Source organism: Brienomyrus brachyistius, chromosome 15, assembly GCF_023856365.1.
Source record: "Brienomyrus brachyistius isolate T26 chromosome 15, BBRACH_0.4, whole genome shotgun sequence".
NCBI lineage: Eukaryota > Metazoa > Chordata > Actinopteri > Osteoglossiformes > Mormyridae > Brienomyrus > Brienomyrus brachyistius.
Genome location: NC_064547.1, coordinates 5,885,088 through 6,155,087, shown reverse-complemented (window position 1 = coordinate 6,155,087; position 270,000 = coordinate 5,885,088). Strand labels below are relative to the sequence as shown.

The window sequence follows — 270,000 nt, the reverse complement described above, 5'->3', positions numbered from 1 at the left end:
GCTCTGTACAGCAGTGTGTGTGTGTGTGTGTGTGTCTGTGTGTGTATGTCTGGATTATGTTTATATGAAATTGTGGGGACCAAATGTCCCTCACATGTGATAAAACCCGTTATTTTGACGTTGTGGGGACTATTTTCCAGGAATGCAGTCAAAAAACTAAAAATGCCAAAAGTCTTGTATTTTGTTTGGTTACTTATGGTTATGGGTGGGGGTTAATGACGTCATGTAAGAAAATGAAGAGTTTTCCCATAAAAATGAATGGAGGGTCTCCACAAAGATGTAATTACAAACCTCTGTGTATGTGTGTGTGTGTGTGAGTGAGAGAGAGAGAGAGAGAGAGAGAGAGAGAGAGGACAATCGTGCTGTCAGGGGGGTGAGCTGGTCCAGGGCAGGCTGTCATGGCCTGTGTTACATGTGTTGCCGGCTTGAAGGCCTCAGCAGTTGCTGGCACATAAGCAGCTCTCTCTCTCTCTCTCTCTCTCTCTCTCTCTCTCCATGGAGGGACGAGCCTCCCTCCTGCATGTCAGGGCCTCTCGCTGCCCCGAAGGCCACGGGTGTCAGGAGGTCTTACGTTTGATTGTTCCTCACACAAACAGATGGAGGGTGTAAGGACCACACACCCCATTGTTGTAGGAGAGAGTGGCCTCTTTGTTTGGTATGTGGGGGGGGAGGATATGAGCAGGCCAGTTACTGATCAGGCCAGTTACTGATCAGGCCAGTTACTGATCAGGCCAGTTACTGATCAGGCCAGTCATCCCAAACTGAATGCAGTTCGGGCTCCCAGTCTAGATGAGGCTGAGGGCCATTGGGGGGGGGGGGGGGGGGCTGAGCATGTCGGGCCTTAGCTATTCTGAGGTGCTGCTGTCTGCTCATTACCCAGAAGCCCCCTCTGCCATCCTCACTGCAGATTGTGCCCTACAGCTCCAGAGAAGCTGGGTGCCGGCCGTTCACCAGGCAGGGCTGCAGAGCAGCATATGGATGGAGCTGCTTTGTTCCTGGTTCCCCCGGCTCCACCTTGCCCCACCCACCGAGGGCCCTATTAACCCCGCAACATTCACAGCTGGCCCATATGCTCCTGCTGGTGCCCAGAGCTGCTTGTCGAATTGTTCCTTTGGCTGCGTGAAAGCAAGGACAAGACACGTCTTTCTGTTTAAATACAGCAATACTTTCATCATAGCATGTAAACTGATTTCAGTTACAATTCACTTATTTCTCCAAAGCAATTTCACCAGGGTCACAAAGTCCCTGGAACCATTGGAGGCTAAGGGCCTCACTCAGGGGCCCAACGGGGAAATCTCTCTGCTGACTCTGGGATTCGAGCCGGTCACCTACCGAACCCCAATGGTGTTCAGATTTTAACTGCTGTTCAGATGTGCCTGAAGGAAGAATTAACTTATATACTCTATAAATTTGCCAAAGAGGTACATTTAAATATACAAAGAAACTCACCGCTTTCAACAGCTTTATCCAATGAACAAGTGACGAGGACTAAGAACAGGAAGTAATGATTTTTTTCTGGCAACCAAAGAAATGGTATTGTAAAAAAATTTCATTGTTTTTTTTTTTTTTTAATTCTTATGCAATTTATACTACATCAAAGTCCAAGGAAAGTCTGTCATCAAGTTTATCTTGCTACCAATGTCTCCCTCATCTCCTTATCAGAGCTCTCCTTTCATACTCAGTCACCTAAGCACATCGCAGCTTTGCCTGCAAAACAAACACAAGCTGCTGTTCTCTTCACAGGGTCCGTTTAGGCAGGAGACTTACCTGCAGAGTGTGACAGAATGACGGACCAAAAAAAGAAGCGGAGAAGGAGGAAGAGGCTCCCGGAAGAGCCGATCTATCTGGGCGCCTGCTCGTTCTCCAGCCCCTGGCTCCCATCTGAGAACGAGGAGGAAGAATCCCTTCTTCTCGCGGGTGGCAGCCACCCCGGAGGCGTACACCACGCCTCTCCCAGGGAGGACGGCTGCCCTGGCGAACCAGTTTTTTACCCTCCAGGGTTTATTCCAGAGGGTACTGGAACGGCCGACAGCCCCAGGAGACCAGAGGATCGAGGCTCTGGTAACGCGTTTACAGAGGGGCTTCAACGCGTTTACGCCCACCTCTGGCCCGGAGGAGCTGGAGGTCTTAGCTGAGGATCTCCGTCAGCTGCTCCTGCTCCAGACCGCAATGGTCCCCGAGCTGGAACAGCCGCCGCCGCCAGCGGACCCCGCTCCTGCTCAGCCGCCGCCGCCAGCGGACCCCGCTCCCGTGCGGCCGCCGCAGCCGCAGCCGCCTGCGCAGCTGTCACAGCCGCCTTCGCCTGCGCAGCCACCGCCTGCGCAGCTCCCCCTGCATGCAGTTCCAGGGCCGGCGCCCCCACTGCAGCAGCCTGCAGCTCCAGGTGCCGGCGCCCCCACTGCAGCAGCCTGCAGCTCCCGGGCCGGCGCCCCCACAGCCTGCAGCTCCAGTCCCTGACCGCGCTCCTGTCCCTGACCGCGCTGCAGCAGCTCCAGAGGCGCCCCCTCCGCCTGCTGGCCCTGTTCCGGTCCCTGACCCCATTCCGGTCCCTGACCGTGCCCCTGCTCCTGACCGTGCCCCAGTTCTTGTCGCCCTAGTCCCCGAGGTGGTCCTGGAGGACTCCATTGTGGTTCCTCCCTCTTCGGAGGTGGAGGAGCTGGAATGGGACCCCTCGGGGATCACACTGGTGACTGCCTGTCTGTGTCCCGTAAGGGGAGGGGACACAGATGGAGGACCGGGTTCCCTCCCGCCCTGCCCCCTGGCTCGTCCTCGCTCGCCGGCACGGCGGCTGGGTCGGCGCCTGCGGGCCCTGGTCCACCTGGTCAGTTCCCGCCTGCTGGTCCCCCTCCGATGCCTCGTCCCCCTGCCTCTGTCCCTCGTCCGGCACCTCGTCGGGCTCCTGCGGGTCCCCCGACTACGGCTCCTCGGTCCCCTACGGGGCCTCTACCTCCGGCCCTTCCCCGGACATCGCCGCCTGCGGTGGCTCCCCCCTCCTCGGGGCCTTCGCCGAGGGCCCCTCCAGCGTCCTCGTCCCCTTCCCCGGTGGCCCCTCCTGCTCCATCCTCGGTCCCTCGCCCGGTCTCCTCTGCCCCTCCGAGGTCCCCTCCGGCTCCGGCCTCCCGGCCACCTGCGGCCCCTCCGGCTGCCTCCTGTCGCCCGCACGGGCTCCCTCGGCCGACCCTTGGTTCCTCCTCCTTCTTGCCCTGCTCTCCTGCCCTGGTCCCTCCTTTGTTTGCTCCTCCTTCCGTCTTTGTCCCTCCTGTCTCTGCTCCCCCTCGTTCCTTTGTTCCTCCCATCCTGGCTGCTCCTCCTGTATTCCCTCCTTTCACTCCTGGCCCGTTTGTTCCCTCTGTCCCCTCGGTATCTCCTTTCCTGGTCTGTCTGTCCGCGTTCCCCGTCCTTTGTCAGGTCCTTTCCCATTTCCTGTCCTTGTGCCTGTTCTGTCTGTCCGTCTTGTTCCCAGTCTCTCGTTGATGGTTTTGGGTTTTTTGTTTTTCAGGTCCTGGTTCCCTCGACTCGTCCGTCGCCTCCTCCTGGGCGCGACCGGTGAAGCGCGCCTTTGGGGGGGGGCTCTGTGATGCCCGGCCCGGCCCCTGATTACCCACATGTACTTCCCTGATCGTCTCCTGCTGTGTCTGATTACTTTGATTAGTCTTGTCCTGTTTTAAGTCCTGGTCTTACCTGTGGTCCTCGTCCGTCATTGATGTCAGTCAGTGTTTGATGTTTCCTGGACCCTGTCCTGAGATTAAATCCCCGTTTGCCCAGAATTTGCCTGTCTTGCCTGCTTCCTTGACTGCCTGCCCGCACGATCGCCGCTCTGCCCGCGAACGCCCGTGACACAGAGCACCAAGGCATGAAATTGAAGAAAATGGACTGCGGGAAGGTTTTTATTATTGCATGTTTGATGCGGGAGAGGCCCGTCTGAAGCGTCTGTGCCAGGTGTCAGGGCACAGGGAACTCAGGCGTATTGGAGCAGGGCTACAGTTATTACCAAGGACATTTTGGAATCTAAATTGTCATCACAGCAAGGAGAGCAAACATTCAATGTTTTTTTTCTTGTAGTTTCTCCTGCAATTGCATATATTTTGAAGCATCCATTTGCCTACCACTTACTCCAGTACTATCAAGGCATCTGCATATTCTGATCTTATTAAAAGACATTCATTTTATAAGAACGACAGGTCTGAGTTTGATGCTGAGGATATCATCCTCAATGCACTGACATGAGAAATCTCAGCAAAGAATCCATATTACCTTGTGTACAGCATACATATGGTTAAATGCATTTAATAATGCTAAGTGTCACGATCAAGCATGAGCAAAGCGGCGATCGTGAGGGTAGGCGAGCAAGGAACAGGCAAACAGGAACAAAGTCCCCTCCCCTTACGAGACACAGACAGCACGACGCTTGGTCGGGTCGAGGTCGCCGGGGTGAGGGCGTAGGGGTCGCAGGGAGAGACGGGACTGGAGTGGGACAGGATCTGGAGTCATAGGGGGTGACGTAGGCAGCGCAGGCAGAGGGGGTGCCTGCTCGGGTGCTGCAGGCAGGGGGAGCGCCTCGGGTGTGGGCGCGAGAGCTGCAGGTGGACGGGGCGGCTGTACTGGAGCCGCAGGCAGGGGCAGCAGCTCAGGCTCTGGAGCCGCAGGCAGGGGCGGCAGCTCGGGCTCTGGATCCGCAGGCAGGGGCGGCAGCTCGGGCTCTGGAGCCGCAGGCAGGGGCGGCAGCTCGGGCTCTGGAGCCGCAGGCAGAGGCGGCAGCTCGGGCTCTGGAGCTGCAGGCAGACGAGACGGCTGCACTGGAGCCGCAGGCAGGGGCGGCAGCTCGGGCTCTGGATCCGCAGGCAGGGGCGGCAGCTCAGGCTCTGGAGCCGCAGGCAGGGGCGGCTGCACATGAGCTGCAGGCGAACGGGGCGGCTGCACTGGCGCTGGAGCCGCAGGCTGAGGGAGCGGCTGCACTGGCGCTGGAGCCGCAGGCAGGGGCGGCAGATCGGGCTCTGGAGCCGCAGGCAGGGGCGGCAGCTCGGGCTCTGGAGCCGCAGGCAGGGGCGGCAGCTCGGGCTCTGGATCCGCAGGCAGGGGCGGCAGCTCGGGCTCTGGAGCCGCAGGCAGGGGCGGCAGCTCGGGCTCTGGAGCTGCAGGCAGATGAGGCGGCTGCACTGGAGTCGCAGGCAGGGGCGACAGCTCGGGCTCTGGATCCGCAGGCAGGGGCGGCAGCTCGGGCTCTGGAGCCGCAGGCAGGGGCGGCTGCACATGAGCTGCAGGCGGACGGGGCGGCTGCACTGGCGCTGGAGCCGCAGGCTGAGGGAGCGGCTGCACTGGCGCTGGAGCCGCAGGCTGAGGGAGCGGCTGCACTGGCGCTGGAGCCGTAGCTCTCTGGAGCAGGATCAGCCTCCGGAGATCCTCTGCCAATCTCTCCAGATCGCTCGGAGGAGAGGTGGGAGAGAATGCGGCGAACCCACTCCGCAGCTGCATGGCGAGCTGGTCCACCTGGGGGGAGTCCGGAGCCGCCGGTTCCTCCATCACCCTCCAGTAGAGCCCCTGGAGGGTGAAGAACTGATCCGCGAGGGCCGCGGGCGAAACGGGCGTGGCCCCTTTAAGAGAGCGGGGCACTCGCGGGATGGCTTCCCCCACCGCTCTGGCCCCTCTATTAGCCAGCTGCTCGGGCCGGAAGAAACACCGCTCAGGGGGCGGCGGTAGCTCTATGGTGGCCGGCTCCAGTTCTCGGAGTTGGAGGGGTTCCTCCTCCTCGCTCCCAGTCGGGAGCCTCAGCCTGGCAAGAGAGCAAGCCCCCAGGTGGATCGTCAGTTTTCTTGTAGTTTCTCCTGCAATTGCATATATTTTGAAGCATCCATTTGCCTACCACTTACTCCAGTACTATCAAGGCATCTGCATATTCTGATCTTATTAAAAGACATTCATTTTATAAGAACGACAGGTCTGAGTTTGATGCTGAGGATATCATCCTCAATGCACTGACATGAGAAATCTCAGCAAAGAATCCATATTACCTTGTGTACAGCATACATATGGTTAAATGCATTTAATAATGCTAAGTGTCACGATCAAGCATGAGCAAAGCGGCGATCGTGAGGGTAGGCGAGCAAGGAACAGGCAAACAGGTCAAAGTCCCCTCCCCTTACGAGACACAGACAGCACGACGCTTGGTCGGGGTCGAGGTCGCCGGGGTGAGGGCGTAGGGGTCGCAGGGAGAGACGGGACTGGAGTGGGACAGGATCTGGAGTCATAGGGGGTGACGCAGGCAGCGCAGGCAGAGGGGGTGCCTGCTCGGGTGCTGCAGGCAGGGGGAGCGCCTCGGGTGTGGGCGCGGGAGCTGCAGGTGGACGGGGCGGCTGTACTGGAGCCGCAGGCAGGGGCAGCAGCTCAGGCTCTGGAGCCGCAGGCAGGGGCGGCAGCTCGGGCTCTGGATCCGCAAGCAGGGACGGCAGCTCGGGCTCTGGAGCCGCAGGCAGGGGCGGCAGCTCGGGCTCTGGAGCCGCAGGCAGGGGCGGCAGCTCGGGCTCTGGAGCTGCAGGCAGGGGCGGCAGCTCGGGCTCTGGAGCCGCAGGCAGGGGCGGCTGCACATGAGCTGCAGGCGGACGGGGCGGCTGCACTGGCGCTGGAGCCGCAGGCTGAGGGAGCGGCTGCACTGGCGCTGGAGCCGCAGGCTGAGGGAGCGGCTGCACTGGCGCTGGAGCCGTAGCTCTCTGGAGCAGGATCAGCCTCCGGAGATCCTCTGCCAATCTCTCCAGATCGCTCGGAGGAGAGGTGGGAGAGAATGCGGCGAACCCACTCCGCAGCTGCATGGCGAGCTGGTCCACCTGGGGGGAGTCCGGAGCCGCCGGTTCCTCCATCACCCTCCAGTAGAGCCCCTGGAGGGTGAAGAACTGATCCGCGAGGGCCGCGGGCGAAACGGGCGTGGCCCCTTTAAGAGAGCGGGGCACTCGCGGGATGGCTTCCCCCACCGCTCTGGCCCCTCTATTAGCCAGCTGCTCGGGCCGGAAGAAACACCGCTCAGGGGGCGGCGGTAGCTCTATGGTGGCCGGCTCCGGTTCTCGGAGTTGGAGGGGTTCCTCCTCCTCGCTCCCAGTCGGGAGCCTCAGCCTGGCAAGAGAGCAAGCCCCCAGGTGGATCGTCAGCTCCACCGGCTTCGTCCCTCTCCTCCGCTTCTTCTTTTGGTCTGTCATTCAGTCACGATCAAGCGCGGGCAAAGCGGCGATCGTGAGGGTAGGCGAGCAAGGAACAGGCAAACAGCTCAAAGTCGGGGCAAAACTCAGGGTTTTAATGGGGAGACTCAGGACTGAAAACATCTGACGCCGACTAACATCAATGACAAACATCGAACTCTGATAAGACAAGGACTCAAATTGACAGGACTGATTGAAAGTAAACGGACACAGCTGGGTACGATCAGGGAAGCACACGTGGGTAAGCAGGGGGGCGTGGCACACACGAGGAGCGGACGAGCCGGGCATGACAGAGCCCAAAAAAGGCGCGCTTCACCGGGCGCGCCCAGGAGGAGGCGACGGACGGGACGAGGGAAATGGGACCTGGAACAGAAGAACAAAATAATCAACGAGGGACAGGGAACAGGACCGAGGCACAAAACAGAGCGAGCAACATGACGTAAGACAGGAGCTGACAAAGGACAGGAAAAGCGGAGAGACAGAGTAGAAAGGGAGACACAGAGGGAACGGGCAGAACAAAGGGACCGGGAGTGCCAGGAGGGAACACCAGGGGACAAGGAGCAAATACGGGCGGAGCAAAGGGACGAGGAGCAAACGGAGGGACAAAGGCAGGAGCGAAGGCAGGAGCGAAGGGAGACAAAGAAGGGACAGGAAAGGAAGGAACGAAGAAGGGGGAACTAAGGGGAGCCCGAGGGAGTCACAGCGGGCGATGGGAGGCAGTCGGAGGGGCCGCAGGCGGCCGGGAGGCCGGAGCAGGAGGGGACCCCGGAGGGGCTGAGGAGACAGGGCGAGGGACAAACGGAGGGGCTGAGGAGGGAGCTGGAGGGAGACCCAGGGAAGGGGACGAGGGACCTTGAGGGGACCTGGGCGAGGGCAAGGAGAGGGGGGGAGCCGCAGTAGGTGGTGACGTCCTCCTACGCGCAGGAGGTGGGGGACCAGCAGGCGACCAAGGAGCCGCCGTTGAGCAGCCCGCAGGCGACCGACCGGGCACTGGAGAGAGTTGCGAGGCAGGGCGACGAGGCAGCGGAGGGGGACCCGCAGGCGACAGCTGCCCCGGACGGCCAGGACCCGCAGGCGCCGACCGAGCCTCAGCACAGGCGACGGAGGGCGAGCTAGGGGACAGGGCGGGCGGGACCCCCGTCCTGTGTCTGTGTCCCCTCCCCTTACGAGACACAGACAGCACGGCCCTTGGCCGGGGTCGAGGTCGCCGGGGTGAGGGCGTAGGGGTCGCAGGGAGAGACGGGACTGGAGTGGGGCCAGGATCTGGAGTCATAGGGGGTGATGCAGGCAGCGCAGGCAGAGGCGGCAGCTCGGGCTCTGGATCCGCAGGCAGGGGCGGCAGCTCGGGCTCTGGATCCGCAGGCAGGGGCGGCAGCTCGGGCTCTGGATCCGCAGGCAGGGGCGGCAGCTCGGGCTCTGGAGCCGCAGGCTAAGGGAGCGGCTGCACTGGCGCTGGAGCCGCAGCTCTCCGGAGCAGGATCAGCCTCCAGAGATCCTCTGCCAATCTCTCCAGATCGCTCGGAGGAGAGGTGGGAGAGAATGCGGCGAACCCACTCCGCAGCTGCGTGGTGAGCTGGTCCACCTCGGGGGAGTCCAGAGCCCCTGGAGGGTGAAGAACTGATCCGGGAGGGCCGCGGGCGAAACGGGCTGGGCATGACACTAAGTTAATAGAGTTGTGGGTTATTGTTCATATATATAAACATATGGATGATGGATGGACTAACAGACAGACGGATGGATAGAGTCACCAGTCTGTCATCATTGCGTCTTCCTTATTAGGTCAAAGAGTTTTAGTTACATCACTCAACTTTTCAGCCAAAACTGGGCCTCAGAAACCATAACATAATTTGCTGTCCCACCAAAGTATATGCTTCTGCAGATATGGTGTGCACGACCATTGCGGGGGCCTGCGGTGGTCCCTGGATTTGCGACAAATGGCTGCTTTGGGCCAGTGCAGCATGAGGTGGTACAGAGAGGAGTGATGTTTCACTCTCCTCCTGCATGCTGGGCATGACTGACATCCTGTCTGCCATGGAAGGCCTCAGGTGAGCCTAACCTGATCTTTTCCTGGTTTAGTGGTGCGAAACACTAGGTAACGCTGTGATTAACTACTTGGCCTCATAGCCTAAATGATTCAGGTCCCAGGAGAGAAGCTGGGGTAGGTGCTTCAATTTCTCTAGTAAAATGCCGAGCTGTATGAGTAGCTAAATATAAATCGGCATAGCGTATAAAACTTGTAAATCGCTTTGAATAAAATGGCCAGGAAAGCCACGGAATGGATGCAAGTACAGTGGGCTCCACATATTTGTAATTTCAGTTATCTCCGGTTTCAGTTATCTCCGGTTTCAGTTATCTCTGCAGTCTGAAAAAAAAATTATTTGAACAATTCCTGAAATGGTTCATAACTAATGAACCAAAAATACAGCCTGTACTCGCTTGGTGTGCTGTTTGAAACTATGAAACAGCACACCAAGCGAGTACAGGCTGTAAATCAGTGAGTACCTACAATAGGCTGAGATATAATATATGTTTTGATAAATAAATTTTTCTCATTACAGGTTATGTACATGATGATACACTGGTACATGATGTAATATTTTTCATTGTAAAATGTGTAACAGTAGCCTATAATTTTTATTGTTCCTTCGTCCTTTGAGGGGTATTAAAAGCATGATTTTCATTGCTCCATCATCACTTGATACATGATTTTTTAAATTGCTATATCGCCTCTTGAAAATTAGGCTAAAACATTAGAATCGCCTTCATTTGAGAAAGTTCAGTACTGTATAACAAGGTACAATGTACTTTATTATTACTGTATTTAATGTTGGTAGTATCTTACGTGTGCACACTATATACAGTACTGTGATGTATTTGCCAGAGGCAGTATGGTATCCAGCAGGGTGCACCATTTTCAAGGAACAGCCTGTCCTTGACTTACAACCTATGCAACTTGCGACGATTATGATCAAAGCTCAAGAAAAATCGCATGTAAAATAAATTTCAGACGGCTGTACACCTGGCAGTTCTACTGTATCTGCGTGGGAACGTTCTGTACTGTTTGACAGCATGACCATCCCAGTCTCATTCTCAAACCTTTAAATAAATCAGTGCTATTATTCTATTCAGATGTACGTCCATTTTGATCTGACAAAAACAATGATCTGACATAAACCCACCTCCTAAAGTTCAGGGATCACAACAATCTACAGTACTACACCAGTCTTTCTCAACCCGGACTTCATGGACCCCCGAGTCCATGTTTTTGCTCCCTCCCAGCATACAGTCCACATATGGACTGTTTGGGGGTCCCCAATGACAGGGCTGGGAAACATTGTACTACACAACAGTACGAAGAAAACACGAGAGATCACCAGTTCAAGGGAAACCCACAGCACAACTTATAACCAAACTTGCAGAAAAAGTAGGACAGGAATCCAAAAGTATCTCACACGACCAGAAAAGAGGCATGGGGAAAGCGAACGTGTCCCATTTCTCGTGTACCTTATTGTCATAGCTGTTGCGGTTAAGGGCCTTGTTGAAGGGTGATATGATCAGTCTGTCAGCCAGGGGATTCAAACTCACGACCTTCCAGTCATGGGCCGAGATCCTGTCATGATGTTTGTAGGTCAGCTCTTTTTTCGGCCTTCTGCAGGCCAGTCTTCAGTCCTCTACAGACCATGAGCTCGGCAGGTAGTCTTCTAGGTTCATGGCATGAGCTCAGCTGATGACCACCGCAGGTACAGGGCATCCGGCCATGTGGAGGGGAGAGGGACGAAGTGGGCCAGGGGCGATGATGACAGGTGACCGAGAAAAAGCACAGGACAGAATGGTGGCATGTTCAGCAGCATCGGCGCCCTTATTTATGGTGGGCCGAGCTAAAGTAATAGGTCTTCAGTTTGGATTTAAATACTGGGATCGATAGGACATGACTCACACTTGCTGACACTCTGTCCCGCAGATTTGAAGCCCTGTAGCTAAATGCTCTACCGTCAACAGTATTTTCATTCGCGTCAGGAATAGTAAGATTCCGCATTCCTCTGCCTGCCTCCCGACTAGACACTTTGATCAGATCGGTTACGTAAGCAGGGGTCTGACCCTTTACTGCCTTGTAAGTAAGCAGAATAATTTCAAAGTCTGCCTTGGACTTAACCAGGAGCCAGTGGAGAGACGTTGGAGTAGGACAATACAATTTGAATCCACCACAAGAAAGACAGTGTGCATATTGTACTCGCTGAAATAAGAGAAACACAATAATCTGCTCATATATAAATGCATACATTATATAAAAATGAATTTTATAAGCACAATGTACAAATGACAGGCTGCCTAAGCTTACACAGGAAAATCAGAACAGAAACAGGTATTTTCCCTCTAAAGCACCTCATTTGTCGCATTGCTTTTGTCTGGGTCTTGTGGATGTTATTTTAGTGATATTACGGTCAAGGAGTATTAGGACCATGAACCGTACCTGACTACACTTAACTGAGAGGCATACTCTAATGAAAGCATTTGCATGCCCATATACTGCATGCTGGTTTGGTACTGACAATATAATAGTGTGCTAATTATTTTTCCTTCTCGACTTGCTTGTTTCCAAACTAAGTGCTGCATTCTCTTGATACCGCATTAAAGACTCCGAGCGTTTCTTGGTATAAGTTCATGAAGGAGCTGGACGATTATACCGAAATAATTAAAATATTTGGTCTCATTGGGCTTTTGTCTCTTGTAACCTTGGGAAAGGTTCTTAACCTGAACTACTTTGCTGAATATCAATGTCTGTGTGCAGAATTGTAACTGATGCAAGTCCGTCCAGATAAAGGCAATATGCAAATAATTCTGACGTAACACAATGATGGTGGCTATTCATTTTACCGAAATATATTCACCAGGGGGCAGCGTTCCCCAACCAAAGAAAAGTAGGTACACGCTCGCTCTGAAATCGTCTGAAAATTAGGTCTATTTTGTATTCGTATTTAAGATATGGTGATCATATATAAAAGTCAGCATTTTAATTGACGTGCAAGACTTTACCACCGAATTTATTAATATAATATCTCGTTTCTCGGCCACATATAAATATGTTTACTTGGTGCTTCCTGTTTCAGCCGTATCCCTAAAACATGAAATCTCTTATTGTGCATGATTCAAATGTGAATGACGTTATTATATAGTCTATATTATAATATCTTTCTGTAGTATATAGGATACAATTAATGACGTCTATCGGAAACGTCAGTGTCACAAATTCAAATTGCATTTCAGTTTCATCAGCTTATAATTAGTCATTAATTGCCAATGTATCTGATTGATTTCTGCACAGTTTCAGGGAGCCATGCATTTGTTGTGCAAATTTGACGGCCTCCTGAAGAAACAATAATATGTTGATATTTCACTGAATTCACACCCCCAAATGAGCAGACCATGCTAAACACTTGGGCCTTTATAACAATAAGGCTGCCTTTCTCTCTGTTTCTGCCTGCAATACGTGGAAAGTATTTAGGCTGTTTGTTATATAAAAGTGAGAACAAATTTATTGTTCTGCCTCTGGAAAAAAAGGATTCAATACAGGCTTTAACTACTTTAATGTAATAGTCTGCTTGTCAAGAATCTGAAAAATCAAACCAATTTAAAAATTTCTAGTCCAATAGTAACCAAGGGATTATTTAGATATATAGTAATTAAAGTATATGCTCAACATTGCAGAAAATTCAGCCACCGATGTTGCGTTATAACTATTGCTGATATAATTAATGTTTGGCACTACAGCGGATAAATTAGCTAATTTATTTCTATGTTTCTTTTTAAACTGCATTAACTAAGTATCCACAGTTATGGCACAGTAACTAATGAAGGTCTTTCTTTTATAATTGAACTTTAATCATATATATCATAAAACCATATACCTCATGTATCCATTACTGTCCTGTTTGATTTTGCCTCTGACATGCTGATGTAGCCAGATGTGCAATGAACCTTTGGGCTGAACAAGAGAAGATCCAATGGAAGAAAATGGCGTATCATAGGGGAGCCTCAGAGGAGCAAAAGTGTGAGTGAGGGAGTTTGATGGGGGAGAGGAGGTGGTGGTCGCCTTGTTCCCCTCCCCCCTCATAGTGGGGCCTCCTGGGGCAGGGAGCAGGCCGCGTCTGGGATGGCGGCCAGTAACACCTGCAACAGATTAGCGTTCCTAATGCTCGCTAATAAATCCCCTCACCCTCTCCTAACATCATCGTGCAGCACGGAGTCCAAGCCAGTGGAGGGCAACTCTCACCCCCGCTCCAACATGCATCGAGGTCGGCTGGTACGTGTCGAGACCGACCGCGTTGGCGCTCATCTGGGGTGAGGGTTTCGTTTAGCTGAAGTGCCAAGCTTGAGAGAAAGAGACCGATGTCGTGAAGTTAAGGATGAAAAAAGGCAGTGGCTCATTTCGATCATCCAGCGTTAACAGGGAAGTATGTGTAAGGAGCAAGGCTGAGTCCTGAGACACATGGGGGTCAGACTCCCGAGGTGCATGGGTCTAGAGTCCTAAGACACGCAAGGACAGATTCCCATGCTGTGCCAGGCCCAGTGTCTCGAGACACGCCGGGTGAGAGTACCAAGATGGGCAGGGCCAGAGTCCAGACACATAGGGGGACGGAGTCCCAAGATGCATAGGGCCAGAGTGCTGATACTTAGGGGGACGGAGTCCCAAGATGTATAGGGTCAGAGTCCTGATACTTAGGGGGATGGAGTCCCAAGATGTATAGGGTCAGAGTCCTGATACTTAGGGGGACGGAGTCCCAAGATGCATAGGGCCAGAGTCCTGATACTTAGGGGGACGGAGTCCCAAGATGTATAGGGTCAGAGTCCTGATACTTAGGGGGACGGAGTCCCAAGATGTATAGGGTCAGAGTCCTGATACTTAGGGGGACGGAGTCCCAAGATGCATAGGGCCAGAGTCCTGACACATAGGGGGACTGAGTCCCAAGATGCATAGGGCCAGAGTCCTGATACTTAGGGGGACGGAGTCCCAAGATGTATAGGGTCAGAGTCCTGATACTTAGGGGGACGGAGTCCCAAGATGCATAGGGCCAGAGTCCTGACACATAGGGGGACTGAGTCCCAAGATGCATAGGGCCAGAGTCCTGATACTTAGGGGGATGGAGTCCCAAGATGTATAGGGTCAGAGTCCTGATACTTAGGGGGACGGAGTCCCAAGATGTATAGGGTCAGAGTCCTGATACTTAGGGGGACGGAGTCCCAAGATGCATAGGGCCAGAGTCCTGACACATAGGGGGACTGAGTCCCAAGATGCATAGGGCCAGAGTCCTGATACTTAGGGGGACGGAGTCCCAAGATGTATAGGGTCAGAGTCCTGATACTTAGGGGGACGGAGTCCCAAGATGCATAGGGCCAGAGTCCTGACACATAGGGGGACTGAGTCCCAAGATGCATAGGGCCAGAGTCCTGATACTTAGGGGGACGGAGTCCCAAGATGTATAGGGTCAGAGTCCTGATACTTAGGGGGACGGAGTCCCAAGATGCATAGGGCCAGAGTCCTGACACATAGGGGGACTGAGTCCCAAGATGCATAGGGTCAGAGTCCTGATACTTAGGGGGACGGAGTCCCAAGATGTATAGGGTCAGAGTCCTGATACTTAGGGGGACGGAGTCCCAAGATGCATAGGGCCAGAGTCCTGACACATAGGGGGACTGAGTCCCAAGATGCATAGGGCCAGAGTCCTGATACTTAGGGGGACGGAGTCCCAAGATGTATAGGGTCAGAGTCCTGATACTTAGGGGGACGGAGTCCCAAGATGCATAGGGCCAGAGTCCTGACACATAGGGGGACTGAGTCCCAAGATGCATAGGGCCAGAGTCCTGATACTTAGGGGGACGGAGTCCCAAGATGTATAGGGCCAGAGTCCTGATACTTAGGGGGACGGAGTCCCAAGATGTATAGGGTCAGAGTCCTGATACTTAGGGGGACGGAGTCCCAAGATGCATAGGGCCAGAGTCCTGACACATAGGGGGACGGAGTCCCAAGATGCATAGGGCCAGAGTCCTGACATATAGGGGGGCGGAGTCCCAAGATGCATAGGGCCAGAGTCCTGACACACGTGAGGGCAAACTCCCATGGCACACAGGGGCCAGAGTTCAAAGACAAATAGGACCAGAATCTCATGACACATGGGGCTAGAGTCCCTAGATGTGTGAGGCCAGAGTTCCAAGACATGCTGAGCCACAGTCCCGAGTCTGAGGCGATCACAGGCTGAAACATGATGGAAGCATGTAGGGGGAAAGGAGAGAGGAGAAAAGCTAAGAAAAGGCTTGTCGGGCCAAAGTGCAGGGTGATGAACGGGGGGTGGCTCACGGGGCCGTAAAGCCGTGTGGCAGCTCATGTGGCCCCTTGGCCCCTGGCTCCCCTCCGCCCCTCGGCAGCCATTCACACCAAAACAAAGGCTGACACCTGTGTCCTTTCAGCGATGGCACCATTGTTGCTTACATCATTTCCCCAGGAGAAAGAGAGACCAGAATCCTGTGACGCAGGCCACCCCCTCATCCCCTCGCCACTCTGCCCCCCCACCCCAAAGATAGCACTCTGTGCTGTCACATCCCCAGAGCCCAATTTAAAAAAACGAGAGCTTAGCCGAGCCCGCGACAAAGCACCAGCCAATGGGTGCAGTCAAGGGGTGGGGTCGGGGGGGGGGGGGGTGATTGGGAGCCCTGCCTGGTGTGAAGCCCATCCACTGGTGTGTCCCCCCCCACGCCAGTCCCCCCCACGGTCCCTTATCCTACGGGAAGGTGAAGATTTTCTTTTCTCTAACCTGCTTGAAGAATGAGAGTTTCAGCGAGTCCCTTTAACCACATTAATTAGTAAAACCAAATCAGAAAGAGGCTGGGGAAAGGTATTTTGTTACATTGGACATAGCAGCAAAACTGTGTGTGTGTGTGTGTGTGTGTGTGTGGTTTAGGTTTATGTTACATTGTGGGGACCAAATGTTTTTTTGATATTGTGGTGACCATTTTTCAGGTCCCTTCAAAGATCTGTGAGTGCGATCAAAAAAAAGTAAAAATGTCAAAAGTCTCGTATTTCGTTTGGTTATTTATGGTTAAGGCTGGGGGGGGGTTAAGGTTGTCATGTTGGGATTAGAGTTTTCCCCATAGAATCGAATGGAAAGTCCTCACAAAGATATAATTACAAACCTGTATGTGTGTGAATGTGTGTGTAGAGCAGGAGAAGGTGTTGATTTCCTTAAATAGCTTGGCTGTCTGCAGCCTGCCATCTCTGCCACACCTGATGTACAGCCTGCTGCCCCCCTGCATCCAATGCTTCTTATTACTGCTGAGGCACTTGCCAAGAGATTTACTCAGGATGATTTGCAACTCAGTTATTTACATATGTTTGAGAAACACGCTGAATTGAATCGGCTTATTGTTGAAATGAGTGCAGGGAGGGAGTGGGACCCAAAAGCAGCACCCATTCGTTTTTTCCATTCAGCCCTGACCTGCTAAATGTGCCGAGCAGCGTATAAAAGGGAAAAAGACACAGTGAATAAACCTGCTTATTGGATTATGTGTTGTAATAGCATTCGGCTATTTAGTAATAAGGGTGTGCTATGCTTGTCCCGCATTTTGGAAATTCAACACGGTTGCATTTTCCCTGGGAGTCCACTCTATTGAGGACACCACACGCCGGGCCATACCGAAATAAATGTTCTCATTTAAAAGTGTATAAACAGAGCATATTAACTGAGCTTACTGTACAAGCATGTTTGTTTAAATGCACTGTAGCAGAGCCCTGCTGGATTGCGGATTTCTGAGCGCTGTACCATAAATCACACTGTGACAGAGTAATTTGCACCGCCATCTTGAATCCTTAAAAACACTCCGCTGGTGTTATTATGCCAGTGGCTGTGACACAGGGTCCCCTCATCAAAGTTTTCTTCCACATGGTCAATGGTCTGTTTGTCCCCCCAGTGCAATTAATAAGCACATTACAAACACGCACATGGACGGCAATTAGCATGCTGGTAACATTGGTAATGTGCTTAAAAATAGGCTGAAAAAAATATGTGTTGTACGCCTATATCGCAATAGTTGGAGACGGTAGACTGGAAATAGCTAGTTTGATGTTCCCATTTAATGAGCCGATAGTGTATTAATTGTTGGTAAAAAAATGTTTGAACTTTGTTCCACATTTTCAGCTTCCATCATGACACAGTTACAAGAGTCACTCCTGTTTCAAAATAAACATCGTGCACAGGGACAGCACAGGGAGATCGGTGCTGAGTCTTTGGATGGGGGTACATGTGAGCCTCACTCATACAGAGGAAGTCCAGTTAAGGGAGGATAAGTGAACAGTGAACATTCAACGAGGACCAACAAACTCACAAGAACAAGAGCGCCCACATCCCCCCCCCCCCCCAGCCTACCCCCATGTTCCCTGTATGTCTCCCCTCCCCTTCTCTCTCTCTCTCTCTCTCTCTCTCTCTCTTTCACTCTGTGTCTCTCCATGGAGTCTCTCACTCCCCTTTCTCTCTCTCTCTCTGTCTGTCTCTCCCTCTCTCCCTCTCTTTCACTCCCTGTCTCTCTCCCTGTCCACACAAAAGGAAGGCACTGAGCTTACAAAGTGCCAATTAACAGTGAATGTTTGCCCCTCGCACCTCCCTCTGCAAGCAGCCGACAGCTACGGTGTTTGGGTTAATACCAAAGGCCTGCAAAGAATTATAATTCTCCTCCTTTCCCGCTCCCCCCACCCCACCCCTCCCTTCCCCAAACCCTTTATTTTGTTTCAGATGGGGTGCTTTTACAGTTCAATGCACGTTCAAAGGCTGATATAAAATGACTTTCCAAAGAATTTCATTTGGGGAGAGTAGAAGGGGTGATTCTGCGAGGGGCAAGGGCAGCGGCGGTGGGAGGAGGGGGGAAGGAATAACAAAGGAGACCAAAAAAATCCCGGCAGGAGAGGGAACTCTTCCTCTGTGGACAGGCGAAACATTCCTGCCCCCAACAGCATGTGAGGGCCTTGGGGAGAGGAATCAGTGGCCTGGACTCCCAGGAGAGGCACCCGAACAGAGAAGGGGCCGCGGCTTCTTCCTCCTACGCTGACTTAAAAAATTCGTATAACATTAAATAGGTGCTATTTCTTCCTCACCTCCCTCTAATTCCCTTGTAATGTTGTTTCTAGGTCCTTGTCAGCATTTTGAGCACTAAATACAATGAAAAAAAGCCACTGAAATCTGAAACTAAAAACCCACTTATTTTAACTGAACTTTATCCTCCTTTTCTTGTCAGTCTGTGAAGGTTTATTGCAGATTTTTTTCATTATTTAGGTATTAAGGTTTCTGCAGTCGTTTATCTGCTGAATTTTGAACAATAAAGACGCAAAAGTACTTTCACCCTACTTTTGGTTTGGGTTACATCAGTGTGAAAATTCTTTTCATGGAGAAAAAGAGTTTTGAAAATCCAGCATTGATTCTGGAATTCAAACTGGAATTCTCCATTCTATGGGGGACGTACACAGACTGTGTACCCACTAAAAGCTAAGGTCATTGTCAAGACGGAGATACGGGCTTGGGTCGCTCGTCAAAGCCATGGTTAAGGTGTGGCTGTTTCTCTGATTCCCCACAGTTGTAAATCAGCAGCATGAATAGAAGGACCTGGATAAACCCAGTGAGTAACCAACATTTCCAGACTATTTGGAATAAAAAAAAAAACACTTCACCAGTTCTCAGTTGGGCATGCTAGCTCTACACATGTTTATTTCATTTATTCCTTGGGGGGGGCATGGTGGTGCAGTGGTTAGCACTGTTGCCTCACACCTCTGGGACCCGGGTTCGAGTCTCCGCCTGGGTCACATGTGTGTGTGGAGTTTGCATGTTCTCCCCATGTCGTCATGGGGTTTCCTCCAGTTTCCCCCCACAGTCCAAAAAAACATGCTGAGGCTGACTGGACTTGCTAAATTGCCCATAGGAGTGCATGTGTGAGTGTGCCCTGCGATGGGCTGGCCCCCCTTCCTGGGTTGTTCCCTGCCTCATGCCCATTGCTTCCAGGATAGGCTCTGGACCCCAGGCAACCCAGTAGGATAAGCAGCTTGGAAAATGGATGGATGAATGGATGGATATTCCTTGGGTACCTACTAGACAATAACTGTATTTGGGGTACAAATAAAGTCACATTTCAGCCCTTCATTTGATGTCTTGTTTTGTATATAGGACTGAATAGAACTGTCACTTGAAAAATACTCTAGAACAGTGTTTCCCCGCCTTGGTCCCTGGGGACCCCCAGGCAGTCCATGGTTTTGCTCCTTCCAAGTTCCTGATAGGGAGCAAAAAACATAGACTGTCTGGGGGTCCCTGAGGACCAGGGTGAGGAAACGCTGTTCTAGAACAACCCCTATTATTGCCTGCGGCTACTCAGTCTTTTATTTTTACTAACGCTGGCATATCCTCTACATGCACGCCTTCAAACTTGCTAAGATTATTAGACAAGAGAATGCATCTTTATTTTAAATACAGTTTTCAGGCAGCATTACTGAACATTGCTTACTTTCCAGTAGTTTCAATAAAAATGTATGATCTCTATTTCACCCGACGAAATACTAACTAATGTTATTTTAAAGGGACCAGTAAATTTTATTTTTAAAACACCACTTCACCTAGATGCTTATCTGAGAATGTAGCCAACAGGAACAATCTGAAATTGATACTGCAGTGTAACACCCAGCTAAATACACTATAATACTGTACAGTACTTTACAGTACTCGTTTTGTGTGATTCCTATAATCATTCTACAATACTTTTTAATGACTTTTAAAGTAGATTCTTTGTAACAATCATCGTAATGAATTATAAAAGCCTTAATACCGTAGTATATATAATGCACTCATAAAGTGTTTTTAATACAGCTATAACTATTTATAAAAAGGCATAACACATTATAGCCATGTTTATTATGCATTATGCCTGCTCTACAAAACTATCATCTATAATACACTTCATACATTTCATAATGCATTATAAAGGTCAGTATAAGTATTAAGGATGCATTATACTGCATTATAAAGGTATTTATAGTGCATTATAGATGTATTCATAATGCATAATAAACATGGCTAAAATGTGTTATGCCTTTTATAGTTATAGCTGTGTTTATAATGCTTTATGAATGTATTATAAAGCATTATGAGGGATCTATAATACATTAGACAAGAGTGCTTTAAGTAAAGTGTTACCAGATTTTTCATTCTTCCTGCTTCCTTAAAATTATATAAGCAAAGAATTTTATGTCAAAGCTCAGAATTAATCAAGGGCATAAGCCTGAAGCCTGAGATATGACATACTTATATCTTTGTGCTAATACTTTATCTTGATCCACACAGAAAGCAGGTGATGAGCTTCATTCTATTATGAAACTGAATCCAGTGCTCAGTGGAATTCATTGGATATATTGTAACTGGTTTTGCACATGAAATAACACTAATATTTGAGTAAAATTTCAGAGTAATTAAGAAAGCAAAGAGCTTGCTTTGCTATGAGTCTCGTTACTGAGATGTAATGAGTTACTGAGTGCAGCTGAAGACCAGCGGCTCGCTGATTCTGTGCCAGTTGGCCAGGTAACAGGTGTTTGAGCCCCGTTCCGCTCTTTGTCATTTGGACAGTAAAACACCTGGCCATAAACTTCATAGTACGCGTGGATCCTGGCTGTGGATGGCTCTAGGTGTCATGGGAAAGCTTAGAAGAGCATAGACCCTGCACAAGACGAATGTGCAAAGTGTCCGTGTCATAGACTCTGCCAAGAACCTCAGAGCCCAGGGGCCTCCCCCCCCCCCCCCCACCGAGACGACGGGATGATTTAATCCGCGCATGTCTGGAGCCTGCGTGACCTTTGCGCTGCGTTCGGCGGGTCTCCGAGAGCCCCGTGGGACAGAGGCATCGAGGACGCGGCGCGAAGAGGCCCCAGGGCGTGCAGAATCCCTGGCAGTAAGTCACTGTGGTTTTCGACAGGCCAGCGGCAGGGTTAGGGGAAGGCTGGCCACACAGGGCCGGGGGCTTGGGGGGCCACACATCCCTGACCTCGGCCTCCCCACCCCCCATTTCCACCTCATTTCTAGAATAATCCTTACAAGTTCTATTCATGACATTGAGGTTTCAGCCACATCACCACTCCACCCCCCCCCCAAACACACCCCCCCATTCCATTCCTCCTTCCTCAGCTTGCAATAATTCAGACTGTCAGGATGAGAAGCACGCATTTCAGTAATATTTTAGGCCGGTGCGGCTGATGTCACTTTGGTAGGGTTTGCCGATTCTCCCGCCTCCAGTTCAGTGTTTAGTCTGTTGTGTTGATGTCACCATAACAGAGCAAGTTTATAGTATGAAGTAAGAAAGAATAGTAAGAATGAACTGGTTGAACTTAAGTCTTAAGAATTGTGTAGTTTCCCAACCATGTTTACTTGCCTGGTGCGTTAAACGGTCTCTTTAAAAACAGCAACAAATAGTGTAACTTTTTCACTTTTACTGGGTTTATGTACTTGTACACATTATATACACAAATTGAGTACAAATTGAGTGCTAGAGTTTATTTACTTGATTCCAGAAACAAGAAACCATAGAACTAAACCACTACTTATGAAGACTGAGGCACAGACCCAACTGCAAGAAACTGGTACACATTAAAAAATATATTATAGCGGTTAAACAAGCTCAGACATGGACGCTTGTAAGACTGCCATACTTTATTCTGTTATGTGTCCCATTTATGTTATCATTTCCAGTTAAATAATTGTGAAATTATGAGTTAAGTATATTTCTTAATTTTGTAATTATGTCGCACAGATTAAGGAGCAGATTAGGCAGACAGTGGTCATCAGCCAACAGCCTGACTTCACATCTGCCAGCCTTTTTTGTTGTGGGCATCAAGCCACATAGATTTCATTTTCCGTTGTATATGGAAGAATAGTTTTCATAGTTTTCATGTGCGAAGACACCGCCTGCTTTGTTACGTTCCATGGTCTCTCTCTGTCTCGGTAAAAAAAAACAAAAAAAATTGTCTCCTTAGCTGCCGTTTAAAAAGTGATCGTTTAATAATGGCATCCTGCAATGCGATTCCCTCAAGTTTATGTATAAAAGGGTGGTTTGATAGTCTAATTGGTGAGGTCAGTATAATTGGGCGTTATGCAGCGGTAAGATAGAGAGAAAGCCTGCCACCTCATATTGGGAGCCCAACCACTATGGAAGCGATTAAATCTAATATTCAGCACCTGGCAGTGATTACCTCACAAAGCAAGTTCCAATGAAAGCAACAGAAGACAGCGAGGCAAGCGACCACAGGCCTGCATGATGTTTAAATTTGGGCTCTTATGCTCCCCAAAAGAGCCTTTCTAGCTCTCTGGCATGCAAGCATGGATATGCATATATGTGCAAACTTAAGCACACGTGTAGCCACAGGAAAGAAAACTGCTAAGGGATGGTACAGGAAGAGAGCTACAGCATAATGTATCTGTGACGAGGGATGGAGTAGCGCTGATAGAAAATCGTATATTAATCTCTATGACACGAATCATAGGTTTGGTCTTTTTCGCAGCACATAAGCCATGCCAGAATTGAATCACCGCATGCGACTATTCACAGTTAAGAGAACAGAGTTTTTTCAGGATAGTCGGTCCTCATTCACAAGTTCACGTGCTTAGATGATGACCCTCTGAGGAACAGCCATCTAAGATCGCCAAATTCCGACGGTAACCGAGAGACGGCCGTGATGCTGTGACTGTCAGTAATTCTCCTCTGATTTGCCAGGCGTATTCCTGGCTGAGACAAATGGTTCCTATTCCTCTTCATTACTGGAAGCTTTTTCAAATGTCCACTGGATAATTCTGTATCTCAGCCCTGGTTCTCATGGCTCACTGTCCACTGAAGTCCTCGGTCTGGCTGAACTATAGTTTTCAGATTATAATTGAATGTATCACATTATTCAAATAATAGAGTAGCTTGAACACTTTCATAATAGAAAATAAAACAATTGCAATCAAGTAAAACAATCGAAATATTTAAGTTTCAGTTATTTTACATTTGTACTCAAAACAGAATTTATTAACTTTTTTAATGAGTTCATCCTTTAGTCAAATGTTCAAGGATTATAAAAGAATAAGGTATGTGGGAAATTAAATAATAAGTATTATTAATTTTATATTATTTTTCAAACTATTCATTTGCTTTAGCGCAGCTGGAAAATAAAGTTTTCAATGTTAATGTGCTTTTTAAAAGTCTTTAATACTTAGGATATGAGCTGGAACTAAACACTTAGTGTTGAACGGTGTTAGAAGCTCTGAAAACTTGCTGAGGAAAAGCGAAGAATGACGCTGGCTGCGGATTTGGGAGCAGAGAAAATCGTGTGAAGACTTGATGATGTTGGAGCAGATCATCCAATCATCTCATCCAGGATGCACAGCAGGCCTGTGCCCTGTGCATTCTGGGATACATGCTCCACCCTGTCACCCTGACCAGGATAAGCAGTTAAAAAGATGCCCACTGTGCGGTTTGAAGAAACAGCCTGTTTTAACTGGGCATGGTTATGCATGAGCAGTGTGTGGCTTAGTGTTGTTAGAAAAGTAGTTACACATCTTTGACTACCAGCAGCCCCAAATGGGGCTGTGAGTGGCTCAGAGGGCTCTGCGCCTGTGACCAGACGATTGCTGGTTTGAGATCCAGCCTCAGCAGGACAGTCACATGTCTGTGGGCCCTTCAGCCAAGCCCTTAACCTCCAGCTTCAAGGGTGTTGCGTATTTTCTAACCCTGTGCCGTGACACTCCAAGCTTCATGCTTTTTTTGAATACATGTGTGTGTATCTTTCAATAAAAGGAAGATGGCTTAAGCCCCAAGAAGCTCCTGTAGTGCAACAAACAGAGCGTTATGTTAGTAATGAGAAGGTTGTGGGTTCAAATCCCAATAACCACATATAAATGAGCCATAATCTGTCTTTCCACTTATTTTGCTTTGGGAGCAACATATCTGATAAACCAGTTCATATATTTGTGGAAATGAAAAATAAAGCATTACCTCACAATCTCCTGGCTTTGGGGAAGCAGGTTTAATAGTGAAATGGGTTCGATTCCCTTTTCAGCTCTATTGCTTAATACTCTGCAGATTGCATGGTGGCTCAGTGAGTACCAGTGTGGCCTCACACCCTCAGGGCTGTTGGTTGGGTTCCAGCCCTGGTTCCATGTGCACGGGGCTCGCATGTTCTTCCCATGTTCTCCGAGGTTTCCTTCATCTGAGCCGCTGCCAATATAAATGAACTGCCACAGACCCATAACTTGCTCAAGGGACTCCAAACCACATATAACATATGTAAAGGCTATTAACAGATAGAGGTCAAGGATAATACAGTGCTTTGAGTGAAAGGCCATGCCTTTTAGTCTGCTGCAGGATTATGATGAGAAGTCTGCCGCACTGATCTACATTTCCTGTTAGTAAGACTGCCACATAACCTTCATAGAGTGCTTCGGCTGATCTATGGGGCTGTGAGGCTGTGATCTATGTAGGTGCACATGGGGAGGGCGCAAAGCACAGTGCTTACTCTGAACAGTTTGGTAGCGAGGAGAAATGATTCCTGGCTGCCATTGGACGGTTCAGCTGATTCATTTTTCCACTATAGCTTGCGGGGTTCATTCTGTTTTAAGGCCTCTGTGAGTATGATCAGAAGGTCGCCAGTTTGAATCCTGTGCTGGGTGGAGTGGCAATATCTCCCTTGGCCCCTTGAGAAAGGTCCATGTTTTTTAAAATGTACAGCAGGATGGGGCATGCAGAAAAACACATTCCTGTACTTGTACAAATGTCAAATAAAGCTTAACTTCGTAAGGACACGTACCTTATTTCATTATATGTGTGAACTCCTGTGAGCTCTTTTTTCCTGCCTACAATACTGAACAGAGGATTTGTAGTCTGCAACTTCACAGCCCTCTCTAAGGTTCTGCCCACCTTCCCCCCTCTTCCTGCACTGCTCCCCATGACCCATCTCACACCTCCTGCAGCCCACAACCGACGCTCCGTGTGTGAAGAAGGTCGGGAGTTCATGCCTGGCTCTGTGCCGCCCTCCATTGTGAAGGGGCCTGTGGTTTTATAATTGCTCTGCAGGTCAAGCGCAGTGCAGCGGCGGCCCTGTAAATTCAGGAAGGGCTTGGCCACCCATTCAATGCTGAAGTCCTACTAATTGTTAGTCCTTCGCTTCTTTTGTGTCCCCTTTATGCAGGGTAGTAACACAAAACCCGCAGCCCTTTTTATTGTCTCTGCTCTGTCCTAATATTTCACTTGATTACTTTTGAAGTCATTCCTCGAAGATTTTCCTAAGTGGGGTCCGAAGAAGGAAATGTGCTTTGACGTCAACAAAAAAAACGAACGATTTAATAACGACTCCTGTCTCAAAGTGAGACGTATTTACCCTACCCTGGTATCGCATGGCTTTTAGATCTCCATCAAACCTTGGGTCACAGCCACCGGTGTACTAAAAAAATAAAAGCCGTTGTTGAATCGACCTTAGCCTACAAGAATTCTGCGAACATTCAAAAGTGGAACACTGAGAATTCTGGGAGGGGGAAGAACAGCGCGGAGCCAGATGTGGAAGCTGGATTCATGCCGGAACAGGCCCCGTTATTCTACAAGCTCATTGCAACTGTACCATGCAGAAGAAGGCAGAGACAGCAGACTTCAAAGCGGCGGGGGGGGGGGGGTGGGGGGGATTGTGGAAGGTGCGGAGAGAAAGCTTAGTTACTTATAAGCTCCAGTTATTCCCAAATGCTTTCATAAATAATGGACTGTATGATTGCCTCCATCAAAAAAAAAACTACAAAAAATGAGAGCACAGCGCAGTTATCCTCAACAATCATTCATTCTGAACAATTTCTTTCTCATTGTACTATAATTTGTGTAATTTGGGGCGATGGCATAACTGTGAATTAGTGTGCATAATAGGGCAATTTATTTATCCTTTTTAGGGCAATATTGTCACATACGCATTTATCTTTCTCTGCACTCGTACTGCTCAGTCTCTCTTAAACAACAGATAACTAAATGTACTCTACATTAATAACTGGATTCAATACAAGAGGCCGGTATCCATGATCCATCAAAAATCAGATGTTGCCCTCTGACAGGTGTTTGTTTGAATATTCAACAGCATGACAGTGGGCTACAGATGGTCGACAGATTGTATCTTTGGCAAAGCAGTGGTTTATCTTTGATTTACAGGAAACTGGCCTCAACTCCGTGAACCCACTGCTATGAAATGTCACTAACACAATACCATGTTTGGATATCAGTAGACTACTGTCCGGCTTGTAATGGTGTTTGAGCACCTACCCTCATCAATATATGATTATCAACAAAATTTTTACAAACACTGGGGTGTTTTTAGAGATGTGGCACATAATCTGGATTTCTGAATGTTTGCAGTTTGAACTGATGGGCATATCATCTATTTTAAATACTATACAATATTTGTATAAAAAATACTGGTATAAAATACGATTACACATTAGTCATTATCAAGTTTTGAAGATGCTTTGATGTCTGGTGTTAAATGCTCATTTAATTTGTACATCACCGCTTTCTAATCGATCGCTGTCATTTTGTAAGACATAAATATTGACTTATTTAACACACTGTCCTGTTTTACATTAGCGGACTGATGCTGCGATAACAAATGTCCTGTCTGTGACATTCCTGCAGTTATGATTTTGGCATAAATTCTTATCATACTCTGATAAGCACCTAAAGCAGTTACAAGCAGTTCTGTTGAGTCCTTGCCTGAACTGTACTGCAAAAGATCATAGATATTTTCATAAATCTATCACATAGGGTCAATAACCCACTAAAATACAATTGCATCTGGTATTTCTAAACACATTCTTCTGCATGTCAAATTTTTTTCCATCTCTGTTCAGCTGTACTGTTCCTAAATAAAAAGTGCATATTGTCGGTGTTGTTTTTATTATAGTATAATACGTAAAGCCTGTTTAGTTTAAGACACAGATTTTTGTTTAAAAAATGTTTGCCTGTTAGCTTTGGATACTGGTAGTGAAAAATCCAAATGCAAACCGAATACCTTCACTTGCTGGCAAAAAAATTGATTTTTGGAACTACGTCAAACCTTTCACATTGAGTTTACCCGTTAAAATGCATAACTGCTTTGGTCAGAATTTTTTTTTTTTCAGTTCAAGTTTTAATAAAGTTTGGTAAAATATTTTGAACAAAATTAAATTAAGGGTCATTTGCTGGTTAAAACTGTTATTGAATTATATGTATTATGTAAGTCTGTCCTATTATTTAAAATCGACGAGAGAGGTGAATTTTTTCCCATCCTGTGCTTTTATTCCACTCATTATCGTTATGAATAATAAGTTATGGAAACTGGACAGGCAGTGACACTTTTTCAATTTTAATAAAAATAAGCAATTAATAAAGTCAAGTTCAGTGTCCTGGGAAAATTCTGTTATCTGTAATATAGCATCAGTCCAAGATTATGATTGTATCTTTCATATTTATATTACATTGGTATTGTACCTCGCCCAGTGTGAAGCAAAAATTTGTCTTCCACTATTACCTGAAAAGTGTTAGATACAGACTGATCCCATGTTCATTCATCATTTATCAGTCATCACGGTTCCTGTATTCTGTACAGTTACTGTATTTGATCATGATTTGTACTTGAGTAGGATCTGAGTTACTAAATTACAGAAAATCTTTGAAAGATGTTCACAGAATCTCAGGTCGTGTTTTGATGAGTGCAGGGGTAACTGACAGCCATGCCTTCAAGCTTGTAGCTAAAACCTTTAGCATGTTGTCCTGAAGTGCTTGACTCCTCAGCTGTAAATCTTAGTATATTGAGAATGAACTTTTTTGGTATGTAAGTTCAAGCAGATAGAAATGTGAGCAGCGTATCAAAGTTCTACACGGAGCTACACGGAGCTACACCGAGCTACACGGAGCTACACCGAGCTACATGGAGCTACACTGAGCTACACTGAGCTACACGGAGCTACACTGAGCTACATGGAGCTACACTGAGCTACACTGAGCTACACGGAGCTACACTGAACTAGACTGAGCTACACGGAGCTACACTGAGCTACACTGAGCTACACTGAGCTACATGAGCTACACGGAGCTACACTGAGCTACACTGAGCTACACGAGCTACACTGAGGTACACTGAGGTACACTGAGCTACACGGAGCTACACTGAGCTACACTGAGCTACACGGAGCTACACTGAGCTACACTGAGCTACACGAGCTACACGGAGCTACACTGAGCTACACGGAGCTACACTGAGCTACACTGAGCTACACGGAGCTACACTGAGTTACACTGAGCTACCTCCCTGCAACAGCAGCTGCCATGATTCTTCTCCAAAGCTGCAGTGCTAAGCATTTTGCTTATGGAGGTAAAGGCGTGGTGCACACACATAACTGCTCAACCATCTCTTCCTGCATCCATGCTAAAAGAATAGCCACAGGTTGCATTCGACAGCCCAACGTGTATCTTCATGGATGGATCTCTGGTGGATTTAATGTGAACGAAATAAAGTGAGACTTTAATTTGCTGCTAACTTCGCAGCGACAGCTTAGTCTTCATCTTGGTTCCTTCTCAATTCTTCAGTAACTCTTAGAGTTCTGGCTTGTGCCTTACTCATCCCCAAGGACCGCTCACAATTATCCAGGCTGAACAGGTAAATGACACGGCAGCAATGTAGGGTTGGAGTCTATGCTGGTATTGGTTGATGTTCAAAGACAGTGTTCTGAAAGAGCATAGTTAAGTGCGCACATGATCCATTTCGCTACAGGTTTATATAATCCACGCCCCTTTTGGGACTTATGATCACTATGACGTAATCAAAATTGAGTTTGTCTATCCTTATTAAAGGTTAGTACCCTAAATCTAAGTCCTAGTATGAACAATGATAATAATGTTAAAATTAGGTTCTTTAAGCAATGTTTAAATTGGGAACGATGTTTTGGGAGAATTTAATTGAGATTCTGTTACTCTGTACTACAGCACTTCAATGCAGTAATATGATACTTTTTTGTGGTCCTGACAGAGGGTCAGTATAAAACTGGCACTTTAACAATCGTACTTTGACAAATTCACTCTGAACACATCTGATCTGTAACCACATTTAAAAACTGGATGAATATCATCCAAGTGCTTGTTTTCACCTCAATAATACGGTGAAAACTAATGAATCAACTAAATATTTTCCCGTGGAAAGTAAACTTACAAATTCTATAGTAATGTGTGGCATCGGGTCACTTCTACCTACCAACAGGCACTGGTGACTGTCGGTTTTAAAAAAAGCTGTGTTTATTTTTTACTAGATTACGTTATATGAAAGGATTTTCATTGTCTTCTTGGCTATTTAACCTGACTCCTGCCAGGCCTCGTCCACTCTTTGATTTTAAGCTCAACAGGTGGTTTGAGCTAAAATGGCTGAAATTCCAGCTGGCCAGCTATGATTTTGCACGCTATCTTATTTATACAGATCAACCAAATCATTAACATATAATCCAGAGTGAAGCCAATTGAATAACGCTCCGAGGCTCCGGCTGCCTGAAAACGCTCTCTCCACATTCGGAGTTCCAGTGTCCAGTGGTGCCTTCCATAGGAAAATGCAGGTCATGATTTGTTAGCCTTGTGAACGAAGACGAAAGTTCACTACAAACAAGTTCACGGCTGCGAAGAAAAGACCAGGCTATACATTTCGGTCTGATGAACTCGCTTCTCTATGCGTCTGAGCCAGTGACAGACAATATTATTTCAATATTTAATATTTTTTGGTACATTTTTCTAGCAAACTCACCTCTTAATTTTTACAATTCCTCTCATAAAATACTGAGAGACGTACGATGCCATTAGTTACTGTTTATATGACTTCAGGAAAGTTTCGAGAGTGTTTTATTGAGCAGAAGAAAGATGGAATAAAAACAGCTGAGAGATGGTAATGGTGAAGACCGGGATGACGTCCGGCGATCTGGTTGGCTGGCCAGCAAGTACGCAGTCCGCCCAAGCCATGTGGCACATGGCTCAAATATACAGATGGAGCGAGGTGCAAGGAGACGAGGCCAACATCAACAGACTTGGGCGGGTGCCTGATCTCCTGGATTCTGTACACTGAAGGCTACACTTTCCACTAAGGGGCGGGGGGTGGAGGGATCCAGGGGGACTGCCTCTCCACCCTCACTGTCTGGAAAATGCCGGGTGATTCAGAGGAGGGGTCGGGGCCGAGACAGACCCCGTATTATTGCTACAGGCACGCAGCTGCGCAAAAGCGGCCAGTCTGGTAACGGCGAGTCGCCGCGTGCCGGCGGTGTCCACGGGCTGTCTCTGTAACGCTCAGGTCGTTAAAGGGGGCACAACGGACACAATGAAAGTGGGTCTGAGTCCCTGTTAGCGTGTTTTCAAATGCACACCAACACGCAGAAAAGGGCTGGCTGAAGAAAAGAACTGGGGAATCAGCCCAACTTCATCCAGATGTGGGCTTCCAGACATGCAGCCAAAACTCCCTGGCAGCAGCGTCTGCGCTCCCTGGAGACTGAACGCATAATAGCACAACTGTTTCTGTCTGCAGGTAGCCCCCCACACCCCTCCCCCAATTTTATAGATGCTACAAGAAGTAGGGAGCTTGCCTCAGTGCCTTCCGTGGGGGGGGAGGCTTTAAAACTATTGACGTGCACATTCATGGCCCTCGGCGTCCAATCCCCTTCTCACACCACGTCGTAACAATCATCTGTAGATATTAACAATTGCTTTACGTTGCCCACCCCCACACCCACACCATGCTCAGACCCCCCCTCTGCCCCAACTGAGGTGAGACAGGAGGTTATTTTCTTAACCCTGTAACAAGACAAATAGAACTCCCAGGGAAATGGATCCGGGCCAAATTTGTTTTTTAATTCAAAGAGGACTGCCTTGGAGGGGTGTCTGACCTCCCCCCCCCCCCCCCAACGTCAAGGGAGTGCCTCGAAGTAGTCAAGCATAACCAGCTTTTTACCGGGGGTTTTCTTAAAGCTTGTCCGAGGACATTTGTCTGTGAAATTCTTCATTTATTAGCCTGAGAATTTTTCTTTGTTTTTTTTCTTTGCTATTTTAAAATGATCTCGACTTCTTCTCATGTTTTTTTTTCTCACCCTCGATGGATCGCCCTGTTGCATGCTGGGAGATACTTTGGGAATTGCAGATTTTCCTTATGAAATCAGCTCTCGCAAGACAGTGTCATGTTAAAACAGAAATGACAATAAGTCACTATTGAATTAAGCAATGCTTAAACAATCAAACAGGATAGAATTATTAAAGGCTTTTTTTTCTTCTGCTGAACCGGTTACAAAACACCACGCTGTTCGTTCTGCTTTTTTGTAATGCATAGCTAGTCATGAGAAAGAAAAAATCTGTAGACTTTTGAAGGATTTCAAGAAAAACATTCTAAAACAGTCGATTAAAGCTTGCTCAAGGTGCAGGCCATCTGCCTGCCGCTCTCCTCCGCCTGCTCACTGCTACCGCATAAACACCAGCTGCAGGCAGCCTTGCTCAATGAAATCATGCAAGCAGATCACTCCTGTGGATCAGCTCAAAGCTTGCCGTCCGAACACATTCTCAAGGATCCACCGCATCTGCAATGCCGTGGAATGGGGTCGCTAAAACAAAACAAACATCTATGTTTCACAAAACAAACATCTACATTTCAGCCAGATGGTATTTTGAAGCTATTAACTCTATAACAAAAATAAATGAAAACAAACCCCCTAAGACTATATTGTAGGTCACCATCTAAAGATATGCCTTGGTTGTGGTGTCATTTAATAGTTCCAAATATGCACAAGGACAAAAAAGTTCTATTTTGAGAAGCTAATACCTGGAACAGACTCACAGACTGTCCAGGCTACATGATGTTGTGAATGGTGGATTGATACTACAGGATTATGAACCTTCCCATCAAGAAAACAGGGACAGTCTGCTGAAGGAGCCTTTGTTGTCTTCCAAATGTCAGCAAGATCACAGAAGCTCCTCTCCCTGACACCAAAGGAAGAAGATGAACTGAAGCGCAAGTTTCCCATTAGTGCTCTCCTTGCACGCCAAGTAACGGTGTGGCGTGAGCGATCGGGGATGTTCACTATGGAGGCTTTATAGATGTTTGTTTTGTGAGTGATGGGTTAAATGAGTATATTGAATAGTGATTGATAAAATGACTTTTGGACCTTCTCAAGGTTGAGAGAAGACGTGAAGGAAAGACCTTGATACCTTACAGCAAGAAGGCACAGATGTACATATAATCCATATATCTCCCAACCATCTGTAGAGTACAGGGTTACACGCCCCCCTCTCATAACTGAACTATTATCAAGATCTATATAATGTGCAGTATTATAAGTCAATAACATTTGTTATAGGGAGTAATATTTTAGACCCTATAGTTGATTTTATCACTGTTGATTATACATCTATCATTAAAATTAGTCGCATTTTTTAGCTTGCAAATGTTGCACATTTTGTTCATTTAAATAACAAACGTGGGTAAAATTGCAAAGGAGAATGGGGGGCAGGTTATCATGTGACTGCTAAATGCTTGTTGGTTGGATTTTTAGCGTTTCATTGCTGAAAAGTGTTTTTCTTCTTTGCCTTCCCGACAGGCCGCCTTTCAGGGCCGTTGTTTGTTTTTTCCTCTGTATTTTATTTAGCTTTCCTTTCCCCAAGCTGCAAGTCTTTAGTGAGAACATTGCTTTGACAGGTGAAGATCAGCTCGAGCCATCACCAATGGCAACCGCGTGAGACTGGAGGGGAAGGTCGCACCAGGGTCATCAGCAGCTCAGTTACCCTATACCTAAGCAATAACATGCCTGACCCCCCCCCCCAGGTCAAAGATCATGCGCAACATACCTTCACAAAAGCTCTACAAACACTGCTCTAGCAGATCAGAGGCTGAATGAACCCATGACATCATGCTGGCACTGAGATATCACACATTTACCACGATTATTGCATTTATTTACATCTCTTTTTATTTGCCAGTAATATGAGCACAGTAACATAAACTCATATCATGTCATTTTAAGGGCTGCGTAAATGTACTCTGTCTTTACCACAGTAGCTTTTGTGCCAATTTCAATGTGCTTCGGGAAAGTTAATTACTTTGTTTACTCTGATATCTTTGCATAAAAATATCATCACTGCGTGTAGCACTCCCAGAAACTTCATTTGTTTCAATGCCTGCTTAGTGCACCGGTAATAACCTGAGAAGATAAAACAAGTTGTTAAGCAATTGAGTTTTCCTTTGTAATAATACCAATTCTACCTGTCAGGGATGAATAATTTCAGCAGAGACAGTAAAACGCACGTAACAAGGTCCTATTCAGTGATAATTATGCAGCTTTTCAGCTCTAATTAGAGTTTAATGTCTAACATATGGGCTGCAGTACACCTCTGAATGGCCGAAACACCTCTCTACTTTCTCTTTTTTTTCAGTATTTCGCAGAATTAGAAGTTAATACCTGCTAAGGTGTGTAACATTTAAACTGGCATTTAGCGCTGTATGTGTTACGGTGAAATATGAAGATGATGCCGTTACTTCCAAACTCATTTCTCCCTGAATTGTACAAGCATCTTTGCTACACCCTGAATTTGTATATTATTGATTTCCCGAAATAGCCAATGTGACAGAAACTTTTTGATTATGCTAATCAGTAATCAATAATAGAATATAGATGATTATGCAAAATACATTACCTAATCAGTAAATAACAATTGAGTTGATTTACACATAGTGGTTGAAACAATGTAATTTACTTGTCATTAATTGAATGTATCAAACAATAATGCAAATCTGATTAAGTAAGAAATTTCTATTTTCTATAGAGGAACAAACATGTTTGCCATATATTGCTTGTTCAGCAAGAGGCCCAGGTCAAAGCAAAGGCATGACCTGAGAAGTAAGCTGTTGCAGAAGATATTATAAAATGTAGAAAAAGAGAACAACGAGTCCTAGAATAATATAGCAAAAGGAAAAGTCCCAAATAGATAGACTTGTTCTAAGCTGATAGGTGGACCTTGAAAAAGCAGAAGAAACTGGTATCTCCAGATGGCCAAACTTTCCTTGAACTGCCTGGACCTTGAAAGGCAGAAGTAACTGGAATGTCCAGATATCCGACTTGTCCTTGATTTGTCAGATGACTGTCGCATTTAGGCCATAAAAGATGTATGCATTTGTTGCTCGGAGAGCAGAACACGAGAGAGAGTTGTGAGAGAGATATGCGAGCGTTGTTGTTGTTCCTTGCAGAGAATGGACATAAGGCCTATAAAAGCAAGCTGCAGCTGATAAGATCTGAAGTGCACTACCTAGGACATGTCCTGAACTCCCAGGGTAGAGAGCTGGGAGCCAAAAGGGTGGAAGCTATCACCCAGGCACCAAAACCTGCAACCAAAAGGCAAATGATGAAATGGATGGGTATGATTGGCTATTGCCGTCCATGGATTCAGGATTTTGCAACAAGGGCCCAGCCCCTGCAAGACCTAATGCATGGTAAGGGACTGGGACCCCACGATGTGTTAGAATGGACAGATGAAAGCGAGCAGGCATTCACTGATCTAAAGCAGGCACTTTGTGAGACCACGGCATTGGGGGTCCCAAATTACAAACGCCCGTTTCAATTGTGTGTGGATGAAAGAGGTGGTTTCATGACTGCTGTTCTGGGACAAGAGCACGGGTGCCGATTTCGACCTATTGCTTACTATTCTAGGAAGTTGGACTCTGTGGCGTGCTCCCTCCCTGTGTGTCTTCGGGCTGTGGCAGCCACTGCTGAAGCTGTGTTGATGTCATCTGATTTAGTGCAAATGCATCCTCTCCAGGTCTGCGCCTCTCATGCAGTACATGCCCTTCTGACTCAGGTGAAAACCTCTCACCTAACTGCTGCTAGGCTGATCCATTATCAGAACGTTTTGCTAACTTTAGCAAACGTGATGATAGAGCGATGTGGAGCAGTCAATCCTGCTACACTAGTTCCCACTGAGGTGGAAGGAGATGAGAATGATTGCATTGAGGCGACCCAGGCATTGGCAAAGCCTAGGGAAGACTTGGAAGAGGACCCCCTAACAGAGGGAGAACTGGTTTTTGTGGATGGGTGTTCACTCTGGCTGGAGAATGGGGAGCCCTCCACATCATATGCAGTTGTCCGGCCGAATGGGGAACTAATAGAAGGAGGGAAGTTACCAAGGACGTGGTCCGCACTGGCAGCGGAGCTGTATGCCCTAACTCAGGCTTGTAATAAAATGAGAAACCAAAAAGAGACTATTTTTACTGACTCAAGGTATGTGTTCGGAGTCTGTCATGACCATGGGGCACTGTGGAAACAGAGAGGATTTCTCACAAGTTCAGGCAAACCTATTCAACACCACTCACTTGTGCAGGACCTTCTCCAATCCATTCAGCTGCCAAAACGATTAGCTATTGTGAAATGTAAGGCACACACTAAGCAAAAGGACGAGGTGAGCGTGGGGAACAACTGGGCTGATTGGTGGGCAAAGAAAGCCGCCACGGACCCAGAGGCCCCAGTGAAGCTGATGATGTGCATTACTACTAATCCTGCTGACCTTTCTCTCCTGCAGACAGGGGCAACGCCGGAGGAAAAAGCAAACTGGAAACGGAAAGCTGGAGTGTTGGGGAGTGATGGGGTCTGAAGGGAACAAACAATTAACCTTCCTTTCCTCCCAAAGTCTGCCTTTCCAGGACTGGCAAAGGTGACCCATGGATTGGACCATGCCTCACGCGATGCAATGGTTCAGTTGGTCCAGAGACACTGGGCCGCGCCTTCATTCACGGCTTATGCTCAAACTTTCGTTTCCAGGTGTTCCACATGTATGACTCACAACATGGGTCGTGCATTGAAGCCACCAACTGCCACAACCCCTCCAGCTGAAGGTCCTTTCCAACATTTGCAGATGGATTTCATAGAACTAACACCCTGTAGAGGTTATCGTTATTGTCTGGTGGTTGTTGATCTCTTTTCCAGATGGGTGGAAGCCTTCCCGGCCAAGCAAGCAATGGCCCAGATAGTTGTGAAAAATCTGTTAAAAGAGATAATCTCGCGATGGGGTGTTCCAGCCCACATTACCACTGACAATGGTACACATTTCTCTAATCAGGTGGTCCACAAGCTCTCTGAGTGGTTGAAAATCGACCTTCGACACTACTGCGGTTATCACCCGCAGAGTGGAGGGATTGTTGAAAGAACAAACCAGACTCTGAAATTAAAATTGGCAAAACTGTGTAGTGACATGGGACTAGATTGGGTGACAGCCCTGCCGATTGTGTTGGGGGCAATGAGAGGCCGCCCACACCAGCAGACAGGGTTGGCACCACATGAAATGTTGACAGGACGACCAATGCCAGTCCCATATCCAGGGGGACAGGTGAACTTAGAAACTGTAGATGGTGACCTGTTAACCTATCTGTCTAGCTTACAGGGGACCCTGAAGGAGCTCCATCAGCAAGTGAGAGCTGCAACTGAGCCAGCAGAGGGACCGAACACATTGCTCGTCCGACCCGGGGAGTGGGTGCTGATCAAGGACCTGAGACGCAACCACTGGAACCAACCCCGCTGGAGAGGACCATTCCAAGTCCTGCTGGCCACCCCACACGCTGTGAAAGTTGAAGGAGTGACTGCGTGGGCTCATCTGTCTCACTGTCGACGCACTGCACCGCCGCTGGAGAAATGAGGAAGACAAAGGAAAATGGACTGATACTATTGGTGCCGCTCCACCGGCACTCCCTCCCAGGGTTGACTGCGTGCAGTGCTCAGAGGAGACAACAATCTCCACTTATAACGGCGACTACATAGGTTTTAAAGAATTGTTCCTCCCTAAGGAAGTTACTGACGGTGAAACAATGGTGTGATACAAAATTTGACATATTGTATCAAAGGGGGGAGTGTGATAGAAAATTCTTGATTATGCTAATCAGTAATCAATAATGGAATATAGATGATTATGCAAAATGCATTACCTAATCAGTAATTAACAACTGAGTTCATAATGTGTTGTTGATTTACACATAGTGGTTGAAACAATGTAATTTACTTGTCATTAATTGAATGTATCAAACAATAATGCAAATCTGATTAAGTAAGAAATTTCTATTTTCTATAGAGGAATTAACATGTTTGCCATATATTGCTTGTTCAGCAAGAGGCCCAGGTCAAAGCAAAGGCACGACCTGAGAAGTAAGCTGTTGCAGAAAATATTGTAAAATGAATGCATGGTATTGGATAATATAAAATGTAGAAAAAGAGAACAACGAGCCCTAGAATAATATAGCAAAAGGAAAAGTCCCAAATAGATAGACTTGTTCTAAGCTGATAGGTGGACCTTGAAAAAGCAGAAGAAACTGGTATCTCCAGATGGCCAAACGTTCCTTGAACTGCCTGGACCTTGAAAGGCAGAAGTAACTGGAATGTCCAGATATCCGACTTGTCCTTGATTTGTCAGATGACTGTCGCATTTTAGGCCATAAAAGATGTATGCATTTGTTTCTCGGAGAGCAGAACACGAGACACATGATTGCTGAGTGTCTGTTCCCTTTGAGCTCATTGAATAATAAAGTTCTGTCAAACACTTAAACATCGGACTTCGAGAAATTTCTTCCACACCAACTACCAAATAAAATAAGGCAAACAGTATCCACCCTCCTCCACAGAATACAAACTAAAAGTGCTGCATAGAGCAAAAGTATCGGTTGGGTAGATTTGACAATAAATTTAAAAGGATAATTTTTGTACCATATGATATATGGCTGTATGTATAGCCATTTCTTTCCTTTTCAGTGGGTTTGAAAGACTATATTCCACGGTGTGTCTGATTATTTAAGAATGATTCAGTGCTGGTAGAGCTCAGTCAGTGTGGCGATGCTGAAGACGGCATCCCGGGTAGCGTTACGGTTAACAATGTGCCAATCCCTGCCCCCTCCTGGAGCTCTTAAAAAGTGAATGTGCACCAGTAGCTCCGTGTTTTGGGTGCCCAGGGATGTGACCGGGGAAGCCTGGACCTAACATCCCCAACTCATCTCCCGGGCAGCCTTTCACTGTTCCAGAATCCCCCTTGACAGATGGGCACAGACAATTGGTCACAGATTTTTTTTGGCAGTGCACAAAGCGAGTCCCTATTCAGCCTCTTTCAGCTGCCCCACTCACACTGCCTGTTCGCTGCAGCCCACCAACCAAGCCTCACAGCCAAGTTTCCCCTACAGGCTCTCCACTGACCTGCCTTTTCCCAAACATAGGCCTTTTCAACCCAACAATAGAATCACCGTGAGACATCCCTCTGCTGACCCCAGCCCTGACCCCACCCACCCCGACCCCCACCCCGCGCTGCCCACAAGCTTCTGTTGAGTGGAAGTGGAGGCTTTGCCAGAGATTCGCTTACCTTTGATATCCTCGGCATTGCCAATTAGCCGCCCAGGTGCTTTTGACGTTTACGCCTGTAGAATGCGTAGGACGGTCGGCTCTGTCGTCAGCCCATCAGTGGCTACGGGATGAAAGGGTTACTACCAACATCGCGTTATGTTATCTTACACTATTACGGGCGATGGCAGAAATTCTTTAGTAGTATGAAAATGCAGACAGAAAAGTACTTGGCGCAGGATGTTTTCATGGATAATTCAGAACCGTGCCTAACTGTTTTGACAAGAAAAAGATAAGATTTGAGGTTCTTTGAGAAAGTGCTTTTAATGTTTTGCCAGTAAAATGACTACTGGCTGTTACTTATTTATTTAAAAAACAGAAAACCAGTGTAGATTTTCAGTGGACTTCACATTGTGGTAGTTTTTATTTAATTTTAGAAACTAATATTCTAACCGTTCTCGACTTATAGAAACTAATAATTTATGCACGTATGATGCATGCGTATAATATGCGGGTGCGTGCCGAGCTGCAGCCACCGAATCCAAAGCCTCCGGAAACAGGAAACTGGAGTAAGTGGAGCGACCAGGTTTGAGGAGCATCCTGTCCTTTCCGCCTATTCCACCTCGTTTAATGGATCACACGTGTGGTGATGTGTGCGCCGCGCTGGTGCTGGCGAAAGGCCAACAGGCAGAAGCGGGACACGCTGGCAGGGTTTCTGCAGGGCACCGCGGAGAGGGTACAGCTCAAGGGGAACGGGGTGCTAATGCCGGGGTTCTCAAGGCGGGCAACTACGAGCAGGAAGGCAGGAAGAGAGTCTACAAAATAATTGCAATTCCAGTCACAACTAGCCAAGCAGTGTGCGTTGAACCTAGACCCCTGTAAATGCCCCAGTCAGCTTTCCCTAGAGACTCATGGGAACCCAAGGGTCAACCAGCCCTTTCCTGATACACCATATGTTAAAGGTATTCTGCAGTGCATTGTGGGATACCAAACCCCCATTTTCCACAACATACTTAACAAATGGTTAATACATACAGCTCCTTCCTTTGTTTTCCTTTCGGAGATTTGGTTTAAACGAGTTCAAGAGCGAGAAGGGAATCCTTTTATCTTTGCTTTATTACATTTTATAATAAAATGTGTCTCTGAAATACTTAACACTTGATGCACAGTGTTTCCTCTTGCAGCGTCAATGCAGAAGAGGTCACTTAGTGTTTGGTGTATAAAAACTCTATGCATGGCTGAGTTGTATTCAAGGTAGAAAAGCGTTATTTTATTTAGAATCTTGAGGACACCTATTTGTGCTTGGACTGCTGAATATATGACACCTGAATGCCATTTTGTAAAAAACGGTCCATCCATCCATCCATCTTCCTGCTCGTGCAGTTCCGGATCACAGGATGGCCTGGAGCCTGTCCCAGGCAGGAGTGGCGTGTAGCCCCAGCAAACTATCCATTAAATAACATCCATTAATGTTAATAGATATGGGAACATTTTCTATCAAAGCCATGTCTATAATGTTCTATGAATACTATCATCACATTTTAGAATGCATTCATAAAGCATTATAAACATGGCTACAAATATTTATAAAAAGGCATAACACATGTTTATTGTGCATTATGAAGCTCTTATGTACAATGCACTATACAAAAACTTCATAATGCAATAACAAAGCTTAGCATTATCAGGGTATCTTCGCTGGAGCTTATGAAGAATTATAATCTACATTGTAATGCCTTATGACTGTCAGTAGAAGATGCAAAAATATGGACCGTCTGGAGGTCCCCGGGGACTGGGTTGGGTTGTCTATAGAGTACACAGTCACAGTAAGTCTGCAGTCCATCTTGAGATGTACATGGTAGTAGGTAAGGGGGACCCTGGCTGTGGTGCCAGTCCATCACCAAGTTACACATAGAGATGGAAAGTTCAGGTCCAGTAAGCAAAAATCCAGACCAGGATTTTGTTTCAACCAACAAAGTTGAGTACTCTGTGACTGTGACTCTTTATGCTCAACTGGTTGATTGAAATAAAATCTTGGTCTGGATTTATACTTTCTAAACCTGAACTTTCCAAAACTGGTTAGACACTTAGACAATATGGAGAAATTAAAGGCTCTAGGCGGCTTTAAAGGCACCAGTTTGTGTGTTTTTGGACTGTGGGAGAAAGATAGAGTACCCAGAGGAATCTCCCCCGGGAATCACCCCCAGACCCTGGGGGTATGAGGTCATAACATCTCCCTGAGAGTCGTCCCCTTATGCATTTCCTGTTTCCTCACGTGTTTGGCTTTTCAAAAACATTCCTTTTCATAAAATTCCTTTTTTTTTAAATAATGTTTTCATTACAGGGAAGCATCTTGATAAAATGAATGAGGAGATTTTCCTGTGTTCTATATTTGGATCAACTGTAATGGGTCAGTCCAGACAGGGGAAAGGGGAAAAAAATTCATGATATAAATGTATTAATTTTGCAGTGTGACTAATGAGCCTTTCAGCTTGAAGGTCGATCTTGGGTAGGTGTCATACGGGAGTGATTTACAGCGGATCCTCAATACTATCTCTTCGGCTAGTCTGCCTGAATGTTATGGAAAAGTAATGACTTGTTCAGAGACACTATTTCTTCAAATACCAGCTCCTGTCACAGACTAAAGGGAAGAAGTATTCATTCTGTATAGCTCTTGCTGTCAGTGGCTTTAGGGTAGAGAGTGAGGGAGGGAGATTAGCGGCCAGGTTGATGGATGTCTGTCCGCCAGCTTTTGGGGAAATGAGCGGGGGGATGGGCGCTGGCTGCATGCGGTCTCGGAGGTGGTCAGGAATAGGATGAGGGCAAATTGCCTCGTTAATAAGGAATTTGTTTTGTGCTCGGGCAGTGAACACAGCCTGGTGAAGCTTCAGACATAACAAGGGATCAGCGAGCACAGGCAGGGCGGAGGACAGCCGTGGGGGCCTTCACAAAGAGCTCCGGTTGGGGCCGGAGGAGCACAGGCCGCTCACATGTGGTGCCAGCCAGCTGCCGCGAGCCTTCTGGCTCACAGGGAGCACTTATCATTTCAGAAATACTGTTTCCTGTAAATGCCAGTGCAGATGCATGCTTACGCACAAGCACTTACCCTTGGCATTGTGCTATAAAGCATGCAGCCATACTTACCTGCAAACAAACGACACACACACAACGCACTCGCACTTACACTGCGCACACTCATTTTCTTTTATCTGTCTGCAGTGAAACTGAAAGTGTTGCATCATGATGGAAGGACAGAAATATTTCACCACAAGCCTCCTAGCATTGATGGATGACGTCCCGGGTATTCACAGATGAAACGTCAGCCTACGCGTGGAAGATCCGCGCTGCTGTTTTGCCCCACGTGGCGACGCTCGCACAGATGCGCCTCTTCTCACACCCACATAGATTCCTTTTAAAAAAAGACCCTGCGACCTTCGCTTCCATTTGGCCTGAATGCATCACCAGGCGCCAGAAAGGGCGAGATGGGGCAGCCCTGACCGACATGGCTGAATCAGACACGGTGTGGCCTTCCATCAGCCTAAAGACATCTCAAGTGAGGCTCTGCTTTGTCTGACTTATAAGGAAACTTCCTGCTGGGCAGCTGTGCGAATAAAGTGGCCAACTAAGCCTTTAGTATAAACAGGGTTTTTAGGGTCCTTTTAGCATACTATTTAGTGTGCTTTTCAGGGTGCTTATTAGGGTACTTTTAGCATACTATTTAGTGTGCTTTTCCGAGTGCTTATTAGGGCACTTTTAGCACAGTATTTAGTGTGCTTTTCAGGGTGCTTATTAGGGTACTTTTAGCATACTATTTAGTGTGCTTTTCAGGGTGCTTATTAGGGTACTTTTAGCATACTATTTAGTGTGCTTTTCAGGGTGCTTATTAGGGTACTTTTAGCATACTATTTAGTGTGCTTTTCAGGGTGCTTATTAGGGTACTTTTAGCATACTATTTAGTGTGCTTTTCCGGGTACTTATTAGGGTACTTTTAGCACAGTATTTAGTGTGCTTTTCAGGGTGCTTATTATCATACTTTTAGCATAATATAAAGTGTGCCTTTCCGGGTGCTTATTTGGGTACTTTTAGTGCACTATATAGTGTGCTTTTCAGGGAATTTCTTTGGGGTGCTTTATAAAATCAGGGAGACAATGTATAAAAAGTAATGGATCAGGTGTTTTTCTTTGTATGCCTATTCTTATAGACCTTGCTTTCCACAATACCATAGTGTTGAAAACAGCTGTAAACTTTGTGTAAAAAAGGATAATTATGTGAAAAGGCAGGAGTCAAATGCACATGCTAACTTCCAGAAAAATCTGAAAATTAAGGGCTGCTACTCAAAATTCATTAAAAAAAAAAAAGTCTCGTATTAGAAAGGCATTCATTAAATCTGCCCAGTTTTCACACATTCACAAACATTCACCTCGGCGACTGGTTTCAATTTGCAAAGCAGTGGCAGAGACACACTGCAGTGAGCAGTAGAGATGACCTATTGTGTGGTATAGTTTGTTACACATATACATATGTGTAAAGTATACATAGGACAATCACTGAGCGCTGTGAAACACAAAGGATTTATGGCATGGAACCTCCTTTCACTTAGCCATTAACCTCACGGAAATGCGGGTGGAATTTGAGGCGACTGCATGAAATGTTACAGGAAAGCTACAGCGGGGTAAACAGCCTGCGGGCGACTCTTAAGAGGAAACCCGGTAAGCAGAAAGGGAAAGTTGTTATGAGTCAACAATGCATGTGTTTGCATACACGTACCTCACTAGTCCATAAACACACAAGGAGATTGGTATTAGGGCTTTGTGTGTTGACATATTATGCTTATCTGGGAAGATATTTAACATTCTACATATTCACAGAAAAATATGTATTAAAATGCATATTAATTGATATTTTTACTGAGATCCAATCTCCTCGGACACAGTTTGGTGATCAGAATGGTTTTTTTTATGCACCATAAGATAAATGACCCTAAGCAGACAAGACTGTATTGCTGTCATGCATTCTGAAAATGCTGTATTTCTACGATATATAGGAGCAAGTTCACAAGTGTCATAAAAGTCTGACTGGGTTACCGTTGCTTGATTTAATGAGCTGATTTTATGAGCGACATGATGGCGATGGGCAAATTTTAAGGCACCAATGACAGCTCGGGGAACGAAGAGACACTTAGACCACATTACTGCCTCAAATAAATGATCTTCGGTGGCTGGTGCCAGTATGCTTTAAACTTCGCAACTAAATGTGGATTTAACATGCAAATCTCACACCCACAAAGCGGGGGTTAGACTCGAACCCCCAACAAAAGAGCGGCAGATTCTCAAGGACAAGTCACTGGTGGACAGGCGAGGGTATGAGTTCCCGGGAAAACTGTGAAGTGTCACATTTGATCAGGCTGAATTCTGCCCTCAACTTTCCGAGATAGTTGACCAGTTGACTCCATGTCACCCCTTAATGTGAAAGTTGAAAAATATTATCTTGATTATTATAAAAGTATTACCCATTATCAGAGGTGGAGATTTCAGGTCCAGAGTGTACAAATCCAGGAGATTTTGCTTGTGACTCTTTATACTCAACTGGTTGGCTGAAACAAAATCTTGGTCTGTATTTGCACTTTCTGGACCTGAATCCCCACCTCTTTTTTTATTATTATTTGTCTTTGATAACAAGCACCTGTATCAATGAGATACAATCTGTATAGCCAAAAACTTATTGAAACATTTCAAAACAGTTGAACACTCTTTGTTATCCATGGAAGTATAAAGGATTTGCACAGTCCCTTTCTGCAGTATGAATTTAGTGTCTGTTTGTCAGTAGCTTCCATCACAGGTCCTAAGACCTGACAAATTGCAGAAAATTGCCTCCATGCGCTGATTTCGGGCTTGAGGGTCCTCACACATCTGGATTTGATTGCAGCCCATTCTCAGTGTTGAGGGCACAGGGCCTCAGGATCGTGTGGAATCGTCTGCCTCAGCGCGAGCGGGTGGGGGAGGGGGGCTGCATGATGCTGACAGATGTCCATCTGGGACACTCCTTGAGCCCGTCACACCTTCAGAGAGGCGCTGTGACTTAACTAGGTATCACGAAATGGTGTCGGCCATTTTGATCGAAATTTCCTGCACTTAAGATGTTGTGCGGCCTGCATTTACGTAATTACTACTAAGTATAATTTTTTAATTATAACATTTAATCTGTACTTTATCCCTGCCTCTCATTTGATGTGGCGTTCTCATGGCCCTAGTCATGTGACACTGTTAGGCTAATATATTTATAAATCTGTTACTGCCAGTCTAAATGACTAAAACACAATTGTATAAAAGCAAACAACAAAAACGGTAACTTTGTATGTAGATGCCTTTTTGTGTAACTCTTTAAGGGGGCACCTCCTGCTGCTTGCAGAAAGCTGATGGAACTTGCTGGCTATTCCATGCAGCTGAAAGTGAGCGAGGGGGAGTCAAAGGTGAGAGGTCAGAGGCAGCCGCTTGTAGCTGTGCACCATTAGGAAAATGGCGCAGAAGCAAAGGTCCTGAGATCTCTGCGTCTCAGGCTCCTTCGGCCCCCTCGTTTCCGGCCTACAAACGATCACGTGACCTGGGCCCCTAATAGCCCCACGTTTAATAACCTATGATGTCACTGCCCCTCGCTTTTTTTTTCCTCAGCCCTAATTTTTCTTTCTTTTTAAAATATTATCAGGTGGGAGATTCCACTTACTCAATCTTGTCAATTGCCATCACATCTGCTTCAGCTTTCACCCCCCCCTGCTCCACCACCCCTGTGGCCCCCATATGTGAATATCTGGGTGTATTTTTGCCTTTCCTTTCCTCTCCCTTTGTGAAGAAAGCCATGGAGAGTGATCATTTCGGCCCTTTGAAGTACTTGGAGCCGACACTGAATTTCCAGCACACATGGGCCAATTACAGTCTGTTCCAGGCAGACTGTCATCAGGGTACAAGGCCCAGACTCCAGCAAGCCATGGGGGAAGAGCGTTCACAAGCTCTTGGGACTCAGGAAGGAGCCAACGGAGATTGCAAGCATGTGTAAATACACACTGATAAGTCCTGAGATGAACGCAGCGTGCTGCAGCGATATCGATTTAACGAGACGTATTCTTTAGAAGAATATCTTGGAAGAGCACGGGGCGTTGAGATGTACACATATCCTAGAAGCTGTTTACCCGAACTTCACTGAGCTACGAGCAAGAGCCTATGTGACCTAATGAGGGGTTTAGAGGCGATCGGGACAGAGAAGCTCACAGATGGAGAATGGAGATGCACACATTCCCGTTAAACCACAGCCCACAACAAAGGCAGAATTTCAGGAATTCTCCTTCGTAGGAACTCAAGCGAAAGCCACGTGTCATCAAGCGCTTTGATCGCACGGCCCCTGCCTAAAACAGCACCCGTTAAGATAGAAACATAGTGCTCAGTGCGGCCTAATCTTTTACTCGCAATCATACCTACCCGATCTGTAACTCCTGGAAGCTTGTCAAGTCTACAGTGATATAATGCTGTTGACAGGAGTCTATGCAGTGATGCATCTCTGCATCTCCTGCCATTCCTCTAGAATTGTGACATAAATTTGGCCAAGGTGTTATAGCTGGAGTTATACTGAAGACATTTAACAAACTACCTTTAAAGTAACACCCAGGGACAGTCAGTTGTACCATCATATGCTAGGAAGAAGGCTTCAGATTTTGGAAGCTGAAATCTGACCACGATGCTCTTTTTTTTCCTGCGAGAATGGAATTGCTGCAAAACCCCGGAGCAGACAGGTGGGAAATGGATTAAGGCTGATTTGTTTGGCAGTTGTAAAACTTCTTTCCTCCAGGTGGCTAGGCACCGTGCAACTGGGGGGGTGGGGGGGAGTAGAGCCCATTTGGGCGGGGGGGGGACCTCTTATTTACTGTGAAATAAAGGTGCAACATTGTTCTGTGCTGCCACAGCAGGCAAGACAAGTATTCGACTTTTATTTTGCTATTTTTGAGTCTCCTGTTCAATTTCACAGGAATTTCAGAGCAATAAAGTATGGCAACATTTTTCAAGACCCTTCAAGAAAACATAAGGAAGCGAAACACGTGCATTGACTGATTTATTAAGGAACGTGCCGAAAAAATTCCTGCGATAGTTTGTCAGTTCTGCCCGACGTCTTCTGACTAAGGATACCTTTCTGTTCATGTGCTGAGGCTAAGATATGCTAAGAGAAGATAAACCATTTGAGTTTAAATACATGCGAGGGGGAATCTCCCAACAGCACGAAAGAGCACCACATCTTTCAAACAGATAACAAATATATAATGCTTACACAGCAAAGCAGCTGAAAATAATTACTTGGAAAATATAGGAATTTTTTCAAGCTAATCACAAGCAGAGGGGAGAATACCCTTGTCGTCTCTCTCTTCCCGTATCGAGAAGACCAGCTTGTCTTAAACTGAAGATTTTATGTATTCTGTCTGGGAAAGCTGCTGCAAGTTACTCTAGAATATTCCAAGGGCCCCGTGCTCTGACCTCACCGCTGCAGAGTTACGCCTTTCCTGCAACCGCCTCCTGTGAGTGGCACTCACTCAGCAGGCAGGAGCCGGACTGCAGGGACGGGAGGGTGGGTCTCTGCCGAGAGAAGCTGCTGGAGTGGGCACGCTCAGGAGGCGGGGGAGGTCCCGGGCACCAGCTAAAAGGCCGGAACGCCCATCAATCATAGTGATTGACGGATCATCTCACCATTCACTAGTCAAAGCACGTACGGCGGGACACATCTGGAGAAGGGTTTGCTGGGGTTGGGATAGATCATTCATTCCTCAATGGCCAGAAAGGACCTTGGGTCTTTGAGAAGTTATATCTGCGATGTCTGTTGTCCATTGGTGGTCAGCTTCTGTAACCTATTGACCTCATCCTGTGAATACACTGCTTTTTATTATTTTTATAACATATAGGATGGCTATTAAAATCGCACAGCACGCACCAATCATCTGACATTTGGAAAGCATGTGACTGACAGCTGACCTATTGCTGCCCGCTGGCAGCCTGGGATTGGAGCGGCTGACCTCCACTTAGGTCACTGGCATCAGCCCTGAGCACCAAAAATAAAGCGTCATTTGAGAGAGATCGTGACCGAAATAATAATACTAATAAAAATACTTAGTTAAAATCCCCTTTTCAGAGAACTGAAGGGGGAACAGAGACAGAGAGATGCAGGGTTGTTAATGCACCCCCCCCCCCCACCCCGGAGGAATGCCTGGCACTTGGTGGCGTCTGGGTGCAAATCAGCAATGGCACCTAAAAGATGAGTGGGGGGTGTCCTTGTGGCCGCAGAGTGGATTCAGGCACGGACAAGCCATCTGCTTGGGGGAGGCATGTGGCATGAGGGACCCTGCCCCTGAAGACCCCCTTTTCTGGGCCGTTTGACCTCAGGCTCTCTCTGAAGTGTGAAATTTCGCTCACAGCCTGCTCCTTCGTCCAGCACGGCCCCGACACCATCGCTGACCCCACCTCCTTTATAGTTTTCTTCACACTTTTAAGGTGGGCTTCCAATTGCGGGCTGAACGTGTGCATGTTGTACTGCCATGACAGGCAGGACCAGAGCAGAAGGTGAACTGAGGAGAAGCAAACGCCTTTAACACTTTGAGATGTAAGATATCCAATAACCAAACAGCCACATAGTAATACATGATCTGCTACTGACCGAGTCTCCCCTGTTAATTCCGAGAACAGAGACTCGAACCTTGAGCCACCCGTGATGCTAAATAAGGCGACATGGCAAGAGTCATGCTGTTCCTCGTGAGCCACGCCCAGATAATCCCACCGCGACCCGCCCGCTGAGGAATCTTGCTCCAAAGCCGGCCATATAGAGACAACAATGGGAATGCTGTTCTCTGGGGGGTGCAGCCCAAACCTTATTTCCCCTAGGGTTCATTCCCCCCCCGCGCAGGACTCGTCGAACACCTGCTGCCACACAGCCAGGGCGGGGAAACAACTGCGGAGGGCATGAGCCCCGGGGTGGGGGGTGGCGAGCATGCTATCTGCTCCTTTTAACCCCCCCCCCCCGCTGTGTCGCCAGGCCGGATTTGTGCACCCGCATACTTCATTGAGGGGAGATTTAGAAAAAATCTGGGCAGGGATATGGGCAGGAGATTACACGGCTCCTTGGGGGCTTGGGGGGGTGGCGGGGGGAATGATCCGACGATACCGTGGGGACGGGGGCCGTCAGGCTTTGGAAAATATGCTCTGCGGTGCCGTCCGATCGCTGCTAACGGAAACAGGATCGCGAGGAGCCGGTTGTTGGGTCGGTGCTTTTAACGTGTGTGCGAATTTGCTCGGGGGTCACGAGTGGAAAGGACACAGGATAAACTTAAACACAGCGTCAACTTCAGCCTGAACCGCCCCCCCCCATTCCCGGGCAAATGGCCGACGCAGCTGTCCGTTTGAACAGCTGTCCATCTACAAAGGGCCGGCGAAATGTAAGCGAAGGCCCCTGTGATGGAGTATCAGACGCTGCGGCAGCTCTGATCCCATCGCACCGTCCGTGGCTGCGGCTCCATGCTTATTTTCAGCGGATGTTCTCCGGCACAGTGCTTAATTATCGGTGAAAAATTTCATGCCCCATGTGATGTTCTAACGATCAAAAAATCTTTCAAGGGAAAATCTATTCATGAGGTTCTAATCTAGATATGTGCCGCTTATATTTAGATTAATACATTTTTACCATATGAAAGCAATAAAGGCACAATTAGGGCGTGCTTCTCCATGTGTGAGTCAATTATTTACTCCAGACTTGGGGGCCTTCTTGACCCCCCCCCCCCCTTTGATTTATAAGCACGAGTGACACTTGCCAAAAAATCACATAAGAGATCCATTTTGTTTAAGTTTTAAATGAAACAGCTTCACTGCAAACCAAGCCACATCCAGTGCCCAAACGAGAGCTCAGACTCCGCCTGCTGTCTGTGTCACAAGCTCTTTTTTGACTGTTACTTGGCTGTAGGCACAGGAGCAGATTATTAATGCGGACGATGCAGAGCTGTAGATGACACCAGAGGTGCCGTAACATTTTTAGCATGTCAGGGGCTGCAGTTCCTCGTTTGTGAGGAATTGAAGGCCACAACAATCACATCAAGCAGATTTCATTCCCCTCCTCATAACAGCACACACACACACACACACACAGAGTTAACACAGTGTCAGAGTGCCTGGACACGCTCCAGGCGTGACACATGGTGACAACCCCATTTGGGCCCCGCGTGTACGCTCACATGCCTCGTGCGTGCGTGACAGAGAGCATCGGGCTTTATGTAAATGTCCTTGCGTGTCTGCGTGTATAAATAAAGGTGTGTCCAGCAGGTTTTTTTTTTTTGTTGTGTGTGTGTGTGTGTGTGTGTGTTTTTTATTCTCCTCTGCAGGTTTCCAGGCATTAGACAGCCCCACTGCCCCGCACGACCTGCCTAATCAAAGTGCCGATTCTTTAAAAAGACAACTGCTGTCATGTGCCGCTATTCACCGCCGTGTCCCTGCATATAGTGCCTAGCTGGCAACCCACACAGTCCGGGAGCAGGTCACAACCAGTGCTGGTTCCCTGTTGGACTCTAGCGCACCCATCTGTACTCCAAACGCCACACAAACCTACAAGGTAAGTTTAATTAACCTTTTCTTTAAACCTCCTACCCCTGGATTTCGCCGGCGAGTCAATCACACGGTAACAAGATACCGGGCTGAATTTAACGGCTTGTGACGGCAAGGCGGATCCTTGGCCAAGGTGACGGAGACATTTAGGGGTTACTTTCCATCTGTTTATGAAGTCAGGGCCAGATAAGATATCAGCTTTCCGTGACTGTGAATTGGCCAGATCCGAGCTCGGCTTTCTTACATTCGTCATCTTTTTTCCCCCATCTTCAGCAGCATGTTCATCTATGTGGTCCTGGCTATGGTGAACCTTAAGGAACGTGTATATATCATTTCTGATTGAATCTGTACAGTAAGACAGCAGCACGCTGGCGTTCCATATTGCACCGGCGAATATTTATGCGAGTTACAAAAACGTTTTGATGTTTGATTATTCACTCTGTCGCTGACCTGTTTGAGAAAAATGTTAAGCGTCCAAGACGTGAGGGATTGAAATCTATCCTGGGTTTCCTCTGCTTCCTCGTCTGGCTTTTCGTGAGAATTTAGAGCCGATCGGTAAATGACCTTGCGCTGCCATCTTGATCGGCGTGCTGGTGTACAGATCACTCCTGATTTTCCCCTCATTGTGCCAAATGGTACATTCCTCAGATACCTCCCAAAACAAACCTTGGGGAATGTTGTCCCTAATGCTAAATTTACACCCAAGTCTCATGTGCTCGTCTCTCTAAGTCTATTCCTGGCATTAGACTCAATGTGCCACGACGTTGAAACCAAGTCAGGACTTTACCTTGTTTTGTTTCCCTCATTCTCACCCAAGATCACATAAAAGTGTGATGTAGCAGCTTTAGCCAATTGCTGCGGAGTGAACAGGGACAAGCAGAAGGGCCCCATTATGCATGTTTGTATGTGCGCCATCGGCCCAGCTCTGGATTGGACGCACATGAGCATCATCGCGAGCTTTAATGAGACCAAGATGGCCGCCGACCTTGTGCATCAGTGAGCTCTGAGGCTCAGCGATGCCTTCAGGAAACCCGGGGGAGACGCAGCAACGCCTGTCTCGGTCGCTCACATGTGACACATCGGTCAGGAAGGGGATGGTTCCCTTACATTTGCTTTCTTTCTGCTCTTTTATGAGATTAATAAATATCCAAGTTTTAATTAAGTGCAGAAAGGAATTTTTAACCAGTAGCAGCACTGAGCAAGATCTGCTCCAGAGCCATAAAAAGCCATATGCTTGTTAAGGGCAACAACGGCTTTCCAGGGTGCGATTGGCATTATCTTCTTCAGTGTCTAATGAAGGATGTAAGGAGAGCGCTCTCTGAACTCTAGAGAAGATGATGGAGGCTGTTGTCAGGAGTCATTATGAAACAATTTGTTGGCCGTCTGTCTCCCCCGGATCTGCTGCTCTCTGGGGTGGGGGTGGATGTGGGGGAGGGGTGGTGGCTTTAGATCACTCTCGGCCTATGAGAAGAGGTGGGTGGAGAGGCCGGGGGATTGGGGGGCTTACCTTCCACATTTTTAAGTATAGCTTTTTCAGATAATTAGGGAACATAAATATGCACCATAGAATTGATTCACTTTTACTATGCCGTTTAAATAGTAATGGGGAAAAAGCAGTAACTCAGTGTAAAGTCTATCGTATCGGATTATAAGGCAGAAGTGTAGTGGGGAAAACATGGGTAGTTATTTGATGGAATTCAGCCCCTTTTCACCTTTCTGTACTATGCAGGAATCTAATTAGAACACATGTGCAACAGCCACTAGGCAGCTGTAATGATAAGTGATGTCTTTCACAGAAAAGTCGAATTTGCAGAATATGTGTAACTTAGTGTCAAATGTAAAATATTGTAGTACTGCTCGGAATCTTCGATATCATCAAATTCCTTTCTGATCTGTTGAACTTTTTCGAACAAAAGCCATTATAATCCCTTCAGACTCTCAAAGATAATATTTCCTCTGTTAAGATTAGGGCATGCAATATTAACTGATGTAGCTGGAACCTAGATATACACCTGATCTTGATTATTTATTTTTTGTCTATTGGCAATTTCCATGTTATTTTAAATTCCTATTTGTGTCTAGATTTTCCCATTTGGTCAGATCTGTTGCACAGAGGAGATCGAGATGCAGTGAAAGGCGCTAAAGTCTGAGTTTATTTCATTTGTTCTGTGTGCCGGGTAATCAGCCTTCAGGCGTGTCACATTGTCTCATCTCTTAATAACCTAAATAAATATATAGAGTAAATTGTTTGAAAAAGTCAGGATCAGCTCCATCCAGCATGATTCTGGCTAACACTGACCTTTACCGAAGATCTCCATAAAATAGAGACACATTGTACTGGAAACAGATTTGAAATATTTTCTGAAAGACCAAGGTGTCAACGAACCATATTCAAAGCTTTATTGTCCAAATGGGGAAAGTTTGGAATGATATCAGATCTTCGAAGGGGAGACTTTCTTCCAAAATCTGTCCAATGGACAGGCACAAAAATCATCCAGTAAGATGCAAAGAATTGTAGAACAACAAACAGGCTTCTGCCAGGCTCACTGACCCCTGTAGAGGTCAAAGATCGTGGCCCTGGAACCAGAAGGACAGTGTGCAAGAGAGAAACAACTGCTTACAGAAGACAGCGATAATGCTGGGCGAAAAAGCACATATGATCCTCAACATTCCTCAATCAATGTTCTATGAGTCACGAGGGAAAATTGTTGGCTGACATGGGCCCATTCTGTCTGGCAAAAACACAGCACTACATTCCACAGTGAGAACTTCATACCAATAGTCTGGAGGCGGTGGTGATGGTAGTGTCTTGGGTTGCGGATGTTTTGCCAGCACTGGATAACTTTACGTCATCAGAGGAACCATGATTTCCACCGTGCACCAGAGAATTTGATCATTTGTGTGTCGAGCTCAAACTGAAATGCAACTGAATCATGCAGCGGGCATTGATCTGAAACACACCAGTATGACCGAATCAAAGAAAATAAGAGAAAATGGCCTAATCATTGTCCAGGCATAATCCCATCTGAAATGTGCAAGCCCACAAATGTCCCTGAGCTAAAACAGCCCTGCATGAAGAGTGCCAAAGTTCCAAAGCAAAGCTACTAGAATAGAATAGAATAGAATAGAATAGAATAGAATAGAATAGAATTCCTTTATTTCATTGTCATTGCACAGGTTCAAGTACAATAAAATTTCAGTCTTCACACATCTCATCGTATAGACAAGAGGGAAGCTTGGGGTTAAAGTCAGAGGTCAGATATTTATTCAGTTCCCTTGGAGCAGTTTTTGGGGATTTAGGCCCATGTCCAACTGTGATATGGCTACTCTGCTTGCCATGGGATTTGAGCCAGTGACCTCCTGGACACAGGCCCAAATTCCTAACCTGTATTTGGTTGCAGCCATCAGTGCCAAAGCAGATGTAACCAGTTATTGAGTTTGAGGGTGTGTGACTTTTTCACACAATGTTTGAGTGTTGAAAAACTTAACTGAATTATTAACATTTAGGTTTCCGGTTCGAATCCTATGCTTGCCAGAATAGTCACATGTCTGTTCGGCCCCTAAGACAGACCCTTAACCCCGCTGAAATGCTCCAGGAGCCCTAGATAAAGGGCCTGACCCTGTGCTTGAACCCTAGCCTTCACTCTGATTCAAAGGAGAGCATTATGGGATATGCGACAAGAAGCATTATGATGTCGCAATATTTATGGGCATGTGGTGGCTTAATGGTTAGGGAAGCACACTTGTAATTGCAGGTACCACCCCCAAGCACTGTTCCCCGGGCGCTGAATTAGCTGCCCCCTGCTATGTCACGATGTCACATATGGGTTAAATACAGAGAACACATTCTGTTGTTGTGCCCTGTGGTGCGTCAACAATGACCACTGATCACCAAATTCTATACTCATCCTCGCACAAATGGCAAATAAAGAATCTTTTCATATATGGTCCATTTCATCATTTTATTTAATTTTCAGTTTTTGGTTTGTAGCATCCATAATCAAAACAAGCAGAAGACCTTACAGTTGGTACTGTGCAGTCCGCATAAACAATACAGGCCTGTAGATTACTGAGATGGGAATTGGGTGAATCGCTGCTTTTAAAAAGAAAACCTTCCTTCAATCTTCCCCAGTACAGGGTCCCAGCAATCCTGGAGTTTCTCCCATATGGCACAATTCGGAAGGAGACCCGAGATGGGATGTGAGTCCATTGCAGGACGCAAACTCACACACAACACGCATGCGAAGGGGAATTCCAACATGCAGCAAGCAGCCCAGGTTATTATGATAACTTAAACAGACCAATAAGAACAACAACACCAGCATAGACCCGCTGAAATCATCATTCCCATTCAGGTCTACAGCGACGAGAAGATGGGGGGGGGGGGGGGCAATACTTCTGTCACTCTTTGTATGCTGACCATCCCCAGAAAAATAATTGTTCCTACATCGAATTGTATTAACCTATCTCGTTCTTTTGTCCAAACTGGTTTATTTTATTACTAGGTGCTTTCATGTGTGATAAATATTACCTACAGTCATATTAATAGTTTTCTCAAATATTTGGAGAAAGTGTAAATAAATACAGAGATTTAACCAGATAATAAAACATTTGAAAAGATTCAATATTCATATAGCACTTCGGAGCACACTAAAAGATAAAAAATAAATCCCAATCCCAATCCCGGATGGCGCTAATGGTCTCCTTCATCCACACTGTCTCCTTTGCTTTACCCATCTCCCTTTATCTGTACAAAATGGGACCCTTGACCTCAAAGCTTAGGTTACCTTTCTCTGATGTTGTCAACATCCTGGCTGCTAATGAAGATCAGTAAGGAGAATGCAGAATGGTGCATTGTGGGACAGGTACACATGAGCACTGACAAACAAAACAAAGAATTATCAATAATCAATAAGTTAGCCTATTAGCGTTTTGGTCAGAGTTAGCCTCCCACTTTCTATCCTTTGTTCTTGTGATTTTTGTTGCACGTTCTTCTTTTCCCCACATAAACTCTTCACATGTTGTATCCACATTCAAGCACTACTCAGTCAACCTTCCCATGACCCCTGACCTCTGTTAGACCGCTCACAGACCACCACATTGAGAGCTGCAGTCAATGTCACAAGTTGGTGTAGGGGAAGAGCTTTTAATACTGCCCACCTACATCAAGAGTCCAACAATGAAGCACATGTCCTACACAGAGGCACATGTGCATGTCGGGGGGGCAGCCCACCCCCTCTGTGCATCGTCAGGCACCAATCAGAGCTTGTCAGCAGGATCCTTGAGGAGAGATGCTATCAGTGGGGCTTCTCAGCCTCTCACACCTTAAGGCCCCTTATCTCCTGCAAGAGATAACAGCTAGCTGTGACCCAGCAAAAGGTGAGCTGAGCAGTCTGCGCCCCGTGAGGTCAGCATGGACACACTTTGTAAGTGAAGTGCCTTGATTTCAGGCACCTAAATAAGTAACGCAGCGCTCATATTTACAAACAGTACTACAGATGAAGCGGAGGACTCAGGTTTCCTTGAAATAAACTGCAAGCCAAAACAAAAAAATAAAAAAACATTCAAGATGTTTTTTTTTCCACACAGGCAACTCTTTGTTTGTATCAAGTTGCGTTCAGAACCTCCCTCTGGATCTCAAGCCGCTTTTATGTCCTATCAGGATATTAAATTGGAGCCCCCGCCCCCAAAGGAAAGGCGATTGTTTTCCCGCATTTTTATGGAAGGTGAGGGCCTTCCTGGTTAATTGACGACGGCGACCTGTTTTCAGGGGCAGAGCTGGCCATGGTGTGATGAACCTAATAACAAAACAGGCTGTGCAGTGTGGGGCTGTATTCGCAGTGTTGGGATTTTAATGAGGAACATGTGGACCTGGCCAGATGTAGTCAGGAGAAACCCAATCCTGTCCTCTCTCTCCCTCTTTCTTCCACTCCTGCTAACTCACACTGCAGCGGCTTCCCTGTCGCTGCCTCCTTCTTTCGCTTATTGTCTGGCACTGTCTAGCTGCTTTCCTGCTCTTAACTCACGTCCCTCCGCTGATCCCCTCATTCTCGCTTTGGACTTATCTTGTTTTCCTTGCCACTCATCGTCACACTTTCCCTCATCCCCTGCGCCTCTCTCTTTTCCCCCCTTGTCCTATGCCGTTCCTGCAACCCTCGCCTCTCTCGCCGGCCTCACACCCTTCCCCGCTTCCCGCTTTGTCTCGTCTGACCGGCTCAGAGGTCGGTGGTTCCTTCTCACTGGCCTGGCATTCAGACCCTGCTGTGAATCTGACGGCTAATTTTACCCGGCTGACCTCATTTTTCTATTGTGTTAGAACAAGCCATCCTGTGTCACTAGAAATCTACTGGTTTCTGATTTTTTTTTTTACCTGATGCATCCCAGCAATTTGCACAAGCCCCCTTGTTTTAAGCAAAGAGTATATGTGTATGCGGGGGCTTGCAATGTAATATGCTCCTAAGAAGGTGGGGGGGGGGGGGGGAATAAAGGGATCATTCTCCAGCGCTCAGCCTCAACAAACACCACATAGGGCACATAGGGGTATACTTTCATGCTAAGAATTCTTCTTGTCCACCTGGACCTATTAACTTAGTGCTTCAGTATGCCACGCTTGAACAATGTTTACAAGCATCAATGTCTCCCATTGTGATTCCTCTAGATGTTTATATGAAGTCTGTTACTACTATAATATCTGTCCTCGCTTATAATTTCCAAAATGTATCTATCAGTTGAATATAACCAGATTTATTTTGATCTATGTTCAAAGGACCCGGTACAAAAATATCTTTAGTTATTCAAGATCGAGAATATACTAGAATACAGCCATTGGGAAACTATTTGTGCCACTGAGGAAATACAGCTTTCTATCATTTAACCGTTTTTATCTCTTTAGGTAGTACTTGGAATGAATGACCAATATCAGCTTTGTGGCAGGTGAGTTGAGTGGCAGAGAAGCTAAAATCTATAGCATAGTGTTATGTCCCTGACCTGTCAACATAACAAAAGATACAACAGGTAACTTGTAAATAACTAAAACTTAATCCCTTATAAGAGACACCTACCAAATTGAAGAGCAAATTTCTGAAATTCACTCAGTCCATCTTTTGTTGTGTTTCAGGTGAGACTGCCAATGACATAAAGTCAGGCTTCCTCATCATATGTTACAATATTGGAAAGCAAAAAGCAAAACTCAAGTAATCCAACAAAAATCTTTCGTTAAATTTCCAAAACTCACTGAGTGCACAGAAGTGTCCCATGAACTGAGTTTTGGAAATTTGCTCTTCAATTATTGTATGAGTAATGACTCTAACTTTAAAAGAATAATCGAATAGTTCCAGTAGAATTGAACTGTCTTCATGTCCTGCTCTTACTCACTGCCCTGAAGTACCAGGTAGAGCTTGTGTGAGGATAAATGCGGGCCTGGATCAAACAGTAATGGTCCTAAAGAAGACTGCATGTGTGCAGAGTGGTTGCTGAATTGTGATCAGTTGAATGTTGACTGCACTGAACATTTTGCCTGTATTATTGTTGACTGAACTGCAAATTTCATTTGTGTGATTGTTGACTGAACTGCAAATTCAGTTTGTGTGATTGTTCACTGAACTGCAAATTTCGTTTGTGTGATTGTTGACTGAACTGAACGTTTTGTTTGCGTGACTGTTGGCTCCTCACAATGTTTTGTTTGTGTTATTGTTGACTGAACTGAACGTTTTGTTTGCATGACTGTTGACTCCTCACAATGTTTTGTTTGTGTTATTTTTGACTGAACTGAACGTTTTGTTTGCATGACTATTGACTCCTCATAATGTTTTGCTTGTGTTATTGTTGACTGCACTGAACGTTTTGTTTGTGTGACTGTTGACTCCTCACAATGTTTTGTTTGTGTTATTTTTGACTGAACTGAACGTTTTGTTTGCATGACTATTGACTCCTCATAATGTTTTGCTTGTGTTATTGTTGACTGCACTGAACGTTTTGTTTGTGTGACTGTTGACTCCTCACAATGTTTTGTTTGTGTTATTTTTGACTGAACTGAACGTTTTGTTTGCATGACTATTGACTCCTCATAATGTTTTGCTTGTGTTATTGTTGACTGAACTGAATGTTTTGTTTGTGTGACTTGCATTCTGTTGTTTCAGAGCCACAGGGCTCATCCTGCATGCTGCAGGGGGAAAATAGGTTATGATGTCAAAGAGAAATAACCAGGAATGTCTGCTTGGGAGAAACTGTTCTCCTGTGTGTTGGGAAAATAAACAAAGAATCCCCTCCCCCTTGAATTTCAAACCATAAATCTTAAAGGAATCAAATAGTGGGACTGATATCACGTTTATGTTGTCATGAAATCTCACACCCACCCACCCATCTAAAAAATGTTCTGCATAGTTCTTCTGAAAGAGACAAATGTGTGGGGGCCTAAAGAAGACAATGAATATCCCTGGTATTTATTTATGCTTAAGTTTGTTGAAATTTTTTTAGTTATTGACCAAATACAAAAAAACGAAGACACTTCATTTTTGTCATCCTATGCACATTTTATTCTATTATAGAACACTAGGTCATGATGTTAACATCACACATTTAGATATTTAAGTAATGAAAAGGAACCTCGTCCTCTGAGTTTGTGGTAGTGTCTGAGCAGTCACAACCTCCACCACTGTCTCCAAAAGGCACAGTCAAAGAAGTGACTTTGTTTATCAGGAGCCATTAGTAGCAGCTGCCCAGATAAACCTGTACTTTGGTCCTTGTAGCGGTCCATTTGCGACAGGTTTTGAAAAGTACTTTTCCAAAGAGATACCTAGAATTCGATGCTGATGCAAATGCAAAAACCAGTCACTGGAAGACAGACACATTTCAGTAATATGCAAGAGGTTTTGGCCAAGGCAGAGTGTAGGAGTGCTTGTCAAAATGTATTTCAAACAGGTACTAGGCAAGTTTACACTAAACCGTTTAACAAAATGAACTTTAAAGACTGCTGACTTGCAATCCATAGACGGCCTTATTCAAACATAAGTTGTAGCTCTCCAGTTCCCTCTTGCAACTCCCCCTGGCTGTTCAGAGACTCCCTATTCGCCTTGCTGCTCATGATTGACGGTAGCCATCTTCGCATACATTAGCGAGCTAGCGAATGGCTGGGTCTTATTTTAGCCTCGCCCCGCCCTAAGCCAAGGCCCCGCCTCCCCCGATCCCCGCCGTGGTCTGGGCCGCTTTAGGGTGACAGCATTGAGTAAAGGATGTGAATTTGTCTTTAATTTCCTGCAGCTCCATCGCCGTGCAGCGGCAGTCAGCGAACCCCATTCTAACTGAATGGATTGGCATGGGGAAAAGCGGACCTCAAAACCTGGCTAAGCGGCGGCTTTGGGACTGTCTTTCTCTTACCATGGTGTTTTTTTCACTGCTCCTCAAACCAGGTACGGCAACTTACGATACTCTTCGCAATATTTGCATTGCAAGTATAGTTTTGTTTTTTCCCACCCTAACAGTAAACAGTGAACTGCACACTTTGGGGAGAATTGTTTGCTTGGAATGCATTCAGATAAAAGTGCGAAATCTTCACATCTTTAAATAATGTGCATTTAATGCAGCGTATCTCTGCGTATTGTAATTGGTAATTATTTTAAAAATGTGAATAATGTATTAATAGTACTGTAGCTGAAGATCGGCATCGTTTGCAGATAATCTGACTTATTTTTATCGACAAATTTGATGTCTTTAGCTGATATAGAAGTTTGTATGTTGTGTTTGTTAATGAGATATTTGTTATGTATTTTATGAGTATGTTTTTCGTATTCGAAAAGTGGTTTTTAAAAGCAGAGAAGTAAATGAGACTTATTTCCCTTTTTCTGGACACGGACTGTAACTTTGGGAATAGGGACTTGCATAGATGACTGCGAGTAATATGCGCTCTTGTGGTTCAGTGTCGGCGAATATTATGTTGCTTCCTTCAGTTAAAACACACAACCAAATAATGATATACAGACGTCTGAAAATAACCGTTCTAAGCTGCATACGTATTTTTTTCCTTAATGTTTTTATCAAAACAATCTATAAGTAGCTACTAACAGGCCTTCACCAACCAACCGACAGGAAAGCGTTATTTTCCACTTCACTTGTAAGTTTTAATGGTGGTCCTGATTTGTAGCGCCAGCCAACTCTGTGTAAAGCCCGTGTGTTCGTTTTATTTTATTTATCTGAGTATAATTGCGGTCTGAAGTCAAATAAAAACTGTGATCCACATCTCCACTAACTTTATAACCTGGATCAAGTATTTATTTGAACTGCACTACTTCTGGAAAGTGCAGATAAAACAGCATGAAGGCTTGTAATGCACGTGAATTAATGACAAATCAAAAAGTTTTCCCCAATTTGCACGTCGTTCATTAAAAGGTATATTTAATTTGATAACTGTTTCGAAATATGTTTATTAATGAGTTTTTGAATAACGACTGTTGGTAAATACAGACATGATTTTTTATGGAACCCAAAATATTAAAATATGTTTAATATATTTTGTAAGTTTTTAATATGAAAACTTTGTAAACATTAATAAGTGTTCGAAGATTAAACTTCATTCTAGCATTAGTATCGTGATCATCGCTATTATTAGTATTGCATTAATAGAAAGCAATCCACATCTTTTGTCCTTTACCTGAATTATTCATAAATATAAAGTTAAAGGCACAGTGCATTTCACAACTTAATGTCCAAAACCGTATGATACAAACGATGTCCTGTACGTTTTAACCCTTTTAAAAGCTGGAATTAAAGAGAAAGTTTAGAAGAATGTTGTTTGAAGAACATCCCTCTAGATTTTTGATGGATTTCAAGATTCTATTAAACCGTGTTGACAGATACTACTTTCAATACTTATTTGGGAGCTTGGGGCCTGATTTCTAATCATAGGGACATTTAACTCTAAGGGAGTTAATACGGTTTTTAATATGGAAAAAATTATCACCGTCATAAGTGTACTACAGTCGTTAGCTCATAGCTCGTGTTCTTGTTCAGTAATTATTTTTGCATCTGGTATTAGTGTAAGTGACATTCAGGCCAACTCCTGAGCAACAAGAGGCAATGTGGTCTGCAAAGAGGCAGCTTTACAGGGTCGCCTTTGTTGATTCTGTTGATTTTCCTCACGCGGTGCAAAAACACAAGATCCCAGCTTCGTTGTTTACACTGTGCCACGGTCCACGTTTTCATCTGCGTAGCTTCAAAGCGGAATGTGTTACAGTCATCGTGCTATGATTTTTAAAGGTCTTCTAAATGTCAGGGGCTGTATTCACTCATGAGACTTCATGTCAAACAGTATAATGAGAAAATTCAGGTCACTTAAATCTGAAATCAAACGCTCCCAGAATCCTTTGCAAACATAAAACAAAGGCAGGTGCCGGATTACTTTGTCAGACACGATTGTCTGCTTTGATTCATATACTAAAAATTGAATTGCGTCTGTGACATGCTGAAAGTGTGCTGAGCAAGTGTTATATAATTCTGGTGTGTAATAGGTCTTAGTGATTATCACACTTACAATCAAAACTCCAGCTTCCACTGTTTGTGCACATTTAGAATTTAATCATCATCTAACCCTAATTCCAGTTACCAGAACGTTACCTAAAGTTACCCTTTCAGTTAGATAATTGATATTTTTAAAATATCTTAATTGTGTAAACAAGAAGTTAAAGCAACTGAAAATATAATACTAACGAGCGTGCCTGTAATATTTCTGTATAGCTACTTTACATGATATTTTAAAAATATGAGTCCTATATGTCTTGAAGTGAGAAAACAGCACATAAAGCGTGTTGTATTGCAGTTTGGTGTAGGTCAACAGCCGTACGAGATGTTAGAGTCGCCCGGGACTTGGGATTTCTGAGCAGAAATATACCACTTTTTTCCAAAACTGCACCATTCATCATATTTGATAGCTGCTGAAGCTACTGCCATTGGCGTCCTTCCAGAGAGTCCAACAAACGCTGTGTGAGGGAATACAGTCTGGCCACTAAGTAGGCCTCAGAAGACAGATAACTTTGTTTTGGGGCTCCATGAGACAAATGGCTGGTGTACAGGAAGCGGTAGAGGGGCGGAGCCCTGTCGGGGGTGTGGTGTAGCCTCACCCACCAGCTGGTTGCAGGAAGATGGGGCAGTGTTATGAAAATGGACGCCTTGTTGGACTCATAGCATCTACACTTTTTTCTGCTTTTAGTCTAAACTGTCCGAATCACCATCGCCTGCTGTTTAGGGAATGAGTCTGGAAACTGAAGGAAAAATGTGTCCGTACATAAAGCCAGTCTGACACCTAAAGGTAAACTATTATTCCTTCCTGGGTCTCTGCTATAAGTCATGGCTGCACGTCAACACAAGACAGCAGTGAGTTTTGACGTAGCTGCCGGTGTGGTTTACGGAAGCTAGATTAGCTAAACTGAGTTACCGGCTAAACTGGTTTTATGTTTTAATTCATTGCGGCGCTCAGCCAGAAGTCCCGTTCTTTGGTTTGCATTTTAATCGGCTTTATGAACTTTTAATTTAGTGAAAAGTATGCAATTTCTCTTCATGCATTTGATAATCACAGAGGCTCTTAAATCTTTCTGGATTTCTTTTAAAAAAAAAATCTGATGTTCAGTGACACCCTGGTCATATGACAGTTACACAGAGGTAATGTGTCTGATGGTCCTTTCTATCTGATTCATAGCATGTTGCCAGCAGTGTCGGATTCAGCGCTGCAATGCAGAGTACGTGGCCTCTACGTCGCCCTCTAGTGGTCTTACGGAGGAGGCGGCGGCCGACATGGACTACTGTACTGCGCTGAGAGCCTACTCCCTGTGCACCCGCCGCACGGCGCGCAGTTGCCGCGGGGACCTGGTCTACCACTCGGCTGTCTTCCGCATCAGGGAGCTCTTCTCCCAGCACAACTGCTCGAGCGACGGCCCCACGTCCTCTGCCAAGGCCCCCAGCACCTCGAACCCGGCCATATCAGAGCTCTGCGACTACGAGGGCCGGGCGCTGGCCTCGGGGTCGGCTGCACTGCAGAAGAAGTACGCCCACTGTGGATTATTCGGGGACCCGCACTTGCGGACGTTCCGCGACGAGTTCCAGACCTGCAAGGTGGAGGGAGCTTGGCCCCTGATCGACAACCGCTACTTGTCGGTGCAGGTCACCAACGTTCCCGTGGTCCAGGGTTCCAGTGCCACTGCCACGAGCAAGGTACGAGTCTGACGTCTTCCCCGACACCATTGAAAGGCTATACATCCAGCACGTAGCCGCAGAAATGTACCGGTGCTCAGGATGGCCAAAAAGTGCTTGTCGTTGGTGACACCTACGGAACATGCCGGTGTTTCCGCTTCCTTGAAGCTTCAAGGATTGCAGCTAAGCTGCCATCGTTAAAGCTGATGGAGAACAGATTATTTGATGGATGTTTAATGGGGATCTGAAATACCATTAAAGGTACCATCTGTACATAGTTGTTCTGCTATAATTGCTAAATTTGCAAATGAATCCTTCAGGAACAGATACGTGTGCATGAAGAATGCAATGAAATATAAAGTACTTGTAATGTAAAAGACTTGTGTAGATCTAGTAGGTGTTAGCAGCCACTGAATTAAACTACAGAAGGTCTTAATTTAGAGTCTGCGTAGGACTCAAACACAGGCCTGTTAGCAGCTTAGCTTTAGCAGTGACCAATAGCCTCATTAATACAGCTTTGCTGGCTCCGCTGCAGGTTAATGTCGTACTGTTCTCTGTGCCTTAAATTCCATTGTATTAGGGCTGAAAAACACTCATCAGGTTTAACGAGGTCGGACCTACGGTGCTGTGCAGCGCTGAGAAGCTACCCCACATTAGCCATGTGCTGCTTGCTTTGAGTATGATACTAAAACAACTACATTTCTAACTCATTAGTACAGTGTGTCTCAGTTCGGTCCTTGGGGACCCGCAGACAGTCTATGGACTGTCTGGCAGGGAGCTGGGAGGGAGCAAAAATGTGGACTGTCTGGCAGGGAGCTGGGAGGGAGCAAAAATGTGGACTGTCTGGCAGGGAGCTGGGAGGGAGCAAAAATGTGGACTGTCAGGCAGGGAGCTGGGAGGGAGCAAAAATGTGGACCGTCTGGCAGGGAGCTGGGAGGGAGCAAAAATGTGGACTGTCTGGCAGGGAGCTGGGAGGGAGCAAAAATGTGGACTGTCTGGCAGGGAGCTGGGAGGGAGCAAAAATGAAAACGTACACCGACTGTTGGTCCCCGAGCCCTGGATTGGTAGATGGCAATGGTGTTACATTCATCAGAAAGCTTAAAGCACTCAACAAGTTTTCTCCAACATAAGCTTTGGGGGAGGAATGTATTGGTTCATGCCATGTACTTGAATAAATGGATATATTTTTCACAACACTGATGTAACATTTGTCATTCTTTTCATTGGTTGGAATGCATAAATTCAAGGAAGGTTATAAGTTTACTTGGCATTTAGTCTTCTTGGTAAATGCCAATCTTTTATATATGTAAAACTTCTAGCTCTTTAAACTTTAACTCAAAAAAAAAATGTTTTATCAGTGGATGACTTGTTGCACTCTTTAATTTTTTAGCACCTGTCTCTTTAAATTTACATACCAGTGTGTTCAGGCTGGTTTTTCCATTTACCTGCCTAGCCAGTGCCTCCACAGAAAGACTCTCTGTTGACCCAAGACTCACGACATGCAGTTTTGTTGCTACGGTGCACGTTTACAACTTCTGAAAGGGAGAACACAGCACTGATTCATTGCCGCACTGTTTCTGTTCTTTACTTTAGTGCAAATGGGAAGGAGAAAAGTTTGTCACTTTTTCTAATGCACACAAATGTTTCCCAGGGCATTGAATGATGAGAGATCATATTAAATTTCGAGAAAAAGGTTTGAGTAGGAAGGAGCTTGTAGTTTTCGGGATGTTTGGATGTTCTATGGACCTAGATTTTCATTTGAAAAATGTGTTCAGTGGTTATGGTGTAATGGTAGACTTATATGTGTTTGTGTGTGTTTTATGTAATGGACGTGTTCATGGTACATTAAAAGAAAGAATAGTGGTATTGTGTCTCGGTGGATAGGTCCATGTTTGGGCCAGCATAAATGCTTGTCTTTGTAATGTGAACTTGACTGAGAATTTCAGACTATCAGCAAACACAGAAGTTGTGGGTGTTTACTTTATTAGGGAATAGTATACTCTGGAGTGGAATATACTCTAATTGGGAAGGAATCCTAAGAATCCCAAATGACAACTGAGAACAGCTTGTAAAACCTGGAAATTAATTACCTTAGTGATTGTTTCCACATGGTAGTCAGGTAGCATGTTTATAAGGCGCCCCCTGGTGGACGCAGTAAGTTATTGTGTTGTTGTGTTTGGATGAGTGTAAAAAAAAACCGCAGAGAAGAACATGGAAAAGTACTTAACAGCTGACAATCCTCGGGGGATTTTCTGCTCTTAAGAGAAAAGGTGCTGATCTATTTTTAATTCCTCTGCTTCTTTGTTGAACAGTCTCTATAAATAAATAATCAGCTTCATAGTTCTTTAATAAATCGTCTTTTAAGTTAACCTTTAACATAATAATATATTACAGATTAATAGCAAGACACCTGAACAAGATATACCTTTGTGCCATTAAGCAGCTGCTTAATTATTCCTTAATCATCGAGCTGACTTGCTGACTTACGGGCTGGGTGTTGTCGGTTTCCCAGCATGACCAGTGGAGGCGTGATTTCAGTTCTTTGAGCTCTTTGTTTTCGCCAAACATGCTTCTGCAGCCGTGTGGTGGGAATGGGTACTGCACGCGGACATTTGTCGGCTCTTGTCTCCGTAGGAGGCTAAAATAAGTAATGGTGATTAAATCTGAGTAAGTGTGATTCAGCTGTTAGTTGAAATCTGTCTTTAGTTTTTAACCTTCAAGCTTCAGTTTCTTGTGAGACGTTATTTTGTGTGTTTGGTGGAGTGTTTGTACTGATAAGCTGGAAGAATTCGTTTTCCAGTCCTTACAAAGTAATGCACTGCCTAATGGAATTATGATCGTTTGTTTAATGAACAATTAAGTCACTTAATGACAAATTAATTTTAAGCACTTTGAACACTGATTCATGCTGTTTGAGGTGGCCACAGGAAGCAGAGTGAAGGTGGCACATTCAAGCCTTTACGAGCACAAATGTAACTATAAAAGTCTTATTGGATTTTGATCTTATAACTAATAGTTTTTACAGCAGCCAATAAAACCATGAGGGGATGGTTGGACAGAGAGGGTGGTATAAAAAGAGCCAGTACTACAAAAGCGGGGCTAAGATTCACTTTGATCATGAGTTACTCATCATTAAGCGGCAGCCTATCGAAAGGATTTCTGTCTGGGTAATTAAAATGATTAAGTACAAAGCAGTATTGGAAGCCCGGAACTTCAGAAACCTTACGTTTAAGAAAATATAAAGGATATCTTTTAATGCAAGTAATAAGCAGCACATTTGCTGTGCTGGAAAAAATAAAAAATAAATGGCAGGTAAAGTTTTTTTTAGTCAAATCAGATTTACTTGAATTGTGGGTTACTGGGATATGATAAGGTGCATGAAACGGCCGGAGGTTTTCTTTGACATGTCTGTTACAGTCACCTTGGGATTAGCTGTGACTTCTCTTCTCTCCCTGTGACAGATCACCGTGATCTTTAAAGCGTTTCGTGGCTGCACAGAGCAGAAGGTGTACCAGGCCACCACCGAGGACGTGCCGGTGGCCTTCCTGGACGGCACGCGGAACGGCGGCGAGGTGGGCAGCCTGTGGATCGTGGAGCGGGCTGGGCCGGGCGGGCGCCACGTGCAGATCCAGGCGCGGCACATCGGCACTTCCATCATTGTGCGGCAGGTGGCACAGTACCTCACCTTCGCCGTCCGCATGCCCGAGGACATGCTGGACTATGCAGAGGAGAGCGGTGAGCTGCAGTTGTGCTTGCACGGCTGCCCGCGGAGCGAGCTCATCAAGGAGCACACCCTGAGTCGGCAGAGCCCCCACCCGCGGCTGCGGGGGAGCGCCACACCCGCCGCCCCAGGCCCCGCCGTGCCACCTCGCCAGTCCTACACGGTGGCACTCGCTACCGCCAAATGCCGGGAGATCCTGCAGGTAGAGGACGTCTACTTCCAGTCCTGCGTCTTTGACCTTCTTACCACGGGCGACCCCGAGTTCTCCATGGCCGCGTACGGAGCCCTAGAGGACCTCAAAGCTCTGCCCCCAAGCAGGCTGAAGCAGAACTCGCCCCGGACCCCCAGACTGCCGAGCTCCGCCAGCCCCCTCCCTGAGAGCAGCTCGCGCCCCCCCTCACTGCTGGCCGTCCTTCTCCTTGCTCTGATACTTTCCTAAAAAAGTACACAGCGATAGCAATAATTATTGTAATAAGAGTCAATATTGAGGGAAGTCAACTTGACAGAAGAATGCTTGGAGACCCGGGGGGGGTTTGACTAGATTTTCGAGGTCGGATCTCTTGTCCTCGGCATTTTCCGTAGGATATCTGGCTTTCCGCTCTCCACGTCTGCTGCATGTGCAGAGATAAATGCCCTCATTCGTCCCAAATTAACGTCTTGCGTTATTACCCTGTCACCCCCCCCCCACCTGCAGATGCCATTTACCTGTGTCATAGCCTGAAACTCTGTGACTTCTTTGGCAGGAACGTAAAGGCAGCTAACAGACTGACTTCTTTTGTAAATATTCTCTTTATTTTGGAAATAACGCTAACAGCAGGTAACACAACACAGCAGGCAAGTTGTACGATACGAACCCATGCCGTCAAACTGTGGCCAGAGAGCTAACAGGGATCCTGCCTCCATTCGTCACGTTCATCCTCGACATCTCGCAGCGAACAGGCTGGCATGAAGGTTTATGTGTCGCTAAAACATTTCTGTGAATGTGTGTGTTGCTAAAATGGGATCCAACAACTTTACGGAAATACTACCTATTTGTATTTTCATTAGATGTATTTAATGTCTGTTCCTCATGACCTGATTGATCCATTAATCACTCCTCCCTTAAGCAGCTCAGCTTCCAGTATTATTTTGCCAGGTTTAAGATAAATCGTCTATATAATAATAGTTAATATATTAAAAGATTGTATATACAATTTTTGTGTACATTTGCCTGTATATAATTGTTTTAATTATAATTTGATGTACACCCCTGTGTCTGGGGATAGTTAGATATTTTTTTTTTGCCTGTTTGTAAGAGCAAGTGGAATAACGTGTAGGCATTTAATCTGTTGTTTTCAATATTAAAAAATGGTGTCTTGCATATATTCTGTTATTTATTTTACCCAGACGTCGAGTTTTCTTTGGGCGAGACTCTCATTAGTGAGGTGGTAATTGGACCTGGACCTTGTACTTGCAGGACTGGCATTGGAATCCAATTAAATTTGAGTTTTACACCTCTTGAAAAATGACTTGGGCAATTACTCGCTTTAGCTGAATAAACATCCTTCGGCCCAGGGTCTGGGTTTGTATTGAGTTATCTCAGGAAAATACGTTCCTCAAAATTCCTTTCGTGCCGTATTGAAGAACTTTCCGATTCATTTTCTGATCCTCTGGGATGGGAATTAATTGCTCCTATCCTTCAGACTCACAGGACGCTAGATGATGCAACATCAGGCAATGGTCCTGCCTTGGTCACTTGACAGTCACTGTGCACCTTCTGGAAGTGAACTCATATTGTAGCATTTGTTAGCTTGCTGTTGCTTACAGCTTATTTGGGGGACAAACTGACATTTAAAGTGAATGCGGACAGGAGCCTTATGCATTTAAACTCAGCCTAATTGCTATGGCATTTATCCTGTGGCTAAACACTGTCTTCAAGGGCTGTCTGGGCTCAGGTCTGTTTTGTTATTTACAGAACCATTACCGGCTGCACACTGAACTAATGAAAAGATTTGTTCATATCTAAAAAAAGGGAACATTTTGAAAAACGTGCTAATATAAAGCAAAGATTGAGCAGCAGTTTCCATTCAAGGTTTAAGTTATTTAGTGCTTGTCTCTGTGCATGTTCAGCTTTATGAATTTCCAGAATAGAGTGAAATGTAATGAAAGTAATTAAGTAATTAAGGTGCATCGAGCAATAAGGAGTATTGATCCGTCCCGTGTAATGGAATTAGCCGCAGGGATTTACGCACCACAACTATCATGCAAAATTTCTGCCCGGGTGGGAACGCGGTCGTACAAATTGACAGGAAATGACGTATTGATGGCTTAGCGCTGACATTCTCATGCTTGTTCTACTGGTAGGGTGTTTACATGCTGACACTTCATAATGAATTCATATACTAATTTCTGGCTTATTATTTCCCGTTTATTTGCGCTGTCCTACAGTATTCTACAGAAAACTGGCTCTTATTCACTGCGTAAAATAAATAACCTTAAATAGCATTAAGGATGTGTCCTGCAGATATTCCTCCCCAAATATAGCGTTTACTGGCCTCATGAAGTCCATGTTGCTATGCAGCTTAATTATTAGGTGATATTAGCGGTTCTTAAATGTGCAGTTTGTGTTGAATTACTCTAGTTTTCTGTGAGCCATTAATTAAAAACTGCTGTGAAATGTGGCGGAGAGCAGCCGGTTGTTTCTCTTCAGTGTTATAAATATATAAATCAGCCATATATACACACTGATGTAATAATTCCTTTTAGTGCTAATAAAAACTTTTTGGTTCTCTATAACAAGAGCAGCATTTCCATGTTTAACGTTTAGCAGTGGGAGCCGCTCCCCGATATTGGTGCCCGGTGGCTGCCACCTGCCGGCGCCCGCAACTTCAATCGTGATTCGCCCCGGCACTTTAACAATATTATTTTAAAAAACTAATAAATAAAACCGGGACAGATCAGGGCAGGGTGGAGATGCACAATTCATAAGCGTCCTTTGCGGTAAAGCTTTGGTGACTTGGCATGCACGGCCTTTATTTATTTTTTGCCAAGTAAAGCATTTCCCCTCCCCCCATCGCCGAGGAGGGGGTCGCACTTTCATCCGCATTTATCATTACATGCTTAGCGTATGCCAGGTGCCTTAAATCTTATGTTCTGGAGGGGGGGGGGGTGCTTGGTCTCAGTTATTTTTGATTGTTTTATATAGCTGCGGGCAGGGACGGATTATGGGTTGTGTGGGCCCCTGGGCAAAACGTTCGCGAGGGCCCCCCACCACCACCACCACCACAATTCAAGGGCCCTTGGCAGCCAAACGCCCTCCCTATAGGGTCAGGGGCCCTTGTAGGCAGAGGATCAAAGAATGTAGGCCCTCTAAAATATACAAACGAAAATACATTGTTGATAAGCGTTGCAAATTGTTTTGGGCTAGGGGGCCCATGGGCCCCCTGCACCCCAAGGGCCCCTGGGCAGCAGCCCCGCTGACCCGGTCCGTAATCCGTTCCTGGTAAATGCCCCCACTCTCCCCCTCCTTCGGGGGTCCCGGGTCACTTCCACTAGACCCCTGCTTAATTATAATCAGTTTCTTTGACTTTACCGGCTTTATGGCGCTTGTCATTTAGGCTGGTAACTTTAATTCGATACAATAAAAGCACACACACACTCTCTCGATTTCCCCCCTTGTCAATAAAACACAAAGTTCCCGACTAACGTAACTGATCGACCTAACTAGGCTGCGTTTAATACATAGATTAGTTCTTTACAGCTACTTGGATGACTGACTCGGGATAAGGGGGGGAACAATCCAATGAGCATAAGGAAAGTTTTAAAATTTAAATTTGTTCTTTTTGTTTAACATCTTAATGGCTTTTAAAATTTTAGGATGCCGCTCTGTTTTAGCTGGTTCGGTTAAGCTTATTTAGGCTGGATGAAGTGAAAAGTCTGGACAATAATGTAACGGTTTGCTATTCGTATCTTATTAGCTGCAAAATCAACAGCTTTTAACGGAACTCAGTGTGCCGCCGCATCAAGTCACGGTGTTAATAATAATATCCTTATAATGCCAGATAAACAGGAATGATTTTTATCTCACTGACGCAAACACACCAGACTAAATGGTGCTCGCAGTGTTTGAAATGAACCTGATGATGACGGAGGATATAATGAAAGAAAGATCTTGCAGTGTATCCTCCCCTAATTGCATGTCTGTCTCAGTCTTAATTATTTTATAAACGGGGTTGGGTGGATGGATGTGAGCTCCGGAAAGGCGTCCATGGCCACCCCTGCTGAGAAATCTGGGGCTTCGCTATAAATAAACGGCAAAGCAAAGGCGCGTCGGCGCTTCCGCGGATCAGCGGCGGGCAGGCAGCGGACAGACGCGTCCTGCTCGGGCCGCGGACTCTGCGGCTCTCTCTCGGCCCTGCAAAGTCATCGCGTTAAGTCATGACACGAAGATGGGCTTATTTACAGCCAGGCACACTGATGCATTAAACTGGCATATTTATGCTACCGACACAGATGGCGAGCGAGTAGGCTAACCACAGAGATAAATTCTTTCATCTGTTTATCTGTTTATTTTGTGTCACATCACATATTCTGGGTCAGCTTTTGAAAATGCAAATCAGTTGTTATAAGTTATTAAACTTTTGTTGCGCGCGGTTGTGCGCGTTCTCGTTTCTGCATGGGTGCCGGTGTTCCCAGTTACAGGAAATCAAGAAAGGGGAGGTGCTTGGGAGGTGAAGGAGGTGGAGGGATGCGGTGTACGGCTGTCACCGAATCAGTGAGTTACCTTTCTTATTTATAAGCGCACAAGATCGTGGGCTTTTAAACACTTCCTTCATGGCCGACGCTCTAAATGAACTTCTGAGCCCCAAATGCAATCCAAAATGCAACTATATACACAATGCCCTTTGGGTAATGACTTGCAAATAGCTTTTGCTAAACTGTTTTTATGTTAATAGAATTTACGGAAACTAAATGCATTGTTAGTCTCAGAATTGGTCGTTCGGTAATGAGATATGGTAAACTGTCAATCAATCCACCGAGTTAGATTTCAGCGGAGTAACAAACCATTATAAATGTAGATTCTATAAACACAGCTGACAGATTTATTTAGTGTATTACTGCATCATGTTTAAACATTTAGATATTTGCACATGCCTTCTCTTGGTCTGCGGGAGGACAAAACAAAAATCAACAAGGTAGAAGACTAAATGTAATTTCAGTTTAGTTACGGATGCTGTAATTAAGACGCTGTGGCATGGCGATCCTGCTGCACGCATTTCAAACAGCCGCGAGACCCATGACTTGCAAACAGGGTTTCATCACTTGAATCAGCACCGCGCCTTTGCGCTTTCGCTCCTTCTTAAGAGTTGACAGAGATATTCTTTCACGCCGTATGCCTGTGTTCTAATGGATGTTTTTCAGTGACACTGGAAGTCAGGCCACATTATAAAGGACACGATCTCTCTTTGTTAGAGCTTTTTTTTATTGACAATTTATTTCATCCTTGAAATGGAGTATCCAGCTATGCTCTGCTTTTAAGGTAATATACATAGTATTAATGTTAAATACGTAATACATTTCCTGGTGGGGGGTATAGACTGGGTGGAGCTGCCTGGTAACCCATAATAGGGGTGTCCCTGATGTTCTTTGCCAACCTGGGGGTGGGAGCAAGGAGAGGGGAGTCGGGTTAAAACTTGTAATTTTACTACCTGGCTACGTGTCTCCTTGAGCCCTGTATACCCTGTTAGCATTTAATCAAGCAGGATTTCTCCTGTGAGGTTAACCACCCCACCCACCATGTACCGCAATTGTACATATTTCGGTATACTCATCATTTTATGAGGGATACTTACAAATTATGGGCTGAAGTGAGCAGGCCCACTACCATCTTACGGTACAGGCCAACGACGACGCATGAGAAAGTTCTGCGGCAACTGTACTTTGCAGTCCGATTAGCCCCCTACACTGCCTAGCCTAAAGAAGCAATAGGCAGAAATGACGACGCCATGAAAGGGATGACAGGAGGTCTCAAAAGGTTGTTTAAAGCAGACGCGATTAACTTTTTGATACTTTTAATATATGTGAAAGAATACATTATTTGGAGCTCAATGTCAGCGCCCCTAGTGATCCAATCGGACAACTTCAGAATCTGACACGTAATACAAGAGATCGAGGGTAACATGTAACGGAGAATTAATCAGGATGAGCATGCGGATGAAAGTCTGGGTTAATTCCGCGGCATCCTCACATCTCTCCTCTTTGCCATCTGTAATTAGAGTGGTTTTGTTTGTTAGACAATTCCGTTGACCCGCGGCCTCTAGATTTTCCTTCCCTGCAGTTCTCGGAAAAAAAAAAACTTTGCCACAGTTTTTGTTGTCAGTTTACTTCGTGCCTGACAATTTGAAGGTCTCTGCTGCAATTTCCGCCTACCTGAGCGTCGTCGGTGTGTCAGATTGCAGGAGCCAAGCTGTCACTGGGAATTTTATGCACAGATTTTAATTTCTGTCTCCCGACGTCAACCTTTATACGGCTCTGTGTCATGGGTTACTAGATCCATTATTTTGCCTGTGAAAAAGGTGGCAGTGTGGCCAGTTTCGAAGTCCCAACAAAGGCCTCATTAGCGGCTTAAAGTCAAAGGTAACATGGGTACGATAGTAAGCTTAGAACGCAGGTAGGTGTTATGTGTTTGCTTATACCAAACCTTCTGGTGTTTTTACCGTGTAGATAATAGTAATGGCGCTAATCATACAAAGCAGCATTCTGATGTGTGATGCTGCTTACCATGGCCTGCGATGGATTTATACGTATGACACACTTAAAGACTGGGGTGTCCTGAGGTAGTTAGACTTTATTATGACATTTGCGGTCTGCACTGAGCTGAATTCTGACACTTCCAGCCCTGCTCTGTAACTCCTTTCCCAGGGATTCTGATGTCATGTGGGCATCGGACCACGTTGTCAAGAAAATACAGCCAACAACCTGAAATAGGATTAAATTAAAAACAACACGTCGTCAAGCACTATGGATGAGTCTGATCAATATCTGATCAGCGTGATAAAATTAGCATCACCGGGCTATCGTGCTGTTGCATCACTCCATCCCCTAGCGATCTCCTTCACCTACTGCATATCTGGAGGTCTCTTACTGATGCAATTCCGGCTGAATATTTCCTTGAAAGGCCCCCCGATAACGCTGATTCTGTTGCGGGTCCAGGTTCTCTGACAAAACACACAATACACCTCCCGTCGTTCGGGGACGCAGGGCGGTACATCTCCCCTTTATGAGGCGGCGTCGCCAAACTTTTAACAAACGATGTCGCGGATCCCCGAAGCCAGGGGAAAAAAAGAAAAAAAATCCGCTCGGAAATTAAGCATCTGCATCATAAATCTTGGAAAGTTACAATAATTTGCAATTCACTCCCTCATTAAAGGAAATATTACCCTAATTTATTACATCCCCGTGTAGGGGGGGCACATAGGCCGTGCAGATAAGAGTTTATCAGAAAGGGGATTGATTTTCATTAACTGATTGTAATAAAGATGAACTGCCGGGTTGCTCTCCGACCAAGAGCCACACTTTATTGTAATTGGGCCAATTTATTTCATGAGCCAATGGTTCCAATTTTTTTTGGTCTTTTCTCTGTTCTTCTAAATGGCTTTCGTAAGTTTTGGACTTCATTTAAAGTTACGACCTACAATTTCATGAACGTAATTTCTGTCTGAGGGTAATTGGTTAGCATAATTTACTGCGGCTGCTGTTAATTATGTCTTTTTATAAATGTGTTTATTGAACATTAACTAGCAAGCGTATCAACTGCGTTGATGTCAGAAACGCCCCTAAATGCTCTTTTTCCAAATGGATGTTCATAAACATTTTCCACCTGTGTGAGATTTTATTGCCTGAATTGTGTGTCCATTTATGAAAGTGATACCCATCTAGAGATGCCTATAATCTATACACCGAGCCCACGATGGCAGGGTAGCACTGTCATATCACACCTTTGGGTCCCACCTCTGCTCTGTGCACATTCTCCCGTAGTCACAGGAAATCCAAGAAATGGAAGCAGGCAACCTGGCATTTCTAAACTGGCCAGTGTTCAGTGGATGTACATCCCATCCAGGGTCTTCCCCAGTCAGCAGTACGCTCCGGGCCCCTCGTGACCCAGTACTGGATAAATGGTTTGAAGATGGATGGATGTTTTTATTTACCAGTCTCTGGAGCAAATGGGTTTAACAGCCGTGCACAAAGGCCCAACAGTGGAATTACTCTACCCACCATGGGATTTGAACTAGCAACCTTCTGATCACAGACACAGAGTTATAACGTCTCAGGAGCCAGTGGTACCTGCCAGGTCCCACCGCGTATCAATTCGTAGCTCTCCATACGAAGATTATTGGCATCCCCTTTCCAGCTTCCTCTGGGTTTTGCTCTTAAATCCTTCTTAATGCATAACTGTGTATCTGTGTTCTGCCCTACGAAGGACTGGTGTTCTTTCTTGGGTATTCTTGGTCTTATGCTCTGTGTAACTATAAATAGCAATTAAAGTTTGGCATCTCGTGACGTAGACATCAAATCACCACCTCAATCTAAATCGACATTTTTGCAGGCTTGTTGATGAAGTTAGCATATTTTAGAAGGAAAATGCTATTTAGATTCCGACGCTCTTAAGTGCTGCACCAAGACCTGTCGCTCTTTGCACGCTTTCCCTATAGTATTTTGCAAGCTTCCCTTTCATATTCATGAAGAACAGCAGGCTGTTAATGCATGTATTGCATATATTGTATATTAAATAGAAGGCCATTATGTATCAGTGGGCAGGTTGTAAAGAATGCATGAAAAGGTATTCATCTAATATCAATACTGGGATACATTTAAGATTTTTTTTCTCTAAAACGCAAAATGAAATGCTACCAAATAAAGCAAATCTAACCTCACAAGGCCGGTGTGTTTGCAGGTTTTTGGGACAACCTTTAGGTCAGCTGATCAAACCAAAGTGTGAGACTCTTCAGCCAATCAGTCCTCTAATTAAGGAGTTATAGTGAAAACCTTCACAACAGTCCTTCCTGGATGTTTTTAGTCGACGATTTGACAAATTTTACCAGATAAACACATGAACAACAAGACAACAATTATTGTATAATTTAAGAAAATACTGTATGTTTTTTTTCTTAATTTTGTGAACCCCCCTCCCCATTTTAACTGTTGCCCTCCCCCATGCCCCTTCCCTGACAGTTGTCCCTGTCATCTTTCCCTGTCTTCCCAAGAATAGGCTGTGGGCTACCTGGCGATGGAAACGCATGGAGGAAAAGCGGTATCCTGCCTGGCTCCGTGTCAGGTTGTTATCAATTCTGCACTTTTTGGAAATCTTCATGCGAGACAAGATTTGATGACCTAGACTCGAATTGTCTAATCAAGCCCTCGGATGGCTGCAGGGTCTGTGGGTGTCTCCGTACCCCAGCATTCAATTGATTGGCTAAATTCATTACTTGGATGGAAAGTACCACCCCCTGCCCCCTCCTGAAAAATGAGCTGCTGACCTGAAAATGGCACAAATAGCAAATTATTCACAACTGAAAAGCTAGGTGATATTTTACCCAAAGTGTGACTGATGTCAAACGGCAGGTCTGGGTCTTGTGTGGAATGATCGTCCAACACCGTGTGGATCCCACAGCAGAGAACAGAAACCACTGGATCCTGTAACATCGGCCCCAATTCTGCCCCTATTTGTCTCAGCATTAAACAGACGTGTCTGAGAAGTAAATATCCAGTTTGAAGTTTTATTGTAAAAGTGAAAATAAGAGAGGAAAGAGAAAAGCCCCAATAAGCATTTCTTATTTTGATACATACTTTTTTTAAAGAGAAATTAAAATAAATCAGTACATAGGTAATAGTTAAATTAATAAATAGAATAAATAAACCAAGTCAAATAAATTAATCAAATAAATAATTTAAAAATCAAATATCCCAGTATTTATATGAAATAGTCCAAGCAGCAAGTATTAGAGAATTTTAAACGGGAAAAAAAGTTTGGTTTCTCAGGCTAATGAACTTATCTTTCCTTGTTGATTAAAAAAGCACTGACTTTTGTTTGTCTCTCACGTCAATCATGGGAAAAACCATCCATCCATTCCATTTTTCTTTTAAAACATGTCAACATTGCTTCCCCGGTGGGGATTTTTTATAATTAAGCCAAGGTGGTTCTTCCATTCCCTTCAGTCCACAATTTTGTTTAATTTTTTGTTTGCCTTATGCTGAGAAACCATTAGCTTTACATGATTCGTAAAAATCAACTTCCCCTTGCCCACCTGCCAGCCCTCCCCCCACCTAACACCCAGGAAATTCCTGTGCTAATATACAGAATTCATATTTATAGTAAGCTATTTCTGTTTAGCATTCAAACCATGATGAAATAATGACATTATTAGTAATAGTATTACCATTTTAAGATCTTTAACCCCATTCCGCCCACCCACATCCCTCCCAGTCTCTTTGTGCATGCTCAACGTGGCCAAAATGGATAAAGAAGGTATTAATAAATATGGGTGTGGCTTCAAACACATTAAAAAGGTAGCCAGCATAAAAAAAACACAAAGTAAAAAATTAGTAACGCAATTGAAAACCTTTACCGAGCCGAGCACAAAAGCTGTCTTTTAGTGCAATGAGACCCACCATCGTTTGTCTGGGATCGGTCGGTGTTTGTAAACTTAAGTGCCTTGTGTTCCTGATGCCCAGCAGTTTACCAGTAGTGTAAAGACGTCCCTTCAGCCTGTTATTGTTCTGTAATGCAGAAATGACCTCGGCGAAAACCCACAGCAGCTGCTCTCTGAATCTGCATTAGCCAGACTCCTATATTAAGGCCAAATTTAATTTGATTTTAATAATTAAAGTGACCTCATTAAAGAAAAAAAAAACCCTGTTGAAGAATTTTGTGGAAAAACTTGTTGTGTGAGTTATACAGCTTCACAATCCCACAGGGTAAAACGTCTGTATGCCGCTTCGTACTCAGCCATCCCAAAAAATATGGGAAAGTGGAACGACGGTGGCGGAAAAAGCATTGGGTAACCTTTGGCGGATGCACCCCGAGTCTGACAGCTTTCTGTGGGAGAAAAAAAATGCCCGTCTGTAACAGCTTATTGAGCTTGGCCGGCATCCCAGGATACACTGCAGCTATCTCATTTATGAGCCACGTCGTTTCCAAAGGTTTTGCACGCGAACAAGAGCTCAATATCGCAATATCAATGGACGCAGACGGACGTCGACCTTGTTGTGGACTGGAACGTTCTGGGCTTTTCGTTTAAAAACGCTAATTAAATGCTTTTCTTGTGTGTATTCAGCAAAAGAGAGAAGGCCAGTCATGTCATAGAAACACGTCAAAATATCAAAGAGTGATATTTTGCACTTTTGAGCAGACTGTGTTGCAGTGTTACATTTTGAAGTCTAGTTGGAGAATGTGCCCCTGTGTTTGGCAGGGTCTCACACAGAGGCGTTCATAAACATGCTTATTAACTGTACTTCATGTTCCTTTTTGTATGGTGTGGTCGGGTCGGCTAGTATATCCTTCCGAAAGAGCAGAAAGGGCCGAATGCCGTTTGTTGTTCTGCCTGTGGCGATACAGGCTCTCATCTGCGCCGAAGACACTGGTTCTGAGAGAATCCAGCAGCCGTCTTTAAGGCCGGTACAGGGACTGCCTCCTCTACGCCTGGGAGAAAATGTCACGGGCTTTGGCGATGACGCGACGGCCCTCTTCGGAGAGTGAGGGTTTCGGCGGCCTGGTTCTGACTGAGCAGGGCGAGGGAGGGTTGCTTCACTTTGGGACACAGAGGGGACCGACGAGGTGGAAGATGACCTGGATGGGGGCCCCAGCGGAAACTAAATGAAGACGCACATGTGGAGGGTAAGGAAAGCTTCTTAAAAGACTCAATTCAAATATATATGTATATATATTTCTATCTAAAAACCAAAAGGCTGCAGACTGACGGAATCCAGGAGAGCTTCTGATTGGTCAATGGTAGATCTCCAGGCTGCCTGGCCTATCAGGTGAGACGAGAGCAGTGGTGGATGCTTGCTTCGAAGCATGTGGGCAATGCTGGGCTTGTCAGGATCTCCGAGATACGGTGTACACTTCCCATACGACCTGTTTGATCCTCCAATGCAGAAACCATTTGCCCCCCACCGATCAAAATTAGGAAAAAAAGCCTCTCTGATTCCTGCAGAGAAGTGCGAGCAGCAGGGGGAGAGCATAGCAGGAGGGGCCAGGCCACGCCCTAAATCCCAGTTTGGGGGGGGGAGGGGGGGTGAGTTCTGCCTCTCTGATGGGAATTCCAGCGCGTTCTCTGCCGGTTAATCCCTGGCCTCATTGTGCTGATTGCCTTAAACTGTGCCGTAGCCTGCGGGCCTTGTAACATCACGGTCCCCATTGAAAATGATGCTGGATGCGCTGAATCCACCCAACTCCCATGAGAAGCTGGAAGGGGGGGAGGGGCGACTACGTGGCCAGAAAGGTGGCCGACGGCGCTGCTCACACAACGGCTGCTGCCACGATCTGCGGCTCCCATTTGCCTGCTGTTTACGCGCGGGAGCAGGGGCTGGTTCACGGCACTGTCGCGGGACGGTCGGCATCGCCAGCGCTCCGAAGCGTTTCCGTCTCTGGCGCGGGCCTCCTTCTCCAAAGGCAGACTGCTAATGCGGCGTATCCTCTTCCTCCTTGTTTGGAAACATTACCGAATGGGAGTGATCGATTCAAAGGATCCGCTTCGACTCCACCCGGCACGGTTGTCGAACGCCATCCCTGTTTGGAAACTCCCTGTGCCGGAGAGGCTTCTAAGGAAATGAGTTCCCGTCACGGAAAACGGCGCCGCTGGCAATCTGCAGAAGGCCGTGGCAAGCTGCCCTGGGACACGTCAGTGATGTTCGGGATTACTCTGTTTACTATGTTTTTGGCACCGAGGTATGCGTGGGCAGGGAGCTGCAGGCGCACGCCCGCGCACTCACTAATCGCATGATCCTCCGCAAAGCCGCACCAAGGATTAATGCGGCGGGATGCGCTGACACGCTCCAGAGTGCTGGGCAGGCGGGTGGGCGGGGGAGAGAGAAAGAGAAGAGGGGGGGGAGCCAGGTAGTCCATCGCTCTCCTCCAAGGTGGCGCGGGGCTAACAGAGAGAACTTTTAAGCATCACCATGCAGCCTAAAAAAATCCCCGCCTGAAGGTGGCGCCACCGAGGTGAGCAAGATTTCATGCGGTAACACCGACCTTTTTACGATGGACTCCTCGCTGCATTCGAGAGGTGCAAAATGTACGCCCCCCCCCGCTGCCCGGAGTCCACGCTTCCAAGACACTTCGCAAGAGGATAGGGTTCGTCTGAGGCCAGGATGTAACCAGTGTTCTTTATGCACCTGTCAATTTTTTTTTTCCTTTTCTTTTTGCATTTCTATATAAAAAAAAATTTCTGCAGAACTGTGAGATGGCAGCACACGTGGGGAATGCATGGCCCAGAAATGGTGTCAGGATTTCAGTCCACCAGCCAAGTGCCACTGCTTAATTCCAGATCTGAACATGCCTGCAAACCACCTACACCATATATTCTACTCCACTAAAACACCTTTAAAATATTCTCCTATTATAGTTCTTAAAATATTTTTTCTTTTTTTCCCCCCTTTTGCTCATACATTCTGAAACCTTGCAGCTAAAAAGATAAAAGAAAAACAAACCAAAATCCTTTTCCTCCCACCCTGAAGCTAGTTTAGTTTTTTTTTTTTTCCTTTTTTACTTGTAATAGTAGTAGTAGTTGCTTGTAATATTAGTATAATTAATATTCATATTTTACATTACAGTTGAGAACAATAAAAATGTTTGGTCCTTTGGTCCCTAAGGGATGAGAGATTTTCAGTTGTACTGTCGCTATGGAAACCTCAGTGACCTCAGAAAGTCATAGTTCTGCGCTTGAGAAAAGAGGAAAATTGAAGGAGAGGACGTGTCAGTCCATCAGTGGGACGGAATCACTCCATTCCCCACCATTTTTCAGGATCTTCAAGTTTAACCCTCATTTGTCCAGTGTAGCAAAACCACAAGCGCTTCTCTTTTATATATATAATATTTATATATTTATATATATGTGTTTGTGTGTATGTAATATAATATGTATATAGAAATCTATTTATTGTTGCTGCTTTTCTGTTTGTTTGTTGCTTAATTAACAATTCAAGTCTCAACGCAAAAAGCTGTGTTGCTCAAGGGTCACGCCTCTCTTGCCGCGACTCCGCCGCGACTCCGCCGTGTCTCCCTGTTCTTCGTCCTGCCGTTGAATCTGCTCCTCAGCGCGGCGGTGGGCTCCTCCACGCCTGCCCTCTGTCTCGCCGCAGTGTGTCGTCGTAAGTGAAAGCTGATATGTCTTCAGAAATCCCTCCTGTTTGTTTTTGTTTTTTGTTATTTTTTAAAACTCGTTTTTGTTTGTTTATAAAGAAATAGCTCCTTCGTGATTTTTTTTTTTGTTAACTTTTCCTCAGAACCTAAAAGAAAGAAATTGAACATTTAAAGCCCCGCAAGGCTCTGGAAGCATTTTGTGAAAATAAAAGCAATGATTAGACACTGAAGGGCATGGCGACATATTGGATTCTGTCATGATTTGATGAAAGGCACCCCCTATCAGAGCTGTCGTATTCATAACCCGCAGTGTCAGAACAGCTTAGCTTTCGGCCATATGAAGGGACCGACTCTGACTCAGCATTTGTGAACGTTTGCCTGTCAGAGAAGTAAACACATTTTCCCTTTAAATGTAACTTTTATCTGCTTCTGTGGGGGAGCGATACTATGGCAAGTAGTTAAAAGACGCTTAAACGGAGACTAAACAAAATCTGAAAAACTTAAATCATTTATCTTAATTAGTAAAATAATATTATTCCAAATAAGTTCATTTGTTCGTTGTTTTTTTTTTTTATGGTGTGTATTTATGTAACTGCAAATTTCCCAAGACAGATTCTTAATATTGGATGTACATTTTTGCATTACATGTTTTGAAACTATAAAGAGCATTTCCTTAGTTTAAGAATAGCTTCCCAAAAGGACATATGAGTCATTTTATGGACAAACTGTTGCTTACCTTTAATTTCTACTCTTTGTAAACTTGTTTGCAAAACCGACTGCATTCATTATGACTTGAATGGTTATCCTCATGGATATGACATCATGCGGTGGGTGACGTGTCACAATAATGCCCCCCCCCCCCCCCCCAAACCTGCCCCCTGCTGTGCTACCCGCCTACCTGTGCTGTAGCCTCGTGCCAAGTCTGTCAGTAAGGACGGCTGGCATCTTTTGGCCTTTTCAGCTGCACTTTCAGCCTCTTCATACCTATCTGGAAGCCATTCATGGCCTGGATGGCTGCCTGCGCGCTCGCTGGGTTGTCGAAACTCACGAAGCCTGCAGGGGGCGACGGAGAGGATGACCCCGGAGTCACAGACAAGGATACTCAGGTCAAAGCATCGAAAAGCCCCTACAGCTGACCATTTAGCGGCAGCTCAAAACCAGGTCCTACGTCAGCAGCCCAGTTCTCCAGCTTGCTCGGATCACTGGCAGGAGTTTACAGGGAGAAAAAAAGAGACGCCCACCAGTGAAGATGTCTGTGCTCACTCTGGTTGCCAGTACGTGGCTGTGGAGATCCACTAATGCATATGTAAATGAGCACAATAAAAGCCACTGGTACAAGCTGTGCAGCTAAAGCCGTGCGTAAATATTTATCGCATATACTGCCATTGCTTAGGAGCTGCTGTTTTTAATGAAGGGAACACTTTCTTTAAAACCCCTTTTCCATGTTGAAAATTTGCCAAATCCTTTGAAGATGATCAAACTCCAGGGCAGAAGAGCACAGGAGATGTTCATTAGTGCCACTGACCTCTGCGGTGTGGCTGTCCAGAGAGCCTGCCTTCCAGGACAATATATATCAGCTGGAAAGTATGATTAAATGATACTGAATCATTAATATAACGCAGTCTGGTCATAGGACAGATGTTAACTTATGTGCTTTAATTCACGTCTTGTGTCCAGTATCACAGTTATCATCTTAATTTCATTCATTAGTGCAGCGTTTCCCAATCCGGTCCTCGGGGACCCACAGACGGTCCACGTTTTCGTTCCCTCCAATCTCCCTGCCAGACTGTCCACACTTCCGCTCCCTCCCAGCTCTCAAGCAAAAACATGGACTGTCTGTGGGTCCCTGATGGCCGGACTGGGAAACATCACATTGATTCGGTTCCTTTGTACCAGGAGATGGACTGTCCCACGCCCACACAATTTGACCACCGGAGCTGTAAAGACTATAATATCATCTGCATCTAACTGCAAATGTGCAAGAGCATTAACAGATTCTCACATTTTATACGGAATACTTTTGGATACTGAAGTAATGAGTTAATTTACAAGAAGGAGCCTTCAATCGATATGTTTGCTGTTTCTTGCGGGGTTAAGTCAGGCCCTCGTCTGTCAAAGGGACTACAGGTCTCTTGCATACCACCGAATTTATCCCCTCAGCAATCCCACAGAGTGATGCGGCCTATGAATCGATAGGCAGCATTAAACATACAACGAACACGTGTTATGTGAATGCGAGCGCAAAAGACGAGGGCCGTGCACTCTGCTCCGCCACTGGGGGGGCCTCAAGGCTCAGTCAGGGGGCTGTGATAAATCCTCAGGAGGCAGCCATCCCGCTCCCCCAGGGTGACACGCGAGGACAAGCCGATGACCCGTGACTCGTCACTGTAGTGGGGACCTCTGGGAAGGCCACCGCTGCCGGCGGTGCATGCCCCCCTCGACACATTCGCCTCCCGTCGGTTCGGATTTATCCTTTACACTGGCTGCTAGATTAATTACACCAACGAGTGTCAATTCCGCAGGCACTGACACTACGTTGTAAATGCATAGTGTATTAGTCAATATCGGAACAGGCTTTCCTCTGTGAATTTATACATTATTAAACCCCCCCCCCCCCCACCCTCCTGACACCCGACCACAATAAATTTTGCAGAGGTGGGTCGCTCCCTGAAGTGAAAACAAATGCCGATCTATAATTGTTTTCAGCCTGCTCTGCACCCCCCCCGCCCCCACCCTCCCACGCGCTTACGGGGCCCAGGTAGCATCTAGTGGGCTAGAGGAATGACACCTCCCGGATACCGATGAGCGTGGGGGTTGGGTTAGGTTAGGGTTAGGGTTAGGTTAGGGTTAGGGTTAGGGAACTAACCCTAACCCTAACCCTAACCCTACCTCTCGCATGCTCACGTCTCGGATTCCACCAAGTCGGGCACGCGGACTTTGACCAAATTTGTGGATTTCCCCTCTCCCCTCTCGGAGCAAGGCCGAAGCCCAATAAGCTCCCGGCAAATCCGGCCCAGGAAACTGAGGGACGTACAAAAGCCTCCATCTTTTTATGAACTGAGAAAATGTGCATTGTTTGCCTTTTGTGGACTAAAGCTAGACTGGGAAAAAAGCAGATTTCACCACGTATCAGTTTAAAGAAGAAAATCTGTTTGGGGGTAAAGAAGGACATCAATCCATCTTCGAGCTGCTGGCCCTGGTCAGTTATTTACTTATTTATGGTCAAACCTACGGACTTAACGATCCGCAGGGTCACCGGTGGCAGTTCCCCGCTTACACACGTAGCTTTGTCCCACCGGACTCACCAAAGCATTTGCTCTGGTTGGTGGCCCTGTCCATGAACACCTTGGAGGAGATGACCGTTCCAAAGGGCAGGAACATCTGCATAAGCTCATTATCTCCAAACTCCTGTGGCAGGTGGTAGATGAACAGGTTACAGCCCTCGGGTCCTGGAACACACCGGAATCTCCATCAGATTGCAATTCCCTTAACTTTTTTAAGGGCAATTAAAAAAAAAAATCCTGCTGCGTCTGTCTTATCAAAGTCTACATGGTAGACCATCTCATTCCATCACTTGTAAATGCAGGACCGTAGTATGGCGTGCGGGCGGGTTCTGCCGTGACTCACAGTCCCCGTTTTATTTGTGCAAACAGTGCCGATTAGCATGTAGCTTTTGGTCGGCGAGTTGGGGTTTAAGCCATCCGTGCTACGCGACCCGGTGAGATATAAGCTCTGGGTCGCGGCGCCCGCCAGTGTTCTTACGCTCCAGAGTGGAGTGTACAGATACGGGGTGTGGACCTGCACGGCTTACACACAATAGGCACGCCGGCTGTGCGGTCAAGCTTTCGAAAAAGGAGTTTAATACTGTTCTCTCACCCTCACCTTCCCTCTGCTGTTGTTGCTGGATGACCTGGGGCGGCTGTGGCAGTGTCTGTCCAATAGGGGTCAGTGTGGTCGCTGGGTAGATTGCTGCAGTCGGGTTGGGGCGGGGGGGGGGGGGGGGGGGGGGGGCAGGGGAGCAAGAAATTCAAAAATACATCACTGGACCGAAAATACTGACCAAAAAAAAAAAAAAAGAGCCAAATATGGGTCTGTTCTGTTGGCCAGATTTTGGATGAAGGCGACAGCCCTCAATGGGAAGAGCAGAAGCTTTCTTTGGATGCCGGGTTGTCATTGGACATTCATGTCAATGGAGTGATGCACGCCGCTCGCGGGTATAACATTATCCACATAACCTTCGGTTCAAATTTAGGACTGCTGTTTTCATAGGCTAACATTCAGATCTCTGTCAAAGGAGGCGGGGCCACTATGCCGGGGGGCGGGGCTTACCTGTGTATTGCTGTACACCAGTGAAGGCTTGCTGGAGGGTGTCGGCAGCTGTGGGGCTTTGGGCGGAGTAGGCCGGCAGGCCGTTGGCGTACACGGCTTCCACCGCCGGGTGCCCGTTGGGCTGGTGCGGGATGCCGGCGAATCCGTTAACGATGGGCGTAACGATGCTGGGCACGGCGGATGTGGCGATATTGGCGGGAGGTGAGCTGAGGCCTGCAGAGGGGTGTGGGGAGGGAGAGAGAGCGTGTGGGGTCGGACGGGGTGGCTAGGGCTAGCGACGTGCCGCACGCCGACGGGGGTGAGTCACCGGGACGGGCGGGGCAGGGAAGGGGCTCTGCGGCTTAATGATGGATAACCAGAGCCTGAGTCACCTGTGGGAGGCGAGTCGGTATGCGGTGCTCGTGCGAGAGCCTGCGGGTGATGATGGTGATGAAACAGGGATGATGAAACCGGCATGCAACAGCACAAGGGGAACGAGGCGGCGTGATAAATCCGGGCCGAAAGCGGCATGACAACAGCGCAGAGGCACCGGAGCTTCGTCGCCATCGATACACCAATGACAAGCGGGTTGCTAGGCGATACAGCCATGTTTCGAGATGCCGCTTAGCTACGCCGTAAGGTCACGTCCGGCCCTGCGGACCCACAAGACGGCGAGGCCGGGATCCTCGCTCTCTGATATCGCGGATGGGGAGACAGGGGCTCTGCGGAGGTGGGATGCCGGCAGTAGCTGACGCAAGGACGCAGGGGCTTGTGGGATTGTTTACGTTCTCGGAATAAAGCGCGGCACAGCCTGATTTCACACGTCGTGTAGGAGTTGTTGGAAAAAAAAAAGAAGTTCTGATACTTTGTTAAAAAATTCATGCAGACACTACAGATGTTATTATGTTACATAAAAAATTTAAATCCATCTTTTGTCAGGCTAGCTGTAGCTATACATAGGGGAATTTAACACCTTACATCAAACCGGTCGGCCATTTTCAGGACTTAAACGTGTCGTGTAATGCTGGACCGCCCGCCGTTTGTGGTGCTCCAGGAAGCCATTGGGCCCTGATTAAAAATAAGTATGTTCACTAAACGTGTGCTCTGAGAGGCGTGTGGCAGCACTGTGCTCTTTTAACGCGTGTTGCATCATGCGGGGTTCCACGCGTGTGCCTCACCTCAGCTAACCGACATCCCGCTTGCTGACCACTGAATCAACCTCCAACTCTCTCTCTCTCTCTCTCTCTCTCTCTCTCTAAAGCACGTTACACGGTCGGCTCCACCGCGCTTGTGGCAAATCTGACGGCAGGCCTGGCCAGTCTCCGTGGGGATGCAGCCCCCCCCCCCCCTGCACAGGAACGGACACCCAGGATGGCCAGCTGCGGGACTGGGGACGGACCCCTCAATCATGCCACAATCTCATCTCGTGGAGTTTAATACCGCGTTTCGCTGCTTCAGGGTCAGCGGGGGGGGGGGGGGGGGGAGAGGGGGTCGCAGCAGACTGAGATAAAAATGTGGGAAGGGGAGATTAGAAAAGGCTCGGGTCGCAGGAAAGGTGTCGGTCCAGAAGCCGACGGACCTTGACAATGGCGGGAGGGGAACTGGGGGTGGGGAACCATTTACGGCGAAACTGCCACCCAGCACACAGGTGTTACATCACTGCCAGCGAGATGCAAATCTCACCGTGGAAACTCAATCTTTCCACGTCGATAATCTTTTCATATTGCAAGGAATTCAGTGCATGGTGCTCTGCATGTCACACTCAGAAAGTCTCAGAAAGTCTTGGCACACTGGCTTAATTCAGTGAAAATATTACAAAAAAATGATGACAAAAATCATTACTTTATAAATTTCATGAAAAAAAGTATATATATATATATATATATATATATATATATATATATATAATCACATTCGAAACAAAGAGTAGTTTTACGTTTTTTTTTTTATTATTACAACCCAAATTATAGTTCTAAAAGAGCTGTTCTGGGTTTAAAAAGTTCATTTACAAGCATCATTGGGTTTTTTTTAATTAGTAACATCTTTGAAATAACATTAAACACCAAATATGTGTGTTCAATAACTCTTTGGGAGTCAATGAGTACCACTGCAATTAATAACAAAATGGCAGGAACAGAACTAAGTCAGTCAAAAAAAATATGACACTTAAAATTAAAATGTCTGTGTGGATGATGTGCGCAGATACGTTAAATGCTGCTTGTTAACTGACCAATGAATTTTTACAGAATTATACAAGAGTCCTAGACTTTCTGTGAGCGCTGATTATCAAACTGAACATTTTAACCCCAAATATCACATTTCCAAAGCCTTCTTTTGCTTTCTTCTTTACACAATATAGTGGCTTGAAAACATTGGCCTAGTGCTGTGTAGTGGCACCAAAGAACCTCGTTAAGGCAGAAATCCTGCCAGTTCCGTGGGTCAGAGAATTGTGGCCAGCGGGTTTACGGGGGTCCCCGAGTCACGACTCTCGCTGAAGTGCCACGCTAATCTCCAAGCCGGCGCACGCAAAAAGTCAGACCGACTGGAAGAGACGGCGGGCTGCGCTGTAAGAGGCTGTAAGAGGCGCGCCCCAGGCCGGAGAGGCTGGCTTGGCCCCCCCGCATTCCCATGTCAGGAGACGCACCTGCTGAACAGCATTTCCATAAAGCATCATCATACATCATGGCGAGGGTCCTCGCGCCAATCGGACAAACCATCTGGCAGTCTGCGACTGCCTCCTCGTGAGAAGGGCGAGGGGGGGCGCCATCCGTCTCGGGGGAGGGCGAGTCAGGTGACTGTCATTTTTCACGCAGAATTGTTTCACCTGTTCTTCATTGCCGAGGTCCTCATACATTAGCGTGTCCCACTTTTGCCTGACAGTGACTTGGGGCGGAGCCTCCCTTTACGCCGACCCCGGACGACCCTGCTTCAAGGTGCTCGCCCTCCTCTTGCCCCTCGAAACTTTGTTTGTTTATTCAGACGTGCCCGCCGCCTGGTTTCCCCCCTGCTCTCGTCTGCCCTTGAAAGGGATTCTCCTGTCCCCACCGCCCCACCGCCCTCTCCTGTTCACTGATCCGTACAGGCTTTCACACAATCGTAAACCTTAAATGTGTTACATTGGTGCCATCTAAACTCTGCTCCTTTATTTCCAAAGGCATAACCTTGAAGTTTTATTCAGGTGTCCTGTGTCAAATCGTGACCGACTGTGGGTGTGTGTGTGTGTGTGTGTGTGTATATATATATATATATATATATATATATATATATATATATATTACATTGTGGGGACCAAATGTTATTTTACCTTATGGGGACATGCTTTCTATCCCCATATGGGGAAACTCAATTTTATAAAAATCTGTGACTGCAGTCAAAAAACTAAAAATTTTGTTTGGTTACTTATGGTTAAGGTTAGGGCTGGGTAGGGGTTAAGGTTGTTGTATGTAGGATTAGGGTTATGCCCATAGAAATGAATGGACAGTCCCCACAAAGATACAAACGTGTATGTGTGTGTGTGTGTGTGTGTGTGTGTATGTGTGTGTATAAAAGGATGTCTTCAGACATGCATGGACGTCAACGTTAATTTTAAATGACACTCTGAACAGTATTTTTGTTTTATTTAAATATCTGCATGGAGATGACAAGCGGCATCTATGCTCAAAGTAATGTTCGGTGCAGTGATTTGCATTGTTCTGATCGTCAGATTTGCAGCTCGCTCCAAGACACCTGCTGGTTATTAAAGTGCACAGCTTTGAGAAACAGACCCAGCTCAGCCCTTGACATTTCTTTTAATTTGTTTAATTATTAGTCACAGGATTTCAAAAGACTTTCACCGCCCCCCTCCCCCCCCCCCCCCAGGTATTATAAACATATTTGGGAACCTTGGAAAAAGCGTTGTTAAATACTTCAACAAAGTAAAGATCTTAAATAATTCAATGCTAAGACGTAGAGATGTGCTGATTAAAAAAAAAAATCAAATGCAGACAGAATACAAATGGATAAAAAACAGGAGTTTCTCATTAGCCCAGGGCCTTGAAGATCCGTGGAGACCACACGCTATCTTCAGGATTAATAGCACAGCGGACTCAGTAATACGAGGTAATCAGTGGAGCGTTTCTGTTGTCCAGGGCCGAACCCTCTCCTGCACGACCAGTCCAGTGAAAAGACTGTCAGTGCATGCAGCAAACCAGACCTGGACGTGGTGCCAAGTGAACTCAGCTGGTTCCAAGCCAACATCAGCAGATGTGCCGAGGTCTAACTAGAGTTTCTCTGTTTTTTTTTTGTTTTTTTTTTCCCTGCCGCGCTCTTTCAGACTATGATATTCTGTCAAACGACACCCGGCAAAAAGTGAGACACAGCAAATATGACGGAACATGTTTGATAAAAACGACGAATGTCACGGACCGGAACGCGACTGAGGTGCAAACGCTTGCGCTGCGGATACAGTGTGAAGGAACTGCACGGGTGGACGGACGTGACTCCTGTGACTGTTCGGCGCCGCCCTTATGGTGATATCCTGTCACTGCTGAGTTTAACCAATGGAGGCGTATCTCCAGCAAAGCATCATGGGAGTCACTGAAGCCTATAGGTAGGTGCTGAAGGGCCGTGAATGTTCCCTGTACAGGGTGGTTTGGGAAAACTCTTTTATATTCATAAGAGAAGCAACTTGATCGTCCGGTGATCGTGCTCCCGTGGAGATGCGCTTCCTGTTTGTTCATGGTGTGTCCGGAAAACTCGTCAGTATTCATGAAGAAAGCTACCTGATTGGCTGGTAAACTCAGTCTAAGGCATTCACTGGCCAATCAGGTAGCGCTTCTGTCACAGAAATTAATGAGTTTCCCCGAATCACTCTGTAAAACGAGAATTCGCCACTGGGCCCCATTTAAACTTAGGGCGGGACTTTCCCTGATTGCAGAGCCCAATGCATTTCAGCCTTATCACCTTGCAGGTCCTGCACGTTATCCTCAGCGGGTACCCAACCAAATTCCATCAATCGCTACAAATGTAATAAGGGGTACAATGAAAGCAGCATCTCAAATTCTGCTTCACACATTACACTGCAAGCTTTGCTGGGGAATATCAACAACGCTCCACTTCCCCGCTATTGTGTCAAAAGCAAATGTGGTACAGAAAATGTCTGAGCCATTTCCCGATGTCCATAAAGTGGGGCGGGTGGACTTCCTGACGTAAAACTACGACGGCATCGCATGCAGACATTTAGGTTATTATACATGAAGGTCAGAGGTCAGGGTTAATGACTGCCATGCCGCTCCATTTGACATAATGCACGGTATTATTAAGGTGCCAAATTATTAAGGTGATGCAGCGCAGGTTTTGATAGGTCCAGCTTTTACTGTGTTGCTTATGAAATAAAGGCAACATACTGGGCTGGTAGTGGATGCTGCGGCTGAATCACAAGTTAAAGGCACATTTAAAGTCGTGCAGAGCTGAGGCAGTGCACTGCTGGACTGCTGTAAATTGTACAGCTGCGTTAAAAATAAATAAATAAAACTGTTAGGATCTAATTAGTAGGCAGGCATTGTATCCCTTATTCTGCCCTTGCTGAGCATCCATTATTCACCCACCCCCCACCCGCACACCCCCCAGCCGAAATGTCACGAAAGCACAGTGCTCACCGGAAGCATGATGAAACTCACCCGACACCGGGGTCATTGGGGTGGGCGGCAGGCCGTTGATGTTGAGCGCCCCCATCTGGTGGATCTGTGCGGTGGGGAAGGCCACGCTGGGTGTCAGGTAGCCGCCATGCGTGGCGGCCATGATAGCGGCCTGCTGCTGCATCAGCTGCGACGGGAAGGGGGCGAGGGCGGGGGGTATGGGGGTGGAGCAGAGAGCCAGATGAGAGGAGGCGGTCAGCTGGCCAATCACAGAGGTCGGGGAGGGGGGTGCCCCGCAGCTAAGTGGCAGACAGAAGGTGATAAGGTGTCCGGGAGAAACCATGACCTAGTGCCTTTTTACGACACGGCTCCACGTATGTGGGCTGCCCACTGGACTCCCAGGGCCACCATCAAAGGTCCAATTTACCCGGTGACCACGGACCGGTCCGTCTTGGTCTTGCCAAGGAGACGGGCTCAATCACTGGCACCCTCGTGAGTCGATGTGCTTTTTAAAAACGCCGATCAAAACCGATGATCAAACATCAAGCTATGTGGGGGGGGGGGGTGCAACATTTTCCCGAATCCTCTGGGATTCGTGCGCGGTCGTGGATTTACAGAGCGGCTCCGCACACCCCGCCTCCGTCCTCGCGGCCATATTTGCATGGAGTCCCTGGGCAGGAAAAGCCAATTATTTTCCCTCAGTGCCGCTGTCAGGTAGCCTGAACGGCGACGTGGCGCCACAAAGCAGCCGCTGCCGGCACACCATCCATTAGCCGCGCGCCGCGCTGCCGCTATCTATTAACTCCTCCTGTCATTTGCATAATTTTATCAACGTGACAAATGGGGATCATCCATTTTGCTCCCAATAAAGATAAATTGGGGCTTTTAGAAAAATAGGGGGAGGGGGCGACACGGGGGGGGGGGGGACAATGAGCTCCAGCGAGGAAACAAACAACGCGGACAGAGAGGGCTGCGGTGTTACCGTGACGACGGGCCTGCGATAGGGGTACTCTTTAAATCAGAGCGATCATGGTGTGAGCGAGCCCGGGTTTGAGCCTGACACATGAAAAGCCATCCGGCGTACTAGATCTCCGTACAGATTCCCGGCTGTCATGCTGGCCCTCCCAGGATGGGAGTACGGAAAATTCAAGAAATGTAAGTGTGTGATTTTGCGGCATAGTCTGGGCTGATATCAACTTCTGGAAGAAGGAAAAAAGGGATAGGTTCAGTTACTGGTCCCTCTGATCTCCATATTGATTTAATTCAGCCTCTCATAAATTTGTGGCTCATGTCCGTCCCCTGCCTTTCGTGTTTGGGAACCGATAATACTTTAATTTATCTGTCCGTGAGCAGATTGCTAAGGTCCATGGCAGGCTGGGCAGTAAACTGTCAGCTGAGACTTCATCATAACCTTTTCTCTTTTTTGATAAAAAAAAAGGCTGGAGAGGAGAGAAATGAGCAGGGAGCGGGTGGCTGTGCGACAGCATCCATTTAGTGTCTGGCATCTGCTTTTTTATTGCAACCTGATGGCATTATTCTCCCCAGGTGCCAGCAGGCAATCACCTCTTTATCACATGGCAATTATCTCTGTAGCACTGCTCTGTGACTCTGTGACTCACGGGGCTCAGCTATCGCGCGTGACCCTTCCAGGCAGGAGCTGGACTGGCACGGACGGACGGGAAGATGGGGGAGGGGTAGGGGGGGCAGTGAATGAGAGAAGGACAGGGAGACTGAGATAGACCCAGACAGGGAGGAATAGGGGGACAGAAAGAGTGAGAGAGAAAGAGAGAGAGAGTGAAGGACGGAGACAGTGAGGGTGAGAAAGCGAGGGAGAGAAAGGGACAGAGATGATGAAGAAAGACTGAGAGAGGGACAGAGACTGTGAAGGAGAGAGAGTGACAGAGGGACAGGGATAGTGGGAGGGAGAGGGGCAGAGACCATTAGGGTGTGAGATAGACAGAGACAGAAGGGAAAGGAACAGAGACAATGAGTGAGGGAGGAAGGGAGGGAGAGAGCGAGGGAGATGGACAGAGGTTGTAAGGGTAAGAGAGAGACAGAGGCAGTGAGGGAGAGAGAGGCACAAAGACAGTGAAGGAGGGGGATGGAGACCGTGAGGGTGAGAAAGTGAGGGACAGAGACAGTGAGGGAGAGAAAGAGACAAAGACAGTGAAGGAGAGGGACAGAGACATTAAAGGAGAGCGAGGAACAGAGACAGTGAAGGAGGGGGACGGAGACCGTGAGGGTGAGAAAGTGAGGGACAGAGACAGTGAGGGACAGAGACAGTAAAGAAGAAAGAGAGACAGACATTAAGAGAGAGGGGGACAGAGACAATGAGAGTTAGAAAGCCAGACACAGTGAGGGTGAGAGAGGGACAGAGACAGTGAGGGTGAGAGAGGGACAGAGACAGTGAGGGTGAGAGAGGGACAGAGACAGTGAGGGACAGAGACAGTGAGGGACAGAGACGGTAAAGAAGAAAGAGAGACAGACATTAAGAGAGAGGGGGACAGAGACAATGAGAGTTAGAAAGCCAGAGACAGTGAGGGTGAGAGAGGGACAGAGACAGTGAGGGAGAGAAAGGGACAAAGACAGTGAAGGAGAGGGACAGAGACATTAAAGGAGAGAGAGGAACAGAGACAGTGAAGGAGGGGGACGGAGACCGTGAGGGTGAGAAAGTGAGGGACAGAGACAGTGAGGGACAGAGACAGTGAGGGACAGAGACAGTAAAGAAGAAAGAGAGACAGACATTAAGAGAGAGGGGGACAGAGACAGTGAGGGTGAGAGAGGGACAGAGACAGTGAGGGTGAGAGAGGGACAGAGACAGTGAGGGTGAGAGAGGGACAGAGACAGTAAGGGTGAGAGAGGGAGAAAGAGTTACGGAGGTGATGAACCTGCTGACTGAATCCTGCATCCTGGTGGGCAGAAAAGGCAGGAACTTTCTGAGTATAAGAGCTTAGTATTTTCATGTATTTTTTATTCGCAAATAATATTTTCCTGATTTTTGCTAGATTATCTTTTGGTGTGAGGGAGGAAGGTACTTCCACTGTAAACAAAATAATAATTTAATAAGCCGTGTGTTCTGTCCAAATTTAGACTATGACCAGAAGAGTACAGCTGTAGATTGGTTTAATATTCTCAGTGCACGACCGTAATTCTAAACACTTTTTCATTTGTATAATAGGTAAAAATGTATATATCAGCTGAACTACTTTTAACAAACGATTAAAAATATATTAGATACATTTAAATACATTTTTCAAAAGAAAACCTGTGCATGGATGATGTTGAGAAGGAGTGATTTAGTTAGTGTGGGTATTGTAATTTATTAGTTATTGTGTGTTTGGCTACTGCAGATTATTTTAATGTATTTTTCTCGGGTTTGTCTTGAGGGTATGTTACAGCACGAGGAATTTGTTCCATGTTTACCCAACAGAGGGCAGTGTTAGTTAGGGAGCGGTAGCGTCGCGCCTATCCTAATGCGTTCAAATCACACACAGAATCTGTAATTCATTAAGGCCAAATTAAAATCACACAGCTTGCTAAATCGTTTTAATTTTAACTATTTATGTCGTGAAATGACATATTTCTTGTGTTAAAGTTATTTTCTGTTATTGCGTCAGCAGGTACTGTGCAATTTCGAATGTCATACTGTTTTTTTGTTGTAACTCTAGCTTCACGCAATTGCCTTTTTACATGAACTGCGCGATAAAACTGCTTCTTTATTCACCGAAATTAACGATGCCACAAAGGCAACAAAACACGTAACTTGCTGAAAGTCGCTAGCCGTAATTAACGACGACCCCCCTCCAGGAGGTCCTGACCGCAGACTGCTGATGAGCTGGAACAAGCGGTAAGATGAAATAAAAAAAATCATTTTTCACAATTAATTTAAAAACATTTGAAAATGAAATACACATAGTTTTCCCCTAATTATACGTGACTTGGTGTTCAATATATGCAGCGATTCTGTCAGAGTAATCTTTGCATGCTAGTATTAGCCATGCAGGCTTGTTTAAAGATGACTTCTATAGTCGGACTTAAACCACCCTGAAAAATAATTATTCTACATACATTTAGTGATTTTTTCTCGTATTTCTTGGGGGCTGAGCCCCCCTCCTTAAGAGTCAAATCCTAGAATCATTCCCGATACGGTTTATATATGAATTATATTCTAATTATGTGTCATGATATCCTATAAATCGCGATAGCACACTGGACAAGCATAAGGTCTTGAAGATTGCTGGCTCTGGACCCGAGAGGAGCCCTTCTGTCATAAATGACCCATTCGAGCACCCAGCTGTACGGAGTGACGAGCGTTTTAAACTTTCATTTCCAGGCAGCTGCGAAGGGATCCCAGTTTGCCTGGGATGCCAGGATGCCGTCCGGGACGGTGATCAAAATGCAGTGATGCGATAAGAGGGGGTCTAACGTGGAGCTCATGGTAGGGGTCAGCTGAAATCCGCCTCCTAATGAGATGTCACCAGAGCAGATTTGCTGCTAAGGGATGCTTTCTTAAGGCAGAACCTCATTAGGTAATGCAATATTAGGTAATACATTACACTAATCGAATCAAGTATAAGTAACAGTTAGAGGTTATGTACCGCAGTAGTGAAGGGCTGGTCCTCATACCGTGACTACCCGTGGGGGTGCGTCTTATGCATCCTCACTGAACTCCAAGCATTAGGCTGTTTTGCCTTCTTCCAGAGCCCCAGAATGGCCCTTCTTCTCGATCGCCGATGGGAGCGAGCGAGCCTCGGGTGTCTGGAGGCGAGCCCCGTATAAGATTGCACCGATAAGTGTGACGCTAAGATCAGATAAAGCCCCAAAAAGCCCTTCAACACGGGTATTTCTGTGCACGGTAAGCCCTCCGCCGTATCGACCGGACGGCTACAGAGCGTTCGATAAAAATAATAACAGAAGGTTGACGGCCGGGAGGAGGCTGGTGCACGAGGTGAGGGGTAAACCCCAAAGGTGGAAGCCTTTTTAAAATGGGAAAGAATCTGCCTTTTGGTATTAATGTGTAAATCGCACGTACTCGAGTCTGCGGTGACAGGTGCCCCGGTCTGACGGATTATTCCCGTGACGTTACTCTCAGCCGAGCTAAACCCCGGATCCACACTGGGATCCATGCTGCCTAGGGACCCCGTGACATACTACAGTGCCCTGACACGGGGGGAGGGGGAGGGGGACGTGAGGGGGCTTCCAGCGGGCAACTGTTGGCTGCTTGGAACAGGGGATCACCTCAAAGTCCATGCAATTGTATCAGATTTAAACCCCATAAGGATGGAGCGGGATACCACCACACCCCCGATGGCACCGAGTGTCACTCACTGCGTGTGCGTAGGTGCTGTAGGTGCTGAAGGGCAGTGCTATGGCGGGGTTGAAGATGCCGAACTGTCCCACCATCTGCTGCATGCGACGGATGGTACGCTCCTTGTCCGTGTCGGCAAATTTCACCACCAGGCTGGAAGACGCACCCTGGGAAGGAGGACAGAATGTGAGCTGGGCTGGGGAGGTGGAGCACGGAGCCCTTTCTATGTCCATAGTCCATAGTTGCAGAAGAAATACTAGCAATCAGCAGTCAGCAACCCCCCCCCCCCCACCACCACCACACCAAACAGCTATAGACTTTGTCCTAGACTTTGGGAAGCAAACAGCGTGTGTACCATTTTACAGCGTGTACCATTTTACAGTGTGTACCATTTTACAGCGTGTACCATTTTACAGCATGTACCATTTTGGGTAAACAGGCCTTTCGCTTAGCAGACACTCATTTTTCATTTATTGCTGCCGAGATGATTAGTTATAGTGTGAAAATCTTTTAAGGTTTTATTGGACGGAGGAGGTCCTGACCGTGAAAACGAGACTCCCGTGACCTAGCAGTCTCTATCACATAAACCTCCCTGAAGGAGATTTCCATCCGTGTCAGCTGGAATCTTTAAGCCCCGCCCTCATGCAACCACATCCCACGGCAAAGTATCTTCAGTCATTTAGAAATAACATTCCCTGGAGTGTCTTTGTCATGTCTGCTACAAATAAGCAACAAAAAACATAATTATGGGCAACATATATTGCATTAATCCCCACATCTTGAATGGATTTCTACATTTTACTTTCAGACAGTTGTTATGACCATCAGTAACCACATGAATTTAATGTTCAGTTGTTGTATGGCTTTGGTCAACCTGTTGGGGGGGGCGTTCTTCCATATGAACCAGCCGAAGATCAGCTTCCAGTGTAATGGTGAAGGAACCACCACTTGACCAATGTTCACACTGAGATCTTTATGCATTGCTAAGAGTCCAATGGCGCAGTGGTTTGGTCAGAAACTGTAATGTAACCGTAATGTAATGTAAGCATCAAGATAGATGCCTACTTTCCATCCAAAGCTTGACTCTACTGGTTCCTTTTAAGTAGGAGATTATGAAAATGAATAATATGTGTCAAAATTTCTCTAGTTTTTGGTATTGGAAAATTTGGCCGCTTTGCCATCAAGCATCACAATTGTATACGAATTCAGCGGTCACAGGGTATCGCTCCAAATTTTTATTGACTGCTGTGCATTATGCACTTGAGTACGAATCGGGTTCCCAGCTTGCATGTGCCTGTCACAAAGAGAGGACGAGAGACTCAAAGCACTTACAGCGCAGGGAGGTTTTCAGCTTTCGGCAGCTAGGATTTAGACATCCGCTACCAGTAAGCATGTCACGCCCTTGATCAAGGTGTTTGTCAGTGAGGAGAGGAATCCTCTCCAAATCCGTACAGCCCTCTGTAACTGTTCCCATCTCATCCTCTCATCTCTTCTTCCATGGTGCGGTAATAAGAGCAATAGGTTTGTCTGCCATTCATTAAGAATCTTTAAATGATTTAGCGCAACGGCTTGACCTTTCCGATGGTCCTCGGCACTTTCCCTGCCCCCCCCAAAACCACCCAATCGATCCGGATGAAAGGCCGAAATATTACTCTGATCTGACAGTGGGGAAAGGCTGTGCGTCAGGCGAGATAAGAGCCTCCCTGAAATTGATGTGAAATTGTCAATAACAGCAGCAAGTGGCAAGGGAGTGGCCAGGACAGTGTGCGGTGTTGGCACTGACACGGCTGGGGATTATGGGTAGTCGCAGCGGGTGTGGACTCAGCATCTGGCTGAGGTGAGGATTCTCCCTGGTTTCTCTGGCTTGTCTTTGTTTTTATTTATTTATTTCTTTATTTAAAATGCGTCCCGGCGGGGGCTGTGAGCATGTCAATCACATTCTGCTTCCCGGGGCACCACGGTCTGGCTTGGGGCGTTGGCACAGCATTGGGGGGCAGCATTTGCGGCTTTCTGAAGAGGCACTGGAGTGGAAGAATAATGCAGACCCCCCTCCCTTCTCTGCTCTTTTAACAACCCCTACCCCCCCCCCCCGGGTCCTACCACCCGCTTTTTGACTGGACGTCGGCATGCAGTATCGCAAGTCCTCCAGGCCAGTGTCGATGCTCCACCTCATTAAATGAACTGTACGACAAAACGGTGCAGTATGCATGTAGCTAGGAATGCCGGGGGGGGGGGGTTTGGGAGCGTGGGGAGGGGGGAATGGGAGCTGCAGTCATCCTCTCCTAATCATCTGTAGGTCTCCAGACGACTCGTGGTTTGCATGTGCAAGTTGGGCTCAGAACTTGGTGGGAAGGTCATTCCTGTCCCGCCTTTTCAGGTTGTGACTGTTAAAGTTGGGGAGGGTGTCGCTGTAGCACAACGCCAGCACATGTCTATGGTTCACACCACGGAGGTGTCCATCATGTGCAGAAGAGCTGCATCACACCTTATCCTCTCATCTAGTTGCAGGGACCCTCAGCAGCATCAGAATGCATAATCTGGCCAGATTAAGCCGTCTGCTGGGCCCCGGGCCCCTGCATCCTGCTTCCTGCCGCGCAATCTGGAGTCTGCTTGCCGATGTAAACGCCGTTAACTGCAGATGGTGCGTGAACGCGATGCCAAATGCAGTCCGTCTGCATGCGCGTCTGGGAGCCGGAGTGTTTCGGAATGAGCGCCGAGGTTTTATTAGTCATCGTAGGTTTGATCGGAGCTGGACTTCTGAGAAACCCGCCCCTGATTTAGTAGAGTGGCTTCACTCGTATAAATGGCCGTCACGTCCTTTACTGGATGCTTCATTTCCACCAAATATCATCTGCTTGGCCATATTGGCTCAAAGTATATTCAGGTATCAGTGGTTTGGTGCTGCTCACTCGGTTTCTTCTTCTTGATTCGTTTTAGTCAGCGAGGGAGGATAAACCATTAAGCAAAACGCAGTAATAAAGCGTTAAGCTACAGAGTGTGACATGAAATCCCCCAGGCTAGAAGCTCCAGCACCAGCTCGGAGAAGCAAGGGACCCCATGGGAATCTAATGTGTGGCTGTCCCACAAAGGGGGGGTGGCTGGGGGTTGGACTCCTGATCAAAACAAACACACAACCGCACCGCCACGGCTTGGTCCGGAGCATCTGCAAAGCGGAGACCCGTGTGTGGAAGCCTGCCGTCAGAGCTGAGAAGCTAATCTGTGCGCTTGATGCTGCTTTAACCTGTCTGAGCACATTACCTCAGCTTAAGGCAATAAGCTTGACACATCTAGTGCTGCGTGTCGTTTTCTGGGTAACAGGTAAACATAGAGCATCACTCTGCAGTCCCCAGCTCTTTTTTATGTTGCTAGGACAGTGTCGTTGGTGGTTATACCAACAGCTATGTTGCCGTTTCAATGCCTAATTAATTTCATTTTGTATTATATTGTCCGTACTGGGGTCCCATCCAGAGTGCTCTCCATCTGGTGCCCTATGCCTTCTGGAATCGGCCTCAGGTTTAGCGTCAGCCTCTCCTGGATGAGTGGCTGGAAGATAGATGGATGAAGGGATATTTGTTAGCGTTTTGCTAAATAATGATTTGTGTTACCTTCAGGCTGAACTGGCTAATAATATGTTAATAAGCTGCGATGCACTTAGCTGTGAGAAATGATAGATTTATTTATTGGAGGAAGCTTTTTAATGTAAATTGTGCGAGACCTGAAGAAGTTTTTTGAAGAATGTGAACGACGTGCGTAATAGAGTTAGCAAGCATAAGGCGGAATAAAATTCGACTCACGACCTGGTGGCATTAAAGACTAAGCTCATACCTCGTGAGAGCGTATTTAATTTCTCATGAATGTTACTGGATTAGATGAGAATGTATCGGGGGAAAGAAAGGGTGAAGCATAACCACGGTTACAGTCGCAGATGACTTCCCCTCCTGCGTGGCAAAGTCGGGGCCGGGAGCAGAGGTGGCCCGGTGTTCTTGTCCTCGTGTCACGGCATCCCAGGACACCCTAACCCTACAAGGTGCTCCTGAATCTGCCGATTAACTCTTTAACTCAGCCCTTATATTTTTAATTGTGTTCCACCGTGGGTAGCGTGACGCCCTTAAAGGGGGGGCAGAGAATTGGGGTCATGCATCTGACCCGCTGTAGCCTTCCCTTGGGGGCACCCCCCACCCCCCCCCCCCCACCCACTTGCCAGCACATTTGGCCTGAACCTTCTGAGGTGGAAAATAACATCAGCAAGTGAGTCAGTGACCTGTGCTCTGGCTTCTCTGAATATGTCAGCGAGACAGCAATGGGTAGGGGGGGGGTGTCGGTGCATGTGCCAGCATCTGTACATCTGCTGCCTGGGGTAGTGGGTGTGGGGGGGGCAGCTGATACACTCGGGAAAGGCTGCCGGACCCCAGCAGCACACCTTTCAGTCCGCCATGTGTCCTGTCCATCCGGCGCAATCTGAACCACAGCGCCCCTGTGTGGTCAGGATCGGTGACCTCAGAAGCTTGCCGACGACGTGTCGCTCATTAGTACAGGCCGTGCGAAGGCAGGTCCCTCACAAAGTGAAGGTCACATGCGAGCGCCCGACAGCAGGACCCCATGGTGGGGGGGGGGCATCCCTGGCATCTAAACCTCAAATAACGCCGATGCCATGTCGATGGGCTGTGACTGACAGCTATAAATACCCTCTTCCTCTGCTGTTTTCCCCTTTTTCCTTTCTCTCCCAGCTCTCGTCTCCCTTGCTTATAAGCAAATGAATAATTCACCAGCCAGCACTGGGAAAGGTGAAGCAAACCAGTCCATCTCCTAATATCCTGGGAGGCACGGGGGGGGGGGGGGGGGGGAGTGCGAAGGCAGGGGGGGAGGCGGAGGCAGAGCACCGTGCCATCGCCCCCGGGTGGATCCGTCAGGAGTCATTTGCACTTATATTGACCCCAGGCATGCGCCACAGCTGATGGCAGTAGGGTTGCACTCCTTATGCATGCACAGACCATGTGAAGGAATAATAAAATCACACGGCATGACCCCGCGTGTCCCGGTGCAGAGGGGTGGGGGTGCAGCCCCAGACTCTTCACAACGGGGGGCACGCTTTCCCTTCCAGTTTAAAGGGGGGGGGGGGGCATATTTCATAGCTGACGTAATGAGATGTAAAGGCTATAAAGATCTAATGGGCGACTTGGGTTTGCCGAGCCCAGAGAGAGCTGTCTGTGGGCCTGCGGGGGGGGAGAGACACCCAGAGGCCTTATCTGCTGGCTGATCGATACTAATGTGGTTCCTTAACAGAGGCCCCCGTCCTCTGCGTGTTTTGTTATATAACTTGTTCTGTACACATTGGCGGCAGCCGCTCTGTCCCACTCTAACAAAAGCGGTTAAAGATGCATGATGCGCATCAGCAGGGGCAGAGGAAGGTCCCGCTTTCCTCATCTCATCATTGCTTAATGCAGGCCGACCTTCTACCTTTTGCACTCGCTGGTCCCAGCGCTGAAGTCACATGCTGTATCGGACATGGCGAGGGCTCGGCTGGATGGACGTACTCACCGGCATGGTCTGGCTGCCATGCAGGGCGCCAATCGCGGACTGCGCCTCAGCGTGCGTGGAGAACTTCACGAAGGCGCAGCCTGGAAGGTAGACGGTGAGAAGGGAAGTGTGTCAAGGCAGTACAGAAAAGAGGAAAAAAAAGCGAGAGACAGACAGGAAGAGTGTCGCGGCCCAGTGGGTGTCCCGGCTCCAGGAGCCTGCGACTGCAGCTTTCCGTACATATTGCAGCGGCGCCACAGAAAAGCATGCAATTTAGCTCGAAGATCCTGCCTATGCATGTCACACACCAAAGAGGTCTCACTCGAATCACTGTGGCTGGCTGGTCCACCCGCCTCAGACGAGACTGAGATGGCCACTGAGTCAGGCTCGGATAAGGACAGCGATGCTCTTCAAGGATCTTAACATGTTTGTTCGCTCAAGTGGGAGACAGAAAAAAATACCTGTCAAAATTTTTTTTTGCTATTAATGACATCACAGCTTTTGCTATTAATGACATCACAGCTTTTGCTATTAATGACATCACAGCAGCGCTAAATTGGCTTCTTATTACATGTGGGCCTAAAATCTCTTTAGAACGACAAATGGATTCCAAGAGGCTCAGAGCAGGAATGCAAATAAAAAACAAATGAGAAGTAAAATGCAATTTGATTGTGCTGCTCCGCTCTCATTAAGGAGGCTCCCGGATCGTCCTGACATCCATCGCTTCCTCTTGACCCGAATGTGACCACCTAGTTGCAGTGCTATTATTTCAGACACTGGGAAAATTGCTCAGTGATTTCCATGAACGCTGTGTGTGGAGCCCTGTCTAGCGCAGGACATGGAAAAGCGTAGCGCCCTCCCTTCCAGGGACTAAGGACGCCGGAGCTTCTGTAACTAAAGATGCATCCAAAATCGCATACTTACACAGTCTATATTGGATTTCAGTCACCATCTTGCATATTGCCTGACCTGGATGTTTACCAATGATGTAGCTTGACTCTCACGAAAGTTAAAAACTGTTTAAAACTATCAAAAAATACATATTGAAGTCAGCTTATGCGTATTAATGGGTTTTGTTTTTCTACGTAAATTTACACACAGCCAGCAGCTGCTCTTGACACAAATTTCTGAGCAAGTGACGTTCTTCATCTCTGGATCCAGCCCCAGTGAGCTTCCGGCGTAGCGTAGCGTCCATTGGTTTCACACTTTGAAATATTGCAGAACGGCGTATGTCATCCAGGTCCCGTTCGCCTACTATCTTATCCATACTAAGGATTGTAGCATACTGCTCACTTTGCATATTATGTTTTGCCTACTACTTAATAAACAAGTATGCCATCAGATGTGCCCTGAATGAGCCTGCGACAGTCGGCTTTGATCACTCATGTACGTTATGGTATTTACATGTCCCGTGCTGAATGCATTTTTAAAAAAAATGGATTATATATGAGAAGCCTTTGTGGACTGGCGCCCTCCTGGTGACCTCAGACTCACCTTTGCTGTTTCCGTCGGGGCCTCTCAGGACAGTACACTCCTCGATGACGCCGTAGGGTTCAAAGAGCCGGTACACATCCTCCTCCGTCTGTTGTTTGTTCAGCATTCCCACAAACAGCTTCCTGTCTTCTGGAACAAAAAGCAGGAAGGGGTTAACCCGGCGCACCACCAGTCCCTCCCCCGGGGGCCTGCTCAGAGGCTGTCGGACATGCTGGCGACCGCACTTGTCCGCCCTGTCTGTTGGAAGCAGAGGGGCAGCTGTTTCAAAAGATAATTGGGTTTCTGCACTGCTTTGAGACCTGGACGGGGCTGAGGTCCGATGAAGGATCTACCATGCTGGGGCACAGAGAACGTAACTGGAGGCCAGCCATCCATCCATCCATCCATCCATCCATCCATCCATCCACCTCTCTTCCTCGCTTATCCAGTTCAAGGTCGTGATGGCAGAAAGGTCCAGCAAAACCTTTTCTGGACGCGTGTTACAACCCATGTGTTTTAACATAAAGATTCTTGCCACCTCAGTCATTTCACAGAGCTCACTCTCAGCTGCGCAGCACATTCTTTAAACGTTCCTCTTTTCTTTGGTGGTCTGCGGACGTGTTTTTGTGCCTCATCGTATGTGGCTGACATCCCCACATGGAGCACATGCAGCACCGCCTGTCTGCTCCTAGCTGCCCCCCCACTCCCACCTGCACCTCCTGCCTCGTGTCCCACCAAGCGGACCTGGGTCTAGCAGCATCCTTATCATTCCAGAAAGCCTGCCGAACCCGCCCCCCCCCCCCCCCCCCCCGCCGTGATGTTCCTCCGAAAGAATCGCCCGCGTCAGACCGCTGTCTGTGGGGGGAAGGGTTGCCCCCAAGAGCACGCTTTATCGTTGGTGGCAGGATCAGAGGGTACGTATCGAAAGAGAAGCGATTCAGTGTGGCATCTGTCACGGCGCATTGGAGAGCATTTATCTGCAAACAGAAAGCGCTGAACTGGAAAATAAAAGGGCCAAGATAGCCCCTCCTCTCATGGGGGGGGGGATTTGAATTTGGGGGTGGGGACTGAGTGCTTATCCATGAAGCCACCCATTCCCTCACTGCCACGCAGAGCAGCACCTTCCTTTGTACTCCCATGTTCCCCCTAAATAGCATCTTTCTTTATGTAAATATCTTACAGCACTGGCCAGATCTGCACAGTCTCTACCCATAAACCCAATACGTAATACAGAGAACAATAATTACGCCACAACCTCACCGGCCGTACCGCTCTCTATAAGCTGTCTTGTAAATAATTACTCTCGGATAAATCACACAGATATTAACTGGATAACCCTCTGGACGCGCAGCGGGAAAGAAAAGCCCCATTCGATTTTTATTGGATATGAGAACACCAGAATTAAACTCCGCACTGTATGACTGCACTTTTGACAACAGTATTGTACAGCAGAATATTCTGGATGGAGAATGCATCACCCACAGTATGCAGGCAAACCCGTATCTCTGAAAACCCTGGTCCAATTATTATAACGTCAGTTTCAAATTAAGTAATATATATTCTGTAGCAAATCCAGGACTGTAGAGGCTGCATATCCACAGTTATGTCATTTATGAATGTTATGTCTCAAACCTGACTGTCAGGCGTTAGTTGGACTGTCCATATAAACTGTCAGCTTAAGTGAGACACTATGAACATCAAGACCAAACCCCCAATAGCGCCCTCCCCCCCAGCCCCAAGCCTGCTAAACACACCGGCCTCTATTTCCAATGACTGTAATGAAAAAACAGTTATTAAATTCCTAAACTTGCAGTTTCTGGGTGGAATATGAATAGGAGGAAATAGAAAATTCCGAGCAGACTGGACATTTTGGAGGGATCAATTCGGCGTTGTTCACCTAGACTGTGCACGTCCCAGCCCATCACTGAGGATGACCGTGAGTCCATTTTGTAGCTGTCTGTTCATGAGTGTGTTCGAGTAAGAGCAACTCCACCAGAGCTGGACCCTCTGACCTTATTCCCCCCCAAACCCCCATGTCAGCTCACCAAGCAAAACTGACTCACAGGTCTCAAAATGCATGGAAACTTGGCCAAGATGTAATTTCGGTGTGTTGCTATCTTGGGCTTCCGCTGAGGCCTTAGGATAAACGACCTCACTGGGATATCAGCGTCGACTCATCCACATGCAACATAATCCCATTTGGGGATGAACACTCTCCCCCTTATAAATAAATAAACGCTTTTAGGGGAAGCCCCAAATGATGATAGGTTTTTTTTTCTGAAGGGGGGAGCAAATGTAGCTATTTAAGGCGTTTAAAAAAAACGTGAAGAGAAAGTCGTCCAACTGCACGAGATTCGGGTTTATTTATCGGAAATATTGACCGGCTTTGAAACATGCAGTTTGGGAATTTTACAAGAGACACTCAGCGGGGTGCATCGAATATACAACTACGGGCTGCGATCAGGCTATAAACCACCCCCCCCCCCTTAAGGAATAAACAAGTTGTCCTTCGGATCACATTCATAGCTCCGACAGGCGGCCTCTTTTGCATTCTGCGCTGCATTTCAGCAGTCGTAATTTTCATTTATCTTACTTTTTTCCCCCCTGCTGTTTTCTACGATGCAGCTCGGTGCCGCTAAAACGGCTATTGCGACTGCGTTGATTGGGATGTAGATGGCGAGGGGGGCGCGCGTCTAAAGCGGCGGGTACGCGTGTCTAAAGCGGCAGGGACCCGCGTCCCACGAGCCGTCATCCGTCGAGCAAACAGGCAGTGAATAAATCCACACGTCACTCAGTAATTTGCTGTAGGTTCTGATTCCTTGAAGGGAATGTTTTTGATGCGCCACCCAGCTTATATAAAACAACGTGTTTTTTCCTTGCTGTGTGTCGTTTCACTCCTGGTTTAACCCGTTTAATACAGATGCGTCTTTCATATTACTTGCTTATCGGTTTCCAGTGAATTTCCGCGTCTGTCCGAATAAGAGCGATGAATGACGAACCGGGAAAAGCAGCTTCGCTTACGATATGCCTTTGATATTGATACAGTATTCTTGCAGCAATATTCTCATTTTATTTCATCATTAGATGTATTTCCCCTTTATATAATGTCAAAGCCCGAGAAAGAATGGTCTCCTGTATAAATCCTCTATTGTCAATGAAGTAAAGCATATTAAAAAAATCTTATTAATGCGTGTGCCTTTGTTAAATGACAGCAGCTCTACAAAAGGATAAGCTTTTCACAGGGCTACCTTTGAATAGCAACTGGATATGTTTGAGGACTTGCGAGATGTCAGCTCCTGGGGAAATGTTTAAAGATAGAAATGCTAAAAACTTAGTCTATGTCTTGGCTTACACAGGTCCCTGCCCCCTTCGATAAGGCAAGACGGATGAAAGGGGTGTGCCGTTGTAGTCTGTAAATCATTGTCTCTCTTTGGCACACTGAGAGCGAGAGAGCGAGCGAGAGGGAGGGGCGTTAAGGAATAAGCGCGCAGGTCCGCTCGGCAGCTCCGATTTTCAGCTGCGTGCATGCGGGAGAGGCGGAGAGAGACAGCTCGTGTCTGATGGGTTGCTATGACTACTTATACAGCAGGCTATCAGTTATGTTTCAGTGGAGTTTCAGAAGGCGCGTAGTGTGTGTGTGCGTGTGCGCGTATGTGGGGGGGGGGGGGGGTACTATCTGTTTGCCAAGTTACAGTGTAAATTCTGCTGTCAGCCACAGAGATAAGAACAAATTATTAACAATATTAGAGGCATGATAAAGAAATAATAAGGAATGAATAAACATATAAAATTAATTAGGTGGCGTACAGGAGCCGGCCGGTGATAAAGCACACTGTTCCTCTCGTTTGAGAGGAGATAAGCCGGGAGGGCGGGGGGGTTTAGATAAGGGGGTTAAGCCGGGATCTTCTGTCCATTTTATCACCCATGACTGTCAAGGCGAATCGCATTTTTGTTTGGAACGCCAGCCGTACTAATTCCTTATTTATTTGGCTTTCTGAATTAGATGTGCTGTTCAGGTTCTTCCCTTCCCCTTATGTAACTGCTCCAGTGGAGATGAATCTGCGGAGATCACAGCTCTTTGTCTAAAAAAGAAAATCGTCCAAAAGGAACATGGCTGCAGCTGAATTGCAAACTATTATTTTAAAAAAAAAAGCTTGGTTATACATTAGAGGGACGTCAGGCTCCTGTCTGGGGGTCCTCACGCCCACCGGTGGGTGACATCAAGCGATCGGAAGGTACCGGGACGACCCCTGAATAATCGCACTATTGCGTGCGCCATGCTCACTGCTGAGTGACTGATGGTCCCACATTAGTGTCACCGGTCAGAGACACGGTCTGCGGCGTCCTGGAGCCACACGGAGCCCGATAACGGCCTGGCCGACCCACTTTATTTCCCCGGCAGTGACAGGGGTTCAAAACGATCCGCCAGCCTAATACATCAGCACTTACAGCAAATAAAATCTGAGAGAGAAAAAGGTGGTTAAGAGTCCTGTTTTCCTTTAAAAATCTGTTTTATATCCTTCCAGGGACAGAAAGGTCAGAAATCATAAAAAATAAAATGGGGAAAGAGAAGACAAGGGGTTGGGCCATCCATCACAGCGGAGATGCGGGATTGAGGCGAGCATCGCGACGCAGGGAGGTAGCGGGCTGGGCGCTCAGCGTCTGACGTTGTGTCACAGTGTCATCATCTCGGTGTCGAGGCGGCTCGTCACCCAGACGGCGGGACTCCGTGCGTGTCATCGGTATAAATGCCACGGAATGGCATTGGCGAGGCCTTGATGCCGGTGCCCACCCCCCTCCCCGCGCCTGTAAATACTCCACTGGGACATATTAGGCCTCAACGGTCTGACACTCAGTCTTCAGCTCTACAGAATAAAGCGCGGAGCTTCTCCTGCACTTTAATGCTGACCCATTTCCAACGAGGTGCACACACACACACACACGCGCGGGCGCATGTGCGTGCAGAGGCGAGCGGGCCACACTCTCGCCAAACAATCCGGGAGGCTACGCTAACCGCTTCAGCGCCGCGGAGGCAAATATCAGGAAAGACAGAATTGGTGTGGCATCCGCGCGCGGCACCGGGGGGGGGGGGCTGGCTCAACCTTGCCGAATGTTGTGGCCGGATTACAAATATTGGAATCAGATATTCTTGCGGGACGGCCTTTGATGATAAGCCCTGATATATAACCCCGTCTCTTCAGCTCTCTGCTGATGTTATTTATGAACTGCAGGGACTGCTTTTAATGTGCAGCTTATGGATCCCAGCACAGAAGACCGGCTGGAAGCCTTGAGCACACAATTACCAGACAGAGACAGGTTATAACTTGTGCGGAGCCTCTCAGGGGCGTCAGCGTCGCGAGTTGGCTGCTGGTCCTCGTGCCCGCCGAAGATTGCGGCGAGGGGAGTATAAAACCCGAAATGGCTTAAATATTTTATCTGCACTATATATGTCTCAGAAAATTTACACTCAATATGATAACAAACGTGAAATATTACTCAGTGCCTTGTATTGGCTTCAACATATTACTGTGGTTCTCATAAATCCTAAAACTGCTGCTCAACATCTATACAAGCTGTATATAAACATTCACAGTACTGCAGTGCAATTTATACTGCGCCCCTTCATAATGTCATTTTCTTGTTTTTTTGGTATTACTTATGTACAGGTTTTTTTTGTTCTCCTTCACGTTTCCTGGTGTTCCTCCTAAACCCCGTTCCTCGGTACAGTACAGGGGTTTACCTTCTGCCAGCAGCTGACGCCATTCTGCCCCTTTCCTTAATTATTTTCTCATCCGCCGACTGACACTGATGCATGAGAGAAGCGCTGGTTCCTCCCTCCACCTCTTCCCCTTTGTTTCGGAGTCTCTGTCTGCTCCCCTCGCTTCCCTGCTTTTTACCTTGTGATGATCTTGGAAGGATAATGAGTTACCTTCATGCAGCGGTTCCTCTCAAGTAATTAACTCCCCCCCCTCTTTCAAAGGTACAAAATTGGCTACAGCAAGAAACAGCAAAACTTCATTAAACAGTCAGCCCAAACAGGATGCATGTCTAATGTGCATTCCTTTTACGTTCCTCTTAAAGGGGAAGCTAAGAATGTGGCCTAAGCAATTGCAAGTGTAGGGGGGTTGGGGGGGGGGGGGGGGGACTGAGAGGGGAGAGAGACGGATTGACACGCGAGCATGATCGAGGAAGGTGGAGAGTCATGACACTGTGAAGAACATGTCAGAAAGTGAGAAAGCATGTGAGTTTGCGAGGACATCTTTGTGTGGGAGAAATCAGAGCTGAGGCCAGTTGCAGATCTGGCTGGCAGTAGATGAAAGGAGCTGGGCAGGTCCCATGGTGTTTGGACTGAGCCAGCCCTCATAGGGTGGGCGAGCGCGCTTCACCACTACTGTAACCTTTTGCCCTGGCTGACACCTCAGGGAAGGTCTTTACAGCACTCTCATGCCAAGCCGATGCATGGCTCGTTAATGCATATTCATTCTGCATCCGGGCTGCGTAAGCCTGCTGCTCTTCACTGCGCCTTTAACGATGAGAACTACAGTACAGTTACAAATTGGTATGAAAAGATTTATCTTTAAGCTACAGCAGCAAAATCGATAAATATAGGTGCTGAGCAGTGCAGCTTCTAAAGTCTGCCGCTTATATCTGCTGTCAGTTATGAGTTAGAATTAACCTCACAAAGTATGTTTCATATACCGTATGTACACAACACTCTAGGTAAAGGAGACGTTAACATCCAAGTTTATTCCGCTTGTCCCGTAAAGGTCACGGTAGCAGTTGGCAGGGTAGGATGACCCAAACTCTGTTTCCTTAGCAACAGAATCCAGCACCTTCTGAGTGATACACCAGGCATGTGTTCCCTTCTGCCTTCCAAGAGCCCACGCCACATGGGATATGTCTATATCAACTTGAACGGAAGCTGACTACCCTAAGCCTCCTTCAGATTGCTCAACCCCTCAACCATCACAGAGAAGCCTTATCTCCAAATTGCACCCTTCCTTTGTTCTTTCAGTCACCCCCCCCCCTGCTCATGATCACAGGTGAGGATGGCATACCAAGAGTGTTGTGCTTAAACTCTCTTTCCACATCATCACCATTGCCTGATGCAGACCAAATCCTCATAACACCCTCGCAGTTCCATTTTCTACAACCGACGGACAAGACCACGAGATCCTTGAACTCCTCCTCCTGAAGTAGACATACCCTCATCTGAAGAGAGTACCCAACTCTTTTATTGAGGACAACTGTTGCTTCCGATCTGGTACTACTGATTCTCATCCCAGCTGCTTCACGCTTGGGTGCATGCTGGTCAAGGCCATGGATGGATGAATCCAAAAGGATGACATCGCCATTAGTCCTCCAAACAGAACATCTTTTCATCCTCAACTGCAGTTTAATATCCTGTCCATGAAAATCGCAAAGCGAAATGGTGAGAAGGCACAGCCTTAATGAAGTCCAACACCCACATTGAACAAATTGGCAGAGAATGTGGAGACAGTACTTACAGAGGAGCTGGACTGAATCCAATGACCTCGATACCCCTTATCCTAGCAGAGCCTCAACAATTGCTAAAATAATCAGCCACATACCTTCACAAAACATATATTACTAGGCTGCTGCATGACCAGGGTGGGACCCACTTTGTTTGACTGTCCCAAAGAGCATCCTTGCATAGGCTTCTCCAGGATGGCTGAGGAAGGTGATCCCAGAAGGTGGAATGATCTCTGGGCTCCTCATCCATACTTATAACGAACCATCCAATTTGACAATCCAGAGGATCTTTAGTTTTCATGTAACACTGAGATGCATCAGCCACACCACCCCAACAGTATCCACCGTCTTTGGGATCTCTAATTTAGTCTTACATACCCCTACAGGTTTATCACCATAGTAACCAGAGAGACACATGTCCATGAGGTTGACAAATTCCTCAAAGCACTCCTTCAACCGCTCAACATCCTCCCTCAGCTTAGGCAAGGTCATGTACTTTGATGTCACTGGAAAATTATTCTTTGTAGCCTCTGTGAACTCCTGCCATGCTCCATCTATAGTTTTAGCGGCTGCTCTTGCTGTGGTATTTTTAGCTTGACAGTAGCTCTCAGGATCTCCCTGCATTGCCCAGAAGGCCACCTCCTTCCACTTCACAGCCTCTCCCAATGCTGATGTCCACCAGTGGGCCCTAGGATTAAAGTACTGACTGCCCTTGGACCATAGCTTTCAGGAGCCACCTCCTCAGCTAAGCTGTTCAACAAAGTCCTTTCAGACTCGATGTCCTCGACTTCACTTTGGACACATGAGAATTTCTTCTGAAGGCAGAAAGTGAACTCCGGCTCCAGCAGCCATTTCCAAGAATCCCTTGGTGTCCATGTCTGTGGTTGTAGGTCTGTCTTGTCATCACACCAAATCCAAGTCACTACCAGGTCAGCTGACAGCTCCGTCCCTCTTTTCACCTCCAGAACATACAGCCGTTAAACACATGACACAACCACAAAGTCAAACATTGTCCTTCAGCCCAAAAGCTCTGATACCAGGTCCACTTATGAGGCTCCTTGTGTTCAGTATGAAACATTTCTCGCACAGAAGAGAAGAACACCACCCCCCTCAGTGTCAGAACTGCCAAGCTTTTTCTCCCAGTCAGTAATACCTCAAGCTTAAATTTACAAATGTACCTCATTAAAAAATCATAAAAATTGCAACATTATCTCCTTCCCTTGTATTATCACTTTTGAAGAGACAGCTGGGAACCAGGGTTTGTGTCTCCACTTTGGCTTCTTATTTGTGGAATTTGAATATTCTCCCCGTGTCATTGTGGGGTTTCTTCTCTTCCAGGAATTCCTGTATTCTCCTCTATTGTCCGAAAACATGCTAAGGTGAATTGGAGTTACCGAATTGCCTGTAGGTGTGCATGTGTGACTGAATGGTGTGCGAGTGTGCCCTGCCATGGGTCATCGGCCCATCCTAGGTTGTTCTTCGCCTTGCGCCTCTGGGATAGATGGATGGAAGCGTTATCTGAATCAACCAACCAACATGACTTTGCAAAATTCATAGACTTAATGGTTTTCATATGCAAAAGCTAAGGCACAAGTATATGTACATGATATATTTTCTCATTCATATTAACAATTTGTGTTCTCTATTTTTAAAAAGCCATTACAGTGACCCCCCACCTATCATGGGAGTTACGGTCCAGACCTATCAGCGATAGGTTAAAATCCGCGATATAGAAATAGAAAAATAGTTTTATAGTTTAAGCCTTAACATACCCCTCCCACATGCTTTAAACACATGTAAACTTGCATCGGGGAAAAAAGATGACAACTTCACGGAATGGTGCAACTTATTATTCTTATCACCGAATGCATGCACTTCAAACAAATCTTGTGTTTTACTGCTCCAGTATTAGTTTGTTCATTTGTGGTTTTGAATTTCTCTGTTTAGCTTCCTACGACATAAAAACATGAAACGCAGAGTCACAGATGCACTACAAAAAAATACCAGTAGCAGAACTTGAATTGCAGTACCGCAATGGGCTTGCAAAATCTGCCATTAATTCATGAGCCAAAAGGCACTCGATGCCTGTCATGCCGGTAACCCTAGGATCTGCTGGTGGACACCAGTGATAAGGGAAGCTGTAAAGCTGACATGGGAGGCCTTCAGTGGAATGTGGGGGGTCTGCTGAGACAGCTGAAAGGTACCAAAAGCTTGTGCATGGGAGGGGTTTTGGAAAGACCATGGAGACAGGAACCCAAGGATGTTCTGGCAAACATTCCAAACCGTAGGAGCTTGACATTGTTTATCCTGTGTTCAGCAGGAGTGGAAGAGTGCTGACCAAACCTGGGGATATTGTTGAGTTATAGCGAAACACGTGGCGGAAGTCCTTAACTGGACAGATATGCCCTCTCATCACAAGGTAGTAGTGGACAGTTCTGGTGGATCAGAATCCATCATTGTAGCTGGTTACTGTGGTAGATGTTCTGACACAGTATTAGCCTCCAGCAGGGGAGCTTCTTGTCTCCACTCCTATTTGTCATTTGCAGGATATTGAGGTGCAGCCATGACTGGACGGGTGTCCTGTGGGGGTTAGGGGCTTCAAGGTGATATCCCCGCTATTCTGCTTTTGTTATGCTTTTGGTCTTACCCAGTCAGGACGTCCAACACACCCTTGAGTGGTTTGAAGCACGAGTGCGAAGCAGGTATGAGAATCAGCATCTCCATACCTGAGGCTATGGTGCTCTTTCGGAAAAGAGTGTATTGATCCATTCAGGTGAGGGGGAAGAGTATATGCTTAGTGGAGGAGGTTAAGGAGCTCGGGATCTTGGTAAGAGAGGCTGCGAGGCTGATGGGCAGATCTGGTCGTCAAATGCAGGCTTCAGGCCCCAGGCAAGTCCTTAGTGGTGAGGCAGGAGCCAAACTGTCAGATGAGGCTCATGGTTGACCAATCAGTCAGCATCCATATCCACACACGCCTAGTCATGAGCTGTAGGTAACAATCGAGAGAACAAGGTCGCAAGGACAAGCGGCTAAGACCTGGTTTTCCCCCCAGGGACTCAGGTTCACCTTTTGCAACGGGGTGAGGAGTTCAGAGATCCAGAGGAACATGGAAATAGAGCCGCTGCTTCTTCGGATGGAGAGGAGCCAGCTGAGATGATTTGGGCACTTTATTAGGGTGCCACCTGGTTGGCTCCCAGGGGAGCTGTTCTGGGCACGTCCCACCGGGCGGAGGCCTGGGCAGACATAGTGACACGCTGGAGGGATTAAGATGTTCCCAACCATCCCTGGGGGAAAATCTCTGGGTGCATCTTTCATTCTCATTATCAGCTTGCAAAATCGGCGCCAGGCTTATGAAAGACTCGCCCTACTCCGCGAAGCCCCTCTCAGGGATTATGGCATTGTGTCTCACGTGGGCACAAGCCAAAGCAGCCCCTTTAATGCAGACACACACGGAGGCAGTGCGGCGGGAGCACCTCGTCCCGGACTCGAAACACTGACTAATCGGGACAGATGCACTGGCGAGCGCTGGCAGGCCGTCGTGCGGCGACCCTGGGTGCAGGCAGTGTGCTTTTTCCGCGCTTTATTAAAGCCCACCCACTGTGGGCCGGTCTGCAGCGGAGGGCACTATCTATTGCCTTCATCCCGGGGTTTTTAACAAGCGAGAGGGGAGTCTGGGAGCCTCGTCGCCACGGCCCTGCCTGTACCCTGACGGCTTATTAAAAATGGATTAGAGAGAGAAGGCGCGAGATGGCCGCCGCTCACTCCCTCCCGCCTCCCCAGGCCGGATCTGTTGACAGCCCCATTTGTTTTCATTTTCAGGATGTTTCGCTCGATATCTAATGAAATAACTATCTACGTATCGAGCAAAACATGAAGAGCAAGGGGCGGAATTGTCTGACTGTCACTTACAGATCTGCCAACCCGCGTCTATCTCGATTCCATTACAGTTTTGTCATCATGATATTTTACATTCTGTCACGGCCTGTAATGATTTTTATTGCCACCAGTACTGTGTATCCTCCCGGTTAATATATACTGTTTGTTTGCCCCTTTGGCCTGTTTATTTATTTACTTATTTTAAGTAAACTATCAATAGCCGAAATAAATGGCTTGGAAAAATATAACACAAATGCTTAAATATAAGTTTTGGCATTTGTATGTAGAATGTGGTTATTCTTTCCTAACTTTCTGTGCGAGGTAAGTGGCAGGAACCTTCCGGACTCTTTGCTCGTTCCCAGGATGCACAAGTGCAGCCAATCAGAGGGTGTTCAAAGAAGCGATGCGAGGCTTAAGTCCGGAAGGAGATTGGGAGCTATTTTGCTAATGTGAGACCGGGCTTTGTTTTGCTCTTGTTCTGCAATTTGGTGAGTTAAAATGCCACATCAGACAGCTTTAATTCACAGTCTGGACCGTGGTGTGTCATTGCACGAGTTAGCAAATGCTTGAACGTTACTATTATTTTATCTTTGTTTTCGTGTAGTTAAGTAAACCTCCTTCAGTTTAAGGTTGGATGAAAAAGAAATCAGGATTGGTATCGCCATGCCTTAAAAATCATGACTTTAAGTCACAAAAATCATAAAGTCATAGGGAGAAGCCAGGCACTTTAGCAATAATCTGTACAGGGAGTATTTAAAACAGCTACAGTTTGTATTGTTGCATTTAAAATGTTTTATACAACTCTAATCTCACTCTTCTTAACTGAAGTAGCAGTTATTGCGATGGTTACACAGTTATGAGAGTTGATGAGCTTCTTACATCATAAACAGCCTCACTGACGCAAAGTAACTTTTTCAGAATATTTCTATCTGAGCGGGTGTTCAAAAGCACAAAGTCGAGCAGCGAGGCGCTATGTTTGTGATTTCAGTTTCTTTTTAGGAATTACAGACTTAAGCCTCTTCGCACATGAATAAACCATTATCTGGGGGTCAGGTGGAGTGACTAAGCCCCACGGCACCTCCAGCACCACCCCTGGGAGACCCCTCAGTCACATGTTTGATTCAGAGGTGGGATGAAGAGCTGCTTTGTGAGCACTGAGGAAGTGTCTTGTCAGCACACACAGGCAACTTTTGAAGGAACGGTTGGGGTGAGGGTGGGGGAGGGCAAAAGAAAAATGTATACAGGACAGTATAGCCACATCTCCTGGCACACCGTATTCCTTCCGGAAGCTCCTGTAGACCCTCCTTTGCTGACCGACACTTTTCCCTGCTCCTTCCTTTCTCCCCTGAGCTCCCGGCCTCTAATATTCTAAACACGGGAGAGTCCACCAAGCCCCAAGCTTCTACGCGGTGACACCAAGCATAAATATCGTTTGGGCAGATGAAAAGTTAAAGGTTCTTAAGCAGTCTATTTGCAGCTCATCAAAAGGCTGATAATCTTGTCCTTTCTCGCGTAAATGCTATGAGCTCCTTAATTATAGAACAATCATCTAATCAAGCCTTAGGGAACCAGTTGTGGCAACATCCTGCCATGTAATGATTAGGAAATTCTGGTAATTATACACGGTTCTAACCTGCAAACCCCAAACTCATTTCCAGGCACTTCTATACACATGTTCATCCCAAGTCCCAGTGCCTGTCTGCCGCTCTCGTCTCCCCGGTGGCCAAATCCACGCCGCGCTCGGCCACGTCTGACGGCCGCACGTTGACGGATCTAGGTCTCAGGAAAACACGAGAGTTGCCCCTCTCACAAAAAGCCCCCCCGCCCCGTGACAATATCCTTGAGACAGGGAGTGGGGAAAAAAGCAGACAAGTAGAAAGGTTTCCGATTGCATTACCATCCCAGAAACTGGCAAAAAAAAAATTTGACTTAAAGGTTACAAATCAGGAGTAAAATGCGATTTGAAATGGTACACTTCTTTAACACGTGTGAACTTTTCCGATAAATCCATCAATTCTTGAGTCTACGGTAAACGGGCCTGTTATATTTTGATCCTCACACGCCCCTGTCAGCATTTTATTAACGAAGCCGCCTCTTTTATAGGCAGGCGCCATATCGGAGCGCCGGGAGCCTCCAGGAGGAGGCCTGGCTGTATTTCAAATATCAATTGGTGGCATCAGGGCGCCTCAGTAATGTGAAGTATTATCTGAAATTAGTTTAGTCAATTCATCATCTCAAAGGGCAGTTGGTCTGGCGCTGATTAGTTATTGTACACACTTGTCAATTAAGGCTCCCCAGAGAGCAGACGTAGTGAAGACTCCTCTGGCCCGTTATAAAACAGGGGAGGGCGAGCTTCGAGAGGGGGAGAGAGAGGAGCTGTATGGTATCGGTTACATTACGCCGTTGGAGTTAGAGTACATGGGTTGTTGTGCCTTTGTGTGCCCTTTATGAGCCGGAAGAATGCTGTAGCGATTGTCTAACATCCTGAGTGCATCCCATGATTCCGTGGGAGCAAACCACAAAATAAGTATGATTAAGTGTATTTTAAGATAATGAACCAACTGGGACAGACCCGCCAGCAGGAAGGATGTCGCTCTGCTCCTGCCCCCCACCCTGAACCTGCCCCAAGAAAAGGTGTGGTTTGTGGGGGTGTGGCGTGGGTGTGCTGCAGAGCACCCCGCTACCCCATAGCTCTGGGCACAAACCGAGCCTGCTGAGGTGCTCATTTTCCCGTGTCCCCATATCCACAGTCTGCAGGCGCCTTCCAGTCCTGGAAGTCTTGCCGCTTAACTACGCCAGCAGTCTCTGCACGCGTTCTAATCATTCGAAACGTACAATCATATCGTCAATTAGTTACGATATATTTCACGTATAAGGGATTAAATCTCTGACAGTTTTGAGTTAGGCAGGAAGCGGGGGGGCATTGAGAGACATTGAAAGGACTCGGGTGAGCTGTCACCGCAAAACACACACGTTGAAGAGACATTGGGTTTGGGAAGAGAGCTCCACGGACGGGCCGCAGGTGCCTAATGGAGCGTAAGCCAGTACCCTGGGAACGGCAGTGAGAGGGAGAGGTTCTCCTGATAAGACAGGCTATTCCCCACCTGCTCCAAAACATGAGTGTTACATTCTCTTTAACCTATCAGCCCAGATTGGATACCTTAGATCCACAAATACCAGGAAGATAGAAGTCATCATCTGAGTAAAGGAAGCGCCATGTTTACCTGCTTTGGTCTTTACGGCATACTCTAAAGTCATTATCAATATTTAATACATTAATAATTATGATTATTCTTTCGGATTAGTAGGCTGCAGTGATGTAGAGCTCAAAGCCTCAGACAGTAAGGATAACTTCCTTTGGTTCACATGGTTCAAAATCCAGATAAACTTTTCTGATCCTTTGAATAATATATCCATATAGACCACAGATGTTCTACATACCAGTGGGAGAGAAGAAGCTTTTTACTGCATACTCATGGTGTAGTTATTTGATTAACAGCACGTTTTAACCAGTAAGTATGGAAATATGCAGCTTCGGGGCCTCGCCAGAATTCGATATTTTATTTAATATTTTATGGCACAATATGGGCACTGCTTATGCTCATAATTATGCATAATTAAACACATACTTGTAATTACATGCCAACATTCATCCACTCCGACCATTTGGACCCAGAAGTGGCAAAGAAAACGAGAATCCTCACGTCTCTCACTCCCCGAACAGCAGCCCGCTGACCGGCATTGCGCTCAGCGCGTCTTTATTTATATATTTTTAGAAGCCCCTCCCCCGAGAACTCCACCAAAGGGGCAGACTTTGTAAACGCATACTGATGCGCCGCAAAACCACAGGGGTGGATGTAACCTTTCGCACAGGAAGACGATGTTATTAAGAAAGCCATTCATTTAAGGGTTTGCTGACCGTAACTGCTGTTCCCATTAGTTACCGAGCTGTCTTTTAAAATGTGAAGGGGAACAAAAAAAAAACCTAAATACCACCAGACAAAGAAGCCTGTTGCATATCACTTCCGATTCAATATTCTACCGATGACCTATAGTTACTAGAAAGCTCTCCGCCATCCTTGGATGACAGACTTATGCAAGTGAAGATGCAGCCATTACTCATAATGTCAACGAAACGATCTCTAATGTCTGATCCCGACACACATGCCCCGTTCGGCATAAATTAAACCTTTGATCCGTGGAGCTACCTGTGATTAATACGGCCCTTCTCGCCAGTGCACCTTTTAGCCGGACACTTGGGGTTCAGATCAGAATCACTCTACTTTTCGATCCTGCTGGATGGTCGCATGTCCACATAGCCCCTCGGACTCTGAGGTCGCAAGTGGGATGAGCCCGACACTCCTCTATGCTTTTTATTACATGTAGTCAAACTAATTTTGTGCTGAATACCTGTCTTGTATCCTGACCAAACTTCCCAAGTCACGTGATTTAAATTGTCGAGAGAATGCTGAAACCTTGCAGTAGCTTACACACACAAAATTAATATATTACTTCACAGATGAGGGAGTGAACAGATGACACACAACAGTCCTATTAATAGCTGCACCCACTTTTGACAAAAGAATTGTGACAATTTTCCCTTAAAGCTATGATATTTAGCCTTGGGTTGATAACGCTCCTCATTTGCATGCAAGGAAACGCCGAGATATCCGCTAACAATGGAACAATGGTGTTGGATCGCAGTTAAACCACCACACGCTATGACACGCACACATAGTTATATGTTACATCTTCTCAGTAATGGTGTGACCACAATGGAACGCCTTCACGTATTTTAATTACAGTTGGAAAGAGGCTGAGACAACGCCGCCCTGAGACAGGGGGCAGGCAGCCATCAGCCTGGGAGTCTTCAAACGTAGTTTGCCGCGAGGATGCGTGTGCTGGGGGCACGGCCGGTTGAGCACGGCCGCCTGATTGCGAGCCGGGTCTGCCGAAAACGAGAGGAGCATGCAGCACTGTCTCAGCGGCTATCAGAGAGCCTCCCAGCGCCTCTTACACAGGCCGTGGGGGAGGCGAGGGGCTCACTCCGACATCGGCTAGCGGCAGCCAGAGAGACAACTCCGTGGGCTTCCACAATGGAGGAGACAGGAGTACAAGTGGCCATGGAGGACCTGCCTGCAGCTAATGGTGCCATTATGTACCTTCAAAAAAAAAAGAGACACACACACTGTAGGTGCATCCAGTTTGCTGGAGGCTCCAACAGGGAAAATGGCATGATGCTGAGAGCAAGGGCAAATCATATTTATTTGGACTCAGTCGACAACAATTATTAAAAAACTGCTCCCCTGAACGTTGTTTTGTTGAAACTGCATCGTTCTGATTTTGAAAACGAAACCTCTATACGATATACAGACAAAAAAGTATTAAAATGCCATTAACAAATGACTGCTGCTACGGACACAATTCCACAACAGAAATACATCATCACGATTAATATTCGGATGAAGATCCACTGTTTGGAGATCACTCGCCTCAAGTCGCTTTCATTTATCACACCATCCACATGCCAATGTCCTTAGTAACTAACTAGTTACTTTAACTTGTCAATAAACGGGTTGCCTGTCCAACTGTTAATACTTACAAATCATAGTTATCAAGTAAAGGAAGTGAACAGCAAGTAGGCAGTTATAAATATGCACTGTTGCTTTAATTATACTGCTTTTGTTTGTTTTTTTATTTTTTTTTTTTAACAAAATGTGTCCCAAATATAAGAGCAATGATGACATTAATTATTAGCCTATCAGGAATATATTGTACGCCTACTTTGCATTTTATTTATTTACAGATTAGTGCCAGATGATAATGAGGCCGGATATGACATCGCGTGGTACATTTAAACACTTTGCCTCTGTGAATGTACACTACAGCGTCACGGACACTGACTTTTATTTGTCTTCCATAATTGCCAAGCACACAAAGGGCTGCTCTCAGTGCGCTGAAAAACAAAAACATTAATTAATATGGTCGGTGAAAAAGTCCTTGCAGTGAATGCACAGCGGCCTCGTATGGGGCTGTGGGGGGGGGGGGGGGTGCTGTTACGGAGAGCAGCCATAAGGACGTCAATGCTGCTGCTCGTGCATCCATGCCCCCCACCCCCCCCCCCCCCCCCCCGCCCTCCACCGACCACCAAACTCTTACAAAGTCTTTCATCCTGTTTACGAGAAACGGATACGTCCAGGCGCCTTGAAACGCAAGTCTGACGACACGCGGAAGCCAGAAGGTACAGATGAGGTGAAATACGTGCCGATGGAGGAAATATACACCGACGTACACCAATGCCGCAGAATCCAGAAAGGTCAGATAAACCAGAATCATCACAAAAGGTCATTTTTTTGCTCCTCGCATAGCACGGGATGCGTAAAGCCACATTCTTCATCTACGATAAATAAAGTTCACTACCTGATAACGTTTTTCATTTCGTATCACAGAAGACGGCGATGCGAGTTCATACTCGTGGTTTAAAATTGATAAGGATTAATATAAATATAATGACACTCCGATCCTGATATTTTGCTTCTGAGTTGGGGGGTGAAACACACAGACTGAATCTTAGCTGGCAAGGGCGAGGCAGATGTATAACTGAACAAGGGATATGGAAAAGATGAAAAAGATACGCTTTCATACAGGCGACTGGTGGAGTCAAGAGTGCTTGTCTTGCTTGGTCACGTAGCTGTTCAATGTGTGGGTACAGTTGGAGTATGGATTCGAGCATCGCCGCGCTTTTATCTTTGGACTAGGCTTTCAACAATCTGTTCCTGCGCCGTGGTCAAAGTCGAGCGACCCCAGCTCAGAGAGAGTGGCCGGGAGTAAGCAAAGCGCAGTGAGAGAACTAGGAGCGAGCCCCCGCGGGCTAAGGAATTCTGAGGCATGAAACACTGAGGATTCCATTTCCCTCTCTTTCAGAAAACAGTTCAAGGTCCTGGGATTGAGAAAAGTGATTTCTATTTCCATTTTGAGCACTTTCCAAAGCACTCAGAGCCTTTAAAAGCATGGTTACACCAGTTTAGTATCCATTACTTTTGAAAAGGGGTGGTCTTTTGTATGACTCTGAGCCCTCTCCTGTCCTCCTTGCACAGTTACGGCTGATGCAAATTCTCCCAAAAAAAAAAAATGATGAAAATGGCAAAAAAATCTCCCATAAATCTGTTATACTGAGCTCTACAACATCTCAAAAAGGTCTTGCTTTGCATTTCGTGCTGGCCAAACAGGTCTGCACATACAAGAGATTTTAAATTGGTGGTTGTTCACTTATACACACACACACACAAAAACTATATATTCACAGGAATGAATATATACAGATCCAAGCAGAATGAGTTTTTTTTATGTATAGGAGTAGACATAGTCACATTGCACTGCCGGCAATAAATATAAATTAATTGGTGTGAAACTGACACACTTAATAAATGTTTGGAGCATTATTAGGGGATCAGTTAAGATTTTTTTGGCTAACACTGCGTTCACACCTCATGACGTGGGAGAGGCTATAAATAGCATCATTTAAATTGACCAACAGCAGTGCCTGATTGACAGCAAACTGTTATGTAGAACACGTCCCATACTGCATGAATCAAGCAAGCATGAAATAGCCTGAAATGGAAGATGCTTTAAACGACTCTTTAAAACTGTTTAAAAGTGCTTTTCTTTATCATACTTGATTTGAAAGGGCACCAGTGCATTGTGCAATGATGGCTAAATAGAGATCTGTATGTCCACTATTTGAGTTTAAACTTCACTCATTCTAACACCATGTGCAGCCGTTTTACATTGAACTATTGCCAGAGAATAGGAAAGTACGCAAAGACTGATTTAAAAAGTAACGAGAACACAAACAATCGAAAATTGATTTCTTAAGTCTTCTGTTGGACAATCATCTCAACGGTAACAGCAGGCTCCACTCAGTTGAATCATGCTGAATATATAAGTGAAGATGGTTTAAATTCTTAATGTTTTTTCAGCTTTTGCTTTTTTCAGCCTTCCCTTAACCCCCACTGCTATCTCCTCCAGAGGACATATGCGGTCATTTCCTGTTGTCCTTGGGTCAAAAGAGGCAATACCTCCACATTTAGATATAAAGTAAACTTCAAAGAGAGCACGGGCTTATTTTAAACTGTTCCGCACCCTGAAGCATAGCTTCAAGGCTCTCATTGCCCTTAAAGACCCAGCGTTTATCGGCTTTGGCTCTTTTAAAAGTCATCCCTCTTGGCTTTCAGTTGTCTCCATCCTCTCCATTGGTGGAACGATACGCAGGTGAAAAATTACAGCGCGTAACTGAAAAAGGATGCTGGCCGGCAGTGCTCGAGGGCGCACTGCGCGTGTACCGACCCCCGAAAGCCACAGGAGCCGTGTTCGTACTGCGGAAATCAGAGCCTATGTTTCATTTAGCCCTCGAAGCACGATACTAGCAGTGGCTTCAGTTTCTCAGTCCTGTCCATAAACACTCCTACGCTGGTGGCTTAATGATCGTTGAGTGCTTTAACTATTTTCTGTGCATTATGTCCGAAAGTAATCATCACACAGGTATCACCAAAGCAGTAATCTGGGAAAACAGGATCTCATACAACTCACGCACTATATCACCACTAAATGGGAGATGTTATTCTATTGATGTACACATTACGATTTACTTCCTGATCTTTGAAAAGATGCATCCTTCATTTAGATTAGTGTTCTTCAACCCGGTCCTCGGGAACCCACAGATGATCCACGTTATTTCTCCCAATTCCCTGACAGACAGTCCACATTTTTGCAGGTCCTGGCAGGAAGCAAAAAAAGTGGACTGTCTTGCAGGTCCCTGAGGACCGGACTGAGAAACACTGCTTTAGAATTCTGGATTAATCTTAAATGAGCTAAATATATATCAATATATTTCACACACACAAAAAAACAAAACTGTAGCAACCAAGAGTACAAGCAGGGGAAAGACTGAATCCTGATAAACTGCACATAGTGAAGAAGCGCACGTCACGTTAAGGGCCTTACGTACAATAAACTGTTAACCCAATCAGATGGCACACAGCGGCCAGAGAGGCGGAGCGAGCTGGTTATAAATAGCGATTATGAAGGCGGGGAACGAGCGGCGTGTGTGAAGCCGGAAGGAGCCGGTAAAGGATTTGGCGATAGAGATTTACGACAAATTAACGGCAAGCAGCTGGGCGAGAGTGCAGGAAGAAAAGAGGGCAGACCGCCCTGACAGCGTGGGGAAGCGGTAAGTTAAGAACAGCGCCAAATGGGGCCTCCTGCTTCCCTGGGCGGCTCCGGCAAACGGCCCCCCTCACGCGAAACCGTGTGCAGTGACAAAGCCAGAGTACGTCGCCACGTCTCGCCCTACAGCCCCTGCTAGCTTGGCAAGCAGGAGTGGCAAAGCACATATCATTATTTATATTATAATAACACCGCTTGTTATTATCACCCTCTTGCTTTAAACCATAAATAAAATTTCATTTAGAGTCTCTTTTAAAAACCCATAAAGCATTAATATTGACTCAGGGCTGCAGGGCGGGAGTTCACCTCTCATCCACTAAGAGCATGGTCCATTTAACTTTTGTGCCATTAAAGATAATACTAATAAAAAGAAATTGCTAACACGAAATCTGCCCACCCCAGCCTACTCCAAGCCCCACTCACCGCCTCATCAATATATATGCACATCCCCCTGGATGGAGATTTATTCCGTTCCCTCGTACCGCGAAGTGCATTTTTTGTGGCGAGCAAGTTTCGGCTAATTGCGACGCAAGTAGCACCAGTGCCTCCCCAGTAGGACCCAAGTTCTGCCCAAACGCAGAGGCGCATCTCACCCACGTGCGCGCTCCCCTCTCCCGAGGTGTCACGCTATTACGGGGATGCAGCGTTAATAAAAGATTGTAGAAGGAACTGACAACGCATGGTTGATCTAATGAGATCCCTAACTGTTCCTGCCATCTGCTAACAAGAAGCCATGACATTATCTAAGCTAGAGTTTGTGCCTTTTCATTCAATATAAATACAAACTTAAACACGGGTATATTGATGGTGATCTTTCTTCAACAAAATACTTCTTATCAAATACATTAATTCCAATAGTTATATAAAACACCAGCTATTGTTCACTGTCATTCGAGTAGGTCTTGGGAGCATATTTTAAAAATCACAATAGATCTGCGAAACATACTAGAATGAGAACGCTAGGTGATCAATATTTTGGAAGGGGGACTTCAGTTATACAGAATATTTAATTGTGGACATCTCAAAGAAAGCTTCGTGAATGAGTCATTGCAGTATAATATACTTAAATAGTTACTGCTTCTAATTTTCAATTAAGATTTTTTTCTCCAGAATGACATATTGGGCAAAATATTTATTTTTGCAGTGACGTTTTAGTTGCATCTGGACTTCCAGAGAAGTAGGATTCTACAATAGCAGGTATGGTTAAGTCTATTACCTGTACATTTTTAAATAATTCAGGGCAGGAATTAATATTACACCTCTAATTAAGTAGACAATACGATGAAGGCTGAGGGATGTTTCACACGGTGACAAATGTCATCAGAAAGGAAAAAAAAACGAATGTGTCTCCTCACCGGAGATTATCCTTGAAAAAGCAACAATAAGCTGGAACCGATCTTATCACAAATTGTATCCCTCACAAAGATCTCTCGGATGGGCCCCCGTCTTCAGCCGAGCTGGCAGACAGACCTGCGCGATTTACAGCAGGTATTTAACTAAATCCGTTCCAGTAAAATGCAAGAACGGAAGCCTAGCTGGGACACACACCGCGGTCACGTCTGCAATCCCCCCCACGAGCTCAGACGTGTTGAGTTGCCCCGTGATTAAGGCTGTTACGGGGGGTGGTTGGGCTTTAAGCCTCTGATTGCCGCGGACAGGTAAACGACCTGCTGCCACCTATGGCTCGGTGCACCGTTAAGGTTTCCGGCACGCTGATGTATCGGTATTGTATACAGCCTGCCTGCCACCTCCTTTGGACCCATTGTCCCGGTGCCAGATTTCGGCAGAACCAGTATTCCGTACGACAAATAATTAAACTAAGAGCTATGGTCTGATTGACTAACTACTGCTAGAGTAAAAAAAAAAATAATCCAGCTGCCTGTTTGTTATCGGGTTTCCGAAGGTGAAACGTCTTTCAGGGGGGATAAACGCTATCTGACTGCCGCTGTCACCCAGGCTACGGGGAATGACTGCATCTGTGCAGGAAAATACATGGAGATTTGGTCCTTGGGGAGGTCCACCTTAAATTCCCCGTGTATCATTTCAGGGCGAGTGGCTGTGACGCCGCATCAGTGCCGATGATGCCCATTTACAATGAAAATGCACGGCAGGAAGGCAGACAGGCATAACACGGGAGCGCGCATTAACGCCGGTCACCGTCGGCTAGCAAATTGAAAAGCGCGGTATCCATCAGAGAGCAGGCTTAGGCCACTCTCCTAACACGTTTAAATTGCAGTAATCTCCGATGCAGATCACATCTGCGGTTAATTGGAGGATTTGCCGGAGGATCTGAGCGCGGCTTCACTCTGCTCCTGCGCCCGTGTTTATTTTCGGAAAGCGGCGCCTTTAACCGTTTGCCTACCGAGGCCCAGGCGAAGGTTTGGGGGGGGAGGGCAGACATCGCTCGCTAGAGCCGCGTAATAAAACATAATTGTTCCCTTTTTGGGTCACAGGTGCTCACTCGGCATGAGCGGTGCTGGCGTGGGGTTGTCGGCACCGCGTCCGGCCGCGCGGTAGTGCCTGTGGACAGCGCCACGCGCGCGGAAACAGGCGGTTCCGTCGGGAAGTGCGTCGGCGACGGGGAAATGGGCTTCCTGCGCGCGGCCTAGCGAGCTGCTCGTAAACACGTGTATGCGCGTACACACACAAATACACGAACCACCCCCGCGCTGTCACGGTGACGGTAGGAGGAGAGAGTGCTGGTAGGGGGGGGTGGTAGAGGAGAGGTGTTAAGAGTGCAGGGAGTGGCAAGCGATTATCTGTTTTTTTCCCATTACCCCGCTGTATACATGCGCCTCATTTACATTCATGGTTATCCAGATAATGAAGCTTTCAATCCGGGGGATCCTGCGGTGAGAACAATGAACCCAATTACCTCCTGCCGCCCGCGAGATGGGATGGCAGACTCCGAGACAGATGGGAGAGGCCGCGGTCGGCCGGCGATCCAATCACATTCATCTCGCGCATACCCCCCCCCCCCCCTCCCGTTTTCCCCCGTCCTCGCGAGCGTCGCTACTTATCAACAGGCTGGAGCTAAAGTGCTGGGAGCATTACATCAAATATACCCCCCAACACCCCGCCACGACCCCACCCCCCAACTTCTAGCCCTTACTATTTCTTGCAGCTGTGTGAGGTAAAGGTTCCCCTGGAGCCCCCTCTGTCTCTCCCGCACGTTCAAGATCCTCTTTGGCTTCAAGCGCTAGAAGGACTAACTGTAACTCTTAAATGGAAAGGAAACTTTCATGACTTTTAAGATCAGCATGTTGTTGGGTCTTGGTATAAAAAACCCACCGGAAACAGTGAAAAAACAGTTTGAACAGTTTATCAGAATATTAGTGCTTATCCTTCCATCCATCCTCAACGGCCCCCGGTCCCACACCTCGAGGCTGCATTGCTTTTGCAAATCTCGTGTAAAAAAGAAACGGACAAAACGGCTGAACAGTATGTCTGCTGCATTAAATTTGAGTGTAAAATTTTATCCTGCACTAAATATATATTACGTCATGTGAATCCCCTTATAATATCTTCGCCTGCATACACATGGCCGAGAGATACAGTTAAAATAAAAAAAGCTTGCAGCTGCAATGGGATTTGAAAGGACAAGGGTAAGAGACTGCTTCCCCTAAACAGGAGGCTGTGGAATACAAATAATCCATCTACCCATCCGTCTTCTAATCGCTTATCAGGGTTACAGCGGGGCCTGCAGCCCAGAACGCTAATAATGCTCCGTGTTAATCAAAAGGTTAATCAAATCACTTTCGGAGATGACCGATGGTATGTGTACACGGAGAGGAGCCTAACCTAGCGTGTGTTAAACTCGTTTGCTATGGTTTTAGTTAAGATTTTTTTCCTTAAATGTACTGCCCCAGGAGCAAGAAGCAAGGTCAAAACGCAGATTGCTGCGTGATCGGGTTCAGTGTGGGGGCGTAAACATTGCTTTTCAGTGACAGCTATGATCGATAAATAGTGGGAGAGCTTTTTAAAAAGCGAAATCGCGGGGACAGGTTATCTGACTGGAATGCATTCCTCTGCACGTTAAGTCATCTTTGCTGTAAAAACACAGGGTATAACTGACGCGTTTAGGCAGCGACGTAATTTACTGAGGGTCCGTCCAAGTTCACTTTTTTCCTGCTAGGAGGGAGTCAGAGATCAGTTTTCCGTTGGATGACTAAACTGTGGCTGCTTTCTTTTAGATACGTGACATCGATAACTTTTACTGTTGCTACCAAGGGCTGGCTTTACATGAGGTGTGAGGTTTTTAGAGCTCATGGGCTCATCTCTAGAGGTCTTGTACCTTGTCACCCAAGATAATGGCTCAAAGTGTTGACTAAAGTGAAAGTGCCACTTAACACCCAGTGTGGTAACGATCAGGGAGGAAAACGACAGGCCAATCAGTTTCGTAATGTAAACACGCACAATGGAAAAAAGATCCTACTTTCTCAAATAAAATAAATTGTAACGTAATATCGGACTAAGCACAATTCGCCACAGATATCAATGCGTCAATGTAGGATTTTTATTAAAATTGCAACGTAAATTTCGACTGTAAAAAAATGCAATATATAAAACTTCTAACTGCTAGACAGAAGTGAAATTAATAAGAGAGATTAAGATGGTTGAAACTTAATGCTTAATATCACAAATAGAAATTCTTTCACGTTAATAAAAAAAATCAGGTAACAGCAGCAGTTCCTCTATCTAAGAAAATGTTTTAAATGATATGCCAGATAGTTTCCCGAAGAGATTAGCCGGCCCTGTTTATCTCAAATAGCTAGTAAAATTGTGCATTTTTTGTGCGCGATAGGAGCGTGTCGTACGCATTAACAATGGAAGATGCGGGAGGCCGGCCCGCCACTACACGGACTCGATGCCGGGGCGGACAGAGGAGCGCGTCGCAGCAGAGGTGAGAATCTCCGCGCCGGAGTTAATTGCTCACAACTTCCTCCACCCGAGGAAACGCCGGGAGGTGAGTGTCGATCGCTTCCAGGCGAACGGCGCGCACTTAGCGTAACAAAGACGGCGGCCGTTGGGGAGCTGTGGGCGTTCTGACTTTCAGCTTTTGTCGTTTATCGTCTTGCATTTTTCAGCAAAAACCCTTAATGATTTTTTTTCTCTCTCTCTCTCTATGGCAATTGCGGCGTAAGGAAACAGCGTCTTTTTGGGTAGTGCTAATAGTCATTTACTTAAAGATTATGTGTTTTGGCCTCAAATTCAATGCAGAATAGTGTTTTTTTAAGGGAAAATAATTAGAGGGTTAATGTATGATAATAAATTTACCATTGAATGAATTCCAGTGTTTTATGCTTGTGTCACGCAAATACGCCCAATACCCATATTTCTTTACAATCATCTTCCATAATTTTCAGCCCGTGATCAATAATATAATTGACTTCTGGATGGACGCTGCTGTTTCGAGGAAAAGCAACAGCATCACCACTCAGGCTTTCAGACACAATCCGTATCTTAATTCTGAAGCCTCTTTCTTTGGGAAAGTCAGCCCTTGTATAAATAAAATGGAAGAGAAGATTATTTATCTTTTTTCTGGCCCTGAAATCCAAGGAACAAAAAAAGAACCTGCAGCAGTTATTACAGCTCGCAGCTGACCTTTAGCGGCAATTTCGCCACTTGTTCTGTGGCGATTACAAGGCGGCGGCTCCCGAAATCATCTCAGCTTTGACCTGCTGTGATTCCTGCTTCCTGAGAAGTGGCAGAATCATATTCCTGACAAAACAGTGTGTTTAGCATTTTCTAGACTGTATTTCTGCCAGGGGGCGGCACTGTGGCTCGGCGGGTAGCCCTCGTGCCTCACACCTCCTGGGGCTGTGGGGCTTGAAGTCCACCCCCACTCAGTGTCTGCAGTCTGCATGCTCTCCCCCCATGTTGCACGCCTTTCCGCCGGCTACTAAGTTTTCTTCCCGCAGCCCAAAGACATGAAGTTTTGGCTAATTGGTGCCTGTAAATCACCCCTGGTGTGTGAGTGTGTGCGTGTGCCCTATGATGGGCTGTTTTCCCGTTCAGTGTGTACACCATGCTGCCTGGGAGAGGATCCAGGCACCCCCACAACCCTGAGCAGGATGGATAGTAACTATTCGTCAGACTCAGTACAGTGTCCTCCTGTAATGTTCTGGATTCAGTGTAAGCAGCCTTTGTCATCTTCTGGTGCAAATGTTGAGACACAGTCCAGCTCCCTATGAACAATAGCCGTTCATGACCTCCAAGGTCTTGCATTATTATTACCCAGACTCTATATAGGGGTGGCCTGGTTGCTGAGTGATGTGGTCTCTTCAGAGCTCTAGAGTAGGTTTCCATCAGCCCCCTGCACTGTCCTCGAGGAGTCTTCACTAGCTGTCCTAACCTGGGATTTCCCTGTGCCTGTGCGTGAGTGTCCTGCAATGGAGACTTGTCCTGCCCAGGTGATACCCCACCTTATGCTCTGCGGAATGGCTCCCAGTAACCACCAGTGACTGAGCAATATTGCAGCGAGCATTATAGAGAGTACTGCAGAATAATCAAGAATGCTGTAGAGTATTGCAGAGAGTACTGTGGAGTATTGTATAGAATACTGAAAAGTATTGCAGAGAGTACTGTGGAATATTATAGGGAATACTGTAGAGTTTTGCAGCAAACTAAGTGGCTATGAGTAATATGGTCACAGAAACTACTTTCAGTATTGAGGGCTGGGGTTGGACACTTTAGGAGATGTATTATTTGTCATTCATGTGGATAATACTATAATGAACCTGCTTTGTTTAGTTCTATTCATCATTCTCCGCCCTGCCTTTTTAATTGTAGCAGAGCTGTCTTTCATTTGCGTTCAGGTATGTTTCCCTGCCGATGAGTGTAGACCGGAGGACAAAGAGGATGCACAGGAAAAGAATAAGGCCAAGCAGCAGTTTGCTGGCACCGTTATGTGCCAAGAGAAGCTGTGCAGAGCCGACACCAGCCAAAGGATTAATGATCCCGGGGGAGGCTAAGGTAAGCTCACGGCTCCGGCCTGACATCTTTGTACTTGTAAGAGCACACAAATTAGCCGGGCGACGCGGCGAGTAATGGCCGGGCAGCCCCGCGTCAGGCCCGTTTAACAATGTGGGCGAGGAGGGAAGCGCGGGGAGCTGCTGGCTACTGTCACCTGAGGATGTGCTCTCGGCAAACCTACAGCCACCGTGTCACCCCATGTTATTTAAACTGTGCTCCAAAAATACAACCCATCCGCTCGCTAATGCGCTTCACATCCTGCGCTGCACCCCACGTTTGCCAGAAAGAAAAAAACAGTCGCGCTTATGAGCCCCCGAATGCCAGCGTGGCCGGATTATTAAAAAGCTCAGGCAAAACGACGCTATTACAATTATTCCATCGATCCATGCCTTTTCCGTAAGTGCTTATCCCCGGAAGCACAGGGCACGAAGCAGGGACACCGCGGATGCCGTGCCTGATACAGCACGTTACGGTTTAGTTTTTATTTTTTTGTAAAAAATACTTTTTTCCCATAGCATTGTGCTGACGACACTCATGTACTGCTCATTATTTGACTTTCTCTGTATGAGGTCATTGTTCATCCTCTCCATCTGTCCATCCATGTATCCACCCATCCATGTATCCAGCCATCCATGTATCCATCCATGCATCCATCCAACCATGCCTCCATTCATCCATCTTACAGCAATTTAGTATCTAGTACAGGGTTACAGGAATTGGTAAAAAAAAAAAAAACTGAAAAAAAATTCCAGTTACTAAATCTTCCAGAAGATACTTCCCCATTACATATATAAATATATCTATATTTCATAATCTCCCATCAAATGGCAAAACCAGGAAGCAGCACCTTCACACAGGAAGCCACCCGACAGTTTGCTGCCCGGTGGCACGTCGCCTAAGAATGGCTCTTCCTAGGGTTAAGTCCGGTGGAAAAAAAGCGACATGGAGGATGGCAAGAGGACCGGCGGCTGTCAGGCGCTGACGCCTGGCCCAGAACAGCGCCTCTCACTAATGACCGCGAGATCTGAATTCCCTCACTCCCGCGGGGAAACAGCTGCTGCCTCGGGCAGCATCTCACGCGGCTTTGAAGGGTCGCGATGCTGGCGGCGCTCCTACCCAGCAGAAGCGCAGGCATGTTGCGCCAGCATGGTGGCTAAGCCCACTGAAACCCCCATCCAGCCAATTTACTCATCCAACATGCCAAGTTGCCCCTAATAGAGACACAGGGGGATGGCCTGCTGTGAGGTCCTCCCAAAGACAGGGGGCGAAATAGGAAGGATGAGACCTACTCCGCATGTATCTTTTCTGTAGAGGAAAAAAAAGTCAGTTTGATTCTCTTCAAACCAATTTTGTCAAATGACAAAAAGCCTCCCTGATATTTCCCTTGCAGACTCACAGACTAACACATAGCCCCTGGTAAGGCTTACCCTTTACAATGTGATATGCAGTCACAACAACGTGCGGGGGGGGCTGCAGATTGCCAGGCAGCGTGCTGAATTTCCATTGTGGCCGCGGTTAATAATTCCCGCCACGTCCCCTGATAACTAGAGCGCCCGGAATAAAGCTTCAGCCTGCCGTGTCCCCGCTTTAAAAAGGACCAGCAGTGTCAAGCCTTAGGTTAGCGCCATTATTTAAAGGCGTGTGACCAGCTGCCATCTGACGCGTCCTTAAACACACAACACAAGCCTTCCTCATAAGACGCTGTTCCCATAGCGCCTCACACTGATTAATATGTTTACACTACACCTTCACACAGCTGCGTGTTTATGGCAGGAGTGTCCCAAAGTCTCTTATTCTCATATTTACTTAGCATATTTACTTTCCCCGTCAAACGTGGGTTGACAGTGGAATTGTTTTCCTGAGCCCCCGCCCACCCCCCACTCTTGACTTATCTCCTCATCAACAGTCACAGAAAACATGGTGCTAAATCAATATTAGCCCTAACAATGTAGCCTATGTTTTGATTGCGGCCATTAGAGTCATGGAGCTATCGGAAGCGGCGTCAGAGCAGTGCGGACCTCCTGTTCAGCAGGAGCGCCCGAAGCTGGCTCCAGGCTCCTGCGAGGAGGCAGGCGTCTGCTACCGTTTGAGGGGCCCCTGCACCGACGTCGCCTCGCTTCCGGCGTTTTCTGTATGATTTACGGCCCCTTCCGTCATGTTTTACATACGCCGCAAAATTTACAGCGCGCCGATGTCAGAAAGATGATTATTGTTAATTCCCTGAATATGGTGAAAGGATGGAAGACAGGAACAGTAGCTGCGATGGGGGCCGCAAGCATCTGCACAGCTGTCGTATTCACGTGGGGGCAATTTCCGAGCCAGTGGAGGCATGAGACGAGAAGTACCGGTGATGCGATAGCAGGAGAGCGCTGCGGTGTTTAAGGCTGGCTTGGAGAACTCCCTCAGATATACGTGAAAGGCTATGAAGATGGCAACATCTCAGTGTCTGATCACCGGACACAAAAGCGTTTGTGTGCTGAGCTCATAAAGGGAGCAGAGGACCTTTCTGCATAATGGGTGACGCGTTCACTCAGTTGATAGTCATTTCAAATTGGCCAGTCATTGTTAGTATGCCAATTTTGTTTGTTTTTCAAAGACGAAGAATGACATTTGTATGTCATATGTCACCATTAATGAGATAAACATCGTGCAGATGATGAATTCCTGATTTTCAAATGTTTAAACGGTATAATAATTATGGATGGAAAGAAGCGAGGCTTTAAAATGAAATCCACAGTGCATCGCTGACTGGCTTACAGGAGCCACAGGAAACAGCGTAAATCAGTCTTTGATAGGGCAGAATAGTCCATCTTTACAGTGCTACTTGTGTCTCTTTATGAGTTTTTCAGCTGATTGCTGTGTTTGATTAAAATGTAATGTGAACAGGACACCTTACCATCTAGGAATCACTTGATAAATTGTATCATATTGTGCAATAATATCGCATAATATGTGATATTAGTCTGGAAGCTCTTAAATGTTCTTCTGTAAGAAGAAACTATGTAATCAAACATCCATTCTGTGCCAAACATATAAAGGATAATTTGCACAACAGATGAGACTCAGTCTCTGTTATCTGATTAAACTGCAGTCAAGAAGCTATAATATGGTAGTGATGTTTAGCCATTCTAAGGGAGTTGGGCCGTACGGCGAATAGCAATGAAAGCAAAACCAGTGAGAGTACCAAAAAAGCAGCAATATATTGAATTTAGAAATAGAGAGGATCTGTTGTATTATGTGGTTCTATTGATTAGGCACCAAGAAATTGTGTGCTGCAGAATGACATTAGGAATTTCAGAATTTCATTTGGAATTTCAGAATTTCATTTGGAATTTCAGAATTTCATTTAGAACCGCGGACGCATGACTTAAATTTTTCTGTTGAATACATATCTTTCAGACTGCTCTGTTGTAATCCCTATGCATCCCCTGAAAAGGCTTATTTTAGTAATACTGCTTTGTGTAACGCTGTGGTCTCTCATAAGCATTGCTGTTTATTTCGAATCACGGTGCAGCACTGCGAGGCTGGCACGCCCCAGCTCGACACAAGGCCCGCACGCGTGCCAGCTTGGCGCCATTTCACAATGGAGAATTGGCCAGTTATGAGACTGGCACTCTGATCCAGTTGGTCACACTCGAACCTGCTGGGACCTCCTGCTTAAAAAACACGTCAGCAGGCTGGTAGAGTCACTCCAGACTGCACGGCACATCTGCCCTCCGTGTGGTTCCGCTCTGCCTCGTCTGGCCAGGGTTTCTGGCCAAGGAGGGGCTCGGAACCTTACACTCTGCTGCCTTTTGGATTCACTGATTCGGTCTCACCCAACGAACAAGCCATGCATTCACAAACCTGCATAAACCAACCAGACGGTGATATTTCATGATATTCAAAATAGCTAAGCACTCACCACGGTTCTGGGTTATGATTAATGTGCAGTGTTTGAGAATAAATATGTTCGTGGCATCATCATCTCTCTTTCCTACTCATACGCATGAGGCACATATGGGACATTATCCTGATGTGCTTGTTATGTAACAGCCTAATGTGTGCTTCGTAAACTTAAAAGGTCATCGAGAGGGCTGACGATGTATAAATGGGTAAAAGGCAGGTCATATAGATGGAAGTGGTCTTACGGTGATAGCACAACTCTTTCCCACAGCTACGTTTACCCTGTCACAGCACTGGAGCATAGAAGAGTCCACTAGAGAGTGAAACGCAGTGCTATTATCAGGCTAACGCTAACTGTGGCGTGTTTATGCTACTCTGGTGTGCAAGCACACATGTGTTGTGGCTAAACTGTTGTGACTCCTCATTCTACCCTTGGGTAATAAAAATCGCCATGGCGCCAAGTCTGCTAAATGTCTAGGAAATATGGGTAGCCAGTGTGTGTTTTGTGCCATAGTGTTGTTCACTGTAAACAGGCATTTGGTGTTAATTTCATAGAGCGCCGGCTGAACATTAAATACAGCAGTTAGCAGGTTGGAAACAGGCTTCTAAGAGCATGTGAGCTTGTGATATGAGAAAGTCGATAATGCATGAAACCAGGAGACACACAGAACGTTTCACCGCGAACACAATCATGTGTCCCGTGAGCCGGACACTTCTTTGTTTACGCGCATTTTTCTACAGACTCGGAAACACACAGGAAATCTAATTTCCTTGCAATGCAATCCATCCCATCAGATGAATTATTTAAATTACGCACCGTGGAAGCTCGCAAGCAGCGGGAACAGCGAGATGCGCGGGAAAACAGCGGTGTGGGCTTTAGGATGACGCATGCTCCAGGTCGAGCGGGGTCGAGTTACAGGGCTTTCCCGAGTACTGGAGGACATCTCCGTTAACAACTCCGAGGTCCAATAGTACTCCCTGCCACGCTCCGTCAGCATCCGACAGTAACACTATACAGCTGGAGCACTGACATTACGCCGGCCTGGAAAAATCTCTAATGGTCCGAGACTCCTGCACTGCACGTGGCCCCTACTTAACATTCTGAATCAATGACATCCCAGATCCTGAGATATTACCATTAGCGGAGAAGCTCGGTGCCCCTAAATTTACCCCTCCCCGAAGCACGTTTTGCCTCTCCCTTATTCCCTCGCAACATTAATGGAAGGCAGATGTCCATGAGCGCGTCCAGGTTTTATGCTCACATTACTGCTTTTCAGAGTCTTTTTTCTTAAACTCTCAGGTGATTTTTATAAAGCGCAGCATTGATCACAATATGTCCAAAGCCCACGTCACAGGCTGCTCGCCCATATTTTATTATCGTTGTGTCAGGTCGTTCATTAGCTGAAACTCCAGGGAATCCTGCAGAAGTCTTTTGCCCCATTACTGATCATTTAAAAACTTAGCTTCAAAGACTTCTCACTGACCAAAATTGATACTTTTTACAAGAAAAACAATGAAAAATGTAGAAAAATAATGGAATTTTTTAGCATAACTGGAAATGTACTGTATCAGTGTGCTGTATAGATATCTGAACGGTTACATAAATCCATCCATCTTCTACACTGCTTAGCTGGCAAAGTGTCCCATCTTACATAGAGAGAATATATATACAGTACCAGTCAGAAGTCTGGACACACCTGCTTGTAATACATTTCCCTCTATTTTAGCTGTGTTATTCACCTTATAAGTCTCCTTATAGCTTATAGGAACCTTGGATGTTAGCATTATACCCCCAGGCAATGAAATAATACATACCAAATGTTACAACGACCAAGAGTACTGTACAAGATCTCAAAATTTTCTCATATTTTAGTCTATTCAAAATAGCCCCCTTTTGCTTCAATGGCATCTTTGCAGACTCTTGACATTCTTTCAGTCAGCTTCCATTTGTAGTCACCTGGAAGGCTTGTCCAACAGTCCTGAAGGAGTTTCCTGAAGTTCTGGGCAAAAGTTGGCTACCTCGCTCTTACTCTTCGATGCAATGCATGCCGAATCAAATCTGAAGGGTTTAGGTCGGGGGATTGTGGGGGTCGGGTTGTCTGGTGTAGCACTCCTCTTTCCTTGTTCACAGGATAATAGTACTTACATAATAACAGTACTTACATAACCTCAAAATGTGCTTAGGGTCATTATCTTGTTGAAAAACAAATGATTGTCAGTAGGCGTGTCCAGACTTTTGACTGGTCCTGTACATATTCACAGACACATATATGTATGGGCTGTCAAAGTTAACACGTTAACGTGTCCCGGATCTTTTCTTGGCTCCCTATTGGTGCTCACATCAAGCGCTTGGTGCGGGCTTATGGCTCCATGAATGAACAGGTATCCATCTCCATCAAAAGGCTCCTCAAGACTTACATTAGCCTCATCTCCTTCGGTCAGCAAACCAACATTGCTCAGAGCTCCCTCCAGCACATGAGAAGTATCACTACAGACAGCTCTCTTGTGCGGTCCCTCAATGGTAGTATGAACTACTGAACCACATCCGATCGCCTCACTCTCTCACCACTTTCAAGAAACACCTGAAGACCCTTCTGTTCTATGAATTCCTCTAAATCCTCATGCCTCCCACGTTCCCTGAATGTTCATTTGTTGCATTTCTGGTTCTTGAATAGTCTAATGAGGTTCCTGTTTTGACAGAGTACCTCCCGCTCTTATCCTGCTTACACTCGTACTTGAGGTTTCATTGGAAGCTCAGCCTAGATGCACTTATGCCTAGTTGACACCATGACAGTATGTCACTTGCACGTCACTTTGGACAAAATATGTAAATGTAACGTGTTACCATCAATTTTAAAGTCTCTATGCATTACTATTTCTTGCGCTGCTGGACACGTTCATTTTTGAGACCCCGATGAGAAAATAATATGAGTGGAATTTTTTTAATAGAGACCTAGAGTATTCCTTCCAGGTTGTGAACAATGTGAGAATGTTGGCTGTGTTGTTGTATAGCATCCCAGAATTCACAGCTAAAAACAATTTTTGAATTAACACTCCGTTAGTGTCTCACGGGGAAGCTAAAGGAAGGGAAAGGCATGGAAACATCGTTAGTTGATTCATTTCATTTTTAAAAATGACCAGACTGCTCAGAGGTTAAAAATATCATAATTTGCAACAGTTGTTTTATTTTATTGGAAGCTAATACGTTAAAATGAGGACCTTGCTGGTTATTAAGGCACTTTCAGTTGTCAGGTTTCTGTTTTTAGAGCCATTCGCCAAAAAGATTTTAGATTTAGATGTTTTTGTTCCTGAACATTCACATTCTGTTTTGAGAGTAATGTTATAAACTGAGAAAAAAGAGTCTGTTGGTGGACATAGTGGAGTGAATTGCATTTATGTACTAGCAGTTTCATTTGACCTATGCAACTCTAATATGGGAATAATCTATTCTTGTCTTTATTTTGAGACTTGTGTTTGGAATACATAAATTTCTACACTGAATACACAGACTATAAAATGTATCGTGATGTAAAACTTAATCGTCTGACAGCTATTTCCTTTAAGCTTAGGATACACTGGGTTATCGTTGAAAGGCTCTTAGCCTGTAATGTGAATGCGCTTTCTGGTGAACTTGGCCCTTTATGTTACAGCAGAGGCTCTGCGTCTGCCGAATGATCGCCATCCCGAGCTGACGGTCGGCATTATCATTGGCAGGAAAGCCTGGGGAAACAGTAACGTTTCACCACATTCGGTGTCTGGCACCCCAGCAAACAATAACCAGGGTGTAAAAGGAAGAGCGCAGCCTGGCCTCTTAATTAACTCCTGTTTGGCAACAGGATGTGTGCCTGACAACTTTAATCCATCAGTTATTAAGGCCTTATTTTAAAGGGCCAACACGGACCAAACACCATTAATTACAGACCCCTTTCATCTGCAATTTTCCTCAAAGATTCTTGGGGAAAAAAATGTGGCTCGACAACTGATTTTTTTTTCCAACCCAATTAACATTCATAAAATATCCCAATCTGTCGTTCTTCCTGCTCCCAGCGCTGAAGAGGACCTTGTTAATGTAATGAATGGTATTTCGCTGTTTATGTTTTGAGCTCCTGTCCAGTTTTTTATTTCGCCATTCAGGACATCGGTGATGTTCTTCTTTCAAAAGCAATTCAAAGACCACTGTTTCCGGGCCCTATTGTTTTCACCATGGATGCAGTTCCTTTGAGACTTTTAATAATCACTAATGCCTGAATAAGAACTATTGCTGTTCATTAAGGTGCAAATCTGTTAATGGTGATGATGTCAAACACATACGACAAACGATATATTTCTTCGAAACGATAAACCACAATTATGCTGTAATGACATAAAGGAGCCAATAAAATTTTATTTCTCTGTTTATATCGTTATAAACTAGATATAAGTATTTAAACCAGCTATCTGTCAGGGAGGGTTGAAGGTTAGTCAGGCAAATATTTAATGTAAGTAAAACCGTATGAGAAATATCAAACTGATGTCTTTGTGTCGTTATGAATTTGATTCATTTAGGATGAATAGCATTTAGTTTTTTTATTTGAAATGATGACATTTTGGATGTAATTTGTACCTGAATAGCCTGACACTGTAATACTATAATGGATTTTTAAATGATTATTTTGTTTATGTCAATTTGAAATGGTTCAGCAGGGATTGTTTGTTCCTCAGTTCTGGCATTTTAGCCTTTCAGAAATGGAAAATAAGGACACTCTGTGTACTTTTATGCTTGCAATACAGATGCAAAATTAAGCCGGACTAATAAGCATGGTAATAACTCGGAAAATATTCCCAAAACTGACTTTTTCCTTGCTTAAAATACATAATGCATCTTTAAAATAATGCGAAATTGTTGCGCGTTCTGTCACTTATGGACAATTGTTGTGCATCATTATTAGGCTCTACAAACTCCATTTTAAATCCCCTGGGGTCTGATAAACCTGCGGTGACCAGAATCATAAGGAGAATTAATGATGTCAACATAACCATCCAGCAGCTATTCCTGGGCCTCAGACAGGGGTTTTCGGGTCCTCAACCCTCCCTGCTTATGCAGCCATAAACAGTATCACCTCAAGGCACAGATATATGTTTAACCTCTTTATTAACCTTAATATATGCTTTGTTCAAATGGCATGAGCGAACAGCCACTACAGTGGGATTTGAAGGGCGAGATAAGCCTCAAATATCTTCAATCACCCAAAAATGAGCACAGGACTGGAACCTTTATCATCTTTATATGGAAACCGATCTGTTTGAGCCGTAAGGTCCGCAGCACTCGCGGGTCGCCTTCTCCGTATTCGGATGACAGGCCCCCTGCCTGTCGTGTTTCCTTTGTGTCCACATTGTGTGTTATTGCTCGCGCTTACCACGCCGAGTGCGTCGCGTGTTGTCGTGACGGCGGGAGACATCGGCGTTCTTCGACAGACTGCTTTGCGCACTGCTCTTTGATCTCCAGTCATGCAAAATACAAACAGAATATTATTGACTGAGTCACAGTCATTACGGCGTCACACCAGAGGGTGTAAAAAGGAAATTGGAAAACAGGATGCAGCTCAACAATGCATGTTGTAGCTGTAAGGCGGGAGAAACACAAAGGGGCCACCAGTCTCGCAGTGCTGCATTTTACATTTTTTACAGTAGATGGTTTATTTGCTCATCCCAGGCCGGGTGTCCTTGTCTTGCACTTTCTAGGCTGGATTTCAGTGTCAGTGTGACTCCCCTCTACTAGTGTCTGGATGGACGGGTGCATGATGGATGGATGGACAGATGGAAGGGTAGATTTCATTCCTTAAAAAGTGACATTATAATTCTGCAGCCAACTGCTCGTAACCTGCTTTAAGGTTCCTCCTGATCATGTATGACAAGGTGCTGCTGTACTAAATCATAAACGTCTGTCATGCTGATCTTTCGCTCCTGCATTCACGGAAACCCTCTGCTGCCTCGGGACTCTTTCCGGAAAGCTCCATGGGCCAAAGGGCCCTTATGCTTGCACGGTCTCTCTCTCTCTCTCTCTCTCTCTCTCCCTCTGGATCTGCCTGAGACCAGGAACACTTCAAGGTCATTTTCTGTCTTTTTAATTACACGGCAGACACCAGATTCGAGAGAGACAGTCTAAACTGCGATACGATCTAGGATGAAGAAATCTGTCTTGAGTTTGAAAATAAGCGCGCTCTTCCAAAGAGCCGTCTTCAGTCAGAGAGTGAGATTTTAAAAGTAACCATGGCGACCGCAGTATAAAATATGTATGTCCTTTACAGCATGTGTGTGCATGGATATTTTTGTGTGTTTTTAGGTGACGTGCGTGGTGAAATCTCCTGTCGTGAGATAGCTGAGTATGCCAAGTGTGTGTGTTTGTTTTACCAATGTGAGCTCCTATGCGTATATGGATGTGTGTGTGTGTGTGTGTGTGTGTCTGTAATTCTTAATAGACTCTGACATTCCTGGAAAACGGAACACTTTAATTCAATGAGGGAACCAGAGTGCAGAGCCTCACTAAAACTGGGGCATAAAATTCACTGCTAGGTTGGGGCCAACTGCTGAAGAAAGGACAAAATCTATGGTCGACGTTCTCCGGGTCTGAGAATGCTAGCATCATTCACCGGGTCCATATTTTTACTGTAATAAGCATCAGGATTCCATGCACAGACTGTCATAAAGCCCCATTAAGCTCACTCGCAGACCTACTCACCTCCGGCTGCTGCCTAATCCAATCTGCCGCACTTCCCCCTCCGCCAAAAGTTTGCGAAAATATCGAATGGTGGTATTTCCGAAGAATACATTCTGCATATTTGCAGGGGTGGATCTAAGGGGTGGCGAGGGAAATGATAGTAAATACTGTACTAGTATCCTTGTAAGTACATGGCCACCCCTGTTGCCATGCCACATGAAAATAATAAAAACAAAATACAGATATTAAATGCATAGAAGAGACTGGGTGCAGAGTGGCCACGCCCAGTAAATACAACTGCCCCCTGATGACCACTCTATTCAAAATAATCTGCAGACACCACCGCATGTTTTCTCCGCTTGTTTTCTCTCTCCCAAATCCGGCCCACCGCACCTCCCTGCCCCCAGCTCACACCAGCCTAAAACTCAGGCGTGGGGATTGGGTGGGGGTAGGCTGAATGGCGGACTTGACGCTTATTTCAGAGGGGTGTCATTAGCGTGGGAAGGATTGGAAGGGGATGAGGGGGCGCACGCTGATTTGGTGTTGTGGCGCATGCTGCAGCAATCAGCCAATCAGCTGGCCACCGCAATCACAAGGGGTGCTGCCACTTCCCAGGTCACAGTGGGGTGGTTTACTGTAGGGACGTGTAGTGGGACGGGCGTGACACATACTGCGCAGACAAGTCGCAATAAATGCGAGATATTATACCTACTGTTGAAGGCGCTAAGAGTTAAGCGGTTCAGTATATTGCTGTGTTGGTGCTGTCTGGGTAGCTTAATCAAAAGTAGCAATGTAATAAATATTTTGAATATTTAAAAAAAAAAACCTTTGTGGTAAACGCTGCAAAATTCTTCAAAATTCCCTTTTTTCCCCCGTAAATCTAGGTTCTGCCAAAGAAATTTGCATATGGAAAGTGGGACAGAATACTGTAGTTTCACATTGTTGCATCAATCTCAGCACTGCTCCTCACCAAGGTCAGCCTTTGACATGCGTCTAAACGGCATTAAACTGCATCCATCGACCGGCTTTAGAAAATCAGCAACGGCCTACAAAACTGGGTTTTTTTTTCTTTTCATTTGTATCACGTCACAGTTACGTAAAAAGCCAAAAGACAAGCCTGTGTAATTGGTGTTGATTGGTGCAGCTTTCGCTTTGTGTTCTTTAAGTACAGTTATGCACTGTTGTCTCTCTCCGTCTTAGATCCCCACAACTTTTTCATTAAAACCTGCGCTGTTTTTACATTTATGCTTATAACACTGACTCTGCAGGATCTGGATGTGCGTCCGATCAGTTTGTTCAGTTTTACACTGAAAAAAAAGTGGAATTCTTTTTGACCCCAAGCAAAATAAATGGGTAGAAGATGAATGGATGGACAGAAAAAGGGAAATAAAAATTTGAATGAATTATCCAAAATTGGCAAGAAATACATTCTGCAATGATTATACTGTACCGTATGATGTAAACTAGTAAAATATATGTGTATTTAATGCAGATTAAGCTCCTGTGTACATAAAGGTTCACTTAAGCACATCACTGAGGCTCAGCAGAATGATCTCATGCAGGAACATCTCTGAGGGTTTCCTCTCTGGATCTTTCCTGCATTATTTATGTTCCAGAACCTTGGATGTTAGCAGTACGGTAAGTTCTCAGAGTGTCCACCTGTGCCTACACCTGGGTGTGTGTGGCGTTTGCTGTGCCACGCGGGCATGAAGTTAACCATCCTGCTGAAGCATCGCCATTTCCGATGCGAGGTAAGGACAGTACAAGGTTGCTACCTCCGTCACTGTCCTTAAAGGAAGAGACAGTTTCCGCATGGGGCTGTCTCCTGTGAAGGCAGGCGTTTTTGGTTTGTCATTATTATAATAATCTGGGGGGAGGGGGGCACTATAAGAAGGGGTGAGAGCAGTGCGCTGCTCAGAACTGAGGAGACAAGGCTGAGGGATCAACCCTGCCTGGCCCGTCTTCGGTGCTGTCCTCAGCATCACGCTGTCATCCCCGATACCGCCGGCTGTTCGGGAATAGCCTCACGACCTGAGGGATACCTGGCGGGATTCCTGACCTCTGGCTTCTGGGTTTGACGGCTGCCTTTAGCAATCGGTTTGGGTGGCAGCTGTGGGACTGGATCCCCGAGGAAACAGCAGCATGAGAAATAACATGATTGGGAGATTGTACATGATTGTTCTTGTCTGATCAGCACGTCGGAAATTTGGAGGTCAGCAAAGTTTATTGAATGACGTGAATTTTTCTGCAGTATTAATAAATGTCCTGATCTGTGTCTGTCGCTTGTTGTCATAATTCTGTCGCGGGCCTCTGCATCTTCAGCGTTCCCTGCAGATGGCATTTATGCATCAGGGCTGGTGCTCGGCGATGTTTCATTACTTCTGCTTTGGTTTTGGAAGGAAATCCGGAGTGTCGGAAATCGTCGCGCAGTTTAAGGGATTAAGGTATTAATGGGTCTGGCAGCTTTGGGTCTGTGGGGCCGGGGGTGGGGGTTGGGGAGTCTGACCGAAAGGACGCTGAATGGTGTTCATGGGCATCCATGTGGGGGGGCAGAGGGCCAAACCGCCAGAACAGCAGGCTATTATCCCCAGTGTGTCTGCCCTCTTTGTTTCGGCCTCTCTCCATTTGTGCCCAGCCAAGCACATTGTCTCTGTAATCTATAGTTTTCTTTTCTCTGAAGGAAAAAGATACACACTTTACCCCTCCCTCCCCACACACCCCCAGTTAAATCTGTAAAGTGTTGCAAACGAGATCAGCAGAGCTAGAGAACACGATTGTCTCATTTTGCTGCTGTTTTTCTCCCAGCTGGGGCGGCTCTTTAGAGAAGCCGGTGCCCTCTGTGTTTTACGCGTTTGCTGATTTGATAGCCCCCCCCTTCCCGCCCCCCACTTAATTCATTAGCGAATCGATTAATGCGATCTGTATCCACGGAGACCTGCTCTGCAAGCTTCCCCCCAAAGGTTCGCTGTGCCGTCCGATGTCTTGCGTTGTTTTTTTTTTTTTGTGTTATTTTCTGTTTTGTTCCTGCTTTGCTCCGGGGAAAAGTCACACATGGAAGGATGCAGATCTCGGCCTTGCCGGAGGCCTGGAGATTCTGGAAAGGGATTGGACTGAGCTGTGTCTGAGGTCACCCCTTTCCCGATGGTGGGCCTCGCACCTGGCCCTTGCATGCTGTGGTCCCCCAGAGGGGCCTCCAGGCCCAAAACACTGTTGCGGGATTATACAGTGTCTGCCTCCTACGTAGTTTAGGGTCTAACCCTATCCCAGAACAGGGTTTTAGGCTGGTGGGGCCCCTCCAGGGGAATGTGGGGATTTACATGTCAGCGTTGCGCAATCCCCCGTTCCACCACTAGGGCTATGGCCAGAAATAAGAGATGTGAGCTTGAAATAAAGCTACAGTACAGACCTCAGGGGGGAAACAATCACAAAAAAAATAAGAGTGTAGAGTGGAGAAGGAAGTGGGGGGGGTGGAGACCAGTTAAATTTGATTTATCCAGTGTGTGGACTTGGCAGGCCTCATAGGGACCCTTCAGGAAGAAATACCAACTGACTTTATGTGCAGTCAGTGCCAGTCATCAGCCATGTGCCTGAAATAAAATCAATGCATTTCATATGGGGAGAGCAGGAGGGCGCCGTGTGGGCGTGGGGCACCCGCCCCCTCCGCCTGCAGGCCTCCATCGCGGAACGGGCCGTAACGAGAAGAGGCATGGCATTAGAATGACTGGGAATCCAGTTTGGGTCACGCATGACCAGGTCAGCTGGGTCCGCATTGGGAGTCCCAGTGAACGCCGATGCAGCAAGAACAGCAGGACACTCTACCACAGATCCACGTTTGCAATGCTTATGAACGCACCTGGATAAAAAATAATGCTGTATTCGGACCGGGTCTGCGGACAGATGCTACCTAAATTGCTTGAAATATGACCACTATACTGGACTCAGCCTGTCTCTGTATGAGAGGTTATGGTTTTTATTACTACAGATTTGCTGACCCAACTAGAGTGACAAATTATGGGGACGCTGCAGGCAGGCTGAAACAGGCCAAATCAGAGGCCAGTTATTATTTGCAAAGATGCTAGTGGAATTTAGGTATAGCAACTATAAATGCTGAAAATACAACTCTATGCATTAGTATTGATTAATATTGATCGTTTAATATGATAAAGACTCCGTTTACATCTTGTGTTATTAATTTCACTGTTATTAGCTGTCATCAGACCAGGATCAGAAGTTAGAAGTTGGGGCGGACGGTTGGTGTTCGCTGTGAACTTCGCGTGGATATGAAAATCAGACATATGAACAGGTTGTTTCATTTTTGGCTTGTGCCGCTTCTCAGGCTCCATTGAGGGCTAACAGCACAGCTCCCGATCGCCAATTAGAACCAACTGGGAAGGATGACTGAGAGACAGGGTGGAGGTGAATGGCAAGGGATGCATGTGGTTGGTGGCCCTGGGAGAAGCCGCTTTCTGATTGGTCAGCACTATATCGGTATTAATTGACGTGTCTTTGTGCTTTTGATTGGACAATCTGCTTTTATATTTTGCCATTGTTTTTTTTTTTCCTACTCTTGGTCCTCTGACCGCTTTAACCCCAAAAACAAACACAATATCAAAGCTGAACAATCAGCATCCTGAGACTTCAGCTTTCCTTTTCTTACATCATCAGATTCTCATTGTTTCGTGTCTTGATTCAATTGCATTTTTTTTTCTTATTAATTCTAAGTATGAATAGTTTCAAATGTAGAAACTAATGGCGTGCCTCTCTTCATGACCTCCAGAGGGCGCTTTGTGATACCCAAGTTGCTGACAGTGATCAGAATGAACCCTTTACATCGTCACACACAAAGCAGACATGTAATACAACCAAGATTCTAACTACACAAGACGTGAAACGAACCTGGCTCTCCATCCTGGTAATTTTTTTTCTCCACGTCCTGAAAGAAGCATGAATACATTTTTTTTTCTTCAAAAAAAATAAAAGCCCCCACTGCACGTGATACGTTCCTCAACGTCTGTGTCTTGCCACTTGCACAGGTACCTTTTAATTGACTCCTCAGAAAGGTGCAGCGATCTCTTATCCCCGTAATGAGATTAATTGGGTAATTAGGACCGGAGGCGGAGGGAAAGCTAAAGCCTCTGCGGCCTTGTAGGACAGGAGACGTCCATCCCTGGTGCCGTCTCACCGGCACATGAAATATAATTAAGTTCTCACCGCTGGACCCCTAGGCACATAGGGAGAGCCCGGCTGACGGGTAGGTGTCGATAAAGGAACAAGATGGATCCGGCACCTCTGCGCCAAGCGGGAGCACCGCCTCTAAATCAGGACAAGACACTAGGGTGGATCAAAGGACCTCGGACCGTCGAAGTCATATAGGTGTTTGATTGCTCCTGCGACAGGCATGAGGGCTATTAATTTACGCCGATGTGACTCGGGGGGTCCGGAGGAGGACGCAGCCAGCCGTGGTCAGGCCCGGCCTATAAGGGCAGTGGGGCCCCGTGAGAGTAGTCCTGGGAGTCTTAACGCTCGCAGGCTAGTAAAAGGACACGTGAGCATCACTGTGAATGTGAACACACACTGGCGCAATGGCAAAATCAATGGCTCTTTATGGAGCATCAATCTTGGGCACGCGATGACCTGCCCATCTCCAGCCTTCTTGAGCCCCAGCGGCCCCATATGGTACCGGCCAATAAAAACCACGACGCCCTTTCTGCTTGTTTGCTTGTATCGGAGCGTCAACGGCAGTTCTGGAGCACAAGAAACCACGTTAGTCAAAGTGCAAAGGAAAGGACTGGAAATCAAGACAGGAACCCATGAAACGCCGTGAGCCTGATGGAGCTGTGCGCCATATGTACACAGGGATCTCACCGCATGTCGTTAACATGCACAAATGGATGTACAAGCGAATAAGCAAAGAAGGCAGAATTAAGACGCTGGCAGGAATCCTGCAAATATATCGATCGTTTGGCAAGAGACACGAACCGCTCTTTCCCAGCAGTCATGCTCCTGTGTGGAAAACACGGGCAGTTTTTGAGGAATGCAGCTTGGGGGGTGGGGGGGGTGTGGGGTAATTGCTTTTTGATTACAGCACGATGATAATGTGCTTGGCAGCAGTGGCATTGCGGAACGGGCCGCGGGATTTGCCACTTCAGGTCCGGCCCACTTCATCTCCTTAATTAAAACGGACCTTCGGAGCATCCACTAGACAGGGCTGGGTGGGCAAAAAGAAAGACTGGATGGTAGGGGGAGAGGTAGCTCAGGACTGAGGGCTGAGGTGGGGGGGGCATGGAGAAAAGAAGACAACTACCTCCACGGCTCTCGCTGTCAGCCGGCTTCACCTGGATGGGACGAGTCATCTGGAGGAACAAGAGAGAGAGCGAGAGGTTAGTGCTGGTGTGGGGAAACAGCCACTGACACGACAATGTAAACAAGCTGGGGGTGTCGAGCACCTCCCCCACAAACACGGCCGCCAGCAGCGCCGCCTGCTCCACCACACCTCCGGCGAGGCCTATCGGGTTATTCCCCAAGTTCACAAAAATATCAGGAATGATTGGCTCACGCTTTGAACTGAGATGATGGATGTGGTCCCTGTCACTCAGGGCATGTACGCTTGTGCCCAATACACGACCATCTTCATGACCAGAAGAATTGAACACCACGATAGTAAACTCAATCCGGCCACAGGAGCCGGGGAATCAGCACGGCCCCATTGATCCCTGCCTTTTGGCGGCGGAGGGCGCGGCTCAGGAGGGATTCTGCGGTCATGTGGCTCATGCTAATCCACTAGCCTCTGATAAGGATGGTGCCCCTGGATTAGAGCTTCCACTCATTGCAGCTCTGTGTCGTTCTGCAGTTTTTGTATCACTACACGCTACTGCCGTTTGGCCTGAACGGGCATCCATTGGCATTTTCTGCCCCACAAAGGTTCTTTCCCCCAATATTGCATGTCATGTATTAAGGATCATCTTTGCCGGAGTCAAAGTACCCCTTAAATATGGCAGTACCGGGAATAACCAGGCCTGTGCAAGGAGACTTTAAAATGGCTCTTTAAGGATTAACTGGGGTGGCTTTTAAAAGTTTCAGATGAGATTTGGTTTAATTATGTTTCCTAAACAAGGGGGAACTAAAGATTATGGGAAGGCTAACCATAAATATTTTTATTTTTCCAATACCCCCACCCCAGTGGGAACCTTGCATCTATGCACCTATCCAAAACAAATTGCTTTAATAACAACACAGCAGGCAGTTTCCTAATGCAAAAAAAAAGCCCAGATCTGTGCCGATTTGTGACAAGATTACCGAAATATGCAAAGCAATTTCGTATCCTTCAAGGCCCCGTTAGCCATCTGTAACCAGGAAATAAGCACATTTTATAGCTGCAAAACATGGGTCCCTCACGATTTCCAAGGCAACCTCCGAAAAATGTTTGAAAGAATCCAAGACTAACATTTTTGCCCCTTACTCACATTTTTTTTTCCTATGTATTTTTTTTATTGTTCAATTCCAGAGGAGATCTAAAAAGGTCAGATTTAAAGACAGGGCAGGCCCATAAAAGCATGACTTGTTCAAGGAGAGACACCATAATGGGATTTTAAAACGTCTTAATAACATGCTGATATATGGGGGAGCGGACCAGGCCAGTTTCATTAAGTGCTAAACGTATCCATTTTCACCTTGAGGAACTAAATAACCTTCCTCTCTGGAATTATTCCATAAATTTGCTCGTCGTAAATAATAACTAGCCAGGGATAAGTCTCGTGAAGGAGAGGGGTGATGTTGTGCATTTGAAGGTTAAGGTTCAGACCCCCGTATCACACTTTGCTTTCTCTTTGACCTGAAGTTCATACACTTTTCTGCTGGTGGTTTGGGGGTGGGGGCAGTGTGTGGATAGAATTTCTTCAATCAGAGCAAAGTGACTTTATCTTCGAGTCTACCCAAAAAACAATGGCGAGCATTGATGGGAGGACTGGGGAGGGGGTGGTCCAGTTGTGAGGAGCGTGGGGGGTGAGCTCCACAGAAAATGAGTTCTGCAGAAGTTGCCATTTGAATTGCTTAAAAATTTGAAACGCCATTCTATTGCCACATATTTTCACATTTCCAAAAACACAAAAGGGACCGTTGCAATAGAGAGCAACATGCAGTTTCCACTAAAAAATATGCAGAAATTCTGATCAAATTTATAATTTAGATTTGCATTATGCTCGTTCTGGGTCTCCAGCGCTGCGTTGAATAAAGGGTATTAAAACCAAAGAAAGCTGGTCGAAAATTATTTCTATGCCTATCCCTGCTCATTCTCTACCGACGCCTTTCAAATCAGAATGCGGGGGCCCCCCCCCCTTTTCTGTAACTAATGCATACGTCACACCCGCCGCCAAGACAAAGGAGTCTGTCGCCGAATCCGTGCCGTTGTCCCGGAAAGCTTTTTGTGTACATCCTCGCCATGACGATGCCGTTGGTTTCCCTTCATTCCCTACATGCCTGTTTGTTTCAGCTCCCGGTCCTTTCCGGCCCATAGAGGAAGGGGTTAATTTGGCTCTAATTGGTATGTTTTCAGGATTTACCCTCCCCCCCCCCCCCCCCCCCCAAACTCGAATCAGCAGGGGAGATGGAGCGAGAGAGGGAGAGAGAGACGCAGCCTGCGAATGGCAGATAAGATTTCAGCAGAGTTAAGTGGAGTTTCCAAAGATTCAGCCCACCCCACAACACACGGCGTGCTGCTGCTCGCATCCGTACGTGCGCTGACAGTTTTAGGCGTGAATGCGGTCACCGGGCCGTGAGTGGCCCCCATTCAGCAGAATGTTTCATTTAAGCCGCCGATGCTGCTCTCACACCCCCTCTCGCCATCTCTGCGAGCAAAAAGGATCCGCACGCCCTGTAACGGGGATACACCTGTCAGCAGCGGCGCGAGACCGGGTGCGAGACCGCGCGCGCCATCGATTCCTCTCTGCCGCGACGTCACACTCTGGCCATGACTTCCCGGCATCATTTTCACCATGTCGCTTTCCTGAGGCCCTCAGGGCTCAAATCGTTAACCTTCCGGTGACATCAGTTGACTGTCTAATAACCACCCGATCTCGCCGCTGACAGGTGAGAAAGGGGCGGGGCTAAAAACCAAGTTTGCGATTGATGCTTCATTTTATTATTACTTAGCTGCCTCCAAATCTCGGCGACAATGCAGCAGAGGTATTCCAACTGTGGAGCGAAAGAATTGCAGTGGGTAAAGGAAAAACAAAAAAACAACAACAAAGAACTATGTTTTGGGGGGGGGGGGGGTGGTTTAAGATGGGGGCAGACATATTTCAAAATGGCAACCTTTAGAAATTTTAATGGGAAGAAATTATATGCCTGTACACATTATATGATAGTAACAAATTATAACTAAATACTACTTGAAACTAAAGTTTATCTGGTGTCAGTATATGCGTGGGTGGGAAGTGAGATCAGGGCAAACATATCAGCCCTGGGAGGACCCTGACAAGAGAAGTTTGAATACTAGTGGAATATAGACATTGAGACAAGTGTAATTCTAGAAGTTCCACTTCTTCTCTGGGTCTTTCCAGTGTCCCTGTCCTGCCAACCCCCCCGACCAGGATAAGTGGTTGGAAGGTGTCTGTGTGTTCTTGGTGTGCTGGGGGTTAAGCCTCGATGGTGCTTTGCTTAGACACTCGAAAACCTACGCTACCGCGAGCACCGGCAGTTTCCAAGGATGATGTGACGAAAGGTGGTTTAACACCCCCACTGCTCTCTCAGGAACACAAGGCAGGTGTGTGACACAGAGCCTGAGAAGGGAGGGGGGCAGCCAATCAGATACAACCCCTGTTGAGGGGAGCCATGCGCGTTTACGTAACCGCCTTTGTCCCGCGATGCTCCCAGTCAGCGGGATTGAAAAAAATAAGGGCCTGGATTTGCGCCTTGGGCGTCTGCGGCCCGACGTCCCGCCGCGTCCTCAAAGACCGCCCCCACATTCTGCGGCTCAGCCTGCTGCACTGTGCGCATTTACCGCTGCGGTGGGGCTCGGCAATGCCTAGACCACACTGAACTGCGCGGTCGAATTTTAAGGGATTTAACAGCACAAACCCGGGACTTACTGGGCGCTTAAGTATATGTGTACTTTAATTTGGCTTTTAAAGGATTTTGAGACAAGCAAGCTGCCAGGATACCACGGTACCCCACGGAGACTGAGGCAGAGAACCAGTGAAGGACCGGTTCTGTCCCGCTTTAAGATGGAGCTGCTCCCGGATCATTAATACGTATTACGAGATCATCGAACCCAGACTCTCGGTCTCCTAATAGGGAAATAAACACCTTTTGACTGGATCGTCCCCAGCTGTGATAATTAATATTTCCAATTATTGATCTGAAAGTGTGCTGGGTGGTCACAGCCCAGGGCGCTGGTTCAACTCATAAATCTAGCACTGCTAAAGGAAGGAGAAAGAGAGAGAGAGACTGAAGCAGGGCAGTAAAAGTAAAGATGAGGGAGAGAGGCAGGCTGAAAGAGACTCAGGGCTGTGTTGAGAACATGGGGTGCTTTTGTAGCGTCTGTATGTGTGAGGGGCTTTTTTTGCCCACTCCCACTAACCATATAACGAAAACAAGAGCCTTCAGTGGGGGCCACTGAGGTCAGGCATTCCTGTTACGGCCTTGTGGGCAACACCAAGGATTCGCAGCAGTAACAAGAATGAGAGCCGCCACCCGCCCCCCTGCGCATCTCCAGGGTGACATCAGAGTAATGATCTCGCTCCACGAGCCACATGCGGATCGGTGACTGGCGTTCCGGCACTTTCTCTACTGGCGTGGACGCGGCTCTCAGAAAGCTCCCCGGCCACTCAGACACGTCTGGGCCGTACTCCACCCACACCACCACCTGCTGCTCTTTTCATCCGCTTTGCATCATCCCTCCCAGACACCTCTCGCAGAGCTACGCCACGGACGGACGAATTCCACCGTACATGACATTTAGAGCAGGCCGGCCCATCTCTCCGAGCCAGCGGCGTTTGGCACATGGCTGCTATTACAGGGCGTCAGTTGTTAGCGAAAGTGGGCATCAAAGGAACCTCACGATTGTAGGGTTAAGGCAAATACAGGGGTGATTCTAGAAGCTTTAAAGTTGGGAAGCGTAAGAAGGGCAATACAGAGGGATTAGTCTTATCATTAGCCAATGATATGTTTTGACTCAATGAGTGACAGGGAAGATGGCCAATCAGCTTTCAACTGAAGCCAGTGCCCCTGTGGCCCGACCCCTGACTGAAATGCTACCCAACAACCTCGCCGGCACAGAACACAAGCCGCACACGGCAATAATAAGTGATGGGGCAAACCGCACAGCAGACTCTTTGGGTAACGAGGCGTGCGGCAGCTGCGGTGTGATCGTAGAAGCCAATGCCATTTTCACCAAGACACTTTTTATGCCCGATTTCCTCATCAATCCTGCAGATGTTACCTTCAGAGAAGACGCATTCTCAGGACTTCGGCTGCACATACGGTTCCTTCTTTTTCCATGTGCACACGTGTGGCGCAGGCTGAATGTATGCCAGTCTGTCCTGCAGCCTGACAGCCAGACGCTATTGCGGTGGAGTGGGACTGCATGCGTTTACAGATATCTCAGCACGCCACCCCACAGCGCATGGAGCCCACTTGAGCTTCTGAGTTTGCCTTTTAAGCATGCACCGGTAGTAACAGTGAAACACATGCACACACACACACACACACAGTCCGGTCCTGCGTGTCCTTTGCCCCTGCGTCATGATGTGCTGTTGCTGTTCCCAAGGCTGTCACCGCAAGTGCCGGATTGTGACAGATTACATGACATCGCTTTGACCATTCAGCAGCCGGCGACTTTCGCCGGCTCCTGACCCATAATTCCTGGAGTAGCTATGTAGAGCTGAAGTTCCTTTAATGGTTCACACAGCTGCAGCAGTCCTGCCCCTGGGGGGCATGATAGTCTATTAGCAATTCACCACAGCTTTCGCTTCTTTTTTAAACACCCACTACTGCCCCCCACCACCACTCACAATCAGCCACAGACGGCAGCATCTTCACCATAATCATGGCTGGACCGTGGTAGGTGAGGAGAAATGGAACGAGGAGAATGAGGAGAAATGGAAGGAGAACGAGGAGAAACAGAAGGAGAACTATGTGGAGGCAGCAGAACAAAAGACACAGGGAGCTGGTAGAAGGATGGGAGGGGTGCAAAAAAGCATGGGTGTGACAAAGAGAGGGAGAGAAGGGGGAAAGGGCGAGGAGAGAGGGAGAGAAGTAAAGAGGGAGAGGGGAAGAGAGGGAGAGAGAAGGGGAAGACAGGGAGAGGGAGAGAAGGAAGGGGGATGAGGGGGATCGGAAGAGAAGGTAGGGAAAAACGGAGAGGGAGAGAAGTAAAAAAGGAGGGGGAAATGGAAAGAAGGAAAGAGGAAGAAAGAGAGAGAATGGAAAGGGGGAGGAGAGAGGACGGAAGAAAGGGGGAGTGGCATAGGGGAAAGGGGGAGGAGGGGTGGAGAAATGGAGAAGGGCAGAAGTAAAGAGGAAACGGGAAGAGAAGGAGAAAGGAAGAAGGACAGAGAGAGTGGAAATGGGGAGGAGGGGATGGAGGAAAGGGAGAGAAGTAAAGAGGGAAAGGGAAAGAAGAAGAGAAGAAGGAGGAACGGAAGGAGAAAGGAGAGGGATAGATGGTGGGGGAGAGCTAAAATGAGAGGAAGAAGAGTGATAGAGGAAAAAAACAAGGAAAGGGAAAGATTGAGGAACAAAGAGGGGGAGGGTGAGGGAGGGAAGGAGAAAGAGACAGCCCTAAGGCTCAGAGTGGGACACAGCCAGAGCTGCCCGTCCATCTGCCCAGGGAAGTGTTCCCAGAATAATAATGCTGCTCGTCGTCTCCGTCAGCACAGTGTCCTCCCTCACACGTCAGCAGCGGCGGGGGTACCGTGCTGCTCCGCGCTGCTCCGCGCTGCTCCGTGCTGCTCCGCGCTGCTCCGCGCTGCTCCACGCTGCTCCGCTCTCCCATAACCGCCTCTCATTTTACGACCATTCTGGGATCAGTCAGGGAGACAGGCTCCCCCAACCCCCGGAGACGTCGGCTCCTATTCACCGCAGGTAGCGGCCTAAATGCTCCGTAGCGAGACGGTAACGATAATGTCATGGGGCTAATTGATCTTGTGTGAAGCAAATGTGGATAGAGCGGGGGGAGCGCGGCTGAATCGCGTGATGGAAGACCTCCTCCCTCACCCATGACGGGGGGGGAGATGGGGGGAGTTGGAGCCAGGGCTTAGAGGAGCAGTGCCCAGCCAGCTCAGTCTGTCCATCTGGTAAGAGCCCCCCTCCTGGAGAATTGGTGCGGCCAGCCGGCTTTTGGTGACCCGTCACCTGCTGCCGACAGTCCGGTGGATCTACCTCCACGTCGCCGAGACCCTCTCAGGGCCTCCAGGTCTCCCTCTCCTCCTCCATTATAGCATTTCGAAGGCCGACCACCTGGCTAATTTGCAATTAACTGGCAATCACCTCGGAAACCTCTGGAATGAAAAGTCCCTGCGTCCCTTTCGTCCGCTCGCTGTTTGTTTTGTCTGCAGACGGCCAGGCGCAAAAGAGCCATGACAGAGGACGCCACTCTGACACTGACCCCTGGTTGCAAAAAAGAAAATAAAATACAATAATAATCCCTCGCTTCGATGAAATTATTCTGCTGAAGGTTTACTGTTTTTTTTTTTTTTTCCTGGAGAAAGTCCAACAGGAAGGCGAATCGATTCTGCTGCTATTTCTGCCACTGCGGCTGGAGATTGTTCCGGAAAGCTCAAGAGGTTCCTTTTGCACGCAACGAGCTAAACAAAGATAATTGCCCAAGTGCTCAGGAGGCGTTGTGCCGAGCCGGACACGGCCAAGGGCTCCTCTGTGAATCTGCCCCCCCACCCCAAAGAAGGCAACTCCTCTGGGCAGGCCAGCTGGGACCTCACCACCCACTCTCCCCCAATGACAGGACTCCCCACTCATACCTACCCCCACAACACGGGTGCATATCTGAATGCACAGGTATACACACATGCAAAGTAGATGCTAAATCTCAGTGTACAACATGCCTTGGTGGCCATCAGCACGCATGTGGGGGCGGGGGGGGGGTCCACCTCCTTTCCTTAGCAACTCCTCATGATTCATCTGCGAAAACGACGCTCCACTTTGGCAACCTATTTCTGCGGCAGTTTTCTCTCCCTGAAGCAAGCGAGGCCGCAGCCTCCAATGCTTCAGAGTCATAACCGGCTCTCTGCTGCCCCCTTTCCCGATACATCTTAATTGCTTTCCATAACTATGCTTACTGATTTCTTTTAATGTCGCATTGCCGCCTGGGGAGCACTTCAGCATTGTTGCCACGAATTGTGTCGCTGCCTTTCCTATTTATAATCACCAGCGGCTCAGTCCGCAAGCATCTTGCACGCATCATGCACCCGCCGAGCCCGCGATCCTCGTCTCGATGTTCTCGCACTGATTAATCGGGAAGCGTTCGGGGTTAGACGCCCACGTCACGACAAAGATGATGGGGAAGGGTTGGGGTAGAAAAGTGATTTAGCCTCATAGTTCATCTTCATCTGTGTCCCGTCCAGAAATCTAGTTCATGAAATAAGTCCTGGTGAAAATCGATGCAGGCCCAAGGCAGTAAAGGTCACCCAGCTGGCCCAGGTGGTCTTTGTGCGCTCCGAAACCCCAGGCTTGTACCGTGAAGGGCCGCTAAGTAGAATTAATGGGGGAATCGATTATTCTGCGCACAGCCCAGATTGAACTTAGGGGGGAATCATTTTAAAGCAGGAACTGCAGCGTGACGTAAAATGAGATGCATTTGGCGGCTCCAAGCCCCCGGTTCATTTAGGGAACACAGAGCAGAGATGGACATGAAATAGATTTTTAAACAGGGCCCGCCTGACGTTGATGGCCCGTATTTCACGGAGGAAGTGAACCCGAGCTCTGGCCAAGGTCCACACCTCATGATGGTTAAAATCGTCATTTTTTTTTCCAACTCTGCTCTCATTTTGCCCACTTCCTGTTTTCCCTGATCGAATGCCCACGCCCAGCGTGTCAGAAGCATGCCTAACATTCCTAAGTACCTTGTATTTGTGAAAGATAGGAGAACATATATATTCCAGTGTTTGGAAGAACCTGAATGGTTAAGTGATTTTGTGGACAGCACTGTGGGTTATGGGTTTGAATCCCACAATTACACCTCCAGGGTTATGGGTTTCAATCCCTCCCTTTACACCTCCAGAGTTATGGGTTTCAGTCCCATTTTGTGTGTATTCCAGCCCTGTGCTATCTGGAAGAGGCTTCAGGACCCTTCCGACCCAGACCAGGATAAGTGGTTAGAAGACGGATGGATGGATGGATGGATGGATGGATGGATGGATGGATGGATGGATGGATGGATGGATGGACATGTAGTAATAGCAGTGTGAAAGATTTCCATTTTCTGCATTGTCCACACTTGCAAGCACTCGTTGGTAATTCATTATACACAGACTTCCTGATTGCATATCCCCACTGTACAAATCACAAAGGAATACATATAAATGTGCTCTTTACACTAAGAATTTTACAGAAGCATCAGCTGAAATGAATGAATAAATGATGCAAGTAAGTATTTTTGAAATGTAATTGGTTCGCAGAAGCAGTCAAGACACAATGCACAAATACGAACAAATCCCAGTGGGGGGGCGCTATAAATCACCACACCTAACCATGCTGCCCAGCACGGAAAACATCCCCCCCTTCCCATAATCCTCAGGTCCACCTTTACTTAAATATATTACGCAGTAGTGGTTCATGTTCACATCTGAAAAGTGAAAGGATGGGGCGTGACCAGGGCCCACTTAACCACCGGCAGCACCATGAACGAACGTCGAGGGGGTCCCCCCGCCCCGCCACCCCGCGTGCTCCCATTAACAGCTGAAATGATCATCCTGAGAAACGAGCGTCCACATTGATCTCCCTCATTGGAATTCAATAACAAATAACTGCGCCGTTCACGCAATTAAAGCGAGTATTCGCCAGTGCTGCCCGTCTGCTTCAGGCACCCCGACACGGCTGACCTCCCCGTCCTCCCTCAGCCATCTCAGTTTGAGTTAGAGTCCAGAGTCAGGCCTGCCGGGAGATGGGGATGAGAAGCCCGATGAAGGACATCTTCAATGATTAAGCAATTAGGGTTTTCTCACAGGGCATCAAGCACCTCCCTCTTCAGCTTGCGACTGATGGTCCCGACCCGCAGCGAACATATCCATCTTCCAGCATTTCAGACAGTCAGCCTGGAGCCTCTCCCAGAATGTACAGAGACTCTAGCAATGGCACCCTGGATGAGGCACAAGTGCATTGTGGGATACACACAGTCACACACCATGAGTGATATATATATGTATATATATATATATATGTATGTATGTATGTATGTATATATATATATATATATACATACATACATACATACATACATATATATATATACATACACACACACACACACACATTTACACACACACGCACAGCCTATATCCCAGGAGGAGGAATAGATCTATATTATAGGTTCCTGTGACTGATTATTAACAGAGACCAATAGGTGGGTCCTTCCATTCGTCTTCTGATAGGGTTTGTACAAATACTAACTTACCCCCCCCACCCAAGCTGGCACTAGTATCTGCTGACCAAAACGAAGTCGCTTTCCCTGCTGGCAGAGACCCCCTGTAAGACTCGCCTATGCTTCAGCCGCGTCCGGCGGCTTCCAGGCAGGAGTTTCCGGGCCGATGATATATGAGGAAGGTAATTCCGAACGTTCCCTCACAGAAGGCAGGGAATGGAACGAGCCACAGTCCCGGTGGTTCCGGAGGGGAGGGTTATACCTCGTGATACAAAGATGTTTCAACCTTGGATGAAGACCAGCCATTTCAGGAAGTCACTGCGCTGTTACAAATGTTACATATTCAAAGTATATATATATACACACACCTTACTCTAGCTATAACATATATGTGGCAGAGTATAATATATAAAGGCAGAGTAAGTACCTTACTCTAGCTATACTATATATGTGGATATATAAAGGCAGAGTAAGGTAATACCCTCTATAAATCAAGCTGCGGGAGCCTCCTCTGTGCAAACACTCCCATCTGTGCGTGCCCCTCCCCCCTCTCTCTGTCTCTCTCTCATGTGCTTACTGAGTGATAGCTGCCGTTTACTTGGCACATTTGTTGTCCAGGGGTCTTCGGTGTCCGACGAGGGCAGCGATTAGCAGAAAGTGAAAGTTCTATTGTCGCGCATCTCAGAGCGTCATTAAGCCCCTGCTACGTGGGGTCAGCTCAGCGAAACACGTTTCTGATTTTTTATAAAGATTCCTTTGCCCCGACTGTGAATCTGCGTTTCTCTGAACTCAAGGTTCATTTAGGAACCAAAATCTGTCCGCTTGGTCGATCTGGAAGGTTGTGGGTTGACTGTCCTGACAGAAGGCCTTGGTGTTGACGCTTAAGCTGTATGAATTAGATGCCGCTCTACACCAGATCAGAGGATCGTCAGACAGTAATAACGAACAAATAACGCATTATTGAATAAACGATCAGGAAATCATTTCGTGATCCCTACGGTTTCATTAAACAGACAGAATTCTTAAAACACTAATTACCAAGATGGCCAATGGGCATTTAAATCATCTCCACATCGGCTTCCGTTTTTGATTTATTTGTACTAGCAGCAACCTATCCTGATATATTCCATGAGGGAAATTTTCTGACCAATCTGCATTGACTGCGGGTCGGAGGTGTGGCATCCAGCGTCGCCCCTGGTTACCAGATAAACTACTCACCCAGCCAAGGTGAGCAACAGCATGGCTCAACTCTTTAAGGGGGCAGGTTCCTCACCTTCGTGCAACTTAAAAAAATAAAAACAAAAAAACAAGCCACCCCGATGCGACTGCATTAAACTGGCAGCTGGAAGCTGCTGCAGACAGACACGCAGTCCTGCTCTAATCCTCGGCAGATTAATGCAACCCCAGGGACTTAATACGCACCGGACGCACGTGCAAACGCTCAACGCGTGCAGCGTGAGGGAGCGCGCACCCGAATAATTCCACTGTGTACCACCGTGTCGGCCGCTCACATGCGACATCGCATTAGTGCTGTCTCGCCGCACCGCGCCCGCCTGTATATACAAACACGGTCTTAGTGTATTTTTTAATCCGCTCGCTTGATGCGCTGCCACTGACAGGCACAGGCAATGACAGGTCCTTTAAATTCACGACTGCCAATTAGAGTCACTCCCAGCGTTGAGAAATGCGACGGCAATGAGTGCCGGGCTGACAGGCCCGGTGTGGAGATGGAAATGCGGTAATTTGGAGTAATTCGGCAACTCGCCGGCGCCTTCCTCACCCGCCTGTCTGTCCGCTGAAATAAATGGGGTCAGCGCCGTGTGATCGGCAACTTTCATTTATATGTAAATGACCCCACTGGTACCGTGGCCGTGCTGGCGTGGGCTGCACCGGGCCTGAAAGGCAGCCAATCACCCGACCAGACTCTCCCTCCCGCTCTCCGTCTCTTGCTATGCCCTTGTATAATAGTTTTACTGTGCCCGGGTGATCTGTGTTCAGTGTGTAGTGCAGCAAACCCTAGCCTGGGCTCAGGTGTGTTCAGAAGTCCACTCAAGCAGTTGTAAAATGAAATATGATTGGCGGAGCAGCTCAATTCAAAAGCTGCATCTTAATCTGGATATGCTGAAAAGCTCAGTCTGGCAGTTGTAAGCTGAACTGTGATTGGTTGAGTGGCCCAGTTCTAAAGATGTGATAGGCTGAAACTGTAAATTCTGGGATGACAGGTTCCTTGTCTGATAAGATTCTGACACCTTTGTGCAGTAGTACAACATAAGTAACATACTGTAAATTAAAAAGCACTGCGACATATGTTTAATTGCTTCCCACCGCACTTTGCAAAGAGATTGTAAATTCATGAGCTGAGTTACTATTGCGGGGTTACTATACCGCAATAAATAATGCATCGCTTTGCCCTCCACTTAAAAGAGGCTGTCAAAAATTCTGACATTATCACTAAGTTTCATTTCTCTTTATTATGTTTAAGTGCAGAAAACGCATGGTGTTAGAGGAGGGTTCCAGTCTTACAGGGCCTGGGGCTTTGGCCAGAGGAGGCATCATGCTTATTGATAATGACTAAGTTATAAATGCAGGGCTTTGATGCGGCATCACTCTCAGTAATAAATCTTTAAACTATTTTCACTGGCGCGTTACTCACGTCCAGCTGTGCACTTATGAATGTTAATAACACTAAATCCAGTAGGTTACATCCTTCATAGTTATGATTCTGTTAATAACTGACAAGGAAATACATAACCCTACTGTATTTGTGGGCCACATCAAAATAGGGGAAAGAATTTTTTTTATAAGTCCCCATTGCACATGGATGGATTCCATCCATCCATCCACTGCTTCACTGCTTATTCACTTCTGGAAGCTCCTGCTCCAAAACTGCTTACACCTGTTCTTGGACATTCATTGGAAGCTCAGTCTAGCTGCACTTATGCATAGTTGACTCAGCACATATGTTTTGTAATGTGCTATTTGCCTCACTTATACTGTACACTGCTATGGATAAAAGCTTCTCTAAAATAAAAATAAATGTTATAATATACTGCAGTTACTACACGTCTGTCCGTCCATCCATCCATCCATCCATCCAATGTCTCCTGGAGGCATTTCATAAAGGCGTGAACTTTAGAGATGGTAATTCATCTAAGAACATGTCTTGTTATACTGTGAGCCGAAAGCGGAGGACCTGAAAGAAAACCATGCACATACCCCCGAGCTGTGAGGCCACAATGCTGCCCACAGAGATATCAGCCCATACAGTGAAAACATCTTTTCTCTCGATCAGAGATCACTGCTTGATCTAATTGCTGAAAAACCGGGAAACAGGTAATAAGCCAAAAAAAGAGACAGGATTGTTGTCAAGGAAACCTGAATTGATCCATGTTCCCTCCAACAAGGCTGAAATGGTCTTGGGGAATTTTGGGAGGCAGGGAGTGAGTCAGTCCATGTCACATCGCGTTGCCAGGGGGAGTCGCATGCTTACGGATGTTCTCACAGCCGCGATCCTCGCTGGCTTCATCCTCACCTCCCCAAGAGCCCCCCCCTCCCCCACTGCCACCACCCACGCAGCAGAAGCCACAAACGCGAGCAAGCAAAGCTACCAGACATGATTTAGAAATGTTTCCGCATCCGGCGGCCTTGAGGCTGTCCGTCAGCCGCATGCATCACCTGGGGGTTTCCTGTGGAACCAGTGCCAGCCATGGCCAAACCAAACGGCCACGACCCTCGCCATCTTGGCCTGGAACACGCCCCCATAAATGCCCCCTCCCCCCATCCTCGGCTCCATAAATCCCCACAAGCAGAACCTCACACAGAATAATCAATGGACTGACTCAGGCAGAAAACTACTCCTCTTTTTTTTATTATTTTTCCCCGACATCTGCCTCGACATAAAAGATTTACGAAACGGAAAAATAAAAACAATAACGGCTGTGACATGCGGCTGTAAACAGCGTCTTAAAAATGCAGCGGGAACCTAGGGAGACCGCACTGGACCCCCTGCGCCTCTGATCTCGTAACCAGACACCCAGATGAGAGGTCTGGGTCGGGTGGGGGGCGACTATAGTGGGGCAGGCTGAAAGTGACCCAAGATCTTTGGGGGACACCTGTCTGTGAGTGAGCTCCTGTCTCACTGGAGTTTGTAAATGCTGTTCCACCGGATGAACCACTATTATTTACCAAAATCAACTGATTAAAACTGGCGAAACACACCCCCCTGCCCCCCTCCCAAAAAAAATTGCACACTGCTAGTTGTGCAACCCTAACCCCAACCCTAACCCAACCCTAACCCCAACCCTAACCCTAACCACGCCAAGTTATAAGCCGGGTGAGAGGAGCTGTTCCTCCCTGGTCCCCTGAGCATGCCCCCCCGGAGCAGTCCGGCGGGCCGCCTTCTCATCTGCACTGTCATTCGGTGACCTTCGCCCCCCCCCACCGAGCATGTCAGGCCTGTATAATAAAGTCTTCAGGGCTGGGCAAACAGATTCTAATAAATTGGCACGCGGCCGCAGTGAAGGGAAAATGGGAATGGGCCGCATATCCGAGGGCCGCATTAATTCTCATCAGCGGCGGAGCGGGAGTGCATGCGACCGCGTGTCACGTGCGTCCGGCATGTGGCGGCCGCAGCCATGGCGAGTGCTTTTAATAAAAACGTCAGCACGGATATCGTGAGCCGAACCTTTAAGAAAGACATGGTCCCATCCTTCAGGATGGCCAAGAGGCACTTGAGGAACAGACAAAGAGAGGGGGAAATAATTGTTGCCATGGCAATGCCTGACCTTTAAAGGTGAACCAAAGTTGGGCAAAGTTGTCTTTCTTCTTCATTTAAAGGGGAGTGACATTTAATAGTCCCCACAGGTCAAAAGAGGGTAACAAACACCAAATAAACACTGGCTGCCACTTGAAAAAGGACCCCTGCATTATCGGCATCTTGGCACTGAGGTCAGACTGGGGCTCCTGTCCTGGGTTGGGGATTACCCAACCCCCCCCCCCCCCACCTGGAAATGCCACTCCAGACCTGTACAGGCTACAATGCAGCCCAGCCTACGCACTGCAACCAATTAATGCACATGCACAGTTAGTGAGTGCACAAGTTTATTTATAGATCAGTTCGTTTCCCTCTGCGCATCTCAGGTTGCTGAATGTTCTGAGACGGGCAGCCCTACAAACCCAAGGGGGTATCGATTAAGAAGAAGAAGAAAACCCTTGGCTGATGTCTTTCATCGCCCACCCTTGACCCAAAACTTCAACACCGGGGTTAGAAATATCAATAGTGCAAAGAGCTCCTGACCTCGGAGGGGAACTGTGGTTATGTTTGCCCCCAGAACACCCCCACCTGCTTCCCCCAACCCATGCATTACCCTGTCCCTCTCCCAGGGCGCCCTAAACCCCTATGCCCCTTCTGCTCCGTGTTTCCCTGGCTGATTCCTAGCTTCACCATCGTCATCCTCTCTCTTTGTAACCCCTGCGGCCAGATGGGCTCTCTAGGAGAACCTCTGCTCTGTCACAGTGACGGACATGCAGTGTTGTACAGGATTTCGGATTAATATGGAAAATGTGTGCCCCCTCCCCCCCCAGCTGAAGGGAAGTAACTGCCTCATTCTGGAGAAGAACGCCTGACTTCTACTGTAATCGCGTCACAAAACATAATTTCCTTTAAAGGGGGGACACGCAGCTTAAGGCCACTGCATCGCCTTTCAGGATATGCAGGATGCGTCGCATCGTTGCTTCTGTATTGATACCCCACCGTAAATAATGTCAGCGGCTCTGTGCTGTGACCCTCAGCCGCCAGCGGGGGAGCCGGTTGCCCAAACGGAAAAAGAGGGTGCACAGGAGCCCCCGGGAATGGCCGTGCCACAGCCTTCGAGAGCGGTCCGCTGGCCCTCATGTTTATTTAAGTCCCTTGGTGTCCCCCCGGGAAGTGAGGGGGCTCGGGTGGGCGTACTGCCTCCCTGCCGCTGGCTCGCTCCCGCAGTGTGGTGGATGCAAGGGGGCTCCCGGGATAGAGCGCCGCCCCACGCCGGCACCTTGTTACACATGCCGAGAACCTCCCCCCACCCACTCCTACACCTTTTACATCTGGCATGATCTCCGAGCGGGTGCCTCGTACATCCTGTTACAAGCAGGTTATTACTTAGACAGCCAGACAGAGAGGTGGGGGCAGAGAGATGTGGGGAGGGGTCGTTAACTTCCCGAGCATTTAAACCGTTAAGACCCCCTCGAAAAACAAATAACTTGTCAGGCTCCTGTCTGCGGATCGTCTGGTCTTCCCCAGGGAGCGACAACAGTGCCAGCGTGTCCAATAAACAGGTAAACAGGCGCGTAAACAAACAGCACGCTCTGCAGATAGACCCAGGGCACAAGGGACTTACGTACCTGTCTTCCCAACTCCCCCACCCCCCACCCCATGCCGTACGACTGACAGACGAGCAGCAGTGGTCAGGGGACAAGAATTAAGGCTGGCAGACGGGGGGGGTCGGTTTGTGCCCATTCCACACTCAGCTGATAAAGAACGAGCATTGTTTTTTGTCGTGTCAGCGCCCCTACTGGCCAGGAGGAGAAAAGACACCTGGGGCACCAAGATGGTAGGATATTTCTCTTGGCCAGGGGTGGCAGCTTGTGATTTAAGGTTCTGTGTGAATGAGGGTCTGCTGTAGCTGGAGCTGTTAATCAAACATTCAAATGTGGGAACAGGGCCCTCGCCCCCCTCCATCAGCACCTGGCCCCCCGCCAGCGATATTTAAGGAGGGTACCGCAGGGTATGTCAGCTCCAAAGGGCCGGCAGGGCAAAATATTCCCCAGGTACGAGGCCCCAATGAAAGGCGCATACGGATCCCCGCATCCAGCCGATAAGTGGCTTTGATAAAGTAGGTTAGCATTGATTAATTCGTGGAAATTCAGGCCCCGTGAAGTGGAAGTTAATGAGCGACGGTCTCCATTTCCTGCGTGATCCCTCACGCTGCCAGCAGGAGAGGAAGCCGGCAGCATCCCGGGCGGCAGCAAGTTATTTAGGACAAGAATGGGGGAGGGGCCTCGCAGGATGGGCCCTGAGGTCAAAGGTCAGGTTGACATGAAAAATATAAAGAAAAAGAAACACTCCACCCAAAAGCGCAAAAAAAGCATCTCCCTGACTAAGATAAACATCCCCCCCCCCTATTTTAACGGAAAGCAAACCGAGGGTCCTACCAATCTATTCCGCAGTCCATAGGCAGGCCTTGCAGCAAGACGGCACATTAATACGGGGATGAGGAAAGCCAGCCAGCCATCTTAAGTTCCAGTAAAGAACCATCTATTTACCGAGTAATTGGCACTGTAGGGACAGCATGTTTGCATTGCATATAATGCAGTATCCCAGCTCATTGCATTTAGGGGGGAGAATGAATGCAGAAAGAGCAGCGTCCTGGCGGGGAGCATCCGTCACTTTTAGTGCAGACTGGAGAGCGACGGCGCTGTGGATGGGGGGGCCACTGTCCCTCCTACCCCCTACTCACTCCCTCTGGGACCTGCATGGCCTTACCGGGGTGGAGGGGTGGGGAGTTCAGTGTGTGCATTGCTACAGAAAGCTGAATCTATAACAATCCTTGTGATCGCGTACTCTGCCTCTGAAACTGGCGGGGGTGGGGGGTTACTTCTCCCTGCTTTTTTAATTCGGGGTTTGTGAGATTGTGCTGTAACGCCCCCATATGTGCACTAACCCGCCTCTTCCCCCTTCTTTGTTTCAATGATGTTTTTCCAAGAGAGGCCGGGTTATTCCGGGAAAAGGCTGGACTGAACGCCCCGTGACAGACCGCGTAAATCAGAGCGAGCTGCGATCAAGAGATGTCACGCAGCCAGAGAGGCTGAACGCACACCCACACAATCATCGCAGTGTGCTCTAGTGCGCCCTCTACTGTCTGGGCTTGGTGCGACATCAGCCGCACACCCTGCTTGAGTCGCCACCATCTTGCAGGCATCGCTCCATGACATGAGCGATGCGGGGGGGTTTTGACCATTATGTTATGCAACATGTCATTGCAGTTTACCCCCACCCACAGGTTGTAACGGGAAAAGGATGGTGCTATTTCCCATGATCCCAAAGGGGGCGTGGCACGCTGAGGCATGTGCTGAAATGTCCCTCAGGTGATCTCCAGCGCTCTGCAACCTTGAACAGGGGGAGTGGATTCAGGGGAGCACGAGCGTGGAGGGGCCAGGGGACGGGCTCTCTAGTCCGGCCTGAAGCTTCATCCAGATGGCAGTGAATCACCGTCCTGCGGGATATAGCTGACTCACTGTACACACGGGCTGGGCCGCGGACTGAGACGGAGGAGAGCGCTTGTGTGTGTGTGTGTGTGTGTGCGTGTGTGTGTGTGTGTGTGCGCGCGTGTATGTGTGTGTGCGAGCACGCGTGTGGCCGCGTGCCTCTGTCTGCATGGCTGTGCATTTGCCTCCAGGAACCGTGACAGAGAAGGTCACAGCTGTCACATGACCACCACAGCAGGCCGGGGAGGTTGCCTCCCCCTCACCCCCAACCCCCAACCATCCGCATTACTGGCCCCTGGTCACCCATGCCCCAGCCTGGCCCACCCACCATCGTGCTCCATTCCGAGACAAAGTCAGCAATACAAAATACATGGCGGTCGGACATTGTCAATTCACTAACTGAACATGAAAGGGTACTATTAGGGAATACAGATTCCCAGGTACATCAGCCCTTGGCATTATTTGGGAATACAGATTCCTAGGTACTCCAACCCTTGGCATTATGAGGGAATACAGATTCCCAGGTACTCCAGCTCTTGTCACAATGCGTTATAGTTACGGCATGGTATCAAATTTCAATTTGATCACTTAGTCGTGCGGAGCCTCAATATTCTTTCACGCGTTTGTACATCTCCCTCGGATTCACACGCTTTGTGGCAGGTCCGATACTCGATTAAGCCGCACTTATGTATAGCAGCGACACGGAAAGCAAGTAAGCCCGTATTTTATTACCATAAAAATGTAAAGGAATTTAATTATCGGATGTGAAACACTGATCCCCGGGAGGTGGGGATCGGCGGATGGAAGTGGGATTTCACAGACTCCCTCGGTATACAAATGGGGGGAGGGGGGGAGTAAGTCAGACGAACATACAGATGTAACGGTTTTACCCTCTAACCAAAAACAACAAACTAGGGGGTGTGGGGTGGGGGAGGGGCAGTTCTCACAAGTCAAGTTTTATTTAGGAAATAAGTTACATCTTAGTCACTTAAGAACAATTATAATTGGGTGCCTAGCTGGGAGACTGGGACATTCAGGAGGAAGTCAAGGAGCATGAAAGCAGAAGCTAAGGGTCACCAAAGAGTAAGTCAAGGGTCACCAAAGAGTAAGTCAAGGGTCACCAAAGAGGAAGTCAAGGGCAACCAAGGAGAATGTCAAGGGGTAATAAAGCGGAAATCCAGGGTCACCAACGAGGAAGTAATGGGACACCAAGGAGGATGTCAAAGAACAATTAACGATGAAGTCAAGAGGTACAAAACAGGAAATCAAGTGACACCAGGGAGGAAGCCAAGGGTCACCAATGAGGAAGTAAAGGGACACCAAGGAGGAAGTCAAAGGCCACCAAGGAGGATGTCAAAGAACAATTAACGAGGAAGTCAAGAGATACAAAACAGGAAATCAAGTGACACCAGGGAGGAAGTCAAAGAACAATTAACGAGGAAGTCAAGAGATACAAAACAGGAAATCAAGTGACACCAGGGAGGAAGCCAAGGGACACCAAGGAGGAAGTCAAAGGCCACCAAGGAGGATGTCAAAGAACAATTAACGAGGAAGTCAAGAGGTACAAAACAGGAAATCAAGTGACACCAGGGAGGAAGTCAAGGGTCACCAACGAGGAAGTAAAGGGACACCAAGGAGGAAGTCAAAGGCCACCAAGGAGGATGTCAAAGGCCACCAAGGAGGATGTCAAAGAACAATTAACGAGGAAGTCAAGAGGTACAAAACAGGAAATCAAGTGACACCAGGGAGGAAGTCAAGGGGTACTAAAGAAGAAGTCAAGGAACACCAAGGAGAATGTGAAGTGGTCACTATGGGGTGATTCTATGGACACTAAGGAGGAAGTCAAGCAGCACTAAGAAGGACATGGAGTCTTAACTTAGTGATTAAGCAATCCGGTAAAATCTAATCAGTGAAGATATTACTGTAAAAAAAAGATATTACTGTAAAAAAAAAATGTGTAAAATGTTAAACTGCTGTATGGGTCATCCTCAGGGCTACCTTATCATAATGCTGCATCCATAGGTTGTTTAATTGGAAGGAAGGAAATTGAACGCGATCTGTTTTCTGTCATGTGCCTGTATGAACAAACCCCTGGAGAAGGTCTCAGCACTCTCTATGAGCACAAGCTTCTTCTGCCGATTTTAACGAGATTAACAAGCTTAAGCAATAAGGCGGCGCTGTGTTCAGCTGCGGGGACACGGGCCACTGGGCTATTACGACAGCCATTCAGATTGTAAAAATAGTTTTTAAAAAAGGTTCCTTATTTTTAGGAACACGTAAGCGCATCTGAGTTTGCACTCATTTCCTCTGCATGTCTGTCCGACCTTAAGATACATAATTATACTACTCTGAAACTGAGGGGGAGGGGTATAGACTGGGGGAACGAACTGTGACACCGGTGGTTAAGAAAGATTTCAGCACCACGGACAGCGGCCGTGCTCTGGGAAGGCCTGATGGCCTGAGACAGGCTGCCCAGAAGCCCCCTCCCCACAGTCGGGGGGGGGGGGCTTTAGAGGACATGGGGCAGGCTGGGTCCCTGCAGCCATTATTTCTTCTCACCAGAAGATAATCTCCTTAGCGGCAGATGCACTGCTAGCGATGCCTATCAAAGCTGTCCCGTTTTTTCAGTTGTGCTTGTTTCTGGAGCCCAGAGCACACATTCAGACCTCTCTACCAACAGTATAAAACGAAAAACACCACGCCCTCTCACCCCAGCCCCCACATGCCCCAAATGTCCCAACTTGCAAAGAGGCCGCTGCCGGCGGCCAAGAAACCAATGGGGGAAGGTGTCCTCAGTTATGCGGCGCGTAATGATACACGGAGGGCGGCCCTTCCTCCTTCCTAAGTGACAGGCCGTAACCGGGGGCCCCATGCCAGGATATAAATTTACCAGGCATGTAGGGGAGAGAAAATCCATAAAGATCAACAGATGTGAGCGGCAGGGGTGGTGGTGATGGTGGTAGTGGTGGGGGTGGCAGTGGTGGAGGTGGTGGGGACTGTGGGGGTGTTGAGGACCCCAGGATTCTATGGGTGCCGCCCACCTGGGTATTTTTAGCGTTTGTTCCTTGAGCTTCCCCTGCTGATGGAATCGCAGGCACGACTCCAGTGGCCTATTTTAGAACTGGTGCTGCCCTCCTCCCCCGTCCTGCCCTTTAAGGCGGCCGCAACCGGATTCGTCAGGCAAGCGAGAGACGACGAGCGACAGGCGATGAGTGACGGTAGGTGGGCGACGGGTGGTGGGCGACGGGCGGTGGACGACGAGTTACGGGCGGTGGGCGACGAGTGACGGGCGGTGGGAGACGGGCGACAAGTGACGGGCGGTGGGTGACAGGTGGTGGGCGACGGGCGACTGGCAGTGGGCGACTAGTTATGGGCGGTGGGCGACGAGTTACGGGCAGTGGGCGACGAGGGATGGGCGGTGGGCGACGAGTTACGGGCAGTGGGCGACGAGGGATGGGCGGTGGGCAACGGGCGACGAGTGATGGGCGGTGGGCAACGAGCGGTGGGCTACGGGCGACGAGTGACGGAAAGTGGGCAACGGGCAACGAGTGACGGGCGGTGGGCTACAGGCGACGAGTGACGGACGGTGGGCAACAGGCGACGAGTGACGGGCGGTGGGCGACGAGTGACGGGAGGTGGGCGACGAGTGACGGGCGGTGGGCAACAGGCGACGAGTGACGGGCGGTGGGCAACAGGCGACGAGTGACGGGCGGTGGGCGACAAGTGACGGGAGGTGGGCGACGGGCTACGGGCAGTGGGCAACAGGCGACGAGTGACAGGCGGTGGGAGACGGGTGGTGGGCAACTGGCAATGGGCGACGGACGGTGGGCGACGGGTGATGAGCGATGGGCGACGGGAGTCCCCGACAGCTCATGGGGGGAATGCCGGTGCATAAAAAAGGAGCAGAAAACAAATATTTAAATACGCTTTTTAGGAAAAATACACAGAGGGCCTTCCGTCGAGGCTGATGGTCGGCTACTCAGACCCGTCGCTGCCGGGGCCGCCGATGAGGTAGGAGGCATCGAGCCGCATCAAACAGTTCCCTGCGAAATCTATTTTCGGTAGGAAAACCAGGCTTTATTAATGACTATTGAAGTAGCAATTAATGCTGAATAATACATGAGCTACAGCTGTGCAAATCTGAATAAAGTCAGTAATTAGGTGCTAAAGAGGTTGAAAAAATGTGGGTGCGGGTGCATATTAATGCTTTCATTAAACAGCGGTGTTTGCCACAATGGGAACCAGTAAACTGCACTTTTACTGGAAGGCCAGTAGTAAAGAGGGTTGCAGGCCGTGCGCTGGAGTCAGCATAAGTCACTGCATGGGGATCATAACTCCCTTTTAGGGTCTCATTTACCACCATGCAACGTTCGGAGTCGGGCGACCTCATTACCCCATTTTTACCTCTAATCGATGTATAATCATCCCCTCTTTACACACAAGCTACTTCCTGTCACCCCCCTTGTAGCCCCAGTGATTCATAAATGGAGAGTTTGTCTTTTTTCCACACGGGTACTGGGCATCAAGACCCAAAAACGGAAGCCACCCTCTTCGACGGACCAGAACCTGGCATGACCGGGCCAGAAATCCATTTATGGGGGATTTCGGTGAGGCTCTGAGCTTGGCACCTTAGCCGGGATACTAGCTCCACAAGATCTTTTGCATGAGATGACAACCATTACGAGGGCCTACAGGGGGCGCTGGTGTCCCCTCTTGCTCTTGATTAAGACGTATCTCCAGTAAGCCACGGGGCTCTGGCCCAGGAGGATGGCAGGTGTCCGACACCCCCACTGCACGGGGCCCAGCGGCCCAAAAATACCCCCTCGCGCTGCTCCCCAGGTTCACACATATCATCCTCCCTCGGCATAGCCCACGCATCCTACAATCCTTGACCTCATTCTTTTTATAATCCCCCATATACTCTCGCAAATACAAACATCCCCTGTAAAAATGGTGATCATAAGCTTTGATACCAGTCTTTTCTTCCCAATAATTTGCAAGAGGGTGTGACCTTAATCCAAATCGCCTGTTTAGTATGTAATTCGTTGGCTTTTCCGTCAATATTGAGCTCTGTGTGTGTGTGTGTGTGGGGGGGGGCTCCTTCACATTGTTTGCCACCAGGGGGCTCCGCTAATTACGAATACCAACTCCTATGTTTGTGTTTCTTTATGAGAGGTTTGTATATGAGGGCAGTCACGTTACGGCTGGGTGTTTTTCAGTCCGCGTGTATTGAGGTCAGACGCAGCCGCTGGAGGTGGTCGGCCGCTTTCCCGCTAAGCGGAGTCTCCCCTACAGACAGGCGCCGCTTCTGAGGCACGCTGACCTGGTTCATGGCGTGTGACGTGGCGTCCCGGTTGCTCCTGGCTTCATCCCCTGCCGTGAACTTCGCCACCCGCTGACCGTCGGCGACTCGGGTCCGACACGCCATCACATGACCCCTCCCGCTCTAAACCCACCCACCCCCCCCGCCATATGAAACAGACACCAGCTGGCGTGGAGGTCACGCTGCACTGGAGTCTCTGTGCAAAAGTCAGATTTGGCCACAACATTTAAAATATATCTTAAACATTAAATGTACACCCATGCCTGTCAGCGGACTGGTATTATCAGTAGGCTTCTTTATGGGGGGGCAAACTAAAGCATATTACGATCGACATTGCCCCTCCCCCCTGCTCATTACGCACATGAAAATCAGAGTGCCCCCCCCCCCCAAGTTCCATGGCTTTATAGGCTCGCCCTGAACGATGTCCTGCCACAGACGAAGGGGAACACCCGCTCTTGTAAATCTCTCTAATAAAGCGAGCCGTGGATCAGTCCTGGTCGGGGGGGTGGGGGGGGGGGGGTCCGTGCCTTCATGGGTGTCCCTTATCTCTGGTGCTCCTGGCCTGAACCTGACAGGTTCGTGGTGACAGGCCAGTCTGCTTTTTTATATATATTATTTGGGTCAAAGGTGTTTTCACTGCACCTATGAGGCATGGGGGAAGTACGGCCCCCTTCCCGTCAACGAGAAGCGCCCACACCCCAGGGACGCCCCCACGTCGATACCGCGGATGTCTAATCCGCCCGTCAGCTGGGTCAGCGGCCCATAAAACAAAGTGACAGCGGCCCACCTCGGCCCAATAACCTTGATCGGGTTGTAGATCAGTCACGGTTTAATCCAGAAATGTCACCGCGTGTCCCCCGGGGGTCCCGCCCCGCCCCACCTTATTCCGACGCGAGCACCGGCTGCCTTGTACGTCTACTTTGCTTAATTAGCTGCACGAACACAGTCGCTCCTTTCATGTCCATCGCAGTGATTTAAAGACGCAGCTCCCTCACTGACATCCTCCTGAAATCATGGAGGTGCCCCCCCAAAAAAATAAAACCCATCACCATGACAGCTTTAAAGTCAAAACGACACAGCCCCGGCCAAAAAATAAATGCCGGCCCTGCGGACAGACCCTTTCCAAAACGTATCGCGGATATCTCCGTCTTTTTAATATTTTAAGACCGGAATATAGTGTTGGTGGCCCCTCGTACACCAGTATAATATTTCACAGCTCCGGAGGGTGATAGGAACATGGAACAGGATTAATTTAAAGCTGTCAAGGACACCAGAGGGGCCCAAGCCACAGCGGAACGGGAGACACTTCTGCCGCTTTTTATTTCCAGGTGTTATGCAGTTCCCATCATACACCCTGTATGCTAAACAACAGTTTATCTGCAAAGTGCAACCAGAATCCGCAGCTGGCACATTATGAATTTGCAAAAACACAACCTATAGACCCTATAAGGGAAACTGCAATAGCCGGCAAGCGGCTTGTTATTAACCATGCCGGTGTTTCCTCGCCGCACATTGTTATGAAGTCTGCTGACAGGCAAACACAATCGGGCATGGCGGTCATTTAATTTCAGGAAATTAAACTGGGCTTTGTCACGGAAATTTGGGCCGTGCTTCTTCACAGTGGGGAATTCTCATTTATGGTGCAGGTTATTTTTCTTTTTTGTTTAATTGCATAAACGCAGGGACGAGCTTGTGATGGAGATAGCCCCCCCCCCCACACTCAGATCTTCAAAGGGCGTCCCGCACACTCGCGTCCCTTCATCACATTCCACGATGAGCTTGCCGATCTGCGACGCGGAGCACGATTGCCCCTTATAGATCTGGTTACTCTAATAAAGTTTGTCTCTGTGATTCATAATTAATCCCGGACTTAAGCTTTTACATGCTGATGAACATTATGTTTCAGTGGAAGATCCCATTTCCCCGGCTGAAGAGAGAGACGTCGTTACGAGGCCCCACTCATAATTCCTCCATGAGAAACAGCTGAATAACCTCGTAAAGGCTCTTCCCCAGTGAGCTGAATTGTTGAGTAACACTTTGAATTAGACAGAAATCAGACTGTCGTCCCCGCGCATCTGTTAGGAGGTGTCCTTAATGAGCCTGATGCCGCACATCAGCTCTCCACCACCGCCGAAAAGAAGTCGGACAGTGGTATTTACTTAAACAAACGTATCACCAATGTGATTTCACGTCTTTAGTTTCAGGCCTAGCGGGGTCTGCCAGGCCCGCTTACCGTGTGTGGGCATGATTCATACGCATGTGTGGGAAGCTCGTGACCCCCTCCTCGCCTAACCCCGCTCCTAGGAAGCCCACGGCAAGGCCAACGTTTCAACATCCACAGCCGCCTGTTCCTCCAGCCGGGCGTTCCGTGTGCGTGATGGATTAAAATATCCCTGCGCCAAACCCGCACGGACGCTGCTGTCGGGCCCGGAAAAAAGCTCATTGCTCAGGGGGCAAAGGCCGCGATTCGCCGGGCCGGCCGCGGCCAAATTACCCCACGCTCCCCGCCTCTCTCCTCCACGCCCCCCCTCCGCCCTCTCTCTGAGCCTGTGGCCTCAGCTGCTCATCTCTCTCACAGGCGCTTGAATCGAGACAGAATGAAAGTGAGGGGAAAAAATGAAAAAGGGAGGAAGGCCAAGCAAGGCGATGTGAAAACGAGGAGGGGAATGTGGCCTTCAGACAGGGGTTGTGCAGGCCAACGCTGCAGGGATTCGATTAATATTCCCCAGGGATTCCTCACATCCTGGCCTCACATCTTAGGCTCACATCCCTGCCACTCATATCAGCCTGACATCCCAGGCTCACAGCACAGGCTCACATCCCAGTCTGAAATCACGGGCTCACATCCCAGGCTCACAGCACAGACTCACGTCCCAGCCACTCAAATCAGCTTGACATCCCAGGCTCACATTCCAGCCATCCCAGTGTGACTGCCTTCTTCATTCTCAGCATCTCCTTTCAAAGACACACGACAAGCCCCTCCTATACCTCTATTTTCTAGATTTCTGCACATGCCCCCCGCCCAAACCCATCATCTTCTCCTCCTTTTATCTCCACTTCTTACAGAATAACAGCGTGCCAGTTCAGGAATAATGAGGCCTTTGGCTCCAGATCTCTAGACCCTAACCACACTGGGATCGGTAGGACTCTACAAGGAATCTCGCAGTCAGACCCCAGGGACAGACACACACACGCGCACATACACACACACACCCACACACAGGTTCTGGCTTAGTGGTTTACTGTCCTCAGACAAAAAATATCTACCCAGGAAAAATGTACAGCAAATAGGGGCTATTCCTCAAACGTTACGGTAATGATCTCTTTACCTTTAACTACCTCTGAACCTCCAAGATTCTGATCACAACAGTGTCGCTCTCGACATGCCTGTACTTTAGTCTAAAACCGAGTTAATGAACAAAAAAAAAAACTTGACAACAAAGTGTTCTGTCATAAATCACTGCAAATGAGCTCACAAAGGAAGAAGTCTATAAACCAGCCTATAGTACAGTGCTACTGTACAATAAAGTACAATCGTACATAGTAATTACAGTATTATAACAGAGTTAATGTAATCATTTAGATTTATCAGGGCAGTTACTCTGCTATTTCAGAGGTCAAAGCTGGGATTTAGACCATTTGCAGGTAATTGCTTGCTTAGCTGTTGTAGGAAAGGAAAAAAAAAACGTCCTTGAGACTTTTCCTCGTCATAATTATAATCATTTGTCTTGTTTTCCTATTGATTGGTGGCAGAGTTGGTACTTCCTGGATTTGCAAAGGGTAGTTTAGTGAATAAGCACAAAAGTTGATGTGGGGGGGCGGGGTCAGGGGCGGGGCATGGAGGAGGTGAGCTTGGAGATGCCAGAGCGGTAATGAGGCAGCAGTAAAGATGAGACGGGCATTGTGCTGTACTTTAAGGTAGTTCATCTTTAAAATGAACAGTCCCTCCTGGGCCAGCTGGTTAATGCCGTTTATTAATAGAAAGACACGGTTCGCAGTTCGGGCCGGGGCCCTCGGAGAGTGCTTTATTAAGGGGCACGAGCAGAACACGGCGAGAGGAGAATAAGCAGCCTAACTATCGATTGTCAGAAAAGAGGCGGCGGGTGGAGGGGCTCCCCTGACAGCAATAAAAATGTTTTGATTGGCTAGAGGTGGTGATTAAGGTGGAATTAAGGATGTTATGCGGGGGTCATTACTGCAGGCCCTCTCTTCCCTCCCTTGGCAAGGGGAGTTATCCAGGGCCGCAGCTTTCGGGTCAGGGGCTTCTTACAGAGATCCAACCCATCACATGGGGATAAGGCTCCAGAGTCCGGATAGAGAGTCCGGAACGTTCCAGGAAGTCGGCTCAGGCTGCTCTCGCTAAACTACTTCCGCTCTGCTGGGCCTGCTCCGGGTCAAGCTGTCTCTCAGAGGGAATTCTGGGGGAGAAGGTTCTACAATCGCTCAATCCAGCACGTGCCGGGCCATTGGGGGGGGGGCCCTCGAGGATGAGACGGAAACAATGCCGTGGCAACAACAGCGATATCGGGGGGGGGGGGGGGGGGATGGGGGACACAGACCTTTTATTAGAGCATAAACGGGGCACACAGACATTTACAGCACAGTAAAGCAAACATTACTGACATTTAAATGTTGAGTGCTCACCCGCGGACTCAGAGAAGGCTGGCGTTTATCTTAGGTCTGGCAGAGACGAACCCCCATTAGTCACTGACGCGGGGGGGGGGGGGGGGGATGGGGGGGGGGGGGGGGGCAGGCACTAGCAAACAGTAACACCAAACCTCACTTACTTTATTATTTATCTGTAAAATCACACAGCCCGCCCCCCATCCTATTCTGCAGAAAGAGAAGCCCCCCAGCACCACTCGCAGGCCTCGGCTTCCTCCTCCTTGTCATCCTCCTCTTCTTCCCCAGCCGCACCCGAAGGCAGGTTCCCATGATGCCTCTGTTCAGAGACGTGGCACCAGCGCCGTTCAGTGATTCCGGGAGACAGATTACACTACGGGACCGAGCTTCACATCGACGGACTCCACCGACCACCTCGATCAGGAAAAGAGGCAGGTCCTGCGACTCCCCCTGAAAACGACTCCCCACGAAGATGGTACGCCCCACCCAAGAGCGCCCAATGGGAGACAGCGGGACGGGCGGAGCACACGAAGCACAAACCGGCGCGTCCGTCCTGGAAGTCATCAGCCAGCCAGGAAAAGGAGGGCAGCTTTTCATCGATGGCTCCACAGGAGAACACGCAGAAAAGCGCAGTACAGACGCGCTGGCACCGGCCAGCCTGACATATGCCTTTTTCACACACTCCTGTCTTGGAATGGCCCTCATAATAGGCAAATAGAGGCACCAAATAGCCGCGCCTCGCTAAAAAGGGGTGTATGTCTATGACAATCTGCACCACACAGTCAGTCCCTGAACTGCTAATGGACACTACTAATGTATTGAAGCATTCGGTGGTCCTGGTATATGCTTTTCAGGGCTGTTTGTCCAAGGATCTTTGTGATGGGCCAGTTCGAAGTGTCCCTCATGGCAAAAATGCTAGCCCCTTAGAAGGACATTCCCTGTGTAATTATTCAATGGCCTTGCATTACATTGGGAGAGAAGAAGGAAGGTTCGAGGGTGACTCTTTTCCTACTGCAAGAACCTCTTTTGTAGGCCCAATCTGGGGAGCTGGTGAAATGGGGTATTTTATGTGGGATGGTTTCTGTGCTACCTGCCGCTGCTGCCGGCTCCGTGTGGGGGCCCTAGGGAAAGGCGGGGGAGGTGTGCCTCTGTCTGTGACGGCACGAGGGCCCCGGGGGGGGGGCTCCTCCGATGGACGGCTATCTTTAAGCGGGACGATTAACTGACAGCGTTTTACTCTCCTTCCCGCCGGCCTACCTTCCTCCCACGTGTCGCGTGTACAGAGAACAGCTACCGTCACGTTCTACCGCCTCCGGGCCTCCGGAGTGCCCCAAATAGAGGGGGAAGGGTGGACGAGGAAGTGACAGCAGGCAAAACGCGGATCTGGCCGCGACAAAGCTCTCTGCCCACAGCTGCCCCCTCCCCCGGGGGGCCTTCATCCAGAAGCTGACAACAGCAGCTGCGTGCGCACACACAGTGGAGAGTTTATCTAGCGGCCACGAGGGTCATAACAGAGTGCGCACCCCTCCGGCACCCCCACCTACACAGAAAATAAGCAGTTCTGGCTTGGAACAGTGGACGCCATCCCACTTTTGAGAATGCCCTGTTCACAAAACCAAAAATCTGCGTGCATGTCTAAAGGGAAAAGTATCACTGGTTATCGCGGAAAGCTGAGAGCGGCCTGGTTCGGTACGCATCTTCTCCTCATGATCTCACTCTACTCCTTTGTGCGTCCCTGCTTGAGGGTGGGGGGGTTACGTTTCCGGGACACACATCGCTCCTCTCGCACTTCAATCAAAAACGACCCCCCCCCCCCCCCCCCCCGCCCTTCACACAAAGCATTATCGCTCTGGTGATAATTTGACCTCTACTTTAATCAGCTCCAGTTTAATTGCACCAGTCGCAATCTCCATTTCAATTTTTCATCTCTCGGACAATACAGGATATGGGAGGGAGAGTCCTGTGGCCCTAGGACTGCACTTTTCCTCAATAATAAAGCAAACTGAAATAGTAAGAGGAGACAACCACAGGGCAATTTCAATGTATGCATCATTTTAATAAGGCATATTATTACGGACGGCAAGGACGGCCCTTCTTTACCTCTCAGAGGTGTCTTTCAATATGCCTGTACGCCAAACCTTAACAATTTGATTCAGTAAGTCAAATGTAACACGGAATTTATTTATTTATTTGTTTGTTTATTTATTGTTTTTACATGAACAGTAGCTTTCCTGTGTGTCAGACACATTACGTTCGCCCCGATTCGCAAGGTACATCAATAACACGTTAAGAACAGAGCAACGTTATTAAAATGACGTAGCAAAGAAAGGCGATATGATTCCTTAACCGTGATGGAGATGACATTAGGCTGACAGCCTAAGCCCCACCATCAGTCAGAAGAACGTACCGATAAGGCCAGTTATTAATCCTATTAAAACCATTATTAATACCAGTGTGTACGCACGGCGAGTAGGGCGGTACAGCTGTAATTTATGATTTCTCCTGAATGCCCGAGTTTACGCGCAGCATAATTATAAGTATGGATGTTTTGCGTGTGCTGTAATGCATGTGTCATGTAAGCGGAATTAGGGCCTCAATGATTCATGGGCGGTTAAAATTTTCATAGGAACACAAGCCAGTGGTGGGAAGCATTTATTATATATTAAAGATCAGGACGGGGCAGCGGGACAGGAGTGAGGCAGGGTCTGGGGATATCCAATTCCACATGAAAATGAGAAAATGAATCAGCGAGTGACAGCAAAGTAAGGCGACGGCAGGAATGAGGATGCAGGGAACCGGCGGTGGAAGCAGAATTTTGGCCTGGGGAAGAGAATCCCTACTTTGATGCATGGGGGGGTCTAAACCGACCTGCTGGCAGGGAGACGATGGCACCCCCCAGGTGGCCAACAGGCTCCGCACAAGTAACAGGGGCCAGCTGACAGATTCCCGCAATCTCACACGCACCTGCGCTCCGGTGCCCCGCCCACACTCAGCCCCGCGTGCGGCCGCCACGATAAAAGCGGACAGAAGGATCAATTTAGATGATCTATGAAATATATTAATAATGACATTTATGAATATTTTATGGAACGTAGGAAATGTCATCATAAATTTTTATACAGCGAAATGACGCAGGAATATAAAACAAACAGCATTAAAATTGAACCTGGCACCCATGTCAAATGAGTGCTTCCCTCGGGGGGATGGGAAGAAGGGAAGGAAGAATATCTTAGCGGAAAAAAAAATCCACCAGTTTTTCTCACACCTGTCGCTCTGCTCTCCACCAGCAGCTTGTGGGAGCACAACGCTGTCTGAGCCGGCTGTGTGGGTTCGAGGCAGCAGGCTTTCACGATGCGAGCCTCCCCCTTCGCTCCCAGGATGCCAGTGTGTCACTAGGGCTCCGTGTTAGCGTTTGCTAATTAGCATTAGCATGCTTTTCCTCCCATCCCTGTACATGTAAACTATATATATATATATTCAGCCCTGTACTGGATGACAGCGTTACATGTTATCTCCGTGCGCTTGACTTCCGTTGACAAAAACTTGCGGTTCTCAGGAAGCTGCTGCCCAGTCCTTGATCTATTCCTGTAAAGGCCGCCGAACATCTCCGCTCTCAGGTGAATTCAAGTCACGGCACACGGGAGTTTTGAAATGTCGGCCCAGTCTTGGACAGATGGTCTGCAGAACCGGGTTCTCGAGTTCTGTCTCACGCTTGGACATCACTGGGACTCCTACAGGTCGCTGCATATTAGACAGTACATACTGGAACACGTTTCGGTTGGCTGCTGTTAGCTGGTTCTTCATGCCGGAAGCTTCTAGAAAGCCTTCTTCAGATTTCTTCAGCGATTCATCCAATAATCAGTTCACCTTACAGTAACCAGTCACGTCCTTGTCAGGTTATCCATTATTTGATGTTAACTCCTGGAGACCGTATAGATGACATTTCTCCAGAATGTTCTGCCTTCTGTCTGGGGGGGGGGGGTGGGGGGTGGGGGGTGTTAAGGCTTCTTGATGCCATATCAGCCTGGTTATAAAGATCTGATTATTTTAGTGCCTGTTACTCGGAGGAGCACCTGATACTGGTGAACATTCTTCTTTTACACCTGCATGTCAGGGTGTCACAGACATCAGGTCACATCCATCAGGGGCAGCGCAAATGGCCAACACCCCCTCCCCCCACTGAAAGGCACAGATTTAATCAGCCACACAGTGAGGTTTTTGGACACAGAGTGTGTGTGTGTGGGGGGGTCTTCACAGCACATGGTGTAAAAGCAGCCAGAGCGAGAAGCCGGGCCGGGAACATGGGCACCCGAGGGGGGGTTGTGTCCCAAACAGCACCTGTTGCCGATGCGTGCATCCGAGCTATGGGTAATTACAGTGATTTTCCGTAATTATGGAATCTCGTGAAAGAGTGGGGTGGGGGGGGGGGGGTACACAATCTCCCCCCTCGGTAGCTCGCCGCACCGAAACTGGCCTCCAACCCGCCGCTGCTGCCGCCGCCTCAAAGGGGTGCGGGCACATGCCCGTAATTAAATTCCGGTTGCCATGGCGACGCCCAGTCACGCGATCCAGTGGCTGACAGAGGAACGCCACCTGATTTGTCCTCTTATTACCTTGGGGAGGGAATATCAGAGACGCGGAATGACAATAAGAAGCACCGGGGGCTTTTGATGCAGGGCGACGGTGCTCCCCCCCCCCCCCCACAACATGTTATAGATCGGCTTTAATAAAAAGAGCTGCGCTGAATTGCTTCCCCCAGTTACTTAGCTGCTCTGTTTTGCTATCATTTTGCCCATTACAAATTATGTTGTTTAGAAAGGGATGAAATGGACTCCCTGGGGAGGGGGTGTAGGGAGAGCGCGTAATGGCACAGGAGAGCGTCGATCATCGGCGGCGGGCTTTTCATTAAGGGCGACAGCCGGCTCCTCGCTCTTAGGGGATGTCAGGCCCCGCCCTCGCACACACGTCACGATCCGCACCGGTAGCCGGCCATCGGAGCTGCGTGCCAGGCGGAAAGGGCACATGTGACCTTCAGCGTGACCTTATTTACAGCCAACTCTTAAGTCGAGTCCCTCAGGAAGCAGTTAAATATATCTTAGATTTCAGCCACCAATCAGGCTCCACAGCCTTCTGGAGGAAGCCAGTCATGGATAATTTAAGCCTGTGGCTGAGTTTTTAATAAAGATGAAGCACGCAGGGCTTTTTATTACGTCACTGTTTGCTCCTCACTGCCGGGGGCCTTCCCACGTGGCCCCTCGGCACATCAGGCCCCTGCCCAGTCCTCCTCAGCCCCCATTGGGCCATGCTGGAACACGTGCAGAGGGCAGGAAGGCCAGGACACTAATCGCTCAGGTCAGATTTGGTTAAATGTATTCATACATGGAGCGAGTCTCCAGTCCGGTGACTCTGGGGTCCGCGCCTAGCTGCAAAGCTACAGGAGCTCCTAATTATTGAAAAGCTGAACACCCAGCAAAGATTGGCAGGCTAGGGGCCCGAGGGCTGGCGGGGGTCCCCGGCAGAGTAGACGTCGTGGTGGGGGCAGGAGGATCGGCCAATCAATAGCCTAATAGAATTAGCCCAGCTTTGAGAGGCTCCTGCCAATCATATTTACTGACGGCCATTTGCCACGGAGTCCCGCTCGATACTGAAAGCGTGGCAGCCATCCGAGGTCACATACGGCCAAATAGGAAAAGGGGAAGTCTGCTCCGTGAACCACATGCGAGGCGTATGCATGCAAAGGAGAACCAGGGTCCCGACAGGCAAAAGATACGAAATCGAAGGCAAGGAATGCTGGGGAAAGCAGGGCCATCTTGTCCTGTAGCAGCACCCATGGCCCCGCGGTAAACCGGCTGCCCGGAACACCACGTGGACAGCGGGCTCCAGATAAAGGGCAATGCCTTTAAACCCGTTTACATCCGGAGACTGGCACCTAATGAGACGAGTTAAACGGCGCCACCTCCAGGGCCCAGGGGACGTATGCGCCACTCAGCAAGCTCTGCCCCGGGTGTCTGGAGGTGCCGGGGAAGAGGGCTGTGGGCGGCGGGCCAGAGCGCCACGGGGGGGGTCACGCGCAGCGCGCCATTAAGGACACGGAACAGATGCCCACCTGCTCGGCCCGAACCCGGCTGCGCGAGGGTACCAAGGGTCACCCCGGGACACCTTAATACGCCGCGCCCATCTGTTGCCTGGACGATGAAGGGCAAAGACATCCCAGTGCCAGAATGGCACAGAGAAAGAAAGAAAAAAATCCCTCTCAGATTCGCACCCAGAACAAAAGCTAGGAGTAAAACGATGAGAAGAATATTTCCCCCACTGTTGCGGAGTCGCCCTGCCTACACAAGCCCTGGGTTTCAGCCAACAAACTGCTGTCTAATAGTGAGAGGAAGAACCGGCAAAGGGATTCAGTGAAAAGACTAAACGCCTGCTCACACACTCACCCTTTTTTAGTTTATCACACGCGAGTTCCAAGCTGCGGAGTCAGGTCGGCGCAAAACGCATTTCGGTCCAAAATACACACACGCAGGGTTTGTATGTAATTATGAAAAATACATTTAAAACTCCGTCAATCAAACACCACTCCCTTTTTTCTCCCCTCTTCCTGTTGTAAATGACTATTATCACGACAGAGGCTCTCTTTGTTCTAATTGCCTTGTAAATAAACTTGCTTGTCATTACTTTTCAAGCCAATTACACGGTGCCTAATGGCAGCGGTTAATTAGCAGTCACTCCTGTGGAAAAAAAGAGGGGGGGGAGAAATGAATAGAAAAAAGAGGAAATGTTTATGGGGGGTTAGAGCCTCTCGGTAATTACACAGCCATCAGTTTTTTCCACGATCACAATTCAGCCCCCTCACAGTAACCCCACTTGTCCCACTCCCTCCCTTACTGTGCACCCGCCCCTAACAATGGGCCACTTGGAGGATGTTGCCCCCACCCCCTTGCAAAATAACCCTCCATCATGCCCGGATCTCACCGCAGGAGAACAGGAAAAGCGATCAGGCGCCTTCAAAGGGAATCATGCTTTTTCCCCTTCATTGTAGGTCTCAGATAGTCGCTGTCTGTCTTTTCTCCACACACTTTGATTAGACTTCATGAAAAGCCGGTGCTTTCCAGTATTACCTCCACGCTGCCTGTACACGGCTGCTCTCTGGTCAGACCACCTTCAGAAACTGGCCCACATTAAGGACCTTTTATTAAGCATTCATTTCTGAGGGGGAGTACAGACTCAACGATGGTTTGTTGGTTGTTTTTTTTTTTTCTTTGACGGTGCTGACAGATGCAGCTTAGAACATGTGAGAATGAACCTGCAAATATGCACATGTGGGAATGAACATGCAAGAATGAACCTGTAAATACGGGAACGTGGAAATGAACATGTGTGAATGAACATGTGAAAATGAACATGCAAGAATAAACATGTTAGAATGAACAGGGACAGCTGGTGCCTTTCTCAAGATATCCTGTACCATTCACTCTGGCATCCCAGTCCATTACAGGAGGGGGGCAAATCCCCCCCCCCCACGCGTTTTATCTGGGTGGACTCATCAGACATGGGGTGTGCGATTACAGCTGTGTTAAGGGCTGAGGGAGATCTGTAGCCTGCAAGATTAGAGCCTGGTCATTTACGATGGGGTATATGGGTGGGGTGGGGGGCGATTGGGAGGGGGGGGGGGCGGGTTGACGGGTTTAATATAAGAAACCTGCCAGCATAATCGCATTGCCTTATCCACACCTGCATCAGGCTCATTTTGAGACAGTTTCTTTCTTATCTGCTGCCATTCTTTCCCTATCTGGCCCAATCAGATTCGGCCGGGCCTGGGGATTGGCAGCGACACGAGAGGTACGAAGCCGATAAGAGGGCAACTTTTTATTTTATGACTTTTTTTCTAATTTGAGATGGCCAGCTTGCCTGGTGCACTTATCTCCTGGGCATCAGCGGCCCATCGCACCACACAGGCACCTGTCTGAGGCCTGGCCCTGGGCTGTGCTCTTTCAGGGCGACTTCCGCTGACACTGACAGTAATGCCGCATGTGCAGAGGGCGCTATACAGCGCCCCCCCCCCCCCCCCCCCATTCATACATCTCTGGCGGAAAACTGAACTTGGTGCCAGCGCCCTCCGTGACCAATCGATTGGGTATAGCCAGACGGGACTTAAGCCGAGGGTGTCAGGAGGACAGCCCCTAAGGCTCAGGATCGCATACTGCTATCCCGTGCATCTAAACAGCATCACCCCAAACCTAACCTCGGTCAACATTATGGACGGCATGTTCTCCAGTTTGTTGCTTCCAGGTAAACGATCAGTGGAAAAACATGGCACCTCACCTTGACCGCTGACTGGCAAAACGGGGATCCAGAAATGCCATGTTATCCGGTTACACCAAAAATTAGGGCATAATGTGTCTGTGTTTGGATACCTACTTACTCCGCATACACCTCGCCACTCGCTTCCTCCCACACCCCCATGCACTCCTGCTCTACACCATCACTGCATTCCCGCTCCAGACATCCACCCACTCGCTCCGACCACATCTCCTCCACATTCCTGCTCTTTACACCCACCCACTTGCTCCGTCCACGTCCCTCCACATTCCCGCTCCGCACACCCACCCACTCTCTCCTCCCATACCCCCACACACTCTGGTTGTGCGCCCCCTCCACATTCCTGCTCCACACACCCACCGACTCACTCCTCTCACACCCCCACCAAATTCCCTCTCCACACACCCACCCACTCTCTCCTCCTGCACACCACATCTGATTCTAAACCCCCTAGCCCAAAAAATAGGACAACTTACATTTTAAATCCTGAAATCATGCAAAAGCTTCAAGCTGGATTATGGCAAAATGTTTCTTTATGATAAACCTTGAAGCAGGTAAAAACCCTTTAAATAACCTTGCTAATATGTGTGCACTATTAACAAATATCCTGTGTAAGAACCCTTGTACAATATCCAAATTTAATTTCACGTATCCATAATTAATGACTAAAACAGAAAGGTATAAAAATCCTCCATTATGTGTCGTGATCCTCTTTTAGAGATAGAATTATCTTAAGCGTGTCACTGTGGCCAATTTGGGTGAATTGAGTAGTTAGCAGAAATTACCCAACAGCAGGCTAAAAGTGCGCCCCCTACCCAGCGTCGGGGGGGACAGCAAGACCGCAAGAAGCCGGAGCAGCTGCACACACATGGCAATCGCATCGCTGGCTGTTAACAGCTAACCAACAGTTCTCGTCCAATCAGATCCATCCGCGTAGTAACGAATCGGATTCCTAACGTCTATTAATTGCGATAAGAGTGACATAGCCTCCCTCTCCATTTTGTCCTCATGGGGCAAGTCAGGTTTCAGTAAGCGGTAACATGTGGCAGTAACGTATGGCGGGGCCTGGTCCTCTGTGATTTGGTGTGTGCTCTGCGCAGGTATGACGACCGCTAATAGTGTGACTGGGTTCATTTTACCACTGTGACAAACAGAGTCCAGCAGTAAAGAACAACTGAGCAAATGCCTGCCACCCTTTGATGGAGCCCACTGTTAGAATACGGCAGTCATGAATATATTACACATAATACACAGTCATCAGGGTCTTATTTAGACTTCAGGTTTTTGCTGATTCACCTGGGAAGATATAATGCAACATTACTTTTTCGGTTTGTTTATTTATTTATTTTTCACCAAGGACAACGTTAATGGGAAAAAACACACATTGTGACAGGACGCGAGTAAGCCGCTCATCAATCACCTTTTTATTTCGCGAGCTCAGTCTTCAAAGTCTCCTCCCAGATTTGTAGCTGCCACAGTGGGCTGCTGCCCCCCCCCCCCCCCCCCCCCCCCCCAGCCAATCAGGAAAGGCTAGCGATTCCCTGCGATTTTAAAAAGCGCCAATCGAAGCCCCACAAAGGAGGGCAGACTTCAAGGCCACCTGTGCTGCCTAATTGCCCAGAAGTGGTTTAGGGTCTCATTCTGTATCAGGTGAAAAGGCTACATGGTTTGCCATGGACACATATGGGAGGGTCCATGACAGAACAGTGGCCACAGGAAAACATGGGCCAGTGTGTGTCCAGTGTACAGAATCCACAGGCTTCTTTTCTAGCTATCAAATATCTATGTTGTGCAATGATACACGTACGTCGGTGCGTATTTATTTCAGAAGAGGCGTGGAGGGTGAGAAATACTCGCCTACGAGTGTTTTTTTTTTTCTCTCTCCAGGCAGGAAGAGGGAGAACGAATATCTCTCTAAACTGGATGAGAGACGGAAAGTTGCCATGGCAACAGGTCCCTTTTATAAATCCATTGTCACGGCGTTATGTGCTGATTGTCGGCATCTATTCACGCGCCTCCCTGCACAGAACGCTGTCATCCGATCGATCTGAGCCGGTCTCATTCAATCATGTATACATGCACGGAACTGATAGCGCCGTCCGTGTTGGCAGGGCACGGCGCCACCACAGCAAAGCGTCTCTTTTGGATGTGGGGGAGGGGGGGATCAGGCGAAATGTGTTCAGTCAGTGAAAATGGCAAAGTCTGCGTTTGACTTTTAAGCAAATCCTCTGATATTTGCTTGGCTTCCACTCTCCGGACCCCCACGGTGATGTCCCTCCGCGTGCACGCCGTATTCGGGCTCCCTCGGCTAGGCCGTGTCTGCAGCCATCACTCCTAATCTCCCAATCCCTTCTGGACCTCTCCCTCGCCGTGAGGGACGCCTCCCAAACGGGGCCCGTTTGTGCGGGCTGCCGGCGTTTCCCGGTCCGTGATTCACAGTAAGACGTGTTTGCCCGAGACGGATGCGGCACACACTGCGCCGTGGACGGAGCCGATGCCGTCGATGCCCATCGCCGCCTCTTGCCGGAGCAGATGGCATCATTATCCTGCTGAGGCAGACTGATCATGTCGCACAAACTGCTGGAAACAACGGCACCGCAAGTCTTCCCGTTACGGCTCCTTCCTACCCTTGTCCTCCCCGCTATCCTCCTTCTCGACGGGACGGTAATTAGCAGGCAGGAACATAAAGGAACAGCCCCCCTCCCACCCCCGCATCATTGTCTAACTGCAGCAGGAATCGCTCTCGCACACCGGGGAATCAGGGTCAGTGGGTGTCAACTGCCCCCCCCGTCGCCAGGCGACACTGAGAGTGCCATAAAAAAAGGGGTAATCCCAGGGCAGAGGTCATCAGATCCTGACCTTATTTACCGCCCTGGGTTCTCCTCAAAACTAACCTGCCTCACTCATCGTAACCTTAAAATTAATCATGAAATTCCACACAGCCTAATGCTCCCCCAGCGCCTACTCACACAAAGAATTAGCACCTCAGTTCCAAAGTCCCACGACCCATCAGGAAGGCCTCCCTGCCTCAATAAACGCCTCATTTTTCTGCACTATCAACGTAGTCCTCATTTCCAACAGGAACCATTTAGGAACAAAACAAGTTTTTTCCCTCCCCCATCGATAAAACAGCACGACTGGAGGTGGTGGTTTCATTTACAAGAACACTAAAATAATAGCATGAAATAAAATGATTTTCAGATAAAATTTAACTGTAAATGTCAAATGTGCAAACTATCACATAATATAAAATGTACTTCTTTTCCTTACTTATTTTTACAGAATTATACACAACAGGCGAAGATTGGTAGAGAGCATATCCTATATGTTCAATTTGAAAACTGGTTATGAAATAAATGTAAAGCCATATATTACTGTCCATTTCCAAAAATCTGATGGTCCGTACACTGGCACTTTCTGTTTATGCATCCATTTGTTGTTTTGTACATTGCCCATACATTGTACATTGCCCATACATTGTACATTGCCCATAAGAATTTCATAAATTCCTTAAACTATGTGCACATTTTAAAACACATAAACACAGATTATGTTATAGGTATAACAAAAGGAACTGAAAGCAGAATATTAATGTTTTTCAGTACTTAAAACAAATGTAAATATACACTCGGTTTGGGGTAATACAAAAAGTTATGCTATGCAGCCTTGAATAGGCTCCCCAAATAGGTCTAGGTTCTACACATGTTATATATGTACTGGATAAGTGGTTATGAAGATGGATAGATTCATGGATGGATGGATGAGTGATTTTTATCAAAGAAGGTAATGAAGTTTGTGAAACCACATAAAATATATTTTTCTTCATTACAGGGTACAAACATTTCATTTTAAATCAAGAAAAAAAATAGGGGCTCTTTTCCGTGTTTTTCCCCCATTATGTGACAATTGAGATAAATTAATTCTGCCTATGCAGAAAAGACTGAACGTTTTGTAGGTTTAAATTCGGATGGGGGAACAGCACCCCTGTCACACCTGAAAGGCAGCAAGAGAGGGAGAGGGAGAGAGAAAGACAAAGAGGCAGACATTTAGAGAACAGAGGGGAGAAGAGACAAAAGATGCGAGGAAAAGGCATTATAGATGAAGGACGAGACTATGAAAGAAAATATCAGAAAGAGAGGAAGAAGAGACATTGAAAAAAAGAGGAAAGTGGGTGCCTGCCTTCCTGTGAGGAGCGGATTGAGTGTTTCAGCTCGTGCCCGCTTTGTCTGTAATGAGACTGCACGTGACTGGAACAGTCTCCGGCCTCCTATTATGCAAAACGTTGTGGAAACGGGGGAGCCGGTGATCACGCACTACATATTTATTCATTATTTACAAGCGCAGTCATACTTCACAGCCAGTACGTCAAAGTACGGCCGCCGAGTTCCCACGTGCCAAGCCGGAGCGCAGGCCTGACTGAGAAGTGCAAAGCAGAAGCCCACACAAGCACACACATACACACACGCACACACATACACACACGCGCACACATACACACACGCACACACACACACATACACACACGCGCACACATGCACACACACACCAAAAAACCTCTGCTCATATCTTTGTGGGGACCATCCATTCATTTCTTTGGGAAAAACCCACGCACACATACACACACACAGACACGTGCACCATGTTTTACGGCGGTATTTCTGCCCAGCTAAAACAAACTAGGCAGCTTACACATTAACACTCGTGGAAGCGGCTTATTTGATCACAGCACAAGCGGAGGATGGGATGTTCTGGCCCATTTACGGCACATTTTAATTTTATTATAATTTCGTAACAGGAGCGAGCCTCGTGCCGTAATAATCTGTAACAATAATCACTGTGATTATCGCCAGTCTTGATGTGATGTTCGGAAAGTGGGCGGAGCCACAGAGACAGGCAGCCGGTTACATCATTGATTGCTTACTTTCTTTCGCCTGACCCCACCTCTTTCTCCGCTTTACCCTACAAACGTCCTCGTGCAAACTCACTCTTCCTCCTCATCCACATCATTACCTCCTCAACCTTCCTCTCCATCTTGCCCCACTTCTAGCCCCGAAATAACAGCCCCCTCCCTCCCTCCTGCTTTCACGCCACACATGTACACCTGCCTCTACCTCTTACATTTTTCCGTCAATCTTGTCATCATACACCCCCCTCCTACCCCCCGCTCCTTCACTCCCATTCTCTCACTCTCTCCTTCTCCCACGCAGGATTACGCTCACCCCCCCCCTCCCCCAGGGGCCCCCAGGCACACTCCCTCCTGCACTACAATGACGGGAGACCTTACTCATCGCCAGCAGAGGCCCTGAGCACAGTTGCAGCTTATATAACTCTGTTAGCTTGAAGTATGTATGCCTAAACTGTCAGCTTGCTCGCTCGCCTGCTCCCTCTCTTCTCTCTTTGCCTGACTTCCTTCTGTCTGTGTTCAGCGGCATCAGATGGGATGGTGGTTGGGGAGTGGGTATGAGCTGAGAAAGTCAGAATAAGGAAAATCACAAAACCCTCTTAGGAGAGTCGCTCGCACTGGGATCGCGGAGCCCGGCCGGCCCAACTTCAACCCTCTGCTCTAAAATCGAGGGGCCTTTGGTAGCCAATCAGAGCACAGTGGCCACACACTGTGCAGTATGTGTGGTCCAGACTGGGCACAATGAGGTTCAGGTCTTCACACCTGCCACGGGGACAATGATAATTATTATATACAATATTTGGCCAAAAGTAAGCAGGCACCCCATTTAATCAGAGCAATTTCCTATTTTATCTACACCCACTGCTGACACAGATATATAATTAAGCTCACAGTTATGCAATCTCCTGCAACAAACATTATCAGCAGAATGGGTGGTTGTTATACAGGAGAGGTTAGTGACTTTCCACTTGGCACCATCGCAGAACGGTATCTTTCCAACAAGTCAGTTTGCTGCATTTCTGCCCTTCTAGATCAGTGCTAGTCAACTGCAAGTGACGTGGTTATGAAGGTCAAAACATCTGCGAATGAGTCCAGTGAGGTTGTGCAGTGGTGGGTCACAGTATCTCACAGAAAGGGAGTTGATCAGCCAGCACCGATGCCCAACGTGAATGACAGCAGATCCAGCGAAGGCCGCAGACTCAGGGAGAGCAGGCGAAGGCCCCAGATGTGGGGAGAGCAGGCGAAGGCCCCAGATGTGGGGAGAGCAGGCGAAGGCCCCAGATGTGGGGAGAGCAGGCGAAGGCTCCAGATGTGGGGAGAGCAGGCGAAGGCTCCAGATGTGGGGAGAGCAGGCGAAGGCCCCAGATTGGTGGAGAGCAGGCGAAGGCCCCAGATGTGGGGAGAGCAGGCGAAGGCCCCAGATTGGTGGAGAGCAGGCGAAGGCCCCAGATTGGTGGAGAGCAGGCGAAGGCCCCAGATGTGGGGAGAGCAGGCGAAGGCCCCAGATTGGTGGAGATCAGGCGAAGGCCCCAGATGTGGGGAGAGCAGGCGAAGGCCCCAGATGTGGGGAGAGCAGGCGAAGGCTCCAGATGTGGGGAGAGCAGGCGAAGGCCCCAGATGTGGGGAGAGCAGGCGAAGGCCCCAGATGTGGGGAGAGCAGGCGAAGGCCCCAGATGTGGGGAGAGCAGGCGAAGGCTCCAGATGTGGGGAGAGCAGGCGAAGGCCCCAGATGTGGGGAGAGCAGGCGAAGGCCCCAGATTGGTGGAGAGCAGGCGAAGGCCCCAGATTGGTGGAGAGCAGGCGAAGGCCCCAGATGTGGGGAGAGCAGGCGAAGGCCCCAGATTGGTGGAGAGCAGGCGAAGGCCCCAGATTGGTGGAGAGCAGGCGAAGGCCCCAGATGTGGGGAGAGCAGGCGAAGGCTCCAGATGTGGGGAGAACAGGCGAAGGCCCCAGATGTGGGGAGAGCAGGCGAAGGCTCCAGATGTGGGGAGAGCAGGCGAAGGCCCCAGATGTGGGGAGAGCAGGCGAAGGCCCCAGATGTGGGGAGAGCAGGCGAAGGCCCCAGATGTGGGGAGAGCAGGCGAAGGCCCCAGACTTGGGGAGAGCAGGCGAAGGCCCCAGACTTGGGGAGAGCAGGCGAAGGCTCCAGATGTGGGGAGAGCAGGCAAAGGCCCCAGACTTGGGGAGAGCAGGCGAAGGCTCCAGATGTGGGGAGAGCAGGCGAAGGCCCCAGACGTGGGGAGAGCAGGCGAAGGCTCCAGATGTGGGGAGAGCAGGCGAAGGCCCCAGACGTGGGGAGAGCAGGCGAAGGCCCCAGATGTGGGGAGAGCAGGCGAAGGCCCCAGATTGGTGGAGAGCAGGCGAAGGCCCCAGACTTGGGGAGAGCAGGCGAAGGCTCCAGATGTGGGGAGAGCAGGCGAAGGCCCCAGACTTGGGGAGAGCAGGCGAAGGCTCCAGATGTGGGGAGAGCAGGCGAAGGCCCCAGATGTGGGGAGAGCAGGCGAAGGCTCCAGACTTGGGGAGAGCAGGCGAAGGCTCCAGATGTGGGGAGAGCAGGCGAAGGCCCCAGATGTGGGGAGAGCAGGCGAAGGCCCCAGATGTGGGGAGAGCAGGCGAAGGCTCCAGATGTGGGGAGAGCAGGCGAAGGCCCCAGACTTGGGGAGAGCAGGCGAAGGCCCCAGACGTGGGGAGAGCAGGCGAAGGCTCCAGACTTGGGGAGAGCAGGCGAAGGCTCCAGACTTGGGGAGAGCAGGCGAAGGCCCCAGATGTGGGGAGAGCAGGCGAAGGCTCCAGATGTGGGGAGAGCAGGCGAAGGCCCCAGACTTGGGGAGAGCAGGCGAAGGCTCCAGACGTGGGGAGAGCAGGCGAAGGCCCCAGATTGGTGGAGAGCAGGCGAAGGCTCCAGATGTGGGGAGAGCAGGCGAAGGCCCCAGACTTGGGGAGAGCAGACGAAGGCTCCAGATGTGGGGAGAGCAGGCGAAGGCTCCAGATGTGGGGAGAGCAGGCGAAGGCCCCAGATTGGTGGAGAGCAGGCGAAGGCCTCAGACTTGGGGAGAGCAGGCGAAGGCTCCAGATGTGGGGAGAGCAGGCGAAGGCCCCAGACTTGGGGAGAGCAGGCGAAGGCTCCAGATGTGGGGAGAGCAGGCGAAGGCCCCAGATTGGTGGAGAGCAGGCGAAGGCCCCAGATGTGGGGAGAGCAGGCGAAGGCCCCAGATTGGTGGAGAGCAGGCGAAGGCCCCAGATTGGTGGAGAGCAGGCGAAGGCCCCAGATTGGTGGAGAGCAGGCGAAGGCTCCAGATGTGGGGAGAGCAGGCGAAGGCCCCAGATTGGTGGAGAGCAGGCGAAGGCCCCAGATGTGGGGAGAGCAGGCGAAGGCCCCAGATTGGTGGAGAGCAGGCGAAGGCCCCAGATTGGTGGAGAGCAGGCGAAGGCCCCAGATTGGTGGAGAGCAGGCGAAGGCTCCAGATGTGGGGAGAGCAGGCGAAGGCTCCAGATGTGGGGAGAGCAGGCGAAGGCCCCAGATGTGGGGAGAGCAGGCGAAGGCCCCAGACTTGGGGAGAGCAGGCGAAGGCCCCAGATTGGTGGAGAGCAGGCGAAGGCTCCAGATGTGGGGAGAGCAGGCGAAGGCCCCAGACTTGGGGAGAGCAGGCGAAGGCTCCAGATGTGGGGAGAGCAGGCGAAGGCCCCAGATGTGGGGAGAGCAGGCGAAGGCCCCAGATTGGTGGAGAGCAGGCGAAGGCCCCAGATTCGGGGTGAGCAGGCGAAGGCCACAGAGGCAGGGCGGTGGAAGCCTAATGGTTTGGGTTGAAACCTTGTAATTGAAAGACTGCTGGTTTGAATCCCTGACCAGTAAAGCACCCCTGAGGTATCCTGAGCAAGGTACCGCTACCGGGAGCTGAGTTAGTTGCCCCCTGCTATGTCACATATGGGTTAAATGAAGAAGACACATTTCGATGCTTTGGTGTAAGTAATCACTTAGATGCTGAGCCAAAGCAGTGATGGCCACCATACCGCACTCAATTTCAATGTAAGTAACCACGGACGAAATATTTCATGCCACGTCACTTGTCAGGGCCAAAGCAGCAGATTCTCATGCCTAGGCCCCGACCCTCTGCTTCCCGCAGACTACCTGCATTCCCCTGAGATCGGACCGTCTCTGATAGACCACCCGCATTCACCTGAGATCCGACCGCCTCTGACAGACCACCTGCATTCCCCTGAGATCAGAACGCCTCTGACAGACCACCTGCATTCCCCTGAGATTGAACTGCCTCTGACAGACCACCCGCATTCCCCTGAGATCGAACTACCTCTGACAGAGCCCCCGCATTCACCCGAGATCAGACCGCCTCTGACAGACCACCCGCATTCACCCGAGATCAGACCGCCTCTGACAGACCACCCGCATTTCCCTGAGATCAGAACGCCTCTGACAGACCACCCGCATTCCCCTGAGATCGAACTGCCTCTGACAGACCACCCGCATTCCCCTGAGATCGAACTGCCTCTGACAGACCACCTGCATTCCCCTGAGATCGAACTGCCTCTGACAGACCACCCGCATTCCCCTGAGAACGAACTGCCTCTGACAGAGCACCCGCATTCACCCGAGATCAGACCGCCTCTGACAGACCACCCACATTCCCCTGAGATCAGACCGCCTCTGACAGACCACCCACATTCCCCTGAGATTGGACCGAGCTCATCACATGAGTGACCGCAGGGCTCGGGGCCATGGTGGTGGTCTCAGATTATAATCGGAGAGAGCGAGAAATGCCCCTCACACCAGTCATTGATCTGCCCCTGACAGGTCAATATTTCCACCAGGGACATAAAAGCCGGATTGGGAAGTGGAGGGTGGGAGCCCGTGGCCGGGGGCCATTGGGGATGGGGCTTTCTACCCTAGTAATTTCCTCTGTAGAAATGCCTTGATGGTTACGCTGTTTAAACTATTAAGATTGCAGCTGCATGTGTGTTCAGGAAAGGTTCTGTTTTCCTACTGGGTCTTCCTTTCCTCATTTAGAGTGTGCGCATTAAAATTCCGCTGCTCTTTGTTCTTTGTTTAAATGTGCCACTCTGCTCCTTTGCATTGTGTATTTTCTATTTCATATCAAACGCAAAGCAACACCCAGATACTGGTGTATGGAGAGGAACTGACCCTAATGTTTTGGCATGAAACCATCCATCCATCCATTCATCCATCCATCCATGGAAAGGTACTGTAATTCTCCCAATTTTATTCGGTGATAGATCAGGCTCTAGAAATCAGCAAAGAGTGAAATTGAAAATGTATGTACCTCAAATAAATGATAAAACTAATATGATGTCTGTTTGTGATTCGATATCACATTCCCAAACTCAATATTTGCAGGAATGTGTTGCAGCCTAAAAATGTATGATAACCCAGTAACAGGCAACTGGGAATTCATGTGAAATACATGTTGGGTGGTTCATTTTCATTTGATGATTAAAAAATACATACATGATACAACAAATTATTATTATTTCCGCAAGGACATCATCTTATGGCTGTCAATCAAGAGAGAGAGTCCACAGCAGCTGAGGTGGCAAGATTTAGCAAGGAATGAACCAACAATGCGGACACAGGTAGCACACCCACAGCGGGCACAGCTAATGCAACCATCCTGGGCACAGCAGGCACAGCTGGCAAACCTGCAGCAGGCACAACGGGCTCATCCACAGCGGGCACAGCTGAAACAACGATCTTGGGCACAGCAGGCACAGCTGTCAAACCTACAGCAGGCATAACGGGCACATCCACAGCGGGCACAGCTGAAACAACGATCCTGGGCAAAGCTGGAACATCCACAATGGGCTCAGCTGGCACACCTACAGCAGGCACAGCTAACAAAACCATCATGGGTATAGCCGGCACATCCACAGCGGGCACAGCCAACACATTCACAGCATGCACAACCTGCATATTCGCAGTGGGAACAGCCAGAATATCCACAGCGGTCACAGCCACCATGTTCCGAGTGGGAACAGCTGGCACCTTCACAGTGGGAACAGCCTGTTCGTCCACAGCCAGCACATCCGACACATCCACAACGGGAACAGTCGGCACATCCACCCTGGGCACAGCCAGCACCTCCATCTATCCATCTTTCATAAGCACTTGCCCAGTACAGTGTGGCAATGAGATTGGCATCTATCCCAGGAAACTCTGAATGCTGGTCCTTGCATTGTCAATGTTGTCCTTTCCCAAATGAATTCTCTCCGTAGCTTAAAATGGTATGTTAATTTGATATCTGTGAATTAGCTAAGAGCACTTTGTGCTCGAGATCTGGACAGATCCAGAACGTGTGGCCTGCCTATTAACGTGTGACCAGCAAAAACATTTCATGGTGTTTGAATTCTCTAACAGCTCAGCCATTTATATGTACAAAGCACCTCATCTGATGCTATATTACAACATTAACTTTCATTAAACAGTAATTGCATTCACATCGTGACAACATGGAGAGTCAGTCAGATGGGAATGTCCCCCAGGCGCAATCACAGGTCACCAATGATAACAAAGAGTCAAACAGAGCCTGCTGTGAGACATAAAGGATGTCAGTATCACATACGACCCTGATGTGAGGAGACTGCATGTCCTCCCAATGCTCTGGCTGCCTCCCATGGCCTGAAGACATGCAACTGGCATCTATAACCTACCCGCATTAACTGTGGGATTGTTTGTGAGTGTGTATCCTACACTTGCATCCTATTTCCTACTTTGTGCCCAATGCAGGTCTGAGACCCAGAATGGATGAAATGAATGGAAGATTTTCACAGAATAAACGATACAAATGCGGCATGCAAAAATTTACCATGTATGAGAATCATCTCCATCACGCCGGTTACCCATTCTCCAACACTCCGGTTACCTATTCTCCAACACTCCGGTTACCTATTCTCCAACACTCCGGTTACCCATCCTCCATCACGTCGGTTACCCATTCTCCAACACTCCGGTTACCTATTCTCCAACACTCCAGTTACCTATTCTCCAACACTCCGGTTACCCATCCTCCATCACGTCGGTTACCCATCCTCCATCACGTCGGTTACCCATCCTCCATCACACTAGTTACCCATTCTCCATCACGCCGGTTACCTATTCTCCATCAGGTCGATTACCCATCCTCCATCACGCCGGTTACCCATCCTCCATCACGTCGGTTACCCATTCTCCAACACTCTGGTTACCCATCCTCCAACACTCCGGTTACCCATCCTCCATCACGCCAGTTACCCATCCTCCATCACACTAGTTACCCATCCTCCAACACTCCGGTTACCCATTTTCCATCACGCCGGTTACCCATTCCCCATCACGCCGGTTGCCCATCCTCCATCATGCCGGTTACCCATTCTCCATCATGCCAGTAACCCATTCTCCATCACACTAGTTACCCATTTTCCATCACGCCGGTTACCCATTCTCCATCATGCCAGTAACCCATTCAACTTCAGACTAGTTACCCATTCTCCATCACACTAGTTACCCATTCTCCATCATGCCGGTTGCCCATCCTCCATCATGCCGGTTACCCATCCTCCAACACTCCGGTTACCCATTCTCCATCACGCTGGTTACCTATTCTCCATCTCACTAGTTACACATTCTCCATCACACTAGTTACCCATTCTCCATCACGCCAGTTACCCATCCTCCAACACTCCGGTTTCCCATTTTCCATCATGCCAGTTACCCATTCTCCTTCACACTAGTTACCCATTCTCCATCACGCCAGTTACCTATTCTCCATCACGCCGGTTACCCATTCTCCATCACGCCGGTTACCCATCCTCCATCACTCCGGTTACCCATTCTCCATCACGCCGGTTACCCATCCTCCATCATGTCGGTTACCCATCCTCCATCACGTCGGTTACCCATTCTCCATCACACTAGTTACCCATCCTCCAACACTCCGGTTACCCATTTTCCATCACGCCCATTACCCATTCTCCATCACGCCGGTTGCCCATCCTCCATCATGCCGGTTACCCATTCTCCATCATGCCAGTAACCCATTCTACTTCACACTAGTTACCCATTCTCCATCACACTAGTTACCCATTCTCCATCACGCCAGTTACCCATTCTCCATCATGCCAGTAACCCATTCTACTTCAGACTAGTTACCCATTCTACATCACACTAGTTACCCATTCTCCATCACGCCGGTTGCCCATCCTCCATCATGTTGGTTACCCATCCTCCAACACTCCGGTTACCCATTTTCCATCATGCCAGTTACCCATTCTCCTTCACACTAGTTACCCATTCTCCATCACGCCGGTTACCCATCCTCCAACACTCCGGTTACCCATTTTCCATCACTCCGGTAACCCATTCTACTTCACACTAGTTACCCATTCTCCATCACGCCGGTTACCCATTCTCCATCACGCCGGTTACCTATTCTCCATCTCACTAGTTACCCATTCTCCATCACACTAGTTACCCATTCTCCATCACGCCAGTTACCCATCCTCCAACACTCCGGTTACCCATTTTCCATCATGCCAGTTACCCATTCTCCTTCACACTAGTTACCCATTCTCCATCACGCCAGTTACCTATTCTCCATCACGCCGGTTACCCATCCTCCATCACTCCGGTTACCCATTCTCCATCACGCCGGTTACCCATCCTCCATCATGTCGGTTACCCATCCTCCATCATGTCGGTTACCCATTCTCCAACACGCCGGTTGCCCATCCTCCATCATGCCGGTTACCCATTTTCCATCATGCCAGTAACCCATTCTACTTCACACTAGTTACCCATTCTCCATCACACTAGTTACCCATTCTCCATCATGCCGGTTACCCATTCTCCATCATGCCAGTAACCCATTCTACTTCACACTAGTTACCCATTCTCCATCACACTAGTTACCCATTCTCCATCACGCCGGTTGCCCATCCTCCATCATGCTGGTTACCCATCCTCCAACACTCCGGTTACCCATTTTCCATCATGCCAGTTACCCATTCTCCTTCACACTAGTTACCCATTCTCCATCACGCCGGTTACCCATCCTCCAACACTCCGGTTACCCATTTTCCATCACTCCGGTAACCCATTCTCCTTCACACTAGTTACCCATTCTCCAACACTCCGGTTTCCCATCCTTCATCACGTCGGTTACCCATCCTCCATCACACTAGTTACCCATTCTCCATCATGCCGGTTACCCATCCTCCATCACATCGGTTACCCATCCTCCATCATGCCCGTTACCCATCCTCCATCACGCTGGTTACCTATTCTCCATCACACTAGTTACCCATCCTCCATCACGTCGGTTACCCATCCTCCATCACGTCGGTTACCCATTCTCCATCACCCTTCTCATTCTTTTTTTCTTGTGTTCCCATAAATTACAAGGCAATCACACACTAAATACCCACCAATTAAATGTGAATCCATCTAACATATACAGCATCAATGCATTATTAAATAATATTAATTTTGCATTACAACATTACAGATGAATAAAACATTATGGGTGAAGGGAAGAGGGTGGATGGTTCAGCTGCCCTATTAATTCTGATTAAGCTGTCAGTCATCCTGCACAGGGTGAGCCAGATGAAAAAGAAAATTATAATAATAAATGAGGAGCCGAGAGAAAAAAGGCAGAAAAGCTCTCGCTAGAGAGGCTAAGGCGCTAGCAAAGCTAAGGCGCTAACCAGCTCCTACTCAGTGCCTTGCAGGCTTTGTCGCCCTTTCACTACGTCTTGTGGGTTAGTGTAATTTATTTGGGCAGTGAGATTTGGAATGAAAATGGGCCTGAAAAGGAAACCATCACCAACTGTCATATAAACTAGATTTTAATAACACAGATCTGCAGTGTCCAATATGTCAGATTATAGTACATTGGTTTAGCGCCAGGGGCGGCATGGTGGTGCAGTGGTTAGCAGTGTTGCCTCACACCTCTGGGACTCGGGTTCGAGTCTCCGCCTGGGTCACATGCATGTGGAGTTTGCATGTTCTCCCCATGTCGTCGTGGGGTTTCCTCCGGGTACTCCGGTTTCCCCTCACAGTCCAAAAACATGCTGAGGCTAATTGGAGTTGCTAAATTGCCTGTAGGTGTGCATGTGTGTGTGAATGGTATTTGAGTGTGCCCTGCAATGGGCTGGCCCCCCATCCTGGGTTGTTCCCTGCCTCGTACCCATTGCTTCCAGGATAGGCTCCGGACCCCCCGTGACCCAGTAGGATAAGCGGTTTGGAAAATGGATGGATGGATGGTTTAGCGCCAGACAAATTATTGTTATGTGGTATATTCTTATCAAAGTAAACAGAAATTGTTAACGAAATCACCTGAATTTATCATCATGATTCATGTTATACAACGGTGTAGTGGGTCGCCAGGTTGTCTCACACTTCCAGGGTTGTGTATTCAAATCCTTCTTTTGCTATGTGTGTGTGTGTGTATATGGACTATCTGGCAGGGAGCTCGGAGGGAGCAAAAACATGGACCAACTGTGGGTCCCTGAAGACCGGATTGGGAAACGCTGGGCTAGCCCATGCAGAGACTTCCACATGAGTGTGAAACTCTGACTGAAGTAGGACACTAAACATACACCCATCCATCAGCCTTATCCAGGTCAGGGTCGCCGTGGAGAAGCTAAAAGCTTTGGCCAATCATAACGCCAGACTGCCTTTTGTAAGTATCTGCTTTGGCTATCATCCTTTCATCCCCCCCCCCCATTTACAGTGTTGATTAAAGAGGCCCCTTAAAGTAGCAAATAAAAGAATGGGCAGCATATGGGGGGGGGGGTGACATCATAGCGATGTTTTTGGCATGTGCCAAAAGAATTTAGTCATTTTTGCTTCATTATTTACTTTGGCATAGACGGTATCTTTGAGGCCGATGTTCAAAGGCCTGTTAGGCCACTGAAGAGGCGTCCGGAGTGACGTCAGGACTACAGAGGAGCTTCAGAGTGCATCTGCGGCCCGGTATTGCATGAGAGGGGGAGAACGTGCACCGAAGGCCACAGAAGCCCCCACCCTCGGCCGCTAGACAAAGCCATTATCCTCCAGCGCGTGCCGGGGAGTGGGCTGCCTGGCTTGGGTCTTCCCTCTTCCGAGAGATCAGGCTAATCATCAAAAAGATATCAGGCGTTTGTGGTTCGTAATCGGCGTCCATGAGGCCGTTACCCTGGTGATCCTTCAGCAATCGCTCCAGCACGCATACCTGCCGAGCTACATTTCACAATCTGAAAAAGCGGGATTAGCATATTAATTAGGCGTCGGCCAGGCCGCTGACGTGGAGCGACGTGAAGAAACTGCAACCGCGCTCTCCGTCTGTCTGTCACTTCCCAGCCGGTAGGTACTGGGCGAGAGAAAAAAATGAAAAAAAAACAAATAAACAGACAAACAAAGGCGATGCCCCCCCCCCCCCCCCCCCCCCCCGCCCACTGGTGGCCACAGAACCTGGATACTGGCAGATGATCTATATTTAACGGGCGGTAACATAAAGCGCCCCCCGTGTGGCGACACCCGGCGTTTGTAGGCTGCGCTTCAGGGAAGCCTGGCGGGGTCTCCGCTCGCAAAATCCCAAGGGGGAGAGCGGCCGATGCCGACTGAAGTGATGAGGGGAACGAGAGCGAGAGAGAAATAAAGAGGGAAGCGAACGAGGGAGGGAGGCAGCGGAAGTATGGGAGCGCAGCGGTTAAAATAGAAAGGTGGCGCGGGGATGCAGAGGATGCGTCGCAAATTAAATGCACAACAGCACATGCGCTTGATGTTTATTTTAATACGTTTCAATGCGGCTTCCACTGTCAGCGGGTTTCTCTTCGTGTCTGGGGTTACGACTTGGATACTGCTGACTCAGAGTAATCCCTAAAACAAAGTGTTTCTGTTCCCTTAAACCGTGTCCCACGCCGAGAGTAAGTAGGTCACTTAAAGTGCCCCTTAAGCAGCTCTTCACGCTTGGTTTCAGCCCTGTAGTAGAGACCGCCGTGGCGTGTCTGTCTGCTTCAGAACCACGGACAGCAACTTCGCCAGTCTCTGCGTCCGATTTTAGCTTTCAAAATGTCGATTTGACTCATTGGGCCTTGTTAAATGTTGTTCCTTTTTGCATCTCCATTCTGCGTTGCCGTGACGCTCGCTGATATGTCATCTGAGTAACGTCATGCTAGCAAGCTCTGGCTCCACAAGGAATCTCTCCCAGGGAAAAAGAGCAGTTTCCACACCAAACTATATGGAGCCACGTTATCTACATTTATAAAAACGGTCCCATTTAAGGGAAGCAGCATGGAAGTCAGACGGATACTCGAGGATACTTTGGGGAATTAAAATCTGAAGTTTTACTAAACACACAGTCAGCTGGGAATGTATGTGGCTAAAAATGGAACGAAATTAATAGACAAATACCACGTGTAAAAAAAAAAAATGGGATCTGGAGATGAACACTTAAGCAACCATCTGTTTAAAATTAAATCCCAAGGTGGTTTTTGAGACTGTAAATGACTGCATACAAAACACACACACACACGTTGGCCTTTATATCTTTGTGGGGACTCACCATTCATTTCTTTGGGAAACCGCTATTTCCAACAATGACAACCTTAACCTCTACCCAGTCCTAACCTTAACCATAAGTAACCATTGAATTATAAGACTTTTGAAATTTTCAGTTTTTTGATCGCAGTCACTAATATAATTTTATAAAATTGTGTTTCTCCTTATGGAGACCGAAAAGGTAGTCCCCACAATGTCAACATAACAGGTGTTATAAAACATAATCCACACACACACACATAAACATGCACACACACACAGAGCTGAAGAAGAACAAAGACAAATATCTTAGAGCCCCCAAATTCCGCAGCGCACAAAATATAAGAACCTTGCTGTCCTGCCTAAATACACAGCCTTGGCATGGTGTCCAACATCTTCGAAAAACTACAGCTCATACCTCCGACAGGCTCTTCCATTTCCCTTCTACGGCGTAACCTCTGGAGTAGTTCCCAAACGGCCCAAAGTACGACTATGAGTGCCCAAATTCACTTTCCAATCAGGCTTTGCCACCCAGAGTTCCAAAAAAGAGAAAAGATACCATTTTCTTTCCATCTCCAGAGCAAACAGGAAGAGAGATTACTCATTTTTTCATCCGGTTTTCTTTAAAAATGAATTTCTCAGATACATTTTCCGGACTGACTCATATTGAAATCCAGCAAATGCTATTGTTCAGCTGCATTGTTCGGAGTTAATTGCTTTATTTATAAGATTTATAATAGAGGGGGCTAATTTGCTGTACAGGATGTGAGCAGTGCTTCACGACAGACAGAAAGCTAGGCACCCCCCCCCCCGCAGGTAGCCCCCGCCATTAAGGCACCTCCGCTACCTCATCGCCGTCTGGCCCACGGAGAGCTCGACATCAGCCTCTGCTCTCGGGCCAAATTAAGCCACTTAAATCTGTTCTATGATCTTAATTCGGTACACCTGAGCTTAATTAAACACGCCCTGTCTGCCGGATGGGGTTTAGGTGCCGCTAATTAGGCATGCGGGGAAATGCCCATGGACAGCCCGCCTGGCTGCCCTGTCTCACATCGGCACCGCCTCTCCCGCTCGCGGTCTGCCAGACCGAGGGCGATCGGCTGGTGCTGAGACAATTTGTTTCTTTCTGTGTGGGGGGGGGGGAGGGTGAAAACGTTTCTAGTCGGTCCAGCTGGTGATGTCCAGAGCGCTGGATACTGAGATTGTGCGTAATAGGTTTTGCGGGAACAAAGCGGCTTTGGGTGGCAGAACATTACCGCACCCCGGTGCATCATGGGAAACGGGGAAGGGCAGTTTTATATCTAAATCACAGTTTAACATCTTTGGGGTCCGGTGATCCGTGTCGCCCATCCATCAATGCACCCTGGATACAGAACTCAGCTGCTTTGAGCAATATGGTGATTAATATGTACTGTTTGGATCTGTTTTTTTTAAAAAAATAACACCATATATCCTTAACTTTATTTTTCTAAAATCCCAAGGGGTGACAAAAGACCACGATTACCATAGTCACGCTGTTTTTATTTATCGTACTTCTCGACGAGGAGGGAATTTTGAAGAGCTTCCTGAAAGCGTCTCTCGCGTAGAGAGCAATTTTTTTCCGTCCGGTTCAGGTGCTGTTTCTACGCGCCGTCGTCAGTAGTTCGGAAAGCAGGAGGCCACTCCCCCAGACACAGCATAGAGCCTGGGGAGTGTTTCATCATCTTCCTTAATGTGACATAATGTGGCCCCCGTCACATCAAACAGCGGCACGTCCCAGCTCGACGCGGAGAGCCCTAACAGCAGCTGAGCACTGCCCAGCCCCCCAAACGCCTCGCCTGCCTCTTATTTAGACCCCCATCCCAGCTGTGGCCCCCACCGTCGCACCCCCCCACGTGAGGTCCCCATTAAAAGGGGCTTTTCTTACAAAAGCCTCCAAGCCGCATGGCGAAACGTCATCTTGCCGATGGTCCCTGGCCTCATCTCCATCGCGAGTCTGCCTTTCTTCTCGAAGCCGTGAAGATGGAGCCGCCTCGCTGTCCGGAAAGGCGTATCTTACACGCGAACAGTGGCCCTGCGATCCGACACGCAGTGCCGGCGTGATCCGACACGCAGTGCCGGCGTGATCCGACACGCAGTGCCGGCGTGATTCGACACGCGCCACGTCACAACGCACAAACGCTTGCAGTAGCATCACCCTGACAGATCTAGTGTTTGACTCGGGGATGAAGCATTGCATCCACCGGGACATCCACTGCGCTGAAAAAGCAGTGGAAGATGGATGGATGGATGGATGGATGGATGGATGGATGGATGGATGGATGGATGGATGGATGGATATTTTTCAAAACCCTCAAGCACCTCTGCACCCTCCAGCCAGCCAAGCTTAAACATTTCACTGCACTTATTAAGCACAAAAACATTTCACTGCACTTATTTATTAAGCACAGAATGCAGTGAAGCGGCAGAATGGATCGTCAAAGACCCTTGGGTGCAGCACTCAGGCGCAGCCTGGAATAACCCCAAGGACCGCTGAGCCCCGCGGGCTTTAACTCCAGATCCCCGCAATAAATCTGACACCGCCCGACGCCGGCCATTCATTCGACGCAGGCAAAGTGCTTTTAGATGTGTCTGAGGATGTGAAGGACCTTTATTGCCTTGTTGATGTCTTCTCATTTGTCCTGGTGTAAAGTTAGTTAAATCTGTCAGCCGCACGGCGACGGGGAAGGCAGGGAGGCCAGCGCTAGGGCTCATTGACTTGGCAAACGCAGCTTGTTAGCAGCACCACGATGCAGGGAGGGGGGCCTGGAGTGAGCTGGGGGGGAGCACCTCCCACACCCCAAATCGGGGTGGGCTGGAGCGGATAAACACTGGGGTTCTGTGTGGTCCTCTGAGGAACAAAGGGGAACAGCAGCCATGCTGCACTATCATCATGACAGACGGACCAAACAAACCTAGTAAATAAACAGCCAAACCCTCCCCCCAGCCCCCAAAACCCCGTATCCCTAATGGATCACATGCTATTCCATCCCGTCACTTGCTCGTGTTACCATGGTAACCACCCGGCGGGTCCATCACCGTGGAGGTGTCACGGAAGACGACTCAATCCGGACACGTTAGCGTCTCCCTGGTGCAGCTACGGGAACAGCGGCACCCCAGAGAACCCGGGGGGGCTCTCGAGCGGCGTTCCGCTGCCGCTTTACCGTCGCTCATTCCCATGTCACCTGACTCGGCCCAGATGTCTTTGTGTCATGCCAGCACTGCCTTCTCCTAGGACCGTTTTCCTCATGCGGGCCAAATGTTTTGGTTGTGGCCACCTGGGGGCGCTGTACGATCTGATCCTACCTCCTTCCGTGGGAGGAGCCTGGTGCCAAACGAAGCGGACTGTCCTCTCTATGGAGCCCATTCCACCTCCCGCCTTTTAGTATGGTTCCTGTCGGGTGGCGTCGAACAGAACCCTACAGCCTGCTGTGTCTCGGAAACCCAGGCATGGCGCTGCGATCTCTCTAAGCCATGGATCAGCCGGTCATGGTACACGCCAGCCAAGCACTGGGCTCCCCACCTTCGCTCCATTTACCCCCTTCTGTAGTCTGGACCAAAACCCGACGGCCCGAATCTGCGCTGAGATCCGCGAGTGTCTAACGTAGCCCATCATTTAGGACTAAGCATTCTGTAGCTGTCGGGGGAAAAAAAAGTCAAAATCACCAGCAATGTCCAGAGCACTCTCTGCGATAAATACCTGAAAGGACCGTTCACAAAAAGTCCCTGTCCACCATCAGTTCAGGAGTCTAGGTCCAATGACCAGTGATACTGCATTTATTTTAGATTCCTTTTAGATTTCTTTCTGCTGACGACTACACTGTACTAGATAAAGATACAGGTGAAGATGGATGACAGATGTATGATTTTCTTTCCGTGTGTGTTTTGCTGTTGTTTTATTTATTATTTTACAAAGATGGCTATAAACAGAATGGATCGACCGAATAGTTTCCCTGAAAGCGCACAGCTCTCTGAAAAACTTCTTACTGGGAGGGGCATACCCATTTGCTACCCTGGCGATGTGTGGGGGCAGTGTTGGGGATCCTGGCCCCTGGAGCATAGCCTGTATATAACAGGCACCCAGGCGTTGGCCCACAGTGCGAATCGGGCAGACGGCCACCCATCCGAGTTCTGGTCACCGCCACCCTCCCCTCACACCCCCCTACCAGGACGTGCCGTATCTTGTCTTTGACCCAATCAGTCTGGGTGGGAAGGGACGTTGAGCCCACCACCACCCCAACACCTGTCAATCAAGCTGAACTCATCATCCCCCCCCCCCCCCAGCAGGTGAATTGAATCAGCTGACAAATGTTCCATGTCGCCCCCACCGTCTGTGACCAGGCGGGATCTGCCTTACAAATGAGCCTCCCGGAGGGGGTGTGGCGAGGGCGGGTTCCTCAGCTCCAGGGGATGCCTGATGTCAACACAGCTCGCTGTTCCCGGCCCCCAGAGTGACCCTGCCGTCCCCCCCCCCATCCTTCCTCGCGCCACCTGTCCTCCCTCCTCATTCTCTTCCTCTGACAGAAACAAAGAGCGGAGTGAAGATGGGGCCGGCCGCCGTGAAAGGTGGTGACGCTTGGTGACATGCAGAGCCCCAACCATGTGACAGCTGTAAGCCTGCACGCGCCGCCCACCGCACACCCGGGAGCAGACCGCACTCGCGGGGAGGCGTGTATCCTTGAACTCGGCCGGGACAGGGACACGAGCGAGGCTCCACACTACGAGAGCTCAGCCAGACACACTGGCACGGCGTAACCCAGATCACGACGTCACGTGACTCAATTCCACAGACACTGGGCCAGTCTCCAGCCATAACTGCAAATAGGTTAAAGAGACTAAAAATACGAAGCATTAATAATTCATTTTTTTTTTCCAACCTGTACCCCAGAAAAAATAGCACACGCAAAACGGCTAAACAGGCAGGTTTGGTAGATCTTCCATATCAGTTCCTGGCCGCTCCATCCCATGACCCACAATCCAGAGTTACACTCTGAAGCAGAGTGGTTTGACCTCCCGGGTCAGCCCGGCCGACGACCTCGAGACAATTAATAGCGCTTTAATTTATAAGCTCCACCGTTTACTGCAGTGCCTTACGTTCTCTTTCAATGGGCAAGAGAGGCTGTTCGCTCCAGCTTTAGGGAAAAATTAAAAAATAAAAAAATCACACAGGCCGCGATAGTGGAAGGATCTCAAGTGGAAGCCGATAAAAGAGTCTCTGCTTCTACCAGCGTCCGGCGAGTCAACTGAACATCATTAGACGAGTCAAAGTAAAAATAAGCTAAAGCCATGCAGATTTAAAATGCCCCTTAATCTGTGAGTGGCCCCACCTTTACCCGTGACCCTATTCCACCCCCCCGAGGCACGGCTGACAAATTTAGCATTGATATTGTTTTTCTTTCAGTACCCCGGCTTGTAAAAATGGCCGTAAAGTGCAAAGCCAGCTCCGCGCTAAACACCGCAAAGCCCTTGAGATGGGAAGCAGTGTCTAAATATGTGGCTTAACCCAGTATGAAACAAAAAAGGAGGGAAAAAAGGCGTAACAATTTACCTTATTTATTCTTGCCTATTTCTAGAGGCTGCTGGGGGGGGGCTGTGTGCATTCCGCTCCCCCAGGAGTGCTCCTGTGCGGCGGCTCCTTACGGTGCACATTACGCTCCGGTGCCATTCCACACATACACCCCCCCACCCCGTGCGTGTGTGTGGGCTCTGAAGCTGCACTAATTCTTCCCGACTCCAGCCCTGCAAGAAGTGGCTAGGGGCTCCGACGGGTGCCGACGACGGCGGGGCGGTGAGACGTCGAGCCGCGGCGACCCCCCCCCCCCCCCCCCCGCCTCTGGCTCCCGCCATAGCAGCCATGTGATGGGGGGGGGGTTCCATCGGCCCGGGCCGCGGATGCAAACCCATTACAGCAGCGCCATCCGCAAACGCACGCAGTTAATCCGTAAAATCAGCCTTCGACGGAGCACGACAAGCGTTTTTACATTCGTGAAACAGGGATCGTTCCCCCCCCCTCAATACAGCAGGACACTATTGATTGACTGATATCTATCAGGCAGTAAATTTCGTGTTGCTCATAGCCCTCCAGTGCTCTTCTCCTCAATCCTGGCCCCCCCTCGCCCGTACCCCCAATTGTTGTCCTTCGATTAACCGCGCTCAGGCTCCTGCCTTGTGCTGTTTATGTGAAATTCTCGGCGTCTGCAAAGTCAAGAGATGCCAGAGTCGAGGTGTTTGGGGGCTGCTGGGGAGACACGAATGTCAGTGTGATTCCCCTTAAAGAAAACCATAGACACAGCAGAGTGCTGTAATACCCGCCGATCCAAACGCTTACGAAGCACAGGACTGTCAAGGCGAGAGGTGTGGAAACAGGGTAGGGCGGCGTGTACGGGATGCCAGTCCAGTGCAGGCCGCACACACACACACACACACACACTAAGGGCAATTTAGCGATGACTATCACACGCTTCTACAGCATAAGAGTAGATGCTCTTACAGAAAGTGCTATCTCATGAATATTGGTGGGTAAATTTACGCATTTTTTTTTTTTTAAGTGCCGCTGCACTTGGTGCACCACTGACGTGTGCACTTACGAATTCAGCACTTCCTTCTTGCTTAACAAACAATGTACGGCTGTCACTTCAGCTGGCCCCCGCTTGCCCCGGAAGATTCCACGTGAAGCAGGTTTATTCGCGAGAAACCCGTCAAATGTATTCATATTTATTCACCTGACTAAAGAGGGGAAACAGGCTCCCATCACCCTGCTGACCTTCTCTACCTTTCAGCCATCGTCTAGCCCCCCATCCTGCCGTCTCTCCCGCTACCCTCAGGGCAAAATTCTAACAAATCCACCCTCCCCCCCCAGCAGCAAGACCTTCATTTTGCCAGCCACCGATTGGTTTCCCATCAGCATCCCCCCCCCAAACAAACAGGCTTAAATTATTCAGGCTTTGTGCCAGCCTGCTCTTTTACGAGGAGGCTCTGGGATTGCAAACCATCCCCCCCCCCAACGGACAGTGGGGTTCTGTGGCAGGACCTCCTCGCTACAAGGTCAACCCTGCGGGCCTGTTGTGGGAAGGGGCAGCCATGCATATATGTGTGTGTGTGTGTGTGTGTGACTCGCAGAGAGGTAAACACACTTTAAGTGCACAAAGGACACGGCCCAGCATCTCATTTCCCGGCCCATTCCCAGCTCCATCATTTCATCAGCCTTCATCCCGCTGCCGCGGATCTCAGTCATTCCGGCCGCTGCCACCCCTTAAGCAAATCGTATAAATCAGAGTCGGGAAAAAGGCGATTGCCGATTCATTCCGGGGATTCATTTCTGCATCCTGTAAAGAGAAAAGGGGGCTGTTGTTTATACAACCAGCGTGTATGCATTTTTTAAAGGAGATTATTTCATGCTTGGGAAGGATGATCGGAAGGCGGGGGGAGGTACGGCGATCGTGGAAAAGGTGTCCTGGCAACGCGTGGCGCACAAGACCAGGAGGAGGCGCCGCTGAGCGCCGAGGTGTCGATCACATGCGATGGACGATAATTCGATGACCCTTGTTTATTAAACACCCTCTTCCTACCTCCTGTCAGTGGCAAACATGGTCCTCGCCGGCGTGGCACTGCATTATAGCGGCACGCCTCTATGCCATTTGCCGAAAGTCACAGCGGTTGGTGCCCATTAATTTGGAGGCGGCTCACAGCTGCAGAATCAAATGCGGAGCGTGGCAAACAGATAACAGGCTGGCGACAGAACGGGCTGTAATCACAATCAGTTGCCGCCTACAGAAGTGCCACACGCCCACCATCTGATTGCGACCGGTTGGCCCGAAGTGCTGCACATATGACCACACGGGAGCCTCAGCACGACACAGGGGCAGCTTTCCTCATCGTGTGTGTGTGAGTGTGTGAGAGTGTGTGAGAGAGAGAGAGAGAGACAGAGAGAGAGTGAGAGAGAGAAAGATATGGTGGCACTGAGATTATGGCCTCATCTCCAGGGCTGGGGGTTCAATCCTCGCCCGTGCTCATATCATCGTGGGTTTTCATCCCTCCATCCATTTTCAATACCCACATGTTCTGTGCAGGGTTTTTGGGGTCTAAAGCTTATCCTGGAAGCTACAGGCACACGGGAGGAAATAACAAAGAAAGGGGCGGGTTTTCGTTCTGCAATCCAAAAACACGTAGCTTGGTGTCTCGTGTCTCCAGGTTGCCAGTCTTTTAGGTTCATGTGTGTCCTGCGGTGCCCTGCACTCCCTGAGATAGGCTGCAGGATAACTCGGGAATATTAGGCAGGTCCAGTACTGGATAAGCAGTTATAGAAAACAGCTGGTATTATGCATACACACACACCATAGAAAATGCCACTAAGCGTTTTCTTGAATGCCCATTGGCTCTAACAGCGACGAATAAACACCTCGCATCATCGTCGCTGTCATCGTCACACTCAACTTCACGCCCGTGTGTGTGGGCGGGCCCAGTGAGAGGCTCGCCACCTCGCCACACCTGCTCCTGAACATACCATAATCGTTCTGAGCTGAGGTAGTCCCATATGAGTTAAAACCAGGTGAGCATGGGCCCCCCACCTCGGGGGCTTGGGGGGGTGGGTCAGCAGGGAAAGAGTTAATGACAAAAACTCGGCCGTTAATAACTCATAACTCCTCTCCCAGGGAGCCCTAGTTTACATTAATTACACCGTAGCCTCTGGCAAACTGCATATCAAGCGGTATTTCACAAACAAACAACTGGCATGGCTACTTACCGTTAGCAGCGAGCGATGGGGGGGCGTTTGCGTGAGATTTAGGGGCCAGTGGCAGGCGGGAGGCTTTCGTGCCATGGAGGAGAGGGAGGGGTTAGCTACTGGGATCTCATCTCCGCTACACATGCACACACACACACACACACACACACAATGACACAAACACACCCAGATGGGCACCCAACGAATTCCACACTGTCACAACACAGTTCCTAGGGGCCAACACTGGAGATCCCCGGTGCGTCAAAGAGCAAAGACTGCACTCTGGTCATCTAGAAATCCACCTTCACAGGTAGCGATTAATGTAAATCATACAGTAGCTTTTCCAAAAAACCCCTATGAACCAGGCACCTGATTCATTGTACAGCTCAACAAATAAGCACAAATCAATGAACAGCACGATTGTAATTGTACCATTAGAACTACATCTTATGGGAACGCTCGTAAAAGACTTTTTACATATCGCATTCATCAAACGGCAATTCGTTAGCAATTCACGGCGGCAAACAGGTCAGTGCCGCTTGGTAATCTGTCGTTATGCCAGCCTGACGGGGACATGGAAGTGGGCGGAGAAAGACCGACCCGGGATTCCCAAGGGCTGTAAGATGCCGGCCTGGTGATGACGACGCGCCGTAACTCAGACACGGAGACAGCTCCTCGCACCAGGATAGCACTCCCACCGCCACACGCTCTCAGAAAGCGTCCTGGCCTAGTTAAGGAGTGCCGGCCTGCTTGATCACTGCCGAGAGTGGGGGCGGCTACGGTTTAATTCTCACAAAGCCCCCCCCGGAGCAGTGACGAGGGAGCGGATTCTCACTCGCGTCTGCAGCCGGATGATTCCGGCTTGTGTGCACGGCCCCGCACCCGTGGGCGTGTGTCCGTACATTTGGCAGGCGAGCAGAAATGTGCGCGGGATGCTGGGGAATGTGTGCGCCCCTCCCCGGCAGCGCGTGACGCTGCCACTTGCTCTTGAGCCCTCGTGGCCGCCCGCTGGTCCCCAGGGTCCGCCGATGGCCTTCACCCCTCACCCTCTGCTTCCCAACCCCGTGATGTTCACTCCCCGAGGTTGGCGGCGGCGCAATTGGTCCTTGGGCTGAATCTGCAAGCTGTGAGACCCCCCCCCCCCCCCCCCCCCAAAAGTATCGCTAACCTGCTAGGCCACAGCCGACCATGAATATATATCTACTGACATCCTTTTTCAAAGGCCCTGCCTTCAATTCCTCTCCCTCCCTCTCTCTCTCAAATGCAAACCGTCTTCATGGCAAAAGGCCCCAAAGACTGAAGCCTGGCAAATTCAAAGCATGAAAGGAGTGACTCCTTGTGTGTTTAAAGGGAAACCGTGTGCCTTTTGGCTGAGCCACCCCCCTCCCCCCAAAAAAAAACACCCACCCACCTGTTTATTTTTCAAAAGCAGGCCTCATCTGAACGGATCAGACCTCTCTGCCTCACAGCTTTGTTCCTGTCCTGAGGGGGGGGCTAACGACTCTGCCCTAGTGGCCGTCTCCGCCATGAGAAATGTGCTTATCACTCACCACCCCCCCCCCCCCCAAACGTTAAATAGCTCCGGACTGGACAACATCGACTAGCCTTTTCAAAGGAAAAGCTGGTTTTAATAATAATGCAAAGAATAATTGGAATGGCATTTGAGGCTGCCGTCTTCTAAGCTCGCAGAGTGTGTGTAATCAATGCTTCATTGCGTGTGGTCTTCCCTGGGGGGGCCACGGCCGCTCCAAACTCAGGCGTGGAGAAAAGGCTAGATTATCGACCCCATCGTTTTCCAAATGTTTCATCGTCGGCATTAGGCGGAGCGGGTGGCCCAGGAGGCGGTGCTGGGTGCAGACTTACCCCTGGCAGCGTCTTCTGCTCGTGGAGGGCATTCTGGGCCTTAATGGCAGACTCGCGTGCGCAGTAGGTAAGGAACGCACAGCCTGTAAGACAGAACAGAGTCAGAGGATTGAAGAGTGACGTCTCCCAACCACCTGACCAGACCGGGCACGAGCACATGGGACGCCAGGCGCCTTCGGGCGTGCACACTGCACACTGCACACTGCACACTGCACACTGCACACAGAAACTGAGCCTTTCTGAAGGGAGTGAAGACAACAGTGAATCGGGGGGGAACAGAAGCAGGAGACGAGGGTGACGACCCGGCGGAAATGTGAAGGCGCTAGATATTGCGAGACCGTCACTCAAGGCCGTCAGCTACAAAGCCACCTCAGGTACCGTTACATCCAGGAGAAATGCGGGGGGGGGGGGGGGGGAGAGGACAGAGAGACAGACAGAGCAGCCCAGCCTGCACCAAGCCAGACTGCAGTGCCAGACTGCCAATGGCCTCGCTTCAGGGGCAGATCTGTTTGCCGCCCCACCAATAAGGATGTTACCGCAAAGTCCCACCACCACGTCGCATTACCAGTTAAAGGGTCTCAAAGTGAATTTCAGCGTAAGAGACGGGCGCCTGTGTTTTAAAAAGCAGGTATTACAAATAATAATCGATGAAATCCACAGAAGGCCTCCCTCTGAAGACGTCTGCCTGCTCTTTCATTTACACGCACAACCACCTCAGATATATTAGTCAACGTTTTGCCAGCAGTAACCATTCTCCCAGTCTTCCAGGCCCCAAAGGGGTTGCCTCATATGCACCTTACAAACTGCATTTAGCTACTTGGTCAGCATGCTGCTCGAGAGTTGGTAGTCACTGGGCACTGCGTTATTGTTAGACCTGTTAAAACCCATTCAGAGAGGTTGGGAAATGAACTGACTTTACATCTGTACAGTGATTCTCCACTGAGATGGTATGATTATGCTTCTGCATGAAACCAGCGGTTTCAGTCGTTTACTGCAGCGCAGGAAGCGAAGTCTCTGTGGGACCCTCTTTAAACTAGCCAGCTAGTTAGTCCATGATAGATTCACAGAGATCACAAACCCTCCACGCTGCTGATAATGAGGCAGATGTGCTTTGTTTCAGAGCGAGCGCCGCTTCCTGTGCACTGACTACCTACTGCCGGGCTCCCGGGCACAGACTCGCCTTCAGGTGTTTCAGCTCTTCCCCTGCACTCACAGTGGGGGATGAAATAGAAATATTTCGCGCAGTTGGCTCAGCCGCTGTGAAAACTCGCGTGTGCCTCACATGACCCTGCCCACCGCCTTGACTCCGCCCCTCAGACGCTTCTCAGCATCAGACGACAAAAGGTTCCTGAGGATGAGGCTCGGAAATCTGTCAAAATCCTGCAGACCGGACCGGCTCGGTGCTATCGTGATGGGAGATTTAGAACTTCTCATAGACTTGTGAAGTGTGTACGCAGGATTACTCCACACTCCCTGTAAGGCCACAAACATCAGTTAAGAGAGAGATCCTTCACCTTTATTACCCAGGCTGTTCGTTAAAATGATCCATCTGTCTCTTTATAACATAACACCACGCTTAGGAGCATTCCACAGTGATTTTAATTACACTGTATGTTTGATTTTATTTTCCAAACAGTAGGTAGCCTTGCATTAGCCTAATCAATTTCCCTACAACATTTGAACCCTTTAATAAACCTTGATCTTACTAAGTCTCTGCAGGTGCCCAGTCTTGCCTGAAGAGAGGAAAGGCTTTGGTAGGATTGACATATCGATCCACGCTGTACACTCCTTACTGCAGTCTTGCCCTCTAGCTATGGCAGGTGACAGATCCGCATGGGGTCGTGACCTCACAGACGTTCTGTCACGCCATTGGGGTCACGGGTCATAGCCCTGCTCGCACAAACCTCCACCCCCCCCCTTATTCCCAGTGGAACCACAGGAGTATTCACAAGCACAGGCCCGCGAGAAAAAACCCACACAGCCACATGTCACCGTCTTATCGTCGAGGTTAATCAAGCACATGCACCGAGCCTTTAAATCATGTGTAATATAAGTCACGGTATGTCTAACTACACGTAGTTCCCACACAGCACTAGAGACCTGAGGTCCTGGAGAAAAAAATTATAAAATCATTAAATAAAAGATAATTATCTATAGTACAAGTTTAGCCAGCTGAACAGCACAGTTGCTGCATTACCCCGCTGTAATCAGGTCTGTATCGGTGGAAGTATGATAAAGAGTCACACATTTCAGGTGTTAAATGTATTTTTAGTTAGTGTGAAGCTTGTGATTCACATCACCTTCTTTAAAAAGTATTAGCTGCTTACACTGCATCTAATGTCAGGAAATAACAGCACTTTGGAGATAATAACACAGTACAGAGAGTGCAGTAGAAGCACTACAGTGTTAGTTATTGAACACAAGTGTTTACGGCTTAACTAGCAGCCCGTGTTGGGTATTCCCTGCCTGGCGCCCTGTGCTCCCTGGGAGAGACTCCAGGCTTTGTGCTGGATAAGCTCTTTTTGTAAAATGGATGGATGGATGGATGGATGTTTACAGCTTAAACTAGCTACACGTTAGCCAAAAAGAAAATGGTGTTTTATCAGTCAGCCAGCCTTCACAGGCCTTGCAGTGGTTTGGGAGGGGGTCAGTCTGACTCGCCTCTCCCGCGGTACACTCCCCCCATCAGCCACCTGCTCCTCCACGGCCCGCCGGCCTGAGGCTCCGCCGAGCTGCATCACGCGCGCCAGCGTGCGGCAGAAGCTCCCCCCCCCGAGCCAGCACTCCGGTTCGTGTTCTCCACGCCATGACAGAGCCCCTTCTCTGTCTCCGTCTTTTCCAGCGATAAAGAAACGTTAAAATGAGCCGTCTTGGCAGGGATTTCGGCCGAGAAAAGACATCCGTTACACGCGGCTTGCTGCCGCGTTTATGAATTATGCGGACTTAAGAAATAAAAACACTGCATGATGAAATCATTTGAAATACTCCAAAAAAAAAAATCTAAACCTGAACTGCTGATGGAGCATTAATTTAAATGTGATCTGTATAATTTATATACCGCTTTGGTTGATATGCACCCAAATAGCTTTCTATCTTCACACTTACGGCAAGGCCCCGACCTAATTTCCTTCGCCTCTTAGTCTTTTCCCACAAGCTGCTACCTTAACTAGAGCAGTAAAACAAGCTCTTTGTATCAGGTTAGGGGGACACTTCGACGCGTAGCTAAGCCCTTAGAACGGTGACACGGCCAGTAATTAAAGAGACCAAACCCTGCCTGCTACTTTCGTCTGACAACCTCCATTTGCTTGGGTTAATTACTCCAGACAAGAATCTGTGTTCCTAGCGCCAGAGAGCCAGAGTTGTCTGGTTCAGCACTTTTGGCCCGGATCTGAAAAGTGCGGGTAAATCCTGCTGACCGCAGGGGTCCGGCTGTCAGGCTATGGCCAAGCCCCTCACTCTCCCAGCCTCAGCAGTAATGCAAAGGACCTCTCCTGTGCTCCGCCGCCTCCGCCACCCGTCCCTCATTCGGCCCCCCAGCCCCCAACGGGGCCGGCGCCGGTGTAATGAGAAAGTGTGAACTTCCCCTTCCCGTGGCATTTACGTCCCTCCCGAAACTGTGAAGGTGGCAGAAATGGGGCCAGGGTTGGCACCGTCCGCCCCGTTCCCCCCCCACACCTCATTTGCACTCCGTGTAAAATGTCATTGTGGAGGGTAGATTACTAGCTTACTTCATTTCCTGTCGGACGGCTTGGGGGAAATGGGGACCTTCCCAGGGCTCTGTGCCGAGACACACGCCGTCAGTGTCCAGGCCAGGCGAATATTACCTGAGACCACGATCGCCTCTTATGTTATCAGCGTAGCATCGATCGCTTCATATGAGGTTATCAAACCTGTCAAATGGCTAATTTATCGATGCATCGCCAATCGTTCGCCAATATGCACCTGATCATTTAACTCTTCAAAAGTACAAAAGCGGGTTTTTCCCAATTTTCTCAGCAAAACTTTTCCATTCCTGTCTAATTACCTTACAGTGGCTCCTGTGACATTAACTCAACTTTAGCGGAACTTGTAAACTATAAGAAGAAGCTCTTTCAAACGTGTACGGCCACTGTCCGCACCCAAACCTGAGGGTCACAGCGTGCATAGCGCATTCCAGTCATGCTCAGGGACATCTCCCAGCCATATTTTCAGAGGGGGAGCCGTAATTGATTCGTTTGCACCCATGCGCGTCCAAGGGGACAAAAATCTGGCAAAATACGCATCTATAAGAATTACAATTAGCAGGAAACCGGCTGGCCTTTAAGGCCGCGTGAGTCACAGAGACGATAATGATGAACATGGTTTTGTGGCACGAAGCTGTGAAGCACAGAAAATCTGGCCGAGCCGAGTCCATTGAGCGCATCGATAGCATTTTCAGTGATTAATGGATATTTCCCTACACAGATTCCAGGCAGGAAAAAATAAATACGCTTTGTATAAGCGTTTGCAACACCGTGTCTCTGAATGAATCAGCTTACACTGATGCACACATGCGCATGTGGATTTGCAGGTTGGATGATGAGTAACACGGTGATTCTGAACAGAAACAGAAGTGAGTAACTACTACTGAGTCCCAAAGGCCTGCATTGTGTACATGAGCTTCCGCATGCTCACCGCTAATGCTGCAAATGTAAATAACTTTCTTTTCTTTTTTTTGCTGCCAACTGGCAAACCTTAAAGATGAGGTTTCACATACACATTCTCCAGGGTTTCCCAGGAGAACTGTAACAGGGGCTGAATTTCTATCAGCTGGAGGACGAAAGGAATAAACCTGCCCATCTGCAGTGAAATTTAGTTATCAATCAATGATCAGTTTTCCTCACATGTACCACAGAATTACGGGCAACATATACAGCCTCAATCAAAAACCTCCTTTATCTGAAATAAATATGGAACCACACAATATACCAGATGTTTTACCATCCACTGTACAGTGCTCCCAGTATTTACATTCTCTCTCACTGGCCACTGCGGTCACCCTGAGGTGGTTATATTATTTACTATATAGAATCAATAGAACTGCCTACAGTAGTGCATGTTGGATATATTGGTTTTTAATTAATCACGTTGGTAGGTAAAGGTATAGTGTAATAGCCCCCTTTCCATTAGGGGGGAAGTTAATACGATAAAATAGTCAATTATCACGTGTCAATTCATTAATTTGCCCGGTAGCTCTTATCCAACGTAGAGTTACAATGAACGTGGAGCCTATTAGAGAAATCTGAGTCTAAAGCAGGGGGTTCTTCCAGCACAGGGCATGCAAAATCACTAATTTATCTGACACGCACGTTTGGACTGGGAACCCTAACATACGGGCAATACGGGCACTCCGCACACAAAGAGCTGGAGCAGACAATCAGACCCCAAACCCTGGAGGCGTGAGGCCACTGAGCTACCTAGTGAGGCATCGCGCTGCCCCCCTATTGACTGAGTGACCCTTAATTAGGATCTGCTACAGAATTCGAATTAACAAGCACCTGCACATGCACTAAACACAATAGTATCAGAGTGATGTTACCACTATAGCCATTGTTCAGTGTAATTTACTGATCTACGTGAATGGCAAAGAAATTGGGAAAGAACCGAGTTTGATTAGCTTGCCTAAATTATTCAAATGACAACTGGAACGATTTTACAATCATGCGGTTTATCATTGAGAGCCGAGACGGCTTTACCGGTGAATAACGTATTTCGCCAGGGAAATATTTCTCCTTTGCAGAGGAGGGAGAGAAAAATAAGCATAGGCATCCTTCTCAGCGCAGAGAAAGAGGGAAGGAAACGCACCAGTGAATAAAGATGTACAGATTTTTATTTTTCTTTGCGCTCATTTTACAAGCCATCCGCACAACAGCTGTGTCACAGCGGGGATTCAAATCAGAAAAACTTCGGCTCTCAGACAGCCACCTTCCCCACAGAGCGTGTCAAGCACCAACCTGCATTGCTTATATCTTAGGAGACGGGCAGTATATTAGCTCCCATGATATTTTGTAATATGGGAGTAATTGGAGAAAATGCTCTGGACGGGTCGCGGTTTTTATAACTCATTGTGAGCGCGCGTTGACGATGCTGTGCGCGTTCTCGGCTGCGCAGTGATTTAACGGTGGGTCGGGCAGTGCGTTAATTAACGACATGTCACGTTACTTACAAAGGGGTGCAGCGCAGCCCTCATAAATTAAAGAAGGATGAGATAAGACGGATCATAAGGTATGTTTTACGACGCTCACTGTTAAGGTGCTTTTTTGTAATTAAATTCATCCACTTCGCTCGAGCATGTGCAACAGAAAATGCTATTTCTTACCTTTACGGTGGTGCGGGTCTGGTTAAAATCTTAAAGAACCCCGTATCCTATAACTCATAGACTATCAAATTAGGCTATGACTTCATAATCGATTGTTCTTATAGAATCAATATCGTCGCATCGTAAAAAAAAAATAATTTTTGTTCATATTAAATGGGCCGCGACACTTCATAGGACAAGCGGTTACAGGAGGGGGATGAATGGATAAATGACCCTGTGGTTACTTTCCCTTTAAAAGGTATTTTTTTTGTTCGTTCTTTCAGCTGGGCAAAACTTAAAATATCGCAAATACTGCTCAAATATAATGTGATATAGTGATCAGGTAGGGAGAGCCAGTCTCTCCGAAACCTGCCCGAACACACAGAGCTCAATTTAAATTCTCAGTACCTTTATAACCACGCTTTGATTTAATGTCAACCTCTCTCTACATGATGGAAGCCTTAGGAGTTCATGAACTCATAAATGTTTGATTATGCAACAGACTGGCATTACATTATGTCAGCGCTGTTGCCACGCAGTGGAATGACAGTCGGATCAAAAGTTTGCAAGAAACTGAGCTCATTACCGCAAAATGCCAGTTTAAACAAAATTAGAGAGGACACACTGAGGGCAATATCGCGCTGATTTAATAATAAATACCAAAACATTATTCCAGTTAAATGGAACAACATAAAATGTGATTACACAGTCAAATTTAAAAACTAATTAAAATAGTTATGAATGCTTTAATTCATTATTTAATGCATAACCAGTACCTAGGAAAGTCCTGACAAAACCAATGTGTCTACATTTTCAGGCACCTGGAGAGACCAGATCATCTCATCATTTAGCCTCATATGTTAAAGCCCACGCATAAACAGTAAGGATACCAGACCCCCACACTAGGTGTCGCTGTGGAATGGTAAGTGGAACCCAGTGGGCAACACGCCCAAGATGCCAAAAAATTATTTCAGTTCACTAAGCTTTCGTTAATTATCTAAAATAATTAGTGAAATAATCAAATCCATATATATGCTACATAAAATGAATAATGTTGAGTTTTCTTGCTCTATTTCTCCAAATGAAATCCACCCATATACTTAAAAGCAGCTTAAGTATTTTATATAACCAATGCATAAAGGTTTTAGAGAAGTTACCAACTTCAGATTGAATGGCGAATTAGGCCGTTTCATACATTTATGTTAGTCAATATCCATTTCCTAAACACGTTTCTGAATCCAATTCAGCTCTCCCTATCACTATTTTTCAGAATTTCCGGCTAAAAGTTAAACGATACATATTCAATTAATGGGAACACAGCCTCCCAATTTTCCATTAACAGACTCCATTTCCACTCACCGGACTGAAAAATTCAGCTGAAGCTTTTTTTACTACCGTCAGCTCAAAAAGTTACAGGCCTTTCTTGATAATTAAACACAAACAGGAAATATTTTATTATTAGGAGCAGCTACATCTGGGTAAACCCCCCCGCCACGGTTTATAATAACGCCACCGACGTAATTTCAACATCTTCATTTTGAATAACGGAAGAAAAGGTTATTTGCTGTTCTGGCTCCAAGCGATTAGCACTACGGAGTCTGCTTGTGATTCATCTCGGTCACATAGGTCGTGTGTAAATGGAAGTTGTCTCAAACCAGCAAGAGAAAATGACACACAAGCTTAGGCTGAGGACGACCCACGTAACTCTGGGATCGCGTGTCAAACTCCCGCACCGGGTTTTAGCGGACTGGCATCCTCACCAGCTGCTGGCTAAAGGACAGACGCGTTTACTGGGAAGAGTGCGGCGCATTACATCATTCTTCTTTAAACAAACAAAGCCAGACGCCCTTGAAAACTAATGAATTAACGAGTGAATTAATAAATTGTGTAAACAAAGAGGTAAAAATCACATACCAGGGGACAAAGTCAAAATCACCCTCGGTTGTTTGGTTTGACGGACTCGCTGACTTGAATGCAAACGGGTTAAACGTATGCAGTTTTGTCTTTATACATTGTTGAAAAATTCGTAAAATTAGTGATGGAATAATAGTTGATGTATGCCTTGAGCTTTAATACGTGTAATCTACTATAATAAAGAATATATGTAATAAACGTGCGATTTCAATATATGCAGTAGACCATTCTGATTTACAGTGATCTTACAAGAGGATCTAATGGAATATTTCACAAACATACATTTAAATAAAAAGCAGTTTGTGGGATGTTATATAACATATTGAGTTGTTTATTATTTGTGTTGCATGCCTCCAGTACCACATTGTACATCTTATATTGTGTAGGCAGTCATAATGAATCACAGGAAAAACAGAGTGAATATGCTTTATAACAAATCTGAATCATTTCATTCCATTGACAATCAGCTTTGCCTCGCCTTAGTCCTGCATTATCAGCAGAGTGACAATTTGTTAAATACTCAAAGATTTATTAAGTAAATGCTGCGCCGACTGGAACAAACTGCAAACACATGTAAATGACAGAAATGTAATTGCAGGGAAGGGCTTGCTGTGACCAACAGAAGGCAAAAATGAAACCCCACAGATTCGCATCCAGTCCTGTCTAAGCAGTGATAACACAATAATGTGAAAGTAGCAAGGCTACAGCTGCAGTCACCAAGCCAATCAGAGAGCGGCTCCGTGAGGTCGGGCCAATGGCAGGCACGAGGGGGCGGGGCATAGATCACACGGAGTGCTGTACCGCACAGGTGGATCGGAGCTGGAGGAGGCGAGATGCTCTCATAGTGGGTGGTGGTTCATCTCTCTCCTTTCTCCGCAGTAAGGGAGCAGCCTTTTGGTGGGGGGAGGCTGGCAGGCAGGCGGTGATGTCATGCCAGTAACACGGCGATGACAGCTTAACCTATTTTCGGAAATACCACCAATTCTATTCATAGCTCTGCTGAGCGGCGTGCAAATCATATAACCCTGATGAATCTTACATATTATAATATATTTCTGAACTTCGGAAGTCTCCATAACACGTTATCTAATATAAGCATGAGTGATATTTATTAAGAGTGATATGAACGCTACGGTTTAATTTTTTTGTAGTTATTAATGCCTCTCTCTGCCGTGTTGACTCCCTTCCAGCAGCACAGCAGTAAGTGATTGTGTTATATAACTTGTCGGCATGTACATCTTTCCACTCTGCCACAGATCACTTTGTCGCCGCCTGGACAGTGTCTACTGTTCATTGTGCCACAGCGCAGACCTCTCAGCCGTCTGTATCCCTGCATTTATTTTAGGTGTGTTTGGCACATAACGTGCAAGCTTAAAAAAAGGCACACAGGGCGGAATGTCGGCTGTCATGCGTTAACGCTGGGCAGCAAATGGGCAGTGTTACTCGCTGCAGATGCATCACGTTTGTTCATATGCTGTGTGTATGTATATATAAGTAAGCACGAGCTCATATATGCGTGTGTGTGTGTGTGTGTGGGGGGGGGGGGTCTGATTAAAATAATGTGATTACAGGCTACAGTTTACAACACGATCACCTGAACAAAATTATTACATTCCTGTCGATCACTGAGTACTTAAGTAAAATGTTTTAGCTGCGGTCATGGTTTAATTTTAAAATCATATACTAATTCTATTTCATGTCATGTTTGCAGGCACATTAGACGAGACAATAACCCTGATGAAATCGCACGTGCTATCAGTTCAGTTCAGCTGGATTTCAGTGGAATTCTTAATACCGGCATGGCAATACATTTAGTGGTAATTTGATTCGAAAAGGAAACAGAGCAGACGAGAAAAGTAAATCAAACAAACCACCTCTTACAATAGTTGATTTGCAAACTCTCCACAGATGGTCTTTCAGAAGCAGTGATCATCCAGATTCATTCTGAGTGCATTAAATAGTATTTTAACATTATTTATTAAACACTTTCAATAAACCAGGCCAGTAATTCTTACCATCCTAAAAACAAATTAAGCCACTCATAATAATAGACCTAGCTTTGTAAAAATTTATATTCACAGAATATGCAATAAATAAAATTATATTATTAATGTTGAAACATAGTATGCATTGTTCACTTAATATGATCCCGTACTGATAAAGTAGTATGGAAGACACAAAGCAGAGTGGGGGGGTTGCTTTATTTTACCAATATTTCTTCAGCATCCAACATTCTTAAAATGTGTTTGTATATCGCGCTGTTTCTACGCCGATATTAACTTCTGTCACACAAGCTCGAAAGAAATACATTTCAATTAGGAAAAAGAAGAAGAAATGAGTTAAGGCTGCACTTAAAATTATTCCTTGCTCACAGATGGTTATTATGTTATACATAAAATCTGATTCATTGCGCTCAATTATAATGAACAGTGAAATTATCCTTTATTATTCCAGTAGAAATAATTCATACAAATAGCATGGCTGTGTATTTCGCTTCAAAAGCTGCTTCAATCCAGAGAATTCCACAGTATTCATACAAAAGTATCTATCTATCTATCTATCTATCTATCTCTATCTATCTATCTATCTATCTATCTATCTATCTATCTATCATTTGTCCTTTCAATGGCATGATAAAGACCAACCATTAAAGTCCATCCTCGATCCTCTCCAGCAAAAAGCATATCTCATATTTTCATACACAAATAGTGTACAACATTTTAAGCTGCATTTTTGGGCTGTAATCATTGTTTGGTTGGTTTTAAAAATGAGCCACACGGATTTCACAGAGAAAATGATAAATGTGTACAGCGGCTATGTGAGGTGAAAAGTCTCCTTTTTTGAGCTCCTAAAACGCTTCTGTAACTTCATGCATTAGGGGAAACTATTTAGGGGAAAATGGAAAATTGTTAAGTGGTAGCAAATAGTGGTATCAGCACAATCGGGGAAAAAGTTCACCGTAACATCAATATGCTGATTTAAAAAAAAAATAATGTCTAGATATAAAGTATATAAGCCTGGGATTCATTAGCGTTTATGCCGTTTAGCCATTAGCTATTCTGTCCATCTGTTTTCTATAGCGCTTATCTGGCACGGGGGTACAGTGCGTCTGCGCTCACTGGATGATAGTCCATCTCAAAGCACACACTCTCACACTGAGGGCAGTTTACTTGCACTTCACTCAGATGCATATTTTTGCACTGCAGGGGCACCACAGCATCCAGTGGAAATGGATCAAGCGAATTCCGCACACACAGCCTCGGTTAGGGAATCAGACCCCTCAGGGCTGTAGGCAGTGGCGACAATGCTACCCACAATGCCACTCTTCTGCTGCCTTTAGTGGCTATTGATTAGTTAAATGTATTGGCCACTTTGTCCATGCATATCAATCTGAATCACAGATCTACTAAGTGAATAGGATTAAAGTGTAAACATCCATATTCCCGCTTATTGAGTACAGGGTCGCATGGAGGGGGGGGGGGCTGGAGCCTATCCCAGGCAGTGCAGGGTACAGCGCGGGGGAAGACCCTGAACAGGATGCCAGACGGACCATCACAGGACACATAAAGTTTAAGCTGTGGGAGGAAAACAGAGTGGCTGGGGAAATCCCTCACAGCACAGGGCGAAGGGGCGAGCTCCAAACACACATGGCTGGGGTGGGATTTAAACCCGCAGCCCTGGAGGTGTGACCCCACAGCACAAGCTACTAAGTCACCATATCACCCTAAACTATTAAATATAATGTATCCATTTAAATACAGTGCCAGTCGAAAGTTTGGATACACCTACCCATAGAAAGGTTTGTTTTCAGAATCAGAAGAACTTTTTTGAACCCCCCGAGGGAAATTATTTGTTTTGTGTCGTAACATTTTAGAATGATTATGAAAACATCAAAACTATTAATATTTGGATATATGTATAGATTAAGAACTGACCAAAAAAGTGTTAAACAAAAAAAAATTGTTGGGTGGGGTGGGGCAGCTCTGTGGGTTGGATCCCTGAAGGTTGCCAGTTCAAATCCCTGTGTTGACAGAGTGATCCCACCATTGGGCCCTTGAGAAAGGCCCTTAACCCCAATTGCTCCAGGAACCGGCTGACCCTACTGTCTCCTCCACACCCGTTTCATGAGGTGGCCTCCTGAGATGCCTTTCCAGCTGTCCTGAAGGAGGTCCCACATATGCTGAGCTCTCATTGGCTGCTTTTCCTTCACTTTCTGGTCTAACCTCTCCAAGACCAATTCTCCTGTGTTTAGGTCATGTGATGCAACACTATCACTTTCTTCATAGGAAACTTGCTGTATCCAAACTTTTGACTGGTACTGTGTACTTTTTTTTTTTTGATGCAGTGGACTGGCTTCCTGGTGTACAGGGTGCCTCCTGCCTTGTGCCCAGTGCTTCCTGGGAGAGGTCACTGGGGTCCCCTGTGACACTGAGCAGAAGAAGTTGCTAATGGATGGATGGATGGATGGATGGATGGATAATTTATTCTTTTCCCATGGTATTTTTTTGATAGACGAATAGAGTAAAAAAAAATCTCAGTCCAAGGTAAATGAAAAGTGACGTAAGTCTTGTAATATGCATGTTTGGGATTCCAGTGAACCATGACCATTCCAGTGAAAGCAGATTTAACTGCGCCATAGAATCTGTTATCACAGAAGGTGGCCATGTCACAAGTAGCAATACTTTTCCTCTTTGATCATAAAACATTAATTTAAAGTATTTTAACGTATCTATTAAAAAGCATTTAGTTATAATAAAATTATTTCTGAATCCTCTGTCTAAAAGACTGAAGTAAATCCTTCCACGTAAGCACTGAACCGTGCACGGGAGATTTAATGATTAATAACTGCCTCACAAGTCAGGCAGGAATGGCCATGTGCAGAGCTGAAAGGTTGCAGCGTTAATACAATAACATTTTTTCCATGTGCTTTCAACCCAAATATCCTAATTAACACTGTAATATATGTTGTTCATTCTTTCTGCTCACTGTTGGCCTGGCTTACAAATTAGCAGAGAAACAAAAAGAGTCATTCTCTGTCAACATAATTTGTTTCTTTTTAAATAAGGCTGATCCATCAGCTGTGTTTATAATGAAATAAGTCATTCCTGCAACCGGGTTGGCTGTAGATTTACCTCAGTCAACCAAAGTATTTAAACACAGGGAGTGTCTGATTTGTCTTGAAAAAGGTTTTTTCTTGTGTCAGATTTGAGTATTTCATCAGTATTTGGTGATAAAAATAAAGACTAGCCGCATAATTTTATAAAAGTTAAAAAATGATTTTATTCATGTTGCGTATGTGCAAGATAGTTGGACACAAGTAAACATTAATCAGAGTCGTTTTCCTTAAGTTACTGTTTTTTTTTTCAGGCATCCACTTAAATTCTGCTTTACACAGACATGATTTTGTTTGTGTTTAATATGATTACTATACACAGTATATCAAGGAATGTGATATGCATGTGATGGTATAATTTTTTTACCTCTGTTCTTTCAGTTAAATGGTGGCAGTCTTTAATTTTTAATCGCATTAAATCTTTAGCTCAACTAGGATTGAGTTTGGAAAAGTATTTTTGCGCTTGTGAAAATGTTCAGCTGTATTTGTCAAGAGAAATAAGTAAACATTTTGTGTAACTTTCACATAGCAGGTCTGAGTTTGAACAACACAACTAAATCTGTGTCCACACTGCATGATATATTCAGAATTTACTCAGACGAATTGCTGTCATTACTAGAAATGAGTCTGATTAATCAGATAAAGCAAATCATTCAGCCGAGGCAGTACGCAAATACTAACAAACTTCATAGTTTCCGTCTGCGTTTGCATTGTGTTCTTACACAGACTTTTTGCTCCTAACATCAAATTTTACAGCTTATTTTCACCAAATTGTCTCCAGTTTGTGCATTGCATTGTTAGGGTCATGGAAATAACATATTTCAAAATGTAGTGGCAAACAAACCGTGATAATATACTATCTTCATTGCGTCTGTCTCGTGCGCAAAAGAAAAGCCATGCGAGTCACCAATCCTGCTTTTTACATTTTTATGTGGCAAAGACAAGCAGTATAGAGACAGAAAAGGTCCTATTTGCGTACACACTAATGACCAATGGAGTCCTCTAAAACGACAGGCGTGATACACATGCACAACGTTATGTACACTCTACAGGTCATGACGCCTTGGCTACCATAAAAAAACAGGATAAAATAAGAAAGCAGATGATAGGGTTACCCTCAATCAATCAGTCGTTTTCCATAAAAGGTGCCCTTTTAACGCGCCCTTCAAAAAATCCCATTTAAGTGAAATGCCACTCAATAACAGGAGATGGTGAGAATGCACTGCGGTTTTCACACGGCCTCGCGATATGGTGATTTCCTCGACATAAATAAAAAGCCTATGAGAAAAGTGAGCAGCTAAGCATGGGGCGATGCAAAAACAAAGTTCCTTACAGTTCGGCCAGTATCTACTGAATGAGCGCGAGCTCATCTTGAAGTCAGAGCTCTTAGCTCCTGTCAAATCCAAGCTGAGATGCTGAATCTTTTATGAGAAGACCCTGTTGCTTGTTATAATATTTACAGACGTCTCCTTGTACTCGGAACAGAGCCTTATTATTGCATTAATGTGGTATAGTTGCCCCTTTCGCTGCCAAGACCCAGACTAACATAATTTTTCATAATAAATCATAGACAAACATGACAAAGTGAGCGGATAATCATAAAGGGGGGGGGGGGGCTGCTGTATGATTCAGATAAAAACGGTTTGGGGTTAAGGGGTCTTAGTACAAGTTTAATCAGATCAAATGTGCAATCTGCTACTGGCCAGCAAACAGTGATTTATGGACACAGGGCTTGAAGAGAAGGTGTGCGGACATGAGCGTGTGGTAATAAAACTGCAAGGTGATTCCCCTGTCTAACGGTGCCTGGCGTGGAGTATTGCATGGCTGCAATTAATCTCTGTAAAAAGACCCAACAAAAAAAAAAAAATTAAAGCATCTTACCGGTGTAGCGGAAGAACAAAAGATAAATGTAGAATGTAGTTATCATGTCCTTGTGTAAAGAAACATTGCTTCACTAATTTATCTCAATACTGATACCAAATATCATTATACTGCCCTTTAAAGACCCAACCAAACAGCCAGGAAAACAGGGAGAGCCAGTGCTTCTCTGCTACCCCCCCCCCACGCCCCCCCCCCCCACCACCACCCTCTAATAACAAAGATTTAAATTTGATGGTGGCCAGTTCCAGTGTAATCATGTGTCACACACACACATTTGAAATTGCACTTACTAAAAGCAATTTACACAGTTATCAGCTGATAACTTTTCCAAAACTGTCTTGGCTGGACTTTTAACCTCCTGAAAGCAACATTTAATAAAATATATACGCTTAATACGGCCGAGCATATATCTGCTGACTTGGCGTATTCAGTATTTTGTCGTCTCTGTGTTTTAGCAAAGTGCTTGACGTATATTTGTTTAGTCTACATGCAGGAATGAGCCTGGCCTCCATTATCTGGGTCAGCATATTTTCCCTGACACCTCTTGACCTTTTATAACCCTAATCAGTAAAACTGAAACGTCAAGGTATAGTGCCCCCATTTCCGTCATGCTATGAATGTCTTATAATCCCAGTACCTTCTTCTGAAATCCCATTGATAACCTATAGTAGACGGAGCAAATGACCGATGTTCACACCATCTCTCCTCTCTGGTATATATGTCTTCTTGCTGCATGCTATTATCTTCCTTATCTATCATGCCCTCTCCACTATCTCGCCTTGCTGATATGCTGGCGATTTGACTGGCATCCTGTAACATAAATGTAGCTAATTCAAGTACATCTGATAATTCAGCTAATTGCTACAGCAATTAAAGTTTCACTGTATGTGCAACTGCAGCTGCATCAAGGTATATTTGGGAGAATGAATTTATCTGAATTAATTTTGGCCTTTTAGTTTAAAAACAGTGTGTAAAAGGTTGAGAGCGATTCTGCATGCAGGATATTCACCGCACCACAAAATGTTGGCTTTGCATTTTGAAATGAAAGGGCTGGAATCAAACTAATAATCACCTTCGCAACCCCCCACTACAGAAAAAAGCATGAAAGGAAACCACATAAATTGTCCATCAGTTGTAAAATCTGCGTAGATTACTGAAGCGTGGAGCAGAAGCGCATGTTTATTGTAACAAATTGATCAGTCAAAGGATGCGTCAGACAATCCATGTTTGCAAATCCTCATGAGTCGAGTTATGATAACTCGTATAATTATCGTTCCTTACGATCAAGTGCTACGTTTCCCCAAGGGAATGCCGGGACATTTTCACATGCGAAACACAAATCAAGTTTAATATAACGCAATTTTACAAAGCAACTAAATAAATATCATATTACTATGCCCACATTGGACACAAAGGACACTGGGGGCGGGAGTGAAAATCCAGCTGAAGATTTGTAAGCATCGTGTGACAATAATCCGCGGACAGCGGCATCTCTTTTTGTTGAGGCAGTCAGAGACTAATTCCTATAAATATGCCTCATGTATATATACATGCACGTCTATAAACGTCATGGCGAAGGGCCGAGTCGTCATGTACACGAAAGAAACTCATGTGTGCTTGCGTGTGTTTACACGTGGGTTCAATAGCACGTTTAAGCAAATGAGATCTATAACTAAATCCATCGCGTAATGCAGCGATTCACAATCATTTCCAGTTTTTTCTGATAATGACGCAAAGAAACCTTATGTTAACACGTCGCAGTAATGCCGTTGTCCACGATGTAATTACCTTGAAATGTACTTCTAAAAAGCTAGGTAACCGAATATATGTGTAAGCCTTCATTAAATATTTTTCCAGGTGTACATCGATATATATATTTTATTGTTTGGTCAATGACCATTCAGCCTTCATATAGAATTTATTTCGCTTAGTGAACATTGGGATTATTTGAGATTTAAAGGGTAAAGTAAACATAGTAAAAGGATTATATGAAAATTTCGTTTCGAAGAATTATCAGGATTTATCCACTTTCGACCCAACTCCTTAGTACATTATGCTGGCAAAACTGTTGCGTTGTTTCACGTCCACATCCATTCTAATTATACACCCCAACGTCATTTCCGCAAGATCTTATAAATTGTCTCTTTAATCCGTTTTGACATAAATTGACCTTTATCTTATATACACTGCATGGGCTAGGAAGAGCGTGAGAGTGGAGTCCCGTCTCACATTACTACAGTGAAAGTTCAGTACTGTTTATTCCGTTTTAGATTCGGTTAAATACGAATACATTACAACTGGAGATCTGTGTTGTCCTGCATGATGTTTGTGATTAACTGAAACAATGGTAATCATACTATTTTCATTCAATCAATGTACTTATACGAGTAATTATTCAAATCAGGTGATCAGCCAGTATTGTATTACATCAGCTAAGTCTATTTTATTAACTTTCACAAGCACGTCATAAAGATTAAACCCCTTCCATTCCTACGTGGGCATTGCACCTCACATTACTGATTAAGAATTATGCCCATAAATGCAAACTGATTTGAATTTATTATGGAAGCATATTTTTGTGTAACTGGGTGCAGTTACGGGCATTTGCTGTGGCACAGTGGGCCACATCGTACACGCACTCCTCCAGGGTTAGGGGTTCGAATGTCGGCCTCAGTTCTGTGCCTGTGGACTCTGCATCTTCTCCTCATGTTTGTATATAATTCCACTGGGTATTCCGGGTTCAACCCACAGGACAGAGATATGAGGTGGGTTGAAGTGGCACCTCTAAATTGCCCACAGTGTGTGAGTATGTGCCTTGTCACGGCCTGGCATCCTGTCCATGGTGTCCCCTCTCTGCTACCTGAGACAGGCCCTGGGCACACTGCGGGCCTGTCCCGATAAATGCTTGTGTAAATTGTATTAATGATACAATTATTTTTACACAGTGCACAGCAAAGTCAGTGAAGCTTTTTATATCATACATCTGAGGAATAGGCCAAAGGCACAAAACCGGAACTGAAATAAGCCCCCTCCTCTCCTCAACCTAGGATTTCAAATTCAACAGCATCACAGAGACAGGGCCTTGTTCTGCACTTCTGGGGAGAGGGGGGCTTATACTTAAATGTCAATTCAAATTTCCCCTTTATTACCTTCAATCAAGATGTATTATTAATAATCATAATCAGCATGAAGGATAAGTTTGTTCAGGGGATAGCGATTATGGTAATTTGCCTGTGTTTAGTCTGCGTAAGTTCAATATTTATTTATTAAATATAGATTTATATCAGTCTGATTTCTGTGCAAGTAGCATACTTGATGCACATATTGCAAGTTAAGTATGTTTATAAACGATAACAGACGATGTAAAATGGAGCAGGTTAAATTGGTAATCTCTTAGTCTGGCATGCACCTTTCACAAATAAACGATAAATAAACGTAAATTATTTTATTCTCAGTGCAAATTGTGAAAATATTATTTTCACCCTCTTTAGAACGCATTGTGCTAAATTGGTGAGCTTGGACGTTTTTGTATAAAAAAAGAACTACCAATTTCCTTTTAAATCCTATGGAAAAAAAATCTCAACATTCTTAACAATAACGGCGGGGAATATGGCGATTATGGAAGCAGCATAATTTCCTACAAGCATTTAAATGGCGACGATCTGTACACTGGATTACAATGTCTCATATTAACATTGTTTCTTGCCTATGCTTTTACAACCGCCCTGCCTTGTAAATCCTCCCCGTCCGCTGACCGCTTAAGAGCATCGGGTCTGACCGGAGATTTCGAAATCGGCTTTATATATCCATCTTACGACCTAAACCTACTATACTCCCTTTATTATATATTAACGCAATGATTTCTTATTGATTAGCGCATTCCGTATTTAAGCAACACAAAGACACGTTTAAAGAAAGCAGACGGATAAATAAAAGATAAATCCCTATGCCTTAGATGCGCGACTAAAGAAAGGCTCTTTAAAAATGCATCCCCCTTAAGCGTGACTGACCCAGTTCTGTGAAAGCGTGACAGAAATACAATTACATTGTAAAAGGAGAAGATAAGAACGCCAAATTATCAAATGCAAATTAAACGTGATATTAAATACCCCCTAAAATAACTGATACGGCCAATCGATTGCGCGACGACTGGAAATTGCAAAATGTGTACAAAATAAGCGGTATCCTATGTGATTTGGGGATTTTAAAAGAGTGCCCTGCTGCGCTAAAGGGAGGAAACGCACGAATACCTGTTTACATCCCTTCAGAATTATGCAAATGATGCCATTGTGTGTATGTAGTAACCAGATACAGTTTGCTCACCAGGTACGCTTCTGGAAAAAAATGTACCACAAATGTGCGCCCCCCCCCCCGCCCCCCCATACTTAGAGCATGTAAGTTTACATTACAATACACATCTTCAACGCACTGACTATACCCAGTGGTTTACATGACACATTTATTCTTACTAAATATATAGCTGGGTAAAAATGCCAAGTAGTCAATTATACCACGTTTGGCCAACGAACAGTCATACGCAACTGATATTAGACTGAATATGACAATATGATTCCCCACTCAGAGCCAACCGACCGCAGATAGTCATGTAGGATATACAGTTTTACGGGGACACGCGTTACCTTTGTGCATGCCGGTGTATCGGTCCTTCAAAACTGTCAGTTCGTGGATTTTCCCAAACTGTTCGAATAGGGGTTTCAGGTCTTTTTCCTCGAGGTTCCGCGGTATCTGCCCGATAAATAGCTTTATGGCATCTTGGTCTTTCATGTTGCCGCTGTCCGGATGAATGGAAATGGATTCTGACCCGTTCATGGGTTTTGTAAATGTGATCAGAGAGTACTGGTGCTGGTGCGAAATCAGTAGTAGTGGATGTTGGGTCGGTGCGGCCCCCGGTCCAGTGAAAACCAGGCTGGTGTGAGCGGGATGGGGCTGTTGTAGTTGCTGCTGCCTCCTTGTTTCAGTCTGAGTGAATCTGGCCATTCCGAGCTGGGAGCAGACTGGATAATAATGACAACACACACACACACACACAGACACACACACACTGAGCGAGAGGAAGCACTCGGCTGGAAACCCAGGCTCACTTTCTATCAGACACACAACACACAGTACACATAGTACAAGAGAGGGGGAGGGCGAGGGGGAAGCTTCCCACGGATGGTCCCATTATCTACTCGTGTGCGACATCAAGTGGACAGACTACGGCATTGCAACACACCCATTTTGGGTTACCCTACTTGGGTATTGTAAACCAGTTTCACTTTCCATTCGGAATCGGGTTAATAGATTACCACTGTCCTAGATGATACATTTTCCATTTTCTACATTTTCCAAATATGTAAGAAGAGTGTAGACGATTCACAAATATTGAATTAATCCGGCATGTTATTGTATGTGTATCAAAAACCAAACACATTTCAAGGAATCCTCTAGATGAACCTGCATAAACTTTAAAGGAATGAAACGTTAGGACAAGTGAGAACTTTTTATTAGATATTTTCATTTCACCAAAGTTACAGAATCTGTAAGATATTAAAATGTTTCATTATAGAGTCCTGGTTTACTACAATCAAATGACTTGTAATCAAATATTACTACTACTGTGCTGTTTCAGTAAGAGAATCATAGCACAGTGTTACCATGATCCTTTGGCTGGATAGTATCATGCAGTAATTAGTATTATTTACTGTACATTATAACCGTGGCACGGCTAGAGATATTGGGCCCCATGAAAGCATGTCATATCGGGCCCTCAAGCCAGACCAATGCAATTATGTTCCAGTTTTGTTTAAGGCCCCTGTCACTCAGAGGCCCTTGGAATTGCTCTAGGTCCCCTAACCCCCCAACCCCACCCCTTTACGTCACCCATGCATTTACGACTCTAAACCCAAACTACCGTTTTGATTGAGAAAATTTCTGTACCTTTTGCACCCAATTACATATTCGATCAATTACTTTAAAACAAATTTGAAACAATGCAATTCATGCTACCTGAGTGTAGAAAGCACTAAACAGGGGAGTATCGCGTATCGCTTTGGTCGTGTGCGGTAGAGCTGAACAGACAGGGCGAGGAAGAAGGCAAGACACAGCAGCTACGAAATGTGATGGAGGTGTTTTAAACACACGGCACAGTAATGGAGTTTTGCTGGTATCATGCTTAAGTTCCCCAGACCGCCTATGAGGGTTTACAAAATAAATTGCCGCAATTCTGAAAACTAGCTGCAGGACACATCAGCTGCTCTCAGATAACTTGATTTTCTGAATAAATACATAGCAGTGTTAATAAATAGCACAACTGAAAACATCCCGGTAATTTGCAGCTTTTCTGTACGAAACATGAAGCTTGTCTTCACGCTTTCACCTCTCCCTTCAGTTTAACATCAGCTTTGGTGAGGTCCTCCTCTGCAGCTCCAATGAAACAACTCAAATAAAGAGGTGAAGGAGGCTGTCGTGAACATCTTCCGGGCACATGAGCTTCAGAATTACCTTTCAGCCACGTTAATTAACAGGCGGGGACAGGTATAGATTCAGTGACTAAATGTTTAAATAATGGCTTCAGTCAAACAGGAGCACACTCTGATAGCTACCCCTGTTCAAGCAGGTTCATACACCTTCACTATTAGTCAGAGAATCTCACCTTAACGCTTCCCAATTAATCTTTATACAGACGGACTCAGAGCAAAGTCTGCATTATTCTACTGACAGAATGAGGCAGGACTGATATTTTTATTGAGCTAAAAAAAAAGTCAGTAACACTTGAGGAGACGCAAGTAACAGTAACTCAGTTGCTACTGAAGTATAAATCGTGCACAAATATAGTAACTGCCTGAAATACATGAGCCATGCGGTGGGCTGGCCCCCCATCCTGGGTTGTTCCCTGCCTCGTGCCCATTGCTTCCGGGATAGGCTCCGGACCCCCCGCGACCCAGTAGGATAAGCGGTTTGGAAAATGGATGGATGGATGGATGAAATGCATGAAATGTTTTGATTGATTAATGATGAACTAACATGGGATCAGTAGGTAACTAACACTGACTTTCTGGTTAATTAATACATTAAGCATGAGCATAGTACTACATTATTTGTGTCCCCTCAAAACAGGTCAGGTTAGGTTGGGGGGCAGGCAACGGTCACCATACGACAAAACACCTCAGGATCTCGATGACCCCCCAGGCCGACACACCTTCCGGAAATGTCCATCCATCTGCCGCAGCCAGGTGTCACGTGGGCGTCTCCTCGGCCTGGTCCGGCCACTTGATGAGCCGGATCACCCTCAGGGAAACGCGCCACATGGCCGTAGCGCCGTAACTGACGCTCCCTCACGATGCAGGCAATGTGCCTCAATGGGGACTCACTGGGCAACCGCTCGTTCGACACAAAGTCAAACCAGCCTAACCCAACCAAGAAGTAAGTCTGCCTCTTATTTCTGTACTTTTAGGAGTATGTAACTAAATTATATGTTGCAAGATGCTGACAAGAATAAAATTAGCTAAATTCATTATTACCTAATCTTGATATTTAGGATAAAGTGCAAAAATGGCTCTGAAATACAAGTAGTGGCCGGTGTCAGTATAATTAGCTAATACTCATGGCTTATCTTAGCAAAAGAGATCATATACATATTTATCATCAGTCTTGAAGGATATTAAAGTCATGTACTTCTCTGCCACCCCTAGAGCAAGTCTTTTATCAATGTGTCACAATACGGCTTGGGGTAATTACATTTCATGTTTGCAAAATAGGGCCCACAGTAAAGATGGGAAGGTGAGGAGAGCCCTGTAAAATCCACAAATATTGCTGGCAGATTTTTCTGGACATGAAAGTGTCATGTGAAATACTTGGGGTCAATTCATAAAGGATGGCTTATGTTTTCCTACGATACAAGTAACACATTTAAGTTCTGTTTTGTTTTTTTTTTTAATCTATTCAGAATTTATTTTAGATTAATTTTTTGGAACTGTAAGCAAATGGTAAAATTGTGTGGAAAGAAATTGGTCTTCAGTAAGTAAACCTAAAAAAGATTCTATTTCAGAAAAAAATCACACTTTTCTGGCAGAATTGCGGAGTCATTTCGTGTCTTTGAAGGTACACATGATGAGCTTGTAATTTTTACGTCAACAGTGGAACAATACGAATGATGAAAGATGTTGTTTTGATGAAAGACTTTCGTTGTTATGCTTCCGACTGATGTCATAAGTTACACAAAATGCAACTATAAATAATTTTAAATTATCACAATATAAGCAACTTCTGTATTCAATAATCTTAACAACGAGGAACCGTAACGGACATTTTATTGTAATGCAAACATGTCAATAGACGGCATTAATATTTCAGCCAGGGTGCGACAATAAGGATTCAATGATACAGAATAGCTTTCAGATTTCCACAAATTTAGGCTCCACAATACAGGAACCAGTTAAGGAAATGAAAGACACTCCATGTTTCTTAAAGGACCATTATGCAAGAAAATCAGCCATATGTTCAAGACACACTAATTACCGCAGTGTTGAGTATTTATACATCTTCCAGAACATAAGCACCCTTTATATAGTAGGTTTCACTCAGAAGGAATTGTGTGTGTACTGAGATAATATGAATGCTATTAGGTAGGTAGAACCAAGGCTAGATACTTCAAGAGGTCAGACCTACACTGATCAAGTATCACCAGAAAGGGAATCGTAACTGTGCCATAATTACAAAATTAACATGATTCAAGATTCTTTAATTGTCACATGCATAGTCATACAGGTACGACATGCAGTGAAATGTATGGAATGCATATGCAGGCTTTCTCTTTAGGTATCCATTTGAATGTTATCAGTTAAAATAAGGCCGTTCCTGAACACTCCTCCACTGGAGGATATTGGGGAAAGGACAGCGGTTAATGTGACTGTGGTAAGTTTGTACACTGATATATTATTGACCCTAGATAAATGCAGTGTAAAGGAGAACCGTCTGTGAAGTCACTTGAGAAGAAGCTTCAGCCTTTGTGTCATGCAGAGGTGCACGAGATGCTCCGATGTCGTTAAACCATCTTGCTTCCAAACACTGACGCGCTGTTCGGCTTATGGTGCTGTTACCATTTTAGCTGCCAAAGAGATTCTCTAGAAAATTATCGTTTTTCCATTTCTGTCTATTGTATTGTTTTGATATCGTTGTCGTTATTTTAATATTATTTGGATTTTTTTTTATTATTATTTTTTGAAAATGAAACATGTAAAGTGACAAATATCAGTAAGATTAACATCAAACACTTAAAGAACTTTTTGCAGAGAGAACAGCAGAAGTTCACTATGCCCCATTTAAACTGGAAAAGTATTTCATTTCATTTAAGGTGAAATTTAAGCTGAATTTCTTACATGAGAGCTGTTCAATTGTCTCGTAATTTATATTTTATCCTTTTAGATGTGTCCATATTACATTAACATATTTAAAATGTGTCTGCATTACTCAGGGGATTTTTTATAATGGAAACTGGACTTTTACATGACAGGTACTTGTTCAAATTTTTGCCAACAAAGGGTTTTCAAGGAGCACTGGAGGATGGCTGTGTCTCTATCACATCCAGATATAGCTGGCTGATAGTCAGGTTTTTCATAAGCATACAAAAGCATAACCTTAGAAATGCTCAAGGGCTTTCTTATTATTTTCCTGGACAGTGTTATCCAAGTCAATAGCCTGTAACCTGATTGTCATAGAGCAAGTCTATTGCTAGTTACATGAGATGAATGTTATGAAGTGTAATATTTGTATTTTCAGTTGGTTATGTGAAATGAACAAGACTTAAAAAGCAGGTTTCAGTCGCCACAAATAATCTACCACTCTAGGTAACAATTTTTAAATCATGTTGTGCACAAAAGTGATGGTTTTGAATGTTGAAAGTAATGCTGCATCGTAATGCAAGGACTCTGTGGCCTAAATATGGAACTGGTCTGCCACCTCAGTTGTCACAGACCGTGTCGCTCGTCTCAGGACCATAGTTCTCCTGTTTCTGCTTTGCCACCTTGGGTCTTCCACGTAGCGTTTCCGGCCTTGGCGCCCTATCGTCTCAGGAATCCATGTCCTCCATCTTGGAGCTCCCAGATTGGGTTTCCCACATTAGCTCTATCATTCAGGATTCCAAACCACGAAGCTCCAACCAAGGATTCCAAACCAAGATTCCCTGCTCAGATCTGTCGTCGCAGTTCTGCCATCTTAGGTCTGCCGACTTGGGCCTCAAACCTCTGGGCCCGTGATCAGAAGGTCGCCATTTCGAGCTCTGACCTTAGCAAAACAGTCACATGTGCATCGGCCATCGAGCAAGACCCATAACCCCCAGCTCCAGGGGTGTCGCACGTTGGCTGGCCCTGTGCAGTGACCTGCAAGCTATGCGGAGCAGGTTGGGGTAGGCAAAGAGAAGAATTCCAGTGTAGCTGTACTCGTACTAGTGCTAATGGAAAATAAAGGATTTATCCTTTATCTCCCACCTTGATTTTGTCGTCTCAGGTTCCCAATCCACTCTTCTCTGGTATCCTATTTCAGGTCTCCAACTTTGGATCCATTGTCATAGGTGCTCCACATCGCAGTCCTCTTTATACATACATTTTGTGATATCAGCAATATTTTTCTTAGACGAAATGTTCATTCTTCAAGCATCATCAGCCCTCCCCCCCTTAAACCTGCTTTTTTTTTTTACAGGTTCTAACATAAATCCCCAAATCATCTTCCCTATAAGCTCATTACTGTGGTTTCAATGTAAATATGTTGTAAATATAGCTTAGCGGGAACATGGCACAGCATAAAATCTTTTTTAAATCAAAGCTGCCATTGGGTATGAGTGTCGGAAGATGTATTTCACAGAACTCGGAGAATCGTCAAGAACAAGAATGAACAACGATATAGGAGGCTGAGTTATGTGCACGGCTCAGCTTTATGACTCTCGCCATTTATCACTTTACGCTTAAAAGCCGAATTCTGCGTCAGACTTTACAAAGCAAGCCTGACCGCGAGCTGCGTGCTTCGCCCCATGCTAATGTCAGCAGTGGGCTAAAGCTGATGAGCCGTCTCTGTTAGCGTGGGGCTGTTCACATTAGTGATAGGACCATCCATTGAGGCTCAGCATTAGGAAAACCCGACTTAATGCGCGTGTGAATTGGCCGTCTACATTAGCGTGCTGTCAGGAGCTGCACTTCGGCGCGGTCTGAAACTATTTACTGCTATTTACGATGTAGTAAAAAGGGAGAGATTAGTGGTAGGTGAGAAAGAAAGGATCACTTAAAATTCCAGGGCTGTACTGTGCCACACTTATCCTCAGACTTGTATGTTTGTTATCCATTCACTTGTTCGTTACTTTCGTAATTAATGTGGTAATATGATAATCGATGCCGACAATTCAGTGACTTTTCTGTTTTTTTTTTTTACTTGGTCGGTCACAAACACAGCACTGTGGAATCCATCATCTGTCATCACTATGACTTCTCTCTGTATCTCACTTTAATGACATGGCAAGAGACTCCCCCCCCCTTCTCTCTAGTATTTTTTTGGACATTGGTTGTAAGGAAGCGAATGCTAGCCGTCCATGCTAAGAGTGTCTGAGGTATCTCTGTTCATCTGAACATGTGAGCAAGACTGGAAGCAGTGGCTAAGTGTTAGAATTGTGCAGGCAGCACCGATCCATCCATCCATCCATCTGATTCCCATAACCACTTGCACAGTTTTGGCAGAGAGGGCCGACATTTAGCAGTCATCACTGCATTCAGATTCCGGTTCCCTCTATGTCTTTCTGACCCAGACCTGAGACCGGTTTTAAGGCAGAATTCAGCTCTAAACAGCGTAATGATCATAGTAGCTCAGCTGGTGAACTTTAGTAACAGGAGTTTAGTTCCCAGTATTCAGCTACACATACATTCAATATAATAATGATTCAGTTTTATGAAAGCAGTTCCAGTGGCTCACATGATTCAATCCATGACGTTGATTTCAGCAAAAAAAATAGTTCTAGCAAACGTTGTATGACAAGTTTTCATATTTACTTCCATTAGCTCAATCTGTAATATTTTATTTTTATTGTTTTTGAATATGTGGTAGACTGTAGAATCAATAAATGTCACATTTAAAATGCTTTTTCTGCCTACCCCCCCCCCCCCGCCCACACACACACACACACACACACACACACACACGAGACTCCCACACTATTTGTGGGACACGTCCCTGCCATCCATACCCAAAATCTACACCCTTGCTTAAAGGCATGGGACATTTATATGGCACATGTAACGCGTCAGAAGTTACCATCGGCAAGACAATATGGCTGCCGGAGCCCCATATAAATGCTAATTGCGCCTCGGTTTGACGTGAAATAAACACCCATCTAATTATAAGCTGATTTTCAATTTACTCTACAATAATAGGTACAGCTTTCCTTATTCAAAAATAATTTATTAGTGACTGTTTGTAATTACCCACCGTTATCAGTCGGAATATGAAGCTCCCATTGGTTTGAATTATCTAGCACATTGAATTCTGCATATTAACTAGACTGGTGAAGGTGCTTTTGATGAGATTGGAAACTGTATGCATTTTTAATACAAGAATGCTGAATTTTTTATTACAGTGGATCCAGAGACATACAAAGAGATCTATGCCCAGTACTCAATTAAAGCTAAATTCCATCCCAAAATGGAATTAAATTAATTTTGATCATCACCAGACTATGCGCTTTGTGTCCAAAGAAAAGATTAATACATGCACCTTGAACCAAGAACAGACATTATGATTTTCAAATACTCCCTGCCCCGATTTCTACTGGTAGTGTATTACAGGCTTATTTTAGTTATCATGTCAATGATACTATTTGCTAAGTGTTGGTAAATTCTGTACTATTAAGTTAAGTCATTCGATACTCGTATGCATTTCCTACACATGTCCCAGCATGCCCCGATAGTAATTGTAAATATTCCCTGGTTATTATTGCTAATACTTGTTGCATTTCCTGTTGTTGCGTTTTTTTGGATGCGCCTTATAATCCCTGTAAAGGCTATAGTATAATAACGTGTTTTTTCCCCATAACCGAGTCTCCCCATCATTCGCCTGTTTCGCGATGCCTTTGTTTGCCTTGTCATGTTATCGGCAACAGCTTATTTTGGTAGGCTGAGTCAAGTTTATTTCCCAATCGAGGAAACATTTCTTAGAGGAGCTTGGTAAATACAAGCACATCTTCGGGAGGGGGGTGGGGAACTTGGCAACAGAGAACCGCTGCAAAGCCTAAAGAACCAGGCAAAAGGAAAAGCGCTCCGGAGAAACGCCGTCTTCATGGTCGACGGGAGCGCATTGCGTGTAATACTTTATTGTCACCACAAGGGGGAAGCTGTGCTTCAGCGGCAACTAGGTTGACTGTAATTTGATTCGCAATGAAGAGGACGCCGGGTTCAGGAGGCGTCAAAGCAACGCAAATATGCACACAAAGTTTTCTGACTGTAGAAAACCTGAAAGGGCAAAACTCTAGACATTTCAGGCATTTTTAGGTGTATCTCGTACTCCACAGGTAGCTGCACAAAAGTCGGTCTGTAGGAACTGAATCACTTGTATTTATCAAGCTTTTCGAGTTTTCTCACTGCAGGACATAGACATACGTTATTAGACAGACGAATACGTTATTAATCCCGAGAGGGAAATTCTGAAGTTTTAGCAGCGAACAAAGTCAAAGTGACAAAAAGGTTAAGTGGGCTATTTTTGGAAATATATATACAGGTGCGAAAAACATAATCATTACAGAGAAACAGATAAATTGCCAAACAAACATATATGAAATTGAAAATGAGTAAAGGCAGGTTCCGGGTTCAGACTGTACTTTCCAGAACTGTCCGGGTGATTGGAGATGGTTCTGAAGGGACCCAAAGTGCAATCTTAAACTGAAAATCTGTTTTGAAAATAATTTTGCTATGCAGTATAATTGCATATCACATCGCTGTTTTTTTAAGATTAGGATTGTTAGGTTATCCTAAACAAATAAAGGCCACTACGGATACTAATAAAATCATCGTGTTGTCCCACAATCAAGCAACAGTCGTTCTTCTGTCAGTCAACAAAACAGTCAAGACATACGAGTTTTATCCCTGTTGATAATCACTGATGCGAGAGCATTTACATTTTTTTATATTCAGTTGCATAGCCTGGGGTGCTGAGAGGTGCACAATAACGACCTCAGGGATTCCTGCAGTGAACAGGTGGGGAAAACTGTTACATATATCAGATTCAAATGACTGATGCCAGTAAAAGTAAGTGGAAACTGCTACCGGTGCTGCAGTAAATATTATATTCAGAGGTCATTCACCTGTAGAGATCGAATTTATGGCAAAAAATAAAGTGATTCCTGTCACGTTGACTGTTGGAATTCCAATGTCCATTTGGAGATCAGCATTTATTTAATGGCTGGCTGTTCCGGCTTTCTTGATGGCTGCAGATGAATATTTTACGTACATTCCTCCCTGTCAAGGAGCAATGACCTTGACTGTCTGGTGTCTGCTGGAATTCAAGCTTATGATTTACCATCTTATAGTAACATTTATAAAGCATCATAACATTTAAGCACCACTAGAAGGGAGCGTACTGCTTTGCTCTGTAGAGCGAGAGACGTACTTAAGCGTAACTGTTTGATCGAAATGATCCACTTAGAAAAATGGATACAGTTTATACAGTAGGATGGGTGGGCAGTTGGCCCCTCGCACTGCGCACTCCAGAGTAGCAGCTCTAAGAAGGCAGCTGATGCAGTGCAGGTGAGTTAGTGTCTGGAAGATCAATGGGCACCAGGTTGAAGAGATAACATGAAAATGTATGCATGGAGCAGAAGGGTTTGCTTTTTTCCTGACCGTGGTAAGGAGATAGTCCGTTCCCTGGGGAGAGGAAGGGTGAAGTCAGTGACAGACCCTTTTTTCATTTTGCGTATCATTTTAAAAGTGCAGTTAAGTTAAATTTGACTTCACGGTCTTATGCTAACAAGGCTGCCCCTTAGGGTTCTGATAGCAGGTTTGGACCTTTTCTCTACTTAAATGATGCATGCAGCAGCCAGTTCTCCTGAGTCGGTGGTTCGGCTTGTTTATTTCTTCAGCTTATTACTGTTTTTATTTCCTTTGACGTGCCCATTTTCCCCGGTTTCTCAGAGCAACATTTCAAAGTATTTCAGTGACTGACATGACAGTCATTTGCGGTTCCATTTTCCTTGGGAATGGTGGTCAAATTTAATTGTAAATTTTGCCTTGCCGGTCGAGTTCTGGTACTCGGTCACCTCCTTGTGACATTTTCAATAAAAGAGCTGCCTTACCAATTTGGCAGCATGTCACCGGTACACTGACAGTGTCATTTGTTTTAGGTCAAAGTGTTTACTGAGTAAATCCTAAAGAAATTAGAATGGTGGAATTAGTCCTATTAACATTTATACTCAAAGTTTTGAAGTTTTATTTGTCACATACGCAATTATACTCAGTACAATGAGCAATGAAACACAGTGTTTGGCTAAGTCCAGACTGTGAACAGGGGGAATACGTACAAGAGATATAATGCATTAACAAACATTAAACTTTAAACAATAATTATACATATCCATAGTGGCAGTAGAGTGGAGGAAGCACATCTATCGAGTAATCACCTTCAGATGGCATGTCTGTCTTGTTATGAGGGATGAAGAACTCTGGTGTAGGAATTTGGGGAACAAAACAGGACTGCAAGGGGTCAAAGTAGGAAGACTGACTTTGGGGTAGGCACAGGTATCAGGAGGGCTGATGTTTACCACATTGAGATCAGGGATTACGAATAGTACACAGCTGGGCAGAAAAGAGAATTCCAGAGGACGAGCAGTGACCCCTGCTGTCTTCATTTTGGCACAAAAATGAACCTTCATGAGTTTTGACTCTCCCAAAATGAGTTTTGACTCTCTGACCATGGCTCAAAGTGTTTGGACTCTGCTACTAAACTTTCATTCAGTGCCATATATGTGCATTCAGTCTGCTGATTTGTAATGAGCACAGTGTGTAGGAAAAAAATGAATATCTTTATATATTTTGAATGATAACAAAAGGGAAATCAGAATCCATTTGTCAAATGAGCTGTTTAGTATTTTGTTTTTACTTTTGAATGTAGGAACCAGTTTTATTTTTCCATGGAATCCATCGGTGTGAAATGAAACACAACTGGAATCGATTCGCTGAAGTAGTATCTTCAATGATCTGAATATGTTACGTGGGACTTTTCCCAAAATGGTGCACGGTGCAGCATCTCATGCCAGGAAATCCAGAAATATGTTGACAGAATATGATTGTCCTGGATGTGTCCAAACGATTTGTGTTTATTTATAAAACGTTTGTCAAGCCTGTGAAATGTTTCAACATTTCACAACTCAGGATGACAGCAACCTATAGCGTATGCGTGTCCTTTGGGGAGATGGCCTGTTTCTGACAATCCTTGTGTAAAAATATTTCTGGGAGACACTGAAGCAGGTAACACAGTAGCACAGGGACATTAATCATGCAAGTAACCAACTTCTCATGAACAGACACTGATGGCTTTTGACTGTTAGCTTAAATGCCCCAACTTTGTCTCTGTCCACGGAGGGGACACTGATAGGTTTAGTGTATAAACCAGAGAAAAGACATCTAGTGTTGATGATAAGCCTGCAGGTCAGAGAGAATATAAAGACTTTCAGATCAAGACTCTGATTGGTTGGTCTCACCTCCTCTACAATCTCATTGGTTATCTCTCTGGACCAATCGTTTTTTTGTTCTGCCCTCAGAATATTTTTATATGTAAAACTCCCATGAGCTGATAAACCCTTAAGTGAAAATCTGTCTTTTCTTCCTGGCGTTTGATTAATACAGTACAACTGTCTGTCTCTTATTTATTTCATTATTTTTATTTACTTTATTTTTTTCCTGATTTTATGTCTTAGTTTCTTATTCCTGTTTCCTTATTCCTCTTAGTTTCTTAGTTGGGCTGGACTTTGTTGAGCACTTTGGTCAAACTTTGTTGCTTTAAATGTGCTCTTTAAATAAATTTTGATTTGATCTGAAGCCCAAAACAACCCTTATCAATTTCTTTCTTGGCGTTTCAGAAACTAATATTTACTCTCACTCTCCATCAGTTTAAATTATTATACAGCAAGGGTTGTTTGTGAAATGTAGGGGGTCACAAGGGGAGTGCTGGCGTTACACAGCCTCCAGAGAACAAATGCAAAAAAAATCAGTTCATCTGAGGAAAGCAAGGAACTGGGGCCATGGAATATAATCCTAGTGAAAGCAGAGCCTTCACCCTCCCCTCTGGCCCTTCAGTTTGCCTTAATCCTGTGGTTATCACGAGTTACTGTTTAACAAATCCGCAGGGAATTAGCTGGTCATCGATACCAGCCAAGGATTAGCATGTTTAATGATCATAGGGTGGGTAATTAGTCACAATGAGAATCAAAGATAAACCCTTCTAGCCTCATGTCCTTAATAGCCTCCCACAGCGCTGCCCGATTTAAGGATATATACTGCTTCATATAGTGCTTTAACGAGCACGCAGGAGTACAGGATTCAAACAGAGAATCCCGAGTCACACCTCTGGGTCCCAGGTTCGAGTCTCCGCCTGGGTCACATGTGTGTGGAGTTTGCATGTTCTCCCCATGTCGTCGTGGGGTTTCCTCCGGGTACTCCGGTTTCCCCCCCACAGTCCAAAAACATGCTGAGGCTAATTGGAGTTGCTAAATTGCCCGTAGAAGTGCATGTGTGAGTGAATGGTCTGTGAGTGTACCCTGCGATGGGCTGGCCCCCCATCCTGGGTTGTTCCCTGCCTCGTGCCCATTGCTTCCGGGATAGGCTCCGGACCCCCCGCGACCCAGTAGGATAAGCGGTTTGGAAAATGGATGGATGGATGGATATACTGTAAAAAATATACCCCTTTAAAAAAACTCCTGAAACTGATATGGAATTCTAAAGTATAATTTATACTAAAAAGATACCAGTATTTAACAAAATCAGGCAGTAATACGCTCAGTAGCTACGTTATTACTGTATGTGTGCCCATGTAGTCTCAGGTAGGACCTCCTACTGAAGAGTTGTGTGTTTGAAGGTACCTTTCTGCACGATACTGCTGTACTAAGCTGTCATGAACACCCTTATGGCCTTCCTGATAGCTGTAATGGGTGTGGCCATTCTCCTCACACCTCACTCTTCTCCCATGTGGATGCTGAGCTTTAAAAAAACCATATTCAAGGCTTCAGATGTTGTGGCGGCCTGAAAGAGCTGCAGGTGGTCAGGTCCCGTTACGGTGGTCAGAGATGGAAAGTTTAGGTCCAGAATGTATAAATCCAGACCAAGATTTTGCTCAAACCAACCAGTTTAGTGTCTGTGAGTTTTTAAACTCAGCTGGTTGGTTGAAATAAAATCTTGGTCTGGATTTTGTAGCTTCTGAACCCAAACTTTCCACCTTTGATGGCAGTAACCCCAGGACCCGCTGTGCAGACACCTGTGATGAGGGAAACTGTCAAGCTGAAAATGAAGACCAACAAGGTGATGGACGCATGAGAGTCTCCAGAAGCATCTCAAAGGCATAGACTGACCGGCAGGGATGCAGCAAAGTTAGCCACAGAGGCAAAAACGTGCATGGGAGGAGTTTGGAAAGGCCACGGAGGGACACTCGGGTGGGCCCAAAGATGGTTTTGTAAGCCGTTGAACAATTGCGTGAGCAATCATGAGAGTATTTTATCGCAGTCTACAGATATATGAGCTGCGGGTATGGACCAAAATTCCACGGTTATGCGTACAAGCCAAAATGAAGCTTCTGTGCGAGGTTGCCGGGCTCCGCAGCAGAGTGAGGAATTTGGAGATCTAGAACGACACTGAAATAGAGCTGTCGCCCCATCAGACGAAGAGGAGAGAGCTTTGGCGGACTGGGCATCTCATAAGGATCTCATCTAATTGACTCGCAAGGGAGCCGTCCAGATGCCCAGGAACAGATGAAGAACACGCAGAGGGAATCATACTGTATCTCCCAGCTGCTTGGAGTCTGTAGCCTTGGAAAGACAGGCAGGGTTTGACCTGCGTGGCAAACGACGCACCATGAGGATGATGAAGAACTATCTGTTACGGGTCATTTGTAAGTAATTAATGTTGATTCACTCTTCCTACACTCAGTGAATTATTACTCAAGTCCGGTAAGTGAAACATTTAGATGTTTCTCTCTTTATCAGTTGCCCCATTTTTAACTGACATGTGACTGCTGGTAACTACTGAAGATCATGTTTGATCTTGATATGCTGACATTTCATTTGTTGTTCCGTTATCTAACACACCTGCATATGACACGTAATACTTGTGAATGGACAAAAACATCACTTTGATAAATGGCCTAATTAATTGATACTGATTAACTCAGTATTACTGGTAACTCAACTATCAACTAAAATCATGAATTTTAGTTGCTAATTAATTCTGAGGCATAATCAATCTATTGTTCACGTCCCTATCCACACCCATCTCAGAGGGCAGTAACCCAAATCATATGGATCAGTCACTGCATTGTCATTAAGTAATGCGACGTGTATGTTTCTGTCGCATTTGTACATGGTGCTGTTCACGTTCCTGTGATTTATTTGCTTGTTAGTGTGGAAAGGGAGCATTGGGCTGAGAGTTATTTATTAACCCCTTAATCATAGAGGATTTGGTTTGTGTAAGGCAAGCCCAGGTTCTAGCTATATATGTACATACTACTTACACATTTTAGATTTTTATTTGTCTTTCTCATAATGTTTTTTTTGTATTTCTCAATTTATTGGTGCGCGTCTGTGAATAATGTATTTATTTGCAAACTGTAGCCTGGCTTTTCCTGCTTCTCACTGATGAAGTGGTTCTTCCTTTATGGATCTTCAGTCCTGCTTCTAGGAGCCTAATACGAACTGTCCTAGCAGTGCACTTAACACCTGCACTGAATGTTTCCCACTCCTTTGGAAGGTCACTTGGTGTCATCCTACGTTTCATGAGAAACTGTCGGATAAGTTGACGTTCATCTCTGGCATTAGAAAGTCGCTTCCGCCGTTTACCTGGCTGGTTACTGCTTGTTCCCAGTGTCTTCACCTTATTCTTGTGTACTGCTGTCTTAGAAACTTAGAACCTGGAAGCAGCCTGCTGCTCAGCGTAGCCTCTGCCAGCAGAACCAGGATTAAACCAGGATTTAAAAATGCAGATTGTTTATAAATATAGAGTGGGACTCTTATTTTTTTCCACGGCTGTTTATACTGTAGCATGTCTGCCACCTTATTCGCTGCAGATGTGAGCGAATACCTCCAGCTTCTCATGGTTACACTGATTATGCGACTGGAACAACTCTGGAATTTAAGTTTGAGATGCAGGAATAGTTTCAGAAATTTGGTCAGCAGTGGCGTCAGGGACGGATTATGGGTTGTGTGGGCCCCTGGGCAAAACGTTCGCGAGGTCCCCCCCACCACCAGCACCACCACCACAACCACCACAATTCAAGGGCCCTTGGCAGCCAAACGCCCTCCCTATAGGGTCAGGGGCCCTTGTAGGCAGAGGATCAAAGAATGTAGGCCCTCTAAAATAGACAAACGAAAATACATTGTTGATAAGCGTTGCAAATTGTTTTGGGCTAGGGGCCCCACGGGCCCCCTGCACCCCAAGGAACCCTGGGCAGTGGCCCCGCTGGCCCGGTCCGTAATCCGTACCTGAGTGGCGTCCAGCACTCGTTACACCTGCATCACCTGGGACTTAATTAACAGAAGATGTTTCAGGCTCGATAATTTCTGACCGGCAAGATTTGCGTGGGGCTCAGGCTTGCAGCTTCCATCTGCTCAGTTTAAGTTTATAGTTTTGTAATCAATTTGTTTGATTTTTTTGTCCTTTAGTACCGAATCTTATTCCCCAGCTCCACCAACCAGCCACACTGGGTCCTCCTACTAAACAAATGTTTCCTGTGTTTTCTAACAACTTAGGGAATTTAGAAATGCAGACCATGAATATTTTCAGTGAATCAATTCTTTTCAGTCTGTTCAGTTACACTCTCAGAAGAAGGTATAGCCCTGGTACAGTCTGTACCCCAAGGGACAAACACCATTAATGAGCCCCCAGTGGTACAAAAATGTTCCTCGTAATCCGCTTCTGTACCTTAAAAGGTACATTTACCTACAGCCAGGGTACAGAATCACTCATGTATATGTCCACTTCTGAAACATGCTTGAATATTTTGAATACATCGTATTACAATTTAACTAATAAGACTGAAAATAATTCATTCATTTTAGGGAGAGTGCATATGACCTCACACATCTGGGACCGGGGTCTGAGTCTCTGCCCCATTATATCACTGCAGATGCTTTCATCTGAAGTGACATTCATTGGGGTTAATGGGCTTCCTTAAGGACCCAATGGTGAATTCATTCTGCGGACCGTAACCAGCCACCTTCCCATCAAAGCCAAGGCATCTTAGCCATCTGAGTCACATGCTGCCCCCTCATTTTTCTGAGAAAATATTTATCCTAGAATGGTGAGAGATTGATAACCATTCAGATACATTTGCTTTGTGTAGCGCAGTGACATTCTTACATCCTGCACACCTTAGTGCCAGTTAGATATAGGACAATAAGTGCAACAGCCAGTGATAAAGGACAGCAGATATCGTCACTGTAGCCTAAGAAGCACTTAGCATTTATTTTTTTATCATTCTCCTATCTTATAATCAGAGGGGGAAAGTTCAGGTTCTAAATCTTAGTCTAGATTTGTACTTTCTGTACCTGAACTTTCCACCTCTGGTTACGATTTTATTCTGACAGATACAACAACACTGTTAACTGGAATAGAAGTAAAAACACGTGAGACCAATCGAGGTATTCTGAATACACGTCTCCACTTACTTTGGGCTAATTTAAATGAAAAACCACTGTTTCCCTTATGGTATGAACAATCACTGCCCTTTGTATCCTTAAGAGGGGAGAGTAGAACAAACAGAATATTTACGGCGCGATTTTTAAAGAACCAGTGTAAGTGTATTTCATTATAGCGGTTATAAGCATGCAGGCATCCTCTGGGCTTTTAGCTTTTTTTCTTTTCCTTTGCAAAATTCATTTTTGTAACAGCGAATTCCAGAAATAGGACATCGATGGGAATTAAGACGCTGGGGGAATCACAGCGCGCAGCAGATCACAGCGTGTTTTTCTCTAAGCGCTGTGGATGCCCGCCGTTATCGCTTTGAATTAATCCATCTGGTGATTAAAGCATCCTCATTATATCACTGCATTCACATCAAAATACACACACTGGTCATTACAGCTTCTTTTTCTTAACGCTCCATTTGCACAGACGGGGGCAAGTAGGTTGATTTTCCATATAGTATGTTCAAGAAAGTTATTTGAATGTTGTTTTATGAACATAGTCGTTACCAGCTTCCTGTTCTCAATCATGTTTGTCACATATCACATCCAAACTGAAATGCATTTACCTGGTATAATCGAATTATCACTTTATTAGCCTATAAGTTTCAGTTTTATTTGTTGATACACAATTAAACTCAGTGCAATGTGCAGTGAAATTCACAAGCGCTAAAACAGTAAACGGAGGATATTGGAGTCAAGGAATAAGTATGTATTTATCAAACATTCGTGTTAGTTGGGTCAGCTATTGAGAACCTTCTCAGGTTTAGGATCCAACCGTTTATTTGAAGTGGAAAAACGATTTCGATTTTATGTATTGATATAATTAATAAAAGGATAACCATATTATGAATATTACGCAATGATTTAAAATTGCATAATCAAAATGATCTCAGAAAATGAATTGTATGACAATATGATCATTCAAATACAAAATGGAAGAGTATGTGGCTTCATTCTTAAGAGGCCATATAATGATTGTTGCTGTTCTGTTCCTTCCCTTCCGTAATAGTGTATAATATAATTAATAATAGAATAAACACTGATCATTTGTTATATTGCACATGTACACAGCACCAGATTAAATAATTCACGTCATATTTTGTGCTGGTGAATTGATAATGATTCACCACTTATAGAAAAATAGATGCATTCAGGGGATTACCTCAGACAAACCCCCCCCCAAATTTTACACATAATTTTGCATATTTAGGGGCCCCTATAAAGTGCTGCCCCCCCCAATTTTACACATAATTGTGCATATTTAGGGGACCCTATAAAGTGGTGCCCCCCCAACTCTACCAAAGTATCCAAGCCACACTGACGCCCCTGGATATATATGTATTGGTGTACCTCTGGAAAAAACAACTCAAGATGTGAATCGTAACAAATGTCGAGCTAAATTAAAACATAAATAATGGTGAGGAAACAGTCGATTCCGCGGGAAAAGCGGGTTTGGAAGGAGAGTGAAGAAGTAGGTAAGAAAGTGGTTACCATCGTCTCCTTAGTGATGGTTTCATAAGAGCGACTTGTCGCCCCGCTGACAGGTCAGTTAGCTTCCCTTCTTGCCGTTTTCCAGCTCAGCGCCCTGGGATTTTTCTTACCGATTATAAGCTTTTGAGAGGCAGTCCATGATGAGCCTCATAGCACCTTTCTGCGAATTAATCCCAGACGGAATTACCACTGATGACTAAAGCCAGCGTATCTCCTCCTGTCAACGTACGGTTTTTCAAAAATGTCAGTGTTTGTCAGGTGCTACCGAAAATGGGTCCGAGGTAAAATTATGTACAAGTCCGTTTTGCATATAAAATGCAATGCAGAATTTCATCATCTAATACAGCACTAACGCAGGTCGCTGTAACACAGAGATGCTTTGCCAGAAGTGCTTTATTAATAAATACCTCCAAAATATGCATGCAGGGCACATAAATTAATAAATAAAGTGCAAATCCAGACCAAGATTTTGTTTCACCCAACCAGTTGAGTACTCTGACTGTGACTCTATGCTTAACTGGTCGGTTGAAAGTAAATCACGGTCTGGATTTTTACTTTCTGGACCTGAAACCGCCACCTCTGAAAACTCTTACATACATGTAAATGCGTGTGCATGTGTGTGCAGTCTTGTCTCGAATTGATAATCTGACTCCAACCAGCTGACCAAAGTTGGCGAGCCCAGTTCTGTCTCTAGACACATATATTCATCTGTTCCCTTAAAGAATGTGTTCTGTGTTTGTGTTTTTTTTTATCTGACCCATAAGAGTATTACATAAAGTGTACAATTATTAAATACACATTATATGTATGTTTTATGTAACCTGTATTTTATATAGCCTGTCTGATGTTTTATATTGTATTTCCGTGCTGCATACATTATAACTATCAGATACGCGGGTGGATGAGCAGGCCGGACGCGGGGAAGGATGAGGCAGGTAGGCAGGATCGTCAGGAATCGGGGTTTATTAAGGGAACGGGAAGACAGGGCTGGCGGCGGCAAACTAACATTAATGACATTAATGACTCAGACGCGGACTAAATACAAAAGACAATAACAGGAAACAGCTGGGCACGATCTGGGAAGCACACGTGGATGATCAGGGGGCGTGGCACACACGAGGATCGGACGAGCTGGGCGTGACAATAACCGTTAAAAATATCCTAGTATGGTAGACACACCTGCCGAATAAAGTGAGTTCTGAGTTAACCAGCAAAAGACCTACCGTTGCAGGACAAGGGAGTATGTACTGTTAGCTGAAAGTGGGAAGCTAGTGAATCAGTGTATTAATTACCGAACTACTTGATTGAGCTACTTGATTTGAGGCAATGAAAATATCACGTAGGTATCACATTCTATTTTATCTAAATGTCTAGTACCCCGCTCAAGAAATATTGGATGTAATATTCACTTATTTTCCCATTTTGTGTCCATTTTGACATGATTTGAGGTAAAAGTAAAGGGTTTGAGATGTGCATGTCTTGCAAGAAAGTTTCCGTCTGGCGAGCTGATTGTGGCTTTCAAGTGTATCGAAGTATGATGTGGGTGTTTGCTGTTGAATTACCGAACATCCTCTGTTCAGCTTTAAATTTTATGCACCGTCTCTTCAAAGGCTTGCTGCATACCATTGATCCCTCAGTATGTACATTCACGTTTGGAGCTGAGCAGTGAAATAGAGACCAGAAGATGAAACGGACTGTCAGTCAGGTGAGTTATAGTCAGGCCGTCCGTGGTCATAAGTGACCAACGTGTCTCTCCGCAAATGAACATCAAAGGAATATTGCGTGGGGGGGTGCTACGACATCATTGCAGGGCACTTCCTTTATAAAGCCTCTTAAACGTTCGATTTGCACCAAAATAAGCTGACCCCGTACCCACCCCACTGCCTTTCCTCACCTCCAGGGATCTCTGTACCTGTTTCTCAAATGCATTTTCGTTATCGCCAAGCTCATTACACTGGATAATTTATGCTGTATGTTCTGCACTGTAAATCGTTCTATTACATTTTAATACTAAGAATGTGTGTACGGTAACCCCTTCACATTAGTGAGGGTTAGGGGTGGAAGATCTCAGAAAATTCCAAAACATTACAGAATAAAGCGTTCATCAGCATAGAGACCCCTTGGTACACATTATAATTTTTTTTTCTAGTTTGCTGTATTACAAGTTAGTTGAAAATCTGGGCAGTCCATATTATTGACCCCCATGAGAATCCTTCAGGAAAAGTTATGCAAATTTCAGACCACACCTGATCCCCTTATGACTCAATTAGCTCAATCAATCATGGATTCAGCTGATCAGGGCTTGTGGCACTTGAAGGCTAGATTAAGGCGCAGCATTCGTGCATCATCTGTAGCAAGTAATTTCATCATGCAAAAAACCAAATAAGTCTGGATCTCAGAAATAAGTCAGTGGCTGCCCATCTTAAGGGGTGACGGATATACTTCCGTTTCTATGCATTTCACGGTGTCCAGAACAGCTGTATGTTGCATCATTGTGAAGTACAAGGAAACGCATTCTGTTGGAATTGAACCTGGCCATGTGGCCGAGACTCTCCGGAAGAGGTGGAAATTTCAGGTCCAGAAAGTAAAAATCCAGACCGTGATTTACTTTCAACCATCCAGTTGAGCATAAAAAGTCAGAGTACTCAACTGGTTGGTTGAAACAAAATCTTGGACTGGATTTTTACTTTCTGGACCTGAAATTTCCACCTCTGCTCTTTGGAGAGGAAAACCATCAGAGATGTCAACAAGAACCCTCAGATCTCTGCAAAGATAATTGTCACTGAACTGGCTTCTTCTGAACTTCAAGTCTTAAGAAACGACTTTTGTGAGGGCCCTTCATCGTGGTGGGTTTTGAGGTGATCACCCGAGGACAACTCCATCACTCAAAAAAGAGCGGCACATGAAAGTCAGACTCAGGTTTGCCCGGAACCATTTGAAACATGGGGGTGAGTTTTGGAAGTCTGTCTGCTGAGACAAAACTGGAGCTGTTTGGACATATGGATCGTGGTTTTGTTTGGCAAAGGAAGGGAGAGACTTTCAGACGTAAAAACGCATTTCCCATGGTTAAGTATGGTGATGGCAGTATAATGCTATGGGCTGTTTTGCTGCTTCAGGAACCTCGTTAGAACATGGGATCATGAAGAAAGCAGATTATGTTGACTTTTAGACGGATAATGCGAATACATCCGCTGCCAGTCCGGCTTTAGGTTGCCATTGGGTCTTTGAGCAAGATTTGACCCAATGCACACATCAAAGTTGGTCCATAACTTTTTGAAGGACACCAAACTCATGGTCCGGTCGTGGCCTTCAAATCTCAAATCTCAGTCCTACTGAGAATCTTTGGCAGGAGGGCTGACTGTATGTACAATTACAATTATTCACGATCACTGTAATATCCTTACTTTGTTTATAGCAGATTATGTAAGTTAGATCTGTGACAACCTCGTGGCCTCAGCCACTGGATTTCAGTTATACGTTTCCTCTGCAGTGCAATGCTAACTTAAAGGGATACGGCCTGTTTTATCCTGCCGTAAATTGGTCTTTTGTGCTCCAGGCACAGTCCCTTTAAACCTGAATAAGCGTCTGGCCAAACTCACCCTCCCTCGGTTCGCACTTTAATTGTATCTCAGTGTGGTTCCTCTTTCCCAAAAATAAAAGCGTGTTTCTAAAGAACTGAATCTTCAGAAGCAGGATGATGGGCCCAGCAGCCTGTGGCATCTCTTTCTCTTCAACTTACCTGTTCCTGTTTTATCTTGTACCTTTTATTTTTCCACATTTTTCACCCCTCATTGTTTGCTGCAGTTTTCCTGTCATTGTTCTCTTCTGTATGATCCTTGATGGCCCCACAGGAGGATGTTGAAAGCATTTTGTATTCTTTATGAGAGGAAGCTCACTGCTGTTAGAGAGTATACAAATGTGCATGTTTGGAGCCTGACAAAGGTAAAGCATGTTAATGATGGTAATCAGAGTGCTCTCAGCACCAAGGGAGCAAAACAGAACCAGCATTGCTTTGAATATATTACAGCAACATACAGAGGGAATACAACCTCAATGTTATATTTTAATAATTTTAGAATTTAAATTGTGCGTATGCTTGGAATATGCATATGGTGAAAACAATGTTTGTCTGTTAATGAGAAATATTTTTATTTAAAAACAAACCAAATTGCACTAACACAACAATCAAAAATGAACCACTGGCAGCATAACATCAACAGCAAACATAAAATGGACAGACCTTCAAAGGGATACTAAAACAATCGCTGTCTTTGGTCAATGTGATATAGACAGACTGCTAACTGAGCTCTTCCTGTTTCTTCGTAATTCTGTGTTGAATCTACACCATCGGAAGCTGCGTAACCGCGTACCCTACACCGTCGGTAGCTGCGTAACCGCGTACCCTACACCGTCGGTAGCTGCGTAACCACGTACCCTACACCGTCGGTAGCTGCGTAACCGCGTACCCTACACCGTCGGTAGCTGCGTAACCACGTACCCTACACCGTTAGAAGCTGCATAGTTATGTACCCTGCAGGGGGAGGGACAGGGACAGGAGTAAGGGGAGCTACAGGGAGAGGCGTAGGGACAGGGAGAGGAGGAGAACAGGGGGAGGAGGGGAGCAGGCCCGGAGGATGCAGACCCGGAGGGTGGAGGCATAGGGCGAAGGGCAGACAGGGGCCAGGCTCATTTGGGTTGCTGTGCAAGCAGGTTAGGACCCTGTGCTTGTAATTTTAACATCATTGGTTCACATCCTCATCTGATGCTGCTTTCACCCAAATATTGTTGTTGCATTGTATAAAAGCATCTTATAAATAACCTGTATACTTCCTTGTATCATTCAATAATCATATCTGTGCATCCTTTGAATTATTACGTATGACAAAGTTTATATGGCTCAAAATATGTTTTGAATGGATTTTACAGTCCATCCATGCATTTTGATTAATCACTAATTCTGTGGCACTGATGTAGGACTCACCCTGCGAAAGGCTTCCAGAACACAGCACTCTCACACACACTTACTTCAGGCCTTTGTAAGTTTTTATTTCAAAATAAATAGAAGTAGATAAATTCCCACATTTATGTAATACTCTCAATGCATCATTAGAACTGTATAGATCTTCAGCGTTGTTATGCTCAATTAACGCTTCGTCTTTTGTCATATTCTGCCCTAGCATGAAGCCCCAAGGTTTATTTCTCATTGTAGATACATTTTTTATCAAACTGATTTAATAAATACATAATAGCAGGGAAAAGTAACCAGCCTGGGGCAAAGATCACTTTGTGCTTTGTGCTCTGCACATAATAAAGCCCAAAAGGGGTGGTGTACACGCGTGTGCGTGTTGGCCGTATACGCACATGGGTCTGCCACTCTCAGCATTGGTGCCCCCCCCCCCCCCCAGATGCTGCACACATTTCTCCCTCTTAAAAGTTTTGCTTTTCCATTCCACTAACAATCTATCCCACGTAATAAAGCAGATGTGCAGATTGTGCACTAGAATCTGATCAGAGATAGACGGCGGGGAGGGAGGGGTCACGCCTCTCATTTAAAAATTAAACAAACCATTTCATGATTTACTCTTTTTCCTTTGAATGTGCGTTTCTGATAAGCTAATCTGAATGTTCAAGCAAAACAATTTGTGTGACCAGAACAATTGTTTTGGTTGGAAAAAGTTGCAACAGCAATAGTACAAGCAGCAAAAATGTGAAGAAATACTAAAATTCCACAAAGAGTAAATACTGTCTAGGAAAGAAGCATTTATCATTACCATGTGATGGACAGTTTCCTATAATTCTGAGGACTTTTTTTTTTTTTTTTTAAAAAGTGGACTGATGTTTATTACATAAGAATGGACGTCTAATTACTTAACCGATTTTCATTTCAGAAAAATATTTACCAGCCTCATATTCTGAGTATTCCCCTGGACCGTGACACACGGAAATCGAAACAAAACATACTGAGCCCTGAAATATTAATCACTGTACGATAAACAGCAAGACAGACATGCAGAAGGAACGTGATTTCTTTATAAAGGAGACGGCACTGGGGGAGCAAAAAGTCCAGGGTTTATATATATAGGTATTGGGGGAGACAGACAGACAGACAGATATTTCTGTATATAAGCTTATCTAAATAGATATGAATTACTGAGTGTCAGAATTTTACTAATACCTTAATTTTATATTTATTTGGCAATCCGATATGTAAGTCAATGTCCAATATCAATGATTACTTCACCACTGAAAGCACCCGCCGATCCTCAAACCACAATCGTGAATAATGGGGCGTCTTACTCTACCGCTACTCTTACTCTACCACTACCCTTACTCTGAAGGATCAGAAACTAATCTATAATAGATTAAAGATGACAGAGATGACGGCTGTTTCTCAAATGAGGTCAAGTGAGCGAGCGCCTTATTTTAGGCAAGAAAAACTTGGAATTATTGCACGTCCCGACTGATGCTGATCAGCATAACATACGCGACAAATGAAAGCTGAAAATATTAACGATCGGTGCATTATTTAAACAAATTTGGTAGAAGAACTTATGAGGGGGAAGTAGGCAGAGAAACGGGGCCACGTCTCGAAGGACATTGGCTATGACTGCGTGGCTTTGTCAATCGAAAACAAAAATCCTAAAGTTTAATGCATTTGAATAAACCGTCCCCTTCGCTAAGAAGCTATCGAGCAGCTCTGCAGTTATTTACACCCCAGCGTCCATCTGCACCAGCACCAATACGGGGGGCGCCTCGGCCACCTTGGCTTTCCGGGGCAGGCAGACAAGACGGCGGATGGGGGCCGTGGTGCGGAGGACGATGTCCTTGAGTCCTGCCCGGAACTCGCGGCGGATTAGACAGTACAGTAGAGGGTTCAGGCAGCTGTTGGTGTGGGCGAGGCAGACGGTAAGCGGGAAGGCGTATGCCTGGGCGTTGTAGAAGGCCGTGCTGAAGGGCACCAGGTCAAACTTGATGAGAACCCCCCACATGGTGAGGGCCTGGTTGGGCAACCAGCACAGGAAGAAGGAGAGCACCACGATGACGATGGACTTGGTGACTTTTGAGCAGCGTCGATGCCGGCTTGGCTCCGTGTCGGGGCCCGTGGATGCGCTGATGCGCCGACTCAACACGAAGCGGAGCAAGAGCAGGTAGCACACAGAGATGATTACCAGAGGGATGACGAAGCCTAACAGGACCTTCTGCGTTTGGTAAAGGCCCAGAAGAAGCTGGGGGTCCCAGCTGCCCGACTCGGGGAAGCGCACCAGACACAGTTCGTCATCGGAAACCTGCACGCTGGTGGAGTAGACGGCGTGAGGCAGAGTGGCGAGCAGCGACACCACCCAGATGCCCAGGCTCACCCACCTGGAGCCCAGGGCAGCCGCCCGGCCGCTGTACATCTTCAGCGAGAAGGCCACGGCGCAGTAGCGCGCCACGCTCATGGCGGTCAGGAAGAAGACGCTGGCGTACATGTTCATGGTGGTGACCGAGCTTACGATCTTGCACATGACCTTGCCAAACGGCCAGCGGAAGTCCATGGCGGTGTCCACAGCCCAGAAGGGCAGGGTCAGGACGAACTGCAGGTCAGTAAGGGCCAGGCCCATCACGAAACAGTTTATGGAGGACTGCTTGTGCCGGTGGCGTGAGTGGAGCAGGTACAACGCCAGGAGATTCCCGACAAGCCCCAGAGCGCAAACCGCAGAGTACACCAGGGCTATCACCACGCGCATCGCCACATTCGAACTGTCACCCTGGAGCTCAGAACCCGCCTCCCTGGTTAAGAAGTGTAGCCAGCAGTGTAAAGTGAGATTCCCCAAGTGGCCAGCCAGCCCAGTGCTGTCCTCCAGTGCCATTCCACACAAACCCGGCCCGAAAGTTTGCACACTGTTGTTCTTCTGCATGACTAATACACTGGATCCTTAGCCTTTAAAAGCTCTTAGGCTGTTAATATTTTTTAAGTAGCAACTCAGGTTACTGCAGCAACTACAGAAATAAAAGCAGTTCATTTTGAGCATATATTGATCATTTCTTACCCTTCCCTGGCTTTGGGAGAGATACTTGCGGCATTGGGAAGGAAGCGGCTCCTCTCTGCGGGTCCCCTTGTACCACTGTGAGCTCAGCAGCGCGCCTCGCCTTCTTTTATACCTGCTCGCACTCTCGTAAAAACGCGCACCGGCTCCCCAGCATCGACCTACTTCACGGTCTCCCGATCCGGGACGGCGTTATGAAAAATAGCCTTAGTTAAGACACGTGTCTTGGTTCAGTTTTAGTCTGGTCTGATTAGTTTAATTTGAAGAAAATGTGGAATCTATAGGATCGAGTCACTAATCGAACAATCGATGAGTGATGGTGAAACGCATCGTACGTGGTTTGATCGCCCACAAGTTTTCCACGCTTATTGAAGTGAAGTTCATGTAACTGAAACAGAACGAAAAACGCGAAATAATTATCGCTACTATTTCATCATTATAACTTGAATCCAAATGATCGTTAGAAATTAAATTAATGCATCGTTGATTAATGAATCTTTCTGGCATGTAGGTGGGCATTTACAGCAAACTATTGCGTTTTAAAAAGCGAAAGCGTATTACATAAGGCAATTTGCATTGGTGTTCATTAAGCATTTATTTACTACACTAAGAAGTTTTCAAAAGCTGACTAGCGGGTTCAACATCATCACTGCGCTCTCATGTACAGTAAGTACACGCTGAATTCATCAACGACCAAGAGAACTGCAGTAAAACGCGTAAATATGTATTTAGGGATTTTCGGTATTAGATTCATGAAATAAATGTATAACAAAGAAACAAAGATTATCCAATAAAATTAAAACAAATTTTTAAATAAAAATAAATGACATACATAATATACGTCTATACAATTGCTTATAAACAAATAAAAACTGTTGATCAATATTTGTAGCAAGGTTATGTGTCTACATATTTATTGCATTTATTGTTTTCTCAAATCCTAATCATGCCCAAGTAGGTTACAGGTCTTTATTTGGCTAATTTTACTTTTCAACATATTCTGCGGCTTTTAGATCATGGTGGAAAATGTAGCCTATTGGACGACGGCCAATGGCCACCCCGTCATATGTTTAAATTTCGTGATTATGTGTGCAACACAGTATGTCACATATAGCCTTAAATTATTCCTGGATTGCGAAAATACAGTGATACACTCGTCTTTGTTTGTTTGTTTTCTCAAAAAGCCAAAGACATAAGAGAGATATATAAAACAATTAAACCTTCCCTACAGGCAACATTGTCCAAAAACCATTTTAAACATCACGGAATAATTCCCAAAGAACACTAAATAGCCATCAAACTTAGCTATCAAGATGAACGGAAAACATATCTCATATTTTTACCAATAAACATATTTGTATAACTAGTTAACAAAGTTAACCTTTTCTCAGAAAACCTCAAAGAAAAGCAAGCAAGACTTCTTGCACTCTCAATAAAATTAAAAAGTAAAAAAAATATTTTCACATATTTACACCCACAATAATAGTGTACCACTATATAATTTACTCATATATGCTGGAAAGATATTCTGCATGTGTTGCAAATAATAGGTAAGTACTTGTTTCCTGCTCCAGTACTCAGTTATGGTCTGACACAGCAGTGTGTTGTGCATAGTAAGTTGGGGAGCTTTTGAACTGTGACACACAGTCTTTGGCCCTTGTAAGTGTGTGGTTTCAGTTGTGTTTGCTTAGTGTTCCCATTGGGAGAAATAGTGGCTCTGTGATGGATGGATGGATGGAGGGTGTGTTGTAGTAATTTATAAAATATTTTTTTTGTATATTTATTTATACATAAACATATTTCTGTACTTGACTATTCCAATCTTTAACACACAGGATGGTGTTTCCACTTTCATGGTTTCAAACAAAAAATCAAAGCATGACTTTGTTGTGAATTTATGAATGTTTTGGCACTGCTGCCTGCCAGGAATTATCAGCACTGAAGACCTTCAGATGGGCATCTCCGATGTCCCGTTCCATTACGGTTTTAACACCACATCTTCTGACAGTCCGGAAGAATGAAAAAAATGTTTTTGAACAGTGTCTTTGACGGTAAAGCTGAACAGGAGAGCACAAGACAGCAAAATCTGTCTCTGTTTTTATTTGTCAGTGACCAATTTCTGAGTAAATTCCTCCAGGGGGAACCAGAGTTGTGGATTTGGAAAAAAAAATGAAAAAAATGTTGTTGTTGGTTTGTTCTCTACAGTCTTTAACATTCTGCAAATCACATCTACTGTTGTGGCTGTGTGTCTAGTTTTGCCGCATGATTTGGGGTTCAGATGAACCTGGAGAATGGGCAGCTCTTCATCTTGTTAAGGAAGCCTCATAGGGTAACTGGCATTGTGTTACTAAACGTTAGTGATTGTACATGGGGTATATGCAGTACAGACTGCTGGTTAGCTGAGAGTCAGTGCACTCATGGAGAATTTTAATTGTACTACAGATCCAAACTGCTTAAGGTGGTAAGATCCTGTCTGCCCCCTGTGATTATTAATTAAAGATATTAATGTCTTATTAATGTGTAGTCAGATTGCTATCCAGTTTGATGACACAGGTGATGGATTAAAGTCAGTATGTGGATGTGAAGGGAAAAGCAAGGTTGGGATATGAATTCTGCTTTTCGAACCTTTAAGCCTGGACAAGTTATTGCCGATGACACGGGAGATGCCTCATCTTCCCCGTGAATCTGCCTTTTGTGGTGACTCGTCAGCAGCTACCGACTGGAAAATGAAAATTCGGTATTCATTTTCTATTAGTATTATAGTCTTTTAGTGCTGAAATCCATAAAAGGAAAAATTTTAGGATTCATTTTTAAATATGATGTACAGTATCCCTACAGTTTTGTCTTCTATCATTTTGCAGTAATTTAAATATTTGCATTGTGAAGTCTAGCAAATGACAAATACAGATGTGATAAAGGAAAAAACACAGATACAGTAAACCAGAAATAATTTAAAAAATAGGACTATAATGCTGTCCCACGGGGAAACAGGATAAAAGAGAAACCGTGTAGAAAAGTGAACATTCTGAAATATGCATATGAATTGTGTGACTGTGTATGGACGTCCCTCCCTGTGCTAGATGCTGATCAAAACATTCTGAGATCTGATTTAGAAGATTTAGCACCTAAATCGAAAGGGACCTCGGAGTGTTTGCAGATGCTGAATGTGTTGCATGTAAAGGGCCATTCAGAGCTCTCATCTGTAGGTGTTCATATGTGCGTGTGGGTGTAGCGCAACATTTTAGAAAGTATGGCAGCATTTGTTTGTGGCAGAACAGCCCAGACACTCTGGGATAGTTCAGTGAAAAGTGACGAATGCTGATGGGTTTTCAAGTGGGCCAGAGAGTCAGGCTCTCTACTGTTCTGCCCAGATTACTGAGCTCTGTGCCTTTGAGGTATGGAGTTAATTAATCAGTTATTCTTTCAGAATATTGTATCCCAATATGGTTTGTCTTCTCTCTCCCATCCTCTCCCTCGGTCCCTGCTTGGTCTCCTCCACGCTGCTTTGTTGATCGTCTTGAAGCAGGCATTTTAGCACACGGTGTGCCAGAGAATAATGAAACACAGCAAAAAAGCCAAGAGCAGGAGTTATTCACGCAGCTATGTCTGATCTGATACTATCTGGCATATATACATATATGTGTGTGTGTGTGTGTGTGTGTGTGTGTGTGTGTGTGTGTGTGTGTGTGTGTGTGTGTGTGTGTGTGTGTGTGTGTGTGTGTGTGTGTGTGTGTGCATGTGTGTGCGTGAGCAGGTATACCTGTCCTTATGCAGACACAATGTCCCCTTAACGTGATAAAGATCCATTTTTTTTTTCCCTTATGGGGACCGGTTTCCTGGTCCCCATAAGGGAAAACTCTATTTTAATAAAATCAGTGACTGCTATGAAAAAACTAAAAATGCAAAAACCCTTGTATTTTGCTTGGTTACTTATGGTTATGGTTTGGGCAGGGTGGGGGTTAAGGTTGTCATAGTTAGCGTTAGCATTTTCCCCATAGAAGTGAATGAGCGGCCCCCGTAAGGATAGGTATACCCTACCTGTGTGTGTGTGTGTGAGTGTGTGCGTGCGCGCGCAACCACTCTATATTTTTAAACAAATCTGCATGTTTAAATCCCAGTTTAATCATTTAATCGTCAGCCAAATGTCCCCCCACAATGTAATGAAAAACAGTTATTTTGATGATGTGGGGTCCATTTTTCAGGTCCCCAGAAAGATTTGTGAATGCAATCAAAAAGCTTTAAATGTCAAAAGTTTTGTTTGGTTACTTATGGTTAAAGTCGTCATGTTGGGATTATAGTCTTCCCCATAGAAATGAATGGAGAGTCCCCACAAACATGTAATTACAAACCTGTGTGTGTGTTTAATTTATGTTACATTATTTTGTTCTAAATCCTAAATTCCGTCATCTTAAACAAGAAAACAATTATTATCAGGAATGAAACTTCAAACTCAATGCCGCATTGCTGCTGCTGTATTAAGATCTTACTTTCTTCAGGTCTCCTCGGAAATTATACACAAGCAGCATGTCTTTGGCATTTCCACAGAACCTCAGTGGAATTCAAGTCTGACACTGACACTGACTGACTTACACTGACACTGACAGTGACGGACTTACACTGACAGTGACGGACTTACAGTTTTGTAATCCTCTTATTCTGCAGATAAAAAATACTCCCTCCGGTCTCCAGAGGTGTGGATAAAAAGAGTTGGGATACAGGGGATTTGAAATAAACTCTGGCCAAAACGGCATCGGACACTCAGCTTAACACTCGCTGGACTGCTAGGAAAAAGTCAAAACTCTCTCTCTCTCATGCACCACTCCCCCCCAAAACCATCCAGTTCCATCTGGAAATCCATAGCTAAGAACCAAATGCCCAGTCACATTCTATCACATTATATGTAAACACACAACAGGTTCTTTCAGTCTGCACATTTTACAACTTAAACAATTAAAATCTAGCCCTAGACCTTGTTGTGAAGTGCCGGCCGATCCTATCAGTGACATAGGTGGCCGCCAAGGATTGGCATCTTCTGAAGAGGCCCCAACTTCAAGGAGACTTCACTTTGCCTTGGACACCACACACCTCTCGCCCCTAGACATACCTGCACCCTCTGGGGTAAAGCTTACCAGGGCAGCACCTGCTGTGAGGCTTTTCCTCAGGCTCTGCATGGACTTCAAGCAGCGAAGGCCAAGCCCCCTCGTGCTTTGAAACACCATCCAGGAAATCAATGGTTTCTGTTCTGTCCTCTTTTCTTTAGTAACTCTTCTAGCTTAGTGGTTCTGGTGTAGTCTCTGGAATGACATGATTCGATAAATCGATCAAGCGCTCCAGAGCTTGGGGGTCATAGCGCAAAAATAAGTCAATGCGATATAAATGTAACATTCGTAAGTCAATAATTTAATTCACGATAAACGTTGTCGGCCGGGTGGTGCTGGCCGATATTTTCATGCATTCCGTGATCCACCAGTTCTGAAATACTGTTCTGGCAGCGTGCTACCAGCAGCACATTTGACTGGCAGATGGTGATGACTAGATGACACTGTTAGGTCTGCATCAGTGGTACAGCTTGTCCAGTTAGACCCAAAATGTATTCAAATGTATTCATATACATCCCACAGCTATTGCATTGTAATGGAATGGATGGGTTTTGAGTCTTTAAACACATCAAACATTGACGACACATTTAATGTAAAGAATTTAATTGTACATGAGATGTGTTTCTTCAGACTTCCAGCATTTTTGCACATTGTTGACTGATGCACGGTTTCTCAGTCTTTGCTGAGCCCCCTACAGCCAATGCCCCCCCTTCCTTCATATTCATGTGGCACCACATTAAAAATGAAAACGACAGAAATAAGCTAAACCAAATGCTAATAAAACAGTCAGCAGGGGCTAAAAGCCGGCGATGACGAAGAGCCCTGACAGAGAAGTGAAATCTCTTGGGTAGGTCCCCCAAATATACAGTTTTTCACGTTCCGATAGACCTGTACAACCACTCTAACTGAGATTGATGGCTAGTCCACTTGTACTCAAAAATACTGCTATTCAGAGGTTCATGGCCAGTGGTCATGCAATTCACTGAACTCCATTATATAGCTTGGTAGCAATTTTTCATAGTAGCAGAGGAACAAGCACCATCTTTCTTATCTGCATAAAAAGCAAGCAGAAGGTCAGGAGGAGCTGCTATGTCATGAAGGAGCTTATGAAACCCCAAGAAGCAGCAAATAACCTTTTAAGAGGGTTATTTGAAAACTGCTCACACATCTACAAAACCTGTCCATCAGCTTCAGAACTTTGTTCTGTTCCCTTCAGCAACAGAAGTCCTCAGTTCTTAGTCAGTTCCTATTTGCCATCTTGACCTAGTTGATGTCTGTAAGAATGAGTTGCATGTCTAAACCCTGTACAATCTAGTACGATTTCCTGTCAACATGGATTTCCAGGAAAACAAACCTTCCAGCAGATAGACAGATCACCTGTGAACCATCAAAATGTTACTCTATAATAGTAATAAGTAAGTATGGAAAAGATTTCATCAAAGCTGGGCGTGTACCTCACAGAAGGAAGTGACATTGTTTGAGTAACAGTAATCATAAAGTTCCCATGATCTTAAGGTTTTAGCAACATCTTTACTACATCTAATGAGTGTGAAACTATGAACCTGAAGAGGGTTGCTAAGGAGCTTAATGAAAAGAGCTTATCTACAATCTACAAGACACAATTTCTCAGTGTAATGCCTCACTGACTTAGATAAGCAACATACCTCTACTCATCAGTTTTCTTGATGACATTCATGAAACTAATCATTGAGAACAAGGTCATTTCTCGTGCACAACTTAATGTGTCCAGTCTGCCTTACAGTTTGGTGTGGTCAGTAGGATTGCCCATCTTGGGGGGACATGTGGATCCCAATGCCCCAATGCAGTGATGAGAACACTGTGCTGTAAATATGGTGCCATCCTATGGATGAGACATGAAACCAAGGTCCTGACTCTCTGAGGTCATAGAAGATCCCTGGACATTCTACAAAATAGTAGGGGTGGTACCCTGATGTCCTGGTTAAAATTGCCCATTGTGGCCCTTTCAAACCTGGCTTCCTAATCATTCCATAAATCTAACTGGTGAACTCTCTCCTGCCCTTTCACCACTGTAGCTACTGTATAGTGAGCATACTGGTGCATAATGGCTGTTGTTGCATCATCCAGGTGGGTGCTACACAATAGTCATAGTTGAAGTGGCTTCCCATTGGTACAGTAAAGTGCTTTGGGTGGCTTGAAAAGCGCTATATGAATGTAGCACTTATTCATCAGCTTTATACACATGCTGATAACAAGAGGATTCCACGTGAGATAAAGGAGGGGGCGTGGCACACAGGAGGGTTGGAACAGTCAGGGCATGACATGGAAGATGGAAGGATGATGGATGGACTGATTTTTTTTCTTTTGAAACTTGCATAAATACTAAAGCATGAAGAAGAGTGCATAGATATCTAGTATCAGAAACATGTACCAAGTAGCCCTGGAATTAGTATGTTAGGCTGTAAGTTTTAGAGAAGCTCGGGGGCAGCTGAGAGACAAACACAGCTGCCCCAGACTTTTGGGGGTGCGGGTTGAAATCCTCTCTCTGGTTTTGTTGTATAGTTTTCATGTTTCCCCGTGTTGTGTTTTTTTTCCGCAGTCCAAAGACTTGCAGTTCAGGTAATTGGCATCAATAATGTGTCCCTTAATGTGTGCCCTGTGATGCACTGGCATCCCACCCGGGCCGTACCCCTGCCTTACAGCCTACGCTGCCAGTGATTGCCCCCAGGTCACCTACAATGCTGCCCAGCATATGTGGCTAGCAGTTGGATTTGTGGAGGTGAAAAATGGCGTGTGGATGAGGAAAGCAACTGAAAACTCTTTACGGTTAACCACCACGAAAGTGCCCTCAAATGGAGGTGTTTATCTGGCAAAGTTAGCCCAACAACACAGCAAAAAGAGAACAATTTGCAGGATGGAGTTTAAAACAAGTGAGTCTCCTAGACAGTTTCTTTCATGATGCACATGTGTCTGTGTCTGAAGTGGCAGGCAGTTCATGGGTCTGGCCTTTGATTCTGTTAGATTTATAATGAAGGTGATGAAAGTCTGTACTAATTAATGATGTTGGTCATGGAGAAGTTCTGTCCTTGATTATATTCTTGGGGAAACTGGACCAGACAAGTGTCACCACTAGCAAAGCATAGCTTCAGTCCAAAAGCAGTTTGAATTTGATGTTTTCTGCTTGGTCTTTTCAAACACAAGTTTCAAAAGTGGTATTTTAGCTCATCTGGGAATCTAACAATCTAATTTATTCCATTAACAGGCCGAAAAGGATCTTTACACTCTGAGTGTGGAGGCACATCAGCGCAATGAGCAGTTAATAAAGTCTGGCAGGTAAAAAACAGACATAAAAACAGAAAAGGAAAATGACAGACTAATTTTACTCTTAGGTTTTCCTTGGGGAAATTTCAGTGTCAATAAATGAAAAGTCTTAACTTGTTGCTCAAAAGAAAGCTTAAAAATGTATCTTTAGGAAATGTGTAGTTAATGAAGAGGAAAAAGGTGTAAATCAAATTTCCCTCCACAAACGGCAACTTCCTGCCTTCGTTATATGTGATCATGATGGGCATGTGATTGAAGGTCCGCTAGTCATCGCTCTCACGCACCCGACGACACGGTTTCCATGGCGATGTCCTTGCTCATCCAGGCTGCAGTTGTGAAGCATGGCATCTGAGTGTGTTAGCTACTGCTTTGTGGGAAGCTCATTCAGCAGCAACATGAGCCCTTCTCCATGCCTTCATTGCCATAGGGCAGCGTTTCCCAACCCGGTCCACGTTTTTGCTTCCTACCTGATCCCAGTAGGGAGCAAAAACATGGAGCGTCTGTAGGACCCTGAGGACCGGATTGGGAAACGTCACCGTGCCCAGAGTAAGGGCAGCCAGAAACAGCAAGTATCTGTGAAGGCTAGAGTTGGTCCAAGGACCGAGAATAATAAACATGAAGCATCATTGCAGTTTTGTCCGGACCTCAGAGATGGTCAGGGATCAGGGAGGCGACATCTGATACTGAAATTTTACTTATAATAACAGCACTTACAGAAGTTCGATGACAGTCAATTATAAATAAGTTTACAGCCACAAATTACCAGAGGTGGATAGTTCAGGTCCATAAAGTACAAATCCAGAACAAGATTTTGTTTCAACCAGCCAGTTGGGCAAAAAGAATCACAGCTGAGTACTCAGCTAATTTGCCAAAACAAAATCTTGGTCTGGATTTTTACTTTCTGGACCTGAACTATCAACTTCTGCAAATTGAACCCATTATCTGTCTCTGCAATTTGCATTCTAGATTCCAATAGATATATTTGTGCAGTAGATGGCTCCAAACTCACATTCCCTGTCCATCACATTTACCTGGCGCTGAGTTAGACCTCACATTGTTTATGTCGGCTGCGTAAGAATCATGTAATTAATCTGCACATTTCACAGAAAGAACCACCGCAGGAGGCTCAGGTATCTTCCATAAAACGCATCACATGGGATGAATACATCGTAAGTTTCAAACTATGGCAGAAACATTAGAATGAGTGATAGTCAAATTTTAGATGGATTTTGGTAATAAAACTAACTGGGGAACCTTATTAAATCCTGGGTGTTTTCAATACCTAGAACACAAAGATCATACTTGTGCTCTTGGCAAGAGCGGTCTTGCTAACCTGCCTTCTAAGAACAAACGTGGGGTGCAATGAATCATGGGACTGGTCTTGCTTGGCAAGGACACGAATGATAAATGATAAATCCTTGATACTTGGGGGGGTGTAAGAACGACATGCAGGGATTTTTACCTTCGTCTGTACTTTTGTTCTCAGTATTGGAACTGGTCTTTGGCAATGGAAGATGACGTGCAACGAGTGTGCGAGAGCACAAGTATGGCTAAGTGTGCATATTGAGAAACACACCCTGTATACAAAGGTTGTGAAACCTATAGGGAAAGATAGAATACAGACCCAGGAATCCACCCAGATGCACCCTGACATGTCGCCTGAATTTAATGGCTTTATTATGTCCTCACAGCACACATCTGTTTTTAGAGAATGATTTATGCAGACGTTTCAGATGCAATAGCCGATCCATTCTACTTGCTCTGTAAGAGCTTTTATATAATCAACCATGTTTCTACTAAAAGCCTTTTAGTTTATGCAATGCTGAAATCAACAACGCAGAACGTGACAGCATGGTCAGCTACCTCTGCCGAGGCATGAAGCTGTCTGTAGTTTGTGGTTATTACACCACATGAACATAATCAAGCTCTAATAGGTAGCCAATGGACATGATTAGTTGCTACTTGGGTGGGTCTTGACTTGTATATAAT

The 270,000-nt window shown here is 46.7% G+C and overlaps 4 protein-coding genes and 2 long non-coding RNA genes across 18 annotated transcripts in view; 3 read left to right on the top strand and 3 right to left on the bottom strand.

Moving 5' to 3' along the window:
* Positions 1-4,383: 4,383 nt before the first annotated feature.
* Positions 4,384-7,184, bottom strand: LOC125709335 (basic proline-rich protein-like). Its single transcript, XM_048977656.1, has 3 exons — positions 6,357-7,184; positions 6,141-6,235; positions 4,384-5,770 (listed from the first exon to the last, which is right to left on the bottom strand). The coding sequence occupies exons 1-3, from the start codon at positions 7,182-7,184 to the stop codon at positions 4,384-4,386; spliced, it is 2,310 nt and encodes a 769-aa protein (XP_048833613.1).
* Positions 7,185-49,975: 42,791 nt separating this feature from the next.
* On the top strand, positions 49,976-68,474 carry rgmd (RGM domain family, member D). Of its 2 annotated transcripts, none has more exons than XM_048976964.1 (5): positions 49,976-50,224; positions 57,114-57,150; positions 59,476-59,624; positions 62,903-63,414; positions 66,855-68,474. In XM_048976964.1, exons 2-5 carry the CDS (start codon positions 57,122-57,124, stop codon positions 67,551-67,553), a joined length of 1,389 nt encoding a protein of 462 aa, XP_048832921.1. In that variant the 5' UTR covers positions 49,976-50,224; positions 57,114-57,121; the 3' UTR covers positions 67,554-68,474. The 2 variants fall into 2 exon arrangements, with proteins under 2 accessions (XP_048832921.1, XP_048832920.1); XM_048976963.1 differs by having other exon boundaries at positions 57,110-57,150.
* Positions 68,475-76,911: 8,437 nt separating this feature from the next.
* celf5a (cugbp, Elav-like family member 5a) lies at positions 76,912-233,293 on the bottom strand. 10 transcript variants are annotated; one of them, XM_048976953.1, is made up of 12 exons: positions 232,822-233,293; positions 212,958-213,040; positions 148,127-148,178; positions 103,695-103,823; positions 102,222-102,301; positions 96,704-96,850; positions 91,397-91,562; positions 85,782-85,994; positions 85,329-85,421; positions 84,758-84,901; positions 82,351-82,505; positions 76,912-81,598 (listed from the first exon to the last, which is right to left on the bottom strand). In XM_048976953.1, the coding sequence occupies exons 1-11, from the start codon at positions 233,177-233,179 to the stop codon at positions 82,378-82,380; spliced, it is 1,593 nt and encodes a 530-aa protein (XP_048832910.1). In that variant the 5' UTR covers positions 233,180-233,293; the 3' UTR covers positions 76,912-81,598; positions 82,351-82,377. The 10 variants fall into 10 exon arrangements, with proteins under 10 accessions (XP_048832910.1, XP_048832912.1, XP_048832914.1 ...); XM_048976955.1 differs by having other exon boundaries at positions 85,335-85,421; XM_048976957.1 differs by having other exon boundaries at positions 91,418-91,562.
* LOC125708995 (uncharacterized) lies at positions 124,138-131,950 on the top strand. Its single transcript, XR_007382571.1, has 3 exons — positions 124,138-124,272; positions 129,073-129,171; positions 131,087-131,950. It is a non-coding gene; the product is annotated as an uncharacterized LOC125708995 (long non-coding RNA).
* Positions 233,294-252,740: 19,447 nt separating the features above from the next.
* The window catches only part of LOC125708994 (uncharacterized), a 29,175-nt gene continuing 11,915 nt past the window's right edge, over positions 252,741-270,000 (top strand). For all 3 annotated transcript variants that reach the window (XR_007382570.1, XR_007382569.1, XR_007382568.1), the window contains exons 1-2: positions 252,741-252,924; positions 253,196-253,290. This is a non-coding gene — a long non-coding RNA (uncharacterized LOC125708994). The remainder of the gene's footprint in view (positions 252,925-253,195; positions 253,291-270,000) is intronic.
* Positions 257,964-259,677, bottom strand: rxfp3.2b (relaxin family peptide receptor 3.2b). Its single transcript, XM_048976965.1, has one exon. It carries the CDS (start codon positions 259,481-259,483, stop codon positions 258,293-258,295), a length of 1,191 nt encoding a protein of 396 aa, XP_048832922.1. The 5' UTR covers positions 259,484-259,677; the 3' UTR covers positions 257,964-258,292.

What these genes read in the sequence shown, in the direction of transcription:
- LOC125709335 (XM_048977656.1), bottom strand. Translation starts at nt 7,184, where the DNA reads ATGACAGACCAAAAGAAGAAGCGGAGGAGAGGGACGAAGCCGGTGGAG. An exon ending in TGCCCCTGCCTGCGGCTCCA is followed by an intron (nt 6,236 to 6,356) that starts GTACAGCCGCCC and finishes CTATGACTCCAG; the next exon opens with ATCCTGTCCCACTCCAGTCC. An exon ending in CGTCGTGCTGTCTGTGTCTC is followed by an intron (nt 5,771 to 6,140) that starts GTAAGGGGAGGG and finishes CTCTCTTGCCAG; the next exon opens with GCTGAGGCTCCCGACTGGGA.
- rgmd (XM_048976964.1), top strand. Translation starts at nt 57,122, where the DNA reads ATGAATGACCAATATCAGCTTTGTGGCAG. An exon ending in TTCACTGCTCCTCAAACCAG is followed by an intron (nt 59,625 to 62,902) that starts GTACGGCAACTT and finishes TCTGATTCATAG; the next exon opens with CATGTTGCCAGCAGTGTCGG. An exon ending in GTGCCACTGCCACGAGCAAG is followed by an intron (nt 63,415 to 66,854) that starts GTACGAGTCTGA and finishes TCCCTGTGACAG; the next exon opens with ATCACCGTGATCTTTAAAGC.
- celf5a (XM_048976953.1), bottom strand. Translation starts at nt 233,179, where the DNA reads ATGGCCAGATTCACTCAGACTGAAACAAGGAGGCAGCAGCAACTACAA. An exon ending in AGCAGAAGACGCTGCCAGGG is followed by an intron (nt 148,179 to 212,957) that starts GTAAGTCTGCAC and finishes TTGTTCCTCCAG; the next exon opens with ATGACTCGTCCCATCCAGGT. An exon ending in CAGCGAGAGCCGTGGAGGTA is followed by an intron (nt 103,824 to 148,126) that starts GTTGTCTTCTTT and finishes TTTTTGTTCCAG; the next exon opens with AAGACAGGAAGCTGTTTGTG.
- rxfp3.2b (XM_048976965.1), bottom strand. Translation starts at nt 259,483, where the DNA reads ATGCAGAAGAACAACAGTGTGCAAACTTTCGGGCCGGGTTTGTGTGGA.